Source organism: Cylas formicarius, unplaced genomic scaffold, assembly GCF_029955315.1.
Source record: "Cylas formicarius isolate icCylForm1 unplaced genomic scaffold, icCylForm1.1 PGA_scaffold_3__17_contigs__length_32017465, whole genome shotgun sequence".
Taxonomy (NCBI): domain Eukaryota; kingdom Metazoa; phylum Arthropoda; class Insecta; order Coleoptera; family Brentidae; genus Cylas; species Cylas formicarius.
This window is the reverse complement of record NW_026844326.1, coordinates 29,187,770-29,476,127: the sequence shown is the minus strand read 5'-3', so window position 1 is coordinate 29,476,127 and position 288,358 is coordinate 29,187,770. Positions and strand designations below refer to the sequence as shown.

General features: G+C 36.9%; 15 protein-coding genes across 34 annotated transcripts in view; 9 read left to right on the top strand and 6 right to left on the bottom strand.

Annotated features, from left to right (window-relative positions):
* LOC132699125 (inactive rhomboid protein 1) overlaps positions 1-50,649 on the top strand; it is a 51,667-nt gene extending 1,018 nt beyond the window's left edge. The window contains exons 2-23 of one of the 3 annotated variants that reach the window (XM_060665645.1): positions 1,382-1,458; positions 7,536-7,632; positions 10,765-11,001; positions 12,112-12,327; positions 13,201-13,353; positions 13,410-13,748; positions 13,813-14,055; positions 17,261-17,425; positions 17,481-17,661; positions 19,461-19,759; positions 33,585-33,647; positions 33,687-33,932; positions 33,992-34,144; positions 36,574-36,853; positions 38,577-38,800; positions 38,862-39,041; positions 41,648-42,068; positions 42,143-42,163; positions 43,532-43,620; positions 43,732-43,978; positions 48,604-48,858; positions 48,919-50,649. In XM_060665645.1, the coding sequence (XP_060521628.1) occupies positions 10,823-11,001; positions 12,112-12,327; positions 13,201-13,353; positions 13,410-13,748; positions 13,813-14,055; positions 17,261-17,425; positions 17,481-17,661; positions 19,461-19,759; positions 33,585-33,647; positions 33,687-33,932; positions 33,992-34,144; positions 36,574-36,853; positions 38,577-38,800; positions 38,862-39,041; positions 41,648-42,068; positions 42,143-42,163; positions 43,532-43,620; positions 43,732-43,978; positions 48,604-48,858; positions 48,919-49,353 (4,389 nt within the window). In that variant the 5' untranslated portion in view covers positions 1,382-1,458; positions 7,536-7,632; positions 10,765-10,822 and the 3' untranslated portion in view covers positions 49,354-50,649. Of the gene's footprint in view, positions 1-1,381; positions 1,459-7,535; positions 7,633-10,764; positions 11,002-12,111; positions 12,328-13,200; positions 13,354-13,409; positions 13,749-13,812; positions 14,056-17,260; positions 17,426-17,480; positions 17,662-19,460; positions 19,760-33,584; positions 33,933-33,991; positions 34,145-36,573; positions 36,854-38,576; positions 38,801-38,861; positions 39,042-41,647; positions 42,069-42,142; positions 42,164-43,531; positions 43,621-43,731; positions 43,979-48,603; positions 48,859-48,918 lie in introns of all 3 variants that reach the window. The other 2 variants (XM_060665643.1, XM_060665644.1) reach the window with 2 other exon arrangements.
* Positions 50,650-56,847: 6,198 nt separating this feature from the next.
* LOC132699833 (BAG domain-containing protein Samui-like) lies at positions 56,848-60,981 on the bottom strand. 2 transcript variants are annotated; one of them, XM_060666753.1, is made up of 5 exons: positions 60,629-60,981; positions 59,063-59,283; positions 58,185-58,470; positions 57,905-58,129; positions 56,848-57,847 (listed from the first exon to the last, which is right to left on the bottom strand). In XM_060666753.1, exons 2-5 carry the CDS (start codon positions 59,084-59,086, stop codon positions 57,072-57,074), a joined length of 1,311 nt encoding a protein of 436 aa, XP_060522736.1. In that variant the 5' UTR covers positions 59,087-59,283; positions 60,629-60,981; the 3' UTR covers positions 56,848-57,071. The 2 variants fall into 2 exon arrangements, with proteins under 2 accessions (XP_060522736.1, XP_060522735.1); XM_060666752.1 differs by lacking the exon at positions 59,063-59,283 and adding an exon at positions 58,580-58,634.
* LOC132699834 (zinc finger protein 502-like) lies at positions 59,420-60,619 on the top strand. Its single transcript, XM_060666754.1, has 2 exons — positions 59,420-60,297; positions 60,351-60,619. Exons 1-2 carry the CDS (start codon positions 59,588-59,590, stop codon positions 60,616-60,618), a joined length of 978 nt encoding a protein of 325 aa, XP_060522737.1. The 5' UTR covers positions 59,420-59,587; the 3' UTR covers position 60,619.
* Positions 60,982-62,897: 1,916 nt separating the features above from the next.
* On the bottom strand, positions 62,898-88,652 carry LOC132699304 (cilia- and flagella-associated protein 57). Its single transcript, XM_060665943.1, has 16 exons — positions 88,440-88,652; positions 85,448-85,724; positions 83,334-83,596; positions 79,448-79,581; positions 79,021-79,172; positions 77,841-78,338; positions 75,182-75,402; positions 74,267-74,435; positions 72,825-73,142; positions 71,213-71,497; positions 70,790-70,970; positions 70,512-70,735; positions 69,441-69,728; positions 66,349-66,477; positions 63,096-63,335; positions 62,898-63,041 (listed from the first exon to the last, which is right to left on the bottom strand). Exons 1-16 carry the CDS (start codon positions 88,649-88,651, stop codon positions 62,922-62,924), a joined length of 3,711 nt encoding a protein of 1,236 aa, XP_060521926.1. The 5' UTR covers position 88,652; the 3' UTR covers positions 62,898-62,921.
* A 16,370-nt stretch (positions 88,653-105,022) lies between these two features.
* LOC132699885 (uncharacterized) lies at positions 105,023-168,085 on the top strand. 5 transcript variants are annotated; one of them, XM_060666845.1, is made up of 2 exons: positions 105,023-105,313; positions 167,341-168,085. In XM_060666845.1, the coding sequence occupies exons 1-2, from the start codon at positions 105,288-105,290 to the stop codon at positions 167,924-167,926; spliced, it is 612 nt and encodes a 203-aa protein (XP_060522828.1). In that variant the 5' UTR covers positions 105,023-105,287; the 3' UTR covers positions 167,927-168,085. The 5 variants fall into 5 exon arrangements, with proteins under 5 accessions (XP_060522828.1, XP_060522830.1, XP_060522832.1 ...); XM_060666847.1 differs by lacking the exon at positions 105,023-105,313 and adding an exon at positions 121,117-121,289; XM_060666849.1 differs by lacking the exon at positions 105,023-105,313 and adding an exon at positions 163,780-164,527.
* On the bottom strand, positions 134,221-156,068 carry LOC132699396 (sodium/potassium-transporting ATPase subunit alpha-like). Its single transcript, XM_060666068.1, has 11 exons — positions 155,848-156,068; positions 151,704-151,942; positions 151,317-151,555; positions 151,096-151,261; positions 146,374-146,706; positions 144,493-144,746; positions 143,894-144,194; positions 140,048-140,256; positions 136,473-137,154; positions 136,252-136,420; positions 134,221-134,687 (listed from the first exon to the last, which is right to left on the bottom strand). Exons 1-11 carry the CDS (start codon positions 156,039-156,041, stop codon positions 134,438-134,440), a joined length of 3,036 nt encoding a protein of 1,011 aa, XP_060522051.1. The 5' UTR covers positions 156,042-156,068; the 3' UTR covers positions 134,221-134,437.
* A 2,140-nt stretch (positions 168,086-170,225) lies between the features above and the next one.
* Positions 170,226-183,593, top strand: LOC132699599 (E3 ubiquitin-protein ligase RING1). The gene is made up of 6 exons (XM_060666407.1): positions 170,226-170,857; positions 170,911-171,158; positions 171,859-171,999; positions 172,059-172,260; positions 172,324-174,386; positions 183,246-183,593. Exons 1-5 carry the CDS (start codon positions 170,309-170,311, stop codon positions 172,366-172,368), a joined length of 1,185 nt encoding a protein of 394 aa, XP_060522390.1. The 5' UTR covers positions 170,226-170,308; the 3' UTR covers positions 172,369-174,386; positions 183,246-183,593.
* On the bottom strand, positions 177,583-184,322 carry LOC132699602 (nucleoside diphosphate kinase 7). 3 transcript variants are annotated; one of them, XM_060666410.1, is made up of 2 exons: positions 184,134-184,322; positions 177,583-181,009 (listed from the first exon to the last, which is right to left on the bottom strand). In XM_060666410.1, the coding sequence occupies exon 2, from the start codon at positions 181,004-181,006 to the stop codon at positions 179,852-179,854; it is 1,155 nt and encodes a 384-aa protein (XP_060522393.1). In that variant the 5' UTR covers positions 181,007-181,009; positions 184,134-184,322; the 3' UTR covers positions 177,583-179,851. The 3 variants fall into 3 exon arrangements, with proteins under 3 accessions (XP_060522393.1, XP_060522394.1, XP_060522395.1); XM_060666411.1 differs by lacking the exon at positions 184,134-184,322 and adding an exon at positions 182,706-183,237 and having other exon boundaries at positions 177,583-182,645; XM_060666412.1 differs by lacking the exon at positions 184,134-184,322 and adding an exon at positions 183,804-183,942 and having other exon boundaries at positions 179,702-181,009.
* On the top strand, positions 183,931-185,271 carry LOC132699604 (enoyl-CoA hydratase, mitochondrial-like). Its single transcript, XM_060666416.1, has 4 exons — positions 183,931-184,072; positions 184,329-184,651; positions 184,725-184,893; positions 184,957-185,271. Exons 1-4 carry the CDS (start codon positions 183,970-183,972, stop codon positions 185,244-185,246), a joined length of 885 nt encoding a protein of 294 aa, XP_060522399.1. The 5' UTR covers positions 183,931-183,969; the 3' UTR covers positions 185,247-185,271.
* LOC132699600 (platelet-activating factor acetylhydrolase-like) lies at positions 185,266-187,481 on the bottom strand. Of its 2 annotated transcripts, none has more exons than XM_060666408.1 (7): positions 187,116-187,481; positions 186,741-186,841; positions 186,571-186,682; positions 186,351-186,513; positions 185,947-186,300; positions 185,664-185,834; positions 185,266-185,612 (listed from the first exon to the last, which is right to left on the bottom strand). In XM_060666408.1, the coding sequence occupies exons 1-7, from the start codon at positions 187,159-187,161 to the stop codon at positions 185,381-185,383; spliced, it is 1,179 nt and encodes a 392-aa protein (XP_060522391.1). In that variant the 5' UTR covers positions 187,162-187,481; the 3' UTR covers positions 185,266-185,380. The 2 variants fall into 2 exon arrangements, with proteins under 2 accessions (XP_060522391.1, XP_060522392.1); XM_060666409.1 differs by lacking the exon at positions 187,116-187,481 and adding an exon at positions 186,897-187,032.
* Positions 186,993-188,530, top strand: LOC132699603 (deoxynucleoside kinase-like). Of its 2 annotated transcripts, none has more exons than XM_060666414.1 (3): positions 186,993-187,127; positions 187,436-187,724; positions 187,778-188,530. In XM_060666414.1, the coding sequence occupies exons 1-3, from the start codon at positions 187,009-187,011 to the stop codon at positions 188,387-188,389; spliced, it is 1,020 nt and encodes a 339-aa protein (XP_060522397.1). In that variant the 5' UTR covers positions 186,993-187,008; the 3' UTR covers positions 188,390-188,530. The 2 variants fall into 2 exon arrangements, with proteins under 2 accessions (XP_060522397.1, XP_060522398.1); XM_060666415.1 differs by having other exon boundaries at positions 187,014-187,069.
* A 705-nt stretch (positions 188,531-189,235) lies between these two features.
* On the top strand, positions 189,236-262,510 carry LOC132699598 (stress-activated protein kinase JNK). Of its 6 annotated transcripts, XM_060666404.1 has the most exons (13): positions 189,236-189,393; positions 197,669-197,715; positions 226,829-226,878; positions 241,814-241,962; positions 243,624-243,902; positions 245,170-245,299; positions 248,119-248,316; positions 251,520-251,654; positions 251,723-251,852; positions 252,947-253,104; positions 253,226-253,351; positions 254,865-255,061; positions 258,810-262,509. In XM_060666404.1, exons 5-12 carry the CDS (start codon positions 243,790-243,792, stop codon positions 255,054-255,056), a joined length of 1,182 nt encoding a protein of 393 aa, XP_060522387.1. In that variant the 5' UTR covers positions 189,236-189,393; positions 197,669-197,715; positions 226,829-226,878; positions 241,814-241,962; positions 243,624-243,789; the 3' UTR covers positions 255,057-255,061; positions 258,810-262,509. The 6 variants fall into 6 exon arrangements, with proteins under 6 accessions (XP_060522387.1, XP_060522385.1, XP_060522384.1 ...); XM_060666402.1 differs by lacking the exon at positions 243,624-243,902 and having other exon boundaries at positions 241,801-241,962; positions 254,865-255,065; positions 258,810-262,510; XM_060666401.1 differs by lacking the exon at positions 243,624-243,902 and having other exon boundaries at positions 241,801-241,962; positions 258,810-262,508.
* LOC132699934 (hydroxyacyl-coenzyme A dehydrogenase, mitochondrial-like) lies at positions 228,497-239,947 on the bottom strand. Its single transcript, XM_060666927.1, has 4 exons — positions 239,781-239,947; positions 232,543-232,904; positions 230,363-230,577; positions 228,497-228,777 (listed from the first exon to the last, which is right to left on the bottom strand). The coding sequence occupies exons 1-4, from the start codon at positions 239,901-239,903 to the stop codon at positions 228,533-228,535; spliced, it is 945 nt and encodes a 314-aa protein (XP_060522910.1). The 5' UTR covers positions 239,904-239,947; the 3' UTR covers positions 228,497-228,532.
* A 1,860-nt stretch (positions 262,511-264,370) lies between the features above and the next one.
* Positions 264,371-280,382, top strand: LOC132700163 (protein quick-to-court). Of its 3 annotated transcripts, none has more exons than XM_060667324.1 (10): positions 264,371-264,560; positions 265,419-265,593; positions 265,646-265,838; positions 267,778-267,949; positions 268,053-268,125; positions 269,462-269,536; positions 269,593-269,767; positions 270,973-271,590; positions 271,714-271,797; positions 278,998-280,382. In XM_060667324.1, exons 2-10 carry the CDS (start codon positions 265,448-265,450, stop codon positions 279,190-279,192), a joined length of 1,731 nt encoding a protein of 576 aa, XP_060523307.1. In that variant the 5' UTR covers positions 264,371-264,560; positions 265,419-265,447; the 3' UTR covers positions 279,193-280,382. The 3 variants fall into 3 exon arrangements, with proteins under 3 accessions (XP_060523307.1, XP_060523306.1, XP_060523308.1); XM_060667323.1 differs by lacking the exon at positions 264,371-264,560 and adding an exon at positions 264,610-264,802; XM_060667325.1 differs by lacking the exons at positions 264,371-264,560; positions 271,714-271,797 and adding an exon at positions 264,610-264,802.
* A 97-nt stretch (positions 280,383-280,479) lies between these two features.
* LOC132700165 (hydroxyacyl-coenzyme A dehydrogenase, mitochondrial-like) lies at positions 280,480-288,030 on the top strand. 2 transcript variants are annotated; one of them, XM_060667326.1, is made up of 5 exons: positions 280,480-280,586; positions 280,663-280,812; positions 280,866-281,227; positions 286,975-287,189; positions 287,730-288,030. In XM_060667326.1, exons 2-5 carry the CDS (start codon positions 280,702-280,704, stop codon positions 287,966-287,968), a joined length of 927 nt encoding a protein of 308 aa, XP_060523309.1. In that variant the 5' UTR covers positions 280,480-280,586; positions 280,663-280,701; the 3' UTR covers positions 287,969-288,030. The 2 variants fall into 2 exon arrangements, with proteins under 2 accessions (XP_060523309.1, XP_060523310.1); XM_060667327.1 differs by lacking the exon at positions 280,480-280,586 and having other exon boundaries at positions 280,623-280,812.
* Positions 288,031-288,358: the final 328 nt, after the last annotated feature.

The following is a 288,358-nucleotide window of genomic DNA, read 5'->3' as shown; positions in this document are numbered from 1 at the left end:
AAAAATTGATTCATTTCATTCAAAATTCATTTTTTTGACAAAATTTGCAAAAATTTTGTTGTAAAAATTTGCACTACAATTTTTACGAACTTTCAAAATTGACGCTTTTGCACTTTTTCCAAAATTTCGTAAATAAAGTGTAAATTGAAGATTTTTAATAGAAAAAGTGTAAATTCTTTATTTTTACAAAATGGTGCAAAGAAGTGCAAGTTTTGTAAAATGTTGTTTCACTATATTTTTTACGAATCTCTGAAATTACCGCTTTTAAAGGAAAAATTTTACAGAAACAGTTTAGTTTCACACGTTTCGAGATTCCACAAAAAAGGGTAAATTCAAAAACTCTTAAAGAAGTTTTGAAGCACCAAATTTTTGTAAAATATTTGCGAGTTTACATATTTTTTTAACATTTTTCTAAATAGAAGGTGAGTTTAGGAATTAAAAAAAAGTGTAATTTTTTTTTTTTAATAAAATTTTACAAAAACAGTAACAGTTTCCTAAAAGGTGCAAATTTACACTACATGTTTTACAAATTTAAAATTAAAATTACAAAAATGTTCATGAAATTTATAAATTTATGAAATTTACGAATTTCTAAAATTACCGCTTTTAAATGAAAAACTTTACAAAAACAGTTTAGATTCACAGTTTTCCAAATTCCGCAAAAAAGAGTAAATTCAAAAACTTTTAAAGAAGTTTTGAAGGACCAACTCCTTTTTTGTTTCAAGTTCGCTCTTTCATAACAATTTTTTGTAAAATATTGTGTAATAAAGTGTAATTATATATATTTTTTTAAATTTTGCAAAAACAGTTATAGTTTCGTACAAGCTTGCTAAAATTTACACTACATGTTTTACACATTTTTTAAATTTGCTCTTTTAAATTAAAATTTTTCCAAAAATAGTGAAATTCACGATTTTTCCCAAAAATTGAACTTACAAAAGTTTTTATTAAATTTTGTAAAAACACTGCGATTTTCGTAAAAAGTTTTTTTTTAAAGGAAAACGCAATATTTCTTGTAATTTAAAATAAAAAACACAATATTCAAAAACTTTTCGTAAAAAAGTGTGAATTTTGCAAACCTTTTTAACGAAAGCTTTTTTAACTAAATTTCGCAAATTACTTTTGATAATATTATAATTCTAATATTAGTATAATAACCTAAAATTTTCTCAAGGATTGGTATTTGAAAAAAATCTATGCTGCCCATCAGACATCGCTGCATTTGTCGGTAACCGATACCAAAATTTGGTATGCTTATTATTACATTTCAAATGCGATGTTGGTTGCACAACGTTCCCGTCTGGATTTCGGCTATCCACTGGTCGGGCCCACTTATTTTATACAGTTTTTTTTTTTGTAAATATCGAGTGTTTTGTTATAGGATTGCGATTCGACTGCAACCGATGACTGAGACGTCGAAGAGTTGAGAACCGCCAGAATGTTATCGCGTTGAAGCAGGTGAGGTTAGGATTTCGATGGCCCAATAGCATTCTTTAGAAATTATTTATTACTTAACGAAAAAATTCAGCGCAAGTGTACTCTGTCTCTAAAAAGTTACTTCGAATAAAAAGTGGCCGGTTTAGAATATGGTGTCAAAAGTTCTGGTTGGTTTTAGTTTCTCATAAATTATTTATTTCAGATGCTTTTTGCCTCGAACCGGTCAAATCGAGCGACCTAATAACTTTCGGGCAGGACATATTTGAGGCCTCCCCGTATATCGAGGATGTATTGTCTCATATAATCTAATTTTGGGTGTTCAAAAAATACAAACAAATTACAAAAAATTTTGATTAATAATTAGGTTGGGATCTGACATACGAAAACTAGTTGATCTCTTACAATTAATGGGAAAATTATCCTCATTATAGATTTGCATTTTCGATTTCGTCTCATATATTAATAATCATCTCTTATCACAAGTTGAAAAATTTGAGATTGATCAAAAAAGCTTCAATTCGATTATTTTCTGAAAAATCATTGAATTTGTTCAAAATCTTTGACCTATCATATGATTTCCTTGATGTTGACATTGCATTGTGGGCTTCAGATGAGAGTTATAAGGAAAATGGAGTAGGGTTGGTCTCTGAATGTAATAAGGGTTTAACGAAAAATGAAAAAAAAACATGGAGGATTGTGATTTCCTGACTAATAAAAGTCGGTTCCACTAAATCTAAAAAATGTACATTTTTCTAATAATTCTGTATTAAGGTATAAAATTTTGCATGGTGGAACGGGATTCTTTTTTTATTAATGGATATATTGGATAAAGAATAGATAATAAATTAAAAATAAATAAATTAAAAACTCTGAATACAAGTACCCATTAGGATTCCAATGAAAATATCTTCAATATGGTTAAGAATAATTGAAAACATTTTACAATAATTATTTTTCATTCAATAACAAAATACGGAACAAAAAGTTATTTTTCTTTAAATTCTTCAATATTTGACCTCGAATATCTTCCAAATTGTTCGATTTATCGGAAAACCATTTTTCAATAGTTCAATTTCCTATAAAAATTATTTATAAAATTGGCTTAACCCATATTATCCCAAGCATAAACAAAACACTTTTCTGCTCTGGAATTATTTATTTTATTGCACTTAAGAATACATCACATGTGTCAAAAAAAATAGAAACACTGTGAAAAAACATTAAATAATGTTTTGGGGCACATAAGATGTAATATATAATTTATACATAAATATACAAAAGAAAGTTGAAATTCGACAGAAAACAACTAAAAGTAGATTGTTTTCCAAATAGAACATGATTTGATACAAAAAAACGCATAATATTTTATGGTGCGTGAGCGCACCACTGGTAACACCCGGTTTCATTTTTGGTGATATTTTACAAAGCATAAAATATGTAAATTCACATTACACTTATTACAAACGTAAATTGTGTTGCTGTGGCAGATTCTACATCTCCTTCGGACTTCATTAGCATGAACGATCATGAGGTGACCAATAGACCAGTAGACCAATAATTCACAATATGTGGCAATGAATGATAACATCATAGAATAAGTGGTGCTTTAACGCACCACTGTTGGTGATAAGACATGATTATTTATATCTGAGACTAAATGAAAAATGCAAAACTGTAAGGAAGATAAGCTTCTAGCAACTAGTTTTTGTATGTCAGATACAAAAAAAATGTTATTTTGGACTCACCCTAGTGATTATTGTTATTACCGCCCCGCAGGCCTCTCCCGTAACTAATATTAAGCATGAAAGTTTGGCCGCAACGTCGCCCAATTGAGATAAATGCCTTACATTAACTACAGCAACGAAATCGCAATTGCAGAAAGGACAGCAAACTTTGTTAGCTCCTTTTCCCACCCATAAACATAATCCAGGAGATATAATAATAAAAAACGAATTTTAATTGATATGGACACTTCAATGTTGTACGATTAATAAGAACTTTTTTAAAAAATCGACCAAATTAAAACCGAATCCTTTAAAGTTTAGATTACTGGAGCTGAAGCTTTTGGAAGAGCTTTTATAGCTAGACCTTTTTGAGAAGTTTTTAGAGTTAAATTTAAAGCTATAACCTTTAGAATTACATCTGTTAGAGTAGCTTTTCGAAAATCTATTAGAGCTAGCACCTTTAGAACTTCTTTTTTTTAGAGCGTTAGAGCTTTTAGAGCTTGAGGATTTGGTACTAGAGTTTACATAGCCAGAGCTAGGGGATTAATAGAAGAGCTAGAGTTTTGCGAATTTTTAGATTTTTCCACCCCTTTTTAAGCTTTATGAGATAGAGAAACCTTATTTGACAAATAATAATCCTTTTCGCTTGTTCTGTCTGCAAAATCGATACTGACATCTTAAAACATTGCATATGTGGGTATTTCAGAATAGGGAATAGAAAAATATATTGTCACGCAGAGTTTTAATTGATATTGATAGTTCGATATTGTACGATTAATAAGATTTTTTTTATAAACTCAACCAAGGAAATTAAAACCGAGTCCTTTAAAGTTTAGATCGGAGGAGCTAAACCTTGTGGAAGAGCTTTTATAGCTAGATCTTTATTATGAGTTTTTAGAGCTAAAGCTTTTAAAGCTAGAACTCTTGGAAGTACACCTGTTAGAGGAGCTTTTCGAGGATCTTTTAGCGCTAGATCTTTTAGAAAATCTTTTAGCCTTGAGGTTTTGGTACTAGAGCTTACATAGCTAGAGCTAGTGGCTTAATAGAAGAGCTATATCTTATTTGACAAATAATAATCCTTTTGCTTGTTATAACTCTGTGCAAAATCGATAATGGCAACATAAATAGAATAGAAAAATGTATTGTCAGGCCGAATAAAAATCGAGTTTGAATTGATATCGACAGGGCGATATTGTACGATTAATAAGATTTTTTATAAAAAATCAACCAAGGAAATTAAAACCGAGTCCTTTAAAAGTTTAGATTAGTGGAGCTAAAGCTTTTGAAAGACCTTTTATAGCTAGACCTTTTTGAAGAGTTTTTAGAGCTAAAGCTTTTAAAGCTAGAACCTTTGGAATTACATCTGTTAGAGGAGCTTTTCGAGAGTCTTTCGGAGCTAGCACCTTTAGAAATGGTTTTGGAGCTTGAGATATTGGTACTAGAGATTTTAGAGCTACTGATTTAATATCAAGAGACTAGAGAGCTAGAACTTTTAAGAACTTTAATAATAAAATTGAGTAAAGGTTTATTTGACACTAAAACTAATTCTAACATCCAGCAAAGTACCAAACCGCAGCGTTTTTAGCTGTAGCTGTAGCTGTTTAAAGCTGTAGACTTCAGAGGAATTTCTAGAACCACATTTTTTCGCTAGATCTTCTAGAGAAACTTTTAGCGCTAGAAGTTTTAGTACTAGAGCTTACAGAGCTAGTGGTTCTGCAAAATTTTTAGCTTTATAAAATAGAGAAACTTTATTTGACAAAAAATAATCGTTTTTGCTTGTATTAACTGTCTGCAAAATCGAAGCTGAGGTCTTAAAGCATTGATATTTGGGTATTTCAGAATAAGAAGTAGAAAAATGTATTGTCACGCACCCTCCTGCAAGAGTTAAACAGATAATAAATGTGAACTATGGCAACGGTACTCAAAAAAGGTTCATTTGGATATTTCTTAAAATAAGTTTCTTTCAGGTTCCAATTGTATTGTCGTGATCTTTCTAAATTTAAAAATTATTATTGGCTTACTTAAAAAATCAATAAAAAAATCAATTAAGTTAAGTTAACTTAAACTTTATTTTATTTTAAGCTAAGTTTAGGAAAACACTTTATTAAGAGTATTCAGTCTAGTCCAGCCAAGTAGTTTGACTCATGGTTCATTAAATCAGGTTGCACCAAAAAAGCTTAGTCTCGAAAAACATAGAAAAGTTTATCAGATTTTTTTGCAAATCGGCGCCTTTGAGGAAAATTGAAAAAGAAGCGATTTTTGTCAGATAATTTGTTTATTATTAGTAGGGACTGATATATAAAATTATGTGACAAATGCTTAAAGAAATTACAATTCGGGAGACAATTAGGCCTCTTCTGAACATTAAAATGATAATGGTCTGGAAATGATCTGTTGACTTGAAAATTTGTACACCGACTTTTCCAAAAACCCCGTATGTAATTATCAGTTTGAAATTTTTGCACGAGACTGTCGGGGGTAGAACGTCAACTTCCTATCGATTCGTTCCCTCGCGATCCCATTAAAAAGTTAGCGAATCGAAGATAAATACTCACGGTCCTGAAAAAAGACTCCCATCCACTCCCCACCCAGCTGCAAGATGGAAACTTCGGTGTTCAAATTAAAACGGGAGCTATCAAGTTGCGGGATTATTTAAATATGTAAAAGGGCTGATTTTCATTCGCTAATCGATGATTTCTTTTGTGACTGTCTGGGGCAACGGAAAAATGATTTGGTGGGAATAATACGAATGTCTTGGGCATTTCTCGCAGGTCGGAGGTATTTTTGTCGGGTTTTACGTGTAAATTCGCTCAAGGTCACAGAGACGTCATCAGTCGACTGACTAGCAATCGGCTGACTTCGTAGGCTCGTTCTAACCAATCGCAGGGCTCTGGTGGAGCTTGCCAGCAAATGACCTTGAGCGTAACTGTTCATTTTTCTATTATATTCCAAGAAAATACTATGTTGTAGTTTTTTTGAAGGCTGTGACTGGCCAATCCATACTTCCGCCGATCCCTATCCAACCCCTGGGATGTTCCACGTTAAGAACATTTTTAACTTGCACAGCATTGTGTCTTGCTGCCAATTAATCAGCACTGATATATTCAGGGGTAAATCTTTCATACATTGTTTTATTTAGTGCTCTAAGAGTTGCAAAAATATTTTTCAAAAAATTATATATTCTCATTATGTCTATTTAATAAATCCGAAGAAAACTGCATCCTTTTTTGACATTGTTCTGCACTTAGTTTTTGAGTTTTACTAAATTTAAGTGCATTATATTTATATTCTTTCAAAACTGAGTGGATTGATCCCCGAGAAATACCCGTAATTTGTAACATACTGTTTTTTTTTGCAAAAAGTGCGGGGGATTCGGGAAGAGAATAAAAATGTCGATTTGTGGCTAAACGATAACCCTTATCGACTTTAAAGAAGAGTAACAATTTTTCTTTCTTTCTTTCTTTTCCATTTTGCAATATCGGTCTAAATAAATAAAATACAGGGAAACTAAAAATAATGTTCTAGGTAAAGTGCCCTCTAGTGACAGATATTTGAAACAGTTTTGTTTTGTAACGGTGAATTTTACAAAATCAGGGATGCGTGAAAAAATACCAGCTTATTTTTTTGAAAATTGAGCCCACTACGTTAAAGATAAAATTTTAAAAAAATAATTTTGACAAGATGTAAGTCGGAAAATATTACGATTACTACCATTATTTTACCACTTGGAATCTTTCCTCCAAGTTTCCGAACTCAATTTCCGAACACGAATATTATTCTTTGGATAGATATAGGTAGATATTCTAATGGCAATTTTAATGTGAAAATTGAAAATGGTTGCTGACGTCAAAGTTCACGTATCAAGAAGTTCTGCGTTATAGGTTTAGTTGTCAATTGTTCTCTATTTTCTCAACGGGTCAATGATCAGCGTCGAAAAAAAAATTCTTTTTGTCTCTTTGTCCGTTTTCCGTTCTCGTCTTTTGGTTTTTCCTGAATAACCTTCGAACCGTTGGAGCGACAAAATTGAAATTTGCTTGCTTCTTAACCCCCCACGAGATACATAAGCTTGCAAGAAATGGACTCGATCTGACGTCGGCATCCATCTTCTTTTCGCGATTTTCGACGGTTTTTTGCCCTGTAACGAAACTTATCGAAAATGGGAGGGCTGGGGGGTCGGGAAATATTTAAAAAAATAATAAAAATATATATAAAAAAGACCATTTTTCAAAAACCGTTTACAAGACTGAAAAAAATCTTAAACCAGAAGACACAGAGGATACGAATAAATGATTATACGGGGCTTTTGCAAAAGTCAGGTAGCGATCGGGTTTCGAAGCTCGTTAGACGTATGCCAAAGTTGTTCACTTGTTGCAGGGGCGCTGAAAACGCAATGTGGTAGACGGGGTTGGGGGTTGCAGCCCCCCTGTCGACCTGGCGCCGCCATCACGGATCACCACGGCGACCGACACAGGTAAGCGTCCGACGCTGCGTTGTCGTTTCGGGAAAATCGGCAAAGATTTTTCAAAGTAGCACGCCCGAAATCTAATCGAAATGTACGACCTCGAGAATCATTCCTACATTAAGAACTACCGGGTGTTTAATATTTAATGTACGAATTTAACGGACTGCTGTGAAAACGCAATATGGAAGATTTAATGAACAATAGTATATATAGATTTTTGAATTACAGGTATAGGGTTATAAATTTAAATTTAACAACGAAGACGTATGTAAATCCAATTGGTCATAAAGTAATAAATTGGAATATTTCATTCTGTTAATCTTCATAGCTTCCAAGAAATTTAAATATCAAAATTATCGTCAAAGTTGTGCATTTCTGAATTTAAATCATAGTTAAAATCCGAACTTTTATTTTTACACGCCCTTTTATGTTCGTCAATGCGTTTCTTAAATGTTCTTCCTGTTTGTCCGATATAAATTTTGGGACAAGATCCACATGTCAACCTGTAGACTCCGGATTTTTGAGTTTTTCGTAATTCAGTTTTATTGTTTTTTAGTAAAACGTCCCATGGTGTGTAAAACTAAATTACGAAGAACTCAAAAATCCGGAGTCTACGAGTTGAAGTGTGGATCTTGTCCCGCAATTTATATCGGACACACAGGTAGAATAGGGTCTTTCTACGTCGAAACTAACATATCTTGTAGATCTAATGTAGTGGTTTTTAATTAAATAAGAATAAACTAGAACCATATTTCCAAGAATAAACCATACCAAGAACGTACCATCAATATTGTTGCACTCAAAATTTGAGTAATCACTATAACTTTTGAATTTTCTAGGGGCTGGTTATTTACAAACCAAGTCATTATAACGTGAGAGAGAAAAAAAAAACGTTCAAACTAGAACGGAAGCCATTTGCAAATTGGTAGCTTCCGGAATGCGGGGGGGGGGGGGGAGCAGTGGCTGACGTACGGGACGGTCCGTGTTTATTATTTGAGCGTCTGCCGCCGCCAAAACAATGTTCCGCGCTGAGGCGGGGGCGGCGGAACGCCGTCACCCGGAATCGATATTCGGGCAACGCATGCCTTATAACCGGAGTCTTGACACGTTTAGTCCGGGCGTTCGGAATGAACCTCTCGCGCGGGGTCCGGGAAAGACCGCCTCGGGGACATTCGCGCCCGGACTAAAAGGCGACGATTGTTCCGGAATTCGTGAAAATTGTTTAATTTTTGGGAACGCGCTGAGCGTTACGAAAAAATTGAAGAACAATATTTCGGTGGCTTGTTCTATGCTCGCCTTGAAGGAAAAATTTAAAAAAAATTCGGTTCTACTTTTAACGCATTGCGGTATCGATTTGCGATAAATGAATTAATCGGTCGGGTAACTAATTAGATCAACAATTGGCCAAAGAGGAAATAAAACCTAATTTGATTTCGACGGATTTATTGGCAATTACGTCGGTTTAATTTTGGCTCAGTGACCAGTGTAATTCATCCCGTTTTGCTCCCGAGAACTTTTTTTAATTGAAAATATTTATTTGCTATTTCAAATTTAAAAAGTCAAAGAATTCTATTTTTTGGTGAATGGAAAATAAAACAATTATATGTAAACTTAAAGAAATAAGGCGTTAAATTTCATTTTCGGGGTTTTTTAAGTAAGGAATCTGATTAAAAGAAATAAATCGTCATAAAGTAACATGACGAAGCACGTCCGTATTTGAAAGCCCCGGAGAACTATCTTTAATTGAAAATATTTATTTGCAACTTCAAATTTCAAAAGTCAAAGAATTCAACTTTTTGGCGAACGGAAAATGAAACAATTATATGAAAACTTAAAGAAATAAGGCGTTAAATTTTCTTTTTGGGGTTTTTTAGGTTAGGAATCTGATTAACACGACGAAGCAGGTCCGTATTTAAAAAATCTTGTATTTCAAATTCAATACCGTAGCCTTGCCAAAATAAGGTAAACAAAGAAGTTGATAATAATAATAAGAATAATATTAATAATAATAATAAGACTTAATTAATGAAAAGTGAATATAATTCACAATAAAAAAAAATAGTTGTTATTTGCTGACTTAGACCTACTCTACTGAATCAGTAAGTAAATTTGAGGGATTAACATAATGACTCTAATGTCACCATACACCATACACGACATAGTTGCGAATGGTGTCCGACAAGGAAAAAACGTGGGGTTCGTGCATGCAACAGTGAGACGGTTTATATATGATGCGTATCAGAAGAATATTGTTTGAACTATTAAAACTTTACATGAAGAGTTGCGCAGTATTTTAAACATTCACTGTTGACAAGAGACTTTGCTCACATTCGTACGACGAATAAGGACAGTTTTATGCCTGTATAAATGGCGCAAAACCAAATAAGACCTTTTCTATGTTTCTTGGTCAATGTTAGGTTTAGCAGAAAAGAACATTACACTGCATTTTTTAGCATTAAGTTGAAGACTATGTCTAGGAGAATATAGAAATATGTTATGCAAATCCAAATTGATATAAATTGAAAATAATTTAGGATCGAAGGAGTAAAATAGCCCAGGGTCATCAGCAAATGAATGGAAATTGAAATATTCGATGGATGTATAAATATCAGAAATATAAATTAAGAATAATTAAGATCCAAGGGCCTTGCGATACACCTGATAGAACAGGGAGAAATTCAGAACTTACATTGTCAAGAGTAACTCTCTGATATCTGTTAGCCAAATAGTTTTTTTTAAAAATGGAGTCGAAACATCATCGAAGCCGTAGTAACTCAATTTGGCGTACAAGCGTCAAGCCTATCAACGGCTTTAGAGTAATCTAAAGATATAAGTACAACAAAGAACTAATAATGTGATCATCTATGTGACTAATAGCACTAAAACTTTTACGAAATCCATATTGACTGTTAGTGACAATATGATTAGAAATAACATAATCATAAATTTGTACTTGTGATTTTAAAGTAAGAATGGATTTTTAACTGCATCTCACTCGCACGAAGTATCGAAGTACGGTTCGGAAACGTCAAAAATTTACTAATGTTAAATACCGGACTATGTCCTAAAAACGGTATACCGTTTGGAGAACTCTAAATGGCTTTATAATGAATAAATGTGACGAGCTTAATCAAATTGCAGATGTACTGACGAGGGGCCCAGGGCCGCCGGGGGCGGCAACGGCGCGCCTAGTCGCGGCATGCCGCCGGTCGGCGGCGGCGGCGGTTGTCTGGCTGACGGCGTGCGCGGCGGCGGCGGCGGCGGCAGTGACTGCACGACCGCCCCCGTCAAAGGCGGTCCCGGCTGCGTGGTCAGCGAACGGTACCCGCTCGGCAAGAAGGAACAGTTCCAGTTTAAAGATTATCATCGTCAGGACAGGTATACTTGAACCAGAAATATAGTGCTTTTACAACCGACCCCGTGAATAACTTTAGCTACTGTTTATTACTCCAAAACCGCAGCCCGTTATAGAACATCCTGCCGAGCAGACCCTTACCTAGGAGTTTATATACCTAAACTAATAAGTATGTTTTCAATCTTTTTCGCCGAGCAATTCTTGAAACATGCACCTAAAAAAATTAATACAAAGTAACTGTTTATTACGTTCTATTTCATTACATTTCTTCTAATATACAAAATATTAAGTATAATAATAACAAGGTATCAGTCACTTAAAAAATCGTCACTATCGCTACTCTCATCATCTATTCTGCTGTAGAGTAACATCTGCTTCATTCCACGGTCTTCACATTTTAAAGTGTTAAAAAATGTTTATTTGTAAGATTCTAATAAATATTTATCTGTCGTTTTATCTACCACGAATATAATATATACTCTTACAAAACACTGTTGTTGTTTACAAATCGAAGAGCTATGTAGAAGACACAAAAATATAAGAAAGAGAATGTTGTTAATCTACAGGCACCAACACAAAAATAATTATTCTTCTTCTTAGCCTTACCCTTCGAACTATTCCGTGAAAACAGCCTCGCAGTGCTAAAACTCGATAATCAAGTACATAAGGATCACCTTCAAATACCTTCGTAATATATACGAACACATTGCAATTTAGATTAAACCGAGGGGCCCGGACGCTCAAACGACCGTTCAGTCCGCCGTCCGTCCGATACAGTCGTCGCGCTACAATCTACGTTCCATTGAAGATGGCTGCCGCAGTAGCAGCTAAAAGCTTTGGTAGCAAAACCGATGGACCACGGCCTAACAGCCCGGAAAATCTCGCAGATTAGATTAAATCGTTAAGAACGATATCAGTGCTTAATCAAATTTAAAATGGTCCAAATAAAAATATTCAAGTTTCTACAAATATTCGTTACGGTCCATCTCAGGCGAGAACTACTTAATGCGATAAATCCACTATACTTTTGGTCGTTTTATACCCTAACCAAAGTTCGCCTACTGCCAACCTACTGCGAACTGGCTTTGCCGTGGGCCCGAACCGGTCACCACGTCTCACCTTTGCGTTTCCAGATATCACCTCGCGCAGTCGTCAACGAGGTTCCCGTCGAACGAATGGAACGGTCTCGAGAGGCCCCAACGTCACTCGCGTACTCCCTCGCCTTCTTCCGAACGTTACCATGCGTTGGACAAGGGCAGGGAAAAATATCAAGGCGATGCGATGGAAAGTACCGGTGGCGATGTCCGGTTGGGGCAGGCGTCGACGCAGAGCGCATGCTCCATCGAAAGGTAACAACGCGGAATATTTAATTAATAATAATAATAATAATAACCTTTATTGCTAACGGCATGAAAAGTTACTGTAGATATCTTCTTCTTGTATCAGCTTCCCCTTTGGAGGTTGCTGATCATCATGGCTCCCTTCACTTTTGATACTGCTGATCTAAATAATTCAATTGACGATAGACCACATCATTTGGAAGATTGCGCAACCAAGAGATTCTTCGGCGCCCTACACTTCGTCTACGTACGATTGTGCCCTCCATAATGAGTTTCAGCAGCTCATATCTTGTACTTTGAGTTCGAGTTCTTTGCCCATTCTTCTTAAGACTTCCTCGTTTGTAGTTCTACTCATCCACGAGACTCTCAGTATGGGTCTATAAATCCATATTTCAAAAGCTTCCAACCTCCTTGTGGTTTCTCTATTCAGCGTCCAGCCTTCCAAGCCTTAAAGCAATGCTTTAAGATCTCCAGCTTATTCTCGATGTCCAAGATTATTGAATTTTGTTCTTTTACTTCCTTTATCTTTTGGTGCATGTTAAAGCTATTGTATTTGCGTTCCAGGTCCTCTATTTCTCTATTGTTTTCGTTAGCGTAGTAACACTATGTTACTTTTAAGGACGTAAAATATGAAAAGGGTTGAAAATGCCATGTGTTGTGGTTGATTGTGCAAGAACTTCAAACCGCGCTGCAATAAGAAATAACAAGTACTTACCAAATTCATAATTTTCAGAAACTCGTTCACAAAAATCGTTGGGAAATTTTGAAACTAGATAAAGTTGTCATGCCTATGACGTAACTGCTCTGGCGGAACTCTGGCCGAGCGTTCAATTTATCCCACTTCTGATACTTACTCGAGAGTAGGCTGACGTTTCGTTGTAGATATACCCCGACCGAAAGGCACCGACGGGGATCAAACGCTGAAATTTACAAGGTTAGAGAGGGATCGTCTAGCACGGATAGGAAAGAAATGGAGAGGCTGCAAAGAGAATACCGTCAAGATAGATTCGCCCACGAACAATACGTCGTCGAAAGGTGAAAAAATCGTGCATTTATCTCCAATCCAAAACCAATAAACTTTTCAAATATAGGTTCAACCGGTCTGCGTCGCCTGCTGACAGGTTGGGCGCGAACGCGGGCGCCGCCGCCACGACGGCGGTTCTCGCCTGCCCGCCCCCAGAGCCTTTCGCCGGCACGAGTCCCGCGGAACCGCCTTCCCCCGCCCCCACCTCCGACCGGTTCGTCCCCCCTCCCCCGGCACCTACCCTCACCCCGGAGGAACCGCCCGACTGCTACGCGCACGGCGCTTTCCCCTCCCCCACTGCGCAGCCAGCGCCTGCGCAGCAGGAACGTTTCGTTCCGCCTCCCCCTCTGCCACCATCTCCGACGGACTTTGCCGCGCAGCAGAAGGAGTTGCAAGCCAAACAGAGGTATTATAATACACTCGCGGCATATTGACTATCTTCCATCGCACCCGGTTTTTTCGCTGTTCAGATATTTGTATTCGCCCAACCAATCGAGCGAGAGATACATCCTGCAGTACAAGCAGCAGAAGTCGCACCTGCAGGACAAGTACCCGCAAGCCGGTTTTGCCGCGGATAGGTACCACCAGGTGGCGTCCTCGTCTTCGAATTCGTCGACGGGCAGCGGTTACGGCCAGCAGATGTCGGTGAGGGGCGATCACCGATTCGGGGTTGATCGATATTTGCCGCCCAACGCTCACATGCCCGTCGAAAGGTGAGAAATTAGTAGCGACGCGTTCTGACCTAGTTCCAGATTGTGAGAGCCAGCAATCTGCCTGTCATTATTATTATTATATAATGATTGTATTTAGGTAAGTTTCTTATACATATCTATAATTTTCATCTATTTACGAGAAACTGTGGACTATAGATAAAAACCCGATCCCAATGGCCTCCCACCATATCTTATTAAGCATTGCAGCTTCATACTTTTTATTATAGGCCCATCAGTATCCTAAACGGTATTCCTAAAGGGTTCGAAAGTTTAGTCGGCCACTATCTATCTGCTGACCTGAAAGGTTGCTTTATCCACCAACAATTTGGATTTCTTCCCCATCGCTCCACTGAGCTAAATTTGCTTACATTTACAGATATTCTGCTGAAATCATTGGACGAGGGGTCTCACGTTCATGCCATTTACACAGACTTTTCAATGGCATTTGATAGAGTAAACCATCAAATCTTAATAAAAAAATTGGGAAACATTGGAATCCAGCGAAAATTTACTGAAAGAGTGTCGATTGTGCGCATCCAGAGCTTGCAATCCATTGAAATTGAAGTGCCTTCTGGTGTTCCGCAAGGATCACACCTGGGACCCCTACTCTTCAATGTGTATGTGAATGATATTCCTATGGAGCGATGAAAAAAAAATGAGAAGGTCCATTTTACATGTGCGTGCGCGAGATTCACCTTGCTATAATCAACAACCAACAGATCGTCAATAGGCTTGAATGCAGCATAAATACAGCAAAATATTCATAGTTATTGTTAACTGTTCTGAGAAAACGAGTTAAATGTGTGCAAATCGCATTTTCGAAAGAAAATGGCGCAAAGTGGATGCAGGTTACTTTCTTCACGAAAATTTTTACCGTGGTAGGGCCGCTACATTATCTAACAATTATAGGGTCTAAAAACGCAAATACAGAGGAAATTATTAAAAACGCATATGACAGAGGAAATTATTGAAAACGCAAAAGACAGAGGAAATTATTAAAATCGCAAAGGACAGAGGAAATTATTAAAAACGCAAAGGAGAGACGAAATTACTAAAAAGACAAAGGACAGAGGAAATCATTAAAAAGGCAAAAGACAGATGAAATTATTGAAAACGCAAAAGACAGATGAAATTATTAAAAACGCAAAGGACAGAGGGAATTATTAAAAACGCAAAGGACAGAGGGAATTATTAAAAACGCAAAATACAAAAGAAATTATTAAAAACGCAAAAGACAGAGTAAATTATTAAAAACGCAAAAGACAGAGGAAATTATGAAAAACGAAAAAGACAGGGAAAATTATAAAAAACGCAAGGGACAGAGAAAATTATTAAAAACTCAAAAGACAGAGGAAATTATTAAAAGCGCAAAAGACAGGGGAAATTATTAAAAACGCAAAGGACAGAGGGAATTATTAAAAACGCAAAAGACAGAGGAAATTATGAAAAACGAAGAAGACAGGGAAAATTATAAAAAACGCAAGGGACAGAGAAAATTATTAAAAACTCAAAAGACAGAGGAAATTATTAAAAGCGCAAAAGACAGGGGAAATTATTAAAAACGCAAAGGACAGAGGGAATTATTAAAAACGCAAAATACAGAAGAAATTATTAAAAACTCAAAAGACAGAGGAAATTATTAAAAACGCAAAAGACAGAGGAAATTATGAAAAACGAAAAAGACAGGGAAAATTATAAAAAACGCAAGGGACAGAGAAAATTATTAAAAACTCAAAAGACAGAGGAAATTATTAAAAGCGCAAAAGACAGGGGAAATTATTAAAAACGCAAAGGACAGAGGGAATTATTAAAAACGCAAAATACAGAAGAAATTATTAAAAACGCAAAAGACAGAGGAAATTATTAAAAACGCAAAGGACAGTGGAATTATTAAAAACGCAAAAGACAGAGGAAATTAATTGTTAAAATCGCAAAGGACAAAGGAAGTTGAGCTAAATAATTCTGCAAAAAGTTTAAATACCGTTAAGTGGTTCGCGAAGAAAATATGGTCCAATTACTTTTAAGTGTTTTTTTTTCTAGCCCGGTCCAATATGTAAATCATATCAATTTTTTGTTTTTTTGCAATTTACTGACACCGTAATAAATTTTAGGAATTTATTTACTCAGTTGTCAAGTTTGACAATGTCATGTTGTCATTGTGATGTTTTAGCAAAAGTCTAAGATGAAAAGAAGGATTGGTAAAATTAAAAGAAATAACAAAGTATTATTTCTGTAAGATCATTCAGGAAAATAAAGAATAATATATTTGGTGTGCGATTTGACAAAAACAAGATTTTTTCAGCTCAAAATGATCCAAATATATTCAATTTTGATCACTGTTCATTACACACATCTTTTACGTCATCTTCGAATAACGCTAACAAAAACTGGTATTTTGTAGAAATACAAAAATACAAAAATATTGGAAAATATTGGAAAAACTATATGTATTATTATTAATAAAAGAGTTTTAAAGAAAAAAAAAAGAATTTTAAAAGGAATTCAGAAAAAAATTAAAAATAGGGTTTTGAGATAATAAACTTTACTTTATCGTTCAGTCACCCAGTACAATTTTGTTTGTGGACCCAATCATCTCTGTTGTTGGGGTCAAGAGCAATGCCGTTTTCGAAATAACACGCCTAACAGATATACTAAAAATATGAGCTTTTTCCAGATTCATTTGAATAATTCGTGTTAAACACTTTTTTACGTATCTACAAAAATGAAACAAAATCCGTACGAAAAGGCTGCGACTTTTCGATACAACAAAAAATTTAATGTAAAAACTACTTTGTTTTCCATTAAAATGTACTCAAATCCTGATCCTCATCCTTGGCCTAAAATATCGAAGACAAAAAAATTCAGATACTGCAAAATTTTAAGCTCCTCTATTTATTTTTCATTCGTCTTTTCTAAATCATAAAAGCATTCTTAGTTAAAAAAAATAATAAAAAAAAGTGTACGCTAATATGAAGAGTATTGAGCACTGCAATTTGTATTATATGCATTTATTATTATGCCTCTAGAAAATAATTAAATATAAACAGCAATGAGTGAGTAACGCACAGAGAAAATTCCTATTCCTATTATATACCCTTGTTGACGAAGACTGTCCAAAAATCAAACGAAACTCAAAAGAAATAATGCAAACTTTCCGAAATCCTCAAAAAATTGCCAAAAATCAATTGCCTTCTTTCATCCTCAGATACGTGCCGCAGCCTCAACCCCAAGAACTATATTACGGAACTTATCAGCCCTACGAGCGTTTCGGCAAACAATTCAACGCGTCTGATCCCTACATGAGACGAGACCTCACGTACCATTACCGTCTGCCTATCTCATTCACCCAAAACCAATTTCAAAAAATAAGGTAAGGTTTGATCCTCTCATTTCGATCGATCCGGCTCAACGAAGTCTCCGGTTAGGTACTCGCATCTGGGTACGCCGTCACGGGCCAAGTGTTGCCAGTACGACCAGTACCAGTTGGCCAAGTCCAGTCCCGGGTCATCTTCGAGCAACAGTTCGGTCGCCAGCAACAACACTTCAAGTTTACAGGACGTGCAGTGCCAAAATAGTTACCAGGGAAAGGATTTCCACTACCAACAGGTAGATAATTACTTTTCGTTGATTGAATTTTTTTTAATGCAATATCGCTAACCGGAATTAACTTCTATGACATCATGTTTTATAAATATGTAGGTGATTCCATTTTTTTTCTCCAGATTTTAAAACTAGTTTTTTTATGCGTATTTTTAAATTTCTGATATTCTGTTCTACGGCACAGTTACATAAAATAGATTTGAGTTCTACAATCATTTAAATTCTTTACACTATTCAATCGACTCCATGTTCGTAAACGTAATTTCAACATGATTCGCTGGTCGTTCTATAAATGTAGATGGTCCTCGAGTTATATAAATTAAAATTCAAAAATACATTAAAAGACATTTTAAAACATTAACCAAAAAAAGTGTCATTTTTCTTTAGTTTGATGATAGATATAAGGATTTATGAGGTAATTTGTTTAAATCGTTTATGGCGACAAATTATTTTATGATTTTTTGGTTAATTATGCACTAAAACGAAGAGAAAAGTTTGCTTTTGTGATAGTTACAATGATAATACCCATTATTGATTTTTTTTAATGAATTTTAATTAATTTTAATACATACAAGAACACTACGCGAACAGAATTTAGTTTTTACATTCACACAGTGCCGCCAGATGGCATTTGAGTGATAAAAAATGGTCAGGTGTTTTGTACAAGTCTAGAAAAAGAAATGTTTTAATTAAGAAGCGACACCAGAACGACCAAAACACCATTGTATTACTACAGAAGAATTTATTGACTTGATAAGAGATTTAAATTTGCCAAAAAATGAAGGAGAGCTTGAAGACTGTTGCTGAAAACAATGGAATTCAATGTCACGGCTCACTGGACTGGACGTGAAATATTCTCAACGTTTTTCAGAAAAGATAGGCTTTGCCTTTTGCAATCACATAAATGGTATGTTCGAAGAAATTGGCTTACCTTGTATTCCTAACGAATGGCGTTATTTAAACTTAAAAGCTCTTTTATTATACAACGGAATTAAGTTCCCATCTCTTCCAATCGATTAAAATTAAAATTATAAAAATTTTAAAATCTAAATCTAAAGATATACAAAGTATCCATGTTATCTGTGCTAATGGAAAAGCAGAACGGATGCGATGCATTTTATTGAATGTAAGAATAGAACTATGTGTCAGAAAACAAAACGTAAAATTTGAACCGATTGTTGAAAAATTGTGTGATGGTTGATGAAGCAATTTGTCAAGAAATTGGATGAAACTTCAGAAGCTTTCGAGTTTAGTCTCTCACAATCTTCGACATACACTCTCCAGTAAAACTTTAAAGATGTTATTAATTATTGTTATAGGGTAAAGCCATTAACAAAAAATGTTCTTACTTGACTGACAAGGCAGGGGTGGGCAAGGTATATTTATTTCTTTCTGATATATTTCTTGAGTGTGTACCATTTGTGGCAGTGTTGCATAATCGTTTTTAATGTACATTTCGAAAAAAATATTTTACGAGAATGTAACAATATCGCGTTAATATCAACAGGTTGTGAAAAATGTGTATGGAACTACCTAAATACAAAAGCAAATTTTCTTATCTCTTCTTTTTTCATCTTATTATGACTTAAAATATCGAAATATAAGTTGAGTTTTGTGTTCGCCCAAGTTATAGGTTCTCTCTGAATGATAATTTATTAATTATTAGTTCTAAATAATACAACACATAAAAAATAGCACATACAAATCACAAGTTAACATTAATACACAAACCTAACCTAAAAAAGTCACTCTTTCGACGACGTTCGATAAAACACGATTGCCACGTGACCGGCGACCTGTTTTAGGAAAAGGGCACGCAGTGCGACAGTCCGGCGACGGCGCAGCCCCAACACGCGTCCCTTCTCGTCCTGTCGAAAGGGAGCTGCGCCCCCCAATCGGCGTGCCGCCACAGCGTATGCGAGGCGACAGCCGTCGAGTACGTGGGGGCTAGCGGGGGGCGTCACGTCTGCACTACGCCACCTCCGCGACTCTCCGAAAGGTGCGAAGGTTGCGTGCAAGCCGCGGCTGCGCAGGCGGCCGCCCAAGCTGCGCAGCGAAGCTTGAGGACTGCCGCGCAGCAGCAGCAACAGCCGACCGCGAATTGGTGAGTATCTTTCCAAGTTAATAGGGCAAACGAAGGAATGTTAAAGCAGTGGAAAATATTTAGCGTAGATTGTGTGAAGGCGTACCACGGCTACATTGCTACATTGGTCCGAAATGGAAATATGACTTTAAGGCATTATCTATTAGTTTTCCAAATGATAATAGTGTTACTTTTCAAATACACTTTCACAGACTACTGTAAATTGCGCAACTTCTGCGTTCTTCCTCCGTCTGTTGTCGTTGAATTGAACTTGCTGACGTTTCGCCAATCATTCAGTTGGCTTCTTCAGATCTAAACTGAAACTGACACGTATTCTAATCTGTACCTTCTTATACCGGGTGATGCATACATACCTACATATATTAGGTGCACTAATATGATTTGAAGTCAAGTTGGACAATCACTTTATCAAGTAAAGGTTGGTTTACAATAAAGACATGCACAATCGGTGTCACACATTCAAACAACCCTCCACTAACAGTTAAACAATATCCTAAGCGATCCAAAAGTTCATTTCTAACATTGATTAGTGGATATTGCCACATTCTAAGGAAAACCTTTTTGTAACTGTAACTTTTCAAGCGATCCCACAGAAAGAGGTCGTTCGGCGAGAGGTCAGGTGATCTGCGTGGTCAAAGGATCGTGGGCCAATAATAATCCATAAAGTATTTGAAAAAAAAACTCTAACCATATGAGAATATGGGCGGGACAACCATCCATCTCCCGATCTTCAAGAGCAATTTCTTCTAGTGCGGGCACAATTTGATTTTGTAATAAGTCCAAATAGGTTTCTTCCGTGACGTTATATTCCATAAAAAATGACCTCAAAAAATCATAACATTTATTTTTTGAGGGTATTGGCTTCAAGCATGAACATGTGCATTTATCAGTGAAACAAATATATTTTGTTAAGTCCCTTTCTTTGATTGCTTTTTCCATCATTTCAAAAAAAAATGCTATTTTTCTTTAGTATTTATAGGGAAAATATTTCAGTTTTTTTGATGTGCACAACACTCGTACTAATCGATTTGTTTTCCTCCACATAATAATACGTTTAATTGTTCAAATCGTAGCAGGAAAATAAACTGACTAGTTCCTGACCAACCAAAACTAACCGTACCATTTCCTTTATTTGCTGATTTGATAATAAGGTTGATAAATTTCGGGTAGGTCGGGCAATATCACCACGTGCTCGCGCTAAGAGGATTCCTTTTTCAGCTCTTGAAACAGTCGCTATTTATATTGATCGAATTCTTTTACGGAAAATTAAAAGTGACCTGCGAAAATTTTAATTAAAATCTCGTTTTCTGTAGGCTTTTGGATTTCGTTTCAAAAATATTTAATTATTCCCTCGCAAAGTGGCTGAATGCGGCCGTTGTAAGCAAGCAAAAGAAGAAGAATTCGCACTAGTTTATAACGAAGAGAAGATAAAAAAGAAAATTCCTTTCCTTTTCTAATGACTTCTTAAAATGTATTCTTATTTTCAGCCTTAATATTTGTAGATGGCTGGACGAAGTTAAGGTATAATTCAAAACAAAATAGTCGAAAAAAAGGGGGTAGAAGGTAGCAGGTAGGAAAATCCTATTTGCAAGACTTCTGGATTCATTTTGCGTCAGTTGTAAAAAATCGAAACCCCCTAAATCTAATGTTCTAAAAATCTCTGACGTCGTAATTCTAAAAGAAGATAAAGGAAATGCTACGGTGGTCATAAACACAAATGAATATCACGAAAAGATTCAACGGATCCTATCGTCAACTTAAAAAAGATCCTATGTCATCTACGGAACTCATCATCATTGGTTCTCCAACATTTTCTCTAGTAAAATATTTAGGTTTTATATTAAAACTCTTTACCAAGAAAACTGACAGTTTCGTACTTAACTCCTTTCATTTCATTGAACAATTGAAAACCACTACATTACATTCACAGGATATTCAGGTTAGTCTCCACTAAAGTCCCTATTCCTGTCCAGATGTATTAAAATCCGAGAATTTGGAGCCAAACCTTCTCATCTGAATTGAAAAAAGTCAGTAACAGCTATGGATTATCCATGATCATCAATCATCTAATGGTCAAGAGTCCCTAGTAGATTTTCTTAGATATTTAAGCTCTATATACTCTATAATAACTTTCACATTAGAGATATTAAGCGTTCCATCACAAAATACACTTCACCACAACCTTCCAAAGACAATGAGTCCAAAAGCAATCCCACATTTTCTACTGTTATCGTTTCTTCCATTCAAACATCATAGATTTACCACTTGTCCAAAAATCTCTCAACATCTTCGATCCGTCAAAGACAAAATTGCGTTTGAGATACCAGGAGTTTACCACGCATAAGCGGCAAAGAATACATTGGAGAGACCCGAAGAAAAATATCATCCAAGCGAAAAAGAACATGAAAGAGCACGAAGTCGGGCATCAAATTTTATTAGGTAGCAAAATTATGGGTTTAAAAAAAATACTTCATCTGAGATGAAGGCCTTGAAACTTCGTTAAATGATGGTATATCACTTAACGTCTTCTATCCTCTGGATCACAGCCATGGACCAAATACTCTACAGCAGTGATTTAGCAGAAATAAAACCAAGTAGCTACGGAGAAGTAAGTGATTATGAGCAAAATTATCCAAAAAGACCATAATTATGGTTAATGTTATCAAAAGGCGTATATACGATATTTAGGATGGATACAACCCTGGGGTACTCCGGATCAATTTTGTTTATTTGTAACATCGATATTTGAAAATGCTACAATTAGTCTTGGCAAGATATTAACATAAAAACTTTAATTAATAATCTATATATAAAATTATTTTTTGCGTACATTTTTACAAAACGCACGTTCACTAACATAACCGTCAGAATTGACAAACGTCAAAATCCAAATCGCTCGAATCCGTGGGAAACGAAATTGACGTGGTAGGGAGTAAAGAAGAAACGGTTTACAGCTTTTGCATAAGCATTTATATGTTCAGGCATGCGTGCAGCATATTTAACATTAAAATTTTTCCTTACTGTCTTAAAATAATTAAACGCGGTTTTCCGTTAGGATGGTAGCGCTAGAACTGACAAACTGCGCGCCAGTTGGAATGTAGCTTTCCCTGCGTTAATTTCCCGTTCATCACTATCACCTGAATCGAAGCGGCATTGAAAATCTCGGCGATAGTCAAATTCTATCTGCTTATCTTATCTAAAGCGAAATCGATCCACCAATGGTCGCGAGCGAATTAAAAAAAAATCGCACTCCAACTGAAATTACTCATTGCAACCGCATACACGGTATCTCGTTCTCACACCCAGATACTTTCGTTTCTTCTAATATTCGCGGCACATTTTCGTTGTAGACGGAAACAAGAATAGTACACACACACACAGACGTAAACACACGCAGATACTTTTCGGTAGTCGCCCGCAGTGAACATGGACTTGCGACAGGTGTAATATACGCGACATTTCTTTCGACAGGCGGTCGGTGTCCTTCGTCGCGAAGAACGAGATGGATTCGGAACCAGAAGATATAAAACTACGCCGACTGTAAGTGAAATCCGCACGGCAGCGAAACGTTCATAAATTCTTCTATCGCGATATGTAGGTTATGTTTGTTATTGGCGCGGCAGCGTGTTCTGTGGTCACCTGGTACAGGGACGGCTTTAGGTAGTTTTGGGGGTACGTTGGGCTGTTATCTAATTTGTAAGCGGGGTCTTTGACGCGTTTGAATAAGAAAGTGGGAAAGGTATGGTCTGTCTCGATCTTCATCGCGCTGGCTTTTGTCGTCAATTATGGAAGCGGCAATAAAACTCGGGTCCGGTAGATGTTAAATGAGAGAACATTAAGGATGGACTCTCAATGTTAATAATATTTTTTTTGTTAATTTAGGTGGGTATTATAACCTTATTAAATGACACTAAGAAAAAACAATGATATTGGATACATACAATAGAATCATAGCGAAGAACATCTATACATAATTACATGCTTAAATCTAATTCTGCTTCACTATCAGAGTCGACATTGAGATTAATTATAATTATTGCATAGAATCGTAAGAATCCTTAATTTTTGTAATGTGCATATTATACAATAATAATACAATTGCTGCCTGTCGATATATAAGGTAAAATACAAAAACAAAATGTAAAAAGTAAAAAAGTGTAAAAAAATAATAGTATTGTGCCTTATGATATGCGGGAATGAAATAAAGCATAATACATTAGGGCATTTTGGTCTAGGCTCTCCCTAATTTTTCTAAGGTCGAATAAGCTGGAAGATAGTTGTCGCTTAAGAGATAAAATGTGATCTTTCGAGTCAAGTCTACTATCAAGTGCAATGCCAAGTAATTTTTTGAGTTTTATCCGTATTCAATTTCAAATAATTATTTTTAAACCAATTGTTCGTATTTGCTCTTCACACTTTCACAAGTTGCGTTTTTTTTGTAACTGAATTCAAACTAAATATCATATTCTAACAAATATTTCGGGATAAACATGCAATGATATGGAACTGTTTTTTAATTTAGGGCTTCAAAAAGCATGTAGCAATAAACTTTTATAATATGCTACTTCCATATTTTCATTTATAGGCCCTACATAACAGTTTTGCATTGCCACTTTTTTCAAAAAATATAATAAAACTACAATAGTATTTTGTATGATTTTTATTTGTATTTATATTTGTACGTAGTGTGTATACTAATTTTAAAATTTTATTTATAATGATTGAAAAGTATCAGATCTTTGCGACCCCCTTTCAGTAGTCTCGCGACCCCCTGGGGGTCGCGACCCACAGTTTAAGAAGCCCTGACCTGGTCTATACGGTGAGTTTGAAAATCACTACACAATTCTCCACTATTAATAATGTATCTCATCGACAACATTGGCGTGTTTGTAAGAGGTGATTAAAATTCCACGCATTTTTCACAGCCTGTTTTGCATCAAACGAAAATTGATTTCGACGATACATTGTTATATTCTCGTAAAATAACTTGAAACGCACAGTAAAAACGATCATTCAACACTGCCATAAATGGTCAACACTCAAGAAATATATCAGAAAGAAAGAAATATACCTGGCCCACCCCTGCCTTGTCACTGAAATAAGGTTAAATTTTTTGTTAATGACTTTAGCCAATACAGGGATGTTCCGATGCCATTAAGGTATCGATACCTACTCATTTCGATAGTACTCAAATCTTAAGGAAACTAACAATGAACGTTGAAGGACAATAATTAAAACAAAATTAAGAAGGAAAAGAAAACTTTTATTATAAAGGTTTGCGTCATGTTAAGCACGTAATTTAAACAAAAAACTCCATGATAACATTGGAATAATAAACCGATGATTACAATAAATAAAATTATTCGTAAGCAATCTCTTGTATGTTGGACAATTTATATTGGCAATGGAAAAAAATGAAGTGCGGACATCTTTCTCGCTTTTGGCTCGGGCTCAGTCGAGTGAAGTCGGACGGGTTCGGCTTGGCTGGCGCGAGACACGCGTCACCATAGATCAGATAGAGATTATGTTTGTCTGATGCGTTCGGTTTTTTTTTTAATGGTGAGGCTGATTCGATTTGATACCAAGTACTTTTGTACTCGTATTTACTAGTATCGGAATATCCCTAACCCAATAGAAATAAGTAATAACATTGTTAAGGTTTTATTGGACAGGGTCCGTAGAAAGCCAACACGATGAAGATTGAGACTGTTTTTTTTCTAAAGACGTCTAGAAAACTTAAGCCGCTAAGAGTGATACAAGTTCGACCGACCAAGATGGATATAGAGACAAATAAATTTAGAAAACTTGTAAACAAAAAATTGTTTCTTTCTTCTGGTAAACACAGAGAGTGACCGAAATACAACATTTTATCGTCCTTAATTTAAATTTAATGAATGTACAGGGAAAAAGAATGTTTAAGTATTTTTTGGTGACTCGCATTCATATGAAAACTTAGAGAAAAAAATTGTTTTTTTCATTTATAATAATCGCCATTGGGCATTCAAAATTATATGTTTTCTTAAAAAAGTTGGTTTTCAGTTGTTTTCATAAATATATATAATATGAACAGGTGGAGTCTGTAGAATAAATAAGACAAGAACTCAAGTAAATGTTATACAGTGCGTTCTATTGAGGAAATAATATTTTATCCTATATTATCACGAGAATTAATTCCATAGAGTATGCATAAGTAATGGTATATGGCAAAATAGAATATTCTTTAGGTAAAAATATTACGACTTAACGAAACTTACTTTAGTACAAAAGTTGATATTAACCGAGATACAGAGTGTCAAAGTTGCAAAATTATTTTTGATTTTTTAAAATAATTCCTGAAATAATAGAGCTTTTTGCACCAATTTTGGAAAATTTTGGGGCAAATTGTAGAGGGCGCTACGTACAGTGCTTTTCTTGCATTTGATACTTCTTAACTTTTTTTGCACTTTAGTGTATGCAGATTTTTAATAAGGATAAACATTTTTCAGTACATCATTACGTAATATTTAAAAAATCGTTATTCTTATAATAATAACCTAGATAATGCATGAATGCATGAACTAATATGGTAGTACCTGCAGACCTTAACAGAGTTCTTATTATTATTTATTTTGAGACTGTGAGGTCAATGAAAACAATTTTATGGAAATACAAATTGAATTTTAAACTGGAGTAATATACAACAACTATTCAGAAAAAAAAAACTATTCGGGAATAAATGTTGAAAATGATTTCCATAGTTGCATTTACAGACACATTTATTGAAAGACTTCTGAAAACAAATTATGTCTTGGCATTATCGAAAATCCAACGTAAAACTTTTCAAAAGCACCCAAGATACCTACAAACAGCAAAGAAATTCACCATAGTCCAAATGCCTTCAGCGCGTTTGTTATTCAAAGCCTACTTTGAAAAATTTTGCACGTATTTTATAGTGTCCGTTTTCGCCAGAGCCTACTTTGCATTATTTCACTGTCTTAAGCCTAATTAAGGTCAACGAAAATTTCAATTTCTCGAAATTTAAACGGTATGCCTTTTTTGTGTAAAAAAGGTGTAATACGTGATATCTTTATTAAAGATCCGAATACATTAAGGTGCAAAAAGTTAGGAAGTATCAACTGCGCGATAATTATTGACGAAAATGGATTTTCCATGTCAAAAAAACTCGATTTTCCAAAATTAAAAAAAATGAAAGGGTAAAGTTGCAACCTTAATACCCTGTTAATATTAACTTTTCTGACTAAGGCAAGTTTCTTTAAATCCTAAAGAATCTCCTATTTCAAAACTGTACCCTTACTTATGGGACACTCTGTATAATTAATTGTTTAATTAAATTATTCAAAAGAAAATTAACGATGAATTTTAAAAAAATGGTCGATCGATTGTGTCGCGTCCCGTTTGACCTTGAAATCGTAATATTGCGATGTTATCACTTGCGGTTCCAGCAGAGAAATCCCAAGAAACCGGACAACAAATTATCGCCAAGGTCGGTTAATTTCGCTAATTTATTTTCAATATATCGGACGGCACAAGGAAGTGGGAACAGTCTTTGACGGTTTGACGTGACGATTTGCAATTTTTTGGTCTGACTATGACATAGACACAGACCAACAGAGAATTTGTGATTTGGCATTTTTCATATTTTTGTATTTATAGAGAACAAACTAATAAAAAATAGGTTCAGAGTGGTCAAGAAATTTAGACGTTGAATTAGACCCCCGCTTAAAAAACAATTCTACGCTTTAATGAAAGTGAACATTGGTGATGAAGACAAACCTTGGGCACCACATATCGATTGTGGGGTATGTTAAGAAAGTTTAAGATATTGGAATATTGGAAACAGGCGAGCTCTATCTTTTGGAACGTCAATGGTATGGAGAGAGCCAACAAATCACCATGATGACTGTTACTTCTTGAATTTGAAAAACATGGCCCAGATGTGTCAATACCTGAGAACCCAGCCAATTCAGAGGAAGATACCAACAGTTTTAATGATGTAGTTAGTTAGTTTCACAATCAGAACTTAATGACAGAAAAAATCATTACTGGGACAAGACGATAACACCTCATATTTCAGGAAGCACGAAACAATTAATAGGGTATTTTAAACAAAGGAGTTCGCTTGTGTATTCCACCAAAATTCCCAATCTGTAGTCGGTAATATTTGCGATGGCATAGGTAAAGTCTGTTCATAGATATAAGAAAATGACTAACTGATACGAATTAAGGAAAGACCCGGGCAAGCTGTAAAAATGAAATATGGCCGAACAGGTCCGTACTTTGCTTAGAATTTAATTATTTGGGGTTTTGTTAGGAAAGATACTAAACAATATGAATTTATTTATGTATGTATTTATGTTTAAATCTAAAATAAAATTACAAATTATTTTTATTACCTACTTAAATTACTTAAAATTATTCACATAATATATCAGTATCACTATCGCTATCATCGCCTGTTCTAATTATTATTTGTTCTATATTATTTGCAATATGAATATACGATTGTTCTGCTTTTTCTATATGTTCAACAGAATTTGCCCAACTTCATGAAGGGATGTTAAAAAGAAGAAATTATCAATTAGCTGCGCAGTAAGCGAATTAATTAACCTCTAAAGTGAGAGTTAAAAATTGTCAAAAATTACAAAGTAAACTTTGCCTCCTTGCGGCAAGGCACAATGATACTGCAGTAGTATCTGTTTGGAAGACAGCTCTCCAGATAGTTAACAGACAATTGCATCAGTTGTATAGCACATAGAGAACATAAAATAAGAGAAACCTTAAAGCTGTTCTTTTGCACAATGGAAATATTTTGGCTTCTGTACCTGTTGCCCTTTCAATGTAAATGAAAATGTAAATGCTCCGAAAATTTCGAAATAGTAGAAAAACACAGCAACATTGGGTGAAAAAGAACTGGCGAAAAAGGGCTAAATTTGGGGAAATGGGATGCAATATGAATAAAAAAACTACACTATTTGCACTCACATCAGGACTATTTGGCCGACCATCTTGGTGAGAGGTTCCACCAACATTTATAGGAAATGGAACGCAGATATCAAGGTCCATGGGACGTTGCAATGATCGTCATTGAAAATGGACAAACTAGCCGTGGAATCTACAATAAAATCCACTAATCTTCCAAAAATAAATAGACTTAACTATTGTTTATTTAATTTGTTTTTTTTTTAATCGGTTTTTGTTATTGTCCTAATAAAAACAATATTTTTCCTTTTTTTATTTAATTTTGAAAATTACATCTAGGCGGCTGCGGTCGAAATATTTTGGCTTCTGTACCTGTTGCCCTTTCAATGTAAATGAAAATGTAAATGCTCCGAAAATTTCGATCTTTTACTATGATTTGCGGTGATTTAAAAATTACGGGACTTCTGCCAGTCAGGATATACGAAGTACCGTTGTTGTTAGTTGAGTGGAACAGTAGAAAAATACAGCAACATTGGGTGAAAAAGAACTGGCGAAAAAGGGCTAAATTTGGGGAAATGGGATGCAATATGAATAAAAAAACTACACTATTTGCACTCACATCAGGACTATTTGGCCGACCATCTTGGTGAGAGGTTCCACCAACATTTATAGGAAATGGAACGCAGATATCAAGGTCCATGGGACGTTGCAATGATCGTCATTGAAAATGGACAAACTAGCCGTGGAATCTACAATAAAATCCACTAATCTTCCAAAAATAAATAGACTTAACTATTGTTTATTTAATTTGTTTTTTTTTTAATCGGTTTTTGTTATTGTCCTAATAAAAACAATATTTTTCCTTTTTTTATTTAATTTTGAAAATTACATCTAGGCGGCTGCGGTCGCAATAATTTACGTTATCCCGTTTAATTAACACGTGCTGCCGCGTAAATTAGGCAAATGATGGAATAAGCTCGTCTCGATAGCAGAACACGTCTCGTCATCTATATCAGGTAGATCTAACGTCCCTCCCCGGAGATTACACAATCGCGTTCACGTTTGAGATGTTCGGCACTCATGTCCATCAGGATACGACTTTCCCAAACGTTCCGCCATTTTATTTATCCGAATTACAATAATGTGATCTCGGTCTTAGGGGGCCGCCATTGCTTTTGGTTAGTTGGACCACCGTTGGTACCGAAATGACGGTCGAAAAGAAAACATTTTTTTTGTCTGTTTGTCCGTTCTCTGTCCCGGACGTTCTCGGGGGAGAAAGATATTTTGTAAAAATTAAAAATCGTTTACGTACTTGCAAAAATTGTGGAACTGATAGATCCACACCTTCATTCTTTATAATTTTCAAAAATGTACAGGGTGTGCCCAGTATTAGCAGAAAACTGAAAATGTTGGTTCCCCTTGTAAGGATAAATACCATAACTAGATGGCTGTGTTTGAGTTGTATACTATATTCAAAAATGTAGTATGTGTCTCAAATTTGCAGCTATCGACTTCAAATTTTTCAAAATTATTACTGGGACAAGAAAGAATATTAAACACAGGTAAGTATAAACACAATTTTACCTGAATTTGAATTCCGAAACTTTAGGTAATAATCTTGTTGCATTGTATGTTAATGACTACCATTGGATAATCGCATTCAAAAGCGATTATTCATTTTCTGATATCTATGAACAGACCATACAAAAACTCGACAAAAACCGACGCAGGATTAATCCAGAAGTTTTGTAAATAGTATTACACTAGCCTGTGGAAATTTCTTTGAAAAATCAATAGGCTGGTTTGAACAAAGTGAACCTTGTGAAACTTTGAACAGACTACAATTCTGAGGACTGGAGGCCAAGAGAAGCCTTAAAGCTGTCCTCAGTGTGTCCTCGGGTGATTCAATAAAAATTTCCACATTACAATCTGAAATATTTTTGAAACACCACTGTATTTGTTTATTATCATATGAGATTTTTAACCTCAAAACATAAACAAAATTAGTCATGGAGCAATATACGACTGAACAACGTGCAAAAATTGTGCAAGCCTATTATGAAAATGGTCGATCAAGAAAAAATGCATTTCGGGCTCTACGGCGCGCAAAGTCGACCTTCTGAGAGGACAATTTGGAATGTGGTTAAAAATTTTGAGCACACTGGATCTGTAACTAACCTCAAAGTGCCTCAACGTGATTGTGCAGGTCGGTCAGATCAAAATATTGCCATTGTTCGCGAAAGTGTAGCATCGATTCGTCATCGATCGCAGCAAGTGGGCCTTACGTATTCAACCACGCAGCGAATTTTAACAAAAGACTTGCATCTACACCCATATAAAGTCCAAATAACTCAGGAGTTGAAACCTAGAGATCATCAACAGAGCCGCGTGTTTGCATAATGGATACGAGAATAAGGGGTTCGTTTTTCAACGAAAATCATCTTTGGCGATGAGGCACGTTTTCGCGTTGGTGGCTTTGTAAACAAACACAATGGGATTATATTTGGGGATTAGAAAATCCAAGAGAGATTGTTCAAAAAGCAATGCATCCTCAAAAAGTGACGGAGCAATAATTGGCACTCTTTTTTCCGAGGATAATGCGGAGAACGCTGTTAAGGTTAATGGTGTTCGCTATCGAAACATGATATCTGTTTTTTTCTGGGACCTGTTGGAAGGTATGGACATTGAAGAATTGTGGTTCCAACAGGATGGAGCCACTTGTCACACATCCAGAGAAACGATGCAATTGCTGCGGGGCAAGTTTCCTGGTCGGATTATCTCACGTAACGGCGATGTCAATTGGCCGCCGCGATCATGTGATCTTACTCCCCTAGATTTTTTTTTGGGGTATCTAAAAAGCAGAGTGTATAGAAATAAAAATAAAAAAGAAATAAAACTTTTAAACACTACTCACAAAATATAAATTTCAATGCGATGATCGGTTGCGAACAAAGAGTTGTTACAGACAACAGCATTGCTGAATTCCGTAGCTATTTCGTGAAGGAAACCATACCTCTTTTGGAATACACAAACATCGACAACCTGTTCAACATATTCTGGGATGATGTACTATGGTGGTTTGAGGTATCACATCCTAAAAGAACAATTCAGCAAAAAGCACAAAACTTAAAAGATCTATACCATTTTCCGAAAAACTCAAAAACCAAATGAGTGAATTAAAAGAGTTAAACCGGAGACGCAAAATGAAGTTAATGATGAAGCTGTGGAAAAAAACTACAGAATTATGAAAAACCTAGTAGACAGACAGGTCGCCGATGAAAAAAAGGCTTTCTTCTCCAACTTAATAAGTCTTTCTAACAACAAAAGTAAAAAATGTGGCAACTTGTCAACGAGAAGCTGGGTAAGGAAAAAACTCAACGCCGTATACGAATAAATGTTAATAATGTCAATGTAATTAATGATAACATAATAGCAAATGAATTCGGACAATTTTTTGCCACTCACGTGCAGTCGAAGACCGATACTATGTTCACTAAAGATGAAACTGGCACTCTTCCAACCACCAAGGCAAAGAGTATGTTTTTCATGCCCTACACCGAGAGAGAGGTACTAACCTTAATTCAATCACTCAAAAACAAGCGATCTATTGGAATCGATGAAATACCTATACAACTCATAAAAACCTGTGGAGATGTTTTAGCTCCATATTTAACTACTATTATCAATACGTCCGTTCTCTGCCCTGCGGCATTGAAAAAATTAAAAATGATTCCTGTATTCAAAAAGGGAGACTCTAAGCTAATAGAGAATTATAGGCCTATAACAATCGCAGGTTAGTTCTCTAAAGTACTCGAAAAGGCAATGTACGACAGAATGACACGTTTTTTGGAGCAAGAAAACATTATATCCAATGCGCAACATGGTTTCCGTGTTGGTTACTCAACGGAAACGGGAATTAATGACCTTGTCCAGTATGTCTACGACAAACTCGACTGAGTTCCTCAATAGCAACTGCCGCGTTTTTATGTACGCGGATGACACATCCATCTTGTGTGTTGTGGCACAGTTTGTTGATTTTTGGAAACAGAACCATTTGATTATAAATTTGGGAAAAACAGTTGCGATGCGAATTCACTGGTCAGTATGTTAAACCTCTGACTAACCTAGCGTTCAGCTTTGCGGGTTCACGCGTGGAATTAAACCACACATCAAAGTTTCTCGGATCTTACACCGATGCCTTCCTAAAGTGGGACTACGACATAGATAGTGTTTGTAATACACTGAACAAAACGTTTTTCGCAATGTTAACAATCAGAGATTCTTTCTTTGAAAGATCCTTGTTGACTTTCTATTACGCCTCAGCATACTCGTCTATTTCATATAATATCGTAAACTGGGGACAAGCGAGTGATGCGGAGAGGGTTGTTCATTCAGCAAAAAAGGATACTTAGGTTAATTTTCAAACTGCCCCCGAGGCTATCCTGCAAAGATATATTTATAAGGTATAAAATACAGTGTCTTGTATATATTTATTTAAATTATTCATCATCGTTCATAAAAATAAAGGCTCTCACAAGAAACACACGGATGTCCACGGTTATAACCTTCTAAAGCCAAGACGGAACCACATGTTTTACAAAAAGTCGCTAAATTACGCAGGACCTTATTACTATAATTTGTTTCCTACAAGCATAAAAGCATTATCTACAAGACAATTTAAAAAGTGCATCAGAGAACTTCTGTCAAGCAATGCTTTCTACGACCTGAAAGAATTTGAAACATATATTTTGTATATTTTTATATTCTTCCGAGTTTTTTTTTTATTATTTTAATGTGGAAACCCCTATTGAATCACCCTTTAGTTATTATATTATATTTTTCCTTTTTATTTTTAAACTCCTTTATAGTTTGGGGGCGGCGTTTTTCAAACCGCGCTCGTTTTCAGGCGGGCGTCTCCGCCCCAACCGCTCCAGCAGGCTTCGAATCGTCCGCCACCCGAACCAACCCAACCCACGACTCAGCCGCAACAGCTAGTCACGCCCCACCACTCTCCACCTCCGACGGCATCCCAGCAACCTACAGCTTCCACCCGAGTACCTACGGAACAGCCGAACGATGACGCTTCGCCGAGACAAAGACAAGCGCCCCAGGCGTCTTCGTCGCCCCCCAGGGGAAGCGCCGCCGTCCAGAGAGCGATTTCGATGCCGACGTCGTCCGTCGCCGCCGTCGAAACGACTTCGCAGGCTCAGCCGAAACGCGTGAACTACAGCCAATCCGAACGGATACCCAACAGGTGAGATAGCCCACCAAATTGTCCGCCAGAACGAATTCCACTACTTTATCCCGTCGCAGGACACGACCGCCTTTAAATCGATCGACCAGCAGGAAGGAAATGATCAAGAACTACATCAAAAAGGAAACGGCCAACTTCTTCGGCGTGGACGAGGAGAACGAGAACGAAGAGCAACTCAGGTGGTTGGATCGCAGGAAACGAATGGCGTGGAGGTAACGCGCTTATACACAAATGGATTCTCGAATCGTAATTTTGGTCATAAGTAAGCATTTTTCCAAGGCGAACAATCTAGTGGGCCTAGAAAAATAAATGCATAAACAAAAGTCGCTGTCAGTCGGAAGTTTGACGTCAAGGTGTTTGAAACTTGAAGAAAATTGTATTTTTTAAGAAATTTTTTTGTATGATTTTATACTGTTTTGTAGAAAGTAGTTACATTGCCTACAGTTTGTGTTCATAGAGATTAATTAGAGAAAGGTAAGTAAAATTTAAAAACGTTTTCTTCTAACATTAAAATATTTGAAAAACTTTCGCCCCAATTCGCAATAAAATTATGAATTTTTTTACACATACCTACTTATAACTATTATAGAAACGAATTTTTTTTCGTTTTATTGAAAAGGTACTAAGCTAAACAAAGTCTATTGGGTGAAGTTTTCCTAGGGTTAAGCATTTCTAGATATACAGAATGTTTGCAAATTAAAGATAGATGTTGTGAAAACTGGAAAACTCTTGTCTGAGTAAAATCGGGATTAAAGCTGTTCATGAGACTAGAAATAGAAAGCCTAATAAGAAACAATATATTTTCCATTTTCTAACTAAATTCTTTTGCTACAGAGTAGTCCAGAGCAAGTCAAAACATGAATCTTAAAAGAATAGATGTGTTTAATTTCTGGATTGATAAAAACGGTAATTATAAAGATAAAAATCTCCAAGTAGGCCGCGAAATCTTAAATATGATGAATACCAAAAGCCAGAAGTGTGAAATTTGCGACCAGCTATCCAAAAGGTGGAAAAAAAAGTAATCGTACGAAGAGCAGGTTTTTAAAACAAAACACTAAATGGTTAAATAGTACTGTTCTTCTATTCCCGCAAATGGATAACATGCAAACGCGAACAGACTCGCTGGGAAGACCCGGGAAGAAACATTAAGGAATTAGCAAAAAGTTTAGAGCAAACTCAGTTAATTGGGGCGCCAATGCTAAGTTTAAAAGTCAAAGTCAAATTGCTTAAAGAGAGTCAATTGGTATATACAGAAATCAAAGCCAATTCTACCATACGTACGTGAAGAAGCACTTAGCTGTGACTTAAATGTGACTATTTAACCATCAGAATAGAATGAAAAGAAAGCAACTTTGATGTTTATCCTTCATACAAAAAAATTTTGCAGACAAAATTATACTGTTATCGATTTCCCGATAACATTTTGGTAACAGAGTTATCTGCAAAAATTAAGTTACAAGGGCTTTTGGACCATACTGTTTCCAGAATTGTTTTATCTCAGTCAGAAGTTTTCGAAAATACATCTGGACCTCTTGAGTTAATTTCAATCACAAAATGGGGATGCGCAAAGGTCGTAGTGAATACAAGCTGAAAATGCTTCAGATTCAAATATTTTTTAACTTCACTTGTACCTTTGCAATTATTTTCTTACTCAAAAATCGATCAAAAAATAATTTATTGGCAGAACCCTAGACCATCGTCAACGAGGTATTGTAGGCCAGTTCACTTTTATTTTCAGAAAGAAATTACTGCTTTCACATTACAAGAAGCAGCCTCTGTAAAAAAGAAATTGATGAACTAAAACCTACACCTAAAATATACAAAATGTTAAAACTAGACCAATTAACAACAAGGCCCTCGATTGTGGATTATCGACTCTCCATGCGTGGATACCATTCGTGGAATATTTTTTACATGTGGCTTACAGATTGGATATCAAAAAATGGCAAGTTAGATCACAAGAGGGAAAGGACAGTGTAAAAGAGGGAAAGAAAAATATTCAGCTTACATTTAGAATCGAAATGGGTTTGATTATCGATAAAGTAAAAGCAAGTGGGAGTGGAACAAGCAATGATGACAATACCAGTAGAAGATTTATTACAATATTACAGTAGTCATTTTCTACTGTAAAATCAAACAAAAGAATATTTTAGCGTTACAATCGCAAATCCTGCATCCACTGGCACTAAGAAATGAGCTTCAAATATGCGTATTCGAAAAAAGTCTGTAAAAGAGTGAATCGATAAAAAAAATAACTAAATTGACTTCCTTTTCGGTTCCGAATCATAGAATTGTATGTTACAAGCGATAACCTAACTTTTCAGCTTGGATACATCAACCCAGGGGCGAGTCATTTAGTTAATTTTCTATGGTCCTACCATTTTTCGCAAATTCTTAGGCCACACGCATGTCTTAACGCTCATTCCTAAAATACTCACACATGCAAATATGAAATAAACCTTCCAGTCTTTTCTTCCACCCTGTATAATTTTTTGATGGTGTTTCATTCTAAATTCTAAAGTTTATTTTTAGCAAACAACATTTTTTATCTTTTCGACCAAAATTGTTATTCCGGGGCCCGCTGTGGGACAGGAGGAAAAAAAAATCGGCCCGACATAACTTCGAAATTAAAACTTCGCAGGACCATGGGACCGTTAAAGGACGAATTCTGCAAGCCCAGTTACCGTCCGCGGTCTCAGCATGCACGCGCCGCCTCTGACGTCACCGATCAGGCCGCAACGACTTCCAGAGCACCGCCACCTCGCATGCCAGGTCGCCCCGACGTTCTTCCGTTGGGTACGGGCGACGGAGACGCTGCCGACGGTTTCGAGAGGGCGGCAGGGGCGCCGCAAACGATCGGTCTGCGCAGAAAGGACTCGGTAGCGAGAATGACGTGGAACGGACTCAGCTACATGGTCACCGTAAGTCTTCGACCTCCGTCGAACCCGCACACGGCCTCTATCGGTGTATAGAAAAACATTTCGGGATGGCCTTTTAAGTTTTTGCAACGTGTTTGATTGCTTTTCGAAATATTCGCCCGTTAACAAGTGCAGGCTAATGTCAGTTCCGAGGCTACGGGGCTTCTATGGTAGACAACAGGGTGAGGTTGTCCCGCTAGGACGTCCAACATTGGTGCGCTCTATTAAAGGTTCTAGTAAAGATTACCAGATAGCAAATATCAGATAGATGTTGTTTGGTCGATACATATTTAGGGATTCCCAACTTTTCTCGTCTCATTGTGTCTTTTCTATGTTACTATTTACAAATCTTCTGCGTCCCCCCTTGCTGACGTTTCGCCAATCATCCTGTTGGTTTCTTCAGAGTTTAACTGAAACAGGCAAGTTCAGTTCATCGACAACTGACGCAGGGGCATTTTCTAGCGTCTTATTAGCTTCTCGCATTATTTCTTCTATTTTAATCACATGTTCGACGCACTTACTCCATTTTTCACAATCCTTGGTCTTTATTCCCTCTGACCTGTGGAAGTTTCTTTGAAAAATAATTCTTATGTTCTTCAACCCTAACACTTAAAGGTGTTCTTCTACTCCCGTCTGTAAAATATCTAATTACCCATCGATCTAGCGTGCGGGAAGCGTCACTTTACCACGTCAGTTTCGTTTCCCATAATTCCCAATCACTTCGGCCATTTCCGGGATTTTACCGCACGGATTTGGGAGCAATCGGATGTTTTCGGAGATATTTCTCACGCCTTGAATTTTGACGGTGAAATTCTGAATTGGGAACTTGGAATAATGTTTTATTAACAAATGTAGATAGGTCTGCATCAGCACATCGGACTCAGTATATGTTATGCTCAATCATAGGCAAATTATAACAGAGAAAATCAAATTTTCCGGATTACAAGTGGATTCGCTGTCTTATGAGCTGTTCTTCTGGAGCTCCTCTACGATAACGTACATAACGTACAAATTTTTAGTCAAATTCTGAGCGGGGAACTTGGAAATGCAGATAGGTCTGCATAATTACATTGGGATTACAAGTGGATTCACTGTCTTATGGGCTGTTCTTCTGCAGATCATCTGTCATAACGTACAAGTTTTTAGGCAAATTCTGAGTGGAGAAGTTGGAATAATCTTTTCTTAGCAAATGCAGATAGGTCTGCATCAGCACATCTGACTCAGTAAATGTTATGCTCAATCATAGGCAAACTATAACAGCTATAGGGAAAATCAAATTTTTGGGATTATAAATGGTCTGTTCTTCTGGAGCTCCTCTACCATACTTTAGCCATACTACCTCCTTTATATTTCTTGTCGTCGGTCATGGTTGTAAAGAAAAATATCAACACTTGTTTGCAATCAACCAGAACCTTCATTCAGAAGATATGCTTGCTAGAAGTTCAACACCATTCGTACGTCTGCTTTTTTTAAAAAAGGGCCCCTACTATATGGCAATAAAAGCATTTAGAATGAGAGAAGAGTATATTTATAAATGGCTCCTTGACAAATGGTTCTATAATTTTAATTTTGTGATGTAAGTGTTTGCAAAGTTCCATTTTAATTGTATTTTAAACATAATCTTGTGTTGCTTGTTTCCAAGTATTCAATTCACCCTTTGTGACATTGCTGATGACATAATGATTTGGTTGGCAACAAAGTATTATTATTATTGCGTCGCTTTCAGACCTTGACACGCCACCGCCAACGGACCACGCCCACATCGTCGTGGTCCCGGAGCTACCCTTCCGAAATACCCCCTGTTGCCGCTCGTGACGTGGTCAGCACCCCGGACGAGGAGCGAGCGTTTTTCGAGAAACCCCCGGCAGACATGGGCGGCGCCGACGCGGTAGACAGAGGCGCGAGGTTGAGGATAGACGATGGCATCGTCGCCGACCACGTCCACAGAAGGTAAACCTTTGGAGGCGGTGGGCGTGGCTCAAATTCTAAGATCTGAGTTTAACGTCCGCAGATATTCGGCGAACATACCTCCAGGTGGTTGGAGAAGGGATCACGAGGACGTGGTACTGAGACATGGAGAGCAAAGGCCCAGCATCGGTATATCGAGGATCCTGTCGAATACTCTGGACCACGTCCTAGACAATTCGGATAGAAGAATGTACGGGATGGGTTGGGTCGGGAGACTGTTCGGGTAAGTTTTATTCATGAGAAGAAGATAAGTAAAGATGAGTAATTTTTGTAGTAATGAGCAATATCGCGCGTTATGATTAACACTAAAATATAATTTTCTGGATGAGTTCCCTATACTAAGCGATAGGTGTGTACAGGGTATGCAAATGTCATTATATAATTTGGTCGTCATAAAAACCCTACTTGTGCCTAACTAAATCATAACCACAACCAAATTCAATGGTTAAACAATAAATGGATGTTTTAATGACGTTATATATCTTACAGGAAGTGAAATCTCGCTTATTTTATAACACCTTGGATCCGATCGGATTTTTTTTTGTTTGAATCGTTCGAAATTATTCAATTGTCTTCATTCATTCGAATGTACCCCAGACTAGGTCAATTAAATCGATGTTCACGCGGCAGTTTCAAATTCAATTCCTCGAAACAATTATTTAAATATTTTTATTTTTATAAACTTTTTTATTGTGTATTTAAAGATTTTTAGATTTGCAATTGTTTTTATTTCATTTGGTAATTTATTATACAATCTTAGGCACATGTAATAAGGACTCCTTTCAAATAAGGTTAAACGGCGAATAGGGTAGTTTACATTTAGGGTTCTGGTATTATATCTGTGAAATATCTGTAGTTCGAAGTCCTTTCGATAAAGCATAAACAGTAAAAATACCTTCAACCTTGAACACCCCTCTGCAGCTCCCACTAAATTGCATTTTTTTGACAGTGCGAAGAGTCCTCTTTTGAACATCGAAAATTTTCTGTAGTTAACCACTACCCCCCCCCCCCCCCATTACCTCATGCGCGACTGAAAGTTTGCAAAGTACATAATTTTAAAAGTTTCCTTATTAATTATAATTTGCAACGACTCTAATTCCATAACAAATTCGTCAATTTGTAAACCTAATAATTTAGTGCTATTTACAATACTAATATTTTCTTTACCTATCCCTATTCCTAATGGTATTTCAACTCTACATGATTTAGTTCTAAACATAATTAAATTTGTTTTCTCTTTGCTTAATATCAATTTATTTCCTAGAAACCAGTCATAAACCCTTGTAAAAATATCGTGGCTTTTATCACTAACCTCAGTGAGATTATTTCCACATACAAGCAGGTTGGTATCATCCGGATAGCATATTATGCTCTCTTCTTCTGACTGTGTTACGAAATACAAGTCGTTCACAAAAATGATAAATAAAATTGGACCTTGTACTTTGCCCAGACTATTTTCCTTAATATCCCAAAAATAACTACTGCCATTTTGGGTTATTCTTACTTGTTGTTTCCTTCCTATTAATTATGATTCAAACAATTTTAGAACATTACCTCTTACACCGTATAGATCCAATTTTTTGAGCAATAACTATAACACGCACCTAAAGCTATTCTTTCGCCCCCCAAGTGTTTTAAAATTGTTTTAATAAATTGAAATATAGCCCTTTATGTTGATTTATTAGCTACATTACCATGCTGCTAAGAGTCTTTTGCAAATAGCCATCTGAAATATTTTAGAAAACCCGGGCAAAAGGCTAATTTAAATATTGTTACGAAGTAACAATTATGGCTAACAATCTATAATGTTTCTCAAAATTTAACAATGCCATTATGCAAGCTCCACGATGAATACACGGTACATTCTTGGTTTTTATCAGTTTCAATTTCTATGATCCTGGTGGTTAACACTTTACAGCATTTATATTAAGTAATTAGTCAACATGCTGTAAGTAGCATTGTCCCTTCAGATATGTTACATTTTTTACAGATGATACAGAATACAGAATCTTAGGGCATATTTCGACAGAAGCAAACTAATTTTCGCGAACAGTTTACTTATCGTTACAAGAAAACCAAGAAACACGCTTAGGACGTAGATTATCTATGATAGATTCTTCTTCTTCTTTTGCTTCTATTGGTCAAGACTGCTGGTCATTTTTTCTTCATAAACTGGAAAGCTGCCATAATTAAAACGAACACTATTTCCCAAATTTATAGGCACTGCGCCTCTATCACTAAGATAACAAATATACAAAACACTATTTTACATTAACCGACACTAATTTCAATCGCTTTCTACATTTTATGGAACCTTTCTTGTGGTAGGTTATGTTCACAGGTTCACATTCTTCTTTGGTTCTAGCAAAAAATCGTTAAAAGTGAATCCGACCAGAGGCCCAGGAATCAATTGCCCAGTTCATCAGAAGTGTTGGTTACTGTCTTGTTTAAAAAGTGTTATTGTTAAGATGAAAGAAACAGAATACGATTTTACATACCCCTAGTTTAAAGTTCTACCAAAATTGTTATTTAACCACGATCATATCATTGTTGAAACAAAATAGATCTGATAGAGGTCCTAACTAAAATCAATCTGCCACTGCAACTGCCTTTCTAACAATAACACCATGTGGTGCTATCGCTCTTTAGAAAGACAAACTATATAGACATGCGCATAGCGACTAGAGGCGCATAATTTTTTAACTTAGTAGGGTCAGTACATTATTATCTAATATCTGTATGGGTCTACCAACCAGCCAAACCAACGATGCATATGTAACCGATGTTAGTTTGAATAATCTATAGCAGTAACGTCCTCTGTTTTCGTAGACGTACGTACCGACGTTCGGTGATAACCGACAGTGACGTAAGGCGCCAACTAGACGACATGGACGATCATCGGCCGTTGTTCACCTATTGGGTGACGACGGTCCAAGTGCTCGTCCTTCTCATATCGATCGCCTGCTATGGTTTCGGACCGTTCGGCGTTAACCTTCAGGCCAAATCGGGTCAGGTGCTCGTGACGAGCCTCAGCTTACAACAGGTCGACTACACGGAACCAGCCAATTTTTGGTTCGGTCCTCGGGCCGCTGACCTCATCCACTTGGGCGCCAAGTTCGCTCCGTGCATGAGAAACGACGACAAGATCACCCAGCAGATCGAGAAGATCAGGAAGAAAGAAAAGGAGACCGCCTGCTGCATCCGGAACGACGATTCCGGCTGCGTGCAGTCTTCGCAGGCCGATTGTTCGGTGAGTACTTTTTGATAGTGCGTTTGTCGCCACGCGGAGTCTACATTTGCCTTTTGTTTTATCGCTTACGTCAGTTGAGAGGACTGAGACCTATGGTATGTTGTCGTCGAACGTTGTTGGGCGTATCTCTAGCGAGCGGCGGTCTGATCACCACCTTTTAAAAATATAACCTCTAATATCAGTTTTGCACCGACAATTTCGTCATGAATTAATTTATGAAGTTGGTTGACCATCCAATATCACGAGTGTAATACACTAGTCCGATATTAAATTCTCGTCGCACAAATTCACCCAGTTCTTCAATTCGGTAATGCCATCTATGTAATATGAATCAAAAACAAAGGCTCTTCTTTTTCCTTCACTTCTATTGGCCAAGACTACTAGGATCATTCGGCCATTTTCTGAACTTTTTTTCATAACCTCAAAGGTACTTTAATTAGAAGGCATTGAACGAATCTATCACCCTCCGAAGGAAACGGATGCAACATTTGTGAACATTATTGAAATATCTTTTACCAATAGCAAAAAGGATATGCAAATGCAATTTAGTATAAATAAAGAGTAACTGCAAAGGTGGGCAGTATAATTTTATACATCAAAAAAAAAATCACTCGATTAATTTAGAAATAAAAGTTTCTCAAAAAAACACAATTTTTGGTTTTGCAAAGAATTAAAAGCTGTTCAGTACATTACATCTATTTAGAGCATATCAGTATACAAGATATTTTGTATATCTATTAGGCCAGAACAATTTTCAGTGAACTTCAGACTGACTTAACACTGACATAATGTTTTACAATGCGTAAAGTAAGTAACTGGATTTGCTCGGAAAATACTAGACTAACCCCACCAACAATATAATTATAATTAGACTCCTCAAACAGTAAAGTAAATTGGTTTAGTTGTAGAAATTCACTCTTAAAAGCATCCATCATATACCATTTTACAAAATTTTGGTACAAATAAGAAAATAGTTGACTGAGCTGTACAAAATTTGTGTTCATTTTTTCTATCTGGACTTTCACAAGAATCAATATTTTATCAATGCTTTCCTGTTCAGAGTCCCCTTAAAACACAATTTTAAGCCCCCTTTCTACCACCTTCCGATATAAGGCAGCAAAAAATTATAAACAAAAATAGTCCAACATAACCTCAAAATACCATATGTCGGTTGAACTATTAAATAACATTTTGACTGTTAACTGCAAATAAATTGACGAAGCTCCTTCCCAAAGTAAAGCCAGTGTATTTAGTCAGCAACTTCATGAAGAAATTCATTAATTATTTCATGATTTTATCGTCAGTGTAAAACTGCCTTAAAATAAAACCTCAGTGACATGCGTAGAGTATCGAGATTGGTGGGTTCAATGGCAGAGCATCAAACCGCCGCACACGCGAGTGAGCCACGTCCTGTTTATGTTGGATAAACGCGAGGTTACCTAATCATGGATACTGTATTGTAGAAAATAATATCCAAGTGGAAAAAGTGGACGTCGGGAGACGCGGGGCCCGGCGGGAGGATATCGGGCTCTGTTTGCGGTCTCGATCCTAAGTAAGTGGACATGTCAGATTTAAATAATTCTAAAACTAACCAAAATTGAAATTGTTTTGATTCAACCGTTATCACAGCACATTTAAAATGCTACTGTTTATTTGTGCGCAGGTACTGCGACGCTCCGGCCAGCGTCCACCCGTACGAGTGGCCCGACGACATCACCAAGTGGCCGATATGTCGCAAGGCGAGGCGAGAAAAAGGCAGCAGCAGGGACAAACCGGCAGAGCACATGGTCTGCGAGGTGATTGGCCACCCGTGTTGCATAGGAATCCACGGCCAGTGTCGCATCACGACGAGAGAGTACTGCGACTTCGTCCGGGGGACATTCCACGAGGAAGCGTCGCTGTGTTCGCAGGTCTGTGCCCATCCCATCACTCACGCATAAGTTTTATTTGAGAAAATTACATGGAATATAGTATACATTGCAATTAGGGACTTATGAGATTTCACCCTCCATAAAAGGTTCGATTCGGTCTGGGTTTCTTTCGTTATTTAAAGGAAAAACTTGTCTTCACCTCAATAGGAAATGCTCAATATTTTTTATGGTCGACCCCTTTTAATTTAAAAATAATGTTAGTGATCTAACAAATTCTTGAATTGTATCCATCCCACACATTGAAAAAAGGTTTTAGGACTCCCGCAGTGGCATGATCGCCAAACCGGATTAAATTGAATATTGTGCATGTTTGAAAAATCTAAAAGGAAACTATAAATGCCTCTGCCACAAAAATTTACCATCAAAGTACTTATTCAAATATGTAACAACTATAGAATACTATACAAGCTTATGGATTTTAATTCAAAATGCAAAAACATTCGTTTTCATTAATCTATGATATTATATTACTTTTAAGGACATAAAAAGTGAAAAAGGTACACTACAACAAATAGCAAAGAAAAACTAAAATCCATGACTTAATGACGGATTTGTTGACTCCAAAATTGGAACAGTCTAGTTTTCTAACAAAAGACAATTGAAGATTTCCGTTAATGGATGATGCATCAAATATAAACAAATGGAAATATTACACTGGCTTCGAATTTGGCAGGGTTCATTTTTTAATATTTGAAAATAGAAATATTGATACCACAGTATCAAGTTGGAGGTAGGAGTAAAAAACAAAACTATTTTTTTAATGAGAAGAGAATTCTATTTTTAAAAATCTAAATTTACACATTCAAAATCAATGAAACTATTTTTGTCCCACATGTTTCTTGCTCACATTGGATCATTGGGCAACTTCGGCAGCTCCCATTTCAACAAAAACAAACAAACAAACAAACAAAATCCTACTTAATCATAATAAATATTTTGAAACATACTTGTCCCTCATTTTTTTCTAAATCATAACCCACTATATTTGTTATTTTCGTAACTTATCGTTTTGCTACTTATAACTGCGCCTACACTTCAAACTTTAGTAACGGGAGTGTTATTTCGTCGTAGATAGCGTTGACTAAGGAATAAGGTAAAACGACAGACAGTATATCGTCGGTATACAAGAGAAAGTGACCAAGTCCGATATTAACAGCTATTGATATTTGAAGATTTATGAACAAATATAAAATTCAATTATTTCTTGTAAGTTTATTTTGGTTAGTTTAGTGGGAAACTAATAATAACCTTCCATTCTTAAATATTCTTATGAATAGAATAGAATGCACACGGACCAATACCTTAATACATGGTCACATCACCATCCGGAACAAAAATCATCGGTTATCAATTCTCTTGTTTACAGAGCCATAAAAATATCTCAGCCCGAGGCACTGAACCCAGAATTAAAACACCTTACCTCTGCTCTTCTCTCTAATAATTTCCACATTAAAGATATTAAACGTTCCATCAAAAAACACCCTTCACCACAACCTTCCAATAGCAATGAGGCCGAAAGCAATCCTACACTTGCCACTGTAGTCCTTTCTTACATTTAAAACATCACTGACCACATATCAAAAGTTCTAAAGAAGTATAACGTCAAAACCAGATGTTACCAGTTGTCCAAAAATCTCTCAACATCTTCGGTCCGTCCATTTGAGATGCCAGGAGTTTACAGCATTCCATGCCAAAGAATACATTGGAGAAACCAGACGAAAAATATCAACTAGACTCAAAGAACACGAAAGAGATTTACGACTAAGACAAATGAACTCATCAGCTGTTGCCGAACACACTCATGAAACTGGACATAAAATTTTATTCGATAAAACTAAAATTCTTGCATGTAATCACTTCTTCTACCAACGAAAAATCCGAGAGTCTGCAGAAATCTATAAACAAACTAACAAACTTAACCGCGACTCAAGTCTCTACCTGTCACCAATATGGGAATAAGTCATCCGAGACGGTGTTTACGCCTTACATTTGCTCTACTCTCTAATAATTTCCGCATTAGAGATATTAAGCGTTTCACCCACCCCACACTTGCCACTGTTGTTATTCCTTACATTCAAAACATCACTTTGCCAATCTCTCAACATCTTTCTTCTATAGACAACAATAACAACCTTAACGGCGACTTAATGTCATGTCACCTCCGTTAGCTCCGCCCCCTCAAACAATATATAAGCAGAGTAAAATACAAACCAGTTTTAGTCAAGCTCTGAAGAAGCCAACAGGATGATTGGCGAAACGTCAGCAATTTCGAGTCAGCAATACTTCTTCATTGCTTTGTGTCTTATGGAATTATTACATGATACTCATTAGGAATAACTCCAGTTCGGCAAAATTTAACTCAGTCATCCTTTTTGTTTTTGGATATTCGCAATCGTTTTGAGTAGCACTTTTTGAAATATGATTCTTTCGGCGTACTACTGGATCTACCCTTTACTTTTGCTCTTACATTTAGAACTTTGTCTTCTTCATCGTAATTGTATCTGAACAATATCAAATTTTTTGTTCCTTTTTCATATCGGAGTTGTTTGACCTTCAGCCATTTTACTCTTTGACCACTTTCATCTCGAATAGCATTTTTTAATGTTGATTTCCTGAGTTCTTTAAGATTGATAAAGTCATTGTACGTCAGCTGGTGAACATTATACGCACTTCGCACTTGAAATTTCATTTTTTCCTCTCTTGGATTGTGCTACTGTCGTAATTGTTGTCCAGTCATTTAAGCAAAAGACAGTGTAAAGGGTTGGGGAAAGTGGTTGTAAATCACCCTCAAAACTTAAACGGGAAAGGGCGGCAAGAAAACGGTAGGACATACAACACCCGAAACGGTTAATCACCCGCCTTGATGGTTTCCCACGTCGTCGTCTGCCCGGCCGGGTCTTCTTAGTGGTATTGTCTGGAGGGTGGTAAGGACCACAACACAGCGCGAAAATAAAATAATAAATATAAATAATAAAAGGTCAACTCAAAGGAAAAAAAATATAAAATTACCGAAAAATGTTATTTAATCCTTAACAAACAGGGATATACCTTTTGGCTCGTTCTATTGCACTATACATCGAACGTACGATGACTTCTTCTAAGAAGTTATGTGTTATAATTCCTATAGGTGAAACTTGAACGATAAATAAAAAAAAGGCAGTCATGTATTCGGAGTTTCGAAGCAATGGTATCAGGAGAACTTGGTCATTTTTACTTTTTACAAAACTTCTGGATTCCCCCTGCGTCGATTTTTGCTGAAACTGGCTCGTATTTTACCCTGTACCTGCTTATATATTGTTTGAGGGGGGCGGTAATGAGGTAATGAAATTGGTGACAGGTAGAGCGTAGGTTTTCTGTAAACACAATGACCCAATGTTAGGTCTGATTTTCTATTGACAAGAATATCTAAGAATGGAAGGTCATTATTAGTTTCCAACTCAATGGTAAAACGTATGTTAAGTGTCTAAGAAAATCTACTAGGGTTTCTTGACGATGAGGCCAAATAACAAAAGTATTATCGACGTACCGTTTCCATAATTTTGGTATTAGATGAAAGGTGTAGAGAGCTTTCTTCTCAAAGGCTTCCATAAATATATTCGCGATGACTGGTGATAGAGAGAACCCATAGCTGTTCCCCACGTTTGTTTGAAAAGAAAAATATATTCCCGATAAGTATTTTTCAATTAAGGTGAGTAGGTTTGGTTCCAGATTCTCGGATTTTAATATATCGAAAATGATGTCGAGAGTTTCAGGAATAGGAACTTTGGTAAAGATGGTTTCTACGTCGAAACTAATTAGAACATCTTGTTTATCTAATATAATACTTTTTAATTGTTCAATGAAGTGAAAGGAATTAAGGACGAAACTGTCAGTTTTCCCTGTAAGGGGTTTTAATAAGGAATCTAGATATTTTGCTAGAGAATATGTTGGCGAACCAATGGTGCTGACAATAGGTCGACGGGGTAATCCTGGTTTGTGAATCTTTGGGAGTCTGTAGAGACGAGGAATTTTAGAGTCGTGAGATTTTTTCACGGAGCCTGACAGAGAAGAAGCCTTAATAACAGATTTAAGGTTGCGATTCATAGATGGCCTAGGATCTCTTTTAAGTTGACGATATGATCCGTCTGTAAGAATATCTTGAATCTTTTCCTGATATTCATGACTACCGTAGCATTTCCTTTATCTCCTTTTAGGATCACGATGTCTGGATTGGATTTTAGAGATTTTAGCGCGATTCGTTGATTTTTTAAGGATTTTTGCGGTTTCAAATCAAATCTCATTGGCTGCTGAAGATGGCAATTTGTTTAGGATAGACTGACTGAAATGATTTCCTCTTTTGGGATAATACGTGGCGCAAGGACGAAGTTGGAACCTTTTGGTCATTTTCTCTTGTAATTTTATTTTACATTAAACAATTGCAAAAAATCTACTTACAAAATATATAATGTTTTGAACATTTTACTGTTACAAATTGAATTCTAGAAAATTTGCTCTTGTATACCGACGATAACATAAAGTGCAGGGGTTCTTGAAACTTTATACTTGCGTTCCCGAATTGGCCGTATCTCAAATGTCAATTTGGAAAAAAAAAATCTTTTTCCCAGGTGTCGTGCTTGAACGACGTCTGCGGCATGATCCCGTTCTACCTGCCCGACGTGCCTGACCAATTCTACCGCCTGTGGACGTCCCTGTTTTTGCACGCGGGCGTTTTGCAGCTGCTCATCACCGTCCTGGTCCAGCATTTCCTGATGCGCGACTTGGAGAAACTGACCGGCTCTTTACGTATCGCCATTATTTATATAGGTTCGGGCGTGGCAGGCAATTTGGCCAGCGCTATATTCGTCCCCTATCGGGCAGACGTAAGTCGCAACGCGGGGGCGTTTTCTCAACGATGAAATTCACTTTTGTTCGCTTTTCAGGTGGGTCCTGCGGGTTCCCAATTCGGCCTGCTCGCCTGCCTCGTGGTGGAGGTGCTGAACGCGCGTCCCATGCTCAAACACCCGAACCAGGCGCTGTGCAAATTGCTCGCCGTCACCGCCGCACTCTTCGTCGTCGGTCTGCTGCCGTGGGTCGATAATTTCGCACACCTCTTCGGGTTCGCTTTCGGGTTCCTTCTCTCGTACGCCCTACTCCCGTTCGTCTCGTTCGGCCCTTATGACCGTCACAAGAAGGTATTCCTCATATGGGTGTGTCTGATCGCGGCCGGCACCCTGTTCGTCTGTCTCGTCCTCCTCTTTTACATCATACCCGTGTACGATTGCAGGGTGTGCTCGTACTTCAATTGTTTACCGTTGACGAGGGACTTTTGCGCGTCCCAGAACATAAATTTCAAGCGCGAGGAGCCGGTGGTATGACGAAAAAGAATACGGTTCGTAACCGTGTATTTAATCGTTGTCTCCCCGCCCCCACCTCCCGTCGTTTCACGCGACACGGTGCCCGCCCACCGCGCTCTACCGACTGACTTTTAGCACACGCACACGGGGTCGCGCTTCGAAAACGTATTAATTTTTCGTCGCCGGCGCATCCGCCACAAGTTCACCCGTCTCTTGCCTTCGATGTAAAAGACCGTCGCTTTACTGATATTTATAATTTAATCGGAAACGCCTATGCGCCAGCCGTACTTACGCCCGGCGCATCCGCCAAAATAACATCATTCGGATATCGTCGTAAAGCCGACCCCGTACGCTTTCCATATTTTTTTCACGACGGGAGAAGAAAGACCCCCCCCCCAAACGTTAACCTGGGACACACACTCCACGCGCCGTTCTTGTATAGTTATGTGATAAATTCCTCGATAGTGTACTTTAATATAGGACAACTGTGCTATCTATCGTAATCTACCATTGTGGAAGGACGTTGAAACCATGTGATAAAAATTAAGATATCCCCGAAGTAAAGATCTTAATATTATATATACGCGTAATATGGATTTATTTCCCGACGTCACGTCGCAGTAATGGAGGTTATACTCTCGTTTTTCATTCGCAACGAAACATTCGGGCCCGCAGCCTTGGTTGCCGACGTGAAGCGCTTGTTTTTCGAAAAATATAATATGATAAAATGTGCTCTCCCTCCCTGACCCCGCCCCCACAACATTACATTACCGATTTTAGCTTTAATATAAACTGTACATGTCTGTGGCATACTTCATCACAGATAATTCGCACTTTGTTCACCGTCAGCGCTGGGGTGCCCAACGCCTTAACCATTTTCGATAGGCAGTATGTTGGGTTGTCGTTTCGTATGATATTATAACAATGCACAATTTTTATATCAATACCGATATCAAATTACATAATTACAAGTACTCGAGGAAAGCCGAGACCGCCATGACAGTCGACGGCACGGTCGCCCTTTTTTGTGTTGAGGTATGCTCCCCAAAAAATGAATATAAAAAATCATGTAAATGTTTATTCCATTGTCTTGTTTGGGTGTTCTAAAGGACATAAATTATTGAAAAAATATTTTCATTATTATAAACAGTGTATAATAAAAATAGATATGGATGAACTATAAAAAATATGTATATACTAGTGCAGTAAGTATGAGTACCTTCTTTGATTTAGGTGTGAAATGTGAACTTAATTTTTGTAAAAATTACAAATGAATTATACTCCTTACACTAACGGCACGATGTGTTTTACTTTATTTTCTATCAGTTCTCCCCCCCCCACCCCCCCCTTATCCATGCGCCATTAAAAGCCCATACACTATCGTTATGGACATTAAGAGTTAATGGAACTGCAATTCTAAAATCTACTAAAAATTTAAACCCAACGCATCCGCCAGAAGATATATTTGCTTAATATATGTAATAAATAGCGTTACGGGATTGCTTTCTACCATACATTACGCCGACTTAAGACGAAAACAAAACTGCAACTGCAGAATAGTGGTTTAAAGACCTTGGTATCCAGTTATTAGAATGGCCAGCAGTTAGTCCAGATCTAAATCCGATAGACCACGTCTAGGGGATATTAACAAGGAAATTATATGATCAGGGAAAGCCAAAAATAAATAATTTTAATGAACTCAGTCTGTGATCTAATGTGAACTAATGCACTTAAGGAGTTAATTACAAGTTATAAAAAAATAAAGGTGGTTTGAAGAAACATCAAGGCAATAAATAATAAATAAATATGAACAGTGAGTTCATAATTTTTCGCAGTACAAATCTATAGGTACTTTTTACAAAACTTCTGGATTCCTCCTGCGTCGGTTTTTGCTGACGTTTCGCCAATCATCCTGTTGGCTTCTTCAGAGCTTGACTGAAACTATTTCAGCTCTGAAGAAGCCAACAGGAACGAACAGGCGAAACGTCGGCAAGTTCGGCTCAGCAAAAACCGACGCAGGAAGAATCCAGAAGTTTTGTAAAAAGTATTACAGCAGCCTGTGGAAATTTTTAACTAATAACTAATATATTGACACTTTGAACTATCTTAAGAAATATTCAATTGGTTTTAAAGGAAACCTTTAACTAAGTATGAGTATATCCTTTTTATATATATCCAGTGGGGTTCCTACAGCGTCTGCCGCATCCCACATTTCGACCGCCATTTATCTTTATTCCTCCATTCTTCTTCTTTAATTGCTCTGTCCTTCTTTATATTTCTTATACCATCGTTCCACGAAGTCATAGGTCTTCCTTTTTTCCTTCTGTTTTTGGGGGTATGTTTTAGTGCTCTTTTTGGCCAACTCTCGTCGTTCATTCTCTGTACGTGCCCATACCATATAAGTTGTCCAGTTTCTGTTCGGTCAGTGTATTCTCCCTGTTCCTCTTCGTATTTCTTCATCCCTGACGTGTTCTACTCTCGACACTTGGCATACTCTTCTCAAGAAATCCATTTCTACTGTGTCGATAACTTTCTTGTCGTTCTTCGTCATTTGCCAGCATTCTGCGCCGTACGTTAAGATGGGTTCCACAACTGCTTCATATATTCTAATTTTCGCACCTCTTTTAATACCGTTGGACCACAACAAGGTATTAAGCGCTTGAGTTGCTCTTCTCCCCTGCTGAATGTCTGTTTTTGAATTACCTTCTTCCGTTATGACACTTCCCAAGTACTTATAATTTGTAGCTCTTTTTATTTTTCTAATATACAGTGTGTCCAAGATAAGGATGCACAGCATGGGGATCTCGGAAACTATAAGAGATACAGTGTCGGTTAAATTAGACAAAAGTTGCGCATTTTAATACCGAACAAGATCCCGTTTTACAAATTTGAAAATTCCAAGCCGTTCCGGAAATATCCGAGAAAAACCGAAATATTGCGATTTCGTTTTTATTATTTTTTAAAGCTATTTGAAAAGATATGAAAAAACGGAAAACACTTTTCCATTGGCACTTTTTAATCTCTCCAAATTGACGTTAACAAATTTTCATTACAGCGTTTCGATTCCATGGAACCACCATCAACTTTGATTTTTCTTATGGGACGGAAAAAAAGTACACACAGTATTAGGTTGTGCTTTTCATTGCGAATTCAACGATGTACGATACAATACGGTTACTTATGTTTTTATCCAGAAAAATGGCTTTTTAATACATTTCTAGTATTTTATTGTAGTAGGCCATGAGATCCGAACGATGAAAGGCAAAAGAAAATGGTTGACAAGTTCGAGTTAATGTGTTTATTTATTTACTAACTCTAACTGTTCATTTAACATAACAACTAAATCCAACAAGTTAATGAAAAACAAATTCTATAACAAATGTTCGAATAAATGACCTCCATTTTCTAGGCATAAGTACGCCCGTCTCACGGTAGACTCCAAAACACGACTTAACATTTCAGGAGTAATTTTATTAAACGCTGCTCGTACTGATTGACGTAATTGTTCCTCGTTGTCAAAACATTCTTTGAATACCTCATTTTTTATGTAGCCCCATAAGAAAAAGTCCAAGGGAGTTAAGTCCGGGGACCTTGGAGGCCAAGGTGTTTCACTGTAAGTCCCAATGTATTTTCCATCAAACCGTTCAGTTAAATATTGGCGAACTTCTCTGGAGTTATGGGCTGGGGCACCATCTTGTTGGAACCAGCAGCCTTGCACAGCGCCTAGCGGTAAATCATCTAAGGCATCTTCTAAATCGTGCCTCAAGATGTCAAGGTACCGCTCGGAAATTAAGGAATTATTATAGAAAATAGGGCCTATAATCTTGCTACCAAAAATCCCACACCAAATATTAAACCCAAAGCGAACTTGATGTCTGGATAGTCTATTAACACGTGGATTTTGTTGCGACCAATAGTGTGTATTGCGCCTGTTATAAATACCGTTATTGGTCACCATACTTTCATCAGACCAAATCACTTTATATGGAAAATTAAAACTCTCATCACACATCCTGGTATACCACTCACAAAAATGTCTACGTCGTTCGTCGTCACCCGGTTTTAATCCTTGACATATTCTGAATTTGTAAGGCTTAAATTCATTTTTCCTTAAAATAAACTGAGCTGTAGATTTAGCTACCCCATTCTGGTCTTTAATTTCTCTGGTAGAAGTTTGTGGATTTTCGATAACAGATTGTAGAACAATGTATTGGTTTTCTTCATTGGAAGGTTTTTGTCGGGATAATGCAGGCTTCTTAAATGATCCATATTCTTTCAGATTAAATAACAAACGCCGAAAAATACTCTTGTCAGGTTGTCTCCGCTCTGGGCATTTGTTAGAATACATACGCTCGGCTTCCACACAATTTCTTTGGCATCAGATGTAGCAAAACAGCATATCACATTTTTCTTCGTTTGTAAAATTACCTCCCTCCATTGTAGAACAAAATAAATTAGAAAAAGACAACAACAATAAAAATACAAAAACAATAACTAAAGGAATAAACTTATGATCGACTGATAACAAAGACAAATAACATTAATGTGTCATTGAAATTGACAGGATGTCATTTTGTCATGGCCTACTCCATTTAAATGCTAAAATGTATTAAAAATCCATTTTTCTGGATAAAAACATAAGTAACCATATTGTATCGTACATCGTTGAATTCGCAATGAAAAGCACAACCTAATACTGTGTGTACTATTTTTCCGTCCCATAAGAAAAATCAAAGTTGATGGTGGTTCCATGGAATCGAAACGCTGTAATGAAAATTTGTTAACGTCAATTTGGAGAGATTAAAAAGTGCCAATGGAAAAGTGTTTTCCGTTTTTTCATATCTTTTCAAATAGCTTTAAAAAATAATAAAAACGAAATCGCAATATTTCGGTTTTTCTCGGATATTTCCGGAACGGCTTGGAATTTTCAAATTTGTAAAACGGGATCTTGTTCGGTATCAAAATGCGCAACTTTTGTCTAATTAAACCGACACTGTATCTCTTATAGTTTCCGAGATCCCCATGCTGTGCATCCTTATCTTGGACACACTGTATAGTTCAGGATCTTCATCTTCGGGTTTTCCCCCTACTTTCATATATTCAGTCTTCTGCATATTCATGTTCAGTCCCCAATTCTTATAGTGTTCTTTCAGTTTTCTCAGCATGTAATCTGCGTCGTCTTCGTCGCAAGCTATAATCACTTGATCGTCTGCAAAAAAGAGGCTCGTCAAATATTTGTCATCTAAATTTACCCCCATACTTGCTATTTTTTCCCTTCACTCTCTTAGGGCTGCCTGAATATATATTTTGAATAGAGTAGGGAACATGTTACCGCCTTGTTTTAATCCTTTGTTCACTGAAAAACGGTTCGATCTATGTACTCCCGTCTTGATTACACTCGTCGCATCTTTATATATACATATACATTGTTGAGTCCGGTTGTCATTAATACTTCAAACATTTTTTTTAAGGTTACCGTGTCATGCTTTTTCAAGATCTATAAATACTAAATGGGTAGTTAAGTTGTGGGCTCTACGTTTTTCCATTAGTTGTCGCAAGACAAATATATTATCTATACAGGATCTTCCCGTTCGAAAACCGCTTTGTTCTTCTATTTCTTGGAAGTTGTCTTCTATTCTTCTTTTGAGTATTCGACCGTACAACCTTCCCATTGAGCTAATAACCGTTATGCCTCTGTAATTATGACACAAATTTTTATCTCCCTTTTTATATACAGAGCTAATATATCCTAAATTCCAGTCCTCGGGTATTTGATCTCCGCGTATACATTTATTGAATAGTTCTTCTAATAGTTCTAGTAATATATGGGCATGTCTCCGGGTCCAGCGGCTTTTTTATTTTTCGATTCCTTTAGGGCTCTTTTAATTTCTGTTATTGTGATTTTATGTACACGATGTTCATGTCTATACCGTCCATTTGGAATTCGGCCTATTTTCAGTTAGTAGCGTTTTATAATACGTTCGCCATGTTTCTACCCCAATTACGTTTAATTTACTAGTCTCCTTTGTAATTTTCCTTAGATTCTTTATTATTTTCCATGCTTCCGATACTGTTGTGCCGCCCATGAATCTACCTACTTCTTCGCATGTCTTTTCCCAGCGCTCATTTTTGCTTCTTTCAACTAGTCTTTTTGATTCTTTATTTAGTTCTGCATATATCTCTCTATCTTCATCCCTTTTAGTGTTTAGCCAGTGGTGATATGCCTTCTTCTTCTCTTTAATTACATCCTCCACTTGTTTTGTCCACCATTCTGGGTTGTTAAGCCTTTTCCTTTTGCGGCCCAAGGCTTCTTCTGCTGCCTCGTGTATATCTCTTTTTATGTCGTTGTATAGTTTTGGTTAGTCTGTCTGTTCCTTTCTTACTCGTTGTAGCTAACCTTAGTTTGTATAAAAATTTAACCTTAGTTTGTATAAAAATTGTGTAGAAAACTGTCTAAGTTATATCTTCGTTCGACTTGTGTGTTATTATTTTTTTTCCCTCCATCCTCTGTTTTTATGTTGTTTTTTCTTCTGTAATTTACTACTAGTCTTGTTACCACTAAGTGACGATCTGAGCCGCATTCTAAACCCCGATATACCCTTACGTCCAGATTATTTATTCTAGATTTTTGTTTCATAATTATTGAGCAAAGCCCTCTAGTAGGTTGTGTCCATGTGAACCTGTGGATGTTTTTATGAGGAAAGAAGCCATTCATAATCTTCAACGACATTCCCTGGCAAAGCTCAATTAAGCGTTGTCCATTGGAATTAGTTACTTGTTCGCCATATCTGCCAACTGTTGTATCGCCCTCCTTGCTGCCTGTACGTGCATTTAGATCTCCCATAATAACTATTTCATTATCTTCCTTGATGTTCATTAATGTATCGTTAAGTTTTTCATAAAATTCGTTTTTATTTTGTGCGCCGGCATCTTCACTAGGGGCATTTACTGCGATGATGATAATGTAATGTCCATTTATTTGTAATTCTAACTTTAGTATTTGTTCATCTATTTCTTCCCATGCCTTAATACGTTTCTTGAGATTCTTGTGTACTACGATAGATACCCCTCTTCTAGCTCTATCATGTTTTTCCACTCCACTGTAGAAGTGAATATAATTTACCCATTTTCTTTGTTTCTGTTAAGGTACAGACATCCATTCCTTTCTTTTGCAGTTCTTGGAAGACTTCTGTATATTTTGTTCTTAGACCTTGTATGTTCCATGCATGTTAATGTCCTTTTTCTTTGCAATCTTCGAGGCAAGTTGGCGAAATTTTTGGCTATAGTTTTTTTTCCGGGGAATATCGCCCCAACCCTCCTCCTTTATCCGGGCTTGGGACCGCCAGTAACTACTGATGAGCTACTCAATTCACCCACCGGCAGCCCCAGGCGGACTATACTTTTTAACAGGTATTAATTCGTTCCCATTTGCCAGTATAGGTATACTTTATTCACCACAATCGATGACATATCACAAAAAGTTAGAGTCGCAAGGACGATCCCCCTCCCACCCAATTAAAACACCCCGCTGTATGGCAAATTTATTGCGTGCGGCTAATTGACAGAAACGAACAAAAAAAAAAAAACGAAAACAACATCGTCCTCGGCCTACATAAAAAAATAAACAAACAACGAAAACAAAACTAAACCTACTGGGCGGGCGGGGCAGTTTCATAGAAAATAGAAAAACAAAACTCCATGGGCGCGGTAAGCGGCAAGACACCTAATTTAAGACGCGCTCATTCCTTCTTCTCGCCTTCCTTATCTTTCTTCTTCTTTTTCTTCTTCTCCTTCTCGGCTTTATGTTCGACCACGCCCCCTTCACGCGGGCACGACTCACCGTCATTGACGACTCCTTCCTCATTTCCCGTAGGACGGACTTCCCCACTGTCCTCGGTTGCCACCTCTAACCTATCCGAGGTCTCTGCGCTCTGCGCGACTTCTTCGACCGCCTGCTTCTCTTGGGCGTGGCTCGCCGGCTCCGCCTCCTTGGCGGCCTTACTCTCCAACACCCCGATGGCCTTCTCGATACACTTGACCGCTTCCTTCCGCGCGCTCCTTATACTGTCCTGACCCTGGGTGTCGATGTCGTCGAGCTTCAGTAGGTTACGCGTCAGCATCTCGTCCAAATACAAGTAGTTCTTGTCCTTGTAAGCGCCGTCGAACAGCTCCACCTGCCGGAGCAATTCGGAGACGTCCTTTTGGATCGCCCGGATTTGATCTATGGGCGAAGGAGGCTGCGGTTTCGGCGACGGCGCGCTAGGCTGCTCCGGTTGAGGGGGCGCGTCTTGTTGCTGCTGCTGCTGCGCGGGCTCGTCTTCCGGGAAACCCGGCTTTCTGTCGAACGCCGACTGAGGACGCCATTTTGGCTCGCGCACGAACTGGGTAAACTGCTCGGGTCGCTGTCCGAATATCGTCTCCGGCTGGGCAGGACGATCGGTGAATATCCTTTCGGGAGGCGGTCCAGACGTCGACGACGACGTCACGTTTTTGGGCACTATCGGCACGTCCCGCCCTGAAATCCGACGCGGAGCTTCGCCCTCGTCGCTTCGCCCCTCCCCGTATAACTTACCTTCCACGTGGATAGGTATTACCCGCTCGGTACTCGTGTGGGGCCTCGACCCGTTACCGTCCTGCATGTCCGGCTCTCTCCCCACCGGGATATCGATCGAAGTGACGAACCGTTGGGCGCTCGAAGGGGGCGGGGCGGAGTAGGAGCGCTGTTGCCGATCATCCGCCGCGTCGCGCGCGCTTGCCAAGTCGCACGTGTTGCTCTGCTGGATGTTTTTCGGCCGATCTGAAACGCCAACTTACAGTTTCGCGCCAGCGAGGGGGGCAAGGGCCACGCCCACTTCTCGGTCGGTCAGTAGCAGGCGCCGCCTCTGCGAGTAGTTCGGGGTCAGTTTGAGTGCACCGATCGACCTTGGTCGGTGGAGGGGGCGAGGAGTACTGTGGTCTGTGCCGAGTCTCGTCTTCCTCGTCGAACGGGAACCCGAATCGCTCGAATCGGGTACCGAAAGGCCTCTCCGGACGTCTCCTGGGGAACCGGAAGTGTTCGCTCAACTCGGGATGTCGTTGAGTAATGTCGTCGAGGTGAGTTTGGAGGTTATCGTCATCTCTACCGAACGGGAACCCGGTCTAAAAAGAAAAACGCGCGATGTAACGACGAATAGCGGCGAACAAGCGACACCCAAAGATTAGTCCCAACACCAACAACCGGTTAATGAGCAAAACACAGGATACTCACTAAAAACCGTTGCGTAGCGTGCTGAAGCAGGCACCAAGTAGTGTTAATCAGATTCCTGCGAACCAAATACAAGTGTAAAATGTACTCTTCGCGCTCGCTTCGAGTACTCGACAGACTACAGAGAGCTATCGCGATTTGTTAATGTAATGACGATGCTGAAATTGCACCAATCGGACCAAGATAACGGATATTAAATCCGCGCAAATCCACTTATCGTACGGTTTATTTTAACCTAGTACCAAGAGCGGTCGCCACTGGCAAATATCCAACCTTCGGTAAAGTTTATTCTCGGGAAAACACAAAACTCGATAACCTCAAAAAACAGGTAAACTGCACACCGCACACAAGCAATATTTAATGTAGTTTCATGGCACTACTTACGGGAAAAATCAGCATCGTCAACAAAATATCGCAAAAACAAAGCCATTAATTAAAAAACCGTAGGGTTAATAGTTTCAACCGCCATGCCCGAGGACCACTTACGAATGCTGATCTGGAAAACGGCATTTTCGTCTGGGCGAAAAAAACCAGACACGCTTGAAAATATTTAACACTTGTAACACTCGACAAAATTGCTAATATTTTCTCGCTGGCACGTACTGCAGCAATTTTTCTTCGAACATCATCTGGAACAATCTAACAAGCGACGACCTACGTCGCGATTCCGCGAAACTTGAGTCGGCGTTGCCAGGTGAGACGAATATCTGAAAGTATCGCTTTGATTATATTACGCAATGTGGCAGAAAGAAGGTTGGGCTTGACAGGTTTTAAGCTCAGCCGCAATGAAAGTGGACTTAATGAGAAAGCTGGGACGCTTTAAAGTTCGATTACAATTCGCGTTTCAATCCGCTAAATAGAAGAAAACAGGGTTGCCAAAATCCCCACCGCCCTCGAGGCACTTCGAACCATAGATAACATATATTTCCGTTTTTCTTTTAACAGCATCTTATTCTATGAGTCCTTTAAATTTTGTTCGAAAAAAACGTTTAAATCCTTTTTACAGTCAAAATGGTTACCGTACGCTGCGAGATTTGCTGTTTTCGCTTACGAATGAAAAGGAGTTTAATTTTTCATTATATTACTCAGCATTCAAAGATCCAATTAGCGAGACAACTAATTAAAGTTTGCGCGTCGCCGGTATTTCGCAAACGGTCGAAATTTAGGCGAGGCAGCAGGCCATGTTTACCGAAATTAAAAAATCAGATTTGTTCGAACGAAATCGTAACTAGGGACGACAAAAGCAGCGTCGACTTGGATTTCTCGTTTGACGAGACTTCTTGGGAGTCGAAGGAGAATCAATCTGTGCCCAACTGTCTCAAAAACGTTTCAACAAGACTTGATGTAGAAGATAAAGCGAATGTAAATATGAAACCTGTATCTACCTCACCGTCTGCATCTTCGGAGAGCAGCGGCATGAAAGCAGTACCTAACAAAAGGAAAATAAAAAAGAAGAAGCCTGTAAAATGTAGGGGCAAACACTACCAAATTATCACCAAGCGGAAGGAAAGATTGGATGAGAAAAATGGCAAATTTTACATTTGCAATGGGCGAGATATCAATATTGTAGCGTCAGACACTGAATCTGCTTCTGAAACCGGACAGGTGTTTTTTATCGCTCCTTGCTTGGACGCGGTAGTTTTTTGCAACAAATGCGGAAACGGTTACAACTCCAAATCTGCTCTCGACAAACATATGAAAATCCACGAGACGCAGTGCCGGTAAGTACAGTTTTATGCGACGTTCCCAGTTGCAAAGCTTCAAACTTGTCCAGGGTGTGCAACGAATTCTTCCCTAACGAACAGTCTTTTAAAGAGCACATCCAGAATCACATTTTCAAAGCGTACGTGTGCCACGCGTGCAATTTTGAGTTTCCCACGAGAGAAATGCTCCGGAAGCACTTTGAGTGCCACGTCGAGGAGTCGCTGCTGGAAACGGTGCTGGATATGGAAGAGGAGTACGTCATAAGCCGAACAAGGCTCATCGATCCAAGTTACAGGGTCAGCATCGACAACATTATGCGTTTTTTGAAGGATTTATAAAAAAGGGTACCTGATTCTTGGTACCATCGCCCAGATGTTTACGGCTGTTCTATTGTTAATGCGTTGAGTTATATTAGGAAGTCGTAGATTTGATCTCTTGCTTATGTCTCCCGTTAAATAACATTTTTTAGGATTGACCGAATAGGTTAAATTTGTTACCATAGATAATTGCGATTGGTTAGTTCTCCTCTTCTCTTTTTGCGTTGCCTATAGGGAAACTGCAATCAATTCACATGTTAGTTTTTGATTTTTGTTTTATAATTTCGCACAGTTTAGGTTGTTATTAATGTTACATTGTTATCATTTTGGGGTTGTTTTTGGCACTAACCGTCGATACAAATTGGATGCCGTTGGATGTCCGCCATGGGAATTACGTTTTAGGTTAAAAGAGCATATTAAAGAATTGTTTTCGTTAACTTTGAATTTATTATGTACAGTTTATAATTTTTTAAAATTTATCGACGGAGGCTTCGCTACGTAATAAAATTGTTTGACGTTACACATAACGCAAGAATCGTAAACCTAATAGGATTGCCTAATCCGCCAAACCTGTCCGCAAGTGCAATGCGAAAACTCTCGCTGGTCGTGACGTAGGTGAAGTCCTGTATCGGCGCGTTAACTATGTAAATGCATGGAAATAATCTGAAACTGACTCGAGTTTTGATGGACTTTTGAGTATTTTGAGTACCTAATATAGCATTTTGTTTGGATAATCACTCGTTATTTTCATTTAATGTCAACATTAAATCGTGTTAGTACTTATTTAATAATTATTGGGAAGTAGCGTAGGGTAGGGTAAAAATGATACTATTGCAACCAATTTTGGCTTATATGTATTATCTCGAAATACATATATTAATTAAATATAGTTACACATAAATTTATAAAACTAGCGAACACAACGATTTACTTGTAAAACTTTGTGTTTTATGGCATTCTACCATTTTAAATATAGAAAAATCAACAAATACTTATAAACTAGAAATCCCTACTTTTGGATATATTAAAGAACATATTCAAAAACAAAAAATACATTAGGCATACATAACCACTATTTATAGGTGGTAGGTAAATAATAATATGTATTTATATGTACCCTCGTATGTACATAATATAAAAAATACATATTACTACATATTCTTAAATCTTTATTTTACAATTTTACCATACTTTCTAATTTTTTTCTGCGGGTATCATCTTGCAAAGATTTTCTTTTTAGACTAACGTTATGTTTTGCTTTTAAATTTCTGAAGTTCATACGAATTATCGTTCTCAGCTTACAAAAATCTCTAACTATCCAACAAATCCATATACTTAGCTTTATAATTGATTATTTAGGGTTCGGAGATGAGTTCTTGCCGGGGTGCTGGCATGGGATCTGGAAATAGATTTTTCTCTGGAATTTCACTTGTGGCATTCGACATTGTTTCTAAAAGCTCAGACAATACCTGATGAGCTGCTTTTTTCGCATTTTTGGAATAAAGTCTTTTTGATCTAGATCTAGATGGTTGGTAGCTTCTGGTTAAATAATAATAGGGTGGGAACAGCAGTTTTTTTAGAATAACTCTTTCGTAAGTCAAATGAACTAGGCAGACATAGCTTTTATCTGAATTAAGTTTGTCCTCTCTTCTACATTGAACTATCCACTCGTTCCGAATAGTGCGGGATACTAGATCTTTCCCTTTTCCCGAGAACTTGCTTTTTCATTAAAATAGTTGCACCCATACATGGCACATTTCGTTCCAGGCATACCTAACTATTTTTTGATGTAACTTATCCCACTAAAAAAGGTAAAAGAAATGTATTTCTTACCTTTACCTATATTATTATGTGTAATATTTTGAGCTTACCCCCTAACTAATAACACCGCTAATAAGCAGCACGAACACAAAACTTTTGTCTTTATTTAAGGTTAAAAATACTGTTTTTCTCCGTTCTCGCCACTCGAGCACATACAATTTTAAAGTATTTGTTAAAGCTTAAAAACACTGTTTTGTTCAAGTTTTTTTTACAGAAATACAATTAACACAAACATAAGCGCACTACTCGCTAGTTTAAATTATTTTAAGAACACAAAATACAACGGTTTAATGCATCGACAGAATACACAAAAACCGTTAGAGGACTTCGCCTACGTCACAAGCGACCACGTGCGATCGATAATTTTGGCGAACGTATGTCTTATGGGATTGGGCAATCCTATTAGGTTTACGATTATTGCACGTAACGTAATACGTAAGAATTTTTGGAAAGGAAAACCCGTTTTTCGCATTCGCAGTCATTTTATTGAGGCAATTACAATCTTATATCGCCTCGTCTTCGATATCTGCGTCACCAGATGGAACAAGCCCGCTAGTTTCAGCTATCTTGTTAGTCAACCTCTCGTTCTCGTCCCGCAACGCCTGAATCACCTTGTTGTTTTGCTAAAACAAAGCCAATGACGTGGCCAACGTGCAAAACCCCGCCCCGCGCCTCACCTCTATTTGCTCCCAGTATTTTTCGTAAATTTCGCGGTTGGTCGCAATCGCCAGGTCCACCTTGCGCTGCGCCACCTGGGGCGATATATATGACAGCCCTATCAGCGCGTTCAGTTTCTTGTTTTGAACGATTTCCGTTTGCAAATTCTTCCTTAACTGGTTAGTTTCGACCAGCAGAGACGCATTTTCGCCGACCAAACGGATTTTGTCGAAGCTCAATGTGCTTGTGTGTTTGGTTGCCTACAATATTGCGCCAGATGTCGTGTACGAACGCGGTATTACTTACCTACATTGTCAGATTTTAAAATAGCGGGGAAAATAAACAAGTCAACATATGAAACGGTAACATGCGTGAGACCTTCATCCTAAGCAGACGGTGATGTCATGGCCAAATAGGAGATTCTTTGAGTAGCAATATCGCCATTTAACGAAACTTACCGAAGTCCAAAATTACAATTAAAGTCTGCTGCACAAAATTTAGACAATGGGGAATACTTTTGGGACACATTGCGCTACATGCATTTGTTACTTCATAACTTTTTTGCGCCTTAACATATGCATATTTATAATGAAGATATCCACTTCCTATTGAAAAGGAAAAAGGAAAAGCTTCTTAAAGGACACACCTTATTTTGTGTAACAGGCTGGTTACTTTCGAAAATCGATGAAATCGAATTTTTCGTCAGTATCTACGCTCTTATAAGAATTTTCTATCTTGGTAACGGTAGGTCCTAGGGAACCGCCGTTGGTACAGAAATGATCGGCCTTGAAAAACAACAATTTTTTGTTTGTCTCTTTGTCCATTCTCCGTTCTCCGTACTCTGTTCCGGGGCATTTTCGACGATAACTTCGGAACGGTTTCAGCTAGACTGTCCAAATTTTGCTGCTTTTTAAAAGTCCATGGGGTGCACAAGATATGTGAAAATGGCCGCGGCCAAACATCGGCGGCCATCTTTTTTTTCAATTTTCGTCTGTTTTTTGAACAACGCTATGAAACACGATAAATGTCCGAAATTTAATGCTATCGACTTCAAATTTTTCAGGCTCATAGCGTTTGGCCCTCTCACGGATCATATTGAAATTGAGGGGGCTAGGGGTGCGGGAAGTATTAAAAAAAAAATAGCGTGTGCAAGGGTCCAAGAGGAAGATCATTAATCGAAAACCATTTAAGCTACCGCAAAACTCTTGAACGGGAAACCGCAGAAGATTCGGCTCCATAAACTACTATTCTTGACAATTTTTTTAAATGTACAGGGTGCGCCGCAAATTAAAAAAACTGGAAAATGGGTCCCAAATTATTGAAAAGTGCGTATAACAAAAAGACCGTGTTTCGCATATCAGTTTCTTTCACATGACGATATAGCTTGCATGAACATCTGAAATTTTTGTATTTAAGGTTTTCACCTGTTTTACAGATATTAAGTACTATTAACAAAAATTAACAGGTTTCTTAAATTTGCAGCTGTCGACTTAAGATTTGGCAGAAAGGTAGAAGTCCACACCCGCATTTCATCTATTGAAAAAGGACTTAATCAAATCTCGCAAAGCATTTTTAAAAAAAATTTGAAAATTTTTTTTGGCATATTTTGACTTCAAGAAAAAAATTATTTTCTCGAAAACTATTTATCCTATTGAAAAAATTCATATACCGGTAAACGTGAGAGATTTGGGGATATAACTTTTACTTCAGTTATTTTTATGATTATGTACAGGATACTTCGATTATGGGTAAAAAAAAAACAAAAAGATCCTGAAAATTGACGTTTTAGTGGGAAAATTATTTACCGTAAATGAAAAACTATGACACATGGGATAATTTCGTTTAAACGATTTCCAAAATTGTGTCGAGAGAGAGTTTCAGGTTTCGTCTATGATACAGGGTGCGCGAGATGTTTGGAAAAATATCATTTGTAATCGCTATTATTTGTGAAAATTATTACATTTATCAAAGTTTGCCGTGACTTTGGAGTTCGTCAAGTCGTGAAAGTCATTTTATACAGGGTGCATGTAATTTAGTAGATTTAAAGTAATATATCAAAGAGCATAAAATAAGATGTGTCCTTTAATAAGCTGGTTCATTTTTTTTTTACAAGAAGTGATATCTTCCTTATCAATCTTTATATATTAAGGCACAAAAAAGTTAGGATTTCTCATGTCAATAAACTCCGATAATTTTGTGCAAAAAGTCCAATTATTTCAGGAAATATATTTAAAAAAATCAAAATGAAATTGCAATTTTGCAACTTGTATCTCGTATTTCGAAATGCATCATTGGTTATGGGACACCCTGTATAGGTATACACCTATACGGCTAGAATGGTGGACAAATTAAGAAACTTCTTCTTCTTCTTCTATCAGCTTCCCCTTTGGAGGTTGCTGATCGTCATGGCTACCTTCACTTTTGACACTGCTGATCTAAATTGTTCAATTGACTATGGACCAAACCATTCTCGAAGATTGAGCAACCAAAAGATTCTTCGGAGCCCTACAATTCGTCTACCTCCAATTTTGCCTTCCATAATGAGTTTCAGCAGTGATATATGTCCCAGGAACTCAAGTTTTCGTTTTTTAATGGCGTTCATTCTTCCTAACACTTCCTCATTTGTAGTTCTACTCATCCACGAGACTCTCTCTGGGCAAGAACGTTGAAGGCGAAAATGGCGTGCACGATTCTTAGGAGTATTTTTAGAACACGGCTCATTAGACTTACGAGTCGGCGGTCATCACATTTAGATGGTCGACATTTTTCGAGATTGGGACAAAAGTAGACAGCAGCCAATCACGTCGTTGAACAGATCTAAGAGTACCTGCATCGAATGTTCGTCAAGCAATTTCAAAAGCTCACAATGCACATCGTCTGGTCCCACTGCTTTGCCAAAATTTGCTATCCTAATAGCGTGGTCAATTTCATATATTGTTATTAGAAGTAGGTTCCCGGTTGTTGTTACCTCGTAGTCAGCTGCTTTATATAAGTTGTCCAGATCTCCAGCTTATTTTCGATGTCCAAAATTATTGAATTTTGTTCTTTTACTTCCTCTATCTTTTGGTGCATGTTAAAGCTATCGTATTTGCGTTCCAGTTACTCTATTTCTCTGCACCTTTCCGTCATCCAGTTCTCCTTTGCTTCGCGGTTTTTGTTACGATCACAAGCGCCAATTTTAAATGTAAAAATTTAAATCCAGCATCTGGGACGGAGTTTTTTATCGAAAATTTCCCGTTATTGGGGTATATACCAATCGCAACAACTTTTTACCTGTTTGTGCAACGTGGCGACGGTCCTTTCCAAAAATTCCCGCTGACGTAGGAATTCCCCTTTGGCCTCCGTGTCCTCTGCTTGGATCACTTCGAAGTCTTTGTCGGCGTTATACTTGTGGTACATTTCCTGCAACAGTGCGCATTGATATGGCGCGCATGCGTGGAAAAGGCGTAGAATCGCGGCAGTTTTCGCGACGTTGCCAGAGGTTGCGCGATATCTTCGAGCAAAAGAATTTTCCAGAACTGGTCAAATTAGACCTGATTGTATTCAATAATATGATAATTTAGATTTAAATAGATTAACTAATTTTTTATGTACAACAAACTTTGGATATACTGTTTTGCTAACTTGGTTTAATAGTGGTCGATAATAATTACGAATATAATAGATGGTAAACTATCTAATTGATTATCGACATTATATACTGTGTATTAATTGATTGGACTGAGGTGTCTTTTACTTGATGAAAATCCATTTAGCACAGGTTTACATTTATTTATTAGTTTATGACAACTGTTAGGCAACAATTGGTCATTAAGTAATGGATTCGAATATCTCATTTTGTTAGCCTCCATAGCTTCAAACAAATTTAGTTTTTTGCTTTTGGTGAATTTCTGATTTTTTTATATGCCCTTTTATGTTCGGTAATGCGTTTCTTAAATGTTCTTCCTGTTCGTCCGAAAAAATTTTGGGACGTGATCCACATACACTCCGGATTTTTGAGTTTTTTGCAGTTCATTTTGATTATTTTTTCAAAAATGTCCTATCTTGAGACCAAATTTAGGCAGATGTTTCGAAATTTTCTTGCTCAGTTCTCCTGTGGATTTTATTGTTTTATAAATTTTGGGTTCGGTGTTTAATATAGGAGAGATGGAGTTCAGAGTTATTTGAAACTGCTTTTTAGCTATAGTCTTATCTATTAAAGAGGGGTTGTGACCATTGTTAAAAGCTATTAAATTCTTTTTCAAAATTTTCTGTGGATAGTGGTATAGTAAGTAGTCTGTGAATAAAAGCATAAAAGGCAGCCATCTTGTGTGAAGAAGGGTGATTTAAGTAAATTTTATAGGTTTTCATGGGAAGTGCATATGATTCAAAAAGCACTGCAGTTGTCTCTCCGTTTGAAACAAGCAAAAATATTACCTACGTATCTATACCACCAGAGAAATTCTTTACTCAGTGGATGATCGTGTACGATATTTTCTAAATTGTACATGAAAATTTCTGCAACTAAGTGGACTAAGTAGGTTTCACATAATTAATTCTTCTTTACCAATATAAAATTGACCGTTAAATTCATTCTGTATAGTCCGTACGGACAGCTAAAATATTTGTAATTAAAGTTTTCACATATTGTACAGGGTGTTCTAGATATTCTGCGCTAAATTAAAACATGTAGTAGATGTCTCAAATTTGCAGCCACCGGCTTCAGATTTGCAAGACAGGTAAAAGTTGCGACCCACACACACTTTTAAAATTGGGAGCAGTCGAATGCCGCAAAGTATTTTTTCTTTTAATTTTTGATTTTTTTTGGGTTATTTCGGTTTTCAGAAAAAATTTTTTTTTCAAAAACTGTTAACCCGATCAGGAAAATTCGGTAACCAGCGTACGGGAATGATCTAGTGCTATAACACTTATTTCGGGCATTTTTCCGATTAGATACAGGGCTTTTTAATTGTAAGTAAAGTAAATTATTAGCTTCGAATCAAAATTCGCAAAAGATTTGGCTAACTGGTCCAAACAGTATTGTAGGCCACATCGAGAGCTGCAATTTTTGTATTTACGTTCTTCGGCTAGCAAGTACGCTGCTCAAAATATTTGAAAAATTGAAATGAAAATCGCTATTTCCCGCACACAATCTAGACGCGATGACATCATTTACTATGATGGCGTACTGCATTGTTTCAGAAAATAATTATTTTCTCGAAAACCATTTACTCTATTGGCGAAATTCATGAACCAGAAAACGTAGGACATCCAGGACCATAACCTCTGCGTCTGGCAGTTTTTCAATTATGTACAGGGTGTGTCGGTAATGAGCAAAAAATACATAACATCGTGAAAATGGCCGATTTCGAGGGTAAATTAACCGTAAAAGAAAAACAATAAAACATTTGATAATTTGGTTTAAGCAGTATCGTAAATTGTGTCAGGTCTCTTCTATCATACAGGGTGCGTGAGATACTTGAAAGACGCTTTATACTGGGTGTATGCAAAATATAATTACATCGATTTTGCGAAAGTTCCATTGTGGTCCACGGGAGCACGATAGAAAAACAATGCGTATCTTTATCACAAGAAACCGCGAAGCTCCTTTTTAAAATAAAAAGCTACTTCGCGTTAGGCGTTACGAACTTGCCCCCCGCCCCTCTTGTCTTATGATATGGTTGACTTGTGTCTGAGTCTAGGTTTAAAGGCAACATGATATTCTCAAATTTATATTAATCTTGTTGAGAATTTAACTGATGAAACTACAGGCCTTATTGGCATATATTCTCTTTGTGTAATATAATTAAAAATATAATTTTGGAGGTTGGGACTTCATGATTATTAGTTGGTATTTTTCCCTGTCATTAATGTAATTAACTCCTTATTGGTATTTGAGTAATTTAAATTAAAGTTGAAGTTAAAGCAATTCTGACGCTTTCTCAGAGAATGTAATAGTAGCCAAATTGATAGTAAAATTGTAAATTGTAAAATTCGCGAATAGAAAAGTTTTAAATGACTGACCGCTTTTGTCTTAGATACCTTTTGTGGATAATGTTTGATATATCAGTTCGGATTCTATGATCTAATAAATCAAATTCTACGGAATTAAGCCTACGAGATCATTCAGAAGGTATTACGTTTACAGAACTCTAGTGTGTATCTGTTTTCTTGTATTGATGTCTTCATTCTTCTATAAACCATTTTGTTGTTGTTGTTGCATCTTAATTTCATAAATTTTGGATATACTCTGTAGTGTTGCTCGATGTTTTGGGTATAATTGTAAATATTGTCGTATTTAGTATTTGATAAAGGCAAGGTGTGGCCGAAACAGCTGTCATAAATAATTAAATAATAATTTAATTGTATCTTAGAAAGGTTTCTACCTTGACGGCCTTCTGCAGCATCGGAACGTTCTGGATCAGACCGCTGGCGCGATGCAGGTCCATTCTCATCTCGCGTAACGCCTTCTTCATGCGCCAGTTCCTCTCCACCTCCCTGCGCACTTCCGCGGCCGCCCCGGCCAACTTGGACCGGTCCTCGGCTAGCTGCGCGTCTAAGTTCAGCGTCACCTTCTGCAGATTCTCCAGCTCCCTGACCATCTCGTTGATCTGGGTCGTCTGCTCCTGGATAGTCCGTTCGCGCGGTTCCACTTGCGACTTCAATTCTTTGATCTAGATCCATGAAGAATGCGTAAGAATTAGACTACAGAAAATGCGGGTTCGGTCAGTTTGGCTTTAAGAGAGGGTTCGGAACCAGGGAGGAATGCGGACATTGGTGCAAAACTGCCTTGACCAAAGAAAGAGCGCCTTCATATGTTTCATTGACTACGAAAAGGGTTTCGATAATGTAAAACATGAACTCCTGGTAACATACGCGGTTAGCGCCAAAATTTCCCGGCCTTAGTAGGCTGCGTCACATAGTTTTTTTATTATTTACAAGACGTGTCTGAAAAAATGTCGCAAATAACGCAAATTGAGTATAGAGCAGTCAAAAGAAGGGTTAGCATCTAAAATTATTAAAGAAAGAGTAGATGGTGTGTACGACCAAAGTCACTACAGAATAAGTGAATGAATGGGCAAAACGTTTTCGAATGGGACAGGAGTCCCTTGAAGATGATTCAAGAACTGGTCGACCAGTGGAGGTCATGATATTGAATAATCGACGTTTAGAGGTCAAGGAAATCTCAGACATTACTAAGTTTTCTGATACAAGCGTTCGTCGAATCCTGCATGATCATTTAGGTATGCATAAGGTTAGTGCAAGATGGGTTCCTAAAAACCTTTCGGTCGCGCGGTCTTTTTTGGAACTCTGTGGGTCGGAACCGAGGCCAATCATAATTATGAATCTGCAACAAATCTTGGATTATAATAATAATTATAAAAACATCTTGGTCCAAAAGTAATTTAAATTCATTAAAAAATTTCAAATGGTTTTTGAAACGTATTGTTTATTACCTTAAAATCGAGGATAAACTTGAACTTCTCCAGCTCCTGGTTCTTGCTCTTCAACTGGAAAATCCTGCGCTCCTTGTCTTCAATGGTCGAGTCTCTCTCGGCGATTTCCTTCTTGATGTCGCACACGTCCTTTTCCAGGCCCGCGATGACGCCCTTGAACTTGGCGTGTTCCTTCTCCAACGCCGCGACTTCCTGCTTGTACCCCTCCGACTCTTTCTGAGTGGCTAGGAAGGAAAAAATTAAAGACTCACGTCCGGCCACCAAGACTCCCAAATCACCCAAGAGTTTTTTCATCGTCACAGCCGCCTCGCCCCTCAACCTGACGTTCAGCTCTTGCTCGTCCCTGATCTCCTTCGCGTGCGTAGTCTTCAGTTCGCAAATCTCCCTGTCGCAATCGTCCTCGATCTGCTGTTTGATGAGCTCGTGCTCCGCAATCAGCGTGGCCATTTTATCCCTAAGCTGAAATCCGATTAAAAGGTCGGGTTACGCCATCTATGCCACGGTGGGCGAGCTTTGTGCTTAGGTTTAGTCGTCAAGAGGTGGAACCACTGTCGCTATTATTGAGAATAATTGAGAATCAAATTCTCAATTATTATGTTCAGAGTTTTTGTGAGACGTTTGCGAAAAAAGAGTACAAAACTCAGTAAATGAGTATAGTTGGTCACTTTATTATTATTATATTCGGGCCATAGTTCGCTTACCTCGTCAATGATTTGATCTTTTTCGCCCAGCATCGCTCGATTTTTGTGGTCGACGCTCTCTTCGGATTCCGCTTTGAGCTTCTCCAACGCTTCGTAACGCCGCCGCTGCTCCTCCAGCAACTTTTCGGTTTTCTCTTCGTGCCTCGCGAACTTTTTGTACTCCACAATCAACTTCTCGTTGTAGCTGGCCTCGAGCTTCTGCACCAACAGCTCGTGGTCCATCTTCATCTTCGATATCTGGCTGTTGATCGTGTTGATCTCCTGTACATGCTCGCCTTCCATTTGCTGTAGCCAAAACAAACGCTATGGTGGCATAGATACGTGGATGATGTCTTTGCTTGCTTTGTTATAACGGATAGACAATTAAATTATTTTTTAAATTACATTAACTCATTACATAATCGTATAAAATTCACTATCGAGATTTTAACAAATTAGATTTTTCCATTTATCATAAACCTTCACACACGGACACAGTCATACATAACAGCTCAAATCACGCTTATATACACAAAATGGCTGCCTTTCACTCTATTATACACAGACTTCTTAATACCCAACTCTCAACAGAAAATTACAACAAATTAAACAAATTGCACTGAACAACGACCGTAATCCGTCGATTAGCTATAAAATTATAAAAAAAAAAAAAACCAGACAACAGTAAACTCTATTTATCCGAAACCTAATACAGAACCCAGTAAAAAAGTTTAAAACATATGTCAAATGTATTTAATTGTTTCCTAAACGCACTTTTTTTACTTAAGAAGTCAAAACATCCTTTAAAGATGCCGCTACAAAGTTCCAGTGGCGCCTTTGCACCCGACAGTGGCGTGCATAAGAATTTTGATGCCATAGTTTTCCACAGAACACCAGTGCCCGATTTGTTTATGGTTTGAGATAGTTTGATCGTAATCAGAAAAAATAATTGCTTTGAAATGGCTCAAAACTGAATAGCTGTTTCAATTTTTGCTTGCAATTGTCGTATTTAAGGTTATGAAATATTCTTAACCGAAAGGTTGTTTAGTATTTCGCTGTGAAATTCACGATGTTCCTCTAAGGACGAAAAACACTGCATCGTAAACAAATACCATTAAGCTTTATAATAAATATAATAAATATTCTTCGACCAGCTCGGTTCTAGTATTTAGGCAAAAATTAAAGGTACATTTATTGCAATTACAAAAGTCTCTCTCTCTCTCGGTGCGAAACCAATTTATATTTTACCAATAATAGACTCTTCTTATTATTATTATAGCTTGTTGTTTCATTGTTATTGCAGTATTCGGTTAATACTGGGTAGCTGAGATTAAGAAGCTAAGCTAGAATTAGAGATGTGTCGCTATATTAGTTTGTGCAATAATGTAAAATGTCCCAATAAAAGTTATTATTATTATTGTGCCAAAACATCTGTATTTAACTGTTTCCTAAACCCAACATTTTTTACTTAAGAAGTCAAAATATTCTTAAAAGATGTCGTTACAAACTAACTTCCAGTAGCGCCTTGGCACGCGACAGTGGCGTCAATAAGAATTTTGATGCCATAGTTTTCCTCAAGTTTCTTTATAAATAACTAGACAGCTAAAGTCGGTCATTATTTTGGAGGCGTCACCTCGTTTTTGATTTTCAGCTCCTCGATCGCGTGGCAGTATTCCGAGTGAATGTCCTTCATCCTCAGCGAGTGCAGCGCATCCGCTTGCCTCATCTGGTAGAGGTGTTCCGTTTCCAACTCCCTGAGGCGCAACTGAAGGTTAGCGATCTTGTCCATTTTGTCCTCCAGTATTTGCTTCGAGATTAGGATCTCGTTCGCCGACGTCATCTCCTTATCCGGCCTGATGGCTTTCTCTTCCGCGTTGGTTACCTTCCAGAAGCACAGCATACCGTCCGCGCCGCCACTGATGAGGTACTTGTCGTCGTACGTGAGGCACATCTAAAATTTAATAATATTAAATCATTTATACTATTGAATAATCTTAAAATCGTCTTTCCTTATTTCTTTGTGATTTTTTAAAATCCGTATAAAGACTTTTGTAATGTAGGAAAGGTAATGGAATTTCTAGGATATATACTTTGGTCCTTTTTCCATGGGACGGTACGAAGAACGATTTTTGTGGGATAAAAAAAAATTAAAAAAATAATTTAAGCTAAATGGTCGGGGGTGGGGTCGGTAGGAGGAACTTTGAGGTATCTATAGGTAGACCTCGTAGCTTCAATAAATATCTTACATTCTTGGAGGAACGTACGTATTAAAAAAAAAAAAAAACAAAAACCTATTTAATTATTTAAAAAAAAAAGTTCAAAATTTAAATAATAAATATATAATAATATATAAAATAAATATTTTACCATTCTTGGAGTAACGCAGGTATTAAAAAAATATAAAAACTTAGGAAACAATAGGAAAATTAAAAAAAAAACAATAAAACGAAATGTCCAAAATCACAAAAATCAGGTGTCTACAGGTTGAAATGCGGATCTTGTCCTAAAATTTATATTGGACAAGCAGGTAGATACTTCAAGAAATGCATTAACGAACAAGGGCGTTTAAAAACAATAGTCTAGATTCTAAGTAACACTTACTTAAACTTAAACACAGAAAAACATATTTTTGACGACAATTTTGATATTTTGCATACAGCCACAAAAAGTAGAAAAATAAATTTATTGGAAGCCATGGAGATAAACAAAATAAGACATTCAAATATATTGCTTAACGATCAATTAGATTTAAATACCTCTCCTTTATTGAACTTAAATTCTCACAACATGAATTGAGGTTTTATGGTCATTTTTCGGTATATATAGTAGCAGGTAGTTTGTAAATATTACATTTGATAAAAAGACACGGTGTTGTCGAAACAATTGTCATGTAAAAATATATAATTTCGGGAAAATCTGAACTTTTAGTTCTTATTTATTTTGTTAAATGGATTTTCATCAACTAAAAGCCACCTCAGTACAATTTTAGACTTTGGATAGTCATCGTAATAACAATGTTATCTTTTGTAATGTTTAATGTAGACGGTTTTATTTAGAACAATGTTTGTTACGTACATTGGTGATTGCCTTTCTATGCATGATGCATTCTACAAACTCCGCCCTCTCCAGCAGGGGCAGTTTGAGACTGAAGACGGTTCCCTGCGCCCCCGTCACGAACAACATGGTGTCCAGCTGAGATAGCGTCAGCCCGTCCAATCCGCCTGACTCAACTAAAGCTACGTCCCTTAAACCACCCAACAAAGACATCATGTAACATTGAGATAATGATCAAATAATAAAAACGAATAATAATGGTTTAATTAGGCAATTCGACGATTGTTGCGTCATGCCGAATTCCAGAAATCAGAGCGATGTGCCATTAAATATTTTAAGAAGTAAAAAAGAAGGAAAATACTAAATTGCTTTTATTTCCGCCTAAGAAAAAAGAAATTAAATTCTGGAAACCATAAGAGAGTGGAAACAGTGAAAAAATTACAAAAACATGAAATAAATAAAATATTATTAGTATAATATTATTAAAAATGAGAATAAAAACATTTTTTTTCTTTATTCCAGCACGAGTAATCCTCAGGGTAACATTGACTTGGATTTGGTGAAAATTATTTCTATTTGTTTTTTATTTTAATCAGTTAATGTAATATAACTTTTGATATAAACTCACTATCCACTACATTTTATTATATCTTTTCCTTTAGTCATTGAAGTTGCAAAATCTTTTATCTTAAAAGTAAGTAAATGTGACTTAGATCGTGCCAGTTATTCGTAAAAATTCGAAAATTTACTTTTACCTGGTATTAAAAACTCACCTGTCAGAAATCGTAAACTCCGAAGCAAAGTGCGATATAATTGAAAAAGAATAATTAATATGAAGCTGGAGGCAATCGTAATTGCGGTTGGGTTTTTAAACGGACTTTAATTGACATTTTCGACATATTCAAATATGCCACAGTCGGCTGTTCGTGATCTTACCTCTGAACGGTCGAACCCGCAATTTCTTTGACACGCCCATCCATTCCGACCGCGTAGACTTCTTTGCCGGTAGATGTCATCGCGACACCGGTGAAAGGGTTTGACTTAATTATGATTTCCGCCATCCTGGCCGACTCGACGACGTCCCAGATGTAGAGGGCGCCCTCGGAGCCGCAGGTGGCTAGTAGACGGTCGTCTCTGCTCCAAGACATGCTCGCGATCTACGGACAATTTCCAAATTCTGGTTATTTCTAACCTCAACAGTTTCTTTTTCAAATAGACTTCCACAGGCTACTGTAATACTGGAAACTTTCTCGCATTCTGCTCTGTATGGTCTGTTCATAGATACAAGAAAGTGACCAATTGCTTTTGAATGGGATTATCCAAGGGTGGTCATTAACATACAATGCCACAAGATTATTACCTAAAGTTTCGGAATTAAAATTCAGGTAAAATTATTTTAAGTAATTTAAGTAGGTAATGAAAATAATTTGTAATTTTATTTTAGATTTAAACATAAATACATACATAAATAAATAAATATTGTCTAGTATCTTTCCTAACAAAACCCCAAATAATTAAATTCTAAGCAAAGTACGGACCTGTTCGGCCATATTTCATTCTTACAGCTTGGCCGGGTCTTTCCTTAATTCGTATCAGTTAGTCACTGTCTTATATCTATGAACAGACTTTACCTGGTTGCTTATAGATTTTCGAATTTTTCTTTGGTAAGAGAATTAATTGCATGAAAGAATTTTAGTTTTGGTTAGCTATTAAGGCTCTTTCATGTTCTTCGCGCCTAATTGATCCGTTTCGTTAGGTCTCTCCAATACATTCTTTGCTGCATACCTACTAGTGGTAAATCTTATATTTCTTAAGAACATTTGATATGTGGTCAGTGATGTGTTGAATGTAAGGAAGGACAACAGTAGCAATTGTGGGATTGCTTTCGGATTCATTGTCTTTAGAAAGTTATAGTGAAATGTATTTAGTGATGGAACGCTTAATATCTTTAATGTGGAACTTATTAGGATTCAGTGCTGAGATAGTTTTACGACTGTGTAAACAAGAGAGTTGATAACCGATGATTTTTGGGCCGGATGGTGATGCGACAATGCATGCGCAGGTTTTCTGTAAACAGAAAAACAAAAAAAATATAAAAAAATATCTAATTCAATAAGAATATCTAATTTAATGGTAAAACGTATGTTAGAATGTATAGAGTTTACATGTATAAGACAATTTATTAGAGATTCTTGACCATGAGGAGAGGAATAGGGACTTTAGTAATGAGAGATCCTACGTTGTTCAATGAAATAAAATTAATTAAGTACGAAACTATCGACCAATTTGGGTTCCTGAATGGTAAATCCACCGAAGATGCCATTACTATGAAATTACAGATAAAGTCTATAAATCGTTAAATACAAATTTAGATATCATAAGAAGTTGAGTTATGTTTTGGAGGGCATGGGAATTAGGGAAGTAGCCTGAAAATTGATGTCAAGTTATCTCAGTGGCCGAATGCAATGTGTCATCCACGATGGTGTGCTTGGTTGGGCAAGCATGGTTGAATATGGAGTTCCACAGGGAACTGTATTGGGTCCTGTTATCGTTGTTTTGTACATTAACGATATGTTTCGTGTAAACTCAAATATTCAAGAATGGGGTGGGGCGGTTTGACTAATAACTACTACAGGAAAATTGGAAAGTTATATAAAATAAACTGCTCATCTATTCTACAGAAGAACTCTATCAGGTTTTAGATTACGAATTGGTCGAAACGATCTCAAAGGCAAAAACTGCGAGTAACAAGGCGAGAAAAGATTATAGGTCGGAGGTGCTTTTCTTACTTAATAACAAAAATTATTGCCGTGGCACCTGAAGTGATCCAAACCCTGCAATGACTATAAAAAAAATAATGGGTCCGATCCAATGGGTCCGATCCATATGGTTTGTTATGATTTTTGTCAGCCTGTTATACACCAGACACTTAAAACTTAAAATTTTTATGTAGTTATTTTTTGATTTATGTATGTTGTTCAGCTCACAAATATTCATTTGCTAATATTTCAAGAGCTTTTCCCCTGTTAATTTACGATTTATGTATCTCTACTTTCAATGTTGTTTTGAATGTATTACTTGTGAATAAACTATTATTATTTATAATTGTTATTTATTATTATTATTTATTATTGTTATTATTATTATTATCATCATTATTAATATCAGTTTTCCTGGTATTGCGTTTAACATAGAAGTTACATATTTTACTAGAGAATATGATGGAGAACCAATGGTGCTGACAATAGGTCGAAGGGGTCTATGGAAAAGAGGAATTTTGGAGTCATGATGGGGTGACAGACTATTTCACGGAGCCTGAATAACAGATTTAAGGTTGCGTTGCATAGATGACGTAGGATCTTTTTTGATTTGACGATCTGTAAGATAATCTTGAATCTTTTCCTCATGACCACACGACATTTGAAATGATTTCCTCCTTTGGGATAATACTTATGGCACGGACGAAGTTGGAATCTCTTGCAGATAGATACAGTCTTTGATAATAGAGAAGAGTTTAATAGTTTCACTAGTGTTGAAGATTAACGAAGATTTTCAGCTTTGTCACAAGTCATGTTTGACACATCAATCAACTCACTTTCCCATTGTGGCCCTTCAGCACGTACATCAACTCGAACGTAACGCTGGAGTAGACCTGGAGGATGTTACCGTTGGTGGACGCGAAGAGGTGTCCCAGTGTGCTGAACGCAGACAGTTTGCAGTTGCGTATCCCGAACTCCCTGACGGTGACCACGTCGTCGATCATGATCGTCATGTAGCGCAGCCTGTCGGAGAAACCGATGACGCAGTAAAGACCTGTGGGATGCAGAGCGGCCGAATGGACGTCGTCCTCGAATCGTCGCGCCAGCTCCAAATCGCCGCTCTCGTAGTTCCACACCTTGAGGCAGCGGTCTTTCGCGCCTGCGGTCACGCAGATCGGTTTCCACCTGCAGATCGCCATGGTACCGACGGAACCCAGGTGCTGAGGGTAACCGTACTCGGTCATTTCGACTTCGCACCCATCGGCGGTTTCGGATTGCGACCATAGGCGCGCCTGGTAGATTTGGGTTTCGCCGCATGTCACCAGGATTCTGTCCTGCAACACGCGAGCGTTGTACGTGACCCAAAACTCTGTCTATAGCAGTTGTATAGTGCAGTTACGCACTATACACAACAAAAATATACAAGGTGAGTGTCTTATTAGACGTTTACGAAGAATGGCTTAAATGTTGGTCCCTGGTAACGTATATCAACTTTTTTTTTTTTTTAATGGAACACTCTGTATATTATTACATTTTTAAATTCGCCGAATTGGAATTTTTTTATGTAACATGTATCATAGCTGTCTTGAACATTTATTGAGAACGACTTAAGTTTTGGTCACTTACGTAAGCGAATATGAGCTACCCATGTAAAATATTTTTGATCTTGCGATATGTCCAGATTTACTCGTAACGTTTATGTATTTTCGTTTTTTTTTTAGTGGAACGCCCTGTATATTATTGCATTTTTAAATTCCGCAAAACACAAATACTATATTATGATAAAGCAATTTAATGGAGAACCGCAATCAAACATTGAAGTGTTTGAAAAAATATTATTTTATATCCGGTTGTTTGTTGCGAAATTTCTTAAAAAGTATTTTTTATCTCCGAAAATGTTCAGAATATTTCGCAGTGCCGTACGTCGGCCTTAATATTAAATTATTTTGGTTGGTTTCAATTTCATATCGTTTAAACGTTTCTTTACCCTTTGGGTCGCCGGCTGTTTACACCCACCTGCGCTGCGTTCACCCGAATACAGTTGACGCCCGTTTTCACTTCGACGCGGCTGTCGTCGTACTCCCTGTATACAGTGCGATCGGGTATTCGGAACACCGCACGTTTTCTGAACTTGTGCGGAGTTTGCCTCTCGTATAAGTGGACCCTGCCTGTTGGAATTCGTGTTAGGGGAGCAATTCCGACTTCATCGGGTTAATTTTATTCAAAACGTCAAAGATTCGATCACCATCTGGTCATTAATAAACCCCCATTATTGGTATTGGTATACGTGGAATAGCTCGATTTGTTTAGAACGAATGCTAATGGGTGCTAATAAGTGTTCAGAAAATGGAAAGAAAAGGTCGAAAGAGAGTGGCACTTTCATTGTGCATGTTCGTCGGTTCTGAGCCTTGACGTTAATTCTTGTGCAGTTCGAAATGCTAACCGTTCATGAACCCAAAAGCGAATCCTCTAGCGAAGTTGACGATCGAACGGATCTCGTAGTTCTCCCCGTCCTGATTTGGGTCCCCGTTATCGACCGGTATCGATTTCAAGCTCGTCTGCGACGTCCGTTCGAACCTGGAGCACAAATATGGCGGCATCACAACACGAAAACTAACGTAAAACGCTACCCATTTTGGCGTGTTTACTCACTTCTTGTCGCTTTTGTCGTGCCTTTCCGGTTAGCATTGATAAACAACGGGATTAGAATTACCTAGTATACTAGTAGTAAGTTTATCCATTTCAATTTTATCTACATTGGCGACAAGGAAAGAACGAAATTATACATTTAGTGAATTTTTCAAAGAAACTTCCACAGGCTACTGTAGTACGACTGAAGAAGAAGAAGAGAAGAAGAAGAATTTTTATTAACCACATATTGTACAATAACAATACAATTGCAGCCTGTCAATATAAGGTAAAATACAAAAACAACATGCAAAAACTATAAAGGTGAACTCAGTAGTGAACAATAACACGGAGTATAAAAATGGTACAGAAAGTGCAAGATAGTGTGCTATGATCTTCACACATTTCAGTAAGCTAAGGATTTTAATTTAGATTTTTTATTTTGGTGGAATACTCGTCCACACTATAGAAATAATTTTCAATAAACAACACTTTAATATTTGTTTTGAACACCTCCAAAGCCTATCTGGCAGCATATTGTACAAGTCAATGTTTAAAGAATTTTTGTCTGATGTAACAAGTCTGTGCTTTGGAACTCTTATAAGATTTTTTGCACGTGTCGTGAGTACGGTCCCTTGGGGGACCCCAATGGAGACCTTCACCAAAGAGGATTTATGTCTGTCATCGCCCACAAACTGTTCCCTGTCTAATAAATAAGATTCTGTTAAATCCACACCTAAGCAGAAGATCGTGCGAGATACAGTCGAACGCAAGATTTCCAGTCTCAAGACCCACCACCACATCTCCCACAACCTCACTTATCGATTGTATTGGTTGAGTGCCCCTCCCTAAATCCAAACTGCTCATTCCCAAAGATATCCCGCTGTTAAAAAAAACTATTTTTGGTTTTATAACCCCTTCAAATATCTTACCGATATGTGGCACTATGGATATATACTGTAATAAAACTTGCTGACCTTTCGTCAACCATCCTGTTGGTTGCTTCAGAGCTTGACGGAAACTGACTCGCATTTTACTCTGTAACTGCTTATATGGCTTGAGGGGAGCGGAGCTAAATGAGGGACATAATCATCGTCTCGGATGACAGGCAAAGACCTGAGTCGCGGTTAAGATTGTTTGGGTGCTTATAGATTTCTATAGACTCTCCGATTTTTCTTTGGTAGAAGAATTTTAGTTTCATCGAATAAAATTACACGTCCGGTTTCGTGATTGTTTATTTGTCTTAGTCTTAAAGCTCTTTCATGTTCTTTGAGGCTAGTTGATATTTTTCGACAGGTCTCTCCAATGCATTGCATGGAAACTCCTGGCATCCTAAATGGAATTGTGTCTTTGACGGATCGACGATGTTGGGAGATTTTTGGACAAGTGGTAAATCTGGTTTTGAGGTTACATATCTTTAGAACTTTTGATATGTAGTCAATCAGTGATGTTTTGAATGTAAGGAAGGACCACAGTGGCAAGTGTGGGATTGCCTTCGGCCTCATCGCTTAATACCTTTAATGTGGAAATTATTAGAGGTAAGGTGTTTTAATTCTGGATTCAGTGACTCAGGCTGAAATAGTTTTCCAGCTCTGTAAACAAAAAAGTTGATAACCGATGGTTTGGTTTCAGATCCTCGATTTTTAATATATCTGAAATGATATTGAGAGTTTTACTTTAGTAAAGAGGGATTCTACCTCTAAACCATCAGTTTTCCCTGTACAGATAATATGTTGGGAAACTGAGGTAATCCTGGTTTGTGAATCTTAGGAAGTCCGTAGAGGCCAAGAATTTGAGGGTGCTGAGGGGTGACAGACTTTTTCGCGGACTCTGATAGAGAAGAAGACTTAATAACAGATGTAAGGTTGCTTTCCATAGATGGACGTAGGATCTTTTTGAAGTTGACGATATCATCCGTCTGTAAGAATATCTTAAACCTTTTTCTGATATTCATTTGTGTTCATGGCTACCGCAGCATTTCCTTTACCTCCTTCTGGAGATTTTAGGGCAATGTGTCCGGGCTTTGGAATATTAGATTTAGGCGATTTCGATTTTTTATGGATTTTTGCGGTTTCAAATCGAATTTCATTAGCCGTTTGAGATGGCAGTTTGTTTAGGATAGATTAAACTTGTATGATGTAATAAGATCTCCCCGCAATTTGTTGAAATTATAAAGTGGAGAAAAAGTCAATTGCTTCGGTTAGAGATTCAGCAGTAAATTCCCACTAAATTTAAAGAATGAGCATCGCAATTGATCAACATGAGCAATATCAAGCCTAGAATCCATAATTACACCAAAATACTTAGCAGATTGCACTTTCCTAGAAGTGTGTTGCAATACTTTGAATTTTAAATTAGTAATACAATTTGTTCGTAAATTATTTTATTATTTGTTATTTATTAAGTACTGTTGTTTGTTCTCCTCTCGTTCCAATATTTCTTTATATTTTATTTCTTCATCGAGCTGTTTCATTAAATGTTGAAAGGACTTTTTTGTGAAAACCAGAATTTTCATGACCATTTTACCACTTCTACCAAAAAGAGCGTAAAACTCCAATTCTTTTTTTTCTGAATGGATTAACCACTCACACACACTCGTAGGCGGTTCATAGTACTGGAATCCCGTGTTTTTTCAATCGAATTCCACAGAAGAAAGACAACTTGACGCGATTTTGTTGATATTTGTATCTTGCAATAAAAAAAAATGTCGTCTAATTCAGGCTAAAAACAAAAACATTTTTTAACAACTGACATTAACATATTCTTCATTAAAATCAACACTTTACCTGATTAGGCAAAAAGATTTAAAAAAAAAATTAAAGAAGCTTATTATCAATATTTTATGGAAGTTTAGTATATGAGAATTTTTTATGGTAATATTTAGAGAGAGAAATTACTAACAATTGCATCAAAATACTTACTGTTGGAATACTTTCACTGTCTCATTTCACGCAAGTCATTAAAATAATAACAATAATAACAAACTCGAACAAAAAATTATATATTAACATTTTTAAGAATTTTTTTTTTTGAAGATTTGGAAAATTTGCTCAAATTTGTAAACATAATTCAAAATTATTGCGATTATAAAAAAAACCTTTTTTTTTATCTAGACAATAATTAAATTAATCCATTTTGAAGAAAATACTAATTTATATATGTTAATTCTCCATGATTTTATTTAACTCCAACAAAATAAAAATTAAAAACTTTTTACATGTAAGCGTACCCTTACACAAGACAAAAGATAAACAGAGTTTTATAATTACCCAAAAAAATAATTTCAATTTGATGATTTCTTTTTCAAAACATTATTCGTCAATCAAAAGATTAATATTGGACCCACGAATAAAAAAGTTAATTAAAAAAAGAATTACGATCTATTTTTATAAAAAAAAAACGGAACCAATTCTTGGAACGAATTGTCGTTACGTTTTATCAAGTTTAAAAGTTTGCAGGGCCCAAAATTATGCCAATTATGGCAAATTTTTCATTCGGTCATTTGTTTCAAGCACTGCGCTGTGCATTCTTTTAATATGTCCGAGAAGTCTAACCCGATGTCGCCTCGTTCGCCATCACAGCCCGCCCCCTTGGTTTTCATTATTACTATTTATTTTTACGATCTCTGACATGCATATGATTGTTGACTGGCATCAATAGATAATAGAAAGTCGTGCGGTGGGCGTTTCATCGAAACTTACTCCCTCAGTTTCATATTGATGACCGGCATGTCCGACGCGTGGAAAACCGCCCTTAATTCGCCGGTTTCAAAGATCAAAACGTCACCCCTCGCGCCGCCCACCATCAGCCGGTCCTGCGACAGCCAGCAGCAGCTCGTGTAGACTACAGGCTCGAACTTGCTGTAGCCGAACTGACGCCACGTGTAGTCCACGCAACCCAAACATCTCAGCACCGAGTCGCCCACTACCGCCACCTGGTTGTGGTCGTTTGGGTTGCACGCGACCTGTGCATAAGCAAAAGCCTACCGGAAAAAGTTTTACGCGCGGGGCGAGGGTTTCGGTATAATACGACCAAAAATATAGGGCATTTATTGCTTTGACGTTATAAGTATTTTACAGCAGACCTTCGCGGGACCGTGGTAAAACCCAGCCCGAAAGATGTTTGTTCAGCATTAACTAGGTCTTGCCTGAGATATATATGTTCACGGTAGAAAAAGGTACGTCTTAAGAATACAGATGAATATTGAATTAAACATTTTTGAAGGTTCCTATTTTAAATGTGGAGGCCGTGGAATGAAGCAGACGTTGCCCTGTTAGAAGAAGACATGGAAAACGACGCAGAATTTGAAGACGAAGTGGAGATGGTAGTCGAACCTAATGACAATTTAGAAAACGAACTACATCAGCAAATAAAAAAACGGATCTATTTGTCTTTAACAATTTTATATGAAATTCAGAAGGGGAAGTAGGAACAGCAATAAAATCAAGTGACATGACCAAAGTTCCGAAGTCAACTGTAAGAAAATTTGTTGCAAATGGGATAGTCAAGAGGAAAGTGAGAGAAGTGAAAGAACAGCACTCAGTTCTAATTAGGCATATAATCTACGAGGCTTATAAATAAAGTAAATAGCAATTTAACCCTAGAAGAACTGCATAAAAAAGTACTGACAGAATTAAACTTTAATAGTACCAAAGAGTCGTTGCGTCGATGAAAACTACATTGTCGACAACTTGCTTTTTCATCAAAATAGTTGTTATTGCACCAATACGTGGCACATCTCGTTCCAGGCATACCTAACTATCTTCTGATGTAACTTATTCCACTGAAAAAGGTAAAAGAAATGTAATTTTTACCTTTACGTTAATTTTGGCGAACGTATGTCTTATGGGATTGGGCAATCCTATTAAGTTTACCACTCTTGGGGTAGAAGATGCCTTATTTTTTTCTGACAAAAACGTCAAAGATTCAAGTGTGGACTGCCATGAAAACATGAGCGCAAAGATAGTTGAGGACTGGTTTGAAAATAAACTGTTGACCAAACTATCGCCAGATACTGTTATTGTGTAGGATAATGCCTCGTATCATTGGAAAAATTCCGAATACTTCTTCAAATAAAGAAGAGATTAAGGAATTTCTGTACGAAAATGATTTATATCTTTAAGAGACTTGCATGAAAATACAACTTATGAAATTCTTAAAAATAAAACATTTTAATAAAGACTACGAAATCGATTCGATAGGACAACAAAACGGACGTGAAATCTGGTGATTATGATTGTATATTTAACCCGATTGAGATGATTTGGTCTGAGTTAAAAGCGCATATAAGAAGAAATAACACTGCACCAAAATTTAGTGATAGTCGGAATTCGGCTAGACGTAGCTAAAATATCAGTACAAAGCTGGTATAACTGTGAAAAAAGAGTAATAGAAGAAGAAAATATTTATCGAGAAGTGGCGAGAAGTGGCGAGAAGTGGCGGAGTTAATAATTGAACTAGGGGATGACAGAAGTGATAGTGACGACTTTTTAATTATTATTATTTTATTAATTATTATTATTATTACATTTAAAATGATACCATGTAGAAACGTAATAAAATGTTACTTTGTAATATTTTTTTTATATGCATGTTTCAAGAATTGCTCGGCGAAAAATAATCAAAACATACTTATATCCCGCTTATTAGTGTAAGCAGATAAATTCCTAGGACGGTCCTGGAATGGTTACGGGTAGGGGGCTGCGGTTTTGGAGCAAAGTTTACCACGGGGTCGATTGTAAAAGCACTATATTTCTGGTCGAAATATAAACACCTACAGCTTTCTGATAACATATTTTTTTGCCCATTCGCTTACTTGTGTAACGGTGCCAGTTCCGTTGACGTTGTTAGCCCTGGCGAAGCTTTCCAAGCGCCCCTTGTCGCACTTGAAACAGTAGAGGTTCGAGTCCGGCTCGTCCGTCACGCAGACCAAACGCGCCGAATCGAAGGTGAAGTCTATAGCCGAATACCTTCCGGCGACTATGTCTTTGTCGGTGGGAAGGGACAGCGTCCGCTTCCTCCTGAAGGACTCCGGACACCATAGGGTCACCACCGGTAGCTTCTCGGTCGTTTCGACCACCGCTATCAATTTTCTAAAAAGGCGTGTTGTACGTTGCTAAGCGCTCGAGGTACTCAGGAGATGGCAGCAAAGTATCGAACGTTCAGACTAGCACGAGTGGATTCGAAGCAAATATCACAAGTGTCGAAAATCGCGAGGGATCTGGATGTAGCAGAAGGTCGAATGTCAAATAGAAAAGGACCAATAGCTGTATCGTTTGAATGACGTGATTTTTATATCGAAATAGGGCGAGTTTGTAATTTGACAGTCGATACTAGATAGTTGTAATACTTTAAATAATAGTAATCCTAGACAAATCCACGAAATATTTTGGGTCTGATATTTATAGATCAAACGATATCGTTATTTGCAACTCTTAGAGCACCAAATAGAACAATGTATAGAAGATTTACCCCTAAATATATCAGCGCTGAGGCGGCAAGACGGTAAACCCCTCCTCAAAATGTTGTGCTAGTAGTACTAGTACTAGTAGTACTAGTACTAGTAGTAGTGCTAGTACACATAAAAAATCACCTGCGCAGAACTCCTTGTAATAATGTTTAACTTCGGCAAAAAATTTCAGAGGCAATAGATCAATTAAGAGAAATTCCAGAAACATCATACAATCAGAGTGTATGAGAAATGAGTGTTCTGGAAAATGGTGGTCACATACAGCAGTATTTAGAACAGTTAAAGAACTTTTTACTTTAGAGTGTCTTGTCGTTTTTAGTGTTTTTGTTCTACTTAAATTTGTAAATAATTACTCTTGTTGTGGTCAGTCATGACAATCTTAAGATAAGATATTCTATTATCCAGTATAATAATCTGAAACTTTCTTTGAATGGTACTCCGCTTGAATTTGTCGACAAATGTAAAAATGTACGAGTCTTTCTTCATAGTAAGCTGCTTTTAGATTCTCACTTGTCTGATTTACTGCAGAAGTCCTACGCGAAACTGAAAGTGCTTTGCATGTCTGAAGACTACTTATCTACTGAGATTAGACTTAAATTGTGTGACTCTCTTATACTCTCTCTATTGGGATATGCGGACGTTGTATACTGGCCGACTCTAAGCCGGAAAGACCAATACACCTTACAAAAATTGCAAAATGCCTGGTTTGCCTAAATTTGATCATATAACGCATTCACTCAAGTTCTCTCTTCTCAGTGGTTAAGTATGTCTGAAAGATATCTTGTGCGTCTGTCTACGTTTGTGTATAAAATTACTAGGTACGAAAAGCCCGGGTATCTCTATGACAGACTGGTCAGGGGTAGTGATATACATAACAGGGCGACTCGTCACCGTAACCAGTTCTATGTTTCACATATAACGCTGTTAATTCACTTCCATTGGATATTATTACTTGTTCATCTGCTTCTACATTTAAAAAGAAATTAAAACAGCTGGTAAGATTAAGGAGATGCTGAAACGCATAATTTTTCTTTGTTTTTATATTTGCTTTTTTTTTTATTTGTTAGTTTTTTTCTTGTTAAATTCTCAATATATTACTACATTGTATCGGTGTGTATCGGTTTTTACATGGAGTAGCTCTGCTAGACCTCGCCACCTGTTTAACTCTATTGTAGTATATTCTTTTTGATCTACTTTAATAAAGGCCATTTATTATTATTAAACACATATATAAAATACAGGGTGTTCCATTTAAAAATATATGCCCTAGGCTTATATGGCAGAAAACTGATAATGTTTTGTTTTATAGGTCACTTTACGTTACCTTGATATCTCTAAACACAAAAAAGTTACAGCCAATTACAATATTATCACGATAAATTGAACACAGGGTACATCGGGTGCTAAATCCGCGCGGGACACATGAATTCCCATGCATACCATCAATTAGTGTTTCCGAAACCACATAGGTTAATTTAATCAAAGGCCACTGCTAACCGGAATTCAAAAGAACATTTTTTATTAACTCGTACTCTAATACTATTTTCTTCTTGATTCCTCCTGAATGTCGTCCTGTTGGTTTCTTCAGAGCTTAACTGAAACCGATAATTAGCCAAATGTCAGCAAGTTTGATTGATGATTGAATAAAAAAAATCAAGTTTATGGGGTGTACCACTCAATATATTCCACGTTTTGAATATTCAATTAGAAATAATATTAATCACAAGAAAGACTTCCTAAAGTATTTACGTAAGAAAATCTCAGTGATTCAATTCCAAGAAAACTTAATATCTATCAAAAAGGACTTCAAAATATGGTTCTTGCGTTGATACAATCTTCTTCTTTTTCGACAATAGCTTGTCAAAAATAATGCGGTTGATGCAGTTGGTAAATCCGCGTTTGCACATCTCTCATCGATTTTCGCTTTGGTTCGCCTGTGATGCCATCTTTCAATAACCGGCCAAACTAAATCCGTATTCTTTGGTTGGACGGACGGAGGTTCCAGAAATTAGGTAATCCTTCTACTGAATAGCGGCAAAAATTGTTGGTCGTAATTGTTGTTCCAGGTCACACAAATCGGCCCATTATACTTAATTCAACTTACTCATACGATAACTTTATTGTTAACATGGTAGTAAAAATGAAATGATAAAAATCATATTCAAAATTCAGATGCCCTACTATATTTCTGTTTAAACATTACATGAAAAACGTGTTTACAAAACAAAGGCATGGACGCGCTTTTAAGGATTTGCAAATGAAATATTCCTGTTCTTTGAAGACGAATTTTCTTATTGAAAGTGTTTTGTTAAGAAATCGTTTCGTTTACTCGACTTACTTGTCAGGACTGATCGCAATATGAGTCAAATTTTTCCCCTTGTCAGATATCCGGATGAACTTCTGCCTCTTGAGGGTGTAGTTGTGGACGGCGACTACAGCGCCGACCGGATATACAACTTCATCGTCGGATAAAAAATTCAAATTGCCCGTCACTTGGGTCTGCAGGCCCAACACCAAATGGGGCTGCAGGTACGGAAGATTGGACGTCATTTTTGACTAACCGCAGCGGTCTGGCGGTCGTATTTATTCGATAATGTCGTTGCCATGGAAACAGTAAAAGCCGTCCCATTTAAAAAAAAACGCGCCTCATCTTGAGATTGAAAGTTAGACTCTTCGTGCGAACTTGTACGTTCAGAATATTTATAATTTTCTAAATATTGCCGTTCAAACTTTATACATACTTCAATAATTTCTCTGGAAACAAATATTTATAGGTAAATCGGCAAAGAGAAAAAGCTGGAAATTATTTTCATGTTCGTAAAATGGCCGCTAGGGGGCGCTAGAAAAAAACGGGTTCTCAAAAATATTCCAAATTAACCTACATCAAAATTAGTTTTAACGTAATCCACTCTAGATAAGGAAACTTTTTTGTTTGAACTATTTAGTTTATATATTGGTTTAGAAAACGTTGAATAACTTTTGAAAAAAGAAAAAGTTGAATAACTTTTTTTGGCTAATCCTATTTCGACGAACTTAGTTTAGTCTTAAGTAGTATTTATAGGAGCTTCAACCGGCATGTCAATATAACTATATTAATTCTTTTACAAGTCGGTAGGAGGCGCTTTATGTCAAGACAGCTATTTTTATGATTTTCTCGAAAATTTCAAATATAATGGTATAAATGTTTTTAGCTAACCACAGTAAGTAGTGGAAGTAAGATGAAAATAAAAATGTATTTAAAAATACTTTTTCACGTAGGTATAATAGTACCAGTTTCAGAGATAACCAAGAGATGATGGCATATTATGACGGGACGAATGTACGCCCGCCGCTTTGCAAAAATTAATGTTCAATAACTGACCAAACTAAATCCGTATTCTTTGGCTGGACTGAGGGAGCTTCCAGAAATTAGGTATTCCTTCTACTGAATGACCACTAAAATTTTTAGTCGCAATTGTTGCTAACTTTTATTTATGGTTCTTTGGTATTATATTGTCGTAGAAAAGGTCTTGTAATTGCTTCGACTTTTCGCGAAGGAAAAGTACCCAAGACACGATGAATTTCAGATGAGTTACTGACGAAGCACCAGAATTGAAGAATCTTTGGCTGAAAAGTTGAAACAGGCGGCCATATTATTTACATATCTTTGGGATTCCTCCTGCGTCGGTTTGTGCCGAGGTTTCGCCATTCTGCTTTGATGAATAGTAAATACCTGAGTCGCGGTTAAGATTGTTTGGTTGCTTATGGATTTCTATAGACTCTCGGATTTTTCGTTAGTAGACGAATTTTGGTTTTATCGAATAAAATTTGATGCCCGTTTCGCTAATAAATACCCAATATTGTACGATTTAAAACATGATGTTACAAACACATTAGGAAGAAATAAATAATATGGGATGAGATTGGCACAGAATTGAATGAAAATGGTAGGTAGTACTGAAACTGTTTATTGGCATAGAACTGAATAAAAATTATAGGTAGTACTGAAACTGTTTATTGGCATAAATTGAATGAAAATGGTAGGTAGAACTGAGAGAGCTTATTGGCACAGAATTGAATGAAAATGGTAGGTAGTACTGACAGAGCTTATTGGCACAGAATTGAATGAAAATGGTAGGTAGTACTAACAGAGCTTATTGGCACAGAATTGAATGAAAATGGTAGGTAGTACTGATAGAGCTTATTGGCACAGAATTGAATGAAAATGGTAGGTGTACTGACAGAGTTTATTGGCACATAATTGAATGAAAATGGTAGGTAGTACTGACAGAGCTTATTGGCACATAATTGAATTAAAATGGTAGGTAATACTGACAGAGTTTATTGGCACATAATTGAATGAAAATGGTAGGTAGTACTGACAGAGGTTATTGGAACAGAATTGAATTAAAATGGTAGATAGTACTGACAGAGTTTATTGGCACATAATTGAATGAAAATGGTAGGTAGTACTGACAGAGGTTATTGGCACAGAATTCAATGAAAATAGTAGGTAGTACTGACAGAGTTTATTGGCACAGAATTGAATGAAAATCGTAGGTAGTACCGAAACTGTTTATTAGCATAGAATTGAATAAAAACGGTAGGTAGTACTGAAACTGTATGTTATTTACAGACATTCCTACATACCATATACTATTCAAGTAAGAGTTAAGAATTGAAATAACTGACAAATTTTTCTCGATATAAAAAGGCTAATTATTAAACGCTCCAAGTTCAAGCTCCGCTAACTATGGAAACTTAAAGTGCAGATTACTGCCCTTTTTAGTTTCCAAGAAAATGTAGTTTCCACCTTTGTTTCTATTGGTCTATAAATTATTCTAAATTTTTGAGCTAATATGTCAAAGACATTTTCTACCACCCTTCTTGCAGCACACAGTCTTTTATTATATTTCTTATATTTCAAAATATCTGGCTTAGTCTTAGTCTGTCTATATGGAAAGGGTCTCATTAAATATGGTTTAAACGCAAAAGCTTCATCACCGTTTCATTTTATCCAGGCAGATTAGGCCCAATAATGAGATCCAGTTTTATCCCCATTTATTGTGAAAACCATCCGAAGACTTTCCAAACTTCCGATGTTGGTCCGGGTAAATACAATTTTTTTATTTTTGTACACATAGCTTCCCAAACTTCCGTTACAATTTACTCACTGTTGAAAATCCAACTCTAAAACTGTGGCTCATTGTGTAAAAAGTATCAGCAGTGGCGAGAAATCCGTAAACTAAATTATTTTGTTTATATCAGGTTTACCAAAACTAAAACGGGACAAGCAGCAAATAACATGAAAAAATAGCTGTGGGCTGAACAAATGGCACCTTTTCGGCTTTACTTGACTTTTTCCAGAACTTCTTCAAATATCAATGACAACCGTATTAGAACCCGTTTCGGTGACCCGTTTCAGAATGTGAAAATTATACACTGAAGTGGCGAGTTCCTACCAAAAAAGAAACGAACAACCAAGTTTTAAATGTCACTCAGCCAATTTATAATGTAACAAATAGCACTCCAACTAGTTCTTCAATTGCAAATAATAAAACCAGCAGAAAGAGAAACAACTCCACACCAGTGTCGTTCGTTGGGAGAGACGGTAACCAATTTCGAACATAAAAAAAAATGAATATGATGCCATGATGATTGTTTTCTCTTGGCTCACGCAGAGACCATAAACATAAAGCTTTTGGGATGATGGGTTTAGAAGGTTTGGATTTTTTAAAGATATTTTCAGTTTCAAATCGAATTTCATTAGCTCTTTTTGTTCCATTTCTTTACGGGTACGATGAATTCTTTGTGGGAACAAAACTAGACGAGGTATTGCCAGGATGGGATATTTTAAGAAAATGAGGGATAACGTTATGATCACTAGACCATAACAAAAAGGTCCGTCGAACTGTTCTTTATGGCCTAAAATGATAAGTTCTGAGGCTAAATAAATAAGAATCATAGCATACATCGCGAACCCCATTGTGTCAATTTGTCAATCGCAAACAGATAAAAAAAACAACAAAAGAACCTCCCCTCCCCTATTGTATTTCCTACCGAATCGATTTGTAAGGTCCGGTGTTCGTGCGGAAACGGATTAGAGGGGTTTTGTATCGCGTAATGACACGTCAGGGTTTGATAATACTATCGTAGTTTCTCGGTTGCGGAGGTTATTTACGTGGAATAGTCCGGCGTTTCCCGTTTTCCGCCATACTTGCATTTCAAATTATACGTCTACGCTTTTAAGATCAATATTTACTTTTTGGAGGACCTCGCCTCGCGTTTAAGTTTGCTTAACAGGTACGAGAGAGTACATTGTTGCTCGACGAGATTATACGGTGTGTTCCGCAATTAGAGGTCAGGTGCGGATAAAGATCGGTTAGGAAAAAATGTCTGCCGAACTTTTTAATCAATAAAAAGGGAGGCACTTCTGGATTTGGATAGCCCTGCTGAATTTAAATTTGATAAGCATTTTCCTCGTTTTATCAATACCAAAAGGATTTAAACATTATTTTTATTCGTGCATAAACAAAAACCGAATTAAAAAAAATCAAAATTAAATAATAAGGTCTCAAACAATAGTTAAGTCCTTTTTACAAAACTGAATTCTTCCTGCGTCGGTTTTTGCTGTCACAGCGTGACGGACAGTTTCAGTCAAGCTCCGAAGCTCTGGCGAAACGTTAGCAAGTTCGACTCCGCAAATCACCAATCATCCTGTATCTGCGTTCTATTTCTTCTGTATCTGAGTGGAACCTTTCATCTTGCTTCTCAATGACGGCAGCATAGTTTTATACTCATATCGCATCCCATTTCCCTAAATTTACACCTTTTCAGATTCGATCATGGTATTCACAAAGTCTTGATTTTCCATTAATCGCCTAATTTGAACGAGAAATTTTTAACAACCTGTTCCGCATTTATTTCAAACTTTCATACCTTACAAACAGTATGTGGTGCCCAAGGTTTGTCTTGATCACCAATTTTTACTTTAAACTAAGCTTAGTATTGTTTTTTAAACAGGGGTATAATTTTACGTCTAAAGGTCTTGACCCCAAATGAACTACACACATATCAAAACAATCTGGAACATTTTTACGAAGTCTTGACATTTTACAAAGAAATTTAACTGCACAGCTCTCACTAACCTCACGTAACTACTTACAACAAACACAATTACACGATAATTTTGGGGCCAGCACTATATTCTATCCCAAAACTTCAAATCAAGACAAATTGAATAACTTTCTGATGCGCTACTAAATGAAGAAAAGACAAGACAACAAAATCATCAACACAAAAGGCGATTTTTATATTTGATATTTTGTATATTTTTGAATGATTTTGTTAAACGGATTTTCGATTTATCAAGTAAAAACAACCTTAGTTCAATGTATCATTTAACTATTAATTTTAAAGATATTGTACCTATACATTTCAATTCCACGTAAAAAGTTACTTTGGATGAAGAGTTTCTCTTCAAAAGCGCCCGTATCTACAGTGGTCCGTAGCTGTCACCATATACGGACCACAGAAGCCATCCTAAGTATTACCTTACGCTGGTTAGGATCGGGTTTCGTACTCCCAATTAAAACAAACCAGCTTTCAGGTAAAATATCGCGGCATAGTTCCGCGTTTGATTTATACACTGCATCCACTAAAAACTGGACCCAATTGGCTCAATTGCCAGTTTCATTTAGATGGTTTTCTATTTATTTTTTAACTTTTTGTCTCGAAATTCGGAACACCCTGGAGAATGCAGGGCATGGTGACGGTTATTGTCTTGTGTGGCCGGCGTGCAGTCCTGATCTTGCTTTGCCTGACAGCCTTTATGATCTGCGAATTGAACCTCGGAAAAAATTTGATGCTATTCGACAACCATTTGTTACAAATATCATTAGTGAAGTCGGTTCAGCAGACCACACTTAACCTTAAAATGTCTTTTTTGTTATTATTTTTTTAAATTAAACTTACGTTTTCAGAGTATTTAAAAAAAAAACAGAGATAATATCGCCATTAAACAAGCAAAACATTCGGGAAATGTTGATTCTAGTTCGATAAATATTTCTTGTGGTTCTATATATAGGAATTATCAAATTTGCAATGTATAAGGTGTTGAAAAAAACGTTGAACACAAAAGTTTTAGGGGTTTTCATCCAAAATTGATACATGAAAATTGATATACATTGTGTCTCAAAAAATGTTAATGGTCCTATTGGCTCTGTTCTCAATTGTTTTTGGGTTATTGACATTTGGGAAGTTTTGCTTTGTCTTTATTGCAGGTTTCACTTTTCATTTTCACTTGAATTAAACAAAGCTTCAGGAAATTCAATAATGTAATATGTGTACAGGCTGTTAGGAAATAAGTTATTATTTAAGTTGTAAAATTGTTTTGAATTTAAAATAACAGAACAGAATCGGAATAAAAAAGTTAAAATTATATTGAAGAATTGTTGACAAAATAGCGAAGTTTTTCTTAATCAAAGGCTCCGGTTCGCATCATATTTCAAAAAGGCCCTTTTCTTGGTATAAACATCTTAACTAAAAAAAGATATCCTACTTATCGGCCAATTGGGGCAATTAAATTTAGTTTAAAGTCGATTATTATGTGAAAAAATTATCAACTCGGATCTAGCTGGATCTAGCTTTCGCGAGACCTTAAAATTTTACACAGTATATTGGAATCCTTAAATATGCCGAAAACTACCAAAATTGGAGAATTCAAGCAATGTTGTCACATTTCGCAATGATATTTATAATCCTGGTAACCTTTCACTGATACTTTTCTAAAATTTTCTATGTTCAAAACCCTCTGAAATTCTAAGATGTTAGGAATTTTTTTATTAACAGTGGAAAATCTGACAACGCTGCCGTTAGCACCTTTGAAGGGTGCAAGTTCAAAAACCCCCAGGTATTGAATTTGACAGTACCTTTATAGTAAGCCAGCATGAAAACAGATGTGGTAAAGCAGAGTACAATTGAAATGTAATAAGAGAAAAATATGCCAATATTAGAAAAAAAACATGGATTTTATGAAACTGTATTTGTATTATCGATATAAGATTTAAAAGATGAATTATGCCAAAGTAATCCAGTTTTCAGAGAAACTTGCTTTTATTTCAGAAACCAAACGATTTAGGTATAGAATATGTGATATTATACAGGGTGTTCCATTTTAAAAAATGCGCTTCTCACTATTTTTGTTTCTCGTAGGCAATAATGTGCAGTACCATCCAAAGCCATGTCCAAAAACTTTCTACTGGCTCCTGTGTCGTTTTTATCTAAGAGCACTAAAGAACGTACTACTCAAAAACAATTAAGCGGACATTTTTTTTCTAAACTTTCTCGATTATAGATACCTGTAGAGCTAAACGTTGATCAATTGTAGATGGCCTCCAGTCTCTTTATGTAACTAATTTTCTGCGATTAAATTTATTATTATTATTATTAATATTATTTTTATTGATTATTATAATTATTGTTATTATTATTATTATTACTTATTCGCCATTAAATCAATTGTAGTATTACTGTGTAGTATTAGTATTTCAACTTATATTTTTCTCAGGTGGCATAGAGCATTATTGCCGAAATAAAAAAAATGATCCAACGCTCTATATGAGAAGGCAGTCAAATCCCATCAGGTCTTTTTTCCTGGATCCGGTTCCCAGTGAATTAGTTTATGACACAATTCTACATTCTTTGGATTCTTTGGATGTCTACAGCCTTGTGCGATCTCACGAAGACTTTTGATTGTGTGGATCATGGAGTGTTGATGCAGTGTTGAGTAGTATGGCATCAGGGGCATGCCTCACAGATTATTGCGCTTCTTAGCAGAAGGTTCAGTAGTTCTAGCTTGCCGGTATCGTTTGGAGTGCCGCAGGGCTCGGTCCTCGGACCCCTCCTGTTCATAGTTTACATCAACGATTTGCCTTCCCACATACCATGTAAAACTACGCTCTACGCGGATGATACAATTCTTTTACCCCGAGCTAGGAAGCCACATGAACTTAGTATTGATAGTGTGACCAACAAGACTAGAGCGCGTGGATGGTTAGGGTCGAACTCTTTACAGTTAAACAAAAATAAGACGAACCATCTTATTTTCTCTTGTAGCAAGGTGCACAACTTATTTAATACTCCCATCGATGGTTGCATTCAACACCTTCGCCACAAACTGTCAAGTCAATTGGTTCTAATTAGACACTTAAACAAGTCACTCATTCCAATCACGTCAAGACTTGCTTGTTTCGGATTGTTCCATTCTCACTTAGCGTACGCTATTGTTTTGTGCAAGGCTTTTCTTATTCAAAAAAGGGCGATACGTGTGATTGCGAATGCAAAACCTCGTGATCGCTGCCGCCCGCTCTTCTCAAAGCTTAATATTTTGACCTTACCATCACTATTTATTTACTATACAGTCACTCGCATACATGAGCTAAAGAACGAGAACGAGTTGAATACATCGTACATTAATTACTACAATGTTCTACCAACCGTGGTCAAGGATCTGCCATTCACTAAATTTTGTAAGATAATAAAACCATTTCTATTGGAGAACGCATTCTACACTGCAGATGAGTACATTAGTGTTGCGTCACGAGTGTCTCCATAATACTAACTGGGAATTTATTTATTTATTTTTTTTTTAGCTAATTCTTGTTTCAATGTTTGGTGTTTGTCTATCTGATAATTACGTTGCTCTCTATGAATGTTATTAGAATGTGTTTGGTATTGTGTTAATTCATTTTGATTCACAGATGTGACTTGCCATTTGTTGTTCTCGTAATAAAATCTAAAGTCTATTATTATTATTGTTATTATTATTATTACTATATTCAATTTGATACTATACTTAATTCAAATTCAAATTCAAATTTAGCCAACTTTGATGTTTCTAATTCCCATTTTTTGTGGTGAGTGTATTATACCAAAGAAAATTGTGTATATACGAGGCGAGACGAAAAATAACCAATTCGGGTCGAGAGTCGACACGCGGGACAAAGCCGCGTCTGTAGCGTTTTAACGACCACAAGTGGGTACCACTTGGCCGTCGCACGCCGGTATGTCACGCTTTCAAATTTATATACGCCACAATCCGCTTCTTAACATTTTAAACTGCAATCGATCAATCTTTATAGACCGCCGGACGCTTTATTGCTTATTCATTCGGCAGTTCGTCGTCTGTCTAGTTTAAATTATAAATAATCCAGTAAGCTGTCACGCCGATCGAGTGTTCTGCCGAGACCGTTTTTTTTTTCTTTTCAGAAGTGGGATAAATTCGATCGAATCCTCAACACTTGCAAAAGTTGCCGTGAATTCGAGGAAAGATGGGTTCTCGGAAACGTGCCGCCAAAAATGATTAAAGAAATCTCCGCCCTAATCCCCCGGTGAAGGTCCGTCGATGATTCGAAGGGTGCGAGAGTTGCTATGATGTGTTAAGCAACGCAGAGGCGCGCAGTGGTTAGTGATAATTATTCAAAGCACGCTAGACACGAAGCAATAGGGAACTTGAACATATGTATGTTCCAGACAAGCATTTTTCAGTTAAGGTGACAATGTGTAGTTCCAGAATCTCAGATCTGAAATGATGTCAAGAGATTCAGGAATAGGGAAAATTAATATGATCATTGGCTACAAAAATCGGCCATTATACACTTGTAGCATGGTAAAGAGGGCACTTAGAGGTGAATAACAGCATTTCTAATGCTACCATGAAGCGGAGTGTCTGGAGTGGAGCTCTACTAAGGGCGCCACTGGCCGCCCGTTACCGCGACGTGAGGGTCGGGGGTTAAGAAAGGACAGGCTTAATAGACTTGCCCCAGTATCGCCCCTTGATACAGTCACCTAGAGGGATTTCCCACTTTCGGTGGGGTGACTAAACAAAACAAAAGAGAAATTGGGTTTTGGCGGATAACCCGCAAACGCTGGGGAGGGCAAGCGGGGTCGGGGGGCTTATGTGTCGGGAAGGGAATCGCACTAAACACGTATTATTGATGTTTCGAGGAAATCTTTCCGTAAGAAATTGGATTTTTAAAAATCACTTCGGAAAATATTCAGAAATAACGTGGCCATGGGTGTGAAAACAAACATTTCACTTGTATATTTTTGATTATGATTATGATTTATGATAATTAACTCTCAATAAAGACTATTATTATTATCTTTCTTCTGTCACTAGTAAGCTGTGAGACGTAGATCTTACTACGCTACAAGTGTCTAAGATGGCCGATTTTTGCAAGTTTAGGTATATATCATTTTGCAACTCCAATGATCTTACACTGTCATGCAGGGTGTAAGTAATTTCAACGGTTGCACCTACGAGGTTAGCGCCAAAATTTCCAGGGCTGACATAGATGCAGCTCCAGTATCACGATAAAACTTTCTCTTCTTTTAAATATATATCTTAGTAGGCTGCGAAAAAAAAAATTTAAGTATTGCGTCCTTTCCTTTTTTTAGCTCCGCCCCGCTCAAGCAATATGTAAGCAGGTACAGAGTAAGAAGAAGCCAGCAGGATGATTGGCGAAACGTCGGCAAGGTCGACTCAGCAAAAACCGACGCAGGAGGAATCCAGACGTTTTGGTTAAAAAGTATGTGTGCACTTTGAAATCAGCCACGATTACAAGGTGAAACGGAAGTTTAAGTTGTTTGGAGTTTTAGAAATTCCTTTTAAGAAATGGTGTTGCTCGAAAAGCAATAGGCGGTTAAAATAAGTATTCTTTTAGACAATCGACAAGTGTTTTTATACCCAAAGATAATTTGTTTCTTTCTGCTGGAAGTTGGTCACCTTGACTACCGTGAAGGGGCACGTAGACGCTAATGGCGGCCTTATCCCTTTGTTCCATTGGCTGGTAAAAGTCACATGACAGCAGACCTTATTGTCATCTTAAGAAATCTTTTAACAAACGACCCCCCTTATAATATAAGTATAATATTATTGTAGTAATCTTAATATTGTCGGAGGACGGAAAAACGTCATTTAGTAATATGCAACTAATAATTTGTTTTTAACATAATTCCGTTTAGTACAAATACTCAATGGATTAAATACAGATATTTTAAATTGACTGCATTGTACATTGTACATTGTACATTGTACTACATTGTACATACGATATAGCCTATCAGATTTCCTTGGGATTTATTGGTATCTGGGCCGGGCTAGATAAAAAAAAATGGTTTAGTAGACCCAGTTAAAATATTAACTTGTTACTTTCGAAAATCGATGAAATCGACTTTTCGAAAGTATCTGCGCTCGTATAAAAATTTTATATCTCGGTAACGGTAAGCCCTACGGGATCGCCGTTGGCACAGAAATGATCACAGTCGAAAAAAAAATTATTTTTGTCTATCCGTTCTCCGTTCTCGTCTTTTGGTTTTTCCTGAAGAACTTTCGAACCGTTTTAGCTACAAAATAGAAATTTGCTTCCTTTTTAACCCTCCACGAGGCACATAAGCTTGTAAGGAATGGCCCTGATCCGACGCCGGTATCCACCTTTTTTTCGCGATTTTCGACTGTTTTTTGAACCTTGCTATGAAACACGATAAGTGTCCGAAATTTGAAGCAATTGACTTCATATTTGGCACAGAAATGCAGCTTTGCACCGTGACGCAACCTATTGAAAATGGGGGGGGGGCTGGGGGTGGGGAAGTACTTAAAAAAAAATCGCTTGTACAAGGGTCTACAAAAAAGACCATTTTTCAAAACCCGTTCGCAAGACCGAAAAAATTCTTGAACCAGAAGACGCAGAGGAAACGACTCCATAAACTTTTATTATTGACAATTTTTCAAAAATGTACGGGGTGGGCCGCAAATTCAAAAAAACTGAAAAATGGGTCCCTTTATTATTGAAAATTGGCAATATTTTCAAATCTGTGTTTTAGATGTCAGTTTCGTCACCGACGATTTTTCGAAAGCAATCTTGTTATTGTTATATTGTTTATAATTCAAACAAACGCGCCTATTATTATAGTTATCACAAAATCTATAACTCTCTTTTTAAATATTTTTCTTTATGGTGTTGTATCAATACACCGAATCAAGATTGCCGCGCCTGACGTCGCCAAATGTCAATTCGACTTCCGTTCCAGAGCCCGCCGCGTTCTTCGAAACAACGCGAGGTTCAAACCCGCGCCGTTCGCTTTTTCTTTGATAAATAAGTTTTATTTCCAATCGATCGTCGTGTTTTACAAATAACTCCGCGTTCCCCGCTACAAAGGAATTTCTGGCGCGTGTCGTCGACGAGTCCCCCGCCATTATATTACATAAAGCTGGTTTGAGTGACGTGCGACGAAGGGCTGCATTATTCCGCGCTCGTCGCTCGCAGGGCTTTATACGGAGCTGATCAATTAGGTTGTTAAGGGTAACAGGTAAGCTATAAAGTTGATGAAAGCGGCGCCGGCATCGGTATTTTTATTGCTTACCTACGGGGTCGGGAAACCTGAGCTTGGGAGTAGTATCGACGATCTAGGAAATACGCTACTGCTAAACAATAAATAAAGAAAACAATTTGCTGATCGAAACATTTAAGACGACATCGTGGCAGTATATTAAATGGTAGCGAAAGAAAAAGAAAACGCAATTATCAATGAAATTGCGACACAATTCTTCTTCTTTTTTCCCTTACACTTGGGCAAAACCACGCGGGTCATTCGCCCATCGTAGGTATTCGTCCAGGGTCCAGGGAATTTTACATCTTGTGAACATGTAATAGGAGGAGTTTGACAGAAATTTTTCCAGAATCTTCGGTTTTGGTTCCTATTGTCTCCTGGGTTTATTTGTTAAGATAACATAAAATGGAAAACACATTTTCATGGCTACTTTTTCTTCTCTAATAATGATTAAATATTGAATCTGACATTTCCACTTCTGGCGATCATCACCAACTTAATTTTTTTTAAATATAGACTTAAATTGTTTTTCAACTTAATTAAATCCTTTCATCACTTTTAAAACACTGTATAGCGGCACTTTGATATTTGTCGACATTTCCATCACCACAATCTGTTGCGAACATAATGTACATCTTCTCAATACCGCTTCTCGGTACTGTTGAGTGATACTGTTAACAGCTTCTTAATGTTTCATCGTTTCAATACTTGTATACTTGGTTTTTGAAATAGCCCCATACATAGAAATCAAGGGGTTTTGTATGGGGATCTTGCAGGCCATGTGACTGATCTCAGGTTACTTGTCCACCTTTCGAAAAATTCTACTTTTACTTATATACTTTTTAGAAAAACTTTGGTATCTCGCTACTTTTTCGGCACAATGCCATTTTTATAATAGTATCGCCAACTGACACTAACTGTTGACAGTAATTTGGAATCACCGGGGATACGCGGGCATGGTCAACGTGATGGAAAATAAACGATGCGATATCAAAGCCTACTGCTTTGCCCAAACATAAATGTGTTATACATGGTTAGAGAGCATTTTTAAAGAGGATTTTGGCGATATAGAAATTCAATATGGCGTCCATTTTTTTTTTGCATCGCCATATCCTTTTACCCATATCCTGAAAATTTGAATATTGCAGCTCCTACAAAATGGAAAATATTGTGGTGTGGACATTCTCTTTTTTCACTCTGCATCTACGTGAGGGTAGCTAGATTATTTTTTGGCATATCATACGCTACTTTTCTTCTATTTGAGCGACGCTGTATCTATTTTCAGTTACGTAAAAAAATTAAGTTGATGGTCACCAAATGCCGAATTGTCAGATTCAATATTCAATCGTACGGAGTTATAGAGCAAAAAAATGGGCAAGGAAATTTGCTTTTCATTTTAAGTTATCTTAACAAATAAAGTCAGGGTTTTCTTTCGAATATTTTGCTCCATTTAACCGACCCTGTATGTTCTCAAAAGGGCTCTTTAGGCAGATAAATGGACTGTATGGAACGGAGGGTTTTAATACCTTACCTTAAGTTTTTCATTTCTGCTTGCGTGCTGGGTCGTATCGATACTACACCAGAAAAATATTACACGGTATCTCTTAAGGTTTCCGAAATCCCAATGGCGAGCGTCGTATTTAAGCCACTCTGTACATTGTAGACAGGTGACAGTTAACTGGTTGGTCACTAACCAAGAAGAAAAGTCAAAGAACATATTAAAACCCCCGATGGAATTCGAAAATGGGCGAATGATCCGAAATGAATACTGACAAATTTCGAGTAGAATCTTTAAAATTGTATAAAGTCTGTTGATAGATATAAGAAAGTGACTAACTGATTCGAATTAAGGAAAGACCCGGGCAAGCTGTAGGAATGAAAGATGGCCGAACAATATTTATTTATATATGAATTTATGCTTAAATCTAAAATAAAATTACAAATTATTTTTATTACCTACTTAAATTACTTAAAATTATTCACATAATATATCAGTATTATTATCGCTATCATCTCCTGTTCTGTTCTGTTCCCGGAACATGCGCCTTAAATGGGACATTGACCGAATATACTGGAGACATTGTGTGCTATCTGGGCGCTCAAACTGGCTCAAACAACGACAAAAAAAACACCGAAGATACAATTTGAACACACCTCGTATACGTCTGTTAAAATCGCTTGGATACAATGCCTTCGTGTAAAAACGTGCGGTCCAATGTTTACTCAGCGTCAGTCAAATGTTTAGCGTCCGTATTAATAGACCGAACGTACGTCGTGTCACGTTTCATAAACCGTTCGTCATCGGGCCAATCGAGCTGTCTCCGTGCTGGGATTTGACGGGCCCGCATTTCATTGAAATTTCACATTTGGTTTCGGCCCGCGTTCCGATTTCAGGCGTACGCATCCAGAAACACGCAGACCGACCACGAGACCCATCGGGGACCACCCCCGAACCTGACATCGTTGCCGAAACACGTTTCGGTTTTTTATAGTCGTCGAGTAGGCCGGCTTTCGATCTAAGGCTGCCGCGGATGACGTTTCCCTTGATACGCCCGGTAACTAGATTTCAACGCACGCTTTGCAAACGGAAGAATCTGTGCGTTCTGTGCCATTGCTCTTTTCATTTTTCATGTCAATATCTCCGTACTCAAAAACTTGTATAATTTGTGCTGTCAACAGTCCCTCCGAAATTAAAAAAAATGTGAATTTACTAAAAAAAAATAATTAAATTTAATTAAGCCTCAAGTTGAATTTTTACTGGAACAGGCATAAGAAATTACTGGCTATAGGAGGTGCTTCTCGTACATTTTTACACTTAGATGTAGAAATGTAGAAATGTAGAAATTGCATCGTATCTACAGGGTTTGAAGACCAAAAACACGAAATTTATTACAGAATTATAGTGACACCAACGAGGGTGCTGCAATTCTGTCTGCTGCTGCTGCAGTCCTGTTTTTAGTTTTTCACTCGCCTGTGTATACAAGCCCAGCGATCCTGATAATGATTCTAATCTTCAGCTCTTACAATCCATGAACAATTTTGTCACAAATTCCGTCAACCCAGTTATTGCTGGCGACTTAACTTGCATGGAATACATGTTCCTAGATTTATTGTCAGATTGTAATCTTAGTCAACTCGTTGAAGAACACACGCGCTTCCGAGAGAACGACGCTCCGTCAACTCTTGTGATCTTGTAATTACCCCGGATCCCAATTTACTTGACAAATTGGAGCTCGATTCCCCAGTTGGCAAATCTGATCATGTCGTTATTGAGTTTTGTATTCCAGCCTTATGTTATCCCAAGCAGGTCAGTAATCGCAAAGTGTTATGCAGGAAAAACTTTGCAAGATTAGCTGCAGACCTTTCCCACCATACATGGAACTTTCCTGATAACGACATTAATGATTCGTGGACATATTTTCTGTCTACTCTGGATTATTACATAGGCGCAAGCTCCAAAACTCATTTTCTGAGTTCTGAGAAACCTTGGTTAACTGGACATCTGTTCAAACAAATAAAACATCAGAGAGCTCTGTGGCGTATATTTATGGCTCTGCTTCCGATTATGCTTTGCACAGAAGAGTTTCGAATAGTTTATTCTTGGAGATTAGAGAGGCGAAGTCAGCATTCGATATTGATATCCTCAATCGGCCCAAAGCGTTTCATTCCTATGTCAGACAACACGTATCGTCTCTAAGGTATCCCTTCCTGTCATTAGAGATACCTCGGGAGAGGTCTCCTATAACCAGGACTTCATTTCAAATGAATTTGCTAGTGCCTTTGCTGATGAACCAGCTAATCTACCGTCTCACTATAAGGGTCCTATAAATTTAGATTTATTAGAAGACATTCACTTTGACCAAGAGGACGTGAAAAAAACTCTTTCTGAGTTAAAAGAATATTCTGTTCCCGGACCTGATGGAATTTCCAGTAAAATCTTAAAAGCGTGCGCGCCTGTGCTTGCAGAGCCTATTTATATTTACATACTTGATGCTTTGTAAAATATCACCAAAAATGAAACCGGATGCTACCAGTGGTGCGCTCACGCATCATAAAATATGCGTTTTTTTGTATCAAATCAGGTTCTATTTGGAAAACAATTTACTTTTAGTTGTTTTCTGTCGAATTTGAACTTCCTTTTGTATATTTATGTATAAATTATATGTAACATCTTATGTGCCCCAAAACATTATTTAATCTTATTTTTTTGTATGTTTGTAGTTTTTTTTTGACACATGTAATGTATTCTTAAGTGCAACAAAATAAATAATTTCTGAGAAAAAAGTATTTTTTTATTTTTTTTATGCTCGGGATTAAGTAAAACTTGTTGGCATTACAAAAAAATCGACACGTAGGGTTTCCCTCGCCCACTGTTGCGGCACATGTTTGTGCAACACCCCGTATATGGGAGGTCCGCGGGGCGAAAAAAAGGACAGCGGCGCGCGGCCATGAATTTTTCATCGGGATAACTTTATCGATCGGTCGCGATATCGAGCGCGAGCTGGAAAAAAAAAGGGGGTCCGTGATATTATATCGCGACTCCCACCTATATCGGGTATATATCGGAACGCGTCTTCCGCGGCCATAACGGGGCCGCCGTTAAGAGCCGGCGAATTCTTCGAGAACCGGCGGCTATTTGAGAGCTTTTCCAGCAGGCGGACAGTTTATTCGGTATCCGTACGTCACGGACGGTACACGCGTTTGTATCCAACTCCGCTCCCTTACGTCAGTGAAACTCCGCGAAGAGATTGCATTAAATGTGGAGTTTTTTCTATGCGTGCCGCTGCATATCCGATAGTCGCGGACTTTCTCAGCTATGGCTGGCCCTTCGTGTTGCCGCAGGTGAGTGGAGTATTTAAAATTCTGATAGAAAGTGCTTTTTTTTAAATATACATTCGATAACAACGAATTTACGGTCCATTTTAAATGAAAACTGTTTTATGTTTTTTACATTATTTTTTCTCTCAAATATTGAATTATTCTTCGCCTTAATTATAAGGACCATAATGAGTTTACAGTCTGCCTTCCATAGACATCGCCTATATTAATTTTGAAAAAAAAAGATTCGGAAATGTCCCGTATTCTGTGCTGCATACATTACAATGAACCTAACGAAATGTTTATAAACCATGTTATAGCTTGAATCATAAAATCTATAAGGTAATGTAAACAATTTTTAAAAAATCATTAACTAAATTGTAGCAATAATAACAATTTACGGTTTTATTTGAATGAAGAAATTTATTTTGTTTTTGTGAGTCTAAGGCAGATACGTATGAAGATTGCATGCCTATGTTATGCAAATTTGCTAATTGATTCGGAATATTTAATAAATATTGAACTTCCGTTGAAAGGTCTTCAAATTTTTTTGAAAATAAAATAAAATAATAGAAAGGTCGGCACTGAAGAAAAGAAAGAGATAGCAAAAATATGAATTATTTGAGGAATAAAAAACTGAATGTTTACTGAGTAATAAGTGTGTAGAAACTCTACCGAATTCAAAATAATAAACTTCTCTTAATCTCAATGCCAAGTTTACAGTCTTTCTCTCAGATAGAAAGAGTTTTTTAAATATACATTCGGTAACAATTTATTTATACGAAGAACAAAGTTTTTGAAGGTTTTAAACTTCTCTGTCAAAGTCATATTTTATGTTTTTCACATTATTGCTTCTCCTAAATATTCCATATTAATTTTCAATAGGTCAGAGAGACCGTTGCCACGAGACTTTTGAGCCGCACATTTCATTAAATCGAACGAAATGTTTATAAACGATGTTTTAGCTTGAAAAATAAGAACTATAAGGCAATGTAAAGTACGAAAAAAAATATTAATAAACTAAATGTCAAGAAATTTATTTTGGTTTTTGTAAATTATAAATTGTCACAGTCTAAGGCAAGACTGCATGCATTATACGACTTTGCTAGTTTGTTCGTAAATTTTAGTAAATTTCAAACATCTGTGGAAGGTTCCTCAAATTTTTTTGGTGAATTTTTTTTTAAAGCGTTTCGGTATAGGGACAGCCCGGCCCTGCAAAAAAAAACTAGGAAAGAGACAAAACATTAGAATTTTTGTAAAAAGCAGAACGTTGTTTAATTAATAAGAATATGACTTCAGAATAATAACTAATCATGTTTTGTTTTTTCTCTATATTATTTCTTATCCTAAATATTCAAAAAAGTTTGTCTGCACGGAACTTTTTGAACTATGCTTGATGTTAATTGCTATATTTCCAAGATTACGGTCTTCATCCCAGAGATATGAACCTTCCTAGTTTCAACGAAGTAGGACCTTTTTTATTTAATTTTTAAATTGTCTGCATCTCAAAAACCAATTAAAACCGTCACTTTATATCAAAAAAGGTAAATACTTTACTTTGCGACTCCTTCTCACTATCCTTATTCAACTACTGGGATGTTGTTTACACAAATTGTTTAAACAGTTCTGATAAAAGAAAAATATGTCTTAGACTTATTCATGGAATAAGGAAGTACCAGCCAATTTCACACAAACTCTTTGAAACAGGGTGGCTTAGCATGGAGAGCATATGCATAATTTGACAGAATTGACAAACGTCAAAATTCAAACGGGGCGGTAAAATCTCCGAAAACATCCGATTACCCCCGACCTGTGGGGAAGACCACAAATGCTATAATGTGCATTTGAAGCACCGGCGACGAATACCCGAAAGCAGCCGAAACATTTATTCAAATAAACAGAGAGATTAAAATACAAGTGTAAACACGGCTCAGATTGCAAATTATTTTATAAAATGAGGTTAAATTATTTTACTTTGGGTTATTATTTATATAGGTGGTTTCCACTATACAGTGTACCTACAAACAAAATAAAATTAACAGTTTACAAAATCAAGTAGAGGTTATTGGACATGATATAAAGAACAACAATTTACGCCATTGTTTAAGCTAAAAAAAGCTTACAACTTCTATTAAACATACTACAATGAAGGCGTAGGTAGCTATTTCATTCTCACCTAACGGATTTTTATTTTACAATTTGACATTTTCAAGTAGGCATCTTTAAGTGATGGTAGCTGCTCTTTTCTAAAATTTTAATGCAATTTCAATTTTTTCATACTTGTTATCCCGATAACTACTTAGGCAACTTTTACATTTTGATTCTTGGGTACGCTAGGTAGCTGGTTAATTTTCTGCATAATCCAAAGTGTTTTAATTGACAACCATATCCTCAAAATGGTCGCGGCTGATGTATTGTATAAAGATATTGACAAATTTTATGGTTTATTGAATAATTGTAAAAATCATCAATAATTTTAGCTGTGTGGGCGCAATTTTCCGTGTAAAAGGTACCTAAATACAATTTTACTAGGACCGCAATGATTTATTTAAAGTAATTGGGAACCATTAAAAAAACACATTTAAGATAGGTTTGTGTCACTGTAAATCTTAACAGATGTATTTTAAAACCATTGTAATGTAAACAAATCATAATTAATCTCTGTCGAGGAAAATTCTTTCTCCACGAAAACGCTTCGCCGGCCTCCCTCCCGCGCTGCCCCGAACGCCGCGATACGATGTGGACAAATGAACAATGGCCGTCTCAACCTGTGCGGTAAAATCCAGGGAAATGTCCGAAGTGGTTCGGATCCGTGGGAAACGAAACTGACGCGGTAAAGTGACGTTTCCCGCACGCTAGACCGGTGTGTAATTAGGCATTCGACATACGGGAGTTGAAAATAGTATATTATGCAACAAGTGCGGTAAACGGCGTTTGACTCACGAGTTTATTTGACACGAGCGGAGCGAGTGTTTAATAAACGAGTGAGTTAAAAAGGTTACCGAACGTGTTGCATATTATACTTTTTCAACGACCGTTAGTTTTTGGGTACATTTTCGCAAAAGACGAATACGTTCACTGATATGACCGTCAGAATTGACAAACGTGGGAACTATCTCCGAAAACCCTCGATTGCTCCCAAATCCGTGCGGTAAAATCCCGGAAATGTCCGAGGTGGTTCGGATTCGTGGCAAACGAAACTGACGTGGTAAAGTGACGCCTCCCGCACGCTAGATCGGTGGGTAATTAGGTATTTTACAGACGGGAGTAGAAAAACACATAAAACAAAAAATGTTGATTGGGTCACATTCCAGTTTTCAAAGCGAAAGTCGGTCGTCTCATCCTGTACATACACTTGCTCGTTTTATCGCATTTAGTACAGCGGCCATTGTGAAGGAATTTTTCCTGAGCGTGTTTGCCGGTATGGCTCTTATTTAAACATACCTAATTTGGGAACGCCTTTGTTGAGTCGACCACAATTTGTTTTAGCTACGTCCGAGCTGGAATGTTATTGTTTATCGACTTTTACAACCGCGCATACGAGAGTGATGGAGAGGGTAAGCAATAAAACTTAGAGTATGCTAATTAAATCTATCCAATGGTCCCGAGAGCACTTTTATATTCCGCCTTAAGTCGCTCATTACACCGATATCCGAGGAAGTTGCCTGCCGCGGGCGCACGTTTGGGTTTTACGCGTCTTTTTTATATACGAGGTTTGTTCAAAAAGTAAGGCGACTTTTCAGTTTTGTCAAAAAGTGTCTATTTATTCATCAAAATTAATGTTATTAATGTTAATGTTTTTTCCAGTCCTCGAAACACTTCTGGTAAGCACGTTCAGGTATAACCATGAGCTCTTCCAGCGATTTTTTCTTTATCTTCTCCTTCCTTTCGTGGGTTTCTTGAGGTTTGGGAACAAGAAAAAGCAACAGGGGTCATATCCGGTGAATTTGGTGGTCGAGGCATCATTCTGGTATTGTTTTTGGCTCAAAAGTTTCTAAGTATCTAAGAATGGGTTTATAATTCAATAGTAAAATGTATGTTGGGGTGTATAGAGCTTAAATGTCTAAGAAAATCTACTAGGGATTCCTGAATCGGTCATTCGAGACGGTGTTTATGCCCCTCATTCAGCTGCGCTCCCCTCAGACAATATAAAAGCAGGTACAGAGTAAATTGCGAACCAGTTTCAGTCAAGCTCTGAAGAAGCCAACAGGATGATTGGTGAAACGATAGGTAATTCGACTCAACCAAAACCGACGCAGGAGGAATCCAGGAGTTTTATAAAAAGTAGAAAAAAAATATTAAGTCGCCTTACTTTTTGATCACACCTCGTACGTACCACCTGCGCTTTGAGTTAAACCCCTATTAAACTTTTATTTCGCAGTCTTTAACTTGAGTCCATTATTGCTGTGGTATAATTGCCCCACTAGTACGTGTTTCTTTCTATACAGTAGAAGCGTTCTAATATAAACTCGGCACTCGACTACGTTTGTATACAGAGTGTTCCGTGGGTCGGCGAGGCATTATTTATGGAAATTTATTTAATCTATATACAGTCATGGTTATATGAATTATAATAATATTAATATTAATAATAATAATAATAATAATAAAACAGTTTTGCAAACATCGCGCCCACCACCCTCGAAGCGCCATTGCAAGATTTCATCTCCCCAGGAACTTCGGGGGGAGAGAAATCCCATGTGTCTACACCAGGCACTAGAAACAGGTGGAAAACCTGGGGTAAAACTTTCTGGAAAAAACTACGCTGTATCAGTAGAGGTTACAAATCCAGAACAATCCAAAGAACAATGGAAAAGACAACCCCTCCATAGTCGGTATCTGACAACACTGGACGAAGACACCATCGACGCGGCGGCATCTGAAGCATGGCTCAGGAACGGGAACTTCCAGCAATCTGAGATCAGGTACTGGGCACCAGGTCTTACAGGAAAAGGATCTTGAAAGAAAAGCTTGAAGAGGAAAGCCTGGACCACATTTTGTCAGTATCTGGAACGAAATAATACGCGTACGACCCTACGCCGGTGCTGGAGGATGACCGTTGCAGGCTGTACTGGAACAGGAAAATCACCACCAATAAGCCCATCCCAAATAACATTCTTGATATTGTACCGACAATCAAGGAAGAAAAGAAGGCGTTTATCATTGACGTGACAATCCCATTGGCGCAAAACACCGCGAAGGCCCATACCAACAAAATTAATAAATATATACCGACACAATCTTAATGATCCCGATAGTCATAGGAGCGACTGGAGAAATCCCTAATAAACTGCATGAAAGCTTGGACAAACTGAAACTGAATGAGAAGTTGGACTTACCTGCGCAAAAGTCAGTTCTGCTAGACGCCTGCAGTATTGTCAGCAGGACCACTGAAGAAACCGAAAGCTAGAACAAGAGACCAAAAATACTTACCCCTTACTAGACTCGCCCGGGCTAAGTAAAGATTCCTCCCAATAAGTGTAAAAATTTGAAATAATAATAACAATAATAATAATAATAATAATAATAATAATAATAATAATAATAATAATAATAATAATCTTTATTTTCCAAATCGACCGATATAATGTTTAGATAGGAAATTGTTTAAAAAAATAAATTAACATAAAATGACGCATAATCCAAGACGACAAACAGTAAGTACTCTTCTACATTTCAACATTCAACATTTTTTTACATGCACGTAAATCATAATACGTTTTTATTTCTTTCGGTAAGAGGTTAAAAAATCGCACATCATTTATACTTGGGATTCTATAAGAACTATTATATTTTGCATCAGAAACTCTAAAGTTGTCTTTAGATCTTGTATTCGCTGAGTGAACATTACTGTTCAAAACCTATAGACTATACAATGTTAAATATATATATATATATATATATATATATATATATATATATATATATATATATATATATATATATATATATATATATATATATATATATATATATATATATATATATATATATATATATATATATATATATATATATATATATATATATATATATATATATATATATATATATATATATATATATATTATATATTGGTATTAGGTATTTTAATATATTTGTGTGCAATTTAGTGAGTGTTGTTAGTTAGCTTGTGCCTAGACATTTTTTATAGTTTTTAAATATTCATTTGTTAATATTTTAATAATAAAAATTTTACTTATTATGTTTAACATATATAAAATTATTGATGTAAAAGTTTATTCGCCAGAAAGTACTCTTCAAAATGTAACACTTTATCGAAAATATATTTTTGTTATTTTACTTATACGTACATACATACTACCTCCAAAGTGTTTGATTTACAATTTTGCAATATCTTATGCCGTTTTATGATAAATCAATCAAAATCAATATAACAAATATAATATTTAAAAGGCGCGATTTTCTCTAAGATATCTCGATCTGACCTACATTAACAATCAACTATTGCTAAATAAAAACAAGAAGTGAATACATAACGAATTTGAATAAATTTTAATGTTTATCTATTGTCACATAACAATATAAAGGTTACATAAAGATCATTAGAAATACTTTAAAAATATAAGAGAGACAATTAGCTAACAAATCAAGTCTAATATTGCAAAACACATGAAACACACCTTGACAATTTAAATAGTCAATTATCTAAATTTTATTGCTTAAACAACACAGGTCACTCAAATATCTAAAGCAGTAGACTATAATTTAAAAATAATAATTTATAGAATAAGCAGAATTTAAAAAGTAATAATTTAAATCGTTTAAAATTCATCCGTTCATATTTTCGTTCTAAATTTTCTTTAAATGAAATGTGGCTCACAGACCATGGCAATTTTGGCCAATATAACTAAAGAAAACGAAGAGGAACCGACACCACAGACCATTGTAGAAGAAGAAGACGCTTGCGAGTAATCTTTAATGGGAACTCAAACGACTTCATATGAAACACACTTTGACAATTTAAATGGTCAATTATCTAAATTTTATTGCTTAAACAACACAGGTTACTCAAATATCTAAAGCAGTAGACTATAATTTTAAAACAATAATTTATAGAATAAGCAGAATTTAAAAAGTAATAATTTAAATCGTTTAAAATTCATCCATTAATATTTTCGTACTAAGTTTTCTTTAAATTAAATGTGGCTGACAGACCAAAGCAACATTGGCCAATATAACTAAAGAAAACGAAGGGGAACCGACACCACAGACCATTGTAGAAGAAGAAGACGCTTGCGATTAATCTTTAATGGGAACTGAAACGAACTCACTTGAAAAACACCTTTGACAATTAAGGCTGTCAATTATTTGAATGGTAAAGTTTACACAACAATAAGTGAAGTACTATGCAATAATTGTAGTTGAAATTTCGTTTTTACATTAAGTAGCTGCATACTTGAGGAATATTATAAAGCAAGTAAGATCTGATATACGAGACTCAGGCTAGTCATACATAGTTCTAAAAGAGTAAAGTCTATAAGATAAACAAATTCAGTTTGTTTAAAATTCACACCTTAAATTTTTGTTGTCTTTAACCATAAAATTAAAGCAGATGAAGGACCGATTATAAGACTTTTGAAAGTGGCTGAATGATCCTAGTTGTCGTTGGCCAATAAAGTTAACAAGAAGAAGACATTGCGATTAACCTTTAACGGGAACTTGTGTTGATTGTTTTAAATAAACCGTATAACTTAACTGCATGTTGGAAGTTTATCTGAGATCGAAGACTCGACGTCAATTAACCGAGTTAAATGGAGCACCGAATTTCCGTATAGATAATGCGGTATCGATTAGTCTAGATTAGTTAGACGTATAGAGTGGGCCCTCGAGGGCATTTAGATAGTAGATACCCGCTGCGTACACTGAATTATGTGGCGAGGTTATTTTAACATAATACGTGTAATTAATGCCGTTGCCAAGGTTACGCTGAGGTTTTCCCGCGGGTTCAACGGCATCGCGTGGGTTCTGAAACGTTCCGACCTGCTCCGGAAAAATCGACAACGATAAAAGTGTCTCCCCAAAATGGCAGCCCCGGACCTACTGCCCGAGCGTACCGTCTCTTTTTTTTTTTGGGCCCCGCATATTCAAAACCGATACTCGAAGAGCGCGGTCTCTTTGACCTGTTGTTGACCTTGACAGAGGAAGCCCGGGAGGAATGCGGGAGTTAGCAACGCCTGTGCCGCCGTCAAATCCACGCATTTTAAACTTTATATTATTGCGTGCGTAAATATCTGACTTTTAATGTGTAAACGCCTGGTTTCTTTTCTACCGGGGCGTTCGTCCAATGAAACAGGCGTTCTTGACGGCGTTTAACTTATTCAAAATGACAAACAAAAAAAAATAACTCCACACTGACAGTTCACCGACATATATTAGACAATTTAGGGATAGCAAATATCGTAAAATGGCGCTATTTTCCTTGTAAGCAGTTATCTTTTATTGTTTTCTTATATGTCATATAAACAACGGAATAAACACAATTTTAGTATGTTATTTTGTTTATTTAACTTTTACAATTGATAATTAAGTAGTTCATTTAAAGAAAAGGTCTGTACTTGGAAGAAAAATCATCCAGGTGTGGAGCTTGTTAGAAGAAAAAGCACGTCCTAACCTTCAATTTTGTTTTGTTTGTACTGGTGAGACGTGGATATTTGGAAATGACACAATTGGTCTCTAGATCGGTATGTAATTAGGTATTTTACAGACAAGAGTATACACGTACATGCACATACACATACGATTAGATAAAATCTACAATAATAATAGGTATAAGTACAAAATACATAACATATAAAAACAAACGGGAATAAAAATGGAAAAAACAGGAAGATACGGAACACAACCAAACAAGAGAATTTGTTATGCTTTTAGTGTATTTAAAATTCCTAGTTCGAAGCAAATTTGAGGAGGAAGTGGGGTATTTATGATACTCTGAGTGAATTGAGTGGAAGGCCTGTGTTATCAATATATAGGAAGAGCTCTATATATCTATATGCTAGCTGTATGTTTTAACCGCAGACTTATTTAAATAAATACACCAAATCACCTTCGACGCGTATTTAATTAAGTAATGGGTCACACTTGCGTTGTGAGAAAAAATGCATCAAATTTTTATATTATTTTTATTAACATTGCAATGCCGATAATTTTACGATATATGATGATATGATATATGATGATATGATATATGATATGTGATGATATCCCCGAATATAGTGTCATCACATTTTTCCATCCGTGAATCAATACGTGAGAATATATATATATATATATATATATATATATATATATATATATATATATATATATATATATATATATATATATATATATATATATATATATATATATATATATATATATATATATATATATATATATATATATATATCACAATCAATCAATCAATGTATACAAAATAAACGTTTCTATGAATAATGATTTCTTTGCGGCCCTTCTAAAGTTAAACCTTGTTTGTTTGGCCCAAGTGTACTTGTGAGTTTGACATCCCTGCTCTAGACGATACCTCTAGAGGACCTGACGTTCTGCCACCAAAAATCGCCGCCTACTCATCGAATCGAGTTCGGCGATTTGGTGTCGTATCGTATCTGCCCACGTGACAAACGATCCCGGCGAGAGGGGCGGGGGGGCGACGTAGAGACAAAAAAATGCCGGGGCGGAAGTCTGCAGTAACATTAGACGCGGTCATTACGGCAGACCGCATTTCGTTTTGCTAAATTAAACACGAAAATCCCAAGAATGACGGCCGACGCTTTTTTTATCGTTCGAAGACCGATCGTCGCGGTCTAGTGACCCGCCCACCGCACTCGATTTGCCCGAGTTTTCGGGTAACGTCGACGAAAAACAATGGCCAATTCATGACATTTAAAAAAAAATCGTAATTGGGTACAGTTTAGAAATTAAACGCATAGTATAGTACCAAAATAAAAAAATTAAATAAATATATTTAATTTTTTTGTAGAGATACTTCATATCACGGACGGTAAACAAGTGTTTTCAAGTACGCCCGTGGCGTTTGTCAGCAATAATAAAAAATTTACAAGAAAATATAATATTTTATTTAAATTTGGGTATAATTCATACCGCGTCGTGCAATGGCGAATTCTATGGTTCTATGGTCATCGTCAAAAATTGAGACAATTAATAGGTTTACTCTAACTATTCACCATTTTTATGTTGCAACAAGTGTGGTAAACGGCATTAAGTCTCCGTTTTATTTGGCACGAGCGGAGCGCAGCAGAGCAATATATTGCATAACATTTTTCTGAGTATTAGTTTTTGGATACATTTTTGTAAAACACTAATACATTCACTAACATGACCATCGGAATTGACAGGCGTCAAAATTCAAGCCGTGCGGTAAAATATCCGAAAACATCCGATTGCTCCCGAACCCGTGCGGTAAAATACCGAAAATGTCCGAAGTGGCTCAGATTCGTGGGACAATTAACCCACTTGGTAAAGTGACGCTTCCCACTAGGTATTTTATAGAAGGGCGTCAATTAACCGATTAGGGAGACACTTTTTTTGCTTATGAAAGGACGCGCATGTGTATTAACCAAGATGGGGAACATTTAATTGAAATTTTTTAAGTATTTTTCGTTGTTAATTAAAATGAAAATGTGTTATTTACTAATGGTCATTTTTTTTATTTTAATTTATTAATTATTAATTAAATTATCGTTGTCCTCAAAAATACACAAAAGGAAAAATATTACCCAAAATCAGAGATTTGTTACACGAAACAACCCTCAATAAATAATATGATGTTTTTATTCATAAAATTTACATGAAATTGTAACATAATAGGACAATTTTGCATACGATACCATATTTTCTTTCTAACTCACCTTATAACAATAGTCGTTGAGTAAGGGAATGGGATATACGTATGGAAAGTTACTCCACAATAAAAATAATCGTCTCTATTTAGCAACTTTTGAGCTATCATATTTTCTGCAAAATTATTATGGTGCGACGTGAGATAACAGGTCTACAGTGATTTTGATGTTTGAAAGTTGTATGTATATTTTTGACAGCGCTTTTTCCAAAAAACGCCATATTTTTGCTCTAACACGTCATATATCACGATTTATCTATTTTATATATATATATATATATATATATATATATATATATATATATATATATATATATATATATATATATATATATATATATATATATATGATATGAATTGATTTTTATAAAAATAAATGTGATTTGGCAACACTGGATAATATTAGCAACGCAAAGCAAAGCAACAGAGTTAGCGCAGAAGCGTCAATGCAGCGTTGTAACCTGCTTATGCGCAGTTTGGTTGTGTTGGTCGTCGTGGTACTGTCATCGCGGCTGTTGTCTTCGTATTTATGTGTTTTAGAACGTATAAATATTTAAAGAAGATATGTGAACAATGTAAATAACTTTTGTTATGTGCTTATGTCGTAATAAAGCAAAGGCTAACTATAACTTGAAGAGATAGACATTGGGTATTGGTATTGGTATTAAAGGGCATCCAGCAACTCCTTTAGCCCAATACCGTGCACTCAGTCAGATCAGGGTCGTTCAGAAGACTCCAAATCTTGCCCATGTCAAAGCAGGGCACTTGGTGAGCAGATAATGCGAGGTCTGCACCACCTGCACTCCGGGTCGTCTCCAATGCCTAGCAAGCAAAGATGCCTCCTAAGCCTGCAATATCCTGTGTCGGCCCCTGTTAGTGCTTTCTTCTGGTCAGTCCAAGTAGCTCCCTGATAGCCAGATAGACACTGGACTCAAATAGAATTGACCTCTAGAACAAGCCTTACACCTGGTAGCAAAAATGTGTTAAGAAATAGCTTAGTTGGTGCCAAAAATGTTTTACTACCTCCTCTTCATGTCTAACTTGGCTTAACGAAGCAGTTTGGTAAAGTCCTAGACAAAAATGGACAGTGTTTCAAATATTTGTGAGACAAATTTCCAACCATATCTCATGCCAAGATAAAAGACGGTATTTTTGTTGGACCGATATTATGCAAGTACAAGGATTTTCAAAACAGAACGACCAATGGGTTTCATTTAAATATGCCCTTAAAAACACATAGTCGAATGTTCGGACGGCACAGCTTTCTCTCAAAAAGACGAAGAATTCACTCAAAAAAGTCTGAGTAAAGTTTTTTTTTCACTAGGATTTAACTTTTTTGCTGAATAATAAAATCTTTTTTTTCCTATAATATTGGCAAAAAAAACATCTGTCAAAAAGTTCAAGTTTGTAGACCTGTTTAATTTACGTCATACGTCCGCCGTGCTTGTAAACACGCCATTATTGGCTTCAAAGTGCATTATCGAACACGTTAGACGCTATTAATCGGTTATTAATATGAAAACGGACGAGTCAGCGAGGCTGCAAAATCAAGAGCTTAAATGTTACGATAACATCTGTGCCGCATACTAATCAGTAGATACGTTTTCACATTGAAGCGATTTCAATTTAAATAACATTAATTCGATGATTGTCCTGAGGGCTGAAAAACAGACACATCGCATTCGAATGTATTGTAAAAAAAGCACCAAATATCGCTTTTTTTTAGCTTCTTTATGTAGCTAACAAAAAAATCATTTCGTTCCTTTTTTTATGACAGGGATTTTTTTACATTCACCTCAGGAAAGGTCACCTGGTGGTATGGTAAGTAATCGCAATCGCTCCGCTCATAACTCAGAAAATCCTTTTTTTCACCTCGCGAAGTCTTTTTGGAGTAATCAACATTTATTTCCGAAAATGAGGAACGCTCCTCACCACACATTCCTTTCAGCAATAAATCAAGGTATTGCAAAAAACGCTTTGACAGTTTTCGTATCTGTCAAAAAATAAACAAAAACTGCTACGATTGTTTTATATTTTCTAATCGGATGATCATGAACAAATTTCGTCATATTTTTTATATAATATAATTTGTCATTCAGAGAGAAGCTACAACATATCAGTTAAATGTCATTACCGTGTCCATTTCTAATATTTATCAATAAATTCTATGAAATTTAACGATTTTTTTAACTTGAATTTATATGATTCGAGCGCCATCTACCTTGAGATTTATGAAACGGTTAGTGAATCATGTTGAAAGTACTGTTTACAATCATGGAGTTGAGGAAATAGTGCAAACAGTTAATATTTCACGAAATTATACATTTTGACATGACAATTGTTTCGGCAACACCGTGTCTTTATCAAATGTAATATTTACAAACTACCTGCTACTATTTATACCGAAAAGTGACAATATGTAACGGCTCCAGCAGTGAAACTCTCAACAAAATTAGTAATTTTTTTAAAATTCCACACAGATTTTAAACCAAAATTTGCAACAAAAATTTCTTTTGAATTAATCAGCAAAATATCAAAATCCCTTCTAACGCAACAGTATTGTCTTTTGATGTACAAAACTTATTTCCCAGTATTCCACCTCTTCCACCACCACTCGGAAATAGGTGAATTGGTGAAACAAGATTTATTAGATTGCTTAATAGTATCTTAAGACCAAAATAAATTTTGAATTTAATGGACAGATTTACACACGAAAAATTTAAAACAATTACACACATAGGAGAACCCAGTGAAAAAGTTTGAAAACATTTGTCAAAATGTGATTTAAAAATAGCTTTCAGAACTAACAACACAATAAGAACATTTTTATAAAACAATAAAACGAACTTTTAGTTATTTATTTTGTTAAATGGATTTTCATCAAGTAAAAGTCACCTCAGTTCAAACTCAAATTTATTTTTTGTCAGTACCGAGGATCGGGCTTTTATTTATGCTTAAAAAAAATTAAATTCTAGTTTTGGAATCTTAGAAGTTTTTTGTAAAAAAATTATATTTAGAACAGTTACAATGTATTATATTTAAAACAAGAAAGTTTGTACGTGGCTTGAAAAAACTAAGCACCCTCTATGCATAAAAAAAAACCTTTTGCATTAAATTGTATCCGAAGGGGTCCGATTTTTTACGTGCATGCTCGAGGTTATCTTTCCCGAAAGATAAGAATCAGAAAGTACCTACATTTGCACCTGCATCTTTGTTTACACTTACCTAATCCTACTTTTTCTCGAAAATAATGATTATTAATTATTATTAATTATAATAATTATTAATTATACTGTTAGTTTATTTCATCTTTTCATCTGAAAAATAAATAAAAATGTATGTCGCGATAAAGCTATGTAGACCAGATCATAAAATAATCAACCTTTAATGTCAATTGTATGTTTTAGTGCTAAGTTGTGATTAGAAGCTTGCTTTAGACCATTTTTTTTTGTTATATGTATATAAACAGTATTTTATTCTATCTAACAATTTTGACAGAATATTGTATTGACGAAATATTTTATTGTTAACACAACAAAAATGCTTCGGAATACCGAAAATTTTTTTAATATACATGTGGAAGAAATATAAAATAAATGCAACTTGTAATGTTTTTTAATGTAAAATTAAAAAATAAATAATTTACCAAATATTAAAAAAGCAATTTTTCCACCAAAAACTAATGGTCATGCAACACATAAAGTTGAGGCATTAATGATTAAAATTACATTTATTAAACTTGTTGCATAATATACTATTGTGTCAAACAATATTTGTCATCAACTCTGCAGTTTCCTAGACTATGGTATGCATATAGTGAGTCACTTTGCCAGGAAGATCTTAGAATCATTCTTTTGATTAATATAATTCTGGGACAAAGAAAATAATACCTTAATTTTCAATTTTTTTTTTATTAGGCGTACTGACTTGTCTCGGTTTATTGTTGTGGGTATCCGTCAGTCCTACCGAATTTTTGTATACATAATGATTTTATTAACTAATTATTTATTTGAGTTTAATAATGTCGTCACCTCAAGGCCATCAAAACTGGTCCTCTGACTATCAAAGGTAGAGTTCCCCGAACGATATACCGTTTTTTCAACCTTTTATGACTTCGGCATGAGTTTAAGACCCGCCTGTTATGAAGTGGAAAGGACCGTTCTTTTCAGCACGCGTACCAGAAGACAGGGCCGTATTTAAGATGTTAGCTGACAACACCTGTGTCTTGTGGACTGTTGCATTTTAAAAGTAGGAAAATTTTCTAAAACAGTCCCCTTGAGGTAGATCTATTTTTGGTTGAATTTTCAGATTAAATATTTTTATCTCCTATATTAGGAAGGTTAAGCTGATTGCGAAGCTTTCAAATTATTTCTATTCCGTCTTGTGTTTGTAATTATACACATTTCATTACAATTTACAATAATAATCGAGGAATCTTACCAACGAAACTCGACACAAATCTTTTCAGAATTTGTATACGAAGTACGTAAGTACGGTTCTGGAACGTCATTGTGGAATTGCGAATCTATTTATTGATGGTTACAAAAACAAAGCCAAACCACGTAGCCCTGCGGTAAGAACCTCACAAGAATTTACCGGATTATGTCGTAAAAACCGTATATCTTTGGGGATTGTATACCGAAAAGTTTTGTCCCTTTTATATGGGTTCGTGGTTCTCTGTTTTGATTTACTGGACACGCATATTATTTTTTTGGAACGCGTTATTGTCCACTAATTCGTTGACGATTTTCAACCAAATCGTAAAAACCCATTCGAGACGTATTCGAAGAAATTTACATTATTTACCTATTCGGATTCCGATTCAACGACGCCACAATTTGCCCGGAATTTTCGCGCGCCACAGAATAATTGAATAAATAAACGACTATTCCAGCTTCCGATGGTTTTAATTCCGCCGCATTTAGTTATTTATAGCGTTTGCAACACGACCACCGGTCAAACCGCAATGTAAACTTAATTTCGAATCGAATTAAAAATATCGCCTATTTAGTTCGTGATACGAGGAATTTTTCCGCCACCGTCGTACTAGTGTATTTCTTAAAGACGGGGAAAACACGACCCGGATGATGTGAAACAGTTGCAGAGTGGATGCAGGTGATTTTTTTGTTTTATAATATTTGTTGAAATTGGCAAACATTTTATAAAAGATAGGAAGAGAAAACTTTTGAATGTGAATCGGGTTGATTGGTCGTGTTTTTAGGTCAAAAATTAGGGGTCGGATTTTTTGTACCTTTTAGAGACAAACCATCCGGTTTAAATATTTTCTTTAGTTGGAATGATAATGTGAATTACCTTAGATAATATTATAAGGTTGTGCGGAAAGTCATTTCGTTTTTTCCCGTCAGAGGACTTAATTAGGTTTTTTCGAAACCAACTTCACACTTAAGCCGCATAACCATTATATGTCTTGAGAGCTGCCATTGCAAGGCTTGTGTGTGAAAAAGTTCTATTAATTCTACGCAGTAGTTTTTGGTTGGTGCCCTTTTAAATATGGAGAGCAATAAGCAGCATTTTCGTCATATTTTACTTTTTTACTTCAGAAAAGGTAAAAATGCTGTCCAAGCGAGAAAAAAATTGACGGATGTGTATGGAGAAGGCGCGTTAAAAGTACGCCAGTGCCAGAACTGGTTTGCAAAATTTCGATCCGGCAATTTTGATGTCGAAGATGCACCACGGTCTGGAAGGCCGGTCGAAGCTGACAAAGATGCGATAAAGGCATTAGTTGATGCAAATCGGCGAATAACCACACGAGAGATCGGTGAGAGATTAAATTTGTCGAATTCGACTGTTTATGGCCATTTGAAAGGCATGGGCTTAACCTCGAAGCTCGATGTGTGGGTGCCCCATGTCCTTACGGAGCGAAATTTGTGTCGTCGCGTTGACGTGTGTGATTCGCTCCTCAAACGTCAAGAAAATGATCCATTTTTGAAGCGGATTATTACTGGGGACGAAAAATGGGTTGTATACAACAATGTTAAACGCAAGAGGTCATGGAGCCGAAAAGATGAACCGGCTCAAAGCGTGTCAAAAGCCAACATTCACCAAAAAAAGGTGATGCTCTCCGTTTGGTGGGATGTCAAAGGAATCGTTTTATTTGAGCTTTTGCCGGACAGTACAACGATTAATTCAGAAGTCTATTGTCATCAATTGGACAAATTGAATGATTCACTTAAAGAGAAGAGGCCCGAATTAATCAACAGGAAGGGTGTAGTGTTCCACCAGGATAATGCGAGACCTCACACAAGTTTGGTCACTCGCCAAAAACTTTTACAGCTTGAATGGGACGTACTGCAACATCCACCATATTCTCCAGATCTGGCGCCTTCCGACTACTATTTGTTCCGGTCCCTGCAAAATTTTTTGGATGGCAAAACCTTTACCTCAAATGAAGATGTCAAAAACCACCTGAACCAGTTTTTTGCCAGCAAGGACCAAAACTTTTATGAGAGGGGAATTATGTTACGGCCAGAAAGATGGCAAAAGGTGTTGGACCAGAATGGCCAATATATAATTTAATAAAATATTTATTCATTACACGAAAACTGTCTTTCACAACAACACAATACAATAATACCTTAAAAATAATAATAATAAAAAAGAACAATATACAATATTAATATTTTTCAACAAAAAGTAAACAGATAGCTCAAAAGCGGCGCAGTCTAGTTTTAAATAGCTATTATACTGAACCGCTAATGAACTATTTATATAATTAATAAATTTCGCACTATTTATTGAAATAAAAAATGGATGAGCAACAAATAAAATATGAAAAATACCTACAAAATTGGAAGAACAACAAAACTCTACTACACTCTATAGAAAATGCAATTGAAGATAAAGAATTTGATAACTCGATATAATCCCTTGCTAATAACATAATTGGCAACACATTATTAGAAAAACTGTATTTATAGCAAATGATCTTTGTACCTTTTTTTAAATGAATATAAATTTAAGTTACTGAATCCCTGTGACAAAGAATTATAAACACGAATCGCGTTGAATGCGAAAGATCTACGAAACAAGGCACTCTGATGACGTGGCATCGTTAGTCTGTATCTGTATCTTACATTCACAGAATGGATAGTACTCCTAGGAGTAAGCCGCTCTCTCAGCAAAGTGTGTGAAAAGGTTATGGATAATTTTCATAACCATTTCCATTTTAAGCCAATATGCCTTTTGAAAGATATTTTTTAAATATTCACGAAATCTTAAATCACAATCTATGATCACCCCCAATTTTTTTGCCGAATCGACAACGGAAAGTTTAATATTATCATATTAATATTTTGTTTAAGTTTCTTAACTTTATTTTTATTTCCAAATATCATTAAATGTCATTTTGATGGGTTTAGCTTTAAATTATGGACACGAGACAGTTCACTAATCCTTGCAAAATCTTGATTTGTAAATACCTCTTTTTTTTAATGTCAAAAGTTCAAATTAAAAGATATAACGGCCCCAAAATGGAACCTTGCGGTACCCCGGAAATAATTTCGATTTCTTTCGAATGTCTGCTATCATACTATAGTATAGTATATAGTATCAGGGGGAGTCCAGAAGTTTTGTAAAAAGTAAGAGCCAATCATTATTATTCCCAGTTCTTTTAAGTCTTTGTAAAGCTGAGTCTCTCTGCTTCATAAATATTTTAACATTTTTCGTCAACCAGGGAGCCTTTGGTTTACTTATACGTGATTTTTTAATTGAAGCATGTGCATCAAATAATGTTGTAAGTTTCTCATCAATAAATGAATGAAAATTGTTGACATATAGCCAATAAGAAATAATTTTTTCGCGATTTTCGTCTGTTTTTTAAAACAAAACCTATTTTGATGGGGCTCGGGGGTCGCCAACTATTTTAGGAAAATTAAAAACCGCCTTTGCAACGGTCCAAGCAAATTTTGTTTTCTCAGAAACGGTTACCGACATCAAAATAATCTTCGAAAGAGAAAACGCCTGAGATCCAAATCGAAAATTCATTAATAATAAGTTTTTTTGAAAACTATGAGTTGGGTTCTTTCTTCACTGAAAAATGGATATAATCAGAATACAACGTTTCAGTTTTCAGTTTGTATTACGTGACCAGAGGGAGAGTGTGGACGGCTAAAATGTTTGTATTCGACGTTTTCACATATCGTGCAGGGTTTTCTTGCTATAATAAAAAGTATAATATGTGTCTTAACTTTGCAGCTGTCTGCTTCAGATTTGGCAGGGAAGTAGAAGTCCAACCGATATTTAAAGTTTAAAAGTTGTTGAAAATTTTTTTAGGTTACTTTTGGCAAAATTCTTATGAAAAACTGATAAACAAAATGTATTAATTAATTAATGTATTAATTAACGAGTAAAAGCACGAGCTTGTGTAATAACAGTGATTCTTGTAATTTCCCGCCAATCATTTTAAACAAATGATACCAACCCTCCTCGTAGTGTGCGAAATCCCGCAAAAATAATCTTTCCTTTCGAACCGTTATAAGTATTTATGCCTCGGGCAGTCGATTCTGCTCATTCGTCTGTTAAAACGTCGCCGATAATGACCCTAACGATGTCATTAGATTCCGTTTCCTCTGTGATGTGAACGTCGGCAAATCCGGTTCGTACTGTTTATTATTTTTTGAAAAGGAAAAAATAACGGTCTACTTTGCATAGTAATAACAATATAAAGGTAATTAATCAAGCTATACGGCTATTATCGCAAAGAGAGAGAACACATATAACCCACAACCTTTTAAAATGGCCACTACACCTAACGACTTCCCAAAAAAGGAAAAAAAAATACAAACTTTCGATTAATATATTAATATAGAAAAGTTAAGACGGATGTTATCATTTTTGGAAATGAAACTGTTACTATACAAGGTGTTTTCGAGCATAATCAATTTCGCATGTTTATTTTATTTGCGAAAATTTCAAAAAATAATCTTTCCACAATTACGCGCTCTTTTCGAAAATTCAATTCAATAAAAACACAGTTCAATTGTGTTTATTAAATATAACTCAAAATTAATAAAAGTTTTCATCATTTCACCAAATGTGTTACCAAATCACCACATCTGGCGATTTTGCAGTAGATCCGGCAACGTAGCACCTTTTATCGCTCAGCATATAACTAAAACGTCACCGAAACAAACGCCGTTAATTAGCCACAAATTTTAAGTAATTTATTATTATTGTTATTAATAATAAACGGGCATTCGTCTCGAAGAGGTCGAACTTCGTCTCTCTACAAACTTGACTTTTCGCGCATCTACGTTTATTGCGTCTTGCGTCTACGCAATTTCGCGGTAATAAATTCTCGCTAATAGTCGTCTTTAAGGCCTTGCCTTGAAGATATTTTGATTTATATTTGCCACGGGTGGAAGATGGTAAATTTAACGGCCCCGCGTCCTTGGCGGGCGATCTCTCTCGTTTACTAATAAATAGACGAAAAAAATATTTTCTACGCGTAAACATATAAAGGAAAAACAGTTTTGACTCAAAACAAAAGCGACTGACGCTCCTCCCGCGTCGAAAACTTGAACCACAATGTAAACAATGAAATTGTGACGTGACTATTACCACCAAAAATACCAAATTACTAAACGATCACATTTTTTTCTCCTCTTTTCAAATATTGGGTTATTTTTGGCAGGAAGTTAATGACCATTGTTTCAAAAATCAAATTAACCATGATAGCTGTTGTCATGGAAACTTGCATAGTCAACTGTCATTTTATAATTAAAATTAAACAAATTAACTCTTTTGCTATATCTAAAAAAAGCAACTAATTTAATTTTTATGGCTAATTTGATTTTTGAAACAAATCTGTCAACCCTAACAACCCATAGATTCTTGAGATCAGAAAGAAAATGCAATCGATTGGCACATTCAAATATTCATATTCAATTGAAAAAAACGTCTACTTGTCAAAAAAACTCCAGCTTATTATTAGTAATTTATAATGGGCCACCCTGTACGCATGCCTTACAACAGTTCAGCGTTCATCTAAACCTATTTGTGGTGAAATCATGGACAAGCGAAGATTGCCATCGAAAAGGGGCCAGCTCGGAATTAAGAATCGCATACGAAACAATAGTCAATCAGAAAATATAGGCTTACCTTTTGACGAAACTCTTCGCCAACAATGCTATCGGATATCGTTGGAATCGTGAACTACTTTCTTCGACTAGAAAAGAATCCATTATCGCGATCAATTCCAATCAATCAAATTATTAACTGCAACGTTCTTAGAGTGTGGTGTTTGTTGTTTCTCTGTGAACTGTCGAACTGTCGACCACAGAACACATACGAGTCTTCGTATAACAAGAAAAGCAACAACGTCCGTGTTTATAACTGCAGGGGATTTAGTAGAGTTCATCGATGTATTAAAATTAAATTAAAGAAATAAAATTATAATTACTCATTGTATAAACTCTCCATAAAACGGAAAAGTGCATCCTTCTAATGACTTGTATACTGTGCAATCATAACTAACCAAACTACCAATTAAATTTGAAACAAAGTTAAATGAAAAAGAGTTTTCTTAGATATACAGGGCGTATCTATACATGGTGTTATGCCAGGACATTAACCGACATTATTCTTTTAAATGGCATTCTATAAATATTTTTAAAAACACTAATCATTCGCTTGATATAGAGTACATTGTGTATTTACATAGCATAAGACATTTCGAGTAGTTTTTGAGAAAAACCTGCCTTTGAACAAATGTGTTTTGTGAAAAATAAAAGTGAGAATTTTTATTATGCTTTGGCGAAAATATATTTTACAGGGTGGTCAGAAATGACCTCCAAAAAACGATGTTAAAAAAACACTTTGCACATTTACTGGGTTTATTGGTAGTTTAGAAGTTATGGCCAATTGTCTACAGCAACTCGTGTATTTTATTTTAAAATTGCCTACCGAAGGGAATTTACGAAGTTAAACATATAAACTATAGTGGAGGGGGCCGAGAATACTTCCTTGAGGGACTCCCATTCCAACCTTAGCTATATCTGAAGAGCAGGCATCGTAAACGACTCCCTGATACCTGTCGGTCGAAAATAACAATACTAGTGAGAAGGCAGCTTCATCAAAACCAATATACCTTAAAATGGATCATATCAAAGGCATAACTAGAAACGTAGCACTATTCTCATCTAGTGCTTTTACTACGTCATCCATAATATGTAACCTCTTCTAAATTCAGATTGTCTATAGGGGATAATCTCATTGGTTGTTCGATTACTTTCTCTACTGAGATGGATCGTATCATGAAGCTGATTCAGATCATTTCATCTTCATGCAAGATGGTGCTCCACCTCATTTCTCTCTAGACGTTCGCCTTTACTCGAATAACGCCATTTCGGGACGTTGCGTAGCAAGAGGAGGAGCAGAAGATCAATTTTATCGATGGTGGCCTCCCAGGTCTCCAGATCTCACTCTCTGTAGTTACGTTAAAGAGCGCATATTTATCCCTTCTATGCCTGGCACTGAATTAATGTAGCAGTGAATTCCATGACGTTTTTCTCTATCCGTTAATGTCAGAATCATCCTTCTATCTATCGTAGTTTGGAAGAAATATCTTTTCGAATAACCCTGTATATACTCAGGGTCAAGCACTTTTTGTATCTAACTTTTTTCCCCAGTGTACCTATTGAGATTTTGAGGGATGACTAATTATACCGTCGACCTTGGGTGCCATCTTAACGAATCCGCCAATCATATAATTTCACAACTGACTTTTGCTTTCATAAAACAATCGATTGCAAAATAACGCTGCAGTGACGGCGTCTTCTTCCCATAGAAGACGGCCGACGATTCGGTCAGATAATTAATTAGAATCCGTCGGTAATTTCGTTTAATTGAAATTTGCGCTGTGGGTAATTCAATCTATACGACTAGGCTCGGAGATTGAAATAACTTTCGAGCCGATAATAAATAATATCGTGTCGCGAGTCGATGAAGATTTACGAGGGTCTCGTCGCTAAATAGGGGGCGGCACCAGTGAGCATCGCAATTATTTTCGAACAGTCGATGCTGTCATTCCACCAAACACGAACTAACCGGGCGTCCTTTTCTATAGTTTTTTTCTAAGAAGGACGGTAGATTTGTAATTAATACCATTTATCCTAAAACACCGTGGATCTTGCTGACGATTTAACCCGTTTTGTCCCAGTGGTGCGTTATTGCACCATCTATTCTATGATTTTTTTTGTCACATCCAGGAAACATTTTTGCCAATGCATTTAGAAATTTTATTATTATCACTACTACACGACAAAAAACCGTAGAAATCGCTAATGTATGTGTAAAGAAAAGATCTTACATATGGTTAAGGCTTTCGCGGCCCGTTGATAAGCTATTATCTTCATTCGGGTTTAAAGGCCGTCGTCGATTGGAATTACTTCCTAACGTTTCGCTAGCACGAGTGGCGAGCTTCTTCAGAGGTCCTTCCATCTCCGATGTTGGACGTAGACTGACGATTTCTCCTGCGCAGGTTGTATTTATGCCGATTGGTGAAGGATGTCGACATCCTTGTGAGCTTCGACGTTGTCTCACTGTTTACCAAAGTACCTCTGAAGAGTTGCTTGGACCTGGTGAACAGGATATTTCCTGTCGATATTTGCAAACTTTTTGAAGTCTGTCTGACCGGTAGCTATTTCGTGTGGAAGGGAAACTTCTACGAACAGGTGGACGGAGTGGCAACGGGAAGCCCACTAAGTCCGGTTATAGCCAACTTATTTATGGAACACTTTGAGGAAAAAGCGATCGAGACCTCAGAGTACAAGCCAGCAACGTGGTTCCGGTACGTGGATGACACCTTCGTGATTTGGAAACATGGTATGGACAAGCTCAACAACTTTCTGCAGCATCTCAACAGTCAGCATCCCAGCATCCAGTTTACTATGGAGACTGAAAATGACCAACAACTTGCATTCCCTACCCGTTTCACGTCTCCCTCACCCGCCGGCGCTCGCTTGCTCGGAATCGCAATGCCATTTCAAATGAGCCACGTAACGCACGCGTCATTGTGATTTGTTTCGCTTCGTTTTTCGTCAAATGTCACACGCAAAATGGACAAATTTTTATTAAATAAACAAGTCAGTAGTTCAAATGATAGTGATAAAGCATCTACTAGTGGAGGCGGGAAAGCAAAAAAAATTAATGAAGGCGCCGATCAAGATTGCTTAACGCAATTATATAAATATGCAGAGTCTAAAGCCCTAGTTGTCTCACAAGATCTGATGGCCCTTTTCACGGAACACCTGTCCAAGCTCACTGAATGGTTTTCGAAGTTTTTGATGTTGAAAAATTTGCGTGGATCCAAGATCCTTTCTATGCATAAGCTCCACCAGAAATCACATCACACGATGAACTCTCTTGTGACAGCAGCCTTAAAGCTAGATTCACCAGTTCCGATTTGGTGGAGTTTTGGTTATCGATTCAAAATGAATATCCACATTTATCTTCAAAAGCTTTAAGAATTTTCATTCCGTTTGCAACATCATATTTATGTGAAGTAGGATTTTCAGCTGTAGCAGCAATCAGGATCAATGTGGAGCAAGAAATGAGAATAGCAGTGTCAATGTTATTCCCGGCTTTGAAAAAATATGCGGAGATCACCAAGCTCACCCGTCACATTGACTTGACTGAGTAATTATCGTATTTTATTTTTGTTTTTCTTAAGTCTTTCTTGCTGTTACTATTCTTTTATAATAAAAAAACTCAATTACATATTGTAGATGTTTTGATTTTTGTAACTATTTACCTAACCTAACTACTATTACTGTAGGCACCTAGGTACATACTATTGGTAACCCCTGGGTTAAGATGTCTTAAATCGCATGTTATATTTATCGCTAAATTTTTCAAAGAAACTTCTGTAATACTTTTAACAAAACTTCTGGATTCCTCCTGCGTCGATTTTTGCCGAGTCGAACTTGCTGACGTTTCACCAATCATCCTGTATGTAAGCTTCTTCCGAGCTTGACTGAAACTGGCTCGCATTTTGCTCTGTACATTTATTTATTTATTTTGATTCGAGATGTCAGTTGGTGTTGATTGATTGGGCTTTGGCACGGGCTCGTCGACGCCAGACGCCATTTTAGATGGCGACGTCGTATTTTCCGGAAAAATCGTCGCCGGAAACGACGGGAAAACGAAATAACACGCGATAAAACGCGGAAAAAAATGAAATACAGTCGTAAGAGTCGTCTCGGTCGTCTGATTTGGCCATCTGCCAAGTCCAGACGTACCGAGAGTTTCGATTGAAAAATAGGGGCACAACCGTTTTCGGAGCAACGTTGTCAAAATTGTAAAGCCGGTTTTCCACGACACGGACAGTCAAGTCTGTTTTTTGAAACTTAAAATAAAACTGCAGTAAACCCAAAACTCTTGTTTAGGCTTTATTCGAGTTCTGTTTTTCTTTTGACCAATTTTTATAATTGGTATTCCTTTGGAGAGCGTCTAAAAAAGCACTAACTTCCTGAGTACTCCACTGCTTTCTCAGCAGCTTACTGTCAGACTCTCAAATACCAACCTATTTATAATAGATATACTGGAATGAAAAAATAGGTTATCTACTTTAATAACTGCAAATAATTTTATTAAAAAACGAATTAAATTGGTTTAGTAACAAGTTATATCGTTGTCTTCTCTCTTTTTAAATTATTTCCGAGGTTTAAGGTACCTAAATGCAATTTAGACTACAAAACCTTTAATAATTAAATTAATTAAAATAACTACAAAAGTATAAAACTATAGGTGCAATTCGTTTTTTATTTTTAAAAAAATCTTAATTGTTCTTATGTTTTCGAGGCAGTAATTAAGTTAATTATAGGGGTAAAAGATTTAAAACTTACACTTTGAAGTTCTGATGCTAATCCTAGTGGAATAGGCCTCATATTTCTATATTTTCCATACGATCGAAGGATTTATAAAATCACAATCTAATAATCTGTGTTGAACTTCTTGATAATCGCAGATTTTTTCGCCAAGAACGAATTGTTTACATTTGTTGAGCAAACGTTCAGTTAAAGCGTAACCACTTTCTCCTTCATATTTCTATGCAATCAATGATCGTTTGTCTCTAAAGGTACTGACAGAATCACAGACAGACAGAATTGTATTTTTATCGACGTGAAACGACTGAATTAACTCTTTGAGAATATTGCTTTTAGGGGTATTGGTATTGGTATTGGTATTAAAGGGGGGCGCCCTCGCGGGCGTCCAAGCACTTAGGCCACCAGATGGGTCCGTTGTGCCCCCAGTCCGCTCTAGAGGACGTCCAGAATGCCGTCCCTCCTATAGAAGGTCAGCAACTCCTTTAGCCCAATACCGTGCCCTGAGTCCGGATCGATCAGGGCCGTTCCGAAGACTCCCAATCTTGCCCATGAAAATTTTCTTATTACGTAATCGGCATGAGGTCGTAGCGTTAGTTCTGAGTCTAACATGACTGAATTTTATCAACGTCTACTAGCATCTCATTATTTGTTTCAATTTTTATGTTTTCTATATTAACAGTACTCAATTTTTGTTTTTTGCTAAAAATACAAAATTTAGATTTTGACGCTTTAATATTAAGTTTGTGTTTACATAACCATTCATATATTCGGTTCAAATCGCTGTTAATACTACGTTTCACCTGATCTATGTCACTACCAGCTATATATAACATTAATAATACTTTATAATAATAATGCTTCCGTATTTGTAATATCTAAAAGACAGTTGCCTATTATACTGAAGACATCTCTGAGTACCACAGTCGAGATTCCACTCGTCCCATCACCCACATTTTTCATACTATTTTTTTACATTGGAGAGTGACAAAGTGTCAAATTTAGAAAACTCTATATAGGTACGAATGGCTGCTATATCCTGCTATATCCTGTTCCAACTAAAATTAGACAATATAGTACGATAACAAACAAAAATAAGTTTAAGTTACTATTCATTTTTGTTTTAACTAATTGGAAAGTATATTTTAAACTAATTAATAATTTTTAATTTAATTTAATTAGTAATAAATAAAATGCTGAACGTAAAATGGCTTTCAGAAAGGTAAACTGGCCGTATTGTTTTTCTTGAATAGGTAATTTAATAAATGACGATAAAGCATTTTCAATTCAAAAATAAGTGAAAACCCACGAAAAATGTTAAGCTGATAACCGTCAGCACCAAAAGGTACCTCGTGACGTCACCAACAACGGTTAAAGATAGCACTCCGTAATTTGTTAATAAGATTCCGCACATTAAAGCTCAAAATAGTGTCACGACTGAGTACGCAGATTTTTTTTAGTATGATATTTGAAACGTTAATGTTATTTGATAGGTACTTCAGTAGAATTTATTACCGCCATTCCGCCGTCGGAAGGAAAAAAAGTCTCGACGCACATAATCCTATCTGAATTTCAATGAATAATAATGTTCAGAAATTTGCATCGCTAAGTAGCGACGACGACACAAACAAATGTCTTCGCATAAGCTTGGCTTATTAGTCGTTTCGATGTAGTCGAGATCACTGTACGGAAAGATCTAAAGGATTATTCCCCGTATGATTCCGATTTGGCACCTGTCTCCATTTTTTCATTCACCAATTTGAAAAACACACCCGCAGCTTTTAGACATTTAAAGAATCAGTTTATACGTTTGCGAGCAATGGAGGTTTTATACTTTGCCAAAATTGTTTAAATCGAATCTCAATTTTTCGACGTGTTTGATTTTTTGGGGGTACTTTGTGAAATGGTTACAATCTTTTTTCTGCTTTCAACTAATCACTCATGAAACTCAAGATCGCGGTACGGTTCCGGGACCGAAAAAAGAATGTTGTCTCGAAAACGGTACTTCCGATCAAAAAAATTGTTCAACCCGATTTTGGGCAATAACAAAAAAATACGGTTGACCCAAAAGTATACAGGGTGTCCCGGTTATGAGCAAATAACTGAAAATTGTGATTTATCGAAGTAAATTATTGGCCATAACTGAGAAACCGTAGCAAGAGTTGCCGTTTGATTTGAGCCGTTTTTTAGGTCGCCTCGAGGGCTACAATTTTGCATTCACCCTTTTCGTCTGTCATACAGGGTGAACGAAATACGGTCCAGAAAGCGTTTGGTTGAAATTGAATATTACCTTATAACTGTATTACCGTAACGAATGGGCGAATTTGGGTTTTGTATATTCGTCAATTCCGTACTTAAAACTATAATGCCGGCAATAAATAGCTTGTATCTACACCAAATCGTGGATTCAGTACACTTTGCGTAGCTCCGTGGTTAGGGCGTCGGATGTGAAGGTCTCTGGTTCAAACCTGAATGCAGGTCATTTTTTTTTCTCTTTAAATATTTAATTTTATTATATTTTTACGCTCTGACTGCTTAAATTTGGTAAATTATTGTAACTGAAGTTTTTTACTACGAAAACTATAAACATTTTTCAATTTAGGAGAAATATTTATTTCTTTTTCCAAGTAACGCGGGTGACATTGAACGTTTTCAAACTTTTTTTCCCATTATAAGGATTTACAATTTATGTGTTAGATATATTTGAGCAAATGCAGCGTTGCCAGATCTACAAGGAATTAAAACCAATTTTATTTTTTCAAATGGAGCAACCTATATTTTCTTTCAAATTCGGATCCTTTGGAAAGTTATTTAAACTTTTATTAGTATTTACATATAAATAGTTGTTACATTTTTCTTGGGATTTACAGAAAGTGGTATTGTTACCTAAGATTCACATGTTTAAAAAGGATTATCGAAGGAAAAAAAGCTAACATTTTAAAGCCATGTGGGATGATCGCCAGAAATAATAATTAAGTTATAATTAACAAATTTACTTTGTCGTTTAAGTGCTTATAAGCAAAGATGTTTTTTTTCTTGAGCACTGCGTATTATTCTTAATAAATCAGTTCTAAACTGCAAATTCAGATGAGTCATTTTTATATACCATCTCCACAATTAATAAGCGGTATGCGATTTTTTACCTAGAGGGATAATAAAAACTTAATTTTTTTGGTACGCATATATCTGTACCAAATAAAACATATAAGATCCATCGAAAAATCTTTGAGAGCTACATTCTCGATTTTAAGTCTAATGCATCTACCCAATTTTAATAGAAAAAGGCACTATTATACAGTTAATTAAATTAAATATTTTTTTATCACTGGACAAGGGGAAGACAACAAAGGTGGTCACCGACATTAAAACGCTCAAAGTCAAACTCAACTTTTATTAACGAAATCCCTTCACGGAATAAACCTAATAGTAAGTCTCTTTGTGGAAGAACCCCCTTGGGAAACTTCGGATCATAAACTTGCGAAACTCGTCGTAAACCACGATAAAGAGGCAAAATGGCAACGCCGGCGCGAACGACGCCACTGGGATCGCGTCGAAATCGAACACCCTGTTCAAACCCGGGCAATAGACGAAGAGCAGGCCGAGCATTATTTGGAATGTCAGGCCCGTGTTCAGGACGTGATTAGTCATGCCCTGCTGGAACAGCGACAACCTTGAAACAAGTTACGTACTTGTATTGTGCGAACCTGGCGCATGCACCAAAAAGTCGACAACGAACGCCTGACTGCGGTTGCAGGCACTTATTGTACGACCACAAATATAGTGCATTTCGCAGGACTGTGGTTAAACCCATCCAAACAGATGTTAAGTAGGTCTTATCTGAGATAGACCGGAATGAACATTTGTAGAAACATGAAATTTTTATTTGAAACGTAAATGCATCGATTTAAATTTGATTAATCATTAACGCTGCGGGGTATTTTCGAATAAGTAGAAGCGAATATTTTAAAATAAGGTGATATGTATCGTTATTAAGAGTATAATCTATGAGGTTAGTGTCAAAATTTCCCGGCCTGACATAAATGCAGCTCCAGTATCACGATCAAACTTTTTCTTCTTTTAAATATATATCTTAGTAATGTCGTAAATAACGCAAATTGAGTACAGAGCAGTCATAAAGTTTTTGACAAAAGAAGGGTTAGCACCTAAAATTATTAAAGAAAGGCTGGATGGTGTGTACGGCCAAAGTTCTCCTTCGTATTCTGTAGTGAAAGAATGGGCAAAACGTTTTCGAATGGGGCAGGAGTCCCTTGAAGATGATTCAAGAACTGGTCGGCTAGTGGAGGTCATAACGGAAGGTATCGTTGCGATTGTGGAAGAGGTGGTATTGAGTGATCGACGTTTAAAGGTCAAGGAAATCTCAGAAATTACTAAGCTTTCTCATACAAGTGTTCGTCGAATCCTGCATGATCATTTAGGTATGCATTAGGTTAGTGCAAGATGGGTTCCTAAAAACCTTTCGGCTATTAAAAAACAACGCCGTGTCGAGTGTGCGCGGTCTTTTTGGAACTCTGTGGGTCGGAATCGAAGCCTGTGATAGAAACTATTGTGACGGGAGATGAAACTATGGTTCTCTATTATCGAAAAAAGAATCAATGGAGTGGCATCGTAAGGGTGAAGCACCTCCAAGAAAATTCAGAGTCTGCCAGTCAACAAGAAAGGTGATGGCCACGATCTTTTAGGATTGTGAAGGAATTCTTTTGATAGATTTTAAAGAAACTAATATCAGTGTCAATGGTAAATATTACACAACATTATTACATAAATTGCGACACTGCATACGTGTAAAACGTCGAGGAAAAGTGACCAGAGGCGTGCGTATTTTGCACGATAATGCTCCTGTCCATACTGCTGGTGTTGCACAAGCTGCCATTTCATGCTGGGTCCAAAAATGGTTGGGTGGAAGATGCATTATTTTTGTCTGCCGAAAACGCCAAAGATTGCTGGGCGAGAAAGATCGAAAACATACTTATTTCCCGCTTGTTAGTGTAGGTAGATAAATTCCTAGGGCGATCCTGGCGTGCTTAAGGGTTTTGGAATAATAAACTTAATCACGGGGTCGGTTGTAAAAGCACTATATTTCTGGTCCAAGTATAGTAAAATGTTATGGAAAAGCCATCACCCAGCAGTATTCTAAAGATCAGCCCCACTATCTAGAGAATCACTCGGAATGCTATCAAAACATTCGATGAATAAATATCAGCCTCTTTGCTCACCTTCGCGTTTTGCACCTCAGCAAATCCCCGATCTGCGTGATCACGATCGACATGAAATACGACGCGATCCCTTTCCTCGTAAGAATCATCCGCATGGAGTGACTCCACTCCTGCCCGTAAGAGTCGACCAAGTCGTTCACCGTCCTGTCCTCCCACTCCTTCCTGATACCTGCGAGCATAGAAACGATAACGCGGTTTTCCCCAAGTCTCTCCCCACCCACCAATCAACCTATCCCAGAAGAAGCCGTACTGCGCCATGGTGTAGAAGTAGCAAGCGAACGCGGAGCACACCTGTATCATCCCGATCTGAAAATACGACGTCACGATCAGCCTCCGGTTGATGAGCTTGTCCTTGCCCGGATCCCTGGGGTTCCTGTTCATGATGTCCGCCTCCGGCTTCTCGTACGCCAAGCTAATGGCGCCCCACAAGTCGGTCCCCACGTCTATTAGCAGGATCGCGATGATGCTCAACGGCTGCGGTATATTGAGGAGGATGAGGAAAATGAACGGCGCGATTTCCGGCACGTTGGCGGTCAACTCGTATGCGATGCTCTTCTTCAAGTTGTCGAAGATGAGCCTTCCCTCCTCTATGCCCCTGACGATGCTGGCGAAGTTATCGTCGAGCAGGATCATGTCGGCAGCTTCTTTCGACACATCGGATCCGCTTATACCCATCGCGATCCCGATGTCGGCCTTCTTCAAGGCCGGGGAGTCGTTGACGCCGTCACCCGTAGCCGCGACGACCCTGTTCAATCTCTGCAAAGCTTCGACGATGCCCAGCTTTTGTTGGGGCGTCGTCCTCGCGAACACTATCTCGTCGTGGTCTTTGAGCACCTGCTCGAGTCGCGAGGGTTCCATCTGTTTGAGTTCCGAACCGGTCACGACGATCGAGCTCGAGTGACTCTTGAGATAGATCGAAAAGTTATTGCGCTAAGGCGTCTACAGAGTGGCCAAATGAGAATGCAACGTTGTGAATCTCTGCTACGACGATTAGTTTGGGTATTTTTGTTCCATTATTTCAGCTTAAATTGTAGATCTTTTCTTCCTGATTCCAAAAACATGTAGTTGATTAACATTTCATTCAGCCGTTTTTGAGATATTTCAGTTTAAACATAATTATCATTCGATTTCTGAACAATAGACATACTGTTTAAAAATGGTCAAGTCTGCCTGGATAGCAACCATATTATCTGTGGTTGCAATTGTTTAATAATAATAATAATAGTAATAATAGCACTTTATTTCCAACAGGTAACACGACCCAATTACAGGAAATACTAATCATCCAATATATATACCAGGGGACGTAGTTAAATCTACTAATCTTATAACTTAAATATAAAGAAGGAAAGAATGAGAAAGAAAAGGATGAGACTTATACTTATACGGATAACCCGACGCCAATCGAAGTAGCCGAAGTATGGCCTGGAGACCATCATAATATAAATCGCAGTACGATGATAGTTTGTTGAAGGTAGCAGACACATTGTAAATAGGGTTTTGAAAATGGATATTGGACCTGAGTAACTGCGGTAAGAAAGTTGATTGATGTCTCCCTTCCAGCCGCGGCACATGAAAACCTAATTGTTCCAGAAGAAACGGACAATCGACTCCGTAATGAACTAACTTATAGAGAAATGAAACGGATTGCAAGTCTCTGCGCAAGGTCAGGGGCAGTATAGCGAACCTTCTTAGTAGAAGATCGTGATCAACTCCCCTCTCAGGATAGGAACCATCCTCCCTGAACATTAGATACTTTAGTAACCTTCTCTGCACACTCTCATTGGACTGAGTGTGGCAGTTATAAATTGGTGACCATATCAAGGAGTCATAGTCAGTTAAATAACAATTTAACAGCAGCTGAACTACAAAAGTGCCTGCAATTTCAAATGACGAATCCTAAAATTTGCATTTCACTGGAAACCATTTTAGTAACGTGAGGTACAAAAGAGAACGGCTGGTCAAATAAAATCCCCAGATCCTTCACAGTGGCAAGTCTAGTCAGGGCAGTACCATCCATATTATAATTAAAGACTGTAGGAGTTTTTGTGCAGTGGTAAGAAACCACATTACACTTGCTGATGTTAAGATGCAATTTATTTTTAGTACACCACTGATCGTCTATAAATATATTTAACAGAAGAGGTCCAAGGTAGAGGCACGCCAGAAGTTGGAACAAAAGGAACTGATCTAAACCCCTCAATCTCAACAAACTATCGACGATTCACCAGATAGGACCTCAACACTGTAATCAGTGAATCAGAGAAACCAAATTGTTGAGATGCTTTTTCAATCAGTAAGTGATGATCTACCTGGTCAGACGCTTTGTGGAAGTCAGTTTACATAACGTCAACTTGACCCTGCTTGTTCAGGGAGTCACAGACATACGAAGACAACTAATCAAAACTGAAGATCTGCAGCGTAAGTTATATAACTTAAGATATTTCGAATGGATTATACTGAGGAAGAAAAACGCCATAACCTCCATTATTTTCGATACATCGGGAAGTATTTCCTTTCAATTTCCTATCAATACCCGAGATGATAAAATCGGTGTTTAGATCTTGCAAAACGATATTAAGTCTTTCTCTTATCACTTGTAAACTTTCAGGCCTATTTTAATAAATTTTATTTTTTAAATTTCCTCACAAAAAAATGTCACGAGGATTCAGGTCGGAGCTGTTGGCAGGCCATTTAAAAGTTCCTTCCCTACCTATCCAAAACCTATATTATTTAGATAATCGGTAACTGGTTGGACATTATGTTGAGGTGCGCTATCCTAACTGGCCCATTTTCTAACTGTTCTATTTAAATATCACTGGCCATTCAAGGATCCTCGGTATATAATTAACCGACCTTCGTCCTTGGATTTTCACTGCCTGCATTTTGTGTAGATTATTAGTGGACCAAAAATGTTTATTCTTTCTATTAAATACAGCTGCTGTTGTGAACGCAGCCTCATCCGTAAATTTTGTTTAGAAAATTTCCATCTTCTTGAGATCTTCTATACATTTCAGTGCAATATTCGGGCCTCTGCCTGTGATGTTCATCAGTCAAATTTTGCACTGTAAGGAACTTATACGGGTGAAACTTCTGATATTTTAGAATTCGTTAAATTTTACTACAGGACTTTCGGGATAATATTTTAATTCAGCATTTTCTGAAAAATATGAATTATAAAAATTAAGAAGTCAAGTATAATAATTTACCTTGAAAGTAAAGTACTAGATATATTGAGGTCTTCATCAAAATTTCGGTCCTCAAATTGTTTAACTATATTTTCAATTGTATTTATTGGATATATTTATATATATTTGTCTATATTCTCCATGCACCCTTGCAACATTATGTCGGTTTGAATAATATGATTTTATTATTTGGCGTTTTTCTTCCTCAGCATAATCCATATGAAATATGTTTAAGTAATTTTACTTACGCTGCAGATCTATAGTTTTGATTAGTTGTCAAAAATAGAACATTGTTAAAACAATTGCAAACATGGATGATATAGTTGCCATCAAGGCAGACTTGACCAATTTCAAGCAATATGGCTATTGTCCAGAAATCGAATGATAATTATTTTTAAACTGAAATATCTTAAAAACGGCTAAATAAAATGTCAATGGAATCAGAAAAAAAATATCTACGATTCATTTTGTCATTTTGGCAGCTTGCGATCGTCGTTTGTTTTTTCTGACATTTGCATAAGATAATAGAGCAAAAATCTTCAAACTTGAAATTACAATTTTTTTTCTATCTTTCAAAATTAACCCTGTAGATGAGTGCCAAAATGTACCTGTGACGTCATAAGGGTAATGTTCTCGACGCTGGGCTGCAAGTGAGGTGAAATGATGCCGACCTTGCGCGCGATCGCGGCGGCCGTGATAGGGTGATCCCCGGTGACCATGATCACCTTTATGCCGGCACTCCTACATTTGCTGACCGCTTCGACGACGGACGGCCGCGGGGGGTCGATTAAAGAGAGCAAGCCCACGAATCTGAGCCCTGAAAAGCATACTTCACGTTGTTCTATCTAATTCGAAAAATATGTAGATATGATATCCGAGGATATGTCACCGTAAATGTCCGACAGCCGGCGATATAAATAAATAAACAAAACCACAATATAAACTTAAGTATACGAATTTTTTGCATACAAAAATATGAATCAAGCAATAAATCTCAAAAAAGAAAAACGATAAAAAAAACAATATTAATTGATTAACGATCTGGAAATTTAAAAGGGCCACGTAATCGGCTAATCTGAGGGTATTTATTAGTCCAACAGATGTATACGAGACGCAGCTTTAGCTTTTACACTTCTTTCATACTGACAATTGAATCGTAATTCTATGGCGTCCTCTGTCAAGTCTGCTGTTGTGGGGAAATCCTGATCTATCACCATAAAATCTTGCAACTTGTAAACGTAATTGTTGTTTGAAACTGCTTTATCCACTCGCTCAGTGGCTGATCATCTTCCAAGTCCTGTTCGCATTCTGTCCCGGTAATAAGTCCTGCATGACGATAGGAGTGTTGAATTGTTTCTGCTGTTACCTCTTTCCAAGTTTTACTAATAAAGTCGACCGCATCTAGCATATTAATGGAAAATGTGCCTTAAAATCTTCATTTGAATTAAAACGTTTTTCGTGTATCTCGTGACTCTTAAGACTTTTTATTAGGCTCTGGTCCATCGGCTCTAATACACTTGTTGTTTTGGCTGGAAGAAACGCGAAATCAATATTCCGTAGATTTGAAACATATGTTATGTAAGTTTCCTCCCTTTTAATCCTCCATCCCGTGTCCGTATCTCCTCTTCAAAAATTTGCGATGTCATCCGTGCAGACTTGTTTGCCTTGTAAGTGACCGGTAAATGCTTGATGTTATTAAAACATCGTGGGCTAGTTCATTTTCCGATCACGACTAGCTTTTGTTTTTCTCTGTCACTCAATTTGGCAGCTACTAAGCAACACTTGATTTTAATGGCACAATTAACCTTGTTCGGCGGTAACTAGGAGTACTTTTAGCAAAAATTACTTCAGAAACGACTTTAGAGTATCTTCCTTAAGAAACACAATTGCCTTCTAGTGTACTTCTTATTAGATTCAAGAAATTGTTCACTATTCACTACCAATCAAATTTTGTGTAAGCCTGTTCGGACCTATACGTGTTTGTCGACATACACCGGTGAAGGACTGAATTTATAACAAAACCAATAATTGTTCAGTGTCTTCATTTGGTGTCTGTCGACATTAACCGGTGTATGTCAACAATCATTAATTTCGGCCTTTCATGGTAACATATATATTTTAAATACATACACAGAAAGAACGGAATCATTGGCGTAACAGTTATTAGCTAAGGGACGCCAATGCTTTTGATAGCGTTAATCCAGTAGGAGCTAAAGTTGCGATACTAATGGCAAAGGTTAACGCTCGGTGTGTGCAATACAAAACATTCCCGTGCCTTATTATGTTCACTTTTTGCCTTAAAATCACTCGATCAATTTCCTCCCCAAGCCTGACATTAGTTGCACAACACCCTGTATGTTATTTTAATTATATGCAATCATAATAACATTCTCATTTTATTATATACATATCTTATTGAATAATCGAACTAGCTGACGTTTCGCCAATTGTTGTCTTCTTCAGAGATTAACTGAAACTGGCTCGCATTGTACTCGGTACCTGCTTATATATTGTTTGAAGGGGGGCGGAGCTAAAGGAAGCGAATGTAAGTTCTCTCGGATGACGGATTATTATATTGGTGACAGGTCAACACCTAGGTCGCAGTGAAGATTGTATGGTTGCCTAATAAAATTTGCTATCCGGTTTCGTGATTGTATTCGGCAACTGCAGATGGGTTTATTTGTCGTAGTCTTAAGGCTCTTTTATGTTCTTCGAGCGTAGGGAATTAGTCATCAAACAATATATAAACAGGTAAAATTGGTTCATAGATATAAGAAAGTGGCTAACTGATACGAGTTAAGGAAAGACCCGGGCAAGCTGTAAAAATGAAATATGGCAGAACAGCTCCGTACTTTGCTTAGAATTTAATTATTTGGGGTTTTGTTAGGAAAGACACTAAACAATATTTATTTATTTATGTTTAAATCTAAAAAAAACTTCGGTTTCTATAAGTTTGAGGATATTAGAGTTAACACGGGAAAAAACGTTGTTACGACGAATCGCAGATTTCAGTTGGTGCCAAACATGTTCAATGGGATTAAATATACAGTGGTAGGGTGGAAGCCTTAAAACTGTATGCCCTAGTTTTTTTGCATAATTATCACAGATGTATTCCTTTTGTAGGTTCAAGCTTTGTAGAACCTCAATTAATTGCTTTTTGGTATAATCTTAGTGAAAATAAATGTCGTTATTATAGATGTACTTTTGGATTGTTGATTTTGTGTCACATGAGGAAGGGGTTTTAGTCAATTGTCTACTGTGATAACTTGCATTGTCCATTACAATTACGCTATTAGGAGGAACGTTTGGAACTAGTTTGTTTTTAAACCAACTTTCAAATAAATCATCGGTGGTGTCTTCATGGTAATCCAGAGAAAAATCTTTAATATTTTTCACAGACAGATAAATTCCATTTGGAATCCAACCATCTTTAGAGCCAGCATGCAAAATAGTTATTCTTTTACCTCTTTTTGATGGCGCGTTTGTTTTACACTTATCAGTTGAGTCAACCCAACCCTTTTCCGGGGTATCATAAGTGTCGAACCAGGTTTTATCCAAGCAAATAGATAGATATTCCAGTCGCCATTTCTAATTCTAAAACATTCCATTAAAACTTCACTTTTGTCAATTTTTTTCAATCTAAAACCCATGTGTCGAATACAATTCCATAAGGTAGTTCTGCCACATTTGACACCGGTTTAATCTTTTTCAAGCCTCCTAATTAAGATATCTAATGTAGGTACGCTTTGTTTCTCGTATAACTGGTAAATTTTGCGCCGTATTATATCTAGATCACTTTCATCTACACTGGAGAAATTGTCAGCATCGCTTCTTTTTTTTCCTCGCTGAAATGGGATTATTCACAATTTTCCATACAGTGGATGTTGGAATTTTCGTCAATTTGGCCGTTTCTTTTAAAGATGCATGCTTTCTGGCTCCACGTTATGACTTCCTTAGTCTCAATAGAATAATGTTTTCTACATTTGGGCGGGAGCATCTCCTAGAATACACTAGACTCGCACATATTTTGCGTAATTCGCACACGATCCAACACACGCTGTATTACACACGAAATAAGAATGATTACTAATATACTTAAACTAAGTAGTTTACCAAAGCAAAGAATGTTAAACACAGGTAGGTATACAATTATTTTCTATTACGGACCACAATTTTACCTGAATTTAAATTCCAAAACTTTAGGTAATAATCTTGTTGCATTGTATGTTAATGACCACCCTTGGATAATCCCATTCAAAAGCAAATGGTCACTTTCTTATATCTATCATACCGAGTAGAATGCGAGCCTGCTTGAGTCAAGCTCTAAAGAAGCAAACTGGATGATTGGGGAAACGTCAGCAAGATTTGTAAACAGTACCACAATAGCCCGTGGGAGTTTCTTTGGAAAAAAATATATTCTCACTTTGCCAGTAAGTACATAATAAAAACGGTACCGGTCAGTGGAAAGTCCGGATGCTCGACGTCGAACTTATAGTCGTAGTCGTAGTCGGGCAAATACAAATCGGCAAAGCCCAAAACCCTCTCCCCCTTGCGACCCATATTCGCGAGAGCCCGCGCTATCGGCTTCGCTGTCCGCGAATTGACCTTCAAAGCTTCGCCGTCCCGCAGTATGGAGGCGCAATGATCGAGCACCTTTTCGGGGGCACCTTTCATCACGACCAGGAACCCTCCGGTTGGTACCCGGTGAACGGACACCTGGTACTTGTTGGAGGAACTGAATGGAATTTCGATCACCTTGGAGTAAAGCCCAGTCAGAAGTCGTAATCATTCGCCGGTATAATACGACCAAAAATATAGTGCATTTATGGCTTTGACGTTTTAAGAATTTTACAGTAGTTTAACCGAAGGCCTTCGCAGGTAAAACCCATCCTAACAGATGCTTATTCTGCATTAAGTAGGTCTTGTGTGAGATGTTTCAAGAGTTGCTCGGCGAAAAATATTGAAAACATATTTATATCCCTCTTGTTAGTGTAGGTAGATAAATTCCTAGGACGGTCTTATTTATTTATCTATATTTCTGGTCGAAGTATACCTTTGGGAACCTCTTCCGCGTTGTCTCGATGTCGACCAGCTTGTCCATCAGCATGAGGATAGCCGATTCGCTCGGATCGCCGATCACATTGCGAGCGTCGTCAAAATCCGCCCGGCTACACAGAACGGCGACGTCGCACAACGCCCGATACGCGACGCTGTCGACGTCAACGTCGTCCCAATAGTTGAGCACGTCTACTTCGGACGCGTCGTAAAACACGCGCGAGGCAGTCATCTTGTTTTGCGTCAGCGTCCCTTGAACGAGTGCCATTTCATTCTCAAGATTCGTATAATTTTGCGGCATTTCGAATGGTATTAGACAAAAACTTATTCAGGAAAGTGATAATGTCTCACCCGAAGAAATAATTAAGAAGTGTATGGTGTACGGTATCGCCAAAGATAGAAGTAATACAATTGGTAGTCATCGGTGGATGCTATAGATAAACTGAATGTGAACGCTAACATTTGTTGGTTATGCCACATATGAAACTACTCACTTATTAAATAATTATAAAAAGTAATAAAAAGTCAACAAGGATCTTTCAAAGAAAGAATCTCTGATTGTTAACATTGTCGTAGTCTCACTTTAGGAAGGCATCGATATAAAATCCGAGAAACTTTGTTAAAATTAAACAATTTTAGAGTTGAATTGAAAAAGACACTGTTCTACAAGAGCTGAAAAAGGTAATTTTAAATGGTTGGTCTAATTGAAACAAAAATTTGAAAGAATCTCCTTATAAATCCGAATTGACACTTTCAGATAATTTAATTTAAAAGACAAATCTTTTAGCTTGGTATTCAGTTATCTTGAGAATCTTTATTTTGGCCAAGAATGTGCACAACTAAGAGCCCAAGAATTTGAAGATTTCTTTAAAGAATGGGAATTTATGCATGTGATTACTTCACCCACAAATGTCCAGTCTAATGGTTTCGCCGAAAAAAATACATTAAAACTACTAAAAAGACGTTAAAGAAAATTTTAGATGATAAAAGAGATATTAATATGACTCTTCTACACTATTGATCAACATCTCTTTTTGAAAACATTTCACCAGCGGATTTATTCATGTGTAGCAAATTAGGAAATTATATTACAATAACTAAAACATGATTAATCGCATTTATTATAAAATAAAGGAAACAGAGTATTACTAGAACGAAGTGTATGTGCAAAGACAACCAAAGAGGAATCGGTTTCCTGGTGTTGTTCTAGATAAGGTTAGAGATACAGACTATAAAATGCAATTGGAAAATGGTTCTGTTTTGATTCGAAATTGCAAATTCATAAAGAAAATTAACCGCTTACCAGAAAACTATTGTCAAATTGGGGATTACATAGAGTTGGAGACTGGGAAGAAAAATATGGATGATAAAACGGGAAATTTAAATGAAAATAATTCAGATAGACCGTGCGATACTCCACAGGACTTGACAAATTACACCGATAATGAACTTGAAAATACTGATAATCGAAATTCTAGTAGTGTATCTAGTAAAACGTCTTCCACCGAAATCATTAAAATGGTTGTAGAAAATAATAGGACGCATATCTAAACTTTCATCCAGGTTTGAATAGTTGAAATACGCTATCGGCGATAGTGGGACAGCTTAGTACTAAATCAGACACAAGAACAAAAACAAAAAGCCTCATTTTAATTTTGCTGCAAATTTAAATTGTAATTTATTCTGGCATCAGTTTGACAGGTTTCTTCCCATACACTTAATTGTTCAAACACCCTGTATATATCGTAAAATAAATTTGTAATTTATTAACCTGTACTGCTGAAACAAAATTCTAATCCTTTGGTTAGTTAATGTTGGGGACGGAGGCTACAGAACTTCCTATATTTGTATTTTGATAAAGTAAAAGTCCGATATGTACCGGTTTTATCCGAACAGATGACGTCGCACGCGCCGAGCGTTTCCAAAATTTCGAACTTCTTGATCAGGCAATTCTTGCGGGCCATCCGTTTGGCGGTCAAGGTAAGGCATACGGTGAACGCAACGGGCAAACCTTCCGGCACCTGCGCCACCACGATCGCGATAAAGTACGTGAAACTTTGGAAAAACGTGTAGCCCTTCGCCATCGACATCGCGAATAGCGCGGTACCGATCAAACATGCGATGACAGATATGACCTTGACGAAAGCGTTCAGCTCTTTCCTGAGGAGGGTCTCGTCCTTGACGATCGCCGTAGCCAAACCCGCGATGTGACCTGCGTGAAAATTTACGTTTATTTTTTAATAAAAGAATGAAAATAAGCAACGAAAATTATTACTGACACGACGAACCTAAGCCTAGGAAAAAAATTATGACTGCGAAGCGCTTTGTTCGCTACCAAAACGCTACGAACATGAGCCTAGATCACTAGACACACCCGAACAGCTTGCTTGACAATATAGACAATCCTTGCACATGTGCTGCCACCTGCACATCATAATAATAATAATAATAATAATAGTCTTTATTGAGATATTTTAAATTATTGCACAAAGTTTAGACAAAATCACTTAAGACAAACTAATATTACAATTATATTATAATTATAATTACAATAATAATAATAAAACAAGTTATAATGATAATAATAAGAATCTAAAAATGCATTTTTGGTAAATTACTAATTTGTTTGGTACAGTAATTCCAATAAGTGGACGTAAAAATTGACACAGATATTTAATTTTAAGCCAGTTTATCCCAAATATGTTTTTAGAATTTAGCTTAAGATTGTGTTTTTACTATACAGAAAAAGACCATTAAGATCCAAGTTAAGAATAGCTTCGACGTAACATACTTAGCTGAGTTAAATGTATGTAACAGCTGGGTGTCATCAGCATATGAATGAATTTGAGAAAATTTGATTTCCTTATACATATCAAATGTGTACAAGAAATACAACAGAAGTCAAAGAATTGAACCCCGTGCCACTCCCGAAATAAATGGGGTAGGAATTTTGATATTTCGTGATCCCCTCCGATGGACGATGGACGTAGAACAGAGGTAGTCCTACTACTGTCACTGACTCAGAAAAATCCATACATAGGTTTCAAAAATGGTGTAACAGCTATTAAAAGCCAAAAAAGCGAACTAATACTGAAAAAAAACTAGAAATCTTTGCACAAAATTACATATGACGTGGAAGAACTCTCGTTACTTTCAAGAAACATTAAGTGTCCGAAAGTTCAAGCAAAAGACTTGACGTTCGACAGGAAGTTATGCTTCCATTCCGACGGAATGTTTTGGGTTCAAACCCTATTGCACTTTTTTTTTTCTCTTTAAATATTTAATTTTATTATATTCTTGCGTCGTGGCTGCTTAGATTTCGTAAATTATTGTAACTGAAGTTTTTTAGGACGAAAACTATAAATATTTTTCAATTCAAGAGAAATATTTATTTATTTTTCCAACACAGGTGAATTTATGTTTTAGATATAATTGAGCAAACGCAGCGTTGCCAGATCTACAGGAAATTAGCAGCAATTTTATTTTTTCAAATGGAACACCCTGTATTTTTTTTGAAATTCGGAACATTTTAAATAACTTTTGTTAATATTTGCCCGTAAATTATTCCCGTGGTAATCGTAAAAAAAATATTTGGATTTACGCATGTGACGAAGCAAAAAAAGTTGTACAATGCATTTAGTATAGTTGGCAGATATATTATACAGGATGTCACGAGAATGTGAGAAACTATCCTTTAAGCGGTCTATGGTGTGTCTAAAGTCTTTGAATTTGCTGTAGAGGTGTTTTATAATATAGTTATTGTATAAATACAATAAACACAATAATAAATTAAATGACTCGTACAATTCTATACCCGGGTAACCACCTCCGCTAGATCCCCAGACTTTTCATATTACTCATGGGATTTCACTTAAAGTCTGTTGATAGATATAAGAAAGTGGCTAACTGATACGAATTAAGGAAAGACCCGGGCAAGCTGTAAGAATGAAATATGGCCGAACAGTTCAATACTTTGCTTAGAATTTAATTATTTGGGGTTTTGTTAGAAAAGATACTAAACAATATTCAATCAATTCAATCGGGGTCCGTACGACATTTTAGAGGACTGTGATGACATTCTTTGATAAATTGACCTTTCTCTTTCCATCAAGGGAAGATTAGAGAGAGGGCAGAGTCGGCTCCTGGGATGGACTTGTCTGGTACACGGACGGGTCCAGAATGGGAGATCTGGCCGGAGCTGGAGTGTACTGCGAGACAACAGGATCAAGCTTGTCGGTCCCTCTGGGTCAGTACTGCACTGTGTTTCAGGCGAAAATTTTCGCTTTATTGATGGCGGCCAGAGAGGTGCTTCGGCTCAACTACGGAAACAGGAGAGTCTTCTTCTGCTCGGATAGTAGGGCTGCACTCATGGCGCTGAAGTCAGTGCGTACGCGCTCCTTGTTGATAAAGGAGTGCAAAGGGGTACTGAGGAGGGTGGCTGAGGAGAGAAAGGTCACGTTGGTCTGGGTCCCGGGTCACACCGGTATCCGGGGCAATGAGGCAGCGGACGCCTTAGCCAGGGAGGGCTCCTCGCATAGGCATATAGGGCCAGAGCCCCGCTTGGGGATCGCCCCGTGTGTGAGGCGGGGAGCTCTCGAAGCCTGGACGAGAGACCGGACCGCGGGGGGCTAGAGAGTTGCTCCGGGAATGAGGCAGGCGAGGCTTATGATGGATGGGCTCGCCCTTCCTCGGACCAGGGAGCTGCTTAGACTAACCAGAAGGGAGTGTAGAGCACTAACAGGGGCCTACACAGGACATTGTAGGCTTAGGAGGCATCTTTGCTTGCTAGGCATTGGAGACGACCCGGAGTGTAGGTGGTGCATGGAAGGGGAGGAGACCCCGTATCATCTGCTCACCGAGTGCCCTGCCTTGACATGGGCAAGATTGGGAGTCTTCGGAACGGCCCTGATCGATCCGGACTCAGTGCACGGTATTGGGCTAAAGGAGTTGCTGACCTTCTACAGGAGGGGCGGCATTCTGGACGCCCTCTAGAGCGGCCTGGGGGCACAACGGGCCCATCTGGTGGCCTAAGTGCTTGGACGCCCGCGAGGGCGCCCCCCTTTAATACTAATACCAATACCAATACCAATTACCTACCAAATTACTTAAAATTATTCACATAATATATCAGTACCATTATCGCTATCATCGCCTGTTCTAATTATTATTTATTTGTTCTATATTATTTGCAATATGGATATACGATTGTTCTGCTTTTTCTATATGGTTAACAGAATTTGCCCAATTTTGTGGAGGGATGTTAAACACTTCGGTTTCTATAAGTTTGAGGACATTGGAGTTAAAACATTATTACGACGAATGGCAGAGTTCAGTTGGTGCCAAACATGTTTAATGGCATTAAATACACAGCGGTAAGGTGGAAGCCTTAAAACTGTATGCCCTAACTTTTTTGTATAATTATCAGAGACGTATTCCTTTTGCAGGTTCAAGCTTTGTAGAACCTCAATTAATTGCTTTTGGTATAATCTTCGTGAAAATAAATGTCGTTATTATACGTGTAGTTTTGGATTGTTGCTTTTGTGTGACATGAGGAACGGGTTTTAGTTAACTGTCTACTGTGATTACTTGCGTTGTCCACTACAATGACGCTATTAGGAGGAATATTTGGAACTAGTTTGTTTTTAAACCAACTTTCAAATAAATCAGCGGTAGTATCTTCATGGTAATCCAGAGAAGAATCTTTAATATTTTTCGTAGAGAGAGAAAGCCTATTTGGAATTCAACCATCTTTAGGGCCAGCATGCAAAATAGTTATTCTTTTACCTCTTTTTGATGGCGCGTTTGTTTTACACTCATCAGTTGAGTCAACCCAACTCTTTTCAGGGGTATCATAAGTGTCGAACCAGGTTTCATCCAAGTAAATAATCAGCCTTTGTTGTTCTTTGCAAATCCTAATTTTTTGTAGATATTCCAGTCGCCATTTCTGAATTCTAAAAGATCCCATTAAAACTTGCCTTTTGTCAATTTTTTTAAATATAAAACCCATGTGTTGAATACATTTCCATAAGGTAGTTCTGCCACATTTAACGCCGGTTTCGTCTTTTTCAAGCTTCCTAATTAAGATATCTAATGTAGGCACGCTTTGTTCCTCGTATAAGTGGTAAATTTTACGCCGTATTATATCTTGGTCACTTTCATCTACACTCGGGCAATTATCAGCAGCGCTTCTTTTTTTCCTCGCCGAATTTTCCATACAATTGATGTTGGAATTTTCGTCAATGTGGCCGTTTCTTCTAAAGATGCTTGCTTGCTGGCACCACGTTCAATGGGAGTCGAATAAACATTGTTTATAACTTCCTTAGTGTCAATAGAGATACACTAGGCTCGCACATATTTTGCATAATTCGCACACGATTCAACACACGCTGTATTACACACGAAATAAGAATGCTTACTAATAAATTTAAACTAAGTAGTATACCAAACCAAAGAATATTAAACACGGACCATAATTTTACCTGAATTTAAATTAAATTTAAATTAAGTAATAATCTTGTTGCATTGTATGTTAATGACCACCCTTGGATAATCCCATTCAAAAGAAATTGATCACTTTCTGATATCTATGAACAGACCATACCCAAGACAGTGTCGTCGCCGCATCTGATCACCACCCCACGGCCTCTACCTTCGACCACACACGTGCCATAGAACACTAAATTCTTCGTCTCCATGGGGTCTTCGTGGGTATACTCCGAGCCTCGCGATTGGGCCATCGACTCTCCCGTCAATGGACTGTTATCGACCTAGCTCAATGTTCGTCGTAAAAAAATCCGCATACGCGAACTTTGGCACCGTCACCTTCAGGTTTCGACTCTCGAGTATCCTCATGTCAGCGGGTACCATATCACCGGAGACAATTTCCACCACGTCCCCAAGCACCAGCTCCTCGCTGGGCAGGCTGTACTTGGAGCCCTCCCTTATCACCTTCGCGTACTTGGGAATCATTTTTTTGAAGCTTTCTATGATGGCCGAGTGAGTTTGTTCCATGTAGAAGCCGACCAGGCCGGTGATGGTTGCGATTCCAGCGAGGATCGACGCTGGGGGTCATGAGTACGTTAAGTCCGTAGAAAGAAGCGATTTTTACCAGCGCTTCCACATTTAATTGTCAAAATTAACTCGAATTACAGAATGTACTTGAAATATTACTGTTTGAAAGGAACCATGCCAACACGCCCACATTCTTACCCAACCACAGCGACTCGGGACCCGCGTGACTCTCGTCGTACAAGGCCGTCACGATGTATTCCACGTAGCTGAGCATGCTACCCGTCCAAATTAAGGTGTTGAAACCGCCGAATAGGAACTTGGCCAAAACCGCCCACTTAGACGTGGTCTCAGATGGAACCAAGCAATTGGGACCGTTCTGGATGAGCAACTCGTCTGCTCTCCACTTGGTCAGGCCGTTCTCCAAGTCGGTCTCGTATCTAATGAAATAAATTGATTAGATTTTGGTCCTTTAGGCAATTCAAATGAGAGGCAAGGCTTTTACAAAACGGCAAGCAAACAAAACACTATTCGTAAATTATGTGTAATTTTCCTCCATTCAATTCTATCTCTTGCTACATTTCTCCAATTAATAATCCTTCTCTGTGTTAAATCTTCCTCCACGGATTCTTTCCATCTTCTACTTGGTCTTCCTCCTCATGATCCTTTACTTCCATATTATTTTCCACCCTGGTGACGTGCCCTAGCCATTGTAGATTGGTTTATCTCCAAATTCGTCTTTCTCTCCCAGCCTGTGTACCTAGTTTCTGATGGTTCTTTTCATTGAGGGCCATGTCTGGGACCACTGTCTTGCAGTCCTTGTCCTTTGAACATAGAATTTTATTACAATTGTTACATTGCTATTGCAGATCCAGTTCCTTGTCCTCTTCACATTTTTTGGTTATTAGTACTCCCAAACACTTACATTCATTTACCTCTTCAAATTCATATATCTTGTTAGTCCCCACTTGCTTGCTTGCTCGTTGTACCCAGTATATCTGGTCAATGTCCCATTTAAGTCGCATGTCCCGGGACGTGTGGAGGATATTCTTAGGATATACGTTAGCGTATATACAAAGGATATACTGAAAAATACATCCCAGGGATATCCTCTGAAAGGATGGCTTGGATACTGGGATAGAATGGTTGTAGTCGTACATTACCTTTCCAGTATTTCTCATAGGCTGTTGGAAATAACCTAATAATTAAGTAAGGTCCACTGGAATATCTATACAAGGTCCTATATCCTCACAGTCGGATATACTAACGACGTATCAACTAGTATAACTGGATATTCTTAGTATGTCCTAACAAACAATTACCAATAAATAACATCGTATGTCCTTGAGACGTCTTAAGGATATCCCGAGGACGTTTGACGCACGTCCTTGTGTTAATTGGGCAATAATCATTCCAAGTGTTCTTCCATTCTGTTCTTTCATAATATATAATTTTTCTAACCCATTTTATCCCCCTTTTTAAAAATTGGTTTTATTATCGCCTGACTCCAATCCATTACTTTTTACTTACCCTTTGAGGTAATGAGGATTTGTAAACCTTAGACACGGTTACGGATATTTCCTTCTTGGATTTAGAGGGATTTTTAAATCTTGGCAGTCACGCATCAGACCCGTAATGTTAGAGCGCCGAAGCGAGGCCATTATCGTCTAAATGCGCCGGATCGCGTAAAAATTAAGTCTCGATGGTGCGCTAGAGATTTGTTGGCCTTCGGGGGTTACAATTTTGATTAATACCTCTGGCATCGGTGTGATCCATTAGGGTCACGTAATTTCCGCATTTCTGCCGAAGAAATTACTCTGAACTGCACTGCACTGCAATTTCATATACGGGGTGTTATCGATATAGCGCCGCATAACTTAATGAGCGAATTTAGACCCCACCCCGATGACGAATTGATATTCTATTCGGTTCAATTCTGATGCGAGAACCGCATTCGCTACGCCCTCTAGTGTCTGGGGGAATCAGCAAAAATGGCGGAATTTAAATAATTATAATATACAGTGTGTCCCATTTAAGAACTGTACATCCTGGTAAAATTTTGTTTATGGTTCGATTTTGATAATTTTTTTTATTGGATAGATCTCTCAAAAACGCGCTATACCTTATGTTTCTTATTACGTCAATCTGAAGTCATGGCTAACTGGGAATAATTTTTTTGATAATTCTTTTGTTGGACAGATTTCACTGAAAGATACTAACGATTTCCTTTAAAATACATATGATCAGAGAGGATTACATATGAACTAAACAGACTTTACGCCGCTGTATTTTCTTACTTAAAACGGATTTTTAATTCTCATCTAGTAATAAAAATAACACATATGACATTGGCATACTGTTTCGACAGTCAATTCTGTTTCCATCTTTCGACTACTAACATTTATTAATGCTGTTGTTTTTAGACGATACTAAAAAGTGTTTTTTATTATTATTTTTAAATTTTGTATAATTAAAATTTGTAAGATCTTAAAATCACACACAAAATAATCGTTATTTACAAGGTTTACAATATTTTTTTAAACATTAAAAATTTTGGTCATTGGTCTACTTTTTCTAGGTAGTCCTGAACACGAATCTGTTGTTATATTCAATTTGAAGAAATCTCTCAAGGTACTTCAAAAACTGTATCAGTTAGCCAGTCGATGTTATACGAAAAACAGTTTCATTTTTCTTTACTAAGATCTATGCAGCAAAAAACAATTATCAAAATTGAGCCATAAACAAACATTCTGTATTCAAACTTCATGGAAATTAGTATAGTTAAATTTTATATAGTCCGCTTTATTCTTGAAGAAATCCCTAATAGCCCTTCTCGATATTAGTTCCAGTTAGCCATTAAATAATCTCAATTAGTCATGACTTTAAGTTGAAGCAATAAGAAAAATCAGGTTTTAGTGCATTTTTCAGAGATCTATCCAACAAAAAAAAATCGAAATTGAACACACTGTATAATAAAATGCAAATATAACATAAGCACAATTTTCAATATTTCATATTATGATTTTTTTTTTCAAATATTTTTGATTAGTTAGTTAGTTAGATTAGACACCAGATGCTTGTTTCACGAGGCTAGGGATTTAAAAATGAAAGGCTATAGGTGTGTGGTGTAGCGGTGAAAATGTCCTAAAGCCACAAAGCATTAATGACATTACCACAATGTATATAAAATTAAAAAAGATTTGTTTATCCTGATGACATTTGAGTTTTTCGATAACATTAATATTGATGATCAAATTGCTACGACGTAGAAAAATTTAATTACGAAATAAGTAATAATTTAAAGAATTTTAGTATACATCTAAACATTAGAGGTGTTAAGTCGAATCTGGATAGGTTTTTGGTTTTTCTTCAGATATAATCGTGGACACTGTAATATATTAATTTTAACAGAATGTCATAATACATATTTAATTGCTAACTTCAACCGGTGGAATTAGTATATCTAATTTAATTGTAATCATCGATAAAGATGTACAGAAACTATAGGAGATGGAGCCAAAAGTTAAATACAAAATTTAGTTGGAGTATTACAAACCCTCAATTTATTTCCACGTTGTATAACAAAACATTCTCAAATTTACAAAATATTAATAAGGGAAAATAATTCTTCATAACTGGGAAATAGGTTTTGAACTAGATGTATTTAACTTACATTATTTTTGAAATATCTTTTTCTCCAAAATTTAAAAACGGATGTGTTATTTAATCCCGCAAATCAAATACTTTTATTTAAAACGAAATTAATAAAAGAAATCTATCATGAAGTGTAGAAACTACTTATCAAATCAAAAACAAAGACACTAAAGGGTTACGTTCGTAAGAAAATTCATCGAAATGGCTAGAACAGACTCTGGCAGTTTTTACGTTAATTGGGTCTGTCCGTTTGGAAGCCATAACCCAACACTTTTGAATATTTTCCTGATTAGGGAATCGAAACAGCTTCAAATCGCTTGAAACATGTTTTAACCTGTTATCAATGGTACAGCCGTCCACAGAACAGAAAAATAATTAATCCAAACCACAAAAAAGCACTGAAATTCTACGAAAACCGAAAAACACAGCACAAACAATGAGATTTGGTTAGGAATCCCTCCAAATCAAGCTCCGCCTGACGTCAGTCACGTGACCCGTTGGTTCCGCCTACATGCGTAATGTCATATTTTTGTTGTATCATGGGTCTTAACCATGATTCGCTTTTTTTATGGTAATCACTTTAAAGGGAGAGTGTTGGGGTTTCTAAAACACCATTCACATCGCAATCGCAATCAAGTTAAATTTTGAGCTCAAAGTTAAGCAGACATTATTAAAAGGCATGGCGAATAACCTGCTCTCCAACTCGTCGAACGTCAGCGTGTGGTCATCGATAAACACATCCTTTTTGAACTCTTCCAAGTCCTTTTCGGTCCTTACTTTCTTCACCGGCCTGAGGTAATGGACGCCGGTGCTGCTCAGGCTCACTACGGACGTCACCCTGCCCCTGCTCCTGAGAGTCGCCAGCGACGGACTCGACTTGCTCATTTTCGCTTTCGAGACTTGTCAAATTGACGCGACTTCCGAAACTAACAAATAAATTTTTTTTGGCGGTTATGCCAGAAAACGCCACCTGGTGGTAAGGTAAGCAACCGCAATCGCGTCACCTACGGATTCATGCCTAGGAAAAGTCCTTTTGAAGGACTCCAAGTTTATTAACCCCGATAGCACACAATATCCCCAGTATATCCGGTCGCATGTCCCGGGAGATGTGGAGGATATTCTTAGGATACATGTTAGCATATATATTAAGGATATACTGTAAAATACATCTCAATGGATAGCTTGCGGATTCATTGTACACGATGATATACTACAGATGAGGATATCCTCTTAACCCATAATGGGACAATTAGAATGGAAACCTGAAAAGCTAAATTTTAAACAACTGAGAAGGAAAATACTTAGTTACATCGACGTCACTGTTGGCAAGTCCTAAGAAAAACCGAATCAAACCGTTAAAATCAACTTTTTTTTTTTTGACACGAACGAGACAAGAAACGCTATTTTAATAAAAATGCCACAGAAAATACGGTTCCATCTAACACTGTTCGGCTGCAACCAATGACGCAACTACTCGCGGTCGTGCCGCGCCGGACTCGCTCGAGTCTCGTCCGCTTCTCCGCCGTCTCGTCGTTCGCCATCTTTTCCGCCTTGTTTTTGCTGGCGGTATAAGGTATACAGCGTCTATTTTGAGTATTTGGGTGCTGTGCTTACCACTGTCAGTACTTTCATTTCAGTTATTTTTTTCTGCTATTATTATTACTGAAGAAATAATAATAATTGTAAATAATATATAACATATGATTTGATAAACTCTAAGCTGAACGAACCATTGTTGTGTAGTCTACCATTATGCCTTGTTTTTTATCATAATAATAGCACTTTTATTTCCAACAGGTAACATGACCCAATTACAGGAAATATTAAATATAAATCAACGTAGAAACTAATCTTAAATCTACTAATCTTATAACTAAAAAAAATGAAGAAGGATAGAATGATAAAGAGAAAGAAAAGGATAAGACTTATCGGTACGCATAACCCGACGCCATTCGAAGTTGCTGAAGTATGGCCTGGAGACCACCATAATATAAATCGCAGTACGATGATAGTTTGTTGAAGGTAGCACCACACATATTGTAAATAGGGTTTTGAAAATGGATATTGGACCTGGGTAACTGCGGTAAGAAAGTTGATCGATGTCTCCCTTCCAGCCGCGGCACATAAAAAAGTAATTGTTCCAGAAGAAACGGACAATCGACTCCGTAATGAACTAACTTATAGAGAAATGAAACAGATTGCAAGTCTCTGCGCAAGCTCAGGGGCAGTATAGCGAACCTTCTTAGTAGAAGATCGTGATCAACTGCCCTCTCAGGATAGGAACCGTCCTCCCTGAACATTAGATACTTTAGTAACCTTTTCTGCACACTCTCAATGGACTGAGTGTGGCACTTATAAATTGGTGACCATATCAGCGAGCCATAGTCAAGCTTTAACAGTAGCTGAGCTACAAAAATGCCTGCAATTTCTTATTACGAATCCTAAAATTTGCATTGCACTGGAAACCATTTTTGTAATGTGAGGTAGAAAAGAGAACGACTGGTCAAATAAAATCCCCAGATCCTTCACAGTAGCAAGTCTAGTCAGGACAGTACCATCCATATTGTAATTAAAGACTATAGGAGTTTTTGTGCGGTGGTAAGAAACCACATTACACTTGCTGATGTTAAGATGCAATTTATTTTTATTACGCCATTGACTGACAATATTGATGTTGTCCTGGAGAGTCATGCAGTCCATGCCAGTTTCAATGCTCTCGTATAGCTTTAGGTCATCCGCATAGGCAAGCTTGTTGCAGATGATCGAAGATACGAGATCATCTATAAATATATTGAAAAGCAGAGGCCTAAGGTTAGAACCTTGAGGCACTCCAGAAGTTGGAACAAAAGGAACTGATCTAAACCCCTCAATCTCAACAAACTGTCGACGATTCACCAAATAGGACCTCAACACCGTAATCAGCGAATCAAAGAAACCAAGTTTATGAGATGCTTTTTCAATCAGTAAGTGATGATCTATCTGGTCAAATGCTTTGTGGAAGTCAGTGTATATAACGTCAACTTGACCTTGCTTGTTCAGAGAGTCACAGACATACGAAGACAGGGAGCATAAGTTAGTGATACATGATCTTTTCGCATAAAAACCATGTTGTTGCGTAGATAGTTTATTTCTAATTTGAGCAAAAATAAATTTATTTAATATAATCTCGAATATTTTAGAAAAATTGCACAAGATCGAAATAGGCCGGTAGTTTTCAACAACAGAGGGATAACCTTTTTTGAGAATAGGATAAACTTTGACATATTTCCAAGGCTCTGGATAAACACCCGTCTCAAGTATCAGGTTAAAAACGTGACATAAAGGAGCACACAGTGCGTGGGAACAGTCTCTCACGATAAAACTTGGTATGCCATCAGGACCAGCGGTAATTTTGTTCTTGAGTGCTTTGCTTGCTGACAAGACATCCTGGATAGTAAGCTTAGGTATGTTCACTAGTTCCGGAACGTGGACCTGACTAGGATATGGTGTAAACGCAACCAAAGTACTTAGCAAAAGCTGCAACAACCATATTAGGCCCTTGGCATGGCTGACTAGAATAGGACATCGAGGCTGGGATTCGCGAGTCTGCCTTCTTCCGCTGAATAAATGACCAGAAATTGGTAGGACTATCATGTATACTTAACTCAGCACGACGAAGATAATCAGTATAGGCAATGCGTGACTGGAACTTGATTGACTTGCGTAGCGCGGTATATCGGCCAAAATAATGTCGTAAAAAAGTGTTAGAGCCCTGTCGACATCCGAGCACTCCATAACACTATTCCAGTCTGCATGCTGCATCAGTTCATACATATGAGGATAGCTGGCCTTCCTAAAGTTAAATTCGGTTTGATCATTCCTATTGATTGGAAAATTAGAGACGTGTGGAAAAGAGAGTTGGAGAGAAACTATTAACGAGGGATGGTGTGGATCCTCGTCGATAAGTGCGTTTCTCACTATCGCAACGTCGAAATTGGCAAAAACGAGATCTAAGCAACGGTGATTTAGGTTAGTTACAGAGTTATGCTGTTTAATATTCAATATGGCGCTGAGGTTGAGTAGGGATCTATGTCGGATATTGATAGGAGCTGAAACAGTGAAAGAAGGAATATTGAAGTCACCCAATAACAAGACAGATCCGCCAAACAACAACTCCAGCGACGACAAAGATTCAAAAAAGTTCTCAACTTCGAAGTTGGCAGCAGTGGGAGGAATGTATACTAAAAATACATAAAATACAAAGTAATCTAAAGAGATCTTACAGCCTAAAAAGCCTAAGAAATATTGCTAGGTCAATGAGATAGCAAGATCAGGCGACGGCGACAGTTATGAGTTTGTAAAACAAGCTCTGAACCCGCTGATTTTAAATGAACTTGCAATGAAATTTAATATGGCATGAAGAAAAAGGAGAAATTTTCACAATTAAAATTGCCCAAATTAATACTTGGTAAGTAGGTATTATTTGTTTTAAAAATAAATAGAACGTAAATAATAAAAATAAGTAAAGTATAAGAAATATAATTTAATAAAATATATATTATGTTGATGGCTTACTTGTTACTTTTTAAGTTAAACTGACTTTTTTAGATTACATAGCTTTTTTGATTCTCTAGACTTCTTTTCGTATCTTATTGCTTAGTTTTTGAAAACAAAAATAAAAACCACTTTCTCTTCATGTTTTTTGAACGGTTAAATTTAAGTTACTATATTTTTTTCTTAAAATCGATGCCCGAATCACCCCGCAAAAACAAAGTATTAATTTTAGGAATCACCCTTCATAAAGTACAATTTTGAGCAAAAAAAAACTGGGAAAATTTTTAGGTTTACAAAAAAATTGTTGCGTAAAAATAGGTCCTTACTGTCAAACTGAAAAATCATATTTGTTCTAGTTTTTTTTTGCTCGCGATAGGACCTACTCTCATGAAAGAGATCTTACCGATGAGAGTTTAATGAGGTTTGTATTTAACGAAATGAAATACATAAATGTATACCCACATCATCGTGGAGATTAGCATCTAAGATCACGTTCATGAGACTACTATCAGCGTCGAATCAAGGCTTTACTTAAAAAGCAGATGTACGGATTTTTCAAATCTGTTCTTTGAGCATATAAAATACCAGTCTCGTTCTTTTTATTTTTTTTTTATAAGGAACAAATATATAAAACCTCTCTTTCTCAATACCAAAATATTTTCAGATACGGATAAGAAGACAAACACATCAAAAACATCAAAAGAACGTGAGAATTCAATAGCTGCTTGGCTAAAAAGAGCTACTCTCAAAAAAGAACGACAGTTCTATTTAAAAAAGCCACATTCGTCTAATACCGTAAGCTCTTATTAGGACACCCAGTATATTAAATGAGAGTATACGCGATCACTTAAAGAAACCCGTGTGTAAATGAGGGCCCCATTTTTTCGTCGGCGTGTCGTGAATTGCCAGCAATTTGCAATACGTGCGACTTAGCATGTTAATGCGTCGTCGAACCCGCAAATTTTCGTCTTCTTCTTCTTCTTCTTTGCGGGCCGCGCGCGCGATTGAAAATTACAGCCTCGAACACTACTCTCTTCTATTTGCGCGCGATATTTCCCATTAAAACTTTAATCTATGGAGCACGTCGGTGCAATTAACGTATGCTGGACATTTCGAATGAAAAGTAGAAAGGTAGTTTAAATTAGAGCATAGTTGTGTTTCATTGTTTATTTTAAAATTTACAAAAAATCTACGTTATCGGTTATATTTTTTCCATGTCGGAAAATTTTTCTTATGGACGCCATATTGGATTTTAGCAATTTACGAGATTTTATTGATGATGAGATATTATCGGATTTACCTGATTTTGCCTAAACGGAAGTTGGTTATTTTTTCCTGGTGTCATTGAGACTAACCTAATCCATAGAAAAATAACTTGATGAACCAATATGGCGCCTGCGGTTTGGTGGAAGTATTAAACGAATTTTAAATGGTTAAAAATTACAAAAAAATATTCCTAATAAAAAAACAACTTAAAATTGAATAAAACGAATCAAAATCTTCAATTAGAATAACTTTATTAGACCGGCATACTGGACAGAATCCAGAAAAAAAAATGACAAATATTACATGTGTCCGAAATTTCAATCTATATTTCGAAATTCCATAAACTTTTATAATTTTCAAAAATGTATGCCCGGTATTCACAAAATAGTGGTAATTGATCATAACTAGAAGGCTGTGTTTTTCAATTATGAACAAAAATCTAAAAGACCCTGAAAATTATTCTTTTCGGGAATAAATTATTAGCCATTAATGAAAATTCATAAAAAATATTACTAATTGGTTAAAACAGTATTGTAGACCGCATCAAGGGCTATAATATTTGAATTTTTGCATAAGAGATATTTGAAAAAATCCATACGAAAATCGTTTTTTCTCGCACTCATTGACTATTACTACGACTATAATGCATTGTTTCAGAAAAAAAATCTTAAAAACCTCTACTTTTGGCATTTTTTCAATTATGTACAGGACCAAACATCTAAAAGATCCTGGAAATTGAGAAACTGTAAAAGATGGGATAATTTGGTTTAAATGGTATCGTAAACTGTATCGAGAGCTACAATTTTCTGATTTACAGTTCTGGTCTATTATACAGGATGCGTACAATTTTTTATATTTACCATAAAGTTCCGTAGTGGTTCCCAGGAGCACGACAAAAAAACAATGAACTCTAAAATAACAAAGGGATGTACAAAGACAACAAACAAGATTGCGAAAGCAATCATATTGCTTTCTCGTTTGCCCCAAGATGGTTTTGCAGCGAAATGAAGCAAAAACGCGAAAAAGTTGCAAAAAAGCAATAAATAGACAGAAAATCGCGAGCACAAATCGCAAAGCGGCGCCAACACAAGTAAAAGTGAAAGAAATAAACACTTTTATAGAAATGGTCACAAAAAACCTAGACAAGCTTTCGTCAAATAGGGCGGTATCTAGCGTTAACCCACATAACAATTGTACGTTCTTAGTATGTACCAAGAATACCCTGCTTTAGAAAAAGCATATACTTAGATTGTCCCTTATTTCAATTGCGCAGTTTTTAGAATATGTATATGTTACTGACCCCCAACTTCATATTCTAGTTACCTACCACGGTATATGCTGCAGAATGTATGTAGTATAATTATTATGTTCCTAGTATAAGTCACTATAAAGTACATAGTATATTCCAGGTATTTTATTGGAATGGGCATAAGGGTATTGTCTTCTAGTATTGTTACATTGCATTATTTGGCAAAGACAAGAAAAGCTTCTAAAAACAAAACTTTATTTTAATTAAACAAATTTCCCACAAAATACATATCTCATATCAATTTGTAAGCATATTTTTTTCTTTTCTTGAAATTATTTAAATATCTTTTCTCTAATAGGAATTTTTGATACATTTTTTTTACATTATGTTCCAATGAATATCATTCTACATCAGCTTCAAATCGTCGTGTCTTTCAGAACTTTCAGACTTTTGATCCGAATGTGAGACTAAAAACCCGGCAATCCTAAAATGTTTTTACCTATTTTTAAACGACACACTAAAACCTTCTTTACGACGCTTTGCAGGCATACTTTTTCTATAACCTAGAAGACTTTACTTACTTGAAAATGCGAACTTCAGACAAGCACAAACACTTAAAATACCAGAAAACACAAATGAAATGAAATTCGACGTGTGGAAGCGTTTCCCGCGCCCACGTTTCCGACAAAATTGAGGTTATGTCCATAAACGAACTATTATCATTATGTTGGTTAGTTGTTATGCCTCAACTTACATAGATAAAATTAGGGATAGCGATAAGGGCGCAGATTTTAGTTTTCAGTTTGTTAAGTTATTATAAAATATGTAAAATTTTAACATTTTAAATTTAGTTCTCTTAAAATGAATATGAAATTTTAGTAATGGTTCATTTCAATTATTGTCGAAAGAAAATGGCTCGACAGTACGTGGCTATCCTCTCCCAAATGCATTTCCATAAAATTAAATATGCTAAAAATCTACTCTAAAGAATATTTTAAGTAGAACATTTGGAAATATTCTTAAAAGTATATTCATAGCGCATACTTTAAAGTACAAATTTAAAAAATTCTTAGAGGTATATTCAGAGCGCATACTTTAAAGAATATTCTTTTCTCGTATATTAAAAGAATGTATTTCGCATGTTCCAAGACGTACGCACGGAAAAGTATTGCTGTATATGCGCAGTATATGTAACATATATTGATGCTATGCGGGAAATGTCGACCAAAATTCTCAATGAACCAAACGTATTTTCATGTGTTACGCTGAATTCTGCTGGCTTACTATCGTCTATAAAGCTTCTGGCTCGTCCGCTGTATTATAATCTCCGCCCATCGGGAGTCGGAAAAATACTAAAACCACCGTTAGGACGGACCTGTTTGTACGATTCATGAAGTCCGGGTTAAAAGGATGGGATAGGCGGGACGCAGTGGCGCGCACGGGATATTTTCACATCTTCCTATTCATTTTTCAGGATTTGTCAGCGCATGTGCGTGTTTTGACCTATCGACCTATTAATTCTTAGGAAAAAAAAACACTTTTCAGAAAGTATTGTTTATTAGTAATTAATTATTGTGAATAATTATGTAGAATTGAGAATGGGAAAGATACATTTCGTACACGTCTGGATCAAAACCCCCGACGCGGCGCACCTGACTAGTCTTGCGGTAACGGCGATATAACGTGGAAACGTAACTCAATTTGCGATGTGGTTAATATAAAGACTTATTTGGTGTTCGTTTCCTTGCAAGCGCCAATTTGGCATGGGAACGCAACGGTATTCGTTCTCGCAGTATTCAAGTTCGCGTGTATATACAGTGTGCAGCTTTGTAATCGGTAAAAATAGCAATATTAATACTTGATTCGATCCGCAGACACAAAATCAAAACCGCTGCCAACGTTCTGAGCCCCAACTTTCTAGTTTATTTCTATTTCTGATTTTCGTTAACGGCGAACACGACAACTACGTTTCCCGAAGGCGATGCCAATATTTACCCGTCGAAGTCATTTCCTCTGGCCGCGCCAATGAAATTTATAGACTCTTTCTTATTTTCCGGACGTAAATTGGGTCGGCAGACGGAACCGTCAATATTTACGTCGAGTTTCCTACGTGAAACCGCGCTTCTCGCCACTAGTAAATCAAACATTACGAGAATTTGTCATTTATACAATTTCTTCTTCGTAATGAAAAAGCGACGATATTCTGTATGAAGAATATATACCGTGACGAAATAGGGCGGGTGCCTTTCGCGATGTAGGCAACAAAAATTAAAAAAGAAGAAGAGAACATAACCAAACATTGCATTCGGTGGTGGTTTTTAAGGTAAAATGTGCAAAGTATTTCGATCTCGGGTGTGTATCTTGTCGAATTATCGGCCGTGCGGAGAACCGGTTTTGTTTCTGCGATTTGTTTTGGGCGTTTTTTTTTAATCAAAAAGATAAACCTGACGAAAAATGAAAGCGTTCGATTCGCCATTGTCCTAACAACGTGCTGCGGCGTCGAAAGAAGCGGAGGTTTCTCGGAATTCATAACTACTGGGCCATGGGTGGGTAAAAGTGTTTTAGGTATTCTTTTCCGCTACTGATTGTAGATTTTGCGCTAATCGAATGTTCGGGAGCGAGACGCGAATGATTGCGTAGGAATTTCCTAGGCAAAGCGCCTATTACACATAAACGTATTATCCGGAGCTTCGATTAAGATCTGTATCGCGGTTAAGTGGGCCCGCGAGAAAACTGTGCGTAATTTTGTCGCAACGACCCGCGGCGCTTCGATCGGCCGCATTTTTTTCGATTAAAATAGTTTCGAGGCGGCCGGAGGCGTTGCGATACGATCGGAAAATCACTCCGCGGGCAAAAACTAACGACCCAGCTGCTCACGCATACGCGATACGTTAGAGGAACTCAATCCACGTGTAAAATTCAAACTTCCAACGCGGCTGTAACTGGACCGAACGCGCCAATAACGTATAAATAGAAACGCGTTAAACGCGGATCCCGATTCGGCGTTTTTTTTTCTACGCGGAAATGCACTCGTCAGCTGTCATCGGGACTCGACGTCGAGTTGGCCGTGCGTGACCGCGGATGACATGTACTTACGAAGAAGAAACCGGAAATACGTAACCAAAGTATCGCGACCGATCGCGCCCGAGCGTAGAAGAATAAAAACGAATCCCGCATATCGCGAATTAGTCACGTGAAGAATGTGCATTTTACTAAAGTGTGTCCACCGTTTGTTCGCCCGAGGCCGCGCGCCGCTTGACACCGCGAGGCGCAAGAAGTTCACGCGAGGTCACGCCCGTAAGAGAGATTTACATATCGTGCGGACTAGAGACGCGACTCTTCTCCGAAGCCTACAATTTTAATACGCTTTAATGTTGCTTCTAATATAAACCTGATAAACCTATCGAAAGTTATGAATCAGTTATGAAACCGGACCGAAGTTTGAATCGGTCTAGTAGGCGACGCCATCAGCTCTCGTAGCGGATTTATTTTGCGTAGTAGTCCGTCCCTGCCCTTTTTCCCGTGTGCAGTCGTCACGTCCATTTCATATCGTTAATATGGGTATGTTTTATTGAGTTAATTCCTTCGGATGGTTGGTTACATTCAGTCGATCGTCGTGTAAAGCGCCACGGGAACTGCAACGCAATTTGCATAACGCACTTGCAATCAGGCATCGTAGAGGAAAGGAACAAATAAAAATCGTCGTACCATTGTATTTTTAATATTCGTGCAGGTGCGTATGCGTGATTGCGTATATTCTCTGCCATATATACCTCTCTCTCTCTCTCTCACTCTCAAACCCGAACCTGTCGTGTTTGTGTGATTGATAATTGCGGAGATTTTTAAAACACAAGTCCCTAGTTTCCATATTACAACATGGCCGTATCGATGACCCATTAATAACACCGTCGGCTTACATTAGCGGCGCCCGCTGTCGTTCCGGATAGAGCCATTAGCATTTTTATTGAAACAGCCGTACGAGAAACATGTCCGCGACAAACCGACTTCACTTATCGCGTTACGGACGGGTTCCCCGACTTAAAATATGCCCGTACATCGGCATACACTGCGCTAACATTTGCTTTGAGCAAAAGCAAACAGAAAGGTAAACAGACTTTATTACACGCCCGCGGCGCAGGACCGGACGCGACGAACAATTTACTAGCGACAAGGAGTTTTTACCTAAAGATATCGAAAATGTTACCATCTACCGAGGAATCCGCGAAGTATAGGCTTTGACTTTAACCTAATAGATGGAGCCACATGTATATTTTGCTTTCTGAATATTTAAAACCTTCAAAGCAACTAACTGAAACTAACGACGGTTTAGCAACCTCCACTCGCTCACGACAAAATCCCTTGTAATCGTCCCCAAAAACTTGAACCCGGTTTCCATTGTATAGGTTTAATGTTTTAAGTGTTTGATCCAAGCAGTCTTGGCCAATAGAAGTAAAAGAAGAAGAAGAACCAAAACTAACCTTGGTATACTTTGTTTCAAAGCATACTTATTGTTAGCCAGCTGCTATTTCGTTTTCGTTTTCTATTCCGCTATTTTATATATTCATTAAACAATATTTGACACGGATAGGAGAGTTCCCATAATATCGTTGTTGTTTTCCCATACTCCATTTTCTTTAAGAACAAATTATTCTTCACTAAAGGACGCAGATTGGAAGAGTCGCGAATAATGATGCTGGAAATAAATGCCGTGATTTTTCGCATTGGAAAGTATATGCCGCCATATTTACAAGCGATAATAATCTCGGGCGTTAGTTTATCTACGTTCCCCATCACGTCATTGTCCGCTGATTAGTTTGAGGAGAAAAAAATAGACAATTACTGCCGCGGCCGCGCCCTTTCTCGCCGTAAACCGTATGCATTAGCATTAATGGCAATCCGCGGCCACTGAGATGGCGCTTAACTTGCGATTCTGTCTTGCGTTGTACCGTTAACACGACGGAAACGAACACGGTCTTTTATCTTGGCTCCAGACGTGCAAATTAGACGTTTCCTCTGAAACTCGCAAACAAGCGAAGAAAATCACCAACCCTAACGTTTATTTTTGTTAGTTTTACTGTTTACCACCACAGACAATAAATCGGTAAGGTCCGTGACACAAAGGCGTTCTTGTTTCAGGTGTTCCGTCGTCACGATCATCCTTTTGATCTTCTTGATGGACCGACTGGAAAGCAGACCCCAATCGTTTAATAAAAACCACGAGCTCCTCGTGAATTTAGGCCTGCAGAAGATTCGCAGCCCAAATACGCACCACAGAAAAAGACTGGCGGTCGAGTCGAGGCATCACATACGTCCCGACGATTCTCACATGTTTATCATCAAGCTGCCTCCCAATCCGCACTACTACGCGTTTAATCAGCCGGATCGCGTTCTACCGGACGCGAAAAAGATACCGGTCGGGTTTAAAAGTAACGGCAAACCGGGCAAGATTTACCACTGGAACATTCCGGTGATCAAGCAGTACGTCGCTCACAAACAAAAATCGAGGACGAACGACGTCGATCTGGACAATCCGGAGACATGGAACGAAGTCCTCGACAAACCGGTCAACCCGCACAAGAAACCGCTAAAGCCGAGCTACTACGTACCCCAGAAACCGAAAAAGTCGAGTTTTACGAAATATTTTCCGGGAAACGGAAAACCGTCCTCGCTCTACGTGATTCAGAAAAATAAACGGGCTCATTATCATCGACTGTTACCGTAGAGCAGTATTTTTTGTGGTTATTTGCGGTACGAGACTGTGCAATACAATCGTAAGTTTTTTTTTATTCGTAAGTAACGCGTAAGTTAGACTGATATATAGAAACCAATATAGAACTGTATTTAAGTCATCGTTTTTATAATAAATGTATATTTAATTGGTTGGGTTGGTTTTATTAGTCCACCATGGGTCATAAATAAGTCCTATCTGTGATCATTGTCGAAACAATTAAAATTAAGTTCTATGCCTACGAGAGGTTATTCAATGTGGGCCACAGATTACCGATATCGAGCGCCTTTACGCTATTGCCTCAGAACATTAAAGAAGAAGAGAAGTATAATCTATGGGCAACTAGGGATTGTACATAAACAGCAAAATTAACCTTGCCGAAGTTCCTGATCGTTATTAGTTTCTTTAAAACTGAAAAACCCGGTAAAAAAAGCCTTAGCATTCTGTAATGGCAGTTTATTCAGGGGATCCAGGGGATAACAAACTTTTCAACTGAATATCAAACAAGAATATATTAAAAATCTGAACAAACAAAACCTTATTTTAACCGGTGATGCCATTCTAAATACATTAACAAATGAGGAATCATATCCTCAACAAGTCTGCAACACTCGCCCTTGATATAATCCAACTTTTCCTGGGATCCAGACATCTGAGAAAGAGGCTCTTGATTTAAGTCAACAATGGCATCCATTAAATAAAACAATTCATCTTCATTGAATGTTTCTTGATTGTCAGCTTTAACCCACAATTCTAGGGTTAGCTGTAGGTAAGGCCGCTGAGATATTTTCAAAAAGTGCTCGAAAATAGCGCGACAGTTCGGGTCCTCGAGGCAGTTCTTTGCGTCTTTGAATGACTCCATTTGTTCGGCATTAAATTTTATATTTTCAAATCTATATCCACTGTCAGCCATTATGAAATACTGGTAAACCGTGAGTCACTATCCTATGCGAATTTTGCGTTTTTGAGAGGCTGCTTATCAATGTAAAGATAAGATAATCCCAATATTTGGAGATACTCTCAGAAGCTTTTTTTCTTTTAAACTACATCACGGAAAACGTAAATTTCTATAATCTACTCACGTCAAACAAGTGTACATCAAAAATCTTTGGGAAACTCAACAAAACTAGCAGGAACGGTGATTTTTCCTTAAGTAGTCTATAAAGTGAGGCAGAACCCTCTCCAAAATTCTACAACACTCGCCTTCGACGTATTCCAACTTCTGCTGGCATTCGGAAACCGTCAAAAGGGGATTTTGATTGAAGTCGCTGATGTCATCGATTAAATCAAATAGTTCATCTTCATTGAACACTTTTTGGTCGTGTGCTTTGACCCACAAGTCGAATGTTTTTTGTAAATACGGTTGTTTCGAAACTTTCAAATAGTGATGCAAAATAATACGACAATTCGGATCTTCTAGGCAATTTTTTATTCTGTCATTGAACCTCTCAATTTGTTGAATACTAAATTTGACGGTTGCCATTGGAAAATTCACCTAAGTGAAATATGTAAATATCAACTTACATCAAATCATATTAGAAATACGTATTATGATAACAAAAACAAATTTTACCAAGAAACTTACATTTTAATATACAGATTGCAATCCACGTTTCCATCCCACCTCTACTTCGTCATTTATGTACAACACAATATCTTATCGAATGCCGCACCGTAAATACCAAATTGAAGTACCAAAACCAAAATATTTACAGATGTTTATACATTTCTTTTAAGTAATTCGAAAAAATACCTAAAATTAGATCACAGATAAATTCAATTCAATTCAATTATGCGTTTCACAATAAATGTTGGGCTCGACTGCTAGGATCATTCGCCGACTTCCGTCGAGGATTTTCGTTTCTGGCATATGACCAACATGTACAAAAAAGAAAAATAACCAATAATTTGCTCAGCTAGCAAAAAACGATTCTGACCGATACCAAAAAAAATCGGCTTCCCCCCGCTTCCGCCGCGGACCATCCGGGCCCATCCGGCCTCCATACCGGCGTGAACGGGGAAAAACGACGGGGCCGACGACAATTATCACTTTAAAACATGCACTGAACACTAAAAACACTAAGTCCACCACAGAATCCATCACAGATAAAATTATGATGATTAGTATTAGCCCTCAGCTTTTTGCTCATCTATTGGCCTCGACTCGAACAACCTTACATTACATTCTCTTCTTCTTAAATTAATAAAGTCTTCTGATATGTAAGCCTAGTTTAAATTTTATCTCGTTTGCTAGACCATTGAATTAAAGAAGAAGAATTATTTGTTTATGCGGCAAAACAGAAAAATGTGACAAGATGGTGTTTCACGGTTAAGAATGTTTTCGACGCTCACGTAGACGACAAACCGTTTAAAAAAATGACGACATCGGAGCAAATAGGCTTAAACAAATCATGGGAGCTGTCGCTCTATGAGCTGCATCGAACCCCACAGGAACCCATCACTGACAATACGGAGATAGCGGTATCCCCCAGAAGCCTTCACAGCGAATTAATGTGCCCCATTTGCCTCGATATGCTTAAAAAAACGATGACAACCAAAGAATGCCTCCATAGATTTTGCTCCGAATGTATAATAACCGCCCTAAGGTCAGGGAATAAAGAATGTCCCACGTGTCGAAAAAAACTGGTGTCAAAACGGTCATTGCGCGCCGATCCAAATTTTGATTTGTTAATTTCGAAAATCTATCCGAGCAGAGACGAGTATGAGGCGCATCAGGAAAGAGTTCTCGCGAAGTTGAATAAGAGTCACTCAAGGGAAGCATTTGTGCAGTCTATAAATGAGGGCATCAAGTTGCAGAGTCAAAATAGGGTTCCGAGGGGACGGAAAAATAACGAAACCGTGACTAGCGAATCTCAGAATGAAAACGCGAATGTCACAAATGCTCCGGCTTCTAGTGAAAATAATGTAAGTATTCACGGTAGTGTTGAAATTGGGTTTCATCCTTATATTGACTTCAGGCTCCAACGCCGCCTAATAATTCGACCAACACGAGTAATCAACCTGCTCCCAACGCAACACCAACCAATCAAACAGCTCCCCAAACTAATAACAACCCAGGCAGTCCCGCGCCTTCAGGAAGAAGTACTCCTTCTCAACCTCCAAGTCCGGTGTCGTCGAGTGTGAGTTCCATTAGTAAGTCGTTGGGAAAGAGGCCGAAAAGTGTGTTGACGTCGGAAAGAAGTGAGGAAAGTGACTCCACGGAAAGGTAAGATTAATCTTATTGTACCAAGCACATCCATTTAGAGCATTTCTGGGATAGACTCATTCTAACCACAAAGGTGAACCTGCCATTTTTTGTGAGTTGTAGTTTGACTTTGTTTTTTTAACTTCTACCTTGTTAACTTGCCTTTCACATTTAGAAATGAAAAATTAAGTTTTGATCTCAGAACTATGTGGTATCGCATTTCGGTAACCAACGGGAATATATGGGCGATTTCTCCTCCGCTTCTTCGCCAGGGATGCTATCAGAGTTGAATGTATTTGAACATTTTATGCCACTACTGGAGGGATTCACCATAATATGTTGCTTATACCTTTTTCTGTCTAGTTTTTTGGGTTTTATTGGAATTTTTTTTAAAAGTTTTACTTTGTTAAAAAAAAGAATATGGAATTTTATGTATTAAACTAGGTTTTTTGTCAATGATGCATCTATGGGTTTTGGGAGTTTTTTTTTTATTGTAGGTGTACGTATATCAATAATATTTACAAAAACTTAACCTCCACTGTTGTCACTGCTTTTTACTTAGTTCTGAAGAGAAAATTAAAAGAAGAAGAAGAACCTAGTTAATTTAACTTTTCTAAAAATTTGTATTTACGGAATTTCTCGTCTTTGTTTGCCGCTTATCATTTAAAAAATGCTGGTGACCAAAATTTTTTTTACGATATAACTTATCGGCATAATATAGGACGGAGCAGACGGATACCGACGGCGAAGGGCCATCGGAACCAATGACCCTCAACGAGATCGAGTTAGTATTTAAGCCGCATCCTACGGAAATGTCTGGCGATAATGCCTTGGTCAAGGCACTGAAGGAGAACTCGATAAGGTTACTAAACCAAACTGGAGATCTTTTTCGGCATGTTTTTTTTTTTACTTATTTTACAGGTATATAAAAACGACTGCAAACGCGACAGTCGACCATCTTCACAAATATTTAGCGATGAGGTTGACTATCGATTTGGATTCTCAGCTTTCGACCACACACAATCTCTTGAACTTTTGTATATACATATCGCCGTCGACTGGTCAATATGTACAGTTGAATGGCAATCAAACGCTGGGCCAAGTAAACGACAAATATTGGAAGGTGAGGGGGAGTGGGGGGTATGATGACCGTTTCTCCGTGCGCTTTCCCCGTTTTGTTTTCTAGGTTAACAAACCATTGGAAATGTATTATTCGTGGAAGAAGACATAGGGAATGCGTAAGGGGGTTAAGAAAACTCCCGATATATAGGTTAAGTTTAGTTGTAGTTATTTATTATTGCCATTTCATGTTTTTTTTTAACAACTAACGCTGTCCCCTTCGTCCCCTTCTTGAGTATTATTAGACGATGGTGTTTAAGATTTACAAAAACTTTTTTAATCAAAAACCCTATAGAAACTAACAATTTCGGTAACGAGATAAAGGCGAGTCGCCATGTATTTTAATGTAAGACAGTGTATTTGTACATCGGAATATATTTCTGAACAAAATGATTGATTTTGAGTTATTTCAAAATTTGTGTGACCCTCAACGGTCCTCCGCAGTAAAGGTTAGGAGCAAAGAGTATATACCACCAATCCTGTCAAATTCGATTATAAATCAATGTTAAAAGTACAGAACGCCTTATACAGGGTGTTTTCCAATTGAATGTTAAAAATTAAGGCACAGTTTTGGGGTCAATTTTAAAAAGAAGACTTTATTTTAAAGTGAAAAATGTCACTTTTTAAAGGGTATCAGTTGTGTGCCACTGACCATCTGTGAAGAAATAATATTTTGGTTAAATGAGTCGCCACTGCATTGGTTAAATCGAGAACTTTTTTTGTATAAAGTAAAATATCTATCTAAAAGAAAATATCTAGTTTTTAGTTACCAAGTATTGTCCTTCATAAAAAATGTATATTGGAACACTGTTAATTTTACTTTTACCGTTTCAGTAAATTAACAAAAAATAATAATTATAAAGATTTAAAAAATTCACCAGAGTTTAGGTACTTCCTATTTGTACAGCGATTTATTGAAGTATTTTAATATAATTACTTTTAGACAATTACTTAAGTAAGAAATAATAATGGTAATCATATAAAGAGAAGAGGATTTTATTTTTTCAAGCGAAAACGGGACATCGGATTGAAAAAAAATCAAGAAATTGTATTTCCTTAGAAATTATTGGAAAATGCAAAAACAATTTTTATTATAAGAGAAATCAGTGGCGTACCATCAATGTCTGCCAAAATAGACATGTTAAATTCCGCACGGCCGCAATCGATGTAATTAAAAAAAAAAGTGGTACACTAAATAATGCATCTTGATACATAGAACATGCTTGCCAAATCTCATTAAAATATCGTATATTTTAATTTTTGAAAAATTTCCTCCCTCAAAAGTTAAGACATACGTTCATATGAAGTTTTTTTTCAAATGGACGCAAAAATCGATCCCTTAATTATTGACACTCGATTAGAAAAAACCCTGTATATTCTCTACCGGGATCAGGTCATTGTATTTTTATCGATACTCGTCATTATTTGATGGTGCGCACATCCAAATTATGTTATAGAACCGTCCTGTAGGATTCCGAGTACCACAGACCAGAGAAGTGTATGCTTTACTGTGGTCCATTCAGTGCATTGTTCATTTCTTGTGGAAGAGTAATGCAACATTCCCCGGCCGATCCTGCGGGTTTTAGTTAATTCCAGGAACATATTTTTGATGATTTAACGCAAAAATGTCAAAAATGGATACCCTCTTCACAGTTTGTAGAATTTTGCTGGAAGAAGACAAAAATGGCCACGCACGTAGACACTTAATAATAATTGGATACTCTTCGGGGTCTCCTATCGCTGCAAATTTATCTGTTTAACTTAATACCATTTTCGGAGTAATTATGACGCTTTTATCGCTATTGCAGCGAATACGCGGGTCATTTTTGACGGCTGAGGGACTGTAAGTGCTTCCACCGAAATTCGTTTAAATACCACCACCGCCGCCATTACCATTATCGATATTTTTTAACGACGGAAAAAATAATTGACGGCACAATTAGGTGACGCAGACGCTGATAGTGAGGCCGTTCGAAACATTTGCTTTTCTCTCCCCCGTTAAAAAAAAAATGAAAGTGACGGTGCTAGTTTTTGTAGCTCTCTACGCGTTGGACGAAACAAACGGCTTTAGTTTGGGCAGATTCTTCCCGTTCCATGGCAAAAACAACGAAACCCAAGACACCACGCCAGGTAAACTATATGCTATCACGTTATCCGTTATAAATGTTACCCTCAACTTTTTTTTACATTTTTGAAAAAAAGTTTAAAACAAAAGTTGGCGGGTTTGATGTGTGTATTTAATAATACGTACCTATTTATTTACACGGTGTGACAAAACATAGTATATCAAAGTTTTTAAAATTGTAAGCCCTGTGTATTATTTAAGCAAAAGCACAGTTCTTTTGGCCCTTGGCCTTGGCCCAGGCCCTTAAGGCCAGTATGTCAATGTCAAGTTTTTTGTTTAACCTTGAATTAAAACAGCTTACCTCTGCTCTTCTTTCTAATAACTTTCACATGAAAGATATTAAGCGTTCCATCACAAAATACACTTCACCATAACCTTCCAATAGCAATATGCCCACTGGCAACTGTGGTCCTCACTGACCACGTATCAAAAGTTCTAGAGAAATATAACGTCAAAACCAGATTTGATTTGAGATGCCAGGAGTTTATAGCATTCCATGCATATGCGGCAAGGAATACATTGGAGAGACCGGACGAAAAATGTCAACTAGGCTCAAACAACGTGGAAGAGCCAAACACTGACGACCTGCCAGCGGCCATGTTGGTTGTTGAAAGCCGCAAGGCCTTATGGGTCGAACGTCAGAATTTGCAATTAGAGCTGCCACTGGTTAAAAACGAAATTTCAAATCTCGCGCATGCCCATATTGGACAGACCTTCTCAAAATTTTGTTACATAGTTGCTTCACGAGTTCCTGTACGACTAGCATAGACAGGGCCCTCTATATATCTAGTAGCTATATTTAGAGACCGGACGAAAGATATCAACTAGGCTCAGAGAACATGAAAGAGCCTTAAGACTATGACAAATAAACTCATTGCCGTTGCAGTTGACGAACACAATCGCGACACCGGACATAAAATTTTATTAGATAAAACTAAAATTCTTGCATGTAATCAATTCTTCCACCAACGAAAAATCAGAGAGTCTATAGAAATCTATAAACAACCCAACAATCTTAACCGCGACTCGGGTCTTTATGGGAATCAGTCATCCGAGACACAGAAATGCAAATAGGGCCACCGTATTACATAAAAAATATAGAGATACCAATACCAATATGTAAACACTAACTTATTGAATAGGAATATTACTCTAAACATTAGAAATATCTTTCATGTTCCTGAATACACACTTTTTAACTTATCTGTTTGTTTATTTGATGTTGATGCCCAACATTAGTTTCTCTATTGGTCTCTGTGCTATTCCGAGTTTATTCCCTCTCTAGAAATCAGAATTCTTCTGCTAATATCGGCCTTTTGGATTTACGCTCCAAATCCAGTCTTCCACCCGTTTTGGTTTTTGTTAGATCTCGGAGACTTACACCCTTGTTTTATCAATTATGTTGTTTGACAACGTCTTCTAACGTTAATGTGAAGAGTTTTTGGAATACGGCCTCTTCGAACTGGTATTGGTCCTGTGGTTAGATTTCCTTTTATTTTCACTTGCAGGGTAGCCTTTTCATGTATATGCTTAATTAAGATTTCTATACCTCGAACCAATTCTAACGTTGTCCATTGCTTGATTTTTGACTTTTGGTTAGTTTATATTGTTATTTTTAACAGAAGGAATAATCATTTTTGTAATAAAATTGCAACATACATTTAGTTTCAACGTGTTTTGTATCTATAACAAGAATTTGAATGAAGAAAAATATCTGGAAATTTTACGAACAGTGGTTACAGATTTTTTAGACAATTTGAAATTAGTTACATCGCAGACGTGTTGTTTGTTTATTTTTTCTCAATACAAATTTCATATTCTCGATGTGCTTCTGAACCTTCCGGCACGCTTGCATAATATCATCAGTTACATTATCAGTATATTGTAAAAAAATATTACAATTGTAGCGGCACAAAGCGCTTCAGAATAACTTGGTACTTCGTCCTGTTGAACATCATCGTTCCTTTCGTTACCAGAGCTTTGAGGATCATTTGGCTGTCAAACTTCAGTAATAATATCATTATCCGTTAATAACTCGGTTGTTATTAACTTATCATCAACAGTTGGGAAGCTATCCAGCTCAGGAAGATACATTTCAATGTTGGCTAGATCTTAGCCGCCATTGCGCAAAAAAATTACATAGGGGAACCTTCCAGTCATCGTCATCATTATTTTTGTACTTCTCGAACCATTGAACTAGAGGTAAGTCATCGTCTGAATCAAACTCATCTTCCGATTTTATTTGAAATAGTGGTCGAAGTAACATCATTCCAACATTGTACAAATAATTTCATGGAGTCTAGGATAGTGATGTTGAAGGGTTCATGATTTGGAGGCAAAAACTCTAATCTGATATTTGAAAGGATTAGATTTTTTGCATGAGCTGCACAATTGCCAACCAGAAACAACATTTTTCTATTCTAACGTTTTCGTTTTTCATCCCAATCCTTTAAATAATTATAAAAAATTGCTGAAGTCATCCACGCTTGCTGGTTCGACTTATAAATGACATGTAGATTTTTCACATTTTTCATGCATCTCAGTCGTTCATATTTACCAATAACAAGAAGTTTGCATTTCTCGCTTGCTATCATATTTGCTCAAACCGAACCGGTGTACCTCACCTTCGACTGCTTCCCACCCAAACACTTTTCTCCTCTAAATTTAAGAGTACGATCTAGAGTCATCTTGTAAAATAGCCCAATCTCGTCATCAGAGCTGTAATTTTGGCCACTTATCACCTAGACAGCACAGCACAGCTTGTTAGTTTTCTGCGCTCGTATAAAAATTTTATATCTCGGTAACGGTAGGTCCTACGGGATCGCCGTTGGTACAGAAATGATCACCGTCGAAAAAAAAAATATTTTTTTGTCTGTCCGTTCTCCGTTCTAGTCTTTTGGTTTTTCCTGAAAAAACTTTCGAACCGTTGGAGCTACAAAATTGAAATTTGCTTCCTTTTTAACCCTCCACGAGGCATATAAGCTAAGGCCCCGATTCGAAGCCGGTATCCATCTTTTTTTCGCGATTTTCGACTGTTTTTTGGACCTTGCTATAAAACACGATAAGTGTCCGAAATTTGAAGCAACCGACTTTATATTTGGCACATATGTGCAGCTTTGCCCCGTGACGGAACCTGTCGAAAATGGGGGGGCTGGGGGGTCGGGAAGTATTTAAAAAAAAATAAAAATCGCGTGTGTAAGAGTCTACAAAAAAGACCATTTTTGAATTATTGAAAATTGGCAATAATTTCAAATCTGTATTTTAGATGTCAGTTTCTTAAACTTAAACTTTTGTATTTACGGTTTTTAGTATTGTACCTGGTGTTCGCGATATTCTGTGCATTATTAAAAAACATAATAAGTACTCCAAATTTGCAGCTACCGACTTCAGACAGTTTTTTGTTTAATTTTTGATTTTTTTTGTGGTTATTTTGGCGTCCAGAAAAACATCTTCTCCTCCAAAGCCATTCATCCAATCCGAAAAATTTTATATCCGGTATACGTGGCAGACCCGACGCTATAACTTTTGTTTTACCCATTTTTTCGATTATATACAAGGTGTTTTAGTTATAGACAAAAATCTAAAAGACCCCGAAAATTGTTCTTTTAGAAAGTGACGCTTCCCGCACGCTAGATCGGTGTGTAATTAGGTATTTTACAGACGGGAGTAGAAAGACCAATTTAATAGGAAACCGCAACGAAAAATTCAAGTGTTTAGCTGTACGGCTTGCGAAAAAATTGTTTAATTTCTTAAAAAGTATTTTTTATCTCCGAAAATGCCCAAGTTCCAGAATGTTTCGCTGAATCGCAGAAAAAAATATATACATCGTGTTCCATTTAAAAAACGAAAGTTGAAATACGTTACGAGTATATCTGGCAACACCGCATGACCAAAAATATTTTACATAGGTAGCTCATATTCGCAACATTTCAGGTTTTTGTCGTAAAAACTGCTTTTTGTGCATATGTTTGTATTTCTTTTCTTTAAAATAAAAAACTTTTTACAAAACTTCTGGATTCCTCCCGAGTCAGTTTCCTTAAGGCTCTCAAAAAGCCAACAGGATGATTGGCGAAACCTCAGCAAGTTCGACTCGGTGGAATCCAGAAGTTTTGTAAATAACATTACAGAAAAATAAAAAAGTTAGAAGGCGATTACATTTACGAGGGTAGCGCCATAATTTCCCGGCCTAGTTTGTTTGCAAAATGAGCTAAAACGGCCTCTTTTAACTCACCTTCGTCATTAAACCGCCGGCCACGTATGTCCTTTTTCAAATATCCAAACAAATAATAGTCGCTGGGGCCATATCTGGACTATATAGGATGATCTATCGGTTGGAACCACATTCTAAATGGCAGCTCCGGTCAGTTTTCATCGACTTTTTACACGTATGCAGTCTCGCAATTTATGTAATAATGTTGCGTAATATTTACCATTGACAGTGGTATTAGTTTCTTTAAAATCTATCAAAAGAATTCCTTCACAATACCAAAAGATCGTGGCCATCACCTTTTTTGTTGACTGGCAGACTCTGAATTTTCTTGGAGGTGCTTCGCCCTTACGACGCCACTCCATTAATTCTTTTTTCGATAGAGGGTCATAATAGAGAAACGTAGTTTCATCACCCGTCACAATAGTTTCTATCATAGGCTTCGATTCCGACCCACAGTTCCAAAAAAGACCGCGCACACTCGACACGGCGTTGTTTTTGAATAGCCGAAAGGTTTTTATAAACCCAGCTTGCACTAACCTTATGCATACCTAAATGATCATGCAGGATTCGACGAACACTTGTTTCAGAAAGCTTAGTAATTTCTGAGATTTCCTTGACCTTTAAACGTCGATCACTCAATACCACCTCTTCCACAATCGCAAACAATATCTTCCGTTATGACCCTCCACTGGTCGACCAGTTCTTGAATCATCTTCAAGGGACTCCTACCCCATTCGAAAACGTTTTGCCCATTCTTTCACTACAGAATACGAAGGAGAACTTTGGCCGTACACACTATCCAGCCTTTCTTTAATAATTTTAGGTGCTAACTCTTCTTTTGTCAAAAACACAATTTGCGTTATTTGCGACATTTTTTCGGACACGTCCTGTTTAAAATGCTGTCAATAAAAAACTATTTGACCCAAGACTTCATTTTTTTTCGCAGCCTACTAAGATATATATTTAAAAGAAGACAAAGTTTTATCTTGATACTGGAGCTGCATCTATGTCAGACCGGGAAATTCTGGCGCTAACCTCGTAAAATAGGGCGCTTCTTCCACTTTCAAGCTTCTTGATATATGAAAGGAAACACGTAACTACCAAAATTATGAAATGTTTTTATTCTGTGCCCTAGGGAATAAAAGTTTTCCAATTTTTGGTATAAAAATTAAAAATAGATAAAAATCAATCATCTCCGGAAAAAATCACGCTTGCACCTTAACAGGAAACACGCCTGCGCTGTGCGGAGGAGAAAAAAAATCACTCTTTCAATATTTTAAAAAAAAATTCGACCTCGAGGCGCGCGTCTTCCTTCAAATCCGTACAGTGGACAGCGTTCTTGTACTTGTCGCGGCCGAACCGCGCCCTCAGCGTGCACGGCCTGATCTGTCTCGCAATATCCGAATCGGACGGGCCGCAAAACCTCCTAAAATCGCCGTGGACGTCGTCGCCGTCGCCGGCAATCTCCAACGCGACGCAAGGACCGTCTACGAAACTCAACACCAGCGCGTGGTAATCGGTCACCACGCCCTTGTACACCTCGAGGAAGTCGTCCGCGTTCGCGGCGCTCAAGCGAAACATCTCGAGGGCCGCTATACGAAACCTAACCTCACTTATCGCGGAAATTATGTACCCGAGCTTGCCTTCGAGGACCGCGTGTGGCTTGACCACGCAACACGTCGTGTTTTGTCCCGAAACGTCGGCACCCGAACCCGGACGCGGCTTGTCCTTCGGGAAAAAGAACGCAGCCTCCCTAATCGCGTTCGCCGCGTCGCGGGATCCGTCAAGTCCGTTTGTTATCTCGCCGTCCCCGCCGTAAACCGCTCTAAGGCTACCCGGGGCTAATTTACGCGCTTCCGAAGGGTCTGCCGGGCCCAACGCTTCGAGCCACTTGTCCACCGCACTCTCGCCGACTAGTTCCAACGCGACGATCGGATCGGACACTAAATGTTCGAGTACCGGCGCCAACGTGCCGTCACCTTTCATCGGCTCGTACAGATCGAGCACCTCTTTCCTGGTCAGCCGGCACATCCTCGCGTTGCATATTTGAAAGCCGCGTTTTTCAATTTCCGCGACGATCTCGCCCAGTTTCGCGACTAGGTTAGGTTTAACCACGGCCACGGTGTGCTCTTTGGTTTTGCCGACGAATTTACGCGTCCTCTGGTCCGCGTAGTCTGTGATTTTGATTTGACGCCCGTAGACGCGCACCGTGCCGCCCGTAAACAGTTCCTTTAGCGACACGTCCAACTTCGTTCTCCGCAGATAAGTCCGGTTCAAGTCGCGGTCGAACAATTCGACCGTACCGTCGCACGGGTAGAAATTTAACGTAAACCTCTTCTGGTACGACACCTCGTGGTCGAGCCATTCGGCGAGAAACGACAGCTTATCATTGTAGCCGAACTCGATTTTGGCCATGGCCTGAAAAATGACGCGACGTTCAAAGAAATTGACAGCCGAGGGTGTGACGTCACGCGGGGCCGCGCACGGACCACAGAAACGACCGTAAGGCTGCGTTCACACACGTCGGTATAATTTTGTTAGTTATTTCTATGTCCTAAAAGAAAACTGTATGTTTGCAACGGACGATATATTTTTGGCTTGTTGTACCCAAGAAAGAAATATCATAAAAGAAAAAGGATTTTCAGTACATTCCTTCTTAACTGTCAGATACTTGGAAGGTATAACCAAAGACAAATATTTTCGTAGGAGTATATCTACTTCCCCCAAAGAAATGATTTCAGTCACAATAAGGTAAGTAAATAAAGATATTTGTTATTAAACGATTATTATTACATAAACTCATATATAGTCGAAGGAAGTGTTGTGAATTGCCTTGTTGATTAAATTGATGTGAAGTTGAGTGCTGGGTATTAACACTCTTATTATTATTAATATCATGATGAAAAGAGTGGTGTGATTAAAATGTCCAAGGACGAGAAGACGATGATGAACTTGGTTCAGAATCGCATGTAATAAATGTTGATGGTTGACGTTTTCGTGTGTTGATATTTTGTATCAATTGCAATACATTCATTCGAAACTCCAATTTCACCTCATCTGTCAGTTTTTGTACCAAAAAAAAAGTGTTGTCCTCGTCTGGTTGATTTTCTAGAGGCGTATATCGACGTCTTCTTGTAAACGACCTCTTTTAGGGGCCCTTTGTGCTGTATCATTGTCACTTGTCTTTTATCAGTGACTTCTTCTAATTCATTTTCTTTTAACGGTTGAACATGTTGAGAATCATCTAAACTGGAATGCTGGTTGTACTACTGTCACCAAGAATGTTAAGTTATCATGATAAACATTTTTCTTGCTTCACCACTTTTTTTAAAGATTCTATAAATAATATTAACAGAGAATTGTAACTCGTATCAGTTAGTCACTTTCTTATATCTATGAACAGACTTTACCTGATTCTCGAGCTTTGACCTTGCGAGGCTGTTTTTACTGGATAGTTCGCGGTAGATAAAGGTACGTCATAAGAATTCAGATAGATATTTATTAGAATCTTACAATTAAACATTTTTTGAAAGTTCCTGTTTAACACTTTAAAATGTGGAGACCGTGGAAAGAAGCAGATGTTCCCCTGTTAGAAGAAGACATGGAAAACCAGGCAGAAATGGTAGTAGAACCTGATGACAATTTAGAAGACGAACTACCTCAGGAAAATTGTGCCAAAGAGTCGTTGCATATTTTTTTGAAGAAAATGGATTTTCAGTTCTGAACAATTAATGAACGTCAAGCACTAATACAATCTCAAAGAATTTCGCAATGGAGGGTGGATTATTTAAAGGCGTGGTTCGACACTGACGATAGTAAAAGGATGGGGTGATAACAGTAACAAGTATGTGCCGCCTTCACATGAAAAACACATAATTCTTCATGCTGGGTCCAAAAATGGTTGGGTGAAAGATGCTTTATTTTTGTCTGCCAAAAACGTCAAAGCAAGTGTGGATTACCATGAAAACATGACCGCGGAAATATTTGAGGACTGGTTTGAAAATAAACTGTTGCCAAAACTATCGCCAAAAACTATAATTGTGTTGGATAATACCTGGTATGATTCAGTCCAAATTAGAAAAATTCCAAAAACTATAATTGTGTTGGATAATACCTGGTATGATTCAGTCCAAATTAGAAAAATTCTTCTTCAAATAAAGAAGAAATTAAAGAATTTCTGTACGAAAATGATTTATATTTTGGAGAGAAATACACGAAAAACACAACTTCTGGAATTATTAAAAAACAAAATATTTTAATAAAGACTACAAAATCATTTTATATTTAAGTCGGTCTAAGTGGATAAACGTAATTTGGCAAAAGGTAGCTAAAATATGAGTACAAAGCTAGTCTAACTGTGAAAAAAGCAAATATAGAGGAAGACAATATTTATCGAGAACGATTAGTGGTGGAGTTGATCATTGAACTAGGTGGCGACAGTAGCGATAGTGACGATTTTTTAAGTGACCGATACTTTATTACTATTATATTTAATATTGTGTATATTAAAAATGATGCTATGTAGAAATAAAATGACATTATTGGAGTAAATAAACAGGGTGCAACGTTTATCACGGGATCGGTTGCTAAAACACTATATTTCTGGCCGAAGTATACCGGCGTGTGTGAAAGCGTCCTAAATTTATTTTTTCAGCGCCGTTGCCGATAGTGGTGAGGCTGAGGGAGCTCAACCACTTCTCGCAGGACATGATGCACAAGGATTACGTCGGCGTGGGGATCGACGCGACCGCATTTTTGGAGACGTTCAATTTGAAATGGCCCGTTAGGATCGCGGTCAAGGCGGTGCACAAAGCGTTCCAAGCCGCGCATCCCTTCTACTTGAAAATATTCCCCGGCACGAAAACCAACGCCAGCTTCACGGACAGCATCGTCGGATACTTGGAAAGTGGACCGAAAATGATGTCGACCGCGTTGAAAATTATGTCCGTGTTCGGGCAGCAATAAATACAATTTGTTTCGTACATAAAGCTCGTTAAATCAATCCGCGTATTTTTTGATCGCGCCCCGTAATCATTACTGTCCCACGTTAACCTAACCTGCACTCGCGAATGATGATGTCGCAAATAAATAATTTTAATTCCTCCGAGTCATGTCGAAGGGTTTGTAAATTACGCAACTAACGTGAATAATAAAAAAACCAAATAGAAAGGCGATAAAAACGATTAAATACTCGGAGAATACATAAACAAACCTGTGCGAGCCGCCGCGAATAGTCGACCGTTTGAGGTTACCAGTAACGTCGGAAACGCCACTGGTCGATTGTACCTTTCGGTGATAACGTGAACTTTGAGCGTTTTTAAAACAGGCACTGTTTTTCTCGCAGATAGAGATTAGACGCGTTGAAAGCGACAAGAAAAATGGCGGCGCGTTCGCTGACAAAGTTCGTTTTCTCGAAAAACTCCGCGAACTTGGTGAAAAACGCCTGCTCGGCTCAAAATGTGAGGTTATTTTCGGCGCAAGGTACGTATTTCGCAGTCTTCGCGAGAAAAAAATACTTAAAATATACTTAAACGGTACGTACCGTTTCCCGTGTTGTCAACTTAATACGAACTATTACTTAAGAACCCTTTTGTTTACTGATTCTTGAAACGTCGTCATGGCAACGCCGAAACTACTTAAAATTTCACTCGGTTGTACCGAAATTTCAATTCTCACGGAAAAACGTTGATCTTCTCGCAAAATCCGCATTTTCATTGCCACAATTTCTGCGCTAAAGCGAACTACGAGTTCATCAAGGTGTCCAAGGCCGGCGCGAAAAACAATGTAGGCGTCATCACGTTAAACAGGCCGAAAGCGTTGAACGCCTTATGCAACGGCCTGATGACCGAACTGAGCAACGCCCTCGTAGAATTCGAAGGGGACGGTTCCGTCGGCGCGATCGTAATTACGGGAAGCGAGAAGGCTTTCGCGGCGGGCGCCGACATCAAGGAAATGCAAAATAACACATTTGCGAAAAACGTGTCGGCGAACTTTCTCGAACACTGGAACAAGGTGGCGAGGACTTACAAACCTGTAATCGCAGCAGTCAACGGTTACGCGGTAAGCTTCGCTTGACAGTTTTAACGCGTGCACAGAATATGAAGTTTTGGTAATGTCTTTTGTCTATTCTCAGCTGGGCGGCGGATGCGAGCTGGCCATGATGTGTGACATCATTTACGCCGGGGAGAATGCTAAATTCGGTCAGCCCGAGATCCTTATCGGCACCATCCCCGGTGCAGGCGGCACTCAACGTCTGCCGCGTTACGTCGGAAAGTCGAAAGCGATGGAAATCGTGCTTACCGGTAAGTGAGAGCGCCGCGGCCGGCTTCGGTGGTCGAAATTTTAGCGGCGCCGTTATTTTGCAGGTAACCAGGTAAACGCGCAGGAAGCGGAGAAGATGGGATTGGCCGCGAAGGTGTTCCCCGCCGATAAACTGGTCGACGAGGCCGTCAAATTGGGCGAAAAAATTTCTGCGAATTCTCAGCTAATCGTCAAGTTGGCCAAGGAATCTGTCAACGCCGCGTTCGAGACCACACTCGCTCAGGGTTTGTTGTTCGAGAAACGCCTGTTCCACGCCACTTTCGCCACCAAGGACCGTCAAGAGGGGATGACGGCGTTCGTCGAAAAACGTCCGCCAAACTTCACAAACGAATAAAACCCTTTTTTTTCATAAAGCTGTTTATTTAAACAAAAAACGAAGAGACATTTTTTATTCTTCTTACATCCGGAATAAATCCAGAATTTTAAGAATGTGTATGCTTAGGCGTGACGTATTTTAAAGACGGAGAATCACGCCCACGGTTTGGTCAGTCCTCGTTCGACGTTCTCTTTCTCTTCCACCTTCAAATAATCCACGCAATCTCGTACGTCGCCGGGATAACCCAACGTTTTGTTCAGAAACCTCAAAATAAGACAGTTGTTGATCCGCAACGCCTGCAGTGGGTCTAACTTTTTCATGAACCAATTCAGCCAGTACCCGATCAGCAGCACGGAGTCCGTCTGGCTTTCATGCGTGGTGTGCCTATAACGTTACGTCACGCGAAAGCGCAGATGACGTCATCGCCTGACTTACCGAATGGTATAAATCTCCGAATCGGCGTTCGTCAACATTTTCGCCATCGCGTCGACGTTCGACCCTATATGAAACGTCTGCGTATTTACAAACAACAACGGCTGTCGCACCTTCTCTTCCAAGCGTTCTCCTTTAACCGGAAACATCCACGGATCGAGTAAAATCCCCTGCCTAAACGTGACACTATAAGCTTTCGCTGATTGGTTGCGTGACGAAAGTTAGTGAAGGCGATGACGTCACGAGTTTTTTATTATTTATTATTTATTTATTATTTTAAGCTTACTTAAACTCTTTCCTGATTGATAACGCATATAGAGCGGTTGCAGCGCCGAACGAATGACCCATAACCGTAACCGAATCCAAATCCAAATGACCAGCGAAATCTTCCAAGATTACGTCAGCGCTTGCAACGTCAGGCGCGTTTCGCATTATATTACGCGGCGCTTCACCCCTCTGTAGCCCGATTAAATAGTCGAGCACCGCGCAAAACTCTGCCGCCCTCACTTTCAACTGCTCGTTTCGCTTCTCGTAGTGGTCTCGTCCGAATTTGATGTACCTAAATTCGAGATTAATCTTCCGGTCGTTCTCTGCATCCGACGCGTTTTGAAAATAGTATGTGTAACACGCCGACTGGTCCCTAGAAACCAAATTAAAGGACTAAGCTTTCGTGTTATATTCGCGAGTTACTTATGTTCCAACGCAACCACCAAAAATCCCCTCGATGCCAGCTCGCAGCATATGTTCGAATAGAAAAACCGGTTCGCGCCCAACCCATGGGACATTATTACGCATTTCAATTTTTCTTCAGTCCGTGGTTTGGCTCCGTATTGGGCGGGAATCTTGATCCCATCTGAAAATACGGATCGCATACATTTGTCACATGGTCAGTGAGCGTATTTTTAAGTACCGGACCACCAAAATACGATGCGCAGTAGAAAAGAATACAACATTATCACCCTGGCTATTCCCACTAAATAATTGTCATGCGGTAGCCACTGGATCCATGTTTTCGATTGGTCCTAAAATAAATATGGTAAAGGTACTGTACGTCCAAGATGGATGATACAAACTACAAACTTTAAAACTGGAGTCTACTCTTGTAGGATAATAGAATCTGACGAATGGGCCCTCTTTTGTGTAGTCAAACATAACGTCGAGCATGCCTGGCACGTAAGGTCCTCAAAAATTAAATTATTATCAGCGTCCTCAGGATCAATAGTACTCTCAACTTACCAAACTCTTTTATCTGCGGTTGAACGAAAAGGCACAGACCGACAGTTTGACAATTCACCGAAAACAGCGCGCCAAAACCATGGATAACAGGGTTTGGTAAGTTCCGCACACGATGCGTGACGTCATTTCAATAACACAAACGGGAAATGGAACGCCTCCGGTGATGCGAGGAAGTACGTTTTTCGCGAAAACCGTTGGGAAAAGAGGGAAAAATCTTACCTGTGGCACGGGGTAAGTGCCGCGGTATGTCGCTGAACCATTTCATGTTTTATTTTCGTCTTTGTAACACCAAATTACGTGAAATTCGTCTTTTGAACTAGGTTAATTGATTTCGGCTCAGGCACTTACGATTTATGATTCTCGGTGAGAGGTCAAGGATCTTGCTAATGTGTCGGTTTGTACGCAATAATGGAGTTTGAATCGTGTAAACACTCGCGGAGTATCCAATTTGTAGCGACTCGTAAAAATATCGCTTACCATAAATTGAATTAAATTTTTATAACTTTTATATAAATTTATATCGGAAAATTTCGTTTTAGCCGAATCCCAAACGATCAACGGTTGGTGCCTAAGTTTTGTCTTAAAAGTCTCCTAAGCATGGAGGGTGTTATCACTACCATAAGCGGCTTAAAACGGCCGGCAGCTTCGCCAAGAGGTTCGCCTAGCAAGAGAACTAATTTCGTCGGCATTTCACCTATGAAGGAATTGACCAACGTTAAAACCCCGACGGACAGGCCTTTTCGCGTTTCCATTGAGGGGAACATTGGAGCCGGTAAATCAACTTTGATAAAGTATTTCCAAGAGATGGACGGTATCGAGACCTATGCTGTAGGTTTTTGTTATGGGCAATTACACTTTGAAATTTTGAAAAAATATTCCAGGAACCTTTGAATTGGTGGAGGAACGTTGACGGCCACAACCTGCTCGAGTTAATGTATTCGGATATACACGAGTGGCTCAGGGTATTCCAGAGCTATGTTCAGTTTACTAGGCTTAGTGTGCAGACCACAAAACCTCAAAGCAGCGCGACGAGGGTGCAAATGTTCGAGAGGTCGATTCAGAACAACCGGTTCTGTTTCATGGAACAAGCTTATAGCAATGGATATTTGCATGGGGCAGATTACTCTGTACTGGATCAGTGGTATAGATGGATAAGGGCTAACGTCGATATCAGTTTGGACTTGATAGTTTACTTGAGAAGCACTCCGGAAGTGGTGTATCAGAGAGTAAAGGCTAGGGGTCGGCCTGAAGAGGACGGTTTGTCTCTGGAGTACCTCAAACAGCTCCACGATAGCCATGAGCAATGGTTGATGACCGATGACGAAAGATTCAACACAATTCCCGTGCTCGTGTTGGACGCGGATCGCACTTTGGAAGAAATCGTGGTGGAATACAAAAAGAATGAACACAAAATTTTAGGATATGACAAAAAGGGCCTAAAGAAAATTGAACAGGAAGAAAAAGATAAAGTGAGAAGAAAAGTTTCTTTCTAAAATTAGCACACCTACCTAGATTAAGAATCACTTTTGTACAAACCGATGCAATATAAATATGTTACTATATAACCTACAGTATGATTTTGAGTTGTATTTTTTACCTCTAACCCTAAAAAGTTACACGCAATTATACACTGGGGCAGCATATTGTATTTGATTACTAGCTTAAAAATATGTTTTACTTTTAAACAAGTCTTCCGTTTTATTCCAAAAGAATTTGCTTTTAGAGTTATCCCGTCTATTATAATAGTAAGTTTGTTCCTAGATAATGGATTGCCAATTTTTGTTCTGCAAAAGGCTTAAACTTTGCGTAGTTTTCAAACTAACCTTACTTGATCGATATAATTCCCCTCTTTTGTTTTTTTTTAATTAACCCATCATCGGTAGTACCTAGTTTGGTAGACAATAATTACTATAGGGAACAATTCGGAAAGATTTTTTATAAAAATCCGTCATCAGTTAACGTAGAGCTGGTTGCGTGGTCTTCGAATATATTCATTTGTTTGTCTCTTCTGTCGTTTCGATCAAATCTGAAATGCGCAGGTTTCTGCCAAAAAAATAAAAAAAAAATCGGATTAGCGATTTACTCAGATCCGAAACCGTAATTTTACGTCTACGAACAAAGGATTTTTAAACCATCACTTGTCTGTGATCTTCGCATGTCTGTGATCGTTGCTGATGGTTTCTGGGAACAAACGTTATTGTTTTCCAAGGGACAAAATTATTGTATTGGAATTCCGTCTCGACAATCGCCCCCGCCGCCGAGCAGTGGCGCCACCTTTCAAACAACCTTCGAAACGAAAATCCGCGCATGCCATTTGATAACGGGCCGTAATTTTCCAATTTTGCCGAAGTCGGTTCTTGGCTGTCGTCGTTATGTGGAGTGGTTTGTGTCGGTAAAATTTTGCTACGACTTCATGTTTTGTGTTTAAAAAACGCCCGTGTTTTGGTGCGCCCGAATTCCGAGTGGGAAGTTACGTATCGCCGCCTGCAACCGACCTGTAAGTTATCGACGTGCGTCCCGAGCGGGTTTTTGTGCAAACAACTTCAAGGCACGGAATCGATTAAATTCTGACATTTTTCCGAATGTTGGGACTCACTTATGCGGCAGAGATTTTCACGTAACGCGTCGCTGCGACGAGGAAAATTGAGATTTGGCGAAACCTCGCGCTTTTTTGACGAAAACTCGACGTTCCGCCGTCACCGAATGATTAATGTTTTGTAGGTTAGGTTGCGTGTGTGAAGAAGGTGTAATAAAATTGCACGTAAAGTGGCGGAGTATTCCTCCAAATGAGTATATACGGTCTTGTTTTCGTAAAAGTGCGGCTTAACAGTTTTGTTGTATTGTTTCTCGAGCCTGTGAGTTGAAATTCCTGGCAGATTAGATTAGAAAATGGAACATCGTTCCGGTAAAAATGCACATTATCGCACCTGGGCGGTGTTAATTGTGCTTTTATTGCTTTGAAATCCAATAAATCGCTCTAGTATAGCGATTTTTTTTAGCGACGATAGTTTGAGTGGTTTCTCGGTCGAAAGCTAGACTAACAGCGTTCACATCAGACGGGTGTATGATTCATTGATTCGGCAAAACGCGAACCGCCGTGCATACTTCGCGTGTGTGTATGTTTTTTTTTTGTTTAGGTGGGTGCATTTTTAACGCTCCACAAACTATTTTTAACCGTACTCATAGACGTGAATTTGACAAAAACGGGGACGCTGTTATCACTGGAAAAAATTGATCGATAACCGCTAGAGAGAGGGTTGAAAATCTCATTGGATAATAAAATTCATCCGGGCGGTAAGACGTGGATTAATGAACGTGCCCGGCTATCAATCAGCCTCCCGACGAAATCCGGTAGGTACCCGGAGTTCTCCGCGTTCTTTCGTCTTTTGACAAAAAAAACAGGCTATTTTCCGCATCCCCTGAGAGGTTGAAACGCTCGGCCGTCATTGCGTATGCACCCCCGTATTTATTTTACCGCGGACATGTCGTGACGTCGCTCGGGCGTTTAAAAGAACGTCTAAATTAAAAATAAACGCGAGAGGGTAGTTATTTTCGATTTCACGTCAATTTGGATAAGCCGTGTTCGAAAGCCGGTAAAAATAAACGATGATCGCACAGCGACTGCTTCTGAAAAATTGATATCACTACCGTTGGAACGGCACGAGACAAAGATAAACAAAAATGACGTCATTAAAATGTTGAGAAGGACTCTTCAAATATGCCCCGATCTCAATAAATGTTCCTGATAAACACGAGTGAAATGTGTGGAAATCGCTGTTTAGAAAGAAAAAGGCTCAAAGTGCAGCAGGTTCTTCATCTTCTTGTACTTCTATTGGCCAAGAATGCTGAGAAAATTCGGTCATTTTCTCGGAGAATGGTGACTTTTCTTTATAACCTGGAATACATATATTCAAAAACAGGTAATTATGGTCCCAAATTCTAGGATGACATGCAACACACTAGAAATTCATAACATCCGCTTAAGGCGAATAGTATTTCCCAAAATTATATGCACTGTGCCTCTATCGATTCAGTTAACAAATACACAAAACATTATTTTATATCAAACGACACTAATTTCAACCGATTTCTACATTTTGTGCAATGGTCCCTTCGAAATTTATAGTACAGGTTAGTGTACGTGCGAAATTATTTTCTTCTTTTCTAAAATGTCACAGTCTGATGCGCATCAGTTTTACAGTTTACAGTTTTAACGGCCCATTTATTGCAGCTCTATGGTCACTGCCTTTTATACATAAGTATCAAAATTACGTCTGTGGTATGTGATCCAACAGTTACGTACGAATTCCTTTACGACTCAACTGAATTTCTCAAATAAGGTGGGTTCGGTTGATAAAGACAGTGCCGGAGCGGAGTAGACGTAGTTTTTCGTCACGTGATCTTGGAGTTAACTGAGTGTAAACTGTATTATACCCGAACGCCTCTGGACTTTTACAGCAGAGCGTCAAACATAAATGTCAATCAACTGTTTTGGTTTTTTATTGTTTTTGTGCTTTATTTTTATAATCCATTTTTATTAATTCAAGTTGCCGCTTTTTAATAATAAACAATTTAAAGAAGATTTGAAGATTTAGTTGGAAATGTGCACAGTGTTTCCAATGTTAGACGGGTGATTTTGCTAAGTGAGGGTTACCATATGGTACCTGGGGAATATTAGGAGCCTTAGGTAATTTAGATAATAATATTAAAATAATCGGGCAGGACTGAATTAAAAAAAAGTTATTAAGTCTATTCTAAGGTTTTTTGTTACTTATCTTTCTTATACACACAATTTTGTCAATAATTGGCATATAAACTTGATGTTAATCTAATTGTCGTTTGATTGAAGATTTAAAACTGTTTGAGTTTATTTAAGGGTAGATTTCGAAAACTAAAATTCTTCGAAACCATTATCTGTAACTAACTGGAAGCTTCTATTTTACATAATATTTACATCTTAAAGGGAGACTCTTCTGAAGTTATGGATCTAGAAAAAGGAACAATAATTGGACAGCAAAATGAAATAATAAATTAAGAAATGTCTTTTATAAATTAGAATTTATTTCTTAAATTAAAATGAATATTTTGGGCCCAATCTGAATTTTTTGTACTTACAGGAACATATATATATATAAAACTCTAAGATACTGAAAATAAATCATACTTAAGACTCCCTCAATGTGCTAACAAAGTTACACTAGGAACTAAATACTCTAAAAAAGCGTTTTTTATTTATCATTATTAGAAAAATTTTCAAACATTTTTTCAAAAATCGATCCAGCTTGCTCATTGTTTCAAAGTGTTTTCGTTCCGTATCAGATTGTTTTTGTTTTCTTTTCTTTAAAAAAGGATTTTCATACTTGGATGAACTTGGGGTATCACAAGATGTGGAATCTACGATTCATTTTCTCCAGTTTGGGTTTCTTTTTTATTACCTGAAAAGTTTTGAATCACTTGATAACGTAAAAGTTGGCTGTATTTACCAAGATTCGAGTTTAATTCATAATTTTTTAAGCGTGATATTTATCCCCTTCTTTAGTTTGCAAATCTGTAGCTATTTGGGTTTGTTTCAGGGTTATTCAAGGCACTGTATACTGTAAGCTTATTATCTCTTTTACATTCTGGAATTGGATTTGGTGAGCCCGAAATTTTTTTTTTCATGCAAAAGAATTTAATTTGTTTAGCCAATATATCTAATTTACCTATCTTCATCGTTTGTATTCTTGGAATTATTTTGCAGTCAATTACCTATTTATTACTAAATAATAAAAGCCCTTCGCTCATAGCAGCTTAAACAGAACAAAATAGATTGTTCATCTTGCTTCCACTTATACTTAAACAGATCTAACAATACAAGACAGCCGATCACGATTATACTTGAACCAAAATTATAGAACCGACCCCGTCGTTAATTTTGCCTACTATTTATTACTCCAAAACTGCAGCCATTATAGAACACCCTTAACCACTATAGGATCTAAAGTCTGTTCATAGATATAAGAAAGTGACTAACTGATACGAATTAAGGAAAGACCCGGGCAAGCTGGAGGAATGAAATATGGTCGCACAGGTCCGTACTTTGCTTAGAATTTAATTATTTGGGGTTTTGTTAGGAAAGATACTAAACAATATTTATTTATGTATTTATGTTTAAATCTAAAATAAAATTACAAATTATTTTTATTACCTACTTAAATTACTTAAAATTATCGCTATCATCGCCTGTTCTAATTATTATTTGTTCTATATTATTTACAATATGGATATACGATTGTTCTGCTTTTTCTATATGTTTAACAGAATTTGCACAACTTTGTTGTTAAAATGTTAAAAACTTCGGTTTCTATAAGTTTGAGAACATTGAAGTTAACACGGGGAAAAGCATTGTTACGACGAATGGCAGATTTCATTGGTGCCAAACATGTTCAATGGGATTAAATATACAGTGGTAAGGTGGATGCCTTAAAACTGTATGCTCTAGATTGTTTGCATAATTATCACAGACGTATTCCTTTTGTAGTTTCAATCCTTGTAGGACCTCAATTAATGGCTTTTTGGTATAATCTTCGTGAAAATAAATGTCGTTATTGTACGTGTAGTTTTGGATTGTTGCTGTTGTGTTACATGACGAAGGGGTTTTAGTCAACTGTCTACTGTGATAACTTGCATTGCAATTACGCTATTAGGAGGAATGTTTTTAAAGCAACTTCCAAATAAATCAGCGGTGGTGTGGAGAGAGAAAGTCCATTTGCCAGCATGCAAGATAGTTATTCTTTTACCTCTTTGATCGCGCGTGTCGAACCAGGTTTCATCCAAGTAAATAATCGGCATTTGTTGTGCTCTGCAAATCCTAATTTTTTCTAGATATTCCAGTCGCCATTTCCGAATTCAAAAAGATTCCATTAAAACTTGCCTTTTGTCAATATTTTTAAATTTGGAACCCATGTGTTGAATACACTTCCATAAAGTAGTTCTGCCACATTTAACACCGGTTTCATCTTTTTCAAGCCTCCTAATTAAGATATCTAATGTAGGCACGCTTTGTTCTTCGTATAACTGGTAAATTTTACTTCGTATTATATCTTGATCACTTTCATTTACACCCGAGAAAATGTGAGCATCGCTTCTTTTTTTCCTCGCTGACATGGGATTATTTACATTAATTAATTAATTTAATTAATTAAATTAAATTAGATATATTTTCTGAACAAATTGTCGGGCTTACCAAATCCAATTCCAGGATGTAAAAGAGATAATGAGCTTACAGTATACACACCTCTAGGTAATAAGTTTAGTGGTCAAAAAAACGAGGCATTGGGAATTCTATAATTCTATAATGAATAAACCTGAAACAAACCCAAATAGCTACCTACAGATTTGCAAATTAAAGAAGGAGATGAGTATCACGCTGTAAAATGGGATTTAAGTACCGCAAAATAGACAAAAGTCAAGTATTAATGTAATCACGCAGATTACATTTGTTGATTTAATTACCTTCAAGAAGTTAAAAGATGTAGATTAGACAACAGATCCATAATTTGTCGACAGCGTATCCATAGGATGGGTTGATTTTATCCAAAACTGTCAGACGAAAGTACTTTCAAATAGAGGGCACCATAATACACGCTGGGTTAGGGGATGGATTTTTCTCAAACTGCTTGCTGTTCTCTGCATAGAATATTAAGGATTTGATAAAAAAGTGTGATTAGTAATGTGTTGCCTCGGCTAGGCAATTGGAAATAAGCAACAACTGATGTCGTACTTTTTATTTTCCTTTTTAAACTGAATTACACGCTTCCACATTTGGTAATTTTACAAGAAAAAAATTAACAAAACAATACTCGCAAAATTGGCGCGTAGCGCATCCCGCTACCGTCTTCTCGCCACCACCACAGTTACCCCTTCCGCCGTTCTCACTCGTCTTCTTCTTCTTAACTTCTGACAATACACTTTACCATAAACACAACTGGGACAAGGTATTGGGCACACGAGGACTTACAGTTCTATACAAAACAACATAAATCCTATTACAACCTGATAGTGAAAAGAATTAGATTTAAACATTTAGAATGAAATGTAATTATGTATAGATATTCTTACCTATGAAATTATTGTATATATTTAATGTCATTGTTTTTTCTTAATGTAATTTAATAAGGTTATGTTATTACCAAAACCTTTGAGAGTCCGCACACGAGTTTTATTGCCTTCGGCAGGTCACTTCCATAAAAGCGGTAAAGATTGAGACGGACTATTCACCTAGCGAACAAGGCGAACCTAGAAAAATTAACGGGTTCCAAGACGTGCCTAATTTGGATATCAGCTGTTAGACTCAACTTTTTGCGTCATCCAAAATGCCCTGTCATATTGTTCCCCCGTGTCCTTCCAGTAGCTCCGCATCTCTTCTTTGTCAGGCGCCAATTGTAAAGATTCTTGTGTGTTTTGTGGAAGCTGTCCGTAGAATACATTTTTGGTTATCATTACTAATAATTTCCTATTTCGATTACGAGTTTAAATTGTGTCCTACGCCATTTTCGTGACGAAAATCCGCATAATAGCGATCTGCGCGACTACTTGGGACCCCAGGGCATCATCGCCAAATTTGCCGCCCCGACCACGACGCCGTAGGTCGATATTTTCGGCTCCGCCCATCGTTTCTGTTCGCGTTAGTTTTCGGTAGATGTATATATGGGTGGGTAATAGAGTGGATCAACGGATAACGGATTTATAATTAGGCGCCTCTAAATAAAGCTCATTCTTCCTGACGCGATTCCTGAGAGGGTTGAAAAAGCCAAAATCCCCGGAATACAACATAAATCGTAAATATGTATTACGTTTATTTCTTTAGAAACGTACAAAAATCTTTAGAAAAAAATGTAAAAGATACAACTTTTTACAAAACTTCTGGATTCCTCCCGCGTCGGTTTTTGCCGAGTCGAACTTGCTGACGTTTCAGTCAAGCTCTGAGGAAGACAGCAGGATAATCGGCGAAACGTCAGGAAGTTCGACTCCAGAAGTTTTGTAAAAAGTATTACAGTAGCCTCTGGAAGTTTCTTTGAACAAAAAAATCTAAGATACTCGTCTCACGCGTGAAATGAACTTCTCTTTAGCAAAAACTTTTAGATCGGTAATTAGTTTTAAGGCTTCATTATCGCTGTTAATCGTGCTGGGTTCCCCACTATCATGTTCTTGATCGCTGTCTTCTTCCGGTTCAGGTTCTTTCATTTTTTCAATTGCATCTTCAATGTTCACACTACTCTCCCATATATATTATCTTTTGGATCCGACTCCATCGATGTAGAAAAATAATATTTTCAACATTTATATAATTTTATTTTTTGTTTTCCGATTTTTTAAAATTAAAATGAAAATGAAGATTTTAACAAAATTGAGAGCAATCCTTACAAAATCATTGATAGTTTCATGAATTGCGAGCATAAATATGTCTAAAATCAGTCTCATATCCAGTGCAACCAAACCATTGTATACCCTTTGGGAAACTTTCAAATGTCAAAAAACCAAAAGTTGCTGCAAAAATAATGGTCGGTCGGAAAAAATGCGATTTCGGAAAAAATAACAAACTCATTAATCACTTGAAAACCTCGCGCATCAATCATTTGTCAGCCGTGCGGTCCGGATTATAGGGACGGCAGCAGTCGCCGAAAAGTTACCAGTTTTTCAAATCAAATTACGTCAGCAAACCGACGACCTGCATAAATTATCTGATAAATAGATAATTTATCCACAAGTCCAGTACAGTGGATGTTTCGTCTAAAACGTTCCGATAACAAATTACAACTTATGTATGTAATAAAACAGTGTACAGGGTGGCGCATTAATAAAAGACGTCCGCCATATCTCAGGAATCGTTAGTCCTACAACTTAGACGAGAAAAAGCGGGAAATTATTTCAAAGTTCATAAAATTGCCTCTAGGGGGCGCGACCTTCGCTGTAAAATAGATAAAACGGGATTTCTCAAAATTATTCCGAATTAACCCATATCAAAAAATTAGTTTTAACGTAGTCAACTCTAGGTAAGGAAACTGTTTTGTTCGAACTATTTTTTTTATCTCGCCAAATTAAGGGTGGGGGAAGGGTCAAATATTGGTTTAGAAAAAGTTGAATTACCTTTTTTTGGCTCATCCGATTTCGACGAACTTGGTTTAGTTTTAAAGGGTATTTATAGGAATTTCGACTGGCATGTCAATATCACGATATTAATTCTTTTACGAGTCGGTAGGAGGCGCTTCATGTCAAAAACAGCTATTTATATTTATACATACATGATACAACAGTCCTGTAATTCATCAACTACTGAACCTGAACCTTTTAGTTGTTTTTATGTATAAATTATATGTTACATCTTATGTGCCCCAAAACATTATTTAATGTTTTTTCCCAGTGGATCGTTTACGCACCAGTATTTTTTTGTATGTTTCGAGTTTTTATTCTCTTTTTTTGACACCTGTAGCGTATTCTTAAGTGCAACAAAATAAATAATTTCAGATGAAAAAAGTGTTTTTTTTTTATGCTTGGGATAATATGGATTAAGCAATTTAAATATTAAAGTTAGGTTATGTTTGGCAAAATTAAAATCTACCCCTTAATAAAACAGACGCTTATGTTGATCGAAGATTGCAGAAACGCTTTAATATACAGGGCAATTTTGAAGTGTCTGTATGTCTCGATAGTAAAGCATTTTGACAGCGACGCCGTGTATAATATATGTTTTAAGTGCATTGCCTTGCTACAATTATTTCTTTTACTTTCAGATGACACAACGCCATCGTTAACACGACCGACTTCCCTAGTTTTCAAGGTAAGTTTTTTTTTGTAATTTCGTAAAATACGCCCGTCAAGACTCCGCGAAATAGCAAGCGGTGAACGAAATCAACATAGTTCTATAGATTTTTTGTGTTTGAATGGGGCTAATGCTGACAGAGACTTGTTAGAGAATTTCGGAACAGTTTGGTTGGTCGTTGATATGCGTTTTGAGATTCGTGGCATTTAAGATATCTCGAAGGATAAGTAATATTGATGACGTACCTAACATTTTTTATTCCGATATGTAGATCGTCGTCGGGAGATGCAACGAATTTTTTCGATAAACTTTTTGAAACAGAAGTATCGGATTGCGAGGAGATTTTAATTTTCACCCAGTCAGTGACAGTTGTAGATTCAATAGGCCCATACCTTCAAACTTTGGAACGATTTAGGTGATAAACAAAAAATCGCTGGAAGAACCCAAAGCTATACCGGAAAGTGCCTGCCAAAAGTGCTTCGAGGATTTGAAAAAAAGCTGGCACAAGTGGGGATTACTTAAAGGGGACAAGATTAATTTTGATAAGTAATTAAATAATTTTTGATAAAACTTAAAAATCACCTTACTTTTTGAACACACCTCGTAGGTAGTAATGTGTTTCTGATTGGGTTTGGATACGTCGAATGTGAACATAAAAACTACACAAAAAAGGTGTTTCGTTAAAAGCCCAATAGTTGACTTTCATAGGTCTGAGTGGACTTATTTATGTAAATTCCAGCGCCTTAACTTTTGAATGTTTTTATAAAATTTTCCGGTATCAATTTGCGCTACATTTTTCATTACGTAAATTTTCGCAAACTTATCGTTTTCAGTTTCCCCGGGAGTAAAAAACGGGCAAACTAGTTCCGATGCACAAAATAGATAGTAGTGTAATTATCGACCAGTTACAACAACGATGAGTATTTGAATATGCATTTTTTAATAGAATGATGCTTTTTCTTGAAGTGAATAATATAATTTCTATGAACCAATTTGGATTTGCCAATGGAACGTCGTCTATAATGGCAGTGACGTCCTTTTGCTGTAATGTAATGAAAAGCCTGGAATCAGAAAAGTACCCTATTGGGATAGTTTGTGACTGTATCAAAAAGATCATCTCCGTAGTCAGATTAATTCGTCTGTAGGTGATATTGATTGTTTCTCAAAATATAAAACCAATCATCAAAGCACTTTTCCCATATCGAGTCGGGCACCTCCAAAACATGCTTTTTAAACGCATCAATTCTTAATGTATGGAAATAAAAAGAAGTCAATAGGTGCTAAATCAGGACTATATTTGGGATGGCTCATCAAATCGACGTTTTTAATGCTCAAAAAGTTCTTTGTTTGCGCTGATCCGTGGGAGCTTAGCATTGTCGTCGTGGAGAGTGATTCGTCTTCGGCGTCGAATTAAGTTCATCGATGCATTGTTGAGTTAGTCCACGTCTAAAGTTGTAAAAAAGTATTTGACGAAAATGACTGCAATTAAGTTCCATTTTTAACCGTCACAATTTTTTAAATTTATAACAAAAAACACAAACAACACTTTCACCAAAAAACCTAACTGAGTAAACCTAACCTCAAAATGTCAAATTTCCCAATAAAAACCTTGGTCGCCAGATGGCAGGGCTAGTTTAAGAAAATCGCGAAATATAAAAGGCATCCCTCGTATAGGTGTTCCACAGGGATCGGTTTTAGGTCTAGTCCTATTCACACTCTCAATCAATCAATCAATGATGCAGAAACCATTTCTACAAATTCATCTTTGACCCTATATGCTGATGACACTTTCTTTGTTATTTCAGGTAGGTGCGATCTTTTAATGCTGAGTAAATTCTACGATGTGCCAATAACAGTAATAATTTGTTATTAAATCCCGATAAGACAACGTTTTTAAGATTCCACCGATTCTCGACTGTTTTTTGGATCTTGCTATGAAACACGATAAGTATCCGAAATTTGAAGCGATCGACTTCATATTTGGCGCATCTATGCAGCTTTGAAGTATTTAAAAAAAGATAAAAATCGCGTGTGCAACGGTCTACAAAAAAGACCATTTTTCAGAAACCGTTTACAAGACCGCAACAAATCTTGAGCCAAAAGACGCAGAGGAAACGACTCCATAAACTTTTATTCTTGACAATTCTTCAGAAATATACAGGCTGCGCCGCAAATTTAAAAAAACTAAAAAATGGGTCCCCCTATTATTGAAAATTGGCAATAAATTCAAATCTGTGTTTTAAATGTCAGTTTCTTTTACATGAGATGACATAAACTTTTGTATTTACGGTTTTTAAGTATTGTACAGGGTGTTCGCGATATTCCATGCAATATTAAAAAACATAATAAATGCTCCAAATTTGCGACGTACTTGCCCCGCTCATCGACGGTTTTTCGAAAGAAATTATTGTTATTATTATTATTATTATTTTTATTATTATTATTATTATTATTATTATTATTATTATTAATATTATTACTATTATAATTGTTATTATTCTAACGACGTAACTGTCGTGCATACCGCCCGTGCTAGTTTAATTTAAACCTATGGACGTCGCCGCTAACGTAGGAATCGATTAACACGTCACAAAAAAAGGGGGGCGGGGCGGAGCGGGGCGATTTTTTTTATGGCGCGCGTTAACGGGGGTTTTGTTTGTAATCGGTTTTTAATTAATCAAGTCGGTTTTGAAAATTGGGCGTTAATTGGAGTGCCAGCAGTCCGGCGAAGGGTGGTCATAATTAGAAAAAATCAATGGCCGATATTGTTCCAAATAATAATGAAAATTATAGTTATTAATGGACGATTTACTAACAACACAAACTACCAATCACTAACGTCAAAAAAGGTGACGCAATTATTGGATTTTTGTTATTAAAATGGCCGATGGACATAAAATATCTATACCGACGCTAAGTCGGAGTCGATCGTACCACCAACGTAAAAGGTTAACTTTTGAACGGCTGAAATAGCTAGAGGCGCCATCTATTTAGCAGAGGCGCGATCTTTTGCGTCTGCTGGAAGGTGTTAATCGGGACTTAAACTGTAATGGTGAGGGCGTGGTATAAAAGTGAGGCAAATCGTTGCCTGATAATATTTTATTTATCGATATAGTTCTTGCTGATTAAATATTTCTATAAAATAAAATTTCTTTTAACCTAACTTCTTAAAAAGCTTCCGCATCCAAATTAGTATTACAAAGACTCGAAGACTGTCTTGCGTTTTAAAAAAAGTTAATTAAATAAAATTTAAAAATTATTTACACGCTTTCACAAAGTATCCTCTAGTTTAGTAACTGTACCAAATTTTATTTAAAAATATTTACGTGTTTCGAAAATATGTACAACAAATCAAACCAATCAAATTTAACACCCTGTATGTTAAAAACTAAGACGTTTTATATGAACTTTTATGCCTATTTTGGGTCACAGAATACTTGGTTAAAATATTGACGTCTAATTTCGGGCCACCCTGTATATCAATGTGTACGCGCTTTTTTTCTCAATGTTTTTAAAAGACTTTAAGACTATTACGAATGTTATTGATGATTTGTGAATAATTTCAGTAAGAATAAATTAAGTGATCAAACAACGATAACGCCCTTATCCATAACTAGCATTGCATTGCTGTCGTAAAATTTGCCTCCCCCCATTTTCTATCACTGCACAATGTAAACATAGAAATGTGTGTGTAAATAGCATTAGGTATATTTTTTTGAGTTGTATTTGTGTTCTTACCTGCATGTTTATAAGTATTATTTTTGTTATAACCTTGCGTAGATGGAAATTGGCCCATTGTGAACTTTTGACCTGAAAACTACTTATCAGATAAAAAAAAAGCTGTTTGAAAGATATTAATACCACTTTAAATGGATTTTTAGGTTTAGCATAGTAAAATAACTGCACTAGTGAAATTAACTTGTTTCAATTACTAAATACAATTTTTTTAATAATGAGTATGATCCCCTCTTGCCCTAATAACATTTCTTACTCGATGAGGCCTATATCTAAACAAGTTCCCTATTAAAAAAAAAACATTTGATAAAGACACGGTGTTGTCGAAACAATTGTCATGTGAAAATATATAATTTAGTGAAAATCTGAACTTTTAGTTCTTATTTATTTTGTTAAATCGATTTTCATCAAGTAAAAGCCACCTCAGTTCAAGTTCCCTATTGTTTCTTGCGGAATTTTAACCCACTCTTCCTCTACTGCCACAATAAACTCTAGGATCGAGGTTGGGGTACGGAGTCTAGCTCGAATTCTCCATTTTAGCTTATCCCATATATATTCGATCGGATTGAGATCGGGACTGCGTTCTGGCCACTCCATAATTCGAAAACCGACTTCTGTAATCTGACACGATCCTCGGTGTGCGGCGTAGCATTATCATGCATAAAAATGAATGAAATGGTATTGCACCCCATACCATGGAGGAACCACCTGCATAATTCTGCAAATCGCTCTCCTGGTCTTCGGTACACTTTTTTTTCGTCGGTCACTACCAAAAAGACATATTCTGGTCTCATCTGAGAACTGAACAGATCCCCAATTCAGATGATCCTGTGCAAAGCGTAGGCGTGCTTGTCAATGAGCTGGAGTAAGTTTTGGACCAATAGCAGTTGTTTTTGGGATCAGGTTATTCTCCTCCAGTCTGGTGGTGGCCTCTATTTTGTAACTCATTGAACAAAAGATTTTCCAGGTAGATTTTAAATCTTACATTGCTGTGCGACTTTTAAAAACTGATAAAACAATTACTCAAAGAAATCTTGCACCTGCCTTAGATGAAGCGCGTTATGATAATCAAGGTCACCTCAAGATCGTTCATGCTAATAAAGCCCGAAGGAGATGTAGAATCTGCCACAGCCACACAATTTACGTTTGTAATAAGTGTAATGTGCATTTACATACTACGCGCTTTGTAATATATCTAACTAACCAACTAACTAAACTAACCAAAAATGAAACCGGGTGTTACCAGTGGTGCGCTCACGGACCATAAAATATTATGCGCTTTTTGGTATCGAATCAGGTTCTGTTTGGAAAACAATTTACTTTTAGTTGTTTTTATGTATAAATTATATGTTACATCTTATGTGCCCCAAAACATTATTTAATGTTTTTTACCCAGTGGTTCGTTTACGCACCAGTATTTTTTTGTATGTTTCGAGTTTTTATTTTTTTTACTTTATTTTATTCTTAAGTGTAACAAAATAAATAATTTCAGAGCAAAAAAGCATATTTTACATATTTAAGAGGGTTAGAAAATGTTTTTTAATTAATATTGAACGTAAAAGTGCGTATTTGCTACGTACTCACACACACACACGGTGGAATTGGTCGGGCCCATCGAACCGCGCGATGCCGCCGTCGCTGCCTTCGATTCTATAACGGCAAATCGTTCATTCGGTCGAACGGCCGACATTAAACGGATTTTCCATCTAGTAAGCGTTTTACCGGGGTCGCAGCCCAGAAATAAACACCGGCGGTTCTCCTTAAAGCACCGATTGACGCGGCGGATATGGCCGAGGGATTTTTTTAAAACAAATTTCTCTAAATTACGCAAAAAGAACTCTTACACCTTTAAGTTTTTTATTTAACCTTTGGGAAAAGAAAACACTCGCAGATAAAATTTATTTATTTTAACGGGCCACTTTGTATAATAAAATCTTCTAAAAATTTTGCACATTTCCTGCATAATGTCTCCCATACGCAAATCCAGTAGTTTTTCAGATATGTGCCCTGTTAACGTAAAAATTTATAATTCACATCTTAGGTGGCCGTGAAGTCGGTCGTCACCAAAGAACAGAATGTTTGTTTATAACTGACAGGTGACAGTTACCCGTTACAGATTTAGCAAAACTTGCATCTTTTTTTACAATGAAATGCCTTAGTCTGAAACAGAAAAACCATTAATTTCGGAAACGTTTGTTAAAACAAATAAGAGGCCTAAATTGGCTCAAAGGGAACGACGCATGCACAAAATGTCTGAAAACACAGAGCATGTAAAAAATCCTGATTGGAGCAGCAGTTGCAAATTCTAAATGAAGAATATTCCCAATCGATCGCTGCCGCTTTAGAAAGATTACAGGGAATTTACATCAGATGTATTGAAAAAAAAAATGGGGGGCCAGTTGGACAATTCCATTTGTAATACTAATTATATGCATCTTCATAAATTGTATATTTTTTAAAGTTGCATTGAAGTTAACGAATATTTCGCATTCAGGTATAGGATATAATTAAATGTTCTTTTCTTTCTGGCTAGGCTGGATGATGGTTAAAATTTTTGATAGATTCGGTGAAAGTTTTTTTTTTGCCAGAAACTTGCAATTACAGGTACAATTTAACCCTCTTAAAGGATCATAGTTTTGATACATCTGTTACTATGACTGTCAGTTATCAACAAACACTTTGTTTTTTGTTGACGACCCACTTCAAGATTATAAATTTTTGAATATTATTTTATTTTTCTATGTTGCCTTTACGTGAAGAGCGCATATGTCTTCTTGGTTTAAGGTCATATTAAATATGGTTTGTTTCATTAAAAAATATATAACTTTTATTTGTTGGTTATTTTTTTAACACCCTGGGGGGGGGGGGGTGTGGAGGGAACATTATAAATAATCACCCTGTCCATAATATAAGGTTGTTCGGAAAGTCATTTCGTTTTTTCCCGTCAGAGGACTTAATTACGTTTTTTCGAAACCAACTTCACACTTAAGCCACATAGCCATTATATGTCTTGAGAGCTGATATTGCAAGGCTTGTGTGTGAAAAAGTTCTATTAATTCTACGCAGTAGTTTTTGGTTGGTGCCCTTTTAAATATGGAGAGCAATAAGCAGCATTTTCGTCATATTTTACTTTTTTACTTCAGAAAAGGTAAAAATGCTGTCCAAGCGAGAAAAAAATTGACGGATGTGTATGGAGAAGGCGTGTTAACAGTACGCCAGTGCCAGAACTGGTTTGCAAAATTTCGATCCGGCAATTTTGATGTCGAAGATGCACCACGGTCTGGAAGGCCGGTCGAAGCTGACAAAGATGCGATAAAGGCATTAGTTGATGCATATCGGCGAATAACCACACGAGAGATCGGTGAGAGATTAAATTTGTCGAATTCGACTGTTTATGGCCATTTGGGCTTAACCTCGAAGCTCGATGTGTGGGTGCCCCATGTCCTTACGGAGCGAAATTTGTGTCGTCGCGTTGACGTATGTGATTCGCTCCTCAAACGTGAAGAAAATGATCCATTTTTGAAGCGGATTATTACTGGGGACGAAAAATGGGTTGTATACAACAATGTTAAACGCAAGAGGTCATGGAACAGAAAAGATGAACCGGCTCAAAGCGTGTCAAAAGCCAACGTTCACCAAAAAAAGGTGATGCTCTCCGTTTGGTGGGATGTCAAAGGAATCGTTTTTTTTTGAGCTTTTGCCGGACAATACAACGATTAATTCAGTCTATTGTCATCAACTGGACAAATTGAATGATTCACTTAAAGAGAAGAGGCCCGAATTGATCAACAGGAAGGGTGTAGTGTTCCACCAGGATAATGCGAGACCTCACACAAGTTTGGTTAGTCAAAAACTTTTACAGCTTGAATGGGACATACTGCAACATCCACCATATTCTCCAGATCTGGTGCCTTCCGACTCCTATTTGTTCCGGTCCCTGCAAAATTTTCTGGATGGCAAAACCTTTACCTCAAATGAAGATGTCAAAAACCACCTAAACCAGTTTTTGCCCAGCAAGGACCAAAACTTTTATGAGAGGCGAATTATGTTACTGCCAGAAAAGTGTTGGACCAGAATGGCCAATATATAATTTAATAAAATATTTATTCATTATACGAAAACTGTCTTTCATGTTCCCCAAAAAAAACGAAATGACTTTCCGAACAACCCAATAATATAAGCACATCAACATTAACTACTTGAGGCTCATCGCAAGATTGGATCGAATCACATCCATATACCGATTTCTTGTCAATGGGTTAATGATTATTCGAAAATTTTTTGTGTTTTTTTGCTATAAAACAACCACTATCAAAAATATTTTATTTGAATTTTCACATAATATTTTTTATTTTTATGAAGTTACGGTTAATGTTAGTGTAGATCTAGTTCTGCCGGTGTTGGTGCTGCTTTCATCATTATCAGTTACAGTTTTTACAAAATGAGACGAGCTATGGTAACAACTTAATGGCGGCGTTACTGTTTGAATGATGGTATTTCGTTGCGCAATTTTGTCAGGCTTAGAAAATCTGATTTCGAAGAAGTCCTCTGTTTGATAGTCCCCAAAATGAATTTCATAATATAAGGTTGTTCGGAAAGTCATTTCGTTTTTTCCCGTCAGAGGACTTAATTACGTTTTTTCGAAACCAACTTCACACTTAAGCCGCATAACCATTATATGTCTTGAGAGCTGATATTGCAAGGTTTGTGTGTGAAAAAGTTCTATTAATTCTACGCAGTAGTTTTTGGTTGGTGCCCTTTAAAATATGGAGAGCAATAAGCAGCATTTTCGTCATGTTTTACTTTTTTACTTCAGAAAAGGTAAAAATGCTGTCCAAGCGAGAAAAAAATTGACGGATGTGTATGGAGAAGGCGTGTTAACAGTACGCCAGTGCCAGAACTGGTTTTCAAAATTTCGATCCGGAAATTTTGATGTCGAAGATGCACCACGGTCTGGAAGGCCGGTCGAAGCTGACAAAGATGCGATAAAGGCATTAGTTGATGCAAATCGGCGAATAACCACACGAGAGATCGGTGAGAGAAATAATTTGTCGAATTCGACTGTTTATGGCCATTTGAAAGGCATGGGCTTAACCTCGAAGCTCGACGTGTGGGTGCCCCATGTCCTTACGGAGCGAAATTTGTGTCGTCGCGTTGACGTGTGTGATTCGCTCCTCAAACGTCAAGAAAATGATCCATTTTTGAAGCGGATTATTACTGGGGACGAAAAATGGGTTGTATACAACAATGTTAAACGCAAGAGGTCATGGAGCAGAAAAGATGAACCGGCTCAAAGCGTGTCAAAAGCCAACATTCACCAAAAAAAGGTGATGCTCTCCGTTTGGTGGGATGTCAAAGGAATCGTTTTTTTTGAGCTTTTGCCGGACAATACAACGATTAATTCAGAAGTCTATTGTCATCAACTGGACAAATTGAATGATTCACTTAAAGAGAAGAGGCCCGAATTAATCAACAGAAAGGGTGTAGTGTTCCACCAGGATAATGCGAGACCTCACACAAGTTTGGTCACTCGCCAAAAACTTTTACAGCTTGAATGGGACGTACTGCAACATCCACCATATTCTCCAGATCTGGCGCCTTCCGACTATTATTTGTTCCGGTCCCTGCAAAATTTTTTGGATGGCAAAACCTTTACCTCAAATGAAGATGTCAAAACACCCCTGAACCAGTTTTTTGCCAGCAAGGACCAAAACTTTTATGAGAGGGGAATTATGTTACTGCCAGAAAGATGGCAAAACGTGTTGGACCAGAATGGCCAATATATAATTTAATATAATATTTATTCATTATACGAAAACTGTCTTTCATATTCCCCAAAAAAAACGAAATGACTTTCCGAACAACCCAATACAATGAAATGTATATTTATTTAGTTATGTTTATTTATATTGTGCGAATTAAATTATTAATTAAATCACAAAGTATCGAATTCGGGTATGCCTTGAGCAGGGTTAATTTTATTAAATTGGACATCACAATCGCATAATAATTGATTATAAAATACATGTTATTATTAAATAATGATGATAGGCACTGCAATTGTTATTTAAAATATTTTAATCGAATTTGAATAGTCAACTAAGAAATGTTCCAATTTATCAACCGCAATATTATGTATACGCCTGATATCCTAGTAATAATATTCATCTCTTGTAAAGTCAAGAAGACGGACAACTAGTCGAACTAACTAACGTTTCGCCAATCATCCTGTTGGCTTCTTCAGAGCTTGACTGAAACTGGCTCGTATTTTACTCTGTATCCGCTTTTATATTGTTTAAGAGGGGTGGAGCTAAATGCGGGGCATAAACACCGTCTCAGATTGGTGACGAGTAGAGACCTGAATCGCGGTTAAGATTGTGTGGTTGAATTACAGCATACGGATGGGCGTCTACAATATAATTCTATAAGTAGTTTGGCGTTTTGGTTCCTTAAGCCCTATAGACACGATACCATCTATTTTTTTCCCGAATTTGTGCCCGTAAATCGACGCAAACAGTTTGTTTTTATAAACTTTATGGTTTGACCTCCATTGAAAATGTAAATAAAGTCGAATTCACGAAATGTGACTCTAAAAGTGTAAATATAACTTTGAGGTACTAAATATCGCACTGGAAACATCTAAGTGGAAAAAATGTTCAACAAGCACCTCGTATAGACAGAACGCCCATTCTTTCATCGCAAGTCTAGTAATTGCAGAAAGTTTCGCATCCCAAATATATAATTATGAAAAGTACCATTCGACAGTTTAATTAAAAAACTGTAGGTATTAGAAAATGTAACCAAAAAAATTAAAAACTAGTATAAAACAAGTCAATAAACAATTAGCCCTAAATGTAACAGAATTAACATTGCCAAACCCTAAAAAGTGTAGTTTATTGTCTCAATAATTAAAAAACATTTTGCTAGCAAAAATTACATGGCGGCTACCGTAGAAAATTCCCCGTTAAAAATATTTAACAGCAACTGTTAAATGCTAAAAATACATGCAGAAATTGCATTGTGTCTACCGGGCTTTAGATATTAGTATCCACACATTAATTTAGGTATATTTTATTGCAATTTTGATTCCAACTAACCAAAAAGAGAGAACGATTAGCACCAAAAATGTAAACAACAATGTCACAGACTGTTAGTATTCTCTGGTAATAGCAATTTATTTATTAGTTTCTATTTCAATTGCAAAACATATGTTAGGGTGTGTAGAGTTTAAATGTCTAAGAAAATCTACTAGGGATTCCCGATCATGAGGCCAAATAACAAAAATATCATCGACGTAGCGTTTCCATAATTTAGACAAGCATTTTTCAATTAAGGTGAGAAGGTTTGGTTCCAGATTCTCGGATTTTAATATATCTGAAATGATGGTGAGAGTTTCAGGAATAGGAACTTTAGTAAAGAGTGATTCTACATCGAAACTAACTAGAATATCTTGTGTATCTAATATAATGCTTTTTATTCTTATTAATTTATATATATATATATATATATATATATATATATATATATATATATATATATATATATATATATATATATATATATATATATATATATATATATATATATATATATATATATATTTATATATTTATATTTTAATCGCCGTGATCTCATTTTCCGATTCCGAATTGAAACGGTTATCCTAACTTGCGTAACGCACGTCTTCAACGGAAATAAATAGAATTATTGCGCCAACCGCGCAGGTAAACGATCCCGCACCCGCCACCAAGCGCGGCGGGCTGCTGTCACATGGCTTCTAGAAATCGCGGCGTTGGGTCGACGTAGAGAGGGGTAGCGGCGTTTATCGACCGCCAGGTAGCGCCTGCGCGGTCCACGCTGCCGGTTACTGAACCGGAACAGTCCCCCTCCCCCCATCGACCCCACCTCCGTTCGTCGTCACCGTGCATCATATGGACGATCTTTGAAGCACCGTAGCGCGTCATCATAACAAAGGGCGTCTTTTCCACTGGTGCACGGGGGATTCACCGTTCGATAGCGTTTTTTTTGCCAGCGGGAGTGGAAGGGGTGGGCCGTAAAAGTTATGAAATCGACACTAATTTAAAGCAAACAACATATATATGGAGTGTTCAAATAAGGTTGGTTTTCCTCCTTATCGCTACGAAAGAACTGAGTCGACGGCACTGGGATAGAACGCATTAATCGAGTGCACATGTAAATTTTGATATTCTACCTGAAAGAAAAACTTTACAACCTTTTACTTAGAACTAAGCAGATTCGTTTCTTTGATTTCTTTGATTGATCCGGAAATCCGGTAACACGGCGGCGTCGCCGCAAGGACGCGCGTCGGACCCGTTAAATATTAAAACTTATTCTCGCTGCGGATTTTGGCGACGCGAATCCTAGAAACGGGTCCCGTCATTCCGATAATTTCTCGCCCCAATCCTTGCCCGACGTGGCCGGTCCCGAATAGGTCGATAATCTTATTGAGTTGGGGGGTCGACGGACGGCGTCGCGTGGGTGGCATTCGACTAATAAATAACACGCGATTATTAATATTTTGTTAATTATGAAATCCGGCGTCCCAGCACCTCCGCCAGAAACTCGGGACGCACGCCTGACTATAAAGCCCCCGCCTCGCGTCAAAAAACTCGAAAATTCGGTGTCTACCGCGAGAGGGCGCTAGTGCAGAGTACAGAGAAAAGTAATTGATTTACTGTTGTTATTGGGGACGGAATAATTTTGTAGTTCATTCGATAGTGTTTTAAAAAACGCAATATAATCTCAAAATATCTACCACAATGGCTATACCGTAATATCAAGGTTAATTTTGCGTAAAGTCATTCAACTACAGGTCCAATAAATCGATAACATCCTGTCCATTGTTGAAAATGTTCCGACCGACCCGGCACCTCCGCCAACAATTGAAAAAATGTGAACGAACCCCTGTTTACAAAGTCCGCCTTGCGCGATAAAAGAACAGCCAATACTCACCGCTAGAGGGCGCTGCTAGTCATAAGATCGTAATGCGTTTCGGTAGAGGGTAGTAGAGAGCAGAGAAAAATTTATTAACAGGCTCTCATTGTTATTTTGGGCCGGAATAATTTTTTTGTTGAATTTAATCAATCGATTTTTTAAAATCGCATCATAATCTAAAAATATCTACCGCAGTGGCTTTAGCGTAATACCGTAAGGTTAGTTTTGTGTAAACTAATTTGTCTGAGAGTCCAAGAAATAAATAAATACCATCGGATTGATTCGTAAAATTTTGCGAATGTGTCGAGCGACCCGGCACCTCCGCCAGCAATTAAAAATTCCTGAACGGACCTCTGACTATAAAGCTCGCCTTGCGCGAAAAAAAGGCAAACAAGAAGAATGATATCGTTTAATTTTTGTCCAGATTACCTGCGCCCCGTAAACTGAAACGTACCTTGGATAATTAAAAATTAGGGCTACGAAATTAAGACAAAAAATATATTCTATTTTGGCTATTGAATAGCGCCTCCTTCTTAAACGCCACGTTGCCAAATCTCGTTAGATTTATATTAACAGATTGCGTGCAACAAATGTGATCGCTAGCCGGTAATGAATTTGCAGGTCCAATTTAGGTCCATTAACGCGTAAAATGCAATAACGGACCCGCGCCCGCAAACCTGCAGGCTTAATTAGTTAATACCAATTATTATTAATATTATCCGAGGTGGTGGCGCTCAGAGAAGAAGTAACTAGAATTCGAAAAAAGTAAAATTTCAGTAAAGTTTTCAGGGTGTATCTTTTAATATTTAACATTTCTTAAGCAAAGTTTCATTTTTAGCTGATGATAGGAATAAACCCGATTACGACCTGACTGGATTGCCAGTGCAACCTGTCCCAACCAGTTGCAAGTGAGCGTCAGGGTAACAGATATTTATGGACCTCTATCCCTAGTCTACTTCACAAATAAATCTGCAGAAGCATGGACCTGGCTCTGGAATCGGAGCCACAAGGTGGTGCAGTAAACTGCTATGTGAAATGTTCGCCCGCCGCGTTTGTTGCATTAGTGTTGAAGAAAATATTTACATACCTTTTGTGGTGTAAAACAGTTCAAATGGTTGAAATGAAAGAAACATTTTAATAATTATACATAACACAGGGTATTTCAAAAACTTGTAAGAATAACATTTTGCATTTTTATGACTTACATGCTTCCCTCAAGCAACTCATATATAAATTCATATACATATATGTATTAACCTGCAACCCGCAAAGGGTTAAATAATTCTAAAATATTAATTTTGATATCCCTGTTTGTAACCTAAAGGTTCTGTTTGTCGGGTATAATTTTGTCATGGCCTAGTTGCTGGCGGAACCTTTTAAAATATCATACTCTTGATTCAGTCGTAGACTATATGAAACGAGTCTTCCTACAGTCCCACTCATATTGGAATTTCCTTTATCTCAGATGAAATAAAATAAAATAAAATTATTTTAACACCCATTTTGCTACCTGCTACCCCTACCCCCTTCCTTTTTTCGTCTTTATTTTATTCTATACTACAAGTATTGAGGAGTAAACATTACATTAGATATGATTAAGGTCTGCTAAATGGAAATAGAAGAGAAGTGTAAGGCAAGGATGGAGAAAGTTAAGAATGAAAGCATCAGCGATAATCGCGAGGCGCAGAAAGTTAGCTCGTGGCTCGAAAGAATGAGGACAGAATAGAGTGCAAAAGTGGTGGTCGTCCAAGAAATGTGTGGCAAGACGTTTTAGATTAAACAGGTCCTAGATCTATTATAATTTGTTTCAAAGTAAATCAGATTTTGCGTTGAACCGTAAGATTTAATTGAACTGAGGTGGCTTTTACTCGATGAAAATCCATTTATCAAAATAAATGAGAAATAAAAGTTCAGATTTTCAAAAAATTATATATTTTGACATGACAATTGTTACGACAAGACCGTGTCTTCATCAAATCACATTTGATAAAGACACGGTGTTGTCGAAACAATTGCCATGTCAGAATATATAATTTCGTGAAAATCTGAACTTTTAGTTCTTATTTATTTTGAAAATGTAATGGTTCTTGTAGAAACTCAAGTGTAAGGGGGACCGACAGTAATAAAATAATTTGTGAACTTAAAAAAATGTTCAAGGGATATCTATAGTCTGCAAAGGAGTACTTTATTTAGTATTTTTCCTACCTTGTTTATGGATGTTTGTATTCTTGGATTATGCCTCATTTTATTTAATTTTTTTGACAACAAACATTGTATTTGTCGATTTGGAAAATAAAAATTATAATGATAATAATAATAATTATTATTATTTTGTTATTTTTTTTTTATTCTTTAGCTCGACGTTGTCGGTTTTTATTTTTAATAAGAAGGTACGGTCTAAGACAAATACTCTTCCTACTGTAAGAAATTTCTGACCAGGTGGCAAGTCTGTAGTATGCTGGCTTTTTGTAGTTCCATATAGAGATATTGTTGAAGGCCGAGAGACTGAAGTGACTTATGAAGTTTTTTGGGTATTAGGCCTGTAGAAGATAGGACCACTGGTATTGTATGAACCTCCCTTTGGCGCCAAACTCTTTTGATCTCGCTAGCAAGCTCAGAGTATTTTTGTATTTTACGGTTGTAAGTATTTGAAAGATTTCTGTTCCAAGGTACTGCGATATCGATTAAGTAGGTTATCATTTCATTTTTAATAGTGAGTATTATATCTGGCCTATTATGTTGAATTGCTTTGTCTGTTATGATAGATCTGTTCCACATCAGTTTATGGGTATTTGACTCCAGAACAGCTTCAGGTGAATATTTAAAGTAAGGACACTTTTGTTCAAGAAGGTGATGTTTAACTGCAAGGTTTTGGTGAACTATTTTTGCTACATTATCGTGCCTTATTGTGTATTCTGTGGGTGCTAAAGTTGAACAACCGTTTAGTATGTGTTCAATAGTTTCTCCATTTTGGCCACATCTTCTGCACTTATCTTCTGTGTGAGGGGTATTAAGGATATATTTTTTATAATTTCTTGTTGTTATTATTATTATTATTATTATTATTAGTATTATTATTATTTTGTAAACAGTTTGTAAACAACTCTGTCGGAGCTGCTGGAAACTTATTAACAGTGAGAAAAACCATAATCGCGGTTATAGCAATTGTAGTATTACTCCCAATGATTTCAACTTATATTTTTCTCAGGTGGCATCGAGCATTACTGCCGAAATAAAAAAAATAAGTAATCCAATGCTCTATATGAGAAGGCAATCAAGTCCCACGAGGTCGTTTTTCCTGGATCCGGTTTCCAGTGAATTAGTCTATAGCACTATTCTGCATTTGAGTAATTCTAATTCTTTAGACGTCTACAACGTAAATTCAAAAATTCTTAAACATACCGCAACTTTTTTAGCTGGCCCCATAGCTCATCTAATTAACCAGATGTTTGAAACTGGAATATTTCCAGAACAGTTAAAAATAAGCAGGGTTGTGCCACTACACAAGAAGGGAGATACCAACGTCCCCTCAAACTATAGACCTATTGCAATCATCCCTATAATGGGGAAGATCGTTGAAATAATCTTACAAGATCGTTTGCTGAACTATTTTGAAAAACACAAACTTTTGTGCAAAGAACAGTTCGGGTTTAGGGGCGGAAGGTCCACCACGCATGCTTTGCTAAGTCTTGTGGGGAGCATTGTCGAAGGTTTTGACGCTTGTGAGATAGCGGAGGCCACCTTTTGCGATCTCACGAAGGCTTTTGATTGTGTGAATCATGGACTGCTGATGCAGAAGCTCGAGTGGTATGGCATCAGGGGCATGCCTCACAGATTATTGCGCTCTTACCTTAGCTGTAGACTTCAATGCGTCGAGGTGAATGGAAAATTCAGTAGTTCTAGCTTGCCGGTATCGTTTGGAGTGCCGCAGGGCTCGGTGCTCGGGCCCCTGCTGTTTATAGTTTACATCAACGATTTTCCTTCTCACGTACCATGTAAAACTACGCATTACGCGGATGATACAATTCTTTTATCCCGATCTAGAAACCCATATGACCTTAGTATTGACAATGTGGCCAATAAGACTAGAGCGCGTGAATTTTTCGGGTCGAACTCCTTACAGTTAAGCGAAAATAAAACGAAAAATCTTATTTTCTCTTGTAGCAAGGTGCACAATTTAAACAATGCTCCGGTTAATCACTATTTATTTACTATACAGTCACTCTCATACATGAGCTAAAGAACGATATGCCTAAGCACTGTGATCGCCACAATCACTACACCAGGGGATCTGAATTAATTGTCCAGGGCCATTCTAGGCTGCGCACATCCGAGTTAAATAAATTGTACATTAATTACTACAGTGTTCTACCAACCGTTGTCAAGGATCTGCCATTCACTAAATTTTGTAATGTAATAAAACAATTCCCTTTGGAGAACGCATTCTATACTGCAGATGAGTACATCCGTGTTGCGTCACGAGTGTCTCCATAATACTAATTGGGAATTTATTTATTTATTTATTTACTTTTTTTTTACCTAATTTTTGTTTCAATGTTTGGTGTTTGTCTATCTGATAATTATGTTGCTCTCTATGAATATTATTAGAATGTGTTTGATATTGTGACTTGCCATTTGTTGTTCTTGTAATGTATTTAATGGCCAATAAAGTCTAAAGTCTAAAATTATTATTATTATTATTATTATTATTATTATTATTATATTAATATTAACATGAATCATTTCTTTCGTAGCCTACGTTCGCGTTTAGTTTATAATACGGATTTGCGCGACAACCATTGCGGGGGGTGTTGGAGGGGGTATTTGGGTGTGCTAATATTTGCGCATACAAGTTTAAACTTGTGGGAAGCAATTCGAGTGCGTGTTTGCCTGCAGTCGGAGATTGTACGGATTTGCCTTTGCGCTACGGGTTTTAGTGGATTTCAGTTTGTATGCCGAGCATTTCAATTTTATCTGCAGAAAAATATTTGTTTTTTTTTTTTCATCAAACTGCTCGACGTTGATAAACTGTTTGAAGAAAAATTTGAAACTTTGAAAACTTGCCAGGTCAGGTGCGGAGGAGCAGTTGTAATTTTTTTCAGACTTTCGACACGATCGCGTCGGTCAATGTCTTCGTAAAATATTGAAAAGTAATAATGCCTTTTGAAAATGAAATAAAATATGATTTTTTGAAAAATTTTAAAAGCATGTTTTTCAAAAAATAATTGGAATGTGCAGTTTATTTCACGAGGGTTATTATGAAAAAAATTCCGATTTTTTTTGTTTGCTGTAAAAATGGCCGTCAAAAGTCAATTTTACATTTTGGAAACGGCAGTCGTTTAAATGTTCATAATTGCATCTACCAATTGGTATTTTAGATTAATTCGATACGAAATGGGCCGTTACTTAAAATTATACAGGACGTCCCATCGATATATTTGGCCTTCGGTTTGTATCATTTTATACTATCGTCATTTTTAGTTTCAAAATATGATGATTATGGATCAGGATTTGTAGCATACGAAAAGTATTTTACTCGCGACGGTTAAGTATGACTGGTAAACACTTATGACTAATACAACGTGGCAACACCGATCTCGATAGGTCGTTGATGTTTCTGTTAAATATTATCCCGTGAAGATTGGTCTTCTGTCGTTTTTGGGATCTGGCATATTTAGATTGTCGAATCCGAATGATTTTCGTTGTTTTCTTATTTTCCGTTTACCGATATGCAAATGCTTGCTATAGATTCCATTTTTCTGTTTTGTGCTTGACTTTGGCCCATACCTGTTGTCATGTATAATCTCTTTTTCGGAATCTCTCATGCTATAAGCGCAATACCAACAAAGGAGTTGTTATATAGTTTTTTTTTATACCAAGTTATTGAAAGGTTATAGCATAGCCTAGTCTGTTTGTTAAGCTAAACCTTGTGGAGCCAGTCCAGTCTGGAAATTAATATTTTCTTACCAGACTTTCAGCCGTCACGCCCATTGGTCAGCCCGATTTTTTGTTTGTTTTGGCCTAACAGTGAAATTATTACCGGTTGTTGAAAAGCTATAACTAGTACAACTTCGGATTACTTTTAAATTCAATGGGCCATGCTGGAAATTTGCGTCAAGTGGCTTGCTTTAAACGGACCCTCTATATTCTTGCAATTTCTCGGAAAATTTTACATCTATGGGCTATAGGATCCCGTATGAAGGAAATTTACACATTTGCTTCGATCTACATCATTTTTGACAGAAAATATTTAATATCTTAAAAACGGCGAAAGTTGCAGTGCTGTAGAGCATTATGATTATACAATATCTTACCAATGAGCGAGGTGAGACCGAATTTCAAATTTGAAAATTTTTGCTGGTTATAGAGACGCTTTTTTGATACTTAAAAACAACTTTTTCTTACGGCCCTTTTAAAGCGACGCGTATGTTCCGCCATCTGGAGACGTCCTATTTCGCGCGGGCGTCACAAAAGAATCTCGGTCCTGAACGAAATGAGGATCCATTAAATTCGCTACGAGTATAATACGCGCATCTTGACGTAGGCAAAACAAAAACGCATTGTGAGAAACATCGGGACAAGTGGCTGCCTTTTTAACGTTTTCCTCGACTTTTGCATAAACGGCATTTTTAATGTTCCCCCTTGGCGGAAAAACAACAAAAAATGAATGAAACTCCACTCTCGTTGTAGTAGATTTCTATGAAATTCCAGTTAAAATCGCGCATTACCAAGTAGTGTAACGGGAACTTCATCAAACCTGCAGATATCAACCTAAAACATCACTTTTTGGATTGAACAGTAGCTCCAAGGAGAATTTATGGGTAACCAAAGAATAACAACAAATAGGTGATACTCCATTCTTTCTAGTGACGAAAATGATGGTTTTCCGGGCTTCCAGAAGTGTCCGTGACTTATTTTAGTCTGAAAAAATGCACAATGATATAGTCTGTCTCGGTAGGTATTAAAGGACAAAACACTAAACAAAACGAAGGGTTTGGTAATAACATACTTTTTTTGTTTATTTAGGTCGGTATAATATTATTAAACTGAGGTGGCTAATAGTTCAGATTTTCATTAGATCATTAGATGTTCATTACATTAATAAAGAAGTAGACTGTTTAGGGATCGATTGTGAATTTGCAATTAAGGACATTAGCGATTCTAATTTAAACAAACATGTATTAGCGAATATAATAAACTCTCAATTAATAGATAACAACAAACACAAAGAAATTTCTCAAATGTCACTAGTAAAAACTATCAAAAACAAAGCTTCTGAAAATGACACAATATTTACACGTGCAGATAAAGGGAAGACAGTCATAGCTATCGATCTCCCAGAATATATTTCAAAAACCAACAATTTTCTTAAACCAGAACTTTTTCAATGTATCAAACTCGATGCTACCGAGTTATATCAAAGACAAGTCAAGGAAGTAATTACTAACTCCACACTATTTAGTGACAAAGACAAATATGAATCCACAACCGCCGAAATTATATTCTTTAGTTAAATTACATAAACAAGATATGGCCATTAGACCAGTCGTGTTTTATGTAACAGTTCCAGCAGTTAAACTCTCAACAAAATTAGTAAATATTTTAAAGTTCCACACAGATTTTAAACCAAAATTTGCAATAATTTTTTTTTTAATTAATCAACAAAATTAAAGATATCAAAATCCCTTCTAACACAACACTATTGTTTTTTGATGTTCAAAACTTATTTCCCAGTATTCCACATATGGATGTGATGGATTTCACCCTAACTCGGAAACAGGTTAACCCATTGGCGAAACAAGATTTATTAGATTGCTTAATAGTATCTTTAGACCAAAATTTTTTTGAATTTAATGGACAGATTTACATCTCTAAGGAAGAATTGATTATGGGAAACCCCCTTAGTCCTTTGTTAGACGAGATTTTTATGGATATATCGAAAATATGGAAAATATCATACTAGAACATCCTTTAAGTAAAAGTTTTCTATGGTGGTATAGATACGTGGATGATGTCTTTGCTTGCTTTGTCGGAACGGACAGATGATTCAATTCTTTTTTAAATTACATTAACTCATTAAATAATCGTATAAAATTCACTATCGAGATTGAACAGGATAACTCTATTAATTTTTTAGACTTAACCATTACGAAAACGTAAAACAAATTATATTTTTCCATTTGTCATAAACCTTCACACACGGACACAGTCATACATAACAACTCAAATCACCCTTATGTACACGAAATGGCTGCATTTCACTCTTCTATACACAGACTTCTTAATACGCCACTCTCAACAGAAAATCACAACAAAGAACTTAATATCATTAAAGAAATTGCACTGAACAACGGCTACAATCCTTCCATTATAGATAAAAAACAAATCCAGACAACAGTAAACTCTATTTATCCGAAACCTAATACAGAACACGAACAATTTAAAACAATTACATACATAGGAGAACCTAGTGAAAAAGTTTCAAAACATTTATCAACATGTGGTTTAAAAATAGCTTTCAGAACTAACAACACAATAGGATTTTAAAAAAAAAAAACAATAAAACGAAATGTCCAAAATCTCAAAAATCAGGTGTCTACAGGTTGAAATGCGGATCTTGTCCTAAAATTTATATTGGACAAACAGGTAGATCCTTCAAGAAATGCATTAACGAACATAAAAGAGCGTTTAAAAACAATAGTCTAGATTCTAATTGTGCTACACACCTAAACACAGAAAAACACATTTTTGACGACAATTTTGATATTTTACATACAGCCGCAAAATAAAATTAAATTTATTGGAAGCCATGAAGATTAACAAAATGAGACATTCAAATGTATTGCTTAACGTTCAATTAGATTTAAATACCTCTCCTTTATTGAACTTAAATTCTCACAACAACATTAATTTTATGGTCATTTTCCGATAGTTTGTAAATATTACATTTGATAAATACACGGTGTTGGCGAAACAATTGCCATGTCAATAGTTTCGTGAAAATCTGAACTTTTAGTTCCTATTTATTTTGATAATATTATTAAATTACATCAAGGAAAAACAATGACACTAAATATATACAATAATTTCATAGCTAGGAATATTTGTATTATAAATGTCTAAACCTAATTCTATCAGAGTCGTCATTAAGATTAGGATTTATGTTGTTTTGCATAGAAATGTAAGAGTCCTCAATTTGAATAATGTGCTGTACTGAACTTTTCCACCTCTCAATTGGTATTAATTACATTTTTTATCAAATTTATAATCCTGCGACTTAATGTAGAAGTAACATTTTCTTCTCTGACCTTTGATTTTAATTGGTTCCACAAATGCTCTATAAGGTTTAACATATGGAAGAAGATGTAAAACAGTATTCTTATTCTCAGCCTGTTCAACCAAATATCCAAAAGGTGCGCTTTTTTTGTACCTCACATTTATATTGGTTTATATTTATATTGGTTTCATCTTCTTCTAGCCTCTTTTGCAGTTAATCCAAGCTAGGAACAACGTTGCTTTGAGAAAAACAATTTTCGTTCTTGTTCTGTTCTTGTTCACTATTAATAATATCCCTTATCGACGATATTGGTATTTTTATAAGTGGACAGGTTTCCTTTAAATCCTCTTGTTTAATAAGTCCTCTACTGATTAAAGTTTCATACACATTTTTCACAACCTGTTTTGCATCAAGCGACAAATGGTATTGTTACAATCGAAATGCACAGTAAAAACGATTATTCCATACTGCCACAAATGGTCAACACTCAAGAAATATATCAGAGAGAAAGAAATATAACTGGCCCATCCCTGCCTTGTCCCGCAAGTAAGAATACATTTCTTGTTTACCCATGAACAATAGGTAATAACTTCGTTAAAGTTTCATTGGGGAGAGTCCATCGAAAGCCACACCGTGTCCGCACAATCCATCCATCCATTTTTTCTCGTAATACGTTTATTCTGATTTGTAAAACTTTTTGCGTCAGTCAGTCATTTTTAAATTAAAGGTACGTTGTTTACATTCGTTTGTTGCGAGTGTACTCGCAATACTACACCGAGCACTGGCACTATTTACATTCGGTTGATTATGTAAAAATTAAATTATTTATTGCTTTTACATTTAGTTTCATTTAATGAAAATAAATGGTATTTAGAAGGTAGTTTAGTTAATTCTCGCAATACAAATCCCCGTATTTTTTTATGCCTTGTTGTTTTCCCATGGTTAAACTTTTTACGTCTTGGGCCTTTGCGAGAATGGAAAACGCGTGGAAATTTGACTCCCTCCACCCCCTTCATCGTCCCTCAAGGCGCCGATAAACTCCGGACTCTTCTAATAATAAGATTACGCAAAGAACAGAACTCATGGAGGGTGGGGGGAGAAAAAACACCCTGAGGTCGTATTACACGGCCCGACTGGGAACTATCGTTTTACCTCCCTCCCTGTTTCGGGAAGGGGCCTCTCGCGTTTTTTCTCTTCCTATTTGCGCGATAAGCAGAGAGGATTTATTTGAACCGGTGATGGGGTGGGACGTAATTCGATATATTGCCCCCTGGGATTTTTTCATATCTGGTTTGAATTTTTGTTGTTTTCCGTCTTAACTGATATATAAAAAAAGAATGTTCATATTTGCTAAGAATTTTAGTCACATATCACGGTTCAATTCTTTTAATATTAATTTTAAAAGTTTGTTTTAAAGTTTTTGTTAACGACGGTTTTATTATTTTTTGAAACTCTAATTTTAAAAGCCCCGCGAAATATGCAAATCCTATCGAAATATCAATTAAAAATTATTTTAGATTTTTTTATTTTGTCACATTTACATGTACTTTGTTCTCGTTGAAATTTCATACCTCGTTCAATGACTACGACAATATATTATTTAGTTTTATCACAAAAGCTCTATGACGGTATTCGGGAAGTCTGATGTCAAATAACATCTACATCTGCGCGCATCGAGTTTTATTTTTCAATTTATCAAAAAGGTTCCTTGCTACTCTTGTTTCATAGCTTCTTGCATACCGCGAATGCTTTTATGCGTTAGATTTCGTTTCGAGGCAGCGTCTACGAGGGCCCAAATCAAACTGATACGCTTTCATCGTTTGTTTTTTTTTTCTGTTTTTATACCGTCGATGTGCGCACGGCGGGTACAAATTATACTATTTTGGATTAGAATACGTTGCGAGTGTACAGCTGTTTACATGCGGTGTTGCTTATGTAGCAATTTAATCGGACATCACGAGTTCTTCAACGCAATGATGTCGGTTTTCCCTTTAGTGCAAAAACGGGCCTAGTTTAGTTAATTGATTTAGTAATTTTTCGAAGGAACTTCCAAGGGCTGCTGTAATACTGTTTACAAAACTTTTCGACTCCTCTTGCGTCTATTAATGTTGAAATCAAACGTGCCGGAAGTTGCATAATTAGTAACTGAGTTGGCAGTTTACATTCGTTTTGTTGCGAATGTACTTACAGTATTATACTAGTAATTTTTCACAGGAATTTCGTCTATCATTGTTAGCAGTTTACGTTCGTTTTGTTGCGAATGTACTTACAGTATTATACCACTCACTCGGCAATATTTGCATTCGTTGTTTAATATTTAGAAAAATAATTAATGGCGATGAACAAGTTTTTCAAAACAGAGTAGTTGAGATAGTAGTTTATTTACATTCGTTTGTTGCGAGTGTACTTACGGTATTACACCTATCACTCGCAATATTTATTAACTATAAATTAATTCGTCCCTTTGAACGTGTTTATTATTAAAAAAAAACGTAATTTGGCTAATTTACATTCGTTTGTTGCGAGTGTACTTGTGACTCTTACATACGACGTTGCCAGGCGAGTCTTTTCAATTATATAGGGTAAAAACATTAATTAACATTTGTTCGAGTCCTCTATGCGCTGCCGCATGGCGCTCCTATACTAAAATCTTCGAGTGTCCTTAACGTTTCGCTGGGGAAATTGGAAAATCTGCACGCCAAGTATTCGTCGTTATTATATATCTCTCGTTTGCGGGTTCCCAAGTGCCGCAGCATCCCGATACACTGCATAGAGAGGTGTATGGCTTTAAAAAATGTTTTAATTGAATGGGGATAATAAGCGCGTGCGCCAGTAGTTATTGTGTCGATTGCGGGACTGGGTTTTTGTTCATTTGTTCAACATTTTCGAGCAGTGTTTTGCTTTATCTCGAAAAATTTCGAACAGTAGTTCCGTATCGTTCGAGTACAAAGTTCAAGTTCTATTTGAGCGGCCGAAGCGATAACTTCGACAGACGTCAAATTGCTTTGGGACTTTGTGCATCTTAAATACTTACTTATTATATTACATTATAATTTATAATAATAGAATTTATCCATCAATTTATCAATTATTTACGTTAGAAGTTTGCAGTGTTTTGTGTTCTGAAAGGATAAATGAATTTGAAAAAATTTGTTTATTAAGATGTTGTGTGACGTATAAAAATCATTGCTAGTGATATAAAAACAACATTGACTGACCGTATGGTTGGTTTCAAATAATTTTTCATAGCGTTCAACGAGAGCATCGAATTATCCGAAACAGCTCAATTGGCTATATTTACTCGAGGTGTTGGTAAAGAGTTCACGGTTACGGAGGAATTACTTGCTTTGCAGCTGCTAAAAGGAATCACATTATTTGGAATATGCACAGATGATGCACCTTCTACGGTGGCCTTTCGTAAAGGTTTCATCCGAATTTTGAATGAAAAAGCAACTGAATGAAATGTGCAAAAAGATGATTTGATTGTCGTTCATTGCATTATCCACCAACAGAATTTGTGGTCTGAGTTCTTTCGACTCCAGAATGTTCTCTTCAATTTTATTCGATATCGAGGGCTAAACCATCGAAAGTTAGAGGCGTAACATTTTATTGTGTAGTCAGAGCTTATAAATGAGATTGAGGATTTTGTGCAAATTAAAGAGTGACCCAAAATAGATAGGTGACTTGGAATTTCTGGTCGACCTTACGGTCCATTTGAACGATTTTGATTTGAAACTTCAAAAGCAAGGAGAGTTTTAAAGCGTTTCAAAACAAAATCCGTTTTTGGGAGGCACTGGTAACAGTTACTTATTTTCAATGTGCCGAAGAATTCAAATTACTGTCGGAACAATTTTAGAAGAGATTTACCGATTTCAAAAACATAGAAAACTGTTTTAATTTATTTGCCGGTACTTGTCGAGAATTTCTTCCGCATTTTTAATCATACAGACTTGACTATTAATAATGAATAGAAACAAAGCCACCTAAGTAATATTTTGTTTCTATAAAAATGTATTTACTTTTCCGGTTTCTTCCTTCCTGTGAGCTTATTTTTTTAACGGATCTTGGAAATTTTCGTGTCAAAATGTTGCAAAAAAAAGTACCGGTTTTAAATAGTTTTTGTTCGCACTGGGGTGCTATTTGAAAAAACTAGGTTATCCTAAAGAATTAATAGTTCATTACATTAGATGCTATTTGCCATTAGACAAATAAAGAAAAGTTTCGTTTATAATTTTTCCAATGATCAAAAAAAAAAAAAGAGATAAACCGTCCTATCCTACGTAGAATGATCTTCAAAATCCAAAAATGCAAAAAAATATGGGAGCCATTTAAAATTCGAAAGTTACTGTCGTTTCCGTTCAAACCGGAAGTGCAACCATTGACTACATATTGTCAAAAAAAATGGACATTCAGCCTATATTAACCCTTGTAAATTTAAAATCGCTAGCTCAAACCGTTGAAAAGTTATAGAGAGTTCCCACTTTCCGGTGTCACCCGGTATATTAGTATAAAGTTGTTTTGAGAATTATGCTCAAATTTTTTTTTTCATGTTTTATTTTGTTTTTCGCAGTAGGCCATGATTAATCTATCAATCCAAGTAAGCAATTATTAACATACAAGAAACTCAATACGTTGAATGTCTTTTATACGTTATAAACTACTATTTGTAATAATTTTCCATTGGTACCTGTCCATTTTTAACGGAAGTTGTCATCTAAAAATGTTCTTAAAAGTCCAGAGTTATGACTTGGGACACCATCTTACTGAAGGTATATAATATACTAAGAGAATCTTCGCGAGTAATTCTGTAATGATTTCCTCAAGTATATCCAGGTCGTTAGGTTACTCGTTGCCTCAAAATAAAGCACGAAACCCCAATCCCAAAGCGCCTTTGTTGGGCCCTTTCAGAAATTAATTGGTGGTTTTTTTAAAAATTCTTTGGACAGTTCCTATCTCTACTGCTTGTTCTATGTGTTTCCAAGATGATGACTCCGTATTCTCTTTCAAATCAAGGACAATTTTAGGACATGGTTGAATAAAGGACCAGCGCCTAACTAGATTCACTTTCAGACCAGCAAATATGTCTGGAAACAGTTGTCTCTCTGGGTATTTTCATTGCATTGCACAAAATATACCAACGTTTCGTATTTTTCAGTGTTTTCATACATTGCCATTATTGGAGAAAATTAATTAAAATGAAATAAACACACAAAGAACAAATGGATATAATTAGAAACTGATAGTCTCCTGAAGTTTTTGACACATTTTATTTTTTGTTTTTAATAGATCAGTTGTCTAATAAGATAATATTCATCATATTAATTAGACATTATTATTTAAAAAAAAATGTTTTCATAATGTTTTTTCGAAATTAATTTCAAAACCTTATTCTTAGTTGATTTAGTTGATTTTCTTTACTTTACTTTACTTACTTATTTATAAAGTAAAGCAATGAAAAAAAAAAGAATTTTGACCTTAATTTTCAAAACAATGTAAAAAAAAATAATATACTGGTAACGTAAAATAACTAAATAGGCTTAGCGGTTGGCGTGGTATGTTTAGTGTTAGGTTTTCTTTATTGCTAGATTTTGTTTAGTGCTAGGTTTTGTTTGAATTTAAATAAACTTATACGGTTCATAGTTTTAGAAATCATAAACCAGAGCGGACTTCAATTTTCATGAAACCCAGCCCAGACATCATTTTATTGAGGTATTTTTTGAATAATTCTTTCTAACCTAATTTCTTCTCAATTATGTTTTATATATAAAATAAAATAAAAGTAGTATCGAACCTTTACTATAAATTATCATCCCGGCATAATATGTCATCTCTTGCTCATCTCTAATACAACTTCTATTATACCTACGTAAAAGAGTATTTTTAAATTAATTTTTATTTATATCTCAGAGAGGGAAAACGATATTGTCATGCCGTTTCCGCTACTTGCTGTGTATTTTTGCGCACTTTCATCCTGGCTGAGAATATTTATACCATTATATTTGGAATTTTCGAGAAGATCATAAAAATAGCTGCTTTTGAAATGAAGCATGTCCTACCGACTCGTAAAACTCTTAATACTAAACCAAGTTCGTCGAAATCGGATTAGCCAAAAAAAAAAATTATTCAACTTTTTCTAAACCAATATTTTACCCTTGCCCGACCCTTAGTTTGACGAGATGGAACAAATAGTTTAAACGAAAAGTTTCCTTATTTACAGTAGATTACGTTAAAACTAATTTTGATCTAGGTCAATTTGGAATATGTTTGGGAAAATCCGTTTTTTTCTATTTTGCAGTAGAGGTTACGCCCCCTAGCGGCCATTCCATGAACGCTTATTATTAACATACTTACCTATATGCGACTTATTACATTTGTATTTCAAGTAAGCGATACGCGAGACTTATTTTTTTTGTATATCGTCCGATAAATCAGAGATCCCGTTCGGATTTTGAACCTGTGCCAGGGTTGTCTCGCAAAGTTTATGATTTATTTTTTGCCTTTGTCGTCGACCTACGCCCATTTTAATTTGCAACCCCAAAGTTGCGACTTTTTTTTTTTGTTTTGGTTTGTTTTGTTCCCCGTGATCCGCGTATTCGTTCCTGTTGTGTGGCGAAGGGGTCGAACCGCCCCCCCCCCCCCCTTCTGCGTACATTTTCGCAAAACGCGAATACATTCACTGATATGACCGTCAGAATTGACAAACGTGGGAACTATCTCCGAAAACCCCCGATCGCTCCCAAATCCGTGCGGTAAAATCCCGGAAATATCCGAAGTGGCTCGGATCCGTGGGGAAGGAAACTGACGTGGTAAAGTGACGCTTCCCGCACGCTAGATCGGTGGATAATTTGGTATTTTACACACGGGAGTAGAAAAACATATTTATCAAAATTTATCACTTTATACAGTGAAAAAAAAAAATAAACATGTTTTGGTTAGTTTTCGAAAATGTTAAGTTTCGTAATCAGTAGGTAATACAAGGGGGGAAAGAGGTTGATTAAGAAAAATTTATCGCAAATTTTTAGTTGCGCATTGAAACGGAAAAAACAAAATATATTTTTTCGAAAAATTTTCAAAAATAGGCGAAAATCTACAACTGAAAACTTAGGCCAAACAATTGCTGGTGGGGTTGGTACTTTTTAGTAATATTATTTGTATTTGTTTCAGAGATTTTTCCGTATTTTGCCCACCATCGATATTAAAATGGATTGTTCTTGGTAAGTACCTCTAGTTTTCTGGGCTACGCGTTTTCGCGCTGCGAGAACATACTAACCGTGCATGTGTGTGCGAGTGAGTGCATTTGTCGTCACGCCGTCTACGAGGTGTGTTGAAAAAATAAGGTGACTTTTTAGTTTTATCAAAAAGTATGTGTTTATTATTAATACGCACTTCTGGTAAGCACATTCTGGGTGGCCATGAGTTTCTAACCTTTCATGGGTTTCTTGACTTTTGGGAACAGGAAAAAGTCGCAGGGTGAATATGGTGTCTAAGGCGCGATTCTGATTTTTTTTGGGCCAAAAAGTTAGACACAAGCAACGATGAGTGAGCAGGTCGTTGTTTAACAGTTTTTCAGTGATGCTCCTTCGACGACCTTTTTGTTCAAAATTAATCAGTTTCGGCACAAATTTTGCTGCTACACCTTTTATGTTCTCTTCTCTAATAGTTACACAAAATTGTATGCAAATTCTTTGTTCAATTGTTTTGGCAGCAGCCAAGCACACAAAACACGTCTAAACACGTCACGAAACAAAACTAAACGTGCGAACGGGCTGACACTGTGGACATGTTAGGGACATGTGTACCAACATAACGAAAAAAACATTAAGAGGTCAAATGTCGTAGCCCGTCCAATTATAAAAGTCGCCTTACTTTTTGAACATATCTCGTATACTTCGTTTTCTCTGTTGCTGCGGGTTATATGGCTGGCCAGTTCCAGAGTCCCTGTGACCTTAATAAAATATTTCTAATTATGTCAACGTCGGTACTATTTACAAATCTTCCGTCCGTTGTTGATATATCGAATCTACTGACGTTTCGCCAATCGTTCTGTTGGTTTCAATCCAGGATTACCCACCCATTCGACCTATTATGATAACCATTACTTGGTTGGTTACGAGGAAAACGGATAGTTTCGCACTTAATTCATTGCATTTGTTTGAAAACCATTGCCATTAGGTCCACAGGATATTCTGGTTAGTTTCGACTAAACTCTCCTATTCTAGAAACTCTCGACATTGTTTCAGATTCTCACATCTAAAACCAAAATTATAGAAACGCTACGATGAATTCCTCCATGATTTTCTTAGCCATTTAAACTATATACACCCCAATATACGTTTTTCCATTCTTAGATATTCTTATGAATATAAAATAAGACCTAACATTGGGTCATTCTGTTTACAAAAAACCTACGCACACAGACCGATACCTTATATCAAGCGTTCCATCACAAAATAGACTTAACCACAACCTTCTAAAGACAATGAGACTGGAAGCAACCCCAAACTTGCTTAAAGTATAACGTCAAAACCAAATTTATCGCTTGTCCAAAATCCTCTCAACATCTTCGATCCGTCAAAGACAACATTTGAGATGCCAGGAGCTTACAGTATTCCATGCAAAGAATAAATTGAAGAAACCGGACGAAAAATATCAACTAGGCTCAAAGAACATGAAAGAGCCTTCACACAATTCTTTCATCCAATCTTAAATGCGATTCAGGTCTTTGTCTTGAAGAAGCCAACAGGATAATTGGTGAAACGTCAGCAAGTTCGTGGATGTTTTTTTGAAAATTTAACCAAAATCATTGCCAACTAGGAAAAATTCTGGTGGCAATTAAATTTTGGTTTTCCGTTAAATGAGACGCGCGTGTCACAACTTGTTTTTATTGTACCGGTAGAAACCCTCTCCCGTTTTCACGCCCAATTTGCCCTCCGCTACCAATTTCTTCACGGCCTCGCTGACTTTGAAGAGCGGATCTTGCGTTTTCTGGTACCAACCGTCCAATATGAAAACGGCCGTGTCCAGACCGGTGTAATCCATCAGCTCGAACGGTCCCATGGGATGTCCGGCGCCCAGCTTCATCGCGGTGTCGATATCCCTGGCGGACGCGTCACCTTCAGAATACAATTCGCATTTTAATTTAATATCTACGGCCTATGCGGTGTCAGAAACGCTTTCAGCGGAAACTGGAACGAAAACTACCGTTATTTGTTACATTACATTAATTAATGAAATGTGGCATAGTCGTAACGTCTTTGGATTTTTTTTTGAAGCTGCTCTTAGGCAATTTGCCAGCACAGTAGTATTTAATGGAAAAAGTCCGAACAAACAGAATAACACCCAAAGCTCCTGATGGGAATCGAACCCACAACGTCCGGCAAGATCGAGTTGGCAGGTCAACGCCTTACCAACCGAGCCATCCTCGGACCCCGTTTGAAAGCGTTGAGCAGCAGTCTTTTTTTTTTTTTAATTTTCATACCTCGGACAGACACTTTTTTGGAAGCGAGTCAAATCTTATTAAATCTAAATCTACATTCGAGAAAAGTTGACACCCGGTGGCATCCGGCAGCAAGTTATATATTTCTGGTGTCTCTGCTACTCCTGCAGTTTTTGGGAAATTGATTTGAACTTTGGAAGCGTTCCAAGAGGCTTTTTGTAACATGGCTTTGCGAATCACCCTCCTAATACCGGGTGCAAATTTTTACGTGGCCAAATATTGGCTCCCCTGTACAGGGTGGCCAATATAACATAACTCTATACCTTATCTAAGAATATACAGGGTGTACGTTTTTTTTTTTAAATATATTTTTGCATCTACAGGGCACTCAGTGTTGCTTGGGTAAACACAACTTTTGACGGTAGTAAAATAAAAGCGGTGAAATTAAATTTTACCGAGAGCCTGAACACCCTGTATTGTGAGTTATCAAAATATTATAAAAATTCTATCGAAGTAAGTTCCTTTTAGGAAGAAATGGTATTTTTCTTGGGGCCTGCAAATGACATATTTGAGATAAAATCTTGAATATGTCAAAAACCATTAGCTAAATTGGAATCCAAAAATGTAATAAGATACAGAATGTTCCATAAAGAAAATGAAGTTGTGTTTACCCAAGCAACACTGGGCGCCCTGTATATGCAAAAATATAATAGAATAAATCTTAGTTTTATACCAGTTGACCTTTTTCGTATGCACTGTATATTTTTTTTTGTATTTATAGGAAAAACATTTGTGTTTTTTTAATGTGTGTAACACTGGTTTAATTTTTATTTGCACATTGTCGCTTTCTTCTGCTCTCTTGTCGACATTTTCAGCTGAACATTTGCAGTTATTTATTACTTGGACTCGGATTGAATACGTTTAATTGTTTAAACCGAAGATATAGTTTTGGCAGGAAAATAAAACTGAAAATATTTCTGTTTCCTGCAAAATACCACCTAATTATGGTATACTTTTTCTTCAATTGAATAACGCGTATTTAACTTTAGTTAAAGCTCATAATCACAAATAAAAATATGGTTACCGTCACGAATTTTCTTATTGTCAAAATATATTTTACTGGTGTTTTGGTTAGTTAATTTGCCATCATATTTAATTCAATAACTGAAGATTGGCTTATTGAAATTTAAACTCTGCTAGAAAATGTACAGGGGGTCAATATTTGGGTATATATTCACCTTAAACACCCTGTGTGTACGTACCTCTGTCCAGCAATCGGGCGGCCTCCGCGAGGTAGGGTATCAGCAGGCGGTTCACCACGAACCCTGGCGTGTCTTTGCACGTGACGCACACTTTGCCGATGGCCTTGCCCCAGGCCATCAGAGCCTCGTAAGTCTCGTCAGATGTCTCCGGGATTCTTATCACCTCCAACAGTTTCATCACAGCTACAGGGTTGAAAAAGTGGAGCCCGCCAAATCTGGAAATAGCAGTAGATGTGGTTGCGTTGCGGGTTATATCCCCCCTTTTCTCTTTAAGAGGGCGGGGTTTGTAGGCACCGCCTTACGCTTGCCTCTTATCAACTTAGCGTGATGATTGATAATTCAATTGAGTGATCGATCGATGTTTCAAAAGAAAAATTTTTGAGAATATTTTTGGCCAACAGACAAATTTTAAAAGAGTAAATTATTGCAATTTCAAAATAGCCTCGAGCAAGTAGGTATTGACGACAGCGACATGCGAATAATTCAAATCCTTTATTATCATCAACGAGCAAACATTAGGATTGACCAAAACATCTCTGACACAGCGGAAATTCGCCGGGGACAATATTACGTACCTGGGCTCTAACATGAACAACTTGGATATGAGCTAAGAAAAAGCTAGAGCTGCTTTTTTCCGGACGAAGAAAGTGCTATGCAGCAGAAACCTCAACAACTTAGGTTGTTGCTTGCAAATATTCTCGACTTTGCTCTGTGGGATGGAAAGCTCAACGCTGACGGAAGTATTGCTGAAAAGGCTACAAGCCTTTGAGATGTGAAATAACGAAATTGATTAAGACCAGAAAGCTAGAATAATTATAATTATGCAGGTCAAGATAGGAGGAGGAAGAAATTTACGGGAATGGTTCCATACGTCAAGTACAGCCTTATTTATAAAGTTTTGATAGCCAACGTTCGATGGCTGACACGGCACATGAAGAAGAAAAAAGTATTTTTTTTTTTGGGAAAACAATAATGTGTTTGTTAAAAGAAATTAGTGATATTGGACAAGTGATATTTTGAAGCAAGTGGACAGATAACAGTTACGAGGAGTAAAATAGTAATATTTTAATTTAAATTAAGCGTTATGAGGTTGGCCAGAATCGATTTAATCGCCGCCATCGGGTTGAAAAAGTGCAGACCGCTAAATCTGGAAATATCAGTAGATATGGTTCCATTTCGGTTTGTGCCCCCTCTTATTTTAAGAGGGCGGAGTTTATAGAGACCGCCTTGCGCACGCCTCTTATCAAGTTAATGTGGTGATGATTGATGATTCATTGTTTTCACCCAAATTTGAATATGATTGAGGAGGAGATTTTTACATTTTATAGGAAAAATTTCTAAGGGGAAGATAGTTTTAAAAATATATTGGAACGAGGCCAACAGTAAAAGCCATTGAATTTCCACAATACGAAAAGACATAAGATGTGTTTTTAAAAGGAAATTAATGATTATGAAGAAGCTGGATCTTAGTAATACCTTCTTAAGTAAAAAAGTAATATTTTAATTTAAATTTGGCGTAATGTGGTTGACCAGAATCGATTTCATCACCGCTACCGGACTGTTATCCCCTCTCTTCACTTTAAGCTGGGGGGGTTTGTAGGGGCCGGACCACCTTACGGAAGCCTCTTATCAACTTAACGTGGTGATAATCCATGATTCACTGTTTTCACCCAAATTTGAACGTGATTGAGGAGAGTTTTACATTTTAAATGAAAATATTTTAGAACGAGGTCAGCAAATAAAAGGCCATTAAGCGTCCACAATGCCAGCAAATAAAAATTAAGTTTGTCTGAACAACAATTATTTATGTGCAACCATCCCAAATTAAAAAAATATATATATTAGTGCAATTTCAAAATAACCTCCGCAATTTGAAAAGACCAAGGAAGGAGTTGATTTTGTTTATTTAGTGGAATTTCAAAATCTTTTAAAATTGTTTTTTTTTATAAATGATAATGCTTGAAAAAAAAAGAATATTTAGTAAGAAAGAAAGTGTGATTATACGAAAAAAAGATCTTTTGCAGAAGATGGATAGATAATAATCACGAGAAGTAAAAAAGTAATATTTCGATTTAAATTAAAGGTTATGGGGTTGACCGGAATCGATTTTGGTGCTAAATTTTGTCGAAAACGTCCACGCTTAAGTGAGGGGGTGGGGACATTTGCGAAAGAGAAGTCACCTGTCTTTCCTATTGGTGACTGCCGCAATTTCACCGATAGAAAGCGAACTGGTATTGGATGCGAACAAGGTTTTCTGCGGCGCCACCTCGTCGATCGTTTTAAACAGTTCGTGCTTGACCTTGAGGTTCTCCACCACGGCCTCCACCACCAGATCGCTGTCCTTGACCGCCTCTTTGAGGTCGGTGGTGCCTCTGATGCGGTTCCTCGTCTCTTCTAGGAACTGTTTGATGGCGCCCGGGTCGTCTTTGTAGAGCTTTTTGCCGACGCGGGTCAGACTATTGGTTATGGACGATTCGGTTTTTTTCAGCCGGTCCGCGTCGACCTCCACGAGGGTGACGGTGTTGCCGCTTTGGGCCGCTACCTGTGCGCATGATATTCCAAAAATAGCATCTCGCCGTTTCAAAACAAGATAAAGACCAAACACATTTCGTTTTAAATGATAAGATAGGAGTGTAAGTGTTGTGTTTTGATTGCCGAGGATACTGATTATGTCCTTGTACTCACTTCGACTGAATGCAGTGCGTTTAGTAAAAAAAAACAAAAATTGAATTCTTAGATATATACAGGGTGGCACAATAGTAAGTTAGTAAGTGTTGCACAAAATCAAAAGAAAAACATTTTAAAAATTTTCATTATTTCAATACAGTAGTAAAAAAAAATGCGTTTTTGACCAATAAGTGGGAAGTGTCGCGTTAAAATTTGAAAACAATCACGGCGTCATATAATTTTTTTTTGCATGAATCGTATTATGCAAGGTTAGTAAAAAGTACCGGAACGTTTTCAATATCTCCAAAGACTGCCAAAGCTGGAAGGACAAATCTCAATAACTGGTGATTTTTGAACACGCAGAATTCAAAAATGCCAACAGCAACGTTGTCAGATTTACCACTTTTACGTTATACGTCATATATTTGTTGTTTTAAATGGAATGCCGTATTTATTTTTGTTGCAATGAAATGCGCATGTCGAATTTAGTAAAGTCTCATAATTTCATTTTTTTTTCTATTTATTACTGAGCTGCGCAACACTACAAAACTGCCCAAGCTGGAACCAAAAAATTCAATACTATTCAATAATTCATTAATTCGAAAATATAGCACTAGACCTTACTATTGCGTCAGCCTGTAGATCTTAAGTGTTTGCCGCGGACTCCCAAAGACTTCAAAAGTGCATATAAAACATAAAAATAGGCAAGGGTCTGTTGTATGATGTTCCTGGATTTGATCAGTATCATTAAAATTCTTACGCCCTTACGCCCGCCATAGAGCAGACATATAAATCAAAATTTGCCAAAAAATTAGATAAATGCTTTTGCAAATGTCGAACAATTTAATAACGGCTAAGGGTATTTGATATTAATATTTTAATGAATTGCTTTAATATTTTTAATGATAAATATTCATAAATATATATATATATATATATATATATATATATATATATATATATATATATATATATATATATATATATATATATATATATATATATATATATATATATAAGGTTGTTCGGAAAGTCATTTCGTTTTTTCCCGTCAGAGGACTTAATTACGTTTTTTCGAAACCAACTTCACACTTAAGCCGCATAACCATTATATGTCTTGAGAGCTGATATTGCAAGGCTTGTGTGTGAAAAAGTTCTATTAATTCTACGCAGTAGTTTTTGGTTGGTGCCCTTTTAAATATGGAGAGCAATAAGCAGCATTTTCGTCATATTTTACTTTTTTACTTCAGAAAAGGTAAAAATGCTGTCCAAGCGAGAAAAAAATTGACGGATGTGTATGGAGAAGGCGTGTTAACAGTACGCCAGTGCCAGAACTGGTTTGCAAAATTTCGATCCGGCAATTTTGATGTCGAAGATGCACCACGGTCTGGAAGGCCGGTCGAAGCTGACAAAGATGCGATAAAGACATTAGTTGATGCAAATCGGCGAATAACCACACGAGAGATCGGTGAGAGATTAAATTTGTCGAATTCGACTGTTTATGGCCATTTGAAAGGCATGGGCTTAACCTCGAAGCTCGATGTGTGGGTGCCCCATGTCCTTACGGAGCGAAATTTGTGTCGTCGCGTTGACGTGTGTGTTTCGCTCCTCAAACGTCAAGAAAATGATCCATTTTTGAAGCGGATTATTACTGGGGACGAAAAATGGGTTGTATACAACAATGTTAAACGCAAGAGGTCATGGAGCAGAAAAGATGAACCGGCTCAAAGCGTGTCAAAAGCCAACATTCACCCAAAAAAGGTGATGCTCTCCGTTTGGTGGGATGTCAAAGGAATCGTTTTTTTTTTTGAGCTTTTGCCGGACAATACAACGATTAATTCAGAAGTCTATTGTTATCAACTGGACAAATTGAATGATTCACTTAAAGAGAAGAGGCCCGAATTAATCAACAGGAAGGGTGTAGTGTTCCACCAGGATAATGCGAGATCTCACACAAGTTTGGTCACTCGCCAAAAACTTTTACAGCTTGAATGGGACGTACTGCAACATTCACCACATTCTCCAGATCTGGCGCCTTCCGACTACTATTTGTTCCGGTCCCTGCAAAATTTTTTGGATGGCAAAACCCTTACATCAAATGAAGATGTCAAAAACCACCTGAACCAGTGTTTTGCCAGCAAGGACCAAAACTTTTATGAGAGGGGAATTATGTTGCTGCCAGAAAGATGGCAAAAGGTGTTGGACCAGAATGGCCAATATATAATTTAGTAAAATATTTATTCAACATGAACATGAAAGACAGTTTTCGTATAATGAATAAATATTTTATTAAATTATATATATATATATATATATATATATATATATATATATATATATATATATATATATATATATATATATATATATATATATATATATATATATATATATATATATATATATATATACATTGACTGAATTGAACAAAAACAAAATGCATTTTCACACTATTTCAAATGGCTTCTGAAAAAATTATTGAATTTAGTAGATTGAGACGGTTGAATATTGTGGGCACAAAAATATTCAAATTAAATTTAAAAAAAATATTCAAATTGTCAAAATATCAAAAATTCAATGTATTATCAAAAACAAAATTTGCCGCCATTAAAAAAAAAAAACAGTTATCGCGAATTGACTTTTCAAACTTTGATCAGTTTGACTTACAAGAATGAAACCAATCTCCTCTGTCCAAACCTACTTTCCTATGCTACATCCAATTATGATAAACTAATTCATAAACTCCAAGATACCCCTTTTCTACATTGTTAATAATCCTTTTGTACGAAAATTAGTAGCAAAAGAAACAACAATCTAAATTTTGACATTTATAGGAACCGCATCCTGTAATAACTGTGCGCAGTAAGCTTATGCTTTTCTTAATTTACAATAGTAAACACAATATTCAACCCTATTATTTTGAAATGCCGCCGTGGTGAGTAGTTTCGTCAGTATATATACAGTATATAATAATAATAATTATTGTATCTACTTGCAGGCTGCTCCTCCATCTTAAATCGAGACTCTGTTTGTATTTAAAAGAATTGTGGAGTGTTACCGTTGACATTTTTTTGTGTCAATTGACCGAAATAATTTTAAAAATACAATGAAATATACATTTATTTATGATAGATAACACTCCAATTTGAGTAGTTAATTAAGACGTGGTATAAAAGGGACACCGTATTGAACATAAATAACGTGTTTATACATAAAAATTCAGAATCGATTTCAGATATTGGACCAAGTCATATCTTTGAAGTATCATAACCAAATAATTCAGGTAAACAAATGAGCAAAAACGTATTTTTAAAGTCCATAGTGCACTTGATTTTCAATTCTCATTTGAGCGGCAAGGCGAGGATGGCCCGGGTGTATTTCTTTCTTTCTGGTATATTCCTTGAGTGTGGACCATTTGCGGCAGTGTTGAATAATCGTTTTTACTGTGTGTTCCGAAAAAGTTATTTTAACAATGTTATTAATAGAATTGAAAGAATAAACGTAGTGATTTTCAAGCTCATCGTATAGACAATAGTGATTAGGACCTAATAAGAAGGAAATAGTATATTATGCGACAAGTGCGGTAAACGGCATTTGACTCACGAGTTTACTTGACACGAGCGGAGCGATTGAGTTAAAAAGTTTACCGTTTTGCATACTATACTTTTTCTACGACCGTTAGTTTTTGGGTAGAGTTACGCAAATCAACACGAATACATTCACTGACATGACCGTCAAAATTGACAAACGTCAAAATTCAAAGCGTGGGAAATATCTCCGAACACACCCGATTGCTCCAAATCCGTGCGGTAAAATCCCGGAAATATCCGAAGTGGCTCGGATTCATGGGGAAGGAAACTGACTTGGTAAAGTGACGCTTCCCGCACGCTAGTTCGGTGGGTAATTGGGTATTTTACACACGGGAGTAGATTTTTTTTTTCCTAATAACAGTGTTATCGCCATAGCACCAACCTCATCAAGTTCAAAAACCGGAATAGAGGATTTTTTGTTAGAAAATGATATTTATTTTGATTTCGGTTGCAAATAAGCGCAACTTTTCGAAGTCCTGAATTCATATGCAATTTAAAAACGGTACGTATGATAATTTGGGTGAACATATCATTGCATAGAGCATTTGTTTGTAAAATCAAAAGTCAGAGCAGAAAATGTTCCTGCTACTTTTAAGTCCCAGTGTTATAAATTTGATAAAACATGCAATTAATAATATACCATGTGAGAGATGAAAAAATTCGGTACAGCACATTATAAAAATTGAGAACTCTTACATTTCTATATAAAACAACATAACTGAAATACAATTAGATTTAGAATAAAAAGGTAATTATGCATATACAGGGTTTTTCACTTAAAACTCCGCACGCCAATAAGTCCAAAACGAAAAGAAATATTTAATTTATGTAAAAAGTAGTCAAAGTGTGGGGTCAAGTAGATATTTCCTAAAGTTTAAAAAATTCGACGCCTGCAAAGAGCTGGGCGTCGCGACGCGTCGAAAAATTATTCGATTGCAGAGACTTTGGAAATAGGCGCATACCAATGTACATATTATTTAAAAACTATTTTGTTATTTACTCAAACTTATTTACTTTACCCGTTTCTAAGTTATACCGATTTAAAGTAAACATTTCTTGATTAATAAAAAATGTGATTAACGCTTATTTTTACAAGTATGCCATGAATGTTAGTTACTATGGCAATCATTGTTATCGCAGTTGTTTTAAGTGCAATTACAAACGTAAGTTGTTATTGCTGTATCAACAAATTGTCACATTTTGTCACAAGAAATATCCAAATTTGTTCGGTTTAAAAAAAACTAAGAATTATTATGTGAAAATGGTGCAATTTAGCAATGAGGAAAAAGTAGACATGTTACTGGTGTTTGGAGAATGCAGATGCAATTGTAGAGAAGCAAAAAGAGTTTACGCACGGCGTTATCCGCATAGAAGAGTCCCCGATGCAAAAACTTTTTCAAGTTTATGTAAAAACTTAAGAGAATATGGCAGCTTCATAAAACCTAAAAGAGATAGGAACAGGACGGCTACAAATGATGAAAATACTGCTGCTGTAATTCAGCAGGTTGATAATAACCCCAAGATATCCCTATCAGAGATAAAAGAAAATACCGGTGTTACCATAAGTTCTTCGTGGAGAATTCTACATAGAAACTCTTTTCACCCGTACAAAAGTAAACTAGTTCATAAACTAGAACCAGGCGATTATGCTAGAAGAATGTATTTCTTGGAACATTGTCCGATTTGTATAGCCAAGATGCAAATTTTCTCTCGAAAATTTTATGGAGCGACGAAAGTCGATTTCAAAATAATGGAATCGTTAATAGACACAACTGTCGTTTTTGGTCCGAAAACCATCCTCGTTGGATTACAGAAAGAGGTAACCAACGAATTTTTAGTATCAATGTTTGGTGCGGCATATTAAATGGATTCCTTATTGGACCTTACTTTTACGAAGGAACTTTAAATGCAGATCGCTATTTAAGATTTCTTCAAACTACACTTCCGGAACTATTAGAAGAAGTGCCTCTTGACACTAGAATGAATATGTGGCTACAGCAGGATGGAGCGCCTGCACAGAATGCCTAAATAGTAACGAAGTATTTGAACCGAGAATATCCCAATAGATGGTTTGGTACTAATGGACCGGTAAGGTGGCCGGCGAGGTCCCCGGACATTACACCACCAGATTATTTTCTTTGGGGTTACCTAAAAAACGTTATCTATGAAGAACCTATCGAAGATATGGCTGATCTCATTAACAAAATTAGTGCAGCGTGTGCCGCTATCACAAGAAGGACTCTCCTACAAGTGACCCAACCTCATCTGTTAAAAGTTTTTGATAGTTGTGTTCGAGCAGATGGACATAATTTTGAACAAAATTTTTGAAATGTCTTATTATGTAGTTAATTGCAATAATAATTTTGGTTATTAACTTGTAGGTATTTTACTGTTTTTTCATTTATTTATCATGTTATCAGAACTAAATCGATAAAAAATAATAAATAAAATCATACTAAAATAGTTGAAATCTATTGTTTGTAATTGCACTTAAAACAACTGCGATAACAATGGTTGCCATAGTAACTAACATTCATGGCATACTTGTGAAAATAAGCGTTAATCACATTTTTTATTAATCAAGAAATGTTTACTTTAAATCGGTATAACTTAGAAACGGGTAAAGTAAATAAGTTTGAGTAAATAACAAAAAAGTTTTTAAATAATATGTACTTTTGTATGCGCGTATTTCCAAAGTCTCTGCAATCGAATAATTTTCCGACGCGTCGCGACGCCCAGCTCTTTGCAGGCGTCGAATTTTTAGGAAATATCTACTTGACCCCGCACTTTGACTACTTTTTACATAAATTAAATATTTCTTTTCGTTTTGGAGTTATTGGCGTGCGGAGTTTTAAGTGAAAAACCCTGTATATTCCTAGCTATAAATGTATTTTATATATTTAATGTCATTATTTTTTCTTGGTCTAATTTCTTATTAAATTAGACACCTAAATAAACAAAAAAAAATATTTTACCGAAACCTTTGAGGCCCGAGTGTTATTGCCGTCGGCGGGTAAGTTCCAAATGCAAAAGCCAGCGCGATGAATATTGAGACAGACTCTAAGCCGGAGCCGTCGCAACTTTCAGTTTTTTTCCCCACCTGTTGCCCTATGGCGGTTAATACGAGACGCCCTGTATAGATATAAGTTTTCACCCCCGACCTGTGCGATACCGGATCCCATGAGTCCGCCTCCGATCACCGTCACATTTTGGATGATGTTGTTGAGCGACGTCACCGAAAAATGTCGCTTGAAAATGGCACCGGTCGCGTTCGCCGCGGCCATCTTCGATCACAGTCACCGGTTAGACTGAAACGGCGACGACCGGTTTCGGCTTCAGTTGAATTTTTATCAAGTTTTATCGCCGCACTCGACCGCGTTCCTTTCGACCTTTGCTCGAATACTTTGTTTACCGGAGAGAGAGAATATTGGTGTTAATTTTCGTGGTCGCCATTGAAAATCCGACCCCCGTACCGATACGCTCGCACATACACACACACATATATATATATATATATATATATATATATATATATATATATATATATATATATATATATATATATATATATATATATATATATATAAGTTTCGTGAGAAATTCATGATTATACTTTTATAATTTTTTTTTTACACAAAACCAAGTGAAACAAACGAACATTTTTTAACAAAATTTCGTAAAATGTTTTGAATTTTTATTACAAACTTTTTGCGAAGTTTCCGCTTTTCTTGCTAAATTAAAAAAAAAAAGGTTTTATATTTTTTTTACAAAAAAATAAAGCAGAAAGTATTTTTTTCTCAAAATTTCACGAGAAACTTACTCTCTTCTGACCAAATGTAAAAAAATAGGGTTTTACACTTTTTTTAAAGAGGAATAACAAAAACGAGCATTTTTGAATAAACTTGCTTGAGAAACGCAATTTTATTAACTTCTTTACAAAATGCACACTTTTTCGGCAAAATATATGATTTTACTTTTTTTACAAAATTTCGTATAATGCCTTCAATTTTTATTACTAACTTTACACCTTGCTAAATGCAAAAAAAATTGATTTTCTGCTTTTTTACAAAAAAAAACTTTCTGAATAAAATAGATTTTTATTACACTGTGTTTAAAAATAAAAATAACACAAACTAGCATTTTTTAAGCAAAATTTGTGTCACTTTACACTGTTCATATTCTGGTAAAATTTCGTATAATTTTTGGAGCTTTTATTACCAACAACAAATAAAACGAACTAACATTTTCATGAAAAAATTTATTTGATGAAATTTCTTGTGAAAAGTGTACAAAAAGAAAATTATTTTGTACTTTTTTTTCAAAAGATCAAAAACGGGAACAATTTTTTTTTGGAAAATGTCTTGAGAGATTTTATTTTGTGAAATTTTTTAACAAGCCTGGATTTAAAATGAGCATTTTTTAACAAAATTTTCATGAGAAACATTAAATTATTTTAAGAAATTTTGTATAAAAAGTGTGAATTTACATACTTTTTTACGAAATTCATTCAAAATGTAAAGAAACACTTTTTTTTTCCAAAAGAAAGAAACTCAGTTTTTACAGTTATTCTGGAAAAATGTAAAGAAATTTGAATTTGCACTTTTTTAGAAAAGTAACTATTGTTTTTTTTACAAAATTGTATGAAATATTTTATATGCTTTTATTCACAAATTTCGTGAAAATTGTGTAAAGTGTAAAAAAAAATGTTTTTTTTTTCAATCAAAACCAACACATTTTTGCAGAATTTTGTAACAACTTTCTCAATTCACACATTTTTTAAATAATATTTTGTAAAAATCAGTAATAATTTACAAAGTAATTTTTTTACGGAATGCACACTTTTTGTGTCAAAGGTATGAATTTTCAAAACAATTTTTTTTTAAACAATTGCTTTTCCAAAATAAAGGCGCTAATAATATTTTTTGCGAAATTTTGGGTGTGTCGGTTTGTACTAGGATACAGTTTTCGATGTTCAACATCCTTAAAACCTTTAATAAAATCGAAATCCGTAGATGCTCATGTAGTGCGCATGTTTGCTTCTCATGATCGACTTGGCGTGTCATTTCGTCGACTAAACAGAGTGTCCCCTGTACTGTAGTTCGACTAACTCCGGCACCTACTAACCAGCAGGCATTTTAATTTTTGTCGTACGAAGATTTTAATCGGGCATGTTGTGAGCAGGTTTTCTTTGCAGACATCGGGCCAGAAGTACTGGGACTGGCGGAATAAGATGTCTCGTCTCTCTCAGTTTTACACCGTCGAGGTGGGCGACACCAAATTCACCATACTGAAGAGGTACCAGAATCTGAAACCGATCGGATCGGGGGCGCAGGGGATCGTGTGGTGAGTGGCGGATGCGCCGGACTAGCTGCATCTTGCACGCGTCTTTTTTTCATCTTCGCGTTTTTGATGCATGGTATTGAATATAAGGAATTTTAAATTACCCCGTGTATACGGTTCCGTTCGTTTTTATTTTGTTCCGCGTATGCCGGGGGCAAACCATCTCCTTTAAAAAAAAAAGAGAGACGAAGTTGAAAATATTCATAAACGGACCACTTCTCGATTCGCTCTCGTAGAGAATGCATTCTACTATGTGGAGGTAATAACGTGTTATACTTCGACCAGAAATATAGTGATTTTACAACCGACGCCGTGATTAACTAATGTTTTAGTCTGTCAGTACCTTTTTATGCAGTTCTTCTAGGGTTAAAACACCATTCACTTTATAAGCGTCGTAGATTATACGCCTAATTAGATCTGCGTGTTGCCCTTTAAAAACTCGCGAAGTATCAGCATCTTTTTTCACTTTCCTCATGACTATCCCATTTGCAACATTTTTCTTATAGTTGAATTCGGAACTTTGGTCATGTTACTTGTTTTTATTGCTGCTCCTGCTTCCGCTTCTGGATTTCTTATAAAAGACAAGACAAGAAGACAAATGGATCCGTTTTTTAATTTGCTGAGGTACTAAGTCTTTTAAATTGTCATTAAGTTCGACTACCATCTCCACTTCTCCTTCAAATTCAGCGTTGTTTTCCATGTCTTCTTCCAACAGGGGAACATCTGCTTCATTCCACGGTCTCCACATTTTAGAAAAACAGGAACCTTTAAAAAATGTTTAATTGTAAGATTGTAATAAATATTTCTATATTCTTATGACGTACCTTTTTCAAACGCGAATATAATCCATAGTCTTAAAAAAGACTGTTGTTGTTTACAAATCGAATGTAGATGATACAAAAATACAAGAAGAAAAATGTTGTTAATCGACTGGCACACAAGAAGAAAATGATTGTTTTCAAACTTACCTGTAAGAAAAATAGAATGCAGGGACTTACCCTTACCTTACCCCTTACCCTTTGTTCTATTCGCAGGGCCAAAGCTCGTGAGTCAGGAACATGGAAGGATCACACTCAAATACCTCCGTAATATATACTAACATATTGCAGTTTAGATTAAACTCTTGAGAACAATACATATAAACTGATGTTAAAATGTGTGAAGGTTAAGGTACTGTAAAATTCTGAAAATGTCAAAGCAATAAATGCACTATATTTTTGGACGTACTATAACTGCGATAAAAATTGATTTGAAAGTCCGGAACCTTCGCCAAGTTTGTTAACGATTAGTGTTAAACCATAATGAAATCGAAAGCTAAAGTGGCGTAATGGAAATCTCTCTAGTAAAGAGGTAGACAAAATTGCAATTAATGGCTTCTGTCGGAAAGGTTTCTAATAACAGGATTCGTTCAGTAAAAGTAGTGGCAATTTTTTGATAGAAAAAAATTGTGGCATATGAAGTTGCCGTTTTGATTTTCCCGGATACCCCGTAGAACTTATACCGACGACAGCGTTGCCAGATCTGGCGAAAGTTCCTTGAAACAATGATTTTCCTAGCTATCGTTACGACGTTTTATGGTTTACCCCTGAGGCGCGGAACCCCGTACATATGCGTGCGACGTGTTTCCAATTTTTTCTTTTTTTTTTCTTTTTGTTCTGTTATAGTTGATTTGGGAATGCGCTTGAGTGTCTCGATTTTGTTGGCGTAGTGTGGTTTTCGGTTTGTTTGGCCCTCCCTCAATGGACTGAGAGCCCTCCACCCACCGCCCAAGCACTCTCCCGCCATCCTCACCCGTATTTTCGTTTTTTTTACCCCCCCCCCCCCCCCACAATGAACATCCGCGAGGGGTTCGCGCAGCACACGTTCGGCGATACCGAATTTTGGGTACCCGCCCAGTACGCCGAGTTGGAACCCAAAGGGGGCGGCGCCCAAGGTCTTGTGTGGTAAGTCACCTACGCGGGAAAGAGCGACCCGAAAAAATAAACAAAATGACTTTTTTTTGCTTATTTCAAAATCGTGCTAGACCATTTTCGCAAACTAACACCGTGTCGCTGCTTTTTATTCTTTTGTGCACGCACCCTGTATATAGTTATATATATATATATATATATATATATATATATATATATATATATATATATATATATATATATATATATATATATATATATATATATATATATATATATATATAGCTTATATAAAAAATAGTGTAGTTTATATAAAAATATGGAAAAAAAAAACGAACGGGCACCCTGTACCATCGACTGAAATCGGGCAGACTATACCGGGTGGCCCATTTATAAAGGACGCCGGGCATGTCTCGGGAACCGTTAGTTTGAAATTAAAAAAAAAAAAGTATTTATAGGTAAATCGGCCAAGAGAAAATTCTGCAAATTATTTTCAAGTTCATAAAGTGGCCTTGTTTTCTCAAAAATTTTCGAAATTAACTGAATATTTAGTAACAAACAGTCATAATATGTCATCTCTTGATCATCTCTAATACTGCTCTCATCATACCTACGTAAAAAAGTATTTTTAAATTAATTTTTCTTTATATCTTCCACTACTTTTTGTATTTTTTACGCTCTCTCATCTTGGCAAAAAATAAATATTATATTTGAAATTTTCGAGAATATCATATAATAGCTGTTTTTAACATGAAGCGCCTCCTGCCGACTCGTAAAAGAATTAATATCGTGCTATTGCCATGCCAGTCGATGGTCCGTAAAATTCTCTTTTAAACTAAACTAAGTTCGTCGACATCGGATTGGCCTAAAAAAAGTTATTCGATTTTTGTTAACCAATATTTGACACTTCCCCCACCTTAAATTTGACGAGATGGGAAAAAAATAGTTCAAACGAAATTTTTCAGTAGAGATTACGCCCCCTAGCGGTAATTTTATGAACTTGAAAATAATTTCCAGCTTTTTTTCCCGATGCCCAGTTTTGAATGGCTTCGCGCGGTGGTGAACTTTCACGAAGTTGGCCGTGCTCGAAAAAATCAAGCGAGCGCGCGCTGTCATATTTCTCTGACGTCCGATTTTTCGCCGCGGACCATAAACGTAGACGTTCCCCCGACTTAACCAGTAATCTCGCTATTGTTTCGGAATGCCGCATGACGTAGGGTCGTAAAAAGTTTTAAAAGCGCCGCCTCGATTGTTAACGTATATCGTGGCCGTTCATCAAACTGCCGTGTTCGACTTTTAGCGCCGCTGTGGACACGGTGACGGGACAGAACGTGGCAATAAAAAAGCTGAGCAGGCCGTTCCAGAATGTGACGCACGCCAAGCGGGCGTACAGGGAGTTCAAGCTGATGAAGCTGGTGAACCACAAGAACGTAAGTATACTCTGTCCTTGTTTTTTTCTGCCGTTCTTTCCTCGTTTATTTATGGTGTGCGATTGGCATTTTTTTTTTATTGTAGCGCATATGGCTACTAGATATCTTGTCCATGTCGGTAATACAAAAACAAAAAAATCACTAATCGGTCTGAGAACATACGGGAGAGAAACCTGTTTGAAAAGTGGTGGTGAAATCTCGACATTCCATAGAATTCATTTATTAGTTTTCTGCATTCATCTGCATTAATTTTTCGTATTTGTCAAAATGAGCGTGTAAAAGGCTGTAGACAAACGAGATTTAGACGAGGAAGGATTCATAAATATATCAATTTCAATTATTTATTGTTTATAGGAAACTAAACTTGAACTTGGATTCCCTTTCACTAATCCGAGAATTACAGTATTTAAATGTTCACACACTTGTCGAGCAAATTGGGGCGGAGCTCTGTGGAAATAAAAACTGTCTATCTGGCATACCAGGCTTTTTTGAATTTGGAAAAGAAACTGCGAGAGTAGGAATTAAGTTATTTCGAAGAAATTGTAAATATGGTAGTCCAGTAAATTTAGTTATTTTGTTTATCAAAATCCCTGCCAAAATATTTAGTGTTTGTGGACGTTGCGTATGATATTCTCCTACTGTCATTAAAAAAAAGTTGCCCATTTCTATCATAGCTTCACAAAACTACAGTTATCTCTCTCGTACGAACGATACTTTCCTTCTTGGTTAAGTTGTTTGCAGGTACTTCAGAAGATGCTTGATGGGGTTTATCCCCAACTTCTAATATAACATCATAACATTAGCGTTCGGATGAGCTGGCCCCAAGGGGGCATTTTGGGCCCATCACTTTTTCTCCTATATGTGAATGATTTACCTGAAATCTTGTAACAGTAACTGTCGAGTTTTCATGAATGCGGACGAAACGTCCGCGTTGGTAAAGTTTGTTCATGTTCAGGAAAGACCCGGGCAAGCGGTAAGAATGAAATATGGTCGAACAGGTCCGTACTTTGCTTAGAATTTAATTATTTGTTTTTTTGTTAGGAAAGACTGTTGAGGTTGCAACATCCGGGTAATTCAAAGTCCAAAAGGTTTTCGCAAGCACTTTAATGACGTGACCTAATTATCGCCAACATGGTATGCCTTGCGTTTATAACCAAAATTATAGGAACGAGATTTCACTCTACGAATAGAAAAATTAATAAATCCTTTCGCAACAACATCGAAGGAAAAATCAACGAAAACGATCAATTGCCAGCAAGCGGGAGACGCTTCCTTTTCTTTTCTTTTTTGCTCATAACCTCAACCGTGTAACACGGGTTGCCAGCGTGCCTGGCGTCTAACATTTATTTGAATTTATTTATTTGTTCGGTTTTCCCGAACTGATACTAAACGATATTTATATATTTATGTATGTAGTTATGTTTAAATTTAAAATAAAATTTTATTACCTACTTAAAATGTTTAAAATTATTCACATAATATATCAGTAACACTTTCGCCTAGATTTTTTGCATAATTATCACCGACGTATTCCTTTTGTAGGTTCAAGCTTTCTAAAATCTCAATTAATTGCTTTTTGGTAAAATCTTCGTGAAAATAAATGTCATTATTAGGAGGAATGTTTAGAACTAGTTTGTTTTTAAACCAACTTTCAAATAAATCAGCGGTGGTGTCTTCATGTTAATCCAGAGAAGAATTTTTAATATTTTTCGCAGACAGAGAAAGTCCATTTGGAATCCAACCATCTTTACAGCCAAGCATGCAAAATAGTTAATCTTTTACCTCTTTTTGATGGCGCGTTTGTTTTTCACTTATCAGTTGAGTCAACCCAACCCTTTTCCGTAGTATCATAAGTGTCGAACCAGGTTTCATCCAAGTAAATAATTTTCCCTTTCTTCTCTGTAAATCATAATTTTTTTTAGATTCCAGTCGCCATTTCCGAATTCCAAAAGATTCCATTAAAACTTGCCTTTTATCATTTTCTTAAAACCTAAAACCCATGTGTTGAATACACTTCCGTATGTTGGTTCTGCCACATTTAACACCGGTTTCATCTTTTTCAAGCCTCCTAATTAAGATATCTAATACAGGCACGCTTTGTTCGTCGTATAGCTGCTAAATTTAACGCCGTATTATATCTTGATCACTTTCATCTACGCTCGAGAAAATGTCAGCATCGCTTCTTTTGTTCTTCGCTGAAATGGGATTATTCACAATTTTCCATACAATTTCTTACAAGGCAAGCAAGGGGCAAGATAGTGATGCTGAAAGGGCAGCAGAAAAGAATACTTAGGCTAATTTTGAAACTTTCTCCGAGGCAGTCTTGCAAAGAAATAATTCAGCAGCACAAAATAATGATGGTTCCTTGTATACACCTATTTAAATATAAGAAACATGTCAAAATGCATCTTACAACCAATGCTTTTTATAGTTGAAGTGAATTTGAAGCACACGTTCTAAATAAATGTTTGTAATGTTATATTGATGTTTTTGCATTGTTTTTGTTATATACACACCTTATGTGATTGTCCTAAGACACACATTTTCTACTTCGTCTATTTGAAAAAATTTTAATGTTATTTTTTGTGACGAAACATCCATTGTAATGGGTTTTGTGAATAAAATGATCTGTTTATCTATCTAAACTAGACACTTAGCTTAATAACCTACGGTAGCTGACGGTTAGTCGATTCTACAATTTTTAGTATCTAGATGTCACTGTTCGGAAAGAAAATGGCGGAAATCAGTACGATATAGCTATGATATTTGACAGTTTAGCGATGCGAATTTTTATTATTTTTTTAATTTTGCTCGATCAGATCATCGGTCTTCTGAATGCGTTCACTCCCCAACGCTCGTTAGAAGACTTCCAGGACGTGTATCTCGTCATGGAGCTGATGGACGCGAACCTCTGCCAAGTCATCCAGATGGACCTGGACCACGAGAGGATGAGCTACCTGCTCTATCAAATGCTGTGCGGGATCAAGCATTTGCACTCAGCCGGCATCATACATAGGGTGAGCGTTCGATTCGAAGGGAGTATAGTTTGGTCCCAATTATGCCGTCCTAGCTGTATAACAATTTATTCATTAAATGGCCCGAATTTATTACCTCTTCGGTCAGATTTTAATTTTAATTCAATATTTTGACTAGTACATTCACAATTGGTGAAAACCCGATTTGTTGATGACAGGTTGTCTCTAAAATGTAGAAAATCTCTGCAGGTTTGCTTCCCTATTGGGGGATTATGGGAGATTGAGCCTTGAGCCTTATTTCGAAAAAAAGCTAATAATATCGATTTTTGAAGAAAAAAATTGTTTCATCTTTAAATATTTTAAAAAGAAATAAGCATTTTTTTCGAATTTGTATCGGGAATTAAATTAGATTCGATTGAATACGAGCTTAGATGGGTTTTTAAATTTAAAAAACAAAAAAAAAACTCCCAGAGGCGTCATTTAGGGGTTCATATGGGGGTAGGGATGGCCCTGTAGAAAGACAAATTATAGTCGTTTGTCCTTAATTCTTTTATTAAGGAATCTGAACTAAGTAATAGTCCATTTAAAAGATCAATATTACACTTTGTGCGATTTTTTGAGTTTGATTTAGTCGAAATAATTTATATTCTTTATTTTTATCTTCAACGACATTTTCTGATAGTTTCTATTATCTCAGCGGGATGTGAACTGAAGAGTAACCTCGCAGTTAGAGAAAATTCTTCAAATTTCGTAATCTTAATTTTGTATCTTCTTGAAATGGACCTTAAAATTAATGAACATCTTTCTAGAAGACTTTTTTTCAGACCTGTAATTTCAGAAGATTCATGTAGAAGTTTGAAGAATTTTCTTGCTGTATTTCAATCTTTGGAAGTACAGCTTCCTGTATATTTTGGTTTGTCCACTATTAAACCTAATCTAGTCGCATCGAATCTGACCTTAAAGAAATACAAGTGTTGTGTTACGAAGACCATACTGTATGTGTAGCTGAAAATGAAGTTGATTTGCAGAGACTAGTATATCATTTTAATATAATTGCAAAGAAATTCAACATGAAAATATCGACCAAAAAAACTAAATCACTATTAATCTCTAAAGAACCAATTACATTTAAGCTGGAACTTGATAACCAAATTATAAAGTAGGCAATGAACATCAGATATTTACATGGAAGAATAAATACTTTAAAACCCAAATAAAATCCCGCATATATAAATCTGTAGTCCGACCAGTCATGACATGTACCGCTGAAACAAGACAGGAAACATCCAAGACTCAGAAATGCACGGAAACAAATGAAATGAAAATGTTAAGGAAAATAACAGGAAGAATACTCTGGGATAGAGCAACAAATGAAAACATTAAGACCCGAACAAAAAAGAGAACGCAAGAATGGAATGTACATACAGATAGAATGTTTGAACGACAGTGAAGAAGACAGGCAGAAGTGACTAATATAGAAAAAGACGAAGAAGAAGAATCTGACTTTTTTTCTCAGACAAAAGTTGCTTTTCTTATTTAGACTGTATTTGCCATTTTTTGTAAGGAAGAGAAGCCAATCTCAAATGTTTCTGGACGAACTTGCTTGTGAAGACACCAATCAATATTATTCATTTCTTGACCCCTGGCTGAAGACAATTCACTTAAATTAAAGAATAATTTTTTTCTTTCTTCTTGGTTTATGTTTTAAATTGTAATTTAATCAGTCTAGCATGCCGCGTATACTAGGTACGGCGATTCTTCCATATTATTTTAAGGTTATCTTCGAAAACAAGACGATCTATGAAGGTACATACAAACGTGCATCTTACATGGGTGGATCTTGAAGAGATGGCTTGCATTCCGAATGACCACTACTACCGTCAACTCCCCACTTTCCTAACAAAATCAACTTTTGGTCTTGATTGTTTAAAGTAGAGTCTATATAGTTTTGCAGTTCTGCCTCAGCAGATGATTATGTAACTTCAATGTAATCTTTACTTCGAATTTTTGATATGAAGGAAACATTGTTTACTATGGAATTAATTAGACTTCTTAATAATGTATACCGATGTTTATTCAGACTGGCTTCAACAATAAGAGATACGGTTTCATTTGGATTAACCATTTAGTTTTGTGACATTTTTCTTTGTTGTGTCCATCCGCGTGCAGATGGTTTGTTGACTTGAGTTGATTTAGAACCAACATTTCAGCCGTCTTTACTACCTTTGTTGCGCTTTGCTTTTGTCCATTTCTCCGTTATTTTTTTACGCAAATAAAAAAAAATTGTCTTCCAAATCGGCACAATTGAAATGTTCTAAAATAGCCATTCCATGGAATGAACATCGATATGATGCACCTGAAAAGAATGGGATTTTCAAGCTTGATTTGGCAATGTCCGAGTGATGATGAAAAAAGAAGTAGGAAATCTGCATTGTCCTACAATAAGTCAAGGAGGGAAAACATATTTAATAATAATAATAATTTACTATTAATAGTGTAAAGATTTATAATAAACTTACCTTGTTTTTGAATATTCATGGCAAAAACTAACCAAAGTCACTTTTAGAATAAACTGTCCACAAAACGTTTGATAGCTGTTAACAGAAATTGAAAACGGATGTGTACAAGTTTGAAGAAATAAAAATAAAATAGACTAAACAATAAATATTTTTAAAAAAAGTTTTATGAGGATGAATCAGTATGTCTAGGTCTGTGCAAATTTATGCCGAAGAGTAGGGGCGGGTTATTGAACGCCACTGGTCTGCGACGGAATGTACGAGAATTCCCCCTGTAACGTATTTAGAATAAACTCTAAATGCTTTTATTATAATCAAATTTAAAACGGTCCATTTAGGCTTCAAATAGAAATTTCAAGTTTCTACTACAAATATTCGTTACGGTCCATCTAAGGCAAGACCTACTTAATGCAGATGGGATGGGTTTTACGAAGGACTGCGGTTAAGGTTCTGCAAAATACTTAAAAGGTCAGAGCAACAAATGCACTATATTTTTGGTCGCATTATAATTCTTTACTTTACCGCAAATATGACCTAAGTCCAAAACTGGAACGTAACAAATGGTACGGTATCCTTTTTTAATGAATACATGGTTTTAAAGTCATCAATATTTCATTGTTATAAATTTGCAATATTGTTGTTAAAGGAAAAAGTATTGATATGTTTTTGATGAATTTTGTCCATTTGTGGGACCTCACAGTGCAACCCATTTGTTGTTTCCCGTCGCAGGACCTCAAACCTAGCAATATCGTTGTGAAATCCGACTGTACGTTGAAAATACTGGATTTCGGATTGGCGAGGACGGCCGGTACAACGTTCATGATGACGCCGTACGTCGTGACGCGTTACTACAGGGCGCCGGAGGTAACGGACGTGTGACGCCGTGGCGGTGGTGGGGGGGAATTTTAATCGGCGGTTTTGTCTCGTTGCAGGTCATCCTCGGTATGGGATACACCGAGAACGTCGACATTTGGTCGGTGGGGTGTATAATGGGCGAAATGATCAGGGGCGGCGTGTTATTCCCCGGCACCGATCACATAGACCAGTGGAACAAAATAATCGGTGAGACTTTTCGCATTAATACGGGTTCATTTTTCCCCTAAAACAATCTTAATTTTTTTTTCGTTTACTACCTTTAACTTCGGTTTTCGAAAGGCGCGTCTTTTGCGATTCGTTAATCCGGGCTTTTTCTTTGCTACCCTTTTTAACTTCTTGGCAGCATTTTTTCTACTCATTTCAGGGTAATTTTCTAAAAGGGTCCTTTGCCTTTTCGTTTATTTAGAAAAATTTATTTCCAAGAGATTTCTTGCCTCTAAGGTGTAGTTTTATTGTCACAATGCAATTTGTAGAAAATAGTACATCGCACAATAAAACTTTTGAGCACACCTTAACTTTTCAAAGTTACTGCTGATACATACAACAGCAACAAATTTAAACTATTTACTTACGCTTCTCATATAGAGATGGCGCTAAGACGCTGAATTTCAATAAATTCTTTTCAAACGGCAACACTTTTTTTTGAGTTTGTTCTTATTTTTACTGTTCTTGGTTTATTTAACACTTTTCGGTATCTTTTTTTTGTAATGCGTTTCTTTAAAGAATTTTTAATTTTTAAGCGTCTATACTTTTACAAAACTTCTGGATTCCTCCTGCGTCTGTTTTTGCTGTTGGCTTCTTCAGAGCTTGACTGAAACTGGCTCGTATTTTACTCTGTACCTGCTTATAAATTGTTTTAGGGGGGGGGGGGGAGCTGAATGAGAGGCATAAACACCGTCACGGTTAAGATTGTTAGGTTGTTATAGACTCTCGGGCGTTGTGTTTATGTCCTTCATTTAGCTCCGCCCCCCTCAAACAATATATAAGCAGGCACAGAGTAAAATACGAGCCAGTTTCAGTCAAGCTCTGAAGCAACCAACAGGATGATTGGCGAAACGTCAGCAAGTTCGACTCAGGAGTTTTGTAAAAAGTATTACAGTAGCCTGTGGAACAAACGGCGTCTGTTGTTTTTTTTTTAACTTATTTCAGAGTAGATATTTTATTTAATTGGATTTTGCTCGCGTGACTGTGTAAATGCGGTTTTAGTTTTTTTTTTCAGCGATAAATTATCATTGTCTATTGTCGTCGCTAAGGCTTTTTCAAAATTGCGTGTTTCTCAGAACAACTGGGTACCCCGTCGCAACAGTTCATGGTGAGGCTGCAGCCGACCGTCAGGAACTACGTGGAAAATCGGCCCAGGTATCCCGGATTTTCCTTCGAAAAGCTGTTCCCCGACGTCCTCTTCCCGTCCGACAGCAATGAACACAACCGGCTCAAGGTAACGATCACGTCCCATCCGAATATTTGCTTTAAAAAACATCCGCATTAATATTTAAAAAATGATCCCCATATTTTGAAAGTTTTGCCCCCCTTGAAATGTTTTTCGTTAAATCCCGCAGGCCTCGCAAGCGCGAGATCTTCTTTCCAGGATGCTGGTGATCGACCCCCAGAGCAGGATATCGGTGGACGACGCCCTCCTTCACCCGTACATCAACGTTTGGTACGACGAACAAGAGGTGAACGCGGTAAGTGACCCCTAATCAACTTCCCTTCTCTTCAAATTTTTTTAAATTTCACCTCCAGATACCCTCAGTATATTCCGGTTCCGCATTTCAAGCTGATATAAACAAATATTTTTTAAAAGTATTTAATGATTTTTAACAACTACAATGGTATAACACTTGGTTAAAAGTTATGTACTATTTCGAATATTTCCGAATTTTAATTCTTTAAAGTATTTATTGATTTTAAACAGTTCTCAGTCGGTATAACTGCTTGAAAATTATTTACTATTTCTCGTTATTCCAGGTATTTAACGCTTAGTAAATGGATTCAGGCGAATATAAATAGTAATATAATAAAGATATAATCTTGAATGTAGACGAAACTTAATGGATATTTGTCAATTTTAATTAAATAATTTTTTAAAAGTATTTATTGATTTTAAACAGTTCTGCTTAACTGCTTAAAAATTATTTATCATTTCTCGTTATCCAAAGTATCTTACGGATTTACAGCTTGGCAAATGGATTAATGGCAATTAAATATGTCTTAAAATGTATTGATCAAGGGGATATAAATTTTAGGTGGATAAATATAACCAAAAATTAATGGGTATTTTCGACTATTAATGTTTGAAAAGCAAGCTCGAGAATTATTTACTATTTCTAGTTATCTCAGGTATTTTACAGATTAAAACTTGGTAAATGGGTTACTGGAAATTAAAAGTGTCTTAAAATTTATTGAACAAGAGGGTGTACATTTTAGGTGTAAGTATAATTATAGCCAAAACTTGATGAACATTTGCGAATTTTAATGTTTTAAAAGCACTTTTATACCAATTTAAAACTCCGAAAATATTTTTTAATAACTGTTGTTGATTTCAAAGAATAGACAGGTATTTTACGGGTTTAAAGCTTGGCCAATGGGTTAATGCGAATTAGATGTGCCTTAAAATTTATTGAACAAGCGGATATAAATGTAGCCAAATTTAATGAATATTTGCGAAATTTATTTTTTTAAAAGCAATTTTATACAAATTTAAAACTGTGGAACAGCTCCCAATCTGTATAACTGCTTAAAAATTCTTTGCTATTTCTCGGTATTCTAAGCCTGTTACGGATTTTAATCTTGGTAAATGGATTAATGCCAATTAAATGTTTTTAAAATGTATTTAATATTTTTAAGTTTTCTTAATTAATTTATTTTTTAAAGCAGTTTTATTCCAATTTAAAACTACAATAATTTTTTAAAATTATTTATTGATTTTAAACAGCCCCAATAATATAACACTTGTTGAATCTTAAGCAATTTAATATTTTCCCACTTTAAAGCAGTTTTATAAAAATTACATACATATATTTTTTAGTGGCTCACTACGCAAGGTGTTTTGAATTTTTAAACAAATCTGTATTCATATACAAGATTCGCAAGACTCTCTCTCTCCCTTTATTTGGCTCTTCTAATGATGAAACGGCCGATAGAGTGCGCATACCTCGATAACGGTTTGCAATAGTTGCGTAAATTTGATTGTTACAGCCCGCACCGGGTCCGTACGACCACAGCGTGGACGAACGCGAGCACACGGTAGAGCAGTGGAAAGAACTGATCTACCAGGAGGTGATGGAGTACGAGAGCTCGCACGGTCGGGGGGCGTCGGGCAGCTCGCCGCAGCCCAGTCCGGCCGCGCCAAACTCCAACGAGCCAAATGGTACGGATCCCATACGGTAGAACAGGTTTGTAAGTGGACGTGCTTAGAATAAGCAATATTTAATGGATTTTACGCGATTTAATTTAACTAAAATTTAATATTTGCGACTAGTCGTTTCATTTACTTTTAATATAATATAATATTCGGCGGGCTTCAATGGTTTTACGCGATTTAATTTAACTACAATTTAATATCTTCAGCAATTTTCTATGTGCTTGGAACTTGCAGTTTTTCTCATCCTTCTTTGTTTTGAACTTCACTCGTTTCCTTTGCTTCAATTATTTTCATTGGTGTTAAAACAGTTTCAAGTATAAACAGTTTGCATAAAACTTATTTGCATCCCAAATATTCGGTGGGATTTAATGGATTTACGCGATTTAATTTAACTAAAATTTAATATTTGCGGCAATTTTGTATGTGCTTGGAACTTGCAGTTTTTCTCATCCTTCTTTGTTTTGAACTTCACTCGTTTCCTTTGCTTTAATTATTTTCATTGGTGTTAAAACAGTTTCAAGTGGAACCAGTTTGCATAAAACTTATTTGCATCTCAAATATTCGGTGGGATTTAAAGGATTTACGCGATTTAATTTAACCAAAATTTAATATTTGCGGCAATTTTGTATGTGCTTGGAACTTGCAGTTTTTCTCATCCTTCTTTGTTTTGAACTTCACTCGTTTCCTTTGCTTTAATTATTTTCATTGGTGTTAAAACAGTTTCAAGTGGAAACAGTTTGCATAAAACTTATTTGCATCCCAAATATTCGGTGGGATTTAATGGATTTACGCGATTTAATTTAACTAAAATTTAATATTTGCGGCAATTTTGTATGTGCTTGGAACTTGCAGTTTTTCTCATCGTTCTTTGTTTTGAACTTCACTCGTTTCCTTTGCTTTAATTATTTTCATTGGTGTTAAAACAGTTTCAAGTGGAAACAGTTTGCATAAAACTTATTTGCATCCCAAATATTCGGTGGGATTTAATGGATTTACGCGATTTAATATAACTAAAATTTAATATTTGCGGCAATTCTGTATGTGCTTGGAACTTGCAGTTTTTCTCATCGTTCTTTGTTTTGAACTTCACTCGTTTCCTTTGCTTTAATTATTTTCATTGGTGTTAAAACAGTTTCAAGTGGAAACAGTTTGCATAAAACTTATTTGCATCCCAAATATTCGGTGGGATTTAATGGATTTACGCGATTTAATTTAACTAAAATTTAATATTTGTCGCAATTTTGTATGTGCCTGGAACTTGCATTTTTTCTCATCGTTCTTTGATTTGAACTTCAGTCGTTTCCATTGCTTTAATTATTTTCATTGGTGTTAAAACAGTTTCAAGTGGAAACAGTTTGCATAAAACTTATTTGCATCCCAAATATTCGGTGGGATTTAATGGATTTACGCGATTTAATTTAACTACAATTTAATATTTGCGGCAATTTTTTATGCGCTTGGAACTTGCAGTTTTTCTCATCTTTCTTTCTTTTGAACTTCACTCACTTCCTTTGCTTTAATTATTTTAATTGATGTTAAAACTGTTTCAAGTGCCAACAGTCTGCATAAAACTTATTTGCATCCCAAATATTCGGTGGGATTTAATGGATTTACGCGATTTAATTTAACTAAAATTTAATATTTGCCGCAATTTTGTATGTGCCTGGAACTTGCATTTTTTCTCATCGTTCTTTGATTTGAACTTCAGTCGTTTCCTTTGCTTTAATTATTTTCATTGGTGTTAAAACAGTTTCAAGTGGAAACAGTTTGCATAAAACTTATTTGCATCCCAAATATTCGGTGGGATTTAATGGATTTACGCGATTTAATTTAACTAAAATTTAATATTTGCGACCAATCGTCGTTTTGCTAGCATTTTTTTTTTTTTATATCAAAACAGTTTCATCTTTCTATCTTTTGAACTCCACTCGTTTCCTTTGCTTTAATTATTTTAATTGATGTTAAGTGGAAACAGTTTGCATAAAATTGATTTGCATCTGAAATATTCGGTGTCCTTTAATGGATTTACGCCATTTAATTGATTTAAAATTTCACATTTGCATAAAACTTATTTGCATCCCAAATATTCGGTGGGATTTAATGGATTTACGCGATTTAATTTAACTACAATTTAATATTTGCGGCAATTTTTTATGCGCTTGGAACTTGCAGTTTTTCTCATCTTTCTTTCTTTTGAACTTCACTCACTTCCTTTGCTTTAATTATTTTAATTGATGTTAAAACTGTTTCAAGTGCCAACAGTCTGCATAAAACTTATTTGCATCCCAAATATTCGGTGGGATTTAATGGATTTACGCGATTTAATTTAACTAAAATTTAATATTTGCCGCAATTTTGTATGTGCCTGGAACTTGCATTTTTTCTCATCGTTCTTTGATTTGAACTTCAGTCGTTTCCTTTGCTTTAATTATTTTCATTGGTGTTAAAACAGTTTCAAGTGGAAACAGTTTGCATAAAACTTATTTGCATCCCAAATATTCGGTGGGATTTAATGGATTTACGCGATTTAATTTAACTAAAATTTAATATTTGCGACCAATCGTCGTTTTGCTAGCATTATTTTTTTTTTTATATCAAAACAGTTTCATCTTTCTATCTTTTGAACTCCACTCGTTTCCTTTGCTTTAATTATTTTAATTGATGTTAAGTGGAAACAGTTTGCATAAAATTGATTTGCATCTGAAATATTCGGTGTCCTTTAATGGATTTACGCCATTTAATTGATTTAAAATTTCACATTTGCGGAAATTTTGTATGTGCTTGGCAGTTTTTCTTTCCCGTCTTTCTTTTTTTTTTTGAAGTTGACTCGTTTCGTTTGCCTTAAATATGTTTATTGAAGTTACAGCAATTTTAACTGGAAACAATTTGCCTAAAACTTTTTGCATCTTAAATATTCGGTTGGCTAAATATTTTTAAAAGTATTTATTGGTGTTAAAGCAGTTTGAAGGAGAAAAAATTTGCTTATTTGCTATTACCCCTCGTTCCAATGATTTCAAATATTTAGTGAACTTTAATGTATTTACGACGTTTAATTTAACTAAAAATTTAATATTTGCGAATATTTGGTACTTGCTGTCTTACGTCTGGACGTTAATCGTTTCATTTGACTAATAAAGCAGGTTATTTGAATATTGAAGTAATTGCATAATTCTCATATGCAATTACTTCGTCATTCCAAGTCTTCAACGCGCTTTAATGAATTTACGCGATTTAATTTAACTGTCGCTTTTTTAATATTTAAGGGCGCTCTTTTGTATAATTATTTTTCACTATTTTCTGTGAATCCGTTAAAGTATTTAGCGGGTTTTGAGTGGGTAAAAATGAATTTAAACAATTTAAAATTACCCAAAACTTGATACATATTTTCCTAGGATTTATTAGTTTTAACGCAAACTGGTTTAAGTTGAATTTGTCTAAAAGTGATTCACGTTTTCTCGTTAAATCAAGTATTTTGCGGATTTAAGGCCGTTGTAAATTAATTTGTTCAAATTAAATGTACTTAAAATCTGTTGAATATCTAGTGGATTTTTTTTCTTTCAAATAAACTAATTTATATCGTTTCATTTCTTTCATGATTTCTCATTTTATCATCGGTATCCCACGTAATTTAATTTAAGGTTTTTTTTTCAAATTAAATATTGCAAGTGTCTATTTCAAGAGTTGGTTAATTAGTTTGTTGTGTTTCGCATGCGTTAATGTTTCGCCGCGTTAAGTTTGAACCGGAGATGTGTGAGGCTCGTTTTTTTTGTGTTTTCCAGGCTATTAAATAAGAAGAAGCACAACATTGTACTAGTCTAAGAGCAACATACCGAATAATCAAGCCGTAACCGTAGCAGAAACCCACAATAGAGTTCCGATTGGTGGTGCAGGTGCCGGGATTGGAAACTGTAACAAAAAAGTAAAACGAGGACAATATTGGAGAGAGTGGATAGGAAAAAAGTATTGGCGGTGTCGAAGTGAAGTTACGAGTACTTTGAAAAAAAAAATCACAGACCTAAGAGTGAAAGTAACGGGTACCAATCTTGTATTCACTGCAAAAAAAAAACCACCATAATCCCCTAATCATTACGTGTGATAAAATCGTCTCTTTTTTTTACACATATATATATATATAAATATATATACACATTATATTTTTTCTAGGTTCCGTGTCAAAAATTTTGGCAATAAGTGGTGGGGGCGGCCGAGGCGCGGGAGGGGGCGGGCCGCCACGATTTGTGCAATATGCGAGAGTGGATTTTTGGCACGGCGACCTTTATTTATTTTTTGCGTTTCTCGGTAGTCAGCGGGGCAGCTGGAGGGGGTGGAACGACGAAGGGTCGACTTTTTTTTCCTACCGCCCTCAATCATTGTATTTTTGTTATTTTTTTTAGCAATATTATCATTAACTAACCCCCACCCCCCACCCCTCTCAGCGCCAGTCGCGTCGATCGTATCGACTCTCTTAGTTTAAATGTATTTATGACGTAAGTATAGTCGAGTTTTTAACGAGATATTATTATTATGATTTGACGCGGTTGTTTTTATTTTTGTAGCTCTAAAAGTAATTACATTTTAGTGGTAGCGCGTATAATATTTGAAAATTTTCAAGTTAAAAGTTAAAATACGTAGTAGAGAACATTAAAAAAAAAAACATAAAAAAAAAACAAAAACAAAGAAGAGGCACAATTTGAAACGAGTTTTGGGCCGTAATAGTGTATATGGGGTGTCGGGTAATATTCTAGGCGAAACGAATTTTATTGTATGCAAGACCGGGGCCAGTCGGACATTATATTTGTTTGCTAGATTATTCTTCAATTTTTTTTAACGTTTGATCTACCAAAACGTTCCGGGTCTACTTGGGCATCCACGTATCACATTAAGTCAACAATTACAGGCTACGGGGTTACTTGGCATACGAGGCGTGTTCAAAAAGTAAAGTGACTTAAATTTTATCAAAAAATATTTATTTATTCGTGAATATAAAATGTTGACTCCTTCAAAGTACTTGTTCCGACGTTTTTTCCAATCCTCGGAGCACTTCTGGTATAGCCTTGAGTTCTTCCAGCGATTCGTTCTAAACCTCCTTTCATGGGTTTGTTGAGTTTTGGGAACAGGAAAAGTCACAGGGCGCCGTATCCGGCGAATATGGTGGCTGGGGCACGATTCTGGTTTTGTTGTTGGCCAAAAAGTTAGGCACAAGCAACGATGAGTCAGCAGGTCCATTATCGTCATGCAAAATCCAAGAATTGTTTTCCCGATAATTCCGGATTTTTTCTTCGCAAACGGCGCATAACTTCAGAGTAAAACTCTAGTGACTAAAACTCTATAACGACTAAAAAAAGATTTTATTATAGCAAGTAGAAGAATAAATCACTTGGTACTTAGTATTTTTCCGAGCATCTGCTTTTGGAAGTGGTCGCACCTCCTCGGCACTCAATATGCTGGCAGGTCGACATTTTGTAATCTGCTCACCCATTGTCATTTGCAGTGGACTGTTCAGTTATACAGTACTTTGATCATTTAATTCAGTGTCATTTAATCCACTGCCATTTGAGGTACATGTCTTTTCGTTCGCTAAATCCTCATTTACACTTGTAGGATCAGGTCTATCTGTTACAGAGGAAGGTAGAAGGTCAGCATCAGAGAAAATGTTTTTTGAAAACAAGCCATTGTATTTGTTGGTGTAGTAGCCGAAGATTGTTTCACAACTCCAGGGATATCGTATACTGACAATGTTTTGCCTAGATTATTGACCATCCAGGTGTCCATAGCAAAGTTCCAATACTTGTTAAGTGGTCCATAAACGCTCCTATCTCAGGGCTGCAGCTTATGCGACTAATGGGGAGGAAATGATGAAACTGTAACCCCATTCTCTTTAGAAACATCCAAGGCCAGCACGGATAAGTGGGAATCATGATTGTCAAGCAGTAAAATGGTCCCCCTTCAACCATCCTAAACTTCCAACTTATTAAATAATTTACTAATATCATGAATGACAGAACAATGTTCATACGCTTGGCTTGACCTAATGATTATTACAAGAGTTGTTAACATTTAGTCAACCAACCCCATTAGTGAACTAGCCCCGGTCTCCTCTATCGGCAAATATCAAATTTTAATCGTCACCTTTTCGACACTTTTCGATTACACGTAGCCAAATTATTTCGACCCAAAAAATACAATACTAACCGTTTTTTTCCCGGACACCTTGTATTTTTTTCTCTAACCCCGCAACTGCAGTGGGCGCTGTGAAAAATCAATCCTATTTTCGGCGTTACCGGTTTGCGGGGTTGCCACGTCCGCGATTGTTACGGCTCGAGACGAGCTGGCAAACCGTTCATCCGATCCAAAAAAAAAATTAATATAATAATAATAATTATAATGATAATGAAATAAACCGAAATGCAAAACTGTAAAAAGTTAAAGAATTTAGGTAGTGAATTTTAGGCGTAATCGTGAGTTTTTGTTGGAGGCCCTGCGGTAAGTACTGAAAGGTTTGAGGAGGATGTCCGGAACGCGGGGGTTTTAAGTAGACAATAGGCAACGCAATACACCAAAACGTTTAGTTAGAGTGGCGGTTATGATAACGCGATCATTCAAACGTTGTACCGTTTTAATCGTTCAATGAAACACTCGACAACACTGTAATCTCGTGCTCGATCGTTTTTCTTTTGTGTAAAAAAAACATGTTGACTATGTAAATACAACACCTTTCCTTTTGTAGTTGATCCGAGGGAATCGCCGCGAGGCGTTCGTTTGTTTATGTAAATGGCCACCCTAGAGTACTCTTTAGTACTGTATGTATTGCTTATATTGTTCCGCTTTGTAAATAAAGTGAACAAGTGAAACCGTTTTTGTTGGATGATGAATTTGTCATCCCTCCCAAACGTAATGTCCATGTTCCCTGTATAATATCGCATTTTCTTTGAACGAGATGAGTCCGCGTGACGTAATGCAACCGCAACTGTCATCCGAGAATCAACTCTTCACCAATATGGGAAACAGTCATACGAGACGGTGTTTATGCCCCTTATTTAGCTCCGCTCCCCTCAAATGATATATAAGCAGGTACAACAGGATGACTGATGAAGTTCGACTCAGCAAAAACCGACGCATGAGGAATCCAGAAGTTTTGTAAAAAGTATTACAGTAGCCTGCCGAAGTTTCTTTGAAAAATATGAGGTTATGGCAACTTGAGTCAGTGGCGTATTTATAGGAACGGAAAAAATAAAACTTCAAAAACAAAAACCACGAAAACCCATAATGTAAAGAGCAAAGAAGGGGAACAAAAACTAGTCATTGTCGAAAAAAATATCCTCCGCCGAGTCTGATTTAAGCATATCGATAACAACTGGGAGAATCAATCATCAACTTTTCCCTTTCGCAAACCTGTGTGCTTCCAAGCAATAGTTGTTCCATTCGAATACCTCATCAGAAGTATTATTATTTTACTTGAGCATGTGCTTCAGATATTACGGGATCGATGGAACCGCTTTTGGAATCATAATACCGTTTACAATCTATCGCATTAAATTAGCAATGATAAGGCGGAAGCCACAATACGCGATGGCCATTTTGCAATGCTAACCTGCCCACTCTTAAAATATATTTTGAAATAATTTCATATCGAACACCTATGCAGTTTTTCACTTGCTTCACTAACATCCATAACTGGTCTTTCATTAATCTTGACTGTTGAAAAAGTAAAAAACATTACATAAGTTAGTTTTTTCTCAAAGCATATTGGTATTTATCTCTGTTCATAGGTTAGAAAAAGTCAAGTTTTTCCATAAGAAAGAAATATAAATCACTTTTTAAAATTTTCAGTGTCATTATCAATTATCAATACCATAGATTTCGTGTAATTCTCGAACTTACCAGAGCGTAGAGGGATAACAGGTCACAGTATAAATGTCATTTGGCAATTTAAGACCAAGTCGCCTAAGTATTGGCATCAAGCCAAAGTGATAAGTGAGTCTGAATTATTGTGGCATAAAAACTTAGGTGAAGTAAATTCTTTTTTTGTAGTAAAAATTGACCAGACCTAAAAAAGTTTAGGTACGGGTGCTTCTGCAATCTGGAGAATTATGAAGACTCCTTCCATTTATTATATAACCACAAAATCATATTTAAAAAAAAAATGCGATAACAGATTCAGTTGAAAAAGTCTTTTAAGGGCATTGAAAACCGCCCGCCTTTTTGGGAATGTTCATCTATTCCAATGTATTTTTAAGAACCAAGACGATGGGTGTAAAATCCATTTGTCACAAATACTGTAATTCTGTTTCTTTTCTTTTAAAAGCAAAGTAGCAAAACCCTTATTAAACTTATCCCGTTCTTAAAATATTTCTTACTTTAGTCAAGTCAATATCGTCGCATTAAGCTCAATAAACTATCAATGGAAATACTTAACTGATTAATCCATTTTCTACTGATTGATGGCGGCTCACAGTAAAAAAATAGATGGCGCTGATCCACAACAATTTGCGACAGAAGATAATAGTATATTATGCAACAAGTGCGGTAAACGGCATTTGACTCATGAGTTTGACACGAGCGGAGCGAGTGTTTAATAAACGAGTGAGTTAAAAAGTTTATCGAAGGTGTTGCATACTATACTTTTTCTACGACCGTTGCTTTTTGGGTACATTTTCGCAAAACACGAATACATTCACTGACATGACTGTCAGAATTGACAAACGTCAAAATTCAAAGCGTGGGAAATATCTCCGAAAACATCCGATTGCTCCCAAACTCGTGCGGTAAAATCCCAGAAATGTCCGAAGTGGCTGGGATTCGTGGGAAACTGACGTGGTAAAGCGACGCTTCCCGCACGCTGGATCGGCGCGTAATTAGAAATTTTACAGACGGGAGTACAAAAAATATATTACAGTACCTGTCTTGAACTGCTTTCTAAATATGTACGTTGGTTAAGAACGAGATTTCAGACGCGTGTATGCGCGTATTAACTGGCCCGTCTCATTTCTTTTTCATCGTCGCTTGAAAAATTGCTGTATTAACAGCTTATGCACGGTTTCTATCACTCTAATCGCTATTATCAAATATAAGTCGGGCTTCGACAATTGGTATTTAAACAACCAGGGCACAGACCAGAATTTCGACGTTGCCACTTTCATAATTCTTCGCCCTGTCAAATTTACAGTCATTTTGCCGCGCGTAAAACCAATCGGCGGGAATTTAGTCGCCACGAACTAAAACTACATCAATTTAATCGCACGGCACCGTTAGATTGAAATTAATAATCAAGCAAAGTTTATATTCGATCGGGTATCAGTGACCTGGCAACAACGTGCGGCCGTTACACCATATTTCGACGTGGAGCGCCGCGTTTGAATCTCTCCCCGCCGCGTTATTTTTTTCAAACAGTCGGAGGGGAACCGACCGAAATAATTCTTGATTTGCAATCGCGGAGCGAAAACCGTAACGAAACGCGATTCGACGCCGCACGCGAGTTTCCCAGTTGGCCGGATATGAAACGGTAGAAAATCCTGCCAGATCGTAGACAGGTAAGTTTCCCGTCTGTCAAAATAAGTTTATATTTTTACCAAGCCGATTAATGTGCGCTCGTTATGTCGCGATAAGATAAAAGCGAAATTAACAGTGGCAGAGGCGATAACGAGCGTAAAATACAGGCGAATCGACGTTCCACGATTATTTTTGCCATCGAAAAGTGGTTTTGGTGCGACAAGTTTGTACAATGTTGTTGTTATTCAACGAGTGCGCCCGAATCATGAACGTCGACGAATACGTGAGTAAAAGGAAAAAATATGGCCCATTTACGGAACGTAATTGTTTTTGCAAACGTTGCATAAGAAAGAAAGTACACTCGACGCCGTCAAGGTCACTGCTTAAGCAAAAAACAAAAAAAAAATATTTTGGTCGCGGATGAGAACTCCGTGCTTCCTAATAATCGTGCTGCGAGACTCGAACGGTTTCGTTCCGCTGCGAAACGCAACTCTTCCGGGTTTCTCCGAGCGCAGCGTCGAAAGTGGCTCACTAATCACGATAATTTCACCTAATTATAATAATATAAACAATTACCGTTTGCGCGGTGTTTACGACGGGCAATATAAACGGGGTCGCGTACGTGTATAGTAAAAGCGACGAACGAATTTCAAATATTCCAAAACGACACCCGGACGCTTCGTTCCCGTTCTTTAAAAGCAGCGGCGACCAATCCGTGTTCCGAAAATATAGGTTATGTTTCGTATGTCTGTGGTATCTTCTTCTTTTTAAAACTTAAAGTGGCCGAGTGTCGTAAGACCAGCCGACAATGCGCGGAGTATAAAAAAAGTCATGACACTACCACATACGGATTGACAATAGTTAACACATATGTTGTTAGTGATAGCTGATCCTTACAGGTTGTTAATTTAAACGAGTGTTATAAAATATGAGCGACACAATGTTTACGCCGGACAGCGGCCACGGACAGGGCGATTCGAAAATCCCTGTGCCATCGTCGCCCGCACCTTTACGAAGACATAATAGTCTACGGGCGAGAGGAAACCCGGCTTACGAATCCGCGCGGCGACTCGGGTGAGTAAATTCGAAATCGGCGAACCAGCAAAAATCGATGGCGGATTTCTAGCGGAGATCAGAACCGCGGCGCCGCAGTCATCGACCGTAAGCAGTCGAAGTCGCCCGCCGCGCTGAAACGGACCGGCTCGTTTATGGAAAGGGGCGAAAGACGAGTCGTCGACGGCGTGAGCCCCCCGGAGGCACCCGGATGTGGCGGTTTCAACGCGTCGCCGCGGACGGCGTCGGCGAGGATCAGGAGCCTGGTGAGTGCTCGATTGGGGGTCGGTTACGTGTCACCTACGTGATAGGAACAGATCACTGGGTCGTTTCTCCCGATTGGTTCCCTCTAGAACCGTGACGATCTGAATTAGTCGACAGAAAGTGCTAAAATTGTGTGAAAACCAACGAATTTTATATCAGATGCGCCGCCATAGGCGCGCGGATTTTTTTTTCTCATTTGAAAATAAATTGTAACGAACGGTTTTTTCCATCGGACCGAGAAATTTTCCCGGCGTTCTTGAATATCGAACAACATTGGAAGATCGATCGATATCCATATAGCGAGGTAGCTGCTACGAAAAATCGTCTGCCTATCCCTTTTTAAGCCTTGCTTTGGCAAACATAAGCATTTAAAAAGGATAATAATTGGGGTAGACGTGCCTCGCGCGGGGATGACCTTCGATTTTCGCGTTTGGCGCCAAACGGCCGACGGGATGCGCCGTTGCCGCATCGCAATTAGTTCCGGATCGTCCGGGAAAACGATTTTAACGGATAACTTGAAAATGTTTTCACGCCATTTATTTTCGTAAATAAAAACGTCGGCGATAATTGTGGGACGCCCGGTATAGCGAGTGTGTGACAAATGTTATCTCTAAATGATAAAGTTGCTTTAATTCGGGAGATAGAACGGGGAGAAAAGATAAGTGATGTGGCACGTCGATACGGAGTTACACCGTCGACTGTATCCACTATTTGGAACTGCAAAGAACAAATCATTCAGGCTGAAGCGGCAGGCAGTTCTAGTAGAAAACTAAGAAAGCCAAAATTTGAATATTTGGATTGGGCAGTGTTGCAGTGGTTCCAACAGCAACGTCTTAAAAATGTACCGCTCTCTGGACCTACCGTAAAACTAAAAGCAGAAAAGTTTGCTGAACAGCTTGGCATTATCGATTTCAAGGCTTCGGAAGGATGGTTGGGGAAGTTCAAAGAGAGACATGGTACAAATTATGGTCAGATAAGTGGCGAACACTGTGATATCGACAGAAACGTCACTAACGATTGATTGGGGAAGACGTAGCCAAAACTAGCAGAAACGACATTTGCAATGCTGACGAAACTGGCATTTTTTATAAAATGACGCCTACAACAGCAGACTTGACATATTACAACAAGCAAGAAAGGGCGAGGAACAGCAACAAGAGGAAGAAGAAGATGAAGAAGTTGATCTGGGACCACCACCAACCATTCAACAAGCCCTATATTCAGTTAAGTGGATGTTAAAATATGTATATAAAATAATTAAATATTACAGAACTCTTTATATCGAAGAAAAAAGCACTCCCTTCAATTTCGCTATATAGAGTTTCGACTGTATTTATTAATTAATTATTGAATATACTGACAAGCAGCGAAGAAATTCCTATGCCTTTATCGTATTTGTTTTTAGTCAGAAGCCTACTTAGGTATTTTATCGTGTCTAGTTTCGTCAGAGACTACTTCGCCTTATTTTATTGTGTTCATGATAGTTAAAGCCTACTATGAGATTTTTTCGAAAAGGAAGACTCGAGGGGGGGGGGGATTTAAAAGGTAGGCCTTTTTTGTGTATTTTTTTTTTATTAAATATCTACACTAATACAATACTACACTAATAATACACTAAGGCGCAGAAAAGTTTATAAGTAACAAATGCGTAGCGCCCTCTACAAATGAAATTGCAACTGCGACACCCTGTATCTCGGTTCATATCAACCTGCGGACTAAGGTATGTTTCGTTAAATGGTAATATTTTTACCTAAGGAAACTCCCATTTTGCCATGTACCATTACTTATGGGACAGCCTCTATATATTTTTCGTTTTTGCTGGTTCTTATTCAAAAATTTGGCAAATATGTTTTCTGGGAAAAAAAAATTCCCTTTTTGGAGATAATGGGAGGGAAAAATCTTTGAATATGGCAAACATTTAGGACTTAATGTTTCCCATAGTCGTTGTCGCTGTCCGGCACCAGGGGGAGCAGCTCGAAGTCGCCATCTCTGGGGGCGCCGACGCCCAACCATCATCCGGTGTCGCCTGCGAGGGGGGCCCGCACCTCCTCCTCCTCCTCAAACGCGGCCCTCCGTCTCGATTGCTGGGACGGGGAGAGTGTCAGTAGCGTCGGTGAGTATTTGGCAGGATCGATGGGCGAAACTATCTATCCAGTTGCTGTGTCAAATTTGGCAACGTCGCGCGGACGTGTCGCTAAGCGACAGTGTATTTTCAGCGAGTAGCCTGGCCTCGTGCGACCACGCCCCCGTCGCTAGGAACGGTACCACTTTCTCGGGGCGGAGCATGAAGTGAGTGACGTCATATATTATACCGACAAAGGAGGCCGGACGAGCCATAAACTTTCAACTGAGCCATATTATTGGACTTAATTTTTGTATGAGCCCGTGACATCCAGTTGGTAAAACCTAATTAATCATCACGGGGAGGGGATAAAAGCGGTTCTGGTTGATGTTGTGCTTGTGTCACTCATCCCTTAGGCTGATAAAGCTCAGGTAAAAGAACATCGGCTTGCAGATATTTCACTATTAACCATGCGCGGTGTGTTCAAAAAGTAAGGTGACTTTTAGGTTTTATCAAAAAGTATTTGTTAGTTTAATTAATGGACTCTAGACATTTCGTCCTACTCATATCTCATTTCGAGATACCTCTAACTTTAAGGGGCTTGCGATTTTGATATTGTCTATTCCAACATCGGAGATGGAAGGACCTCTGAAGAAGCTCGCCACTCGTGCTAGCGAAACGTTAGGAAGTAATTCCAACCGACGACGGCCTTTAAACCCGAATGAAGATAATAGCTTATCAATGGGCCGCGAAAGCCTTAACCAATTTATCAAATAGTATCACACTAGTTACAACTACAATCAACTACCTGTTGTAATTTTGTCTTACATAGTCGAAGACGGCCATGGAATACAAAACGTTGGAGAGCTCTGACGTCTTTGATAGATGTTAAAATCAATGGACTGGAGGAGAGCCGTTCAATATTTTATAAAACGTCAAGATATCGGAGTGGGTTCTTCTAATTTCCAGACTATCTATCCCAAAAGGCTCACATACCAGAAAAGAATTAATGTGAAAGTTATTGTAGATATTTATACCCGCTCTATATGCTAGGGTCCTTAGAAATGCCCTTTGAACAGTATCCAATGTGACATCTGTAATGTGGAGACCACACTATTGATGCATACTCCAGTGTAGATCTAACTAAGGAGCAATAAAGAGTTCTAAAACAGTCGGATCAGAGCAGTGTACTATTACGGGTAATAAAACCGAGACCTCTCGTGCCCTTGTTAACAATATCCTCCAGCTGATCCAAAAAGGTCAGTTTACTATCAAAGATGAGTCCAAGGTATATATCTATTTTGAAGGGTGTTAGTTAAGCGAGAAAAAGTAATACTAAAACACTTTCCAACATTTAGATCCAGACCATTTTCTCTGCACCACGAACTAACATTATTAAGGTCGCTCTGAACGGAGCGGGTGTTTAATAAATGAGTTTTCCACTGACATAACGTGGTAAAGTGACGCATTCCGCACGCTTTAAATATTGGCTCTTCCGGTCTCCCACCTATAACGACGTCGATCCGTCTCCCCTCTCCCACTGCAACGGTCACGCCCATATAGGTACGTGTTCCATTGCAACCAGCATTCCGGGGCAGCGGGCGACGAATACCTCACCCCCACCCAGCGCGCGCACAGGTAAGACCCACGCCCATGTACCGCCCGGTGCACTTTTTCATTGGCCGCGCCTCCAGACAGGTGAAGAAACTCAAGTGCCTGCTGCACCAGGCCAGACGCGACCTGGACCAGAAAGACAGCGACATAGTGAAGCTGACCAAAGAGGTGGTCGAGCTCAGGCTCTACAAGGCTGCCCTCCACTCTCCCGAGGACAAGTCGCAGTCGAACAGCAGCGACGCGGTGACTGTCCGGGTAAGACTACGACTCTTACGCATACTTTAATTATATATATATATATATATATATATATATATATATATATATATATATATATATATATATATATATATATATATATATATATATATATATATATATATATATATATATATATATATATATATATATATATATATATATATATATATATATATATATATATATATATATATATATATATATATATATATATATATATATATATATATATATATATATATATATATATATATATATATATATATATATATATATATATATATATATATATATATATATATATATATATATATATATATATATATATATATATATATATATATATATATATATATCATAGTCACTTTCTTATATCTATGAACAGACTATATCATTCAGCCCAAATTAGAAAAATTCCAAATACTTCTTGAAATAAAGAAGAAATTGAAGAATTTCTGTATTTTATATTTTGGTGGGAGCTACACGAATAAACAACTTCTGGAATTATTAAAATTAAAACATTTTAATAAAGACTACAAAATCGATTCGGTAGCACAACGAAATGGACATGAAATCTTGAGATTACCCCCGTATCATTGTACACTTAACCCGATTGAGATGATTTGGTGTTAGTTGAAAGGGCATATAGGAAGAAATAACACTGCACCAAAATTTAATTTAATGACAGTACCGTAAAATATCAGTACAAAGCTGGTCTAACTACGAAAAACGAGCGATAAAAGAAGAAGAAAAGAAAGAAGAACAGTGTAAACTATACACTTGATGACGGGTAGTGATACAACTGTCCGAAACGTTGTGTAAGTTAAAAATAAAGATCGACATCCTTTTAGTATATCTACTGAATCAGCGTCTACCACCTTCAAGCAAACGAAGAAAATATTTATCTAGAACGATTAGCGGCGGAGTTGATCATTGAACTAGGTGACGACAGTAGCGATAGTGACGATTTTTTAAGTGACCGATACTTTATTATTATTATATTTAATATTTTGTCTATTAACAATGATACTATGTAGAAACGTAGTGTTTCCTTGTAATAATTTTTCTATGTGCATGTTTCAAGAATTGCTCGGCGAAAAAAAGTAGGCAAAGTTTATCAGGGGGTCGTTTGTTTCTGGTCGAAGTATATCCCATTTAACCGCATAATGGTTTAAAATTGTCCCATACAAACCCACCAGGAAAACACTAGCGAGCAGGCGACGCCCGAGGCCCCGCCCACCAGCAACGAGCTGAGCTGCTCGATATCGGACTCGGGCCACTTCGACGGCGACGGCACCAACTCGTCGATCCACTCGCAGGAGGACCTCACCGCGCGGTCCGCCCACAACAACCACGTCGACACCGCCGATAAGGCGGTGTCCGCGCACGTGGGGACGCTCGAGCACAGCAGACTGATCGTCGAGTACGAGCGACGGATTCAGGAGTTGGTGCGCACCCACGAGGAAGACACGTACCACCTGAGGCAGCGTCACAACGACAAGGTCGAGGAACTGCTCCAACGGATCACGGAGATCAACGCGCGCTACTGGGAACTGGTGCCCGAACTGGAGGCGGCCAAGGAGAAGATCCGCGAGCTGGAGGCGCAGCTCGAGGACGCGGTGAAGAAGCTGGAGGAGCAGGAGCAACGGGCGAAGCGCACGTACCTGAAGATGTACGCGCAGGGTCAGGAGACGGCCCGATCGGAGCGCGACGACGCGGCAGTCATGGAGGTGGCGAGGGCCCATCCGAACCGCATCTCGGTTCCCGAGCTGCTCAACGAGCTCCAGGTGACGAAAAACGAACTGGACAACGTGAAGGTAAGGGTCGGTGCCCCCCGCCCTAAGCTAGACTAATCCGTCGTCGCTTTCCCCATTATTAACCCCGTTCCCCCATCGATGTGTGTGCGCGCGCGCGCGTGTGTTTTGTTTTATCTCTTCTAGGACGTAGAGTACGCGTCGAGCTCCGCGCATCCGTTACTGAGCGCCAAAGAGGCGCTGTCGCTTTGGGTTCTCGGTGCACGTAAGGTAAAACCAAAATTCGCTGACGTCCGGTAGATGGCACCCCGCGCGTTCGCTTACCCTTAGGATGCACGGCAACACGAAATAACGGCACCAAAAGAAAAGCGACAGAAGGGGTGGAGCTAAGAGCGAAACCACGCCCAATGAACGGTGACTGGTATATAACGGGCGCGGTTTTATTTTAGCCACGTCGAAAAGGTGCGCAAAATAAAATCTCGCCTCTTAGGGGCTCAACTAAAGCCCTACTCGAAGGGATGCGGTCAAAGGGGCGGAGCCAAAATAACATTAGTAGTGCCGACCAGATATAAACGGCATTTTATCAAATAGAATTAGTTTCTGGACGTGACTCGATATAGCAACCTTAACGGAAATGGTCAAGATTATTTTTAATAAAATTAAAAGTAATAATTATATGGTGTGCCTACCAAGTAATTTAATTAGAAATAATGTAGTATAAGGTTGCCTCAGAAAATTTGGGCTTAGGGGCTAGTGGAAAAACATTTAAATTAAAAAATTCGAAGCAAGCGTAGTCCAAAACAAATAGAGACTGCATGTACTTACAATGTTAGCATATAATTAATTGACTTTTTCTACTCCCATCTGTAAAATGCCTAATTACACACTGATCCAGCGTGCGGGAAGCGTCGCTTTACCACGTCAGTTTCCCACGAATCCCAGCCACTTCGGACATTTCCGGGATTTTACCGCACGGGTTTGGGAGCAATCGGATGATTCCGGAGATATTTCCCACACTTTGAATTTTGACTCGCTCCGCTCGTGTCAAATAAACTCGTGAGTCAAATGCCGTTTATCGCACTTGTTGCATAATATTCTATTATTAAACAAAATCTGTAATATAATACAACAGTAATAATAATATTAGCACAAACAGTAACAAATTATCGGAAGAATCGTCATTCATTTTCTTTTTCTGGCATCTCTAAAATATCATCTATTTTTTATGGCGTCTGCTTTCAATTTACTTTCATCAATTTACGATTCAGTTGAAACATACTTCCTGAAAGCAAAAATGGTGGAAAAAAAATTTTCTGATGTAAATTAAAAAAAAATTTTAACAAATGCGTCAAACTCCTTATTGTATTTTTTTTTTAAAACAGTCACTTTTTTTTGTAACAAGGGCAGTGATATTCTTCAAACTGAGTTGAATTTTGGGTGAACTCAAGCTCTTAATCGTTGAAATGATAACTTTAAAGAACAATCAATTACCAAAACCCTTTTTTTACACGAAAAACACCGTTTCTTCGTCATTTTCAGTTTCGAAAACTTCAAACAACGTATTTACAAACAGAATGTATACAAAACATTGTTGTGTGATAAATTAATTTATCCTTGCTTTTAATAAGCGTGAGGACATGTGCACTAGAGTGCTTCATTTTTGGGCGATATTTTTTTTTCTCTATGCTACGTGAAGAATTTTTTTTTTGGGAAAAACGCGTGTATAGCTTTTGTAGAGCATCTGCTACAAAAAATTCCTATTCGTACATTCCCCCGACCACCAGCTTTTAAGTTTTAAGCTGCGAAAATAAATGTTCATTATAATTGATATCAAGTCTGTGAGTTGACTCATATCATTATTTATTAATTAAAATTTATATTCGTTCACTAAATTTTAGAGTGGTCACTGGAGTACAAACATGAATATTTTCTAAATGTCTATAATTAATTATAATTAATATTTTTTTAATAATTCAATTTTAATCTTCTCTAATTGATTCCAAAATAATGTTGGAAATTAGAAACTTGAATCATATAATAACTCAAATAAATAAATAAATTTAATGTAAAAATAATAAATCCTAATTTAGAAATGATTTGATATCAATTATAATGAAAATTTATTTTCACAGCTTAAAACTTAAAAGCTGTTGGTCGGGGAGGATGTACGCGTAGGAACTTTTTGTAGCAAATTTTATGCTATACATACGTTTTTCCAAAAAAAAAAATTTCTTCACGTCGAAAAATCAAGTGAAAACCGAAAAAAATTTTTTTTTCTGTGTTATTTAAATAGGAAAATGAATTTTTAAATGAGCTAAGCCGCTATTGCACTTAAAGCCTTTATTACCCATAATTTTTTATTTTCTATAAAGTATCAGATTTTCAGGTAGCACAGAGAAAAAAAATGCCGCCTAAAAATGAAGCACCCTTTTATTTTAAGACTAGTCGGATATGGTTGACAAAAGAGTGCAATTATTAACATCAACTAACCTGGTTTATCGCATCTATCAGGTAATAGGGACCAAAAAAAGGTAAAGTACTGTTTATTTTGGTTTGGTAGAAGCACCGGTGAAATTAAAAAAATATATAATCTTGAACATTTTAGTTATTACGTTCAGAAACTTATTTCTTGGCTTGGATCTTACACTAATAGGGGTGACGACGAAAGGCCGACACGTTTGAAGTAATAAAAAACTAAAATCAAAATCACGTGTTCAAAAACAACTAAACCGCAAGACCTTAGGACGTGGCTAAAACTAAACGCCCAATGGGCCCAGTCTTTTAGCACTAAAAGGTGCGTCATTTGTCTGCTGGGCGTGGCTAAGAACAAAATCACACTCCTTAAGGGGCGAAGAACAACTAGAGAGTCTTACATTTTTGGGCGGGGCGGAGCCAAAACCGAAACCACACCGAATCTCACATCTTAGGGCGTGTCTTTAAAAAAATAACACGCCCTAGGAGGCGAATTAAAAACTGGGCGTGGTTGAGACTCGTCTGCGACGCATGATACAACAAATAACGACATGACAGATCGCTAAAAGCTAAAAACTTGAATTTGACGCTCAGTACTTGTGGGATGCGGTAGTTATTTACAATGCAATCGATAAAGTTTGTTAATTATAATTTTTTAGGGTAAAATGCAAGTTGGCATTATATTTGCAGCTACCAAATACGCAGAAACATATAAAAAAATCGTTACGTTTTGCGTTGGTATTTGCTCAGATTTTCGGAATAGATATTTAAAATGAAGTTTTCATATTATAATAGTGAACGGAGTGTCATTTTATTAACGATTAATACAACATTTTAGGTTAGATGATCTGCGAATGTTAAGGAAATTTGTACGTAATTTAATAAAAACAAACACTTGTTTTAAGATCACCACACACTTATAATTCATCTACAGAATATTACAGAAAAATACAGTGATTTATACTAAAATTAAAAAACAAATTTCCTTTTGATTTGATTGAGTTGACTGTTACTTGATGATAATCCATTACATACGTAATTTAATAAAAACAAACACTTGCCTTAAGATCACCACACACTTATAATTCATCTACAGAATATTACAGAAAAATAATACAGTGATTTATACTAAAATTGAAAAACAAATTTCCTTTTGAGTTGACTGTTACTTGATGATAATCCATTACATACGTAATTTAATAAAAACAAACACTTGCCTTAAGATCACCACACACTTATAATTCATCTACAGAATATTACAGAAAAATAATACAGTGATTTATACTAAAATTGAAAAACAAATTTCCTTTTGATTTGATTGAGTTGACTGTTACTTGATGATAATCCATTACATACGTAATTTAATAAAAACAAACACTTGCCTTAAGATCACCATACACTTAAAATTCATATACAGAATATTACAGAAAAATAATACAGTGATTTATACTAAAATTGAAAAACAAATTTCCTTTTGAGTTGACTGTTACTTGATGATAATCCATTACATACGTAATTTAATAAAAACAAACACTTGCCTTAAGATCACCACACACTTATAATTCATCTACAGAATATTACAGAAAAATAATACAGTGATTTATACTAAAATTGAAAAACAAATTTCCTTTTGATTTGATTGAGTTGACTGTTACTTGATGATAATCCATTACATACGTAATTTAATAAAAACAAACACTTGCCTTAAGATCACCATACACTTAAAATTCATATACAGAATATTACAGAAAAATAATACAGTGATTTATACTAAAATTGAAAAACAAATTTCCTTTTGAGTTGACTGTTACTTGATGATAATCCATTACATACTTAATTTAATAAAAACAAACACTTGCTTTAAGATCACCACACACTTATAATTCATCTACAGAATATTACAGAAAAATAATACAGTGATTTATACTAAAATTGAAAAACAAATTTCCTTTTGATTTGATTGAGTTGACTGTTACTTGATGATAATCCATTACATACGTAATTTAATAAAAACAAACACTTGCTTTAAGATCACCACACACTTATAATTCATCTACAGAATATTACAGAAAAATAATACAGTGATTTATACTAAAATTGAAAAACAAATTTCCTTTTGATTTGATTGAGTTGACTGTTACTTGATGATAATCCATTACATACGTAATTTAATAAAAACAAACACTTGCTTTAAGATTACCACACACATGTTTATTGCTTTGACAATTGTTTCGGTACACTGTACCTTCTTCGGAAAGAATCTCTAAACTAACTATCACAGGGTTGATTATAGACTATCCATACAGTAGGTAGAATCTTTATCTAAGGGTTTAAGAGGGGATAATTATTTAAGTCGGTTTGATCGTTGTTGCAAACTTGTATATTTCAGTTTATTAATTATTATTATATTAATAAGTTAAGTTTTTTGCTTTTGTGGCATTTGGATTAACGATAATGTTTTTCTCACATTTCATTGTCCAAACCTCGCTAGAGGAGGACCAGTAATCTCATAACAAACCAATGACAAAACATTTTACAAAATATTAATAAGGGAAATTAATTTCTCATAACTCAGAATTAGGTTTTGAGTTTAGATGTATTTAACTTATATTATTTTTGAAATACCTTTTTCTACAAAACTTAAAAATGAGGAGGTGTTAAGTAATGCTGAAAATCAAATTCTTTTATTTAAAACGAAAACAATAACTCTATCATCATCATGATCAAACAAATGTTCAATATCAAGATTATGTTAGGTCCTCTAAAGGGTACATTAAAAAAAAAAGAAACTTACCTGCTTTCCAAAAGAGTGTCAACTAATTGTGTTCTATTTCTTCTAAGTAATCGACGATTTCGGGCGGTATAGCCCAAAAGTTCAAAACGCAAATTACGTACGTAAGATTCTGGCAGCTATTACCGAACTCATGACGAGTGTTGCATTTTGAAAAAATACAAACAATGAGATTTGGTTAGGAATCCGGCCTATGGATTACTGTATCTTAATAAAAACACAGGACAACATTTTTAGTAATGAATGTTGATCAAACACTTTTATGAACCGACCATATTGATAATATTCTATCTATTGTTACTTAATAAAAATTATAAGAGACAGTGTTTCTGTTGAAGTGTTAAAGTTGGTATACCACGGACTTGTTCAAAATCAGAAATCTCCTACGGTTTAATTTTTTGGGGACACGTATATGACGCACATCAAATTTTCATGGCACAATCAACCTCACGCAGAGAACTTTTTGGTTCCGTACAAATTTTGACGCCGACGTCTCTTTACGTGAACTGCCTTATTATACACACACTAAAAAAAAAGAACCCCAATTGTTATTACAGGGGCATGAAATTGGGGCACCATTTTATAGGCTATCAATTTGTCAACAAAACCCTGATTACGTTGGTGTTAGATGTTTAAACAAATTGTATCGAGTCGACCTTAGTTTTGCAGAATCGCCATGGAACAATAAAACTAAATCAAAACTCAAGCAGTTCCTTGTTAAAAAATCATATTATACACTGCCCGAAACAACAACGGAAATTTAACCACAGACTAAGGAGATGCACTACTCAATCACTTTGACAGATGCGCCTCAGCTTGTATGGGTGGCCGTTTTGGCGAATTCAATTTACAAAATTTCAAGATTTTCAAATAGAACACCTTATATTTTTATTCAGATATCAATTCTAGGAAAAAAAAGGTAAGTTTGTAATTTATCTTATATTTAATTTTTTTTTACTTTTTGAGATATTCGAGGTTTAAGATAACACCCGTATAAATTTTTCTTGAATTTAAAGCTGCCCACATTAGGTCAATTGTTAAGACAATAGCAAAGACATGATACTATTTCCTTTAAAGATTACGAAGGTATACGAATAAAACCTATTGCTAACAATACAGAGTGTCCACTAATATCTGGAGATTTGAGAAAAATCGTCTCTATACTATACACTATAACAGATTGAATAAAACTTCAGAAAGATAAATACTTAAAGCTGATAGGTTAACCAAAAAACTATAATTTATTTCAAATACATATAAAATATTTACTAACAAAAAATTTGACAACTATGAACTTTTTATATAGAAATATGAAAAACAGATTTATTTATTTATTCAAATTTGGTTAGTTAGGCTATAAAGCTTAATTATTTATTTTTTTTATTTGGTATTTTCAATCAAGCTAGATAATTAACTATTAAATATTTCTTTCAATATGAATTCTGAAGTTTTATTAAATCTGTATTGGTAGCAATAGCTTTTATTCCTATATCTGGAATATTATATCTTCAAAAGAAGTGGTATTCATGTCTTTGCTATTTAAAAAATACCTAATATTGCCAACGAGTGACCTAATGTGGGCATCTTTAAATTCAACAAGAATTTATACGGGCGTTAACGGAAACGGGATATCTCAAAAAGTAAGTAAAATTTAAATATAAGATAAATTACACACTCACCTTGTTTTTTGTCCTAGAATTGATATCTGCATTAAAATATAGGGTGTTCTATTCGAAAATCTTGACATTTTGTTAATTAAATTCGCCAAAACGGCACCACCTATATAAGCTGAGGATCTGTCAAACTGATTGAGTAGTGCATAGTGCATCATCTCGCTAAATTTTCGTTGCAATACCTAGATCAGTAGCGTCATAACACAATTTTATATGGGGCAATGAAAATATGAAAAAAAAACACACACACATAACCTCAACTTCTGCCTACACTATGCAAAATTCGAATAGGAATTTCTTAAGAAAGTGACCTTTGTCACGCTCCGCGTGACGTCAGTCACGTGACCCGCTGCTACATGCGCAATGTCATATCTTTGTTGTATCATGCCTTGTTCGACTCCCTGACTCGAGGCACTCGCAGTAGGCGCATGGAAACGGTCGCGTATGGCTTTGCCGGTGATGGCAGTAGTATCGCACGCGTTGTAGATGTCGCGGTCGTCGCCTCGGGGCCATTATTTCTCTGCGCTCTTGCAGGCAATGTACCGGCAGCTGACGGAGGCGAAGAGCAAAAACAAAATCGACCCGGAGATCACGCTGCAATTCCTCCGGTCCGCCGTCTACTATTTCCTGACCGACAAGGAGAACAGCCGGGGCCACCTGAGAGCGATCGAGAGCATCCTCGGCTTCTCGCCGAACGAGATCGCGAACATAGATCGCGCGTTGTCGTAAAAAAAAACGGTCGATTTAGAAGTTTCTGTTCGATTTTGCGGGGGCGTTTTTGAAAAAATCCTCGCGTAAATTTCCGTTTCGGCTTCTATTTAGGGAATTATTTTTCGTTATCAAGGTGAACGCTGTGATTTTATACTTGGCGCGGAAAAATCCTCTTATCGTGGCCGATTAGCTACAACGACGTCCTTTAAATAGTCTATGAACACAAGAGTGACCTTTAAACGACCTTCGCTTTCGAAGGGAATACCGGTTTTTTCGTATTTTAGGTTAAGTGTATAACGTGGACCGTTTATCTCAGAAACTATAGAGGATGGATCCAATAGTTACATTCAGAAGTTAACTTCTTATTTTAAATGGAATACCCGGTATATTACTTAATTTTTGAATTCTATACAAAATTCTAGAGTAAGTGTAACCGTTTTTGACGTTTTTAATTTTTTACGCGAAGAATGACGTTTGCAAGACGTAATATATCTGTCAATATCTTCATTCGGAAGCATTTATTGTTTTACTTGACGGTTGGTAGACAAAGCACTCAAATAACGGATTTCATAAGAAATTTCGATACATATTAATACAGGGTACGCGAAAAATAAGGTTAGAAACGAAATTAAAAAAACTGCCAAAAAAACTTTTTCTTTTATGGAAACTACCAATTTTTTATAATCTCCTCATATTTAGCATTACAAATTAAGGCAGTATTATATAAGGTTGTGTATGCCCAATATTTTTACTTTTTGAAATATTTCCTTTTAAACATTTGTTCAGTTGGTGTAAAAAGTAGTTTCAAATAAGAAAGTTGATATTCGCCCACGAAAAATTAAAATATATAGAAAATAAAAATAAATTAAAGGTTTGTAACACCCCAATTAACTTTTGGCTCCATCCTCTATAGTTTCCGAGATAAGATAAATAGTCTGCACTTACGGTTTTGGGGGGAAGGGGAATAATCACCGCTACATTCAAATAGTAGATTTTTGCGAAACTACGGCGCTTTCGTCCATGATTTTTAGTTTTTTTTAGGGCACACGGTGGTTCGCTCGGCTTGGTGCACGAAGCGCCAAAATATAATATTAGTTACCACTTTGTCGGTCGGATCGTGCAATTTTCGTTAGAGATACATAGTATATATATTTATCGTTTCGATTGAATTCGTACGTAAGTTCCTGTTGAATAAAAAGTGAATACAGTCAGTGACTTTCAATACGGTTTGGCCGAACGGCCACGGTGCTATTGTCCGCTGTGCGCTGCGGACGTAATCCGTCTGATAAACGTCAAAATTTTATAACCGATCGATTGTTTATGTTGATTTATTTCCCGTCGACTTTGAGCCGCGATTAACGAGTGAAAGTGTCAACTTTGAATCTCATCCCAGTACATTTATATATATATATATATATATATATATATATATATATATATATATATATATATATATATATATATATATATATATATATATATATATATCGGTTCACTCGGCTTTGTTTCATTCGCTCGTTGAACATCATGGCGACTTTTACGGTGTTGAAACGGTGCTTTTCCACCTCGACTAGTAGGAAAGTGATACAAAACGTTACGGTTATCGGAGGCGGTTTGATGGGTTCCGGTATAGCGCAGGTACGTAAGGTTCCACCCGGCGAATTTCGTCTCGTTTCAAAACGCCCCATCAGGTCGCGGCGCAAAGTGGTAACAACGTAACCCTGGTCGAGGTCAATCCCGATATTTTAAAAAAAGCCGACGCGGTTATCAAGACGAACCTGGGTCGGGTAGCGAAAAAACTGTACAAAGAGGACGCGAGGGCCATCGAAAAGTTCGTCGACGAGACCAAGGCGAGAATCGTCGGGTCGACGGATCTGTCCGAGGCGGTGCGCGATAGCGATTTGGTGGTGGAAGCCATCGTGGAAAATTTAGACGTCAAACATAAACTTTTCGGGGCGCTGGACAAGGCGGCGCCGCCCAAAACATTGTTCGCTTCCAACACCAGTTCCCTGTCCATCGGGGACATCGCATCCGTTACCGACAGAAAAGACAGGTAGTTGGAGTTCAACGTTTTCTTGTAAAAAAAAAGTTACCTTGGAACCCGTTCTATTTAATTGGTGCTTGCGCAATGGTCGATTCATTTTTTTTTTAAATATATGTACCGCTGTTCCGGTAAGACAGCGGCGTAAGTGCAAAATTTTTGGAAATTGAGTTATACAGGTCACGAAACATATTATTCGGTTATAGGAGGATCGTTAGTGTGACAAAGTTAGACTGAGAGTTTAAAAGCATCGAGGTGACACGCAAATATTTTGCTATATTGCCAATATAACAATAATAATAATAATAAATTACCTTTATTGTTGTATATTGTTATATACAAATATACAGTAGAGAAGAGGCAAAGTTTAGTAAAAGCTACTCCACTTAACCTCTTAAATGTTTGTTAACTTAAGGGGTGGCGTAAGGGTTTCAACCCCGAATTAACTCTCCCCAAAAACCAAAGCACTGTTCTATTGGACTCGTCCGTCCTGACTCAGCTTACGTGACTTTTGGCGGTCATATAAAAGATATCGCTAACACGGCCATCCTGCTCTGAAAGCGTCCTCGCGCTATTTCTAAAATTTTAGAAACCAACATCAAAATTTTTGTAAATGCTACTATTTGAAGTTTACAAACAGACAACGGGGTTGCTATTGTAACATGATTTTTTTTTATTCGATAATGGGATTGCCATTATTAACTTTTTTTTTCAATAATGGGATTGCCATTGTTCTTCTACTTAATAATGGACTGCCATTATTAACCTCAATTCTTTTTTTTTTCAATAATGGGATTGCCATTATTCTTCTACTTAATAATGGGATTGCCATTATTAACCTCACTTTTATACGTGACTTTTGACAGCCATATAAAAGATATGGCTAACATGTTTAAATTGAAAACTAAGCAAGAAGTTGTAAATACATTGATAAATTAAATATAGTATATATAGTATAATAGAAAAATGTAATAGTAATGTGATTTTTTACTGAATCGTGCATACCATTAAAAATTACAACAGCGTTGTAAGCAAATGATCTGCGGAACAAAGATAAACGATATCTTGGCGGTGAGAGTATGTAGGGGTACCTTAAAGCCACTGATTGCAAATTACTAAACTGTAATTTAGCTCGTAAGTGTAAGTATAAAAGGCGCAAAAGCGAATTAGACTATTTCACCAACAAAGATACATAATCCAGGAATCTAAGTCTACAATCAAATATAACGCCACGGTTTTTATTACAATTCATAATTTTCAAACGTTCATCGTTAATAAATAAATACATTACAGTGCATTTTTTAGCATTAAGTTGAAGATTATGCCTAGAAGAATATATAAATAAGTTATGCAAATCCAAATTGATATAAATTGAAGCAATATCAAATAATTTAGCAAATGAATGCAAATTTAAATATTCGATGGATGTATAATTATCAGAAACATAAATTAAGAATAATATAGGTCCAAGGACAGAACCTTGCGGTACACCTGATGACAGAGGAAGAAATTCAGAACTTCAGTTTGAAATAATGGCTTTAACTGAGTGAATAATTGCCGGTTTAAGTGCAAATGATACATTCGAGCGATTTTTGTAGAAAGAAGTGGTATAGGCAGTTCTCGGTGCCGATTTCTTTCGCGTATTTGAAATAACATTTTAAAATTTTTGACGCATTTCTTTAAAACGCTTCGAAAAATATTTATTGTTCTTTGTTTGTGCCATTTGCACTAAAATAAAAACGTTTAAAATGCCCGTCGTGAAAAATAAAAAAGGAATTCAAAAATAAAACTAAAACCTTCATAATTATTTTATAGAAGGTTTAAAAAGTGTTTCTGCAGTAACATTGCTAAAAGCATTTGTAATTTTGCTACGAAGAAAAAAATCATTTGGTGCTAGATCTGGGGACCCAGGTGGCCATTCGATGCTTCCCCTTAGGAAACGATGCATTCAGAAAATCCTGAACTCTCCTTGTTGATACCAAATTTCATGAACATGGATATTGGGAGCCTAAATAGTTGGAAATGGTTTCTTAAAATACCAGCCAATACGATGACCTTTTCCGAATACTGAGTCTTTGAAGGAATGGATGGTTTTCTTGTGAATATCTTCTTTTTGGTTTTCGTTCATGCGTTTCTCATGATCTGCAGGTAAATTTTCCTGCGTGTTTCTGCACTGTTCGTGGTTCTTTCTCAAATTCCATGCTTTTCAAATTTATTACTCATTCGTAAATTTGTGCAATGTGCAGGAATTGACCTATTTTCAAACAATAATGCAAATCTGCCGATAATTTCTTGGGGCGAACTACCCGAGAGACACCAATTAATAATTTGAACCTTACCTTTTCTTTAGTCACATATACTACTATTTTTAAAAAAATACGAGCAATTTTTGACACTTTAAACCCCCCCCCCCCCCCCCCCCACCTTCAAGCCTTTGTTAGCATTATAGCCCTGAACGCCAACAGGTTTTTATTTAATCTCGCAGCAACAGCCAGCATTTCTTGTCACTTTCTTACATATTTTAGAGTCTCGGTGTATCTCTGTCACGCTTACGAAAACCCTATGACCGAATAATATTTTTGGCGAATTGTATATGGTAAAACAATGACGATCCATATTTAACTCACTAATGCAACGTTTTTAAAGTCACAGTTCGACCAATTGCGAAACTAAAGATAGAAATTATAGAAAATTGAGAAATTCAGCGGGGCTCTAGAAAGAACAGTTGAAAATTATTTCCTGGTTTTGTTTGAACATTAAGTTTCACACAATGTTTTTGTTTATTTTTTATCCACAATACTGACATCCCTCAGCAAATTATTGTTGTGACATTACCAGAAAAATAATTTGATGCTTAAGATTTGATAAATTGAAAAATAAGGGCGTACACGCAAGTATGCAAAACAATTGACGTAATAATTGCATATGTAATAAAACCTACGAGTGCAATGCCATGAATAAAAGATCCGAGTTGCTTATCAATAAGTATTATGCCGACAACACATAACTGATAACGTCACAGTTATGTAAACTGTAACTGTAACTGTAACTCATTGATCTCTCTTGTGTTCAATTTTGCAAACAATACGATAACTCAGAAGTTGTTAAATAAAAGCACTCTCTTTTACTTACTAGCGGACTTACTTTTGCTTCTTTTTGAGCGGCGACAATCTAGTTTTTAGAGATTAGAGTACCTATTGAATCCTATTTGTACGCTTGTTGCCGAAGCTAACCTTTGGACAAAGGAAATAACTAACACTTCTTATGAAATTTCGCCATTATATCTCTTTGTTGGTTATTAACGGGTTTAACTTCATTTTTCTGACGTTGTTTTCAATTGCACGTGTTTTATTTGCACGTTCTTCTTGGTTGACCTCTACATTAAAACGTTAGATTAGGTTTGGGTTTCTTCCGTTACTCGAAAGGGAAATTTGTGAACTTGCAAAGCAACTTAATATTTTTGACGTTTTGAATGGTACATTTTTCGTTTTTGCACGTTCTCTTTGATTGGCGTCACATTAAAAGGTTAGGTTAGGTTTGACTTTCTTCCTTTACTTAAAAGAGAAATTTGCAAAGTTGCAAAGCAACTTCATTTTGCTGACTTCGCTTTGAATTCTACATGTTTGGTTTTTGTACGTTCTCCTTGGTTGACCTTACATTAAAACCTTAGATTAGGTTTGGGTTTCTTCCGTTACTTGACAGGGAAATTTGAAAAGTTGCAAAGCAACTTCATTTGTTTGACCTTTTGAATTCTACATTTTTAGTTTTTGCACGTTCTCTTTGTTTGACGTTACATTTAAAAGGTTAGGTTCGGGTTTCTACTGTTACTTAAAAATTAAATTTGCAAAGTTGCAAAGCAACTTCATTTTGCTGACGTTGTGTTGAATTCTACATTTTTGATTTTTGCACCTTCTCTTTGGTTGACGTTGCATTAAAAGGTTAGATTAGGTTTGGGTCCGTTACTTAAATGAGAAATTTGTTAAGTATTAATATGAAGAATCATAAAAAATGTCATTTTGCAGAATTATGATCTAACATATTCCTGAACTATGTCCAGCTATATTAAAAACCGATGTATGCCTCCCACAGCATTCGCTTTCCAATTATATCCATTTTAGAAGATAAAAAATCCCGTTCAACTCATTCAAAAATGTGACGCCATTTAAATCACTTCATTGGTATGATGAAATTAGATGTAAATGTTTTTTAAAATAAACAAGAAAAAACTAGTCAAATAAAAATAATTCATAACCCACAATAATTGCGATTTTCGAAAAGCGTTGGATTTTCTCATCTCATCAAACGCCCACGCCTCAAATAGGAGATAAAGTAAATTAACGCCAAAATAAGAAATCCAAAACTATACACCTACACACTTACCCTGAGTTCATAGTTCACCATGGCGAATAGTTCTTGTGAAAATACGGCATAGATTCTATCCGCCATTCTTAACCAATGCAAGTATATAAAGTTCGCCCGACGATATACCTTTTGCGACATAATCCGGTATTTGACTTTGGTAAATTTTATGAAGGTCTCAAACGCCCGTCTTAAAAACTTCCAGTAACTGCTTCTTTGTGTAGAAATATTCAAATTTTGAAGCAAAAAAATTTGAATGACCTCTTCAATCGATGATGAATTCGGTATTTTTTCCGCTTGTGCGCAATGGTGGCCTTCGCTACATCACGCTTTGGTGGAATATTGGGAAGCAATTTTTCAGGAAAACATTTTTCAAAGATGTTTTCGTTTTCGTGGTAGTCAACCTTTGCCTCTACCCAACCAGCTTCAGAGCCCGCATGTACTATGATAATTCGTTTGCCAACGTTTGCTACCATCAGACCATCCTTTCTTTTAGCACGAATTTCTTGATTCCATCAAAACTTGTCTCCTGTCGATGGTTTTGTAATAAAAACCAATACTTCGTATCAACGCACGCGAAGTCTCTTGGCAATATTCAATGTACGAAACGCTACGCAACGCTTCATGTAAAGTTTTAATTGTTAGAACATGTTTGTTGTTTTTATTTCTTTATGTACTGTGGCATCTCCAGATATCGATTTCAGAAACAGAAACACTTAATATGATAGTTTTGGCGGCAACCGGCAAATATGTCCGAGTCTTTGATCCATTTGAATTTGACGGATATTCATCATCAACGATTATTACGTCATCGACCACAATCTCAATTTCTTCGTTGGACATCGCAAGTGACCAACAAAATTGAACAATGTAATGTGAATTATAATAAAATGTATATAAATATGGCACACTCAGCTTCAAAAAACAATTGTATTGCTTTCCTAGGGAAATATTTCATAGTCATTACGTTAAGCCATTAAATTCTTCTTTTAATGTGTTTTTAATATATCGGATCAACCTATTTAATGGTCAAATTCAACTTGAAATCTAGCTACCTCAAGTAGGGACTATTTTAATATCAATTAATATAACAGTTTAATCGAAGAAAATTAGTCTACTAATACGACCCGGGGTTGTGGTACACGTGCTTCTGTTTTTCAACAAGCGGATCTTAAACTCATTCCGAGGTCAAAACCATAAAAGGTTGTAAAAACGGTATATCGTCGGGCGAACTTTAATAGTAATATAATTAATTCAACTCGACGTTCCTTATCAAGCACTAATTACAGAACCACTCTAAAAAAATCTGTTTTTAAGAAATGCGCCCACAGATGGCGCCACCGATAGGGACAGCGCATGCGCATATTAAAATAGTGAAATGGGGTTACGGCCCAACTTAGGTTCGGTGGGCTGCACTTTTTCAATCCTGTACCTGTGATGAAACTGCTGGAGGTGGTGCGAATACCGGAACAGTCGGAACAGACGTACCAGGCGTTTATGGCTTGGGGCAAAGCGATCGGCAAAACATGTATTACTTGCAAGGATACCCCCGGGTTCGTGGTTAACAGATTGCTGGTGCCTTATTTGGCAGAGGCGATAAGGATGATGGAAAGGGGTCAGTCTTCGTGTATTGATTAATATACTTCGACCAGAAATATAGTGTTTATTACGCCAAAACCGCAGCCCCTTACACGTAACCATTCCAGGACCGCCCCAAATCCTATTTTTTTCTAGATTTCGCCATTACCGAATTCTAAAAGATTCCATTAAAACTTGCCTTTTGTCAATTTTTTTAAATCTAAAACCCATGTGTTGAATACACTTCCGTAAAGTAGTTCTACCACATTTAACAGCGGTTTCATGTCTTTCAAGACTCCTAATTAAGATATCTAATGTAGGCACGCTTTGTATTATATCTTGATCACTTAATCAAATTTAAAACGGTTCATTTACGTTTCAAATAAATTTTTTAAGTTTTTACAAATATTCGTTAGGGTTCATCTCAGGCACGATCCTGCGAAGGTCTACGGTTAAGCCACTGTGAAAACTTAAAACCCCAAAGCAATAAACGCACTATATTTTTGGTCGCATTATTATTCTTGACTTTACCGCAAATATGACCTAAGGTCAAGGCTGTAGAAGGGGTGCATTTCAGGTGACGCGTCGCCACGTGACATCGACATAGCGATGAAACTGGGCGCCGGTTATCCGATGGGGCCGATCGAGCTCGCCGACTACGTCGGCCACGATACCACTTTGTCGATAATCGAAGGCTGGCACAAAAAATTCCCCGATAAGCAGTTATTTGTGCCGTGCGAGTCGCTCAAGGAGAAAGTAAGGGAAGGCAAGCTGGGCGTGAAAACCGGCGAAGGTTATTATAAGTATAACAAGTAAATGAATATTTTTATCCATCGGTGCCTTTATTATATAAGAAATTTAATATACTTTTACGTTTTTTTTTCTGTTTGAGTACCTTCCGAGGTGTTCCGATCCCGCTCTCTCCCACCTAACCACGACGCTTTGCAGTTTGAAATACTGGCTCGCGAACATGTCGAAGGACGTGATAGTCAAAAAGGATTGGAAGAAATATTACAGGATGTGGAAATTAAAAATGAAGCGGAGCAGAGCGAACGGCCTCCCTACGTTTTAACGTGTTTAAATTGATCGCCATCAAATAATTGATCTCGATACACCGTTTCCAATCGCAAGAAAATTTACGTTAAAACTACAGTCTAGTTGGCGTTGAAACAATCACGGCAATGGGCCAATGCCTTTTGAATAATG

Excerpts from the sequence above, each read along its gene's own strand:
- LOC132699834 (XM_060666754.1), top strand. The coding sequence starts at position 59,588 with ATGGTTACCGTACGCTGCGAGATTTGCTGTTTTCGCTTACGAATGAAA. Across the intron at positions 60,298-60,350 it reads ATCCACGAGACGCAGTGCCG|GGTGTGCAACGAATTCTTCC; the intron begins GTAAGTACAGTT and ends AAACTTGTCCAG.
- LOC132699833 (XM_060666752.1), bottom strand. The coding sequence starts at position 60,780 with ATGGTAACAAATTTAACCTATTCGGTCAATCCTAAAAAATGTTATTTA. Across the intron at positions 58,635-60,628 it reads GCGATGGTACCAAGAATCAG|GAATCTGATTAACACTACTT; the intron begins GTACCCTTTTTT and ends TTTGGTTCGCAG. Across the intron at positions 57,848-57,904 it reads AATACCTATCCACGTGGAAG|GGCGGGACGTGCCGATAGTG; the intron begins GTAAGTTATACG and ends GTCGGATTTCAG.
- LOC132699304 (XM_060665943.1), bottom strand. The coding sequence starts at position 88,651 with ATGACGTCCAATCTTCCGTACCTGCAGCCCCATTTGGTGTTGGGCCTG. Across the intron at positions 74,436-75,181 it reads GCGGGTTCGACCGTTCAGAG|GGACGTAGCTTTAGTTGAGT; the intron begins GTAAGATCACGA and ends GGGTGGTTTAAG. Across the intron at positions 69,729-70,511 it reads AGTTTATCCTCGATTTTAAG|ATCAAAGAATTGAAGTCGCA; the intron begins GTAATAAACAAT and ends TCATGGATCTAG.
- LOC132699885 (XM_060666845.1), top strand. The coding sequence starts at position 105,288 with ATGGCTGGCCCTTCGTGTTGCCGCAG. Across the intron at positions 105,314-167,340 it reads GGCCCTTCGTGTTGCCGCAG|GTGTTCCGTCGTCACGATCA; the intron begins GTGAGTGGAGTA and ends TTCTTGTTTCAG.
- LOC132699396 (XM_060666068.1), bottom strand. The coding sequence starts at position 156,041 with ATGAGCAAGTCGAGTCCGTCGCTGGCGACTCTCAGGAGCAGGGGCAGG. Across the intron at positions 137,155-140,047 it reads TTACCCTTATGACGTCACAG|AGTCACTCGAGCTCGATCGT; the intron begins GTACATTTTGGC and ends ATCTATCTCAAG. Across the intron at positions 136,421-136,472 it reads CTTCTGGGATAGGTTGATTG|GTATCAGGAAGGAGTGGGAG; the intron begins GTGGGTGGGGAG and ends CTATGCTCGCAG.
- LOC132699599 (XM_060666407.1), top strand. The coding sequence starts at position 170,309 with ATGACGACATCGGAGCAAATAGGCTTAAACAAATCATGGGAGCTGTCG. Across the intron at positions 170,858-170,910 it reads CGGCTTCTAGTGAAAATAAT|GCTCCAACGCCGCCTAATAA; the intron begins GTAAGTATTCAC and ends TATTGACTTCAG. Across the intron at positions 172,261-172,323 it reads TAAACGACAAATATTGGAAG|GTTAACAAACCATTGGAAAT; the intron begins GTGAGGGGGAGT and ends TTTGTTTTCTAG.
- LOC132699602 (XM_060666410.1), bottom strand. The coding sequence starts at position 181,006 with ATGGCCAAAATCGAGTTCGGCTACAATGATAAGCTGTCGTTTCTCGCC.
- LOC132699604 (XM_060666416.1), top strand. The coding sequence starts at position 183,970 with ATGGCGGCGCGTTCGCTGACAAAGTTCGTTTTCTCGAAAAACTCCGCG. Across the intron at positions 184,073-184,328 it reads GAGGTTATTTTCGGCGCAAG|CGAACTACGAGTTCATCAAG; the intron begins GTACGTATTTCG and ends TCTGCGCTAAAG. Across the intron at positions 184,652-184,724 it reads CAGCAGTCAACGGTTACGCG|CTGGGCGGCGGATGCGAGCT; the intron begins GTAAGCTTCGCT and ends GTCTATTCTCAG.
- LOC132699603 (XM_060666414.1), top strand. The coding sequence starts at position 187,009 with ATGCGTGACGTCATTTCAATAACACAAACGGGAAATGGAACGCCTCCG. Across the intron at positions 187,128-187,435 it reads AATCTTACCTGTGGCACGGG|CCGAATCCCAAACGATCAAC; the intron begins GTAAGTGCCGCG and ends ATTTCGTTTTAG. Across the intron at positions 187,725-187,777 it reads ACGGTATCGAGACCTATGCT|GAACCTTTGAATTGGTGGAG; the intron begins GTAGGTTTTTGT and ends AAAATATTCCAG.
- LOC132699600 (XM_060666408.1), bottom strand. The coding sequence starts at position 187,161 with ATGAAATGGTTCAGCGACATACCGCGGCACTTACCCCGTGCCACAG. Across the intron at positions 186,683-186,740 it reads GAGTAGACTCCAGTTTTAAA|GACCAATCGAAAACATGGAT; the intron begins GTTTGTAGTTTG and ends TATTTATTTTAG. Across the intron at positions 185,613-185,663 it reads TCGGAGATTTATACCATTCG|GCACACCACGCATGAAAGCC; the intron begins GTAAGTCAGGCG and ends GTAACGTTATAG.
- LOC132699598 (XM_060666402.1), top strand. Across the intron at positions 241,963-245,169 it reads GGGGCGCAGGGGATCGTGTG|CGCCGCTGTGGACACGGTGA; the intron begins GTGAGTGGCGGA and ends TTCGACTTTTAG. Across the intron at positions 251,655-251,722 it reads GTTACTACAGGGCGCCGGAG|GTCATCCTCGGTATGGGATA; the intron begins GTAACGGACGTG and ends GTCTCGTTGCAG.
- LOC132699934 (XM_060666927.1), bottom strand. The coding sequence starts at position 239,903 with ATGGCCGCGGCGAACGCGACCGGTGCCATTTTCAAGCGACATTTTTCG. Across the intron at positions 232,905-239,780 it reads TGGGATCCGGTATCGCACAG|GTAGCGGCCCAAAGCGGCAA; the intron begins GTCGGGGGTGAA and ends TCATGCGCACAG. Across the intron at positions 228,778-230,362 it reads CGCCCGATTGCTGGACAGAG|GTGACGCGTCCGCCAGGGAT; the intron begins GTACGTACACAC and ends TGTATTCTGAAG.
- LOC132700163 (XM_060667324.1), top strand. The coding sequence starts at position 265,448 with ATGAGCGACACAATGTTTACGCCGGACAGCGGCCACGGACAGGGCGAT. Across the intron at positions 268,126-269,461 it reads TTCTCGGGGCGGAGCATGAA|GTACGTGTTCCATTGCAACC; the intron begins GTGAGTGACGTC and ends ACGCCCATATAG. Across the intron at positions 271,591-271,713 it reads ACGAACTGGACAACGTGAAG|GACGTAGAGTACGCGTCGAG; the intron begins GTAAGGGTCGGT and ends TATCTCTTCTAG.
- LOC132700165 (XM_060667326.1), top strand. The coding sequence starts at position 280,702 with ATGGCGACTTTTACGGTGTTGAAACGGTGCTTTTCCACCTCGACTAGT. Across the intron at positions 280,813-280,865 it reads TGGGTTCCGGTATAGCGCAG|GTCGCGGCGCAAAGTGGTAA; the intron begins GTACGTAAGGTT and ends ACGCCCCATCAG. Across the intron at positions 281,228-286,974 it reads GTTACCGACAGAAAAGACAG|GTTCGGTGGGCTGCACTTTT; the intron begins GTAGTTGGAGTT and ends GGCCCAACTTAG.